This window comes from Mustela lutreola, chromosome 16 (assembly GCF_030435805.1).
Source record: "Mustela lutreola isolate mMusLut2 chromosome 16, mMusLut2.pri, whole genome shotgun sequence".
NCBI classification, from domain to species: Eukaryota; Metazoa; Chordata; class Mammalia; order Carnivora; family Mustelidae; genus Mustela; species Mustela lutreola.
Window position 1 is genome coordinate 43,608,934 of NC_081305.1, and position 288,358 is coordinate 43,897,291.

General features: G+C 38.1%; 7 protein-coding genes and 1 pseudogene across 43 annotated transcripts in view; 7 read left to right on the forward strand and 1 right to left on the reverse strand.

Annotated features, from left to right (window-relative positions):
• Window positions 1-4,267: 4,267 nt before the first annotated feature.
• Window positions 4,268-23,619, forward strand: ZFP30 (ZFP30 zinc finger protein). Of its 20 annotated transcripts, none has more exons than XM_059151526.1 (9): window positions 4,268-5,081; window positions 5,275-5,338; window positions 8,333-8,477; window positions 9,449-9,953; window positions 10,060-10,120; window positions 12,755-12,839; window positions 14,470-14,596; window positions 15,543-15,641; window positions 19,779-23,619. In XM_059151526.1, exons 6-9 carry the CDS (start codon window positions 12,831-12,833, stop codon window positions 21,131-21,133), a joined length of 1,590 nt encoding a protein of 529 aa, XP_059007509.1. In that variant the 5' UTR covers window positions 4,268-5,081; window positions 5,275-5,338; window positions 8,333-8,477; window positions 9,449-9,953; window positions 10,060-10,120; window positions 12,755-12,830; the 3' UTR covers window positions 21,134-23,619. The 20 variants fall into 20 exon arrangements, with proteins under 20 accessions (XP_059007509.1, XP_059007511.1, XP_059007510.1 ...); XM_059151528.1 differs by having other exon boundaries at window positions 9,449-9,552; XM_059151527.1 differs by lacking the exon at window positions 9,449-9,953 and having other exon boundaries at window positions 4,268-5,138.
• Window positions 23,620-40,502: 16,883 nt separating this feature from the next.
• On the forward strand, window positions 40,503-132,173 carry LOC131817813 (zinc finger protein 345). 3 transcript variants are annotated; one of them, XM_059151487.1, is made up of 5 exons: window positions 40,503-40,781; window positions 49,124-49,209; window positions 51,473-51,599; window positions 61,223-62,900; window positions 129,669-132,173. In XM_059151487.1, exons 1-5 carry the CDS (start codon window positions 40,754-40,756, stop codon window positions 130,945-130,947), a joined length of 3,198 nt encoding a protein of 1,065 aa, XP_059007470.1. In that variant the 5' UTR covers window positions 40,503-40,753; the 3' UTR covers window positions 130,948-132,173. The 3 variants fall into 3 exon arrangements, with proteins under 3 accessions (XP_059007470.1, XP_059007468.1, XP_059007469.1); XM_059151485.1 differs by lacking the exons at window positions 40,503-40,781; window positions 129,669-132,173 and adding an exon at window positions 46,408-46,675 and having other exon boundaries at window positions 61,223-66,234; XM_059151486.1 differs by lacking the exons at window positions 40,503-40,781; window positions 49,124-49,209; window positions 51,473-51,599; window positions 61,223-62,900 and adding exons at window positions 104,327-104,464; window positions 105,307-105,384 and having other exon boundaries at window positions 129,429-132,173.
• On the reverse strand, window positions 81,468-97,314 carry ZNF790 (zinc finger protein 790). 5 transcript variants are annotated; one of them, XM_059151478.1, is made up of 6 exons: window positions 96,975-97,314; window positions 91,641-91,983; window positions 89,982-90,066; window positions 88,662-88,785; window positions 88,289-88,384; window positions 81,468-84,167 (listed from the first exon to the last, which is right to left on the reverse strand). In XM_059151478.1, exons 3-6 carry the CDS (start codon window positions 89,988-89,990, stop codon window positions 82,501-82,503), a joined length of 1,896 nt encoding a protein of 631 aa, XP_059007461.1. In that variant the 5' UTR covers window positions 89,991-90,066; window positions 91,641-91,983; window positions 96,975-97,314; the 3' UTR covers window positions 81,468-82,500. The 5 variants fall into 5 exon arrangements, with proteins under 5 accessions (XP_059007461.1, XP_059007457.1, XP_059007459.1 ...); XM_059151474.1 differs by having other exon boundaries at window positions 88,662-88,788; XM_059151476.1 differs by having other exon boundaries at window positions 88,662-88,788; window positions 91,641-91,994.
• Window positions 132,174-166,841: 34,668 nt separating the features above from the next.
• LOC131817827 (zinc finger protein 420-like) lies at window positions 166,842-168,566 on the forward strand. The gene has a single exon (XM_059151560.1). The coding sequence runs from the start codon at window positions 166,995-166,997 to the stop codon at window positions 168,318-168,320; it is 1,326 nt and encodes a 441-aa protein (XP_059007543.1). The 5' UTR covers window positions 166,842-166,994; the 3' UTR covers window positions 168,321-168,566.
• Window positions 168,567-180,205: 11,639 nt separating this feature from the next.
• Window positions 180,206-187,058, forward strand: LOC131817633 (zinc finger protein 790-like). The gene is made up of 3 exons (XM_059151176.1): window positions 180,206-180,323; window positions 180,622-180,679; window positions 186,011-187,058. The coding sequence occupies exons 1-3, from the start codon at window positions 180,206-180,208 to the stop codon at window positions 186,105-186,107; spliced, it is 273 nt and encodes a 90-aa protein (XP_059007159.1). The 3' UTR covers window positions 186,108-187,058.
• Window positions 187,059-191,873: 4,815 nt separating this feature from the next.
• Window positions 191,874-241,345, forward strand: LOC131817809 (zinc finger protein 420-like). Of its 8 annotated transcripts, none has more exons than XM_059151472.1 (7): window positions 191,874-192,004; window positions 213,136-213,203; window positions 213,999-214,125; window positions 214,821-214,919; window positions 224,624-225,889; window positions 234,411-234,472; window positions 237,615-241,345. In XM_059151472.1, exons 2-6 carry the CDS (start codon window positions 213,195-213,197, stop codon window positions 234,455-234,457), a joined length of 1,548 nt encoding a protein of 515 aa, XP_059007455.1. In that variant the 5' UTR covers window positions 191,874-192,004; window positions 213,136-213,194; the 3' UTR covers window positions 234,458-234,472; window positions 237,615-241,345. The 8 variants fall into 8 exon arrangements, with proteins under 8 accessions (XP_059007455.1, XP_059007454.1, XP_059007449.1 ...); XM_059151471.1 differs by lacking the exon at window positions 237,615-241,345 and adding an exon at window positions 236,062-236,399; XM_059151466.1 differs by lacking the exons at window positions 234,411-234,472; window positions 237,615-241,345 and adding an exon at window positions 193,052-193,104 and having other exon boundaries at window positions 224,624-227,968.
• A 2,151-nt stretch (window positions 241,346-243,496) lies between these two features.
• Window positions 243,497-245,854, forward strand: LOC131817831 (large ribosomal subunit protein uL22-like; annotated as a pseudogene).
• Window positions 245,855-246,452: 598 nt separating this feature from the next.
• ZNF420 (zinc finger protein 420) overlaps window positions 246,453-288,358 on the forward strand; it is a 51,611-nt gene continuing 9,705 nt past the window's right edge. Inside the window, exons 1-5 of one of the 5 annotated variants that reach the window (XM_059151461.1) lie at window positions 246,453-247,397; window positions 248,892-248,942; window positions 253,181-253,281; window positions 268,496-268,584; window positions 270,306-270,435. In XM_059151461.1, coding sequence (XP_059007444.1) covers window positions 268,576-268,584; window positions 270,306-270,435 — 139 coding nt within the window. In that variant the 5' untranslated portion in view covers window positions 246,453-247,397; window positions 248,892-248,942; window positions 253,181-253,281; window positions 268,496-268,575. Of the gene's footprint in view, window positions 247,398-248,891; window positions 248,943-253,180; window positions 253,282-268,495; window positions 268,585-270,305; window positions 270,436-272,167; window positions 272,306-283,846; window positions 283,931-288,358 lie in introns of those variants that run through there. The other 4 variants (XM_059151459.1, XM_059151462.1, XM_059151464.1 and 1 more) reach the window with 4 other exon arrangements.

Below are 288,358 nucleotides of genomic sequence, written 5' to 3' on the forward strand. Positions count from 1 at the left end.
TCCAGAACTGTGGGCCTCTCAGGATCTTCCCTATCCTAGCTCCGAACCAGTAATTAGGAGACTGGATCTATTTTCTGCTCTAAACCAAAGAGCAGAGAAGAAAGCTTTCTGGAAGTTTTCTGGTAAAAAAAAAAAAAAAAAGCTGGCTCTAATGTCTGCTGGTCGAAAAATTTTACCTCTTGACTTGAGGCAAGGATTACCACACATTTCAGGAAAGTATCCCATGTAAAAGGAAGAAAAAGAATTCAAGCTTTTTTGAAAAGAAATTTGAGGGATGCTTGGGTGGCTCAGTGGGTTAAGCCTCTGCCTTTGGCTCAGGTCATGATCCCAGAGACCTGGGATCGAGCCCCGCATCACGCTCTCCGCTCTGTGGGGAGCCTGCTTCCCCCTCTCTCTCTGCCTGCTGCTCTGCCTACTTGTGATTTCTCTCTATGTCAAATAAATAAGTAAAATCTTTAAAAAAAAAAAGAAATTTGATTTGGACATAAAAGACGAAAGTGGACACAAAAACTTTGAACAACTATAATTATACTGAGAGATTGAAAATTATATTGCTCTCATAAATAAGAACAGGAAGCTATGAAGAAGGAAAAAGTAGCCACAGCTCAGGAACAGTCCTTTCAGCAAATACAAATTCCAGGAATAAAAAACCTGAAATAGAGAAGACTGCAAAAACCAAAAATATAAAAAAAATTCTCAGATCTGGAGCCTACAGACTAAAAATCTCATCTATAACTAGCATAAAATATATTTAAAGATCCATGCTATAAGTCAAGAAATTTCAGTACATTGGGGATATAAATAGCATCTAAAGCAAGGTGTTGCAAAAGAACTTTAATGAAAATGAAAATTTAACTTAATTCCAAGAGACAGTAATCCAGTTCAGGAAAATAATGGAAGTAAGTTTCAGGACAACTGTAGAGTACAACTGAAGCCCCAGAATGGTAAACTGAGAGATTCTAATGGGTATTTGAACAATTGAAAAAAAAAATCATCTGTGAACATTTATCATAAATATGGGACATTTTTATCTGTGGAACATCTCTAAAAATTAAGAACAGGTACAAAGAGAATTAATTAAATCCTTAACCTTAATAAAGAAAAAATATCTAGAAAATCTAGTTGATTTTGAAGAAAAAAATAGTTTACATTATTAAATAAATACCAGATATTGACTTAATGAGTAATTGAGATATAACCATATTTGGATGTGGTCAAGGAGAAAGAAAAAGATGGATTTTTTTTTTACTTTAAATGAAATATTATTACACCAGATATTTTTATTACTAAAGACATTTTTAATTACTAAAATGAAACTGATCTTTTAGCTAAAATTGTTCAAAGAAACTGGTATCATCCAAGACTGATTGAAAACATCATTGAATTCATCCAAGATTTCATCTAGGTACAGGTAAAAAAAACCCCAAAAACCAAAACCTAAAAGCTAAACTAAAAAAACCTAATTGACAGATGAATGTTGCAAGTGCAGCTAAAAGAGAAAGTAAAGTGCCCTTCTATTGTTTTATGAAATCCTATTAATTTCAACTTCCTGATTATATAATCCTACAATCTTATCACTCAGAAATAACAATAATCATATTATATATTTTTTGCCTTTAATTATTTTACTCATTTAAATGCCATAGCACCACATTCTCGAGGGCACACTTAATGGCCAAGATTCTGACCATCAAGATTCCAAAACCTGGGGGTGCCTGGGTGGCTCAGATGGTTAAGCATCTGCCTTCAGCTCAGGTCATGATCCTAGGGTCCTTGGATTGAGCCCTGCATCAGGCTCCTTGCTCAGCAAGAAGCCTGCTTCTCCCTCTCCCATTTCCCCTGCTTGTGTTTCCTCTCTCGTTGTGTCTCTCTCTGTCAAATAAATAAATAAAATCCTTAAAAAAAAAAAAAAGATTCCAACACCTGGTAACATAGTGATTCATGCTGGGGAGGAAAAATTTTTCTTTGTTCTACAAGATTCTTTGGGCTGATCTAAGAATTAAATTGACATGAGACAGATTAACAGGAGGTAAACAAAAGTTTAATAACATGTATATTTCCTGTATACAAAGGAGAGACCTAGGAAAACTGAGTGACTCCCCCAAGTGGCCAAAGTCATCATCTTCATTACCATCTTCAGCTAAAGACAAAAAAAGATGCTGGGGGTGGACGGTCAGTTATGGGGGGTTACCACGAAAAGCAGAATAAACAAGGATAAGGTTGTTTTTTGTTTTGTTTTTAAAATTTTATTTATTTGACAAACAGAGATCACAAGTAGGCAGAGAGGCAGGCAGAGACAGAAAGAAAGGGAAGCAGGCTCCCCACAGAGCAGAGAGCCCAGGACCTGGGCTCAATCCCAGGACCCTGGGACCATGATCTGAGCTGAAGGCAGAGGCTGTAACCCAATGAGCCACCCAGATGCCCCAACAAGGATAAGGTTGTTATGTAGATTTAAGTCCATGCCTTCTCCACTGATAATATTCTAGAAATTTAGGTACCTTCTTCTTGGTACAGTGAGGGAGACACCCCTACAAATGTAAAGGTTTCTTTTTTAAAAAGATTTTATTTATTTGAGAGAGAGAGAAGAAGAAGACAAGTGGGGTGAGAGTCAGAGGGAGAAGCAGACTTCCTGCTGACTAGTGATCTTGATTCGGGACTTGATCCCGGGATTCCAGGATCATGGCCTGAGCTGAAGGCAGACACTTAACGACTGAGCCACCCAAATGCCCTAAATGTAAATGTTTCTTACAATAAGTAACTTCTACCCAGTTTCAGACCTTCTGTGTTTGCAGCTTCTTAAAAATAATCAGCCTAAAATAATCCTTATGCTAAAGAAGACATATTTTCGGTGGCAAATTCTGCTCCCCTACACCCACAAACATAATGTCCATGGAAAGTTAAGAAGCAGAAGTGCAGGCCTATCAAAACTATGCCAGAAATAACACACAATAGGGCTACAGGAGAGAAAATTTTTTTACCTCTACCCATTTGGGGTTTTCAGCTGGGGCTCTGTAACAAAAAAGACAGATAACAGGAGACAAATAATTTATTAACATGTATGCACATGTCATATGGGAGAAAACAAGAGTAACTCAAAAGTGGTGGCTTCGCATTCAACAAATAATAAGTTTCTAGAGAAATGATAGGATAAATTAAAGCAGTTTTAGGTTTCCAAGGATGGCAATCTGTGAAAGCAATTAATGAAGTATGGTTTATTTGCAGATTCCTTTGGTGCCATCTATGGGCTAAGAGTCTAGAGTTGTTTCCAATAAGGGAGAATGTATACCCTGTGTTTAGACAGAAGTGGGGGGAGGGAAGAGAGTGCTTTTCCTGACTTTCATGCTTATAAATTGCCTCTAATTCAAAATAATTATGTCAAAAAGGTATATATGGAGGGGACAGTCCCTGGTTTCCTTCCTTCACAGAACATCCACTTTCAATGATACACACACTTTGAGGCACTTCACAATTATAAAAGAAACAGGCCCACAAATGGAATCACTTACCCACAGAGAGCAAGCCAAGATTAACAATTTTAAATAATTAGCAACTGCACTTTTAACTACTCCCAGATATGTGACCTTTGAACAGTCCATTTGAAACTTCCTGATTAGCACTAGAAAGGGAATTTGAAAAATAAGACTCTTCCCTTCCCTCAAAAAGATGACCTGGCATGAAACAACCCTTTCTTTTATTCTGCTAATAATTTCCTTGCCCCACCATCCTGCCTCTAAAATTTTACATTCTGTAAAACTCCTGGGAATATCTATTTATTAGTAGGGATACTGCCCAACTCACGAATAGTTAAATAAAGCCAATTAGATCTTCTGATTCACTCCATTGAATTTCACTTTATTGTTTTTTTAATGCCACAAACCACAGAGACTTCAGACAAACCTGGCATCACAGTCAGGCATAATCACGCACAGTATTCTCTGTGGTGCCTTCCCAGTCCTTCCCGGTGCATTGAAAGACTGGCACATATGCGGGGAAACAGCTCCAAGCAGGAAAAAACAAACCCGGTCTACGATCACACACTCAGGCACTGGAGACACCACGCCAGTACCCCAGCAAACAACACATGAACCATGAGCAGAGCACTGGTTATCGCTCAGGGTCATCCCTTCAAGCCTAAATAAAGATCTGGAGAGGCCCCAAGCCAGGAGCAGACTCCAATGGTTGTTGCTCCAAGAGTCTCCCCAACTTCAGTAAAGGTCAGGGATCGCCCCGCCCCCAACCTACTCCCGCGCCTGCGTACTCTGGACAGAAACGACAACTCCCCGAAGCCTCAGTGCTCGGTGCTTGAGGGTGGCGTTCGCGGCACAAACGGGGGGACCGAGCCAAGAGCCAAAAGTAGAAAGCTAGAATACACAGTGATTTTGGACTACATTTCCAAAAAGGGAGCAGGCTCGGATTATCCTCGGTAGCACCGGTCACTCACAGGGTCACCTTTGCAGGCTTGAGAAACCTTGGCCCTGCCGGAACTCTACTTCTCCACTTGGAAAGCTGACTGCCTGGCCCCATTCTTCCCGGCCAGCCCTTCCTGAAGAACCGAGACACTTGTCCCCGCCCCCTGCGCGCCTGCGCACTCGTGCCGCGATAGGCTATCTGGAAGCTTGGAGATTTGAAGGCTGGGTGGTCGTCAGAGCCGGTCGCGGCAGGATCGCGCGGGGCCCGGCTTTGCTGTGGCCGCGGCTTTTCGGAAAGAAACGAGTACGGGAAGGGCCGGATTCTGCGGACCGGACTTGGGAGTGGGTCCTGGGGCCTCGGACTACTGGGCGATTCCTCCAGAGTGAGGAGACCCGGACCGGGTGGATTTAAACTCGGGCGGCAGTGACGGGGCCGGGCCGGGTTTGTGGGCGCGGCCTATTCTGCAATTCGAGAATTGCAGTCCTACGCTCCTCGGGGTCCTACGCTCCTCGCTCTTCTCCTCAACCACCTAGGCCCGGCCGTAGAGGGCAGTCGGAGGTGGAGCCCCAGAATAAAGGTCCCCTGAAAACGCTGGAGCTAGATTCAGGGCTGACCTCTGAGGTCCGGAGTATCCGCTGGACAGAAGACAACGCGGTGGGCCGTCCCACGGGGTGAGCCCTGGCGATGTGCGAACTACCGCGTTCGCAGAGCCGCGAACCTGGACACGGGTGACCGCAAACATTTGCCTCTCGTTTCCGTTTGTGCATAACTCTGGTGGTTAGGGAGGGTCGCAGGGCACGGAGGGTGGTTTCTAACCGATCAAGAAAAGCCTGGGGTGTTAATGAACACTGTCTGCTTCCCCAGCCCTGCCAGTCTCCGGAGAAGGCCTTTGAAGTGAAAGGAACCGCCTCGGCAAGCCAGGTTCTGTGTGAGTTTGTGCTGCTCTTTGTTTCCGTGAAATGCATTTGATTTTCAGAACACTGGGCTTCTTGATTTTCTTCCCTTGGAATGTGCTGCTTAAGAATGGTCTATTCATCGATTTGGGCTTTAAGATTAATTAGGGGACCTAATTAATAGGTAACGCTCTCTAATGTCCATTTAGTGCAATTCTGCTGTTAGTTAACCGTATGCTATATATTCAGTTGCTTTGTGAGCACTTTTTCTTAAGGATTCTGATTGTGGAAATACCGCTTTGGGAAGTCAGTGTTCGTGCTTTGTTTTCGACTGTGGTTTCTTAAGGAGTAGTTTAGGGTTTGTTTAGATACCTTCAGTGATTCCAGATTAGGGGTGGGGATTTTTTTTCCAAAGGACTCCGTGATTGTAAATTTTTACTACCAGGCAGATGTGGTTGCATGGGTTTGTTTTGCTTATTTTTCACAAATACAAAATGGTATATATTTAAGGTGTACAACATGCTTCAGTATATGTATACATTGTGGAATGGAATGTTTACCACAGTCAGAATAATTAATTAAGGTCCATCACCTCAGAGCTACTTTTGTGTGTGGTGAGAAAACTTCAGATCTACTCTCCTAGCAAATTTTAGGTGTATTATACAGTAACTGTGCTGTACTTTTGGTCTTCAGAACTGACTCATCTTATGACTGAAAGTTTGTAGCATGAATTTGTTTGGGCTGTGTTTTCAGTAGACTCAGGTATATAAGGTGTTTAAGAATTTTGAACCTAGGGGCACCTGGGTGGCTCAGTGGGGTAAGCCTCTGCCTTCTGCTGGGATCATGGTCTCAGGGTTCTGGGATGGAGCCAGCAGGGAGCCTGCTTTCCCCTCTCCCTCTGCCTGCTTGTGATCTCTCTCTCTCTCTCTGTCAAATAAATAAAATCTTAAAAAAATATTTTTTGAACCTAGATTAAAGGAATTTGAATCCTGCTTGCTACTTAAATCTGAGTGAGTCTAAGCAATATTTTTAGTCCCAGTTTCTTCATCTGTAAATCCAGAATTACAATAATATATACCTCACGGGGCGGTTTTAAAGATTGACTAAATTAATATCTCTTAACGCTCTTGAGGAGTACCAGGCACATGAGAAGAGTGCTTAACTAATATTAGCTGTTGGTTTGTTTTTTTTTTTTTTTTTTTTTTTTAGCGATTTTATTTATTTATCAGGGAGAGAGAGTGAGCACAGGCAGACAGAATGGCAGGCAGAGGCAGAAGGAGAAGCAGGTTCCCCGCCGAGCAAGGAGCCCGATGTGGGACTCAATCCCAGGACACTGGGATCATGACCTGAGCCGAAGGCAGCTGCTTTAACCAACTGAGCCACCCGGGTGTCCCTTAGCTGTTGGTTTTAATGATGACTCTTAGTCATTCCATATCAGCTTTCTGTATTCTCAAGAGTAATGAAAATGTGGGGCGCCTGGGTGGCTCAGTCAGTTAAAGCCTCTGCCTTCGGCTCAGGTCATGATCCCAGAGTCCTGGGATCTAGCCCCACATCCCCACATAGGGCTCTCTGCTCAGCGGGGAGCCGGCCCACCCCCCACCCCCACCCCACCTCTCTCTCTGCCTGCCTCTCTAGCCTACTTGTCATCTCTGTCTGTCAAATAAATAAAATCTTAGAAAAAAAAAAAAGAGTAACGAAAATGTGAGATTAATTAGGATGGATGCTTGCAAGCAGGAAAATGAATCAGACACTGGAATGGACCAAAACAGGGATTCTTTTCCTAAAAAAAGATTTTATTTATTAGAGAGAGAGAGAGAGAATGTGCAGGAATGGTGGGGGTGGTGCAGAGGGAGCCGCTCCAGTGAACTTGGAGCCATGGGGAGAGTGGGGCCAAGGGGGAAGCTCCATCCCAGGACCCTGAGACCATGACCTGAGCTGAAATCAGACACTTAATCCACTAAGCCATCCAGGTGCTCCGCAAAAGAGAGATTCTTAATGTGAAGTCTTTGGACTCTGTTTATAGGTTTTCAGGATGACAGAAATCTAAGATTATGTACAGGATTGTTATATATATTTGTCAGCAGGTAATTTAGTGGGGAGGAAATCTATCATTTCATAATATCATCAAAGTTATATAAGACCCAACAAGATTGATTCTTACTACTATAGAATAAAAATCTGGTATAACTAGGAATGGCTTTTGGGATAACCTTTTATAAAAGTAGTATCCAGCAATATGGAAATGATTAAGTAACTCACACTCCATCCCTGTGGTAGAATGTTATGCAATACTAAAAATTACATTTATTAGTAATTTAGTTAATCATCAGGAAAATATTTATGTATAAATATAATATTGAAAAGGATCTTTATGAATAAAAATATTTGAGAAATTGTTAAGTTATATATGTATCATAAACACAATTTATAAGATACATTGCAGGGATTTATTTATTTATTTGTTTTTAAGATTGTACTTATTTATTTGACAGACAGAGATCACAAGTAGGCAGAGAGGCAGGCAGAGAGAGGGAGTGGGGGAAGCAGGCTCCCTGCTGAGCACAGAGCAGGATGCGGGGCTGGATCCCAGGACCTGGAGATCATGACCCAAGCTGAAGGCAGAGGCTTAACCCACTGAGCCACCCAGGCGCCCACATTGCAGGGATTTAATAACTGGTGTATTGACTGGAGCCTGGGAAGGTTAAGCTCAAGTTATTGAGCAGCTGCTGTGAAATAAGCATTTGTTTTTCTCTCTCATAATCACTTTGGAAAAGCATTGTGATCCTTCACAGAAGGATCTCAGGTATTGATGAGAGACAGTATTCAAGAATTGGTAGGAATTTAAAAGAAAGAATTGGTAGGAATTATTCTTTCAGTCACATTGTTTTCCTTGTTGTTACCATTTATGTAGGCCTATTTAATGACAGTTTCTTAATGACTATAAGAAATAAAAAATGACTGAGAAATAAAAAATTCTTTTTAATGGGAATGGCTTTCTTAAAAAATTTTTTTATTTTTTTATTTGACAGATCACAAGTAGACAGAGAGGCAGGCAGAGAGAGAGAGGGAAGCAGACTCCCCGCTGAGCAGAGAGCCCATTGCAGGGCTCCATCCCAGGACTGTGAGATCACGACCTGAGCCGAAGGCAGAGGCCCAAACCACTGAGCCACCCAGGTGCCTTCCCCCCCACCCCGGAAATGGTGGTGTTTTTTTTTTTTTTTTTTTTTAAAGATTTTATTTATTTGACAGACAGAGATCACAAGTAGGCTGAGAGGCAGGCAGAGAAAGAGAGGTAGAAGCAGGCTAACCGCTGAACAGAGAGCCCAATGTGGGGCTCGATCCCAGAACCCTGGGATCCTGACCTTAGCCGAAGGCAGAGGCTTTTTAACCCACTGAGACACCCAGGCGCCCCGGGGAATGCTTTTTAAAACAATATTTCTGGTGGAGTTAATGCAGGCGTGTAAAATAATAAGTAACCAAGGGACCTAAAAGGGAAGAAATTAAAATTATCCATGGTCTCAACATCCAGAAATAATCACTATTAATATTTATAGCATATTTTCTCAAAATATTTCTAGAAGCATGTGTTTTTGTATATGGTTTTATTTCCAAATAATGGGGTAGCCCTAATAGAAAATTTAAAAGAAATCAAGACCTCTAGTTATTAGTTTAAGAGACATTCAGTACCCTCATGGATTATCATGGGTATATGGAGAAAGGTAAAATCCCAGCATCCCCCTTCTTATTTGAGAAATCTTCCAAGTAATTATAATTCTTGTGATAGAAATAGCATTTAAAGTGAGAGACTTAATTATAATTTAAAGTTAATTGTAAGTGTCAGAATGGAAATAGGGAAATTTTCACCCATCTACTGAGGTCTGTTTCACATTAATGATTTAAAATAGCTAATTATATTATATATTGTTTTATAAACTGATCTTTTTTTCTTTCAGTATATCTTGAATACTTTCTATTCCTTAACAGTCTTCTAGAACTTAGTATTTAATGATAACTTTAGTATTCTATTTTATGGATGTTTTATAAATCACATAAGAAATAAGCTATTGGGCAGTAATGTTCAGACTGCCTGAGCAATTCCTTCAACAGGCTTTCTGTGTGCTATTACTTACTCAAATGGGTTACAGGGACACTCTGAAGTGTTTGGCTGAATTTCTGAAGGATTCTCACAACATGAAATAGACCAGTCTGCTTTGTTATGCCAAAAACTTCATTCGTCCTCCTGATTTGGGTGAGAGTTTGAGAAATGAATGAATGATAATTTCCTAGAAAATTAAGCTTACAAAAAACAAAATTATTTTAATTTCAGCAAAGAGTGACTAAAACTAAAAATTCAGAAGTAAAAATAGTAGCATGTTAAATGTATGGAGTTAAATACCAAAAGAAATAGCTGAGAGAGGTAGTTTTTATTTTTTATTTTTATTTATTTATTTATTTTTAAAGATTTTATTTATTTATTTGAGAGAGAGACAGTGAGAGAGAGCATGAGCGAGGAGAAGGTCAGAGGGAGAAGCAGACTCCCCATGGAGCTGGGAGCCCGATGCGGGACTCGATCCCGGGACTCCGGGATCATGACCTGAGCCGAAGGCAGTCGTCCAACCAACTGAGCCACCCAGGCGCCCCATGAGAGAGGTAGTTTTTAGATTTAGAAACTAGGGAAAAGGATAACAGTGATGTAACTTTTGGGGCTTTTTGTAATATAATATTCCTTGCAGAACTATTTTAAATTTATGTCCAGGTATGTGATACAAACCGTTAGAGAACAAGATAAAGATCACCTGGGATATCATCAAGTAGAGGTAACAGAATAAAATTTTATTCTAACTCCATTCCCAGATTGTTTTATGAACCTGTGTGTTCATGTATGTGTATGTATGTAGTTTTTCTGTCAAATATACAATTATAGTATAAAATTCTTTTCTTTTCTTTTTTTTATTTTTTTAGATTTTGTTCATTTATTTGACAGAGATTATAAGTAGGCAGAGAGGCAGGCAGAGAGTGAGGGGGAAGCAGGCTCCCCACCGAGCAGAGCCAGATATGGGGCTCGATCCCAGGACCCTGGGATCATGACCTGAGCCGAAGACAGAGGATTTAACCCACTGAGCCACTCAGGTGCCCCCCAAAATTATTTTCTAACCTACCTTCTCCCGACAATTTGTAGTGATCGTCTTTCCACGATATCAGATAGAATTTTACCTTCATTTTTAGTGTTTTTTTTTTTAATTAAAAAGTTATTTTTTAAATGTTTGTTTATTTTTTTTACTAACCTCTACACTCACCATGGGTGTTGAACTCATGACCCTGAGGTTAAGAGTCATATGCTTTCCGACTGAGCTAGTCAGGCATCCTCATTTTTAGTGGGTTTTTAGTGCCATTGTGTGAACACGATAATTTATTTAACCTGCTAAAGGATATTTAGGTTCTCTCTAGCTTTTTTTGGTCCCATTATAAACACTTTACACATATTCTTTCTATATCGTACTATGAGTATCCATTTCCCTTCCATTTAGTAATAAGTATCATCAATTTTTCAAATCTGCCAGTCCATTTCCTTTTTTTTTTTTTTTTTTAAGATTTTATTTATTTATTTGACAGAGAGAGATTACAAGTAGGCAGAGAGGCAGGCAGAGAGAGAGGAAGGGAAGCAGGCCCCCTGCTGAGCAGAAAGCCCGACGCGGGACTCGATCCCAGGATCCCGAGATCATGAACCGAGCCCAAGGCAGCGGCCCAACCCACTGAGCCACCCAGGCGCCCGTCTACTTCCTTTAATATGCATTTCCTTAGTTACTAGTGAGGTGTTTTTTTTTTTTTTTTTTAAAGATTTTATTTATTTATTTGACAGAGAGCTATCACAAGTAGGCAGAGAAAGAAGGGAAAGCAGACTCCCCACTGAGCAGAGAGCCTGATATGGGGCTCAATCCCAGGACCCTGGGATCATGACCTGTGCCGAAGGCAGAGACTTAACCCATTGAGACACCCAGGTACCCCACTAGCTAGTTTTAACTAATAAGTTGTTTCTACTTTCTAGAGAATTAGTCATGCTTAGGTTTCACAAATTCACTTTTCCCAGCCTGGGTACCAAGAGAGATGGGTTGATAAATGAGATTCTACAGGCAGTATTGATGATTCTGAACAGGCAAATGATGACTGGTGAGCTCTGAGGATTTGGGAATGGTAGTTCACCCTTCCCCCAGGGAGGGATTCCAGTGTGCAAGTATAGTTTTGTCATGATAAATTCTGCTAGCGTGGGCTATATACAAGTAGTTCTCAAATTGTGTCAGTAGGACCAGTAACATCAATATCACTTGGAAACTTTTTTTTTTTTTTAATTTCTTTCCACATGAATGCATTGACTTTAAATTTTTTTTTAAATGTTTACGTGTTTATTTATTTATTTATTTATTTTAAATAAACATATAATATATTTTTATCCCCAGGGGTACAGGTCTGTGAATCACTTGGGAATTTTTTAGAACTGCAAATTCTCAAGCCCAACCCTACACCTCTACTGAATGCCAAACTCTAAGAGTGAGGCCCTGCAAACTGAGTTTTAATAAGCCCTCCAGGTGATTCTGATGTACACAAAGTTTAATCATCAAACTTTGTTGCCCATTATGATGACCTATCAGAAATTTTATAAAATCTGAGGGAGATTTAAAAATCCTGATTCCCAGTTCACACTCTATACTAATGAAATAAAAATGTTTGGGAGCTAGGAGCCAGGCATCAGTATATTTTAAAGATCTGCAGGCAGTTCCAGTGTCTAGCAAAGTTTGGGAAACTCTTGTCCAGAGTATTTTTTTCTAAAGATTTTATTTATTTATTTGACAGACAGAGATCACAAGTAGGCAGAGAGGCAGGCAGAGGGGGCTGGGAAGCAGGCTCCCCACTGAGCAGAAAGTCCGATGCCAGACTTGATCCCCGGACCCTGAGATCATGACCCAAGCTGAAGGCAGAGGCTCAACCCACTGAGCCACCCAGGTGCCCCCAGAGTATTTTCTGTTTCTACATTTAGGGAGGCCCACCACATTCCTGAGTCTTGGAAAGATGTCTGGTTCAGATGATGTAACAACCACTTCTCAGCTGGGAAGGTGGGAATGGAGGGAGATGGATCTGCTCAGGACAGGCCTGGGCAGCCCGTGCTCAGTTCCAGATCAGCCTCCCTAGGGTAGGGGACTAATTAGAAACCCTCCTGCTGCTAAAGTGTCTGGACATGATCTTCCAGGGCAAGTCTCTGCTCTCTGTCTGTCCTTGTGCAACTGATTTTCCTGTGGTTTTGAGGAGGACATGTATTTTTCTAAACTACCTCTTATCTCTCATTGTCTGTGTGTTGGAGCAGGGAGGAGTGTAGGAAGGGAGAAATAGTGTGACGTTTTAAAATTGGGAGAGTTCTGAGGCAATTGTAGTCTTACGGCTTCACCTTCTTCCCCCAGCTCTAGCTTCTGTGGACTCTGCTTCTCCAGTAAATGACCTTTGAGGAAAACTGACCAATTCTTGGAATCTAAAATCATGGCTCATGTAAGTTGGTGTTTCTGTTTGAAGCACTGTAATGTTTTTCAGGTTATGTGAAAATTCTCATTAACTATCCAGAAAGTTCCTAACAGCCCTGTCCAATAGCTTTTCCTCAGTCTTTCCCATTCTAGTAAGGGATGGAACCAGGCAGCCAGGCCCCTCCCATGTGCTTCACTCTTTTCCACCCATGTCCATGTGTCTGTTGACCAAATAATTCAGTGTATTGACTGTGTTCAGTCTTTGTCTAGAGCAGAGATAAGGTAGAAGTGAAGTCTCTAGAGGGAGTTGTTTGATCTTAGACTCTTAGTAGTGGAGAACACTAGAGTAGCATTGTCCAAAAGAATTATAATGTGAGTGACCTGTATAATTTAAAATTTTCTAGTGGGGGTATTTTTAAAACTAGAATTAGTACTTTCTTAAGGGCAGTTGGCAGCATGTCAGTCTCATAAAAAGTATAGTATAATATGCGAGGCACTTATATAATCTTGAACTTTTTTGAAGTTACATTAAAAAATAACACATGCAGTTAATTTTATTTTTTAAAAGATTTTATTTGTTTATTTGACAGACAGATCACAAGTAGACAGAGAGGCAGGCAGAGACAGAGAGAGGGAAGCAGGCTCCCTGCTGAGCAGAGAGCCTGATGAGGGGCTCAATCCCAGGACCCTGAGATCATGACCTGAGCCGAAGGCAGCGGCTTAACCCACTGAGCCACCCAGGCGCCCCATGCAGTTAATTTTAATGTTTTATTTAACTCAATATAGCCAAAATTTATATATATACGGCACCAAAATATTACCATTTCAAAAGTGTTTTATGTTTGTTTTTCTTTCTAAAGTTTTTTATATCTGGTATGTATTTTTGAATTATAGCATATCTAAATTTGGACTAGCCACAATTTAAGTATTCGATAATAACATCTATAAGCCAGCATATTGGACATTGCAGCTTCAGAGATTTTGTGTAACCTAAATTCTAAATATAACTTAATACCTTTAAAAGTATAGAAATACCTAAATATAATCATTCCCAAGTCTAACACAAATGGACTATTTTTTAGTAAATTAAAAACATTCAGTAAAGTATTTGTTATAACAAAGAAAAATGCTATAGTGATGAAGTCAGGTCTGGAAGAAATTCTGTAATTTTACACAGACTCTACTTTTTAAAAATAGAGATTTAATGGTTCATTTGGAGGAAAAGAAATCCATCTGTTTTTTTCCCTTCTAATCCTTTAAGGAAGAGAGGTTAGAATAAAGCATACATTTATTGAGAGTTTTTTTAGGCCCACTTAGGCCCAATGCAAGCAGTGTTCTTATGAACGCTATTTCAGTTATTTGTGAAATTCTGATGAACTATGTGAACATACCTAGAAATAAGTAAAATTAGGTATCTGATGGTATATATAAAGTATTTTCTTTAGCGGTGGTTGGCAGAGTACAACTTGTGAGCCAGATTCGTTCCTTGGCCTGTTTTTTCCAGCCTATGAGCTCATTATGTTTTGAAAGAATTGTTTTAAAAAAGAAGGGAAAGGGGAAGGATATGAAACAGATCATATGTGGCATGCAAAGCTTAAATATTGGCCCTTTAGAGAAATAAATAATTTTAGAAATAATACACGGGTTTGTCATTTCAGCATTTGGTGATGTTCAGAGATGTGGCCGTAGACTTTACTCAGGAAGAGTGGGAATGCCTGAACTCATATCAGAGGAATTTGTACAGAGATGTGATACTAGAGAACTATAGCAACTTGGTGTCAGTGGGTAAGCTTATCTGTGTCATATAATTTAGAAATTCACAGGACTGAATTTCTTCCTAGAAACTAGCTGAATATCTTCTTTGTAGTTAGGAATAGGCACCTGTTGTTGTTAAGCAATTAAATAGCACTTTAGCTTCCCCCATAATCCAGTGACCTTTATGTCTTTCTGTGCCTTTTCTGTAATTATTCCTCTTTAGTGACAGCTAGATATAAATTCTCAGACACTTCACAGCAAAACCATTGTCAAAGAAATCAGGTTTCTTATTGCTCTAGAAGGCCTGTTATCTGTTATTCACTTGTAATGTGAGTGGGAAGACTAGAGATTCTGGCTCCCCATATCTATTTAAAAAGCTTATACAACATATATGTTGCTGGGTTCAGTCAACAGTTTGTTAAAACTCAAATTGACACATTCAGTTTACCCCAGCAGATATAACTACCTTTTAATTGATTTGTGATTAAAAGTTTAAAATACATGAATTTTTGCATTTAATATTAGATGTATATCCTGGTAAGAAACTAATTATTTTCCTCTTAGCAAAATACCTAATAAAAGTATCTAATAAGTATGTACAGTGTTTACTATGTACTAAGTACTTATCCAGACACTTTACATTTATAAAATCAAACCTTACAGCAGTCCAATGAGTAGACATAATACCTCCTTTTAACAACTGAGAAAACTGAGGCCATAGTGACCCAGGTGGCAGAGGGAGGATTTGAAGCCAATGCTCTCAAATCAATACTTCCTCAAAAAAACTCAAAAAATCATTACTTCCTCTCAAGAAAGAGACTATATGAGTTTAAATTAAAGTAAGACAGTGTTCCTATTTCTCTGTTCTTATTGTTCTTTGTGGTCCTGAAGTAACACCAATACGAATGTTTTTCAGTCCCTGAAGGCTCGATCAAGTTAATTCTTTCTTTATTATGTACCGTTATGTTTTTTCAAGCAGGATGTTCCATTTCTAAGCCAGATGTGATCACCCTACTAGAGCAAGGGAAAGAACCCTGGATGGTTGTGAGGGATGAGAGAAGAAGAAGGAGCCTTGGTGAGTAAATGCTATTCAGGCAGAGATTCGTGGTTCTGGCATGGCACAGCCTGCTGGTTGACAAGGAAACACACCCCATAGACGTTGATAATGAAGAGAAGACCTGAAACTTGGGAAGAAAACTTAGATCTCCGCATGAGCCCGCAAGGAAATTTCATCTATACTTCCACTTACTACTTGTTTCTTCACTCTCATATTTCCCTGTCATTTCAGTGGGGGAAACTTCATAATGGCAACCATTTTACCTGTATTTTGGATCAAATTCGTTTTTGGTTCATCTTTTGTATATATATTTCTCTGGTGCTCTCTTTTCATGAAGTTTACATTGTAGTAGGGAAGTCATACAATACACAGATAAACAAATGGATTACCAAATATCATGAAGTGATTAAGTTATGAAGAAATGTAAGTAGTATAAGAAAATGGAGAATTGTGATGGCTTGAAAGGGGTAACTTTAGATAGGGTGGTCAGAGAAGAGGAACCAGTTATAAGAGGCTCCAGCTGATCAAAGATGGAACCACTTGATTATCTATGCACATAACTGCAATGTAACATAACACATAAAATATGCTTAATTCCACAAATTCTTAGTGATACTAATAATAAATTGTTCAGCATTGGAAACTACTAGAGATTTAACTAATTCGGGAAATATAAAGGAAAAGAAGTATTTTCCTTTTCTTATAAGAAATGTACCAATAGTAGATAGAGGGATGTTTTTCTTAATAAATGAAAGATGACAGAATTAGAATATTACCATTTTGGAACCCTTAATGAACAGTTGGATGTGGGCATTAAACATCATACTGATAACATCACAGGAATGGGGATAATCAGACCTGTTTCTTCTAGTGAAAGGATACAGTATCATCTATGAAATAACTTTGCCAATAAAATTAGTCCTACATCTGATGAGTTTCTAAAGGCAACTGCCAATTTATGGGAAGAAGATAGAGGAACGGGACACTTGGGTGGCTCAGTTCGTTAAGCAACTGCCTTTGGCTCAGGTCATGATCCCGGAGTCCTAGGATCGAGTCCCACATCGGGCTCCCTGCTTAGCAGGGAGTCTGCTTCTCCAGCTGACCTCTCCTCTCATGCTCTCTCTCTCTCAAATAAATAAAATCTTTAAAAAAAAAAAAAAAAAAGAAGAAGAAGGTAGAGAAACATGTTCTGCTGCACCTTGGCATTATAGTCAGCAAAATTAAGCAATAGGAAATCCTATAGGGTCAAAAAATAGTTTCTTCAACAAATAAATTATAAGGGAAATTCAAAGAAAGCAGCAAAACCTTTAGATTAAAAGATGTAAAAGACCTGTCCACCAGTTGTACTCTATGGACTTTTTTGGGGGGATCCATTTACTATTTTTGAATTATTTAAAATTTTATGTTTGAGATGATTGGAAGTGTGAACACTGTTTCTTATAATCTTAAAGAATTACTGTTCATGTTTTTAGGTTTCGATAATAGTATATGATTAGAGATAAATCCTTTAAGCAGAAAAATTAGTATATGGGATTTGCTTCAAATAATGTGAGGAAAGTGGATTGGGGTGTGCATACAGCCCTGGATTGGGCACGGGTTGGTGGTGGTTGAGGTTGGGTCATAGATGCATGGATATTCATTATACTGTCCTACTTTTGTGTACGTTAGAGATACTCTGTAGTATAAAAAGTTTTATTTTAAAGTTATGGGGAGATAAGATAATAAGAAAATGAGAGGTGAGAGAGCAGTGAATACAAGTATATTCAAGTCTTGGAGAAATTCTGCCCTAAAAGCACACACATGGGATATAGGAAATGTCTTTTAAGATGTGAGGTATTAGAACATATTTATATGTTGAAAGGAATGATTTCAAAGAGAAGAAAATTGATGGAGTAGAGAGGATAATTTTGTAAAGAATGACCTTCAGTAGATAGGAAGAAGTAGGAGCCAATTTATGAAGAAAACCCATGCATATGAAAAGGATATGGACACAGGTTGGTTGAATAATGTGAAGGGAAGAGTACATGTTTTTCTTTCAATTGCTTCTGATTTCATATTGAAATAAAGAGTAGGATTATTGGCAGAATATGAGGATTATTTAGTATTTTATTGGAATTCAGTATGGATTACTCAGTATTTGGTCAGCATTGATTCTGAGTAGTACACTCCATGGTTATAGGGTTTTAATATTTACAGATTTCTTAATACATTCGCCCTGGTGTTATTGTGACTAAAACTGCCTCTGTCATAAATACATATCCCATATCCTCTTACATCAACAAAAGAAAAAAGGTGATTAAAGACATCATTCCTTGGGAAACAAATTAATTTTATAACCAGGTAATATGCTCCTCATTTTCTTTTTAATTAAAGCTGATACCCTGCAAATGGAAATAACGTTTCTTCTTTTATATTGATCTAAGAGGGGGTAGTATTTTGCTTGCACATTGGCGTTGTTTACTAAAGTTCTTGATTCAGTAGAATCCAAACTAGTGTTTGGTTTATTACTTTTTTTTTTTTTTTTTTTAAAGATTTTATTTATTTACTTGAGAGGTAGAGATCACAAGTAGGCAGAGAGGCAGAGAGAGAGAAGGAAGCAGGCTCCCTGCTGAGCAGAGAGCCCGATGCAGGGCTTGATCCCAGGACCCTGGGATCATGACCTGAGCCCGAAGGCAGAGGCTTTAACCCGCTGAGCCACCCAGGCACCCCTGGTTTATTACTTTTAAATGGTTAAATATTTTACATATATCTTAAAAGTTGTAACGTTAACATTTCTTAATGTAGGCCAATCTTTTGGTATTTAAGTTCAGCCTTTTGTTTCATTGTAGGTCCAGCCAGTTCTTTCTTGATTAGATCACACATACATTGTGAAGGCTATTATTTCTAGTTTCAGTTTGTTTAAAGTAGAACAAGATCCTAAAGTATTCAGCTTTGTTTTTATAGGAATGATGGTCTTAGTTGCTTGCAGGGATAAGAACTGGCATAAACAAATTTGCGAACAAATATAGCTGACTTTTTGTTTATACAGATCATAAGATTACAGCTCAGCGTTCATGCTGTAGTATCCAAGCTGAGAATATTCAAAATGCAAAGTCTTGATTTGGCATGTCTTCTAAATGTCAGGGGCATATATGAGAGTGTCCGTTTCATTATATCCACATTGAGAATGTTCTGTTTTGTTAATGAAAAGCTTTAAGTTTTATAGAAGGAGTTGTTTTATTTTTTAAAGATTTTATTTTTAAGTAATCTCTATACCCGAAGTGAGGCTCAAACTCACAACCCCGAGATCAGGAGTCACATGTTCCACCAACTGAGCCAGCCCCGTTCCCCATAGGATGAGTTTTATAACTTGTTCTGCTTTGTGATAATAAAGAGTATAAAAAAGTAGGAAAATTTATGAATATATATGTAAAACAAAATTGAAAAAGTGTTAAGAAACAAGGAACAAATTTCTACTGGGATAGAAAGTAAAGGATATAAATTAGATGGAATCAGCATAGTCTGATTTTTAACATGATACCTAAAGGATAAAAGGACCCCAACTATGTGGAGAATGCAAGCTGGCAGTTCTGGGAGATTTAATAGCCAGTGAAAGCTCTAAGAAATAGAAAGATTATGACATATTCTAGGAGCTGAAAGGAGGCTAGTGGAATAGGAGTATAGGGAACAAAGGAGACAATGACAAGGTGATATGGTAAACAGAAGCCATGTTATTCATGATAAGATGTTTGTACATTATTTTATTTAAAAGGAGTAATCATTTAAAAACTTAAGGGGGTGCCTGGTTGGCTCAGTCAGTTAGGTGTCTGCCTGTGGCTCAGGTCATGATCCCAGGGTCCTGGGATGGAGTCCTGCATTGGGCTCTCTGCTCAGTAGGGAGCCTGCTTCCCCCTCTCCCTGTGCACCTCTTGTGTGCACGCTCGCTCGCTCCCTCTCACTGTCTCTCAAATAAATAAATAAAATCTTCTAATAAGTAAAAATTCAAGTAAAGATTCTCTAACTGCATCAAATACATGATTACGTTAGAGGTTTTTAGCTCATTTACTTCAACTGAGTTTTATTTTCGATTTTTTTTTTCTACTACAAAGTTTTTATTTGCTGGTTTACTTTTTCTAGAATAAGAAAATAGCATGTATTTATCTTGTTTTCTTTCAGATTTAGAATCTAGATATGACACTAAAAAGTTATTTCAAGAAAAGGATATTTTTGAAATGAATTTATCTCCGTGGGAGATAATGGGAAGAATTAGAAGTTGTGGCCTTGAAGACTCCTTTATCAGAAAAGATTATAAATATAAAAAGTTTGAGGGACAAGAAAATCCTCAAGAAGGATATTTCAGGCAAGTGAAAAAAATGCCCACCTACAAAAAACTCACATCTCTTACTCTGTATCAGAGAATTCATAATAGAGAGAAACCCTATGAATGTGGGGACTGTGGGAAGGCCTTTAGAGTGCGCCAACAACTTACTTTCCATCAGAGAATTCACACTGGTGAAAAGCCCTATGAATGTAAAGAATGTGGAAAAGCCTTTAGACAGTGTGCCCACCTTAGTCGACATCAGAGAATTCACACTTCTGACAAACTCCTCGAATGTAAAAAATGTGGAAAGATCTTTACATGTGGTGCAGATCTTCGAGTACATCAGAGAACTCATATTGGTGAGAAGCCCTATGAATGTAAGGAATGTGGGAAGGCCTTTAGAGTGCGAGGACAACTTAATCTCCATCAAAGGATTCATACTGGTGAGAAACCCTATGAATGTAAGGAATGTGGGAAGACCTTTAGGCAGTACGCACACCTTACACGACATCAGAGACTTAATATTGCTGAGAAATGCTATGAGTGTAAGGACTGCGGGCAGGCTTTTTTGTGTAGTACAGGCCTTCGAGTACATCACAAACTTCATACTGGTGAAAAACCCTATGAATGTAAGGAATGTGGAAAGGCCTTTAGGGTGCGGCAACAACTCACTCTCCATCAGAGAATTCACACTGGTGAGAAACCCTACGATTGTAAAGAATGTGGGAAGACCTTTAGTCGCGGCTATCATCTGACTCTCCATCAGAGAATTCATACTGGTGAGAAACCTTATGAATGTAAGGAATGTCAGAAGTTCTTTCGCCGTTACTCAGAACTTATTTCACATCAAGGTATTCATATTGGAGAGAAACCCTATGATTGTAAGGAATGTGGGAAGACCTTTAGACTGTTTTCACAACTTACTCAACATCAGAGTATTCATTTTGGTGAGAAACCTTATAAATGTAAGGAATGTGAGAAGACTTTTAGACTGCTGTCACAACTTACTCAGCATCAGAGTATTCATACTGGTGAGAAACCCTATGACTGTAAGGAGTGTGGGAAGGCCTTTAGACTTCATTCATCACTTATTCAACATCAGAGAATTCACTCTGGAGAAAAACCGTACAAATGTAAGGAATGTAAAAAGGCATTTAGACAACATTCCCATCTAACTTACCATCAGCGAATTCATAATGTAACTAAGTAATTATAGGAAAGCCTTCTACTGTGAATTTTATGTTAAAGGGCATTAGAAAATAAATTCTAGGGGAAGTTATTGAATATAGGAATCCCTTTTGCTTCATGCTTAGAACTCAGCTAAATAAGAGGTTTTATTTGAAGGAAAGGATATATTAATTTCATGAATTTGTAAAAGCCTTTCCTCAGCATTAAAAACCATGTTAAACTTCAGGAAATTTGTTCTAGAAAGAAACTCTTAAAGGAGTAACTATAAGAGAGCTTTTGATCTTATCTATTGTATCACATCTATTCTTCCCATCTGTATAATATACCTATGGAGGTTGCTAGGGCACCTAACTCATCCCAAAAATGATAATTGAAAGGAAAGTCATTTAGCCTGCATTTCCTATTGAACTGTATTTTAGGGCAACTAGAAGTTGATGAGCTAAAATTCTTTATTAGAGTTTTGTAACACATAATGAAATAGTGGATCTAGGCACAAATCTCAGTAGAGGTTAAGACCAGTAGATACCCATCAATTGATTTTAATCTCATGAAAAGTAGGATAAAACACTTTGTACCCCCAATGAGTTAGAATAAAGCATATGCATCTTGCCCTCAAATATTGAACCTGAATCTAAGCATCAAGATCTAACTCCCACTTTAGAGAAAATTCAGGGAACAGAAGAACATGATAGAAGAAGAAGCAATTAAACTAATCTAAAATGTGAGTAATTCTACAAGATGAATGACCTAGCTTCTCAAGCAATAAAATGGCATTGAAAAAGGGGAGGTAGAACTCTAGGATATTAAATGAGTCTGAAGAAATGCATACCAATCAAATGTAATGAATTAGATTCACGAGTTGAACAAACATGTAAAGAGGACATTTTTATAACAATTGGGGAAATGGGAGTATGGACAGCATTAGATAATATTTAAAAATTATGTTTTTGTTAGGTGTGATAATAGCATCGTGGTTATGTAAAAATGTTAGAGGTAAGTTTATACACAAGATGATGTTAATGTCTGAAACTTTTTAAAAATGCTTATGCAAAAGAAAAATTAGAATGGATAACTTGTTTGTCAGAGTGATGGTAAGATGAGTCTTGGGTACATGGTTTTTGTTTATTTTGTTTTTGTTATTTTCTCTACTTTCATGTATTTCAACTTTCCCATAATATTATTTTAAAGATAAAATTAGCTATGGTATTATAACCCAATTGAAGTAAATGATTTTTAAAAAATTACTATATAACAAAATTTGTGGATGTTGTCAAAGCTCTGCACATTGGTATATTAAATATGCTATATCATCTTTGGGAAATAAAAACTGAGGGTCCAGATTTTATCTAGTTCACCTGTTACTACCTCTGTTACCATGCCTGTCCCATAGTACTTCATATGTTTAAAGAATGAGTTTAAAAGCAATTACTACACCTAAATGTGGAAATTAATGGACTGGACCTTCAGTATTTAATAAGATAGTTACCAGCAATATGTTGAGCACTCATAACTGAGCACTTGAATTGTGGCTAGTTTGAATTAAAATGATGGTAAAGTGTAAAATACACATGAGGTTTTGAAAATTTAGGTTTTTTTTTTTTAAGATTTTATTTATTTGACAGAGATCACAAGTAAGCAGAGAGGAAGGCAGAAAGCCCGATGCGGGGCTCAATCCCAGGACCCTGGGATCATGACCTGAGCTGAAGGCAGAGGCTCTAACCCACTGAGCCACCCAGGCACCCCCGAAGATTTAGTTTTTTAAAAAGTGTAATTTATTTTGTTTCTCGCAGAATTTCTCTGTTGTGATATCCAGTGGGTTGCATTATTACATAATACAGAACCCAATTTTAGTATCTTTCTGCTCCTAAGTAGCATGTTTGCATCCTGAGGTCTTGGTTCTACCCTGAGTCATGCTTCCCCGCCCCCCCCCCCCCCTTCATGAAAGGTAGCCCGTGTTTACAGCTGAGTAGATTTCTCAGACTGTTTTTAGCCTGGAGATGTTTTGGGATCCCAAGCCCCTTTCACTTTGTATTGTTTCTGTCCCATTAAGTTCAAGCTAGTTGTCTTAACAACTGTATTTTAAATGGATTTTATTAGGGTTCACTTAGACAGAAGATCAACAGGCTCTTCTTTTTGTTGGGCTCCCTATGAGGCCACTGTGGAAAAATGACTTTGAAATTCTTAGAAGCCCTGCTATTTCACAGAAAGGCTAAGTTAGGTTCATCCTTATTCTGAGGCTTCATTTTTAGGACAGCACCATATTTTTTATTTTTATTTTTTTCTCCTCTCAGTCCCAATTAGAACTTTGAAAACCCTTTGTTATCTGGAAACACTGCCATGGAACCCTCTGTATTTCCTTGAAATTCTACTTGAAATATTCACCAGTTGATACAATGAGTAAAATGTGATTTTTCTCTTTTCCTGTGTTATGATGGATTATCTTCATGAATTTCCAAACATTGGCTAAGCCTTACATCGCTGGAATAAATTCCATTTGTTTGTAGTGCATACTTCATAGTAGTACATAAATATATTGCTGGATTTACTGTGGTTGCTATGATGTGCTAATATTTTGCTGAGGACTTTTTTTTTTAAGGATTTTTGTATCACTGTTCATGAGGAATACTGGTATACTGATCTGTAGTTTTCTTTTATTTAACTGTCCCTCATTTTGCTAACATGGTGATGGTGGCCTCAAAAATGGGTTTCGAAGTATTGCCTCCTTTCAGTTTCTGGAAGAGGTAGTGTAGAATCATTGATTATTATTTAAATGTTTGGTGAAACCATTGGGATTTGAAATGGACTGAATGTGTCTGCTCAGAATTCATGTTGACATCCTAAACCCCAATGTGCTGACAGGAAGTAGAGCCTTTTGGAGGTACTTAAGTGATGATGGTGGATCCCTCCTGATTGAGATTAGTCCCCTTATCAAAGGGATCCCAGAGAGCTCTCTTACACTTTTCTGTTATGTGAGGATACAAGAAATTGGCAGTCTTTTTTTTTTTTTTAAGATTTTATTTATTTATTTGACAGAAAGAGATCACAAGTAGGCAGAGAGGCAGGCAGAGAGAGAGGAAGGGAAGCAGACTCCCTGCCGAGAAGAGAGCCCTATGCGGGGCTCGATCCCAGGACTCCAAGACCACGACCCGAACCGAAGGAAGAGGCTTAACCCGCTGAGCCACCCAGGTGCCCCCAAAATGGCAGTCTTCATTTTGGAAGAGGATTCTCACCAGAAACTGACCATACTGGCACACTGGTGTCAGTCTTCCAGTCTTGAGGATTGGGAGAAATTTGTTTATAAGCCACCCAGTCTATTGTACCGCATTATAGCAGCCAAAAATCAGTAAGATGGAAATTGGTCCCTGAAGTGGGGTGTTAATGTAACAAATATATAGAAATGTGGAAGTGGCTTTGGAACTGAATAATAGGTAAGGGCTGGGAGAGTTTTTAGATGCATGCAAAAAATAAGGACATAAGTGCCAATTTTGGTGATACTCAGAAAAGAGAAAAAGCTGAAAAGAAAACTTCAATCTTAGAGAATACATTATTGACAGAATGTTGGTAGAAATACGGATGGTAAAGGCAAGGACTAATGAGGTTTTGGATGGAAGTGAGGAACATGTTACTGGAAACTGAGGAAAGGCATTTCTTTTTATGAAGTGACAAAGAACTTGGCAAAATTATGTTCTGTCTAATGTTTTGTGCGAAGTAGAACTGAGTAATGAAAATGAAGGTGTGGCTTGGTTCCTTGGCTCCCTGACTGATTAAAATGCAAGAAGAAAGAACAGATACTTGGAAAATTCTTAGCTGAATAGTTAAGTGGTATTAAAATGCTATTAAAGTGAGGGCATTGATTGGGAAAGAATGGAATCCTTTAAGATGGCATGTGGACAAATGGGAAGGCTCTGATGTAGCTGGGACATTGAGCTCCTATATTCTGAGTCTTCTTTACCAGTGGAAGCAGCCTCATCAGCAGATGTGGCCTTTCCACTCCTAGTGACAGTGGAATCCCCACCCACAGTGGCATCAGTCTTTACATTCCTATCTTATGGAATTAACTATTCATTGCCTGAAGAAACTGTAATGACCTCCCTTTGAGACAGTGGCCATACAAGGCAATAGAAGCCCCCACAACCATCCCCTTTTCTTTGCAGACTAATCTCCAGACTCAAGTCCCAGCAAGCTCCTAGAAGTACAGTGTGAAGTGTGAACCATGAAGAGGAGTGCTGTAGTCCCAAAGAACTAGAGTTTCTTAACTTATCCAGACAAATCCGGGAACAAGGGTGGGAATGGATATAGTGTATGGTGTTGTTATAGTGGAAGGAACATGATTGGAAATTTGAGCAATAAAATCTGGGGAAGAGATAGGTGAATAGACCTCTGAATCAGGGCAAAATTTGAAGATACCTGTGTCTCATATAAATAAGTAGCCTCAGCAAAGGAGGATTTTAATTAGTAGATGGAATGGACTATTCTGTAGCTAACAGCTTTTTTCCCCCAGCCACCCATGTCATTGTCCAATGGGCTTGTGAACAAAGTGCTCGTGGTGGCAGAGATGGAGATTATGCATGTGATCAGCAACATGGACTTCCAGTCGCCAAGGGTGAACTGGCTGTGGTGCTGAGTGTTCAGTCTGCCAGTAACAGAGACATTGAGCTCCCCAGTATAGGACCATTCCCTGGAGTGTGCAGCCAGCTACCTGGAAGCAGGTTGACTACATTGGACCATCAAGGAAGAGGCAGCGTTTTGACCTTACTAGAATAGAAAATTACTTGGGATGTGGATCTACTTTCCCTACATGCAAAGTTTCTCATAAAACTACCATCCGTGGACTTATAGAATGCTTTATCACTGCCATGGTATCCCTCACGACATTACTTCTGGTCAGGGAACTCACTTCATGGCAAAATAAGTGCAGCATTGGGTCCATGCTGATGGAATAAACTGATCATTTTATGTTTCCCAACAATCTGAAACAGTTGGCTTGGTAGAATGATGGGATGACGCTTCAAAGATGCAATTATAGCACCAGCTGGGTGTGAAAATCTTGTATTCTGTATATGCTCTGAATCAGCATCTGATATAAGGTTGTTTCTCCAATATTCATAATTCATAGACATGCGGGTCAAGGAGTAGTGTGAGATAATAGAAAATATATATATTGGTCTTTGCTTCTGGTTCCTGGCACAGAGCTTCTAAAACTTGTAATTTCCTAAGTAATAACAATATGATCATCTCTTGTTCTAATATTTGGTCTTTCACATGGTTGCTAACACAGGGCTCTTAAACCCTTTGTGATTTCCTAGGTGATAGTGGTGTCTTTTGTTCTAATGAGGAAACTCTGGGTCTGCAGCTGGATGACTTCCAGATGGGGACTGGTCCTGAAAGAGACCAAACCATGATTAGAAGCTTGGAATTTTCAGCCCTACCCCTTTTCCCTTGTGAAGTAGATGGCTGGAAATGGGGTTAATGATCCATTATGCCTAAATGATGAAGCCTCCATAAAAATACCCAAACTAGGGGCACCTGGGTGGCTCAGTGGGTTAAAGCCTCTGCCTTCGGCTAAGGTCATGATCCCGGGGTCCTGGGATTGAGCCCCGCATTGGGCTCTCTGCTCTGCAGGGAGCCTGCTTCCTCCTCTCTCTCTCTCTCTCTCTGCCTACTTGTGATCTCTCTCTCTCTCTCTCTTTCTCTGTCAAATAAAGTCTTAAAAAAAATACCCAAACTATAGGGTTCAGAGGGCTTCTAGGTTGCAAATCTATCCCACCAAAAGTGTGATGCACCCTAACTCCATGGTGACAGAAGTTCTTGTACTTGGGGTACTTTAAGACTTTACCCTTGTGTGTCCTCTTCATCTTGCTTTTCATCTGTATTCGTTATCATGTCCTTTGATTAACTGGTAAATGTGTTTCCCTTGGTTCCATGAGCTACTCTAGCAAATTAATTGAAACAGAGGAACCTTCAGTTTGTAGCTAAATTGGACAGAAATTTTGGGTAATCTGGACACCTATTACTAGCAATTGGCATCTGAAAGGGTGAGCAGTATTGTGGGACTGAACCTTTAGCCTGTGGACCCTATAGTTCCATCCACGTTGTCGCAAATGGCAAGATTTCATTTCTTTTGATGGCTGCATAGTATTCCATTGTATATATATACCACTCTTCTTTATCCATTCATCTGTTGATGGATATCTAGGTTCTTTCCATAGTTTGGCTATTGTGGACATTGCTGCTATAAACATTCAGGTGCACATGCCCCTTCAGATCACTACATTTGTATCTTTAGGGTAAATACCCAGTAGTGCAATTGCTGGGTCATAGGGTAGCTCTATTTTCAACATTTTGAGGAACCTCCAAGCTGTTTTCCAGAGTGGCTATAACAACTTGCATTCCCACCAACAGTGTAGGAGAGTTCTCCTTGCTCCGCATCCTCGCCAGCATCTGTCATTTCCTGATTTGTTAATTTTAGCCATTCTGACTGGTGTGAGGTGGTATCTCATTGTGGTTTTGATTTGTATTTCCCTGATGCCAAGTGATATGGAGCACTTTTTCATGTTTCTCTTGGCCATGTGGATGTCTTCTTTGCAGAAATGTCTGTTCATGTCCTCTGCCCACTTCTTGATTGGATTATTTGTTCTTTGGGTGTTGAGTTTGATAATTTCTTTATAGATTTTGGACAATAGCCCTTTATCTGATATGTCGTTTGCAAATATCTTCTCCTATTCTGTCAATTGAGACTGAGAATTTCAATCAGTATTGTGAAATTATAGTCAGTCAAGCAAACTCATTTCAAGAATAAGTGCCCACACCATTTCTTTGAAGGTGGTTTTTAACCTAGTATAGAATTCTAGTTTAACATTTTTCTTTCAGTATGTTGAAGATCTCATTTAGTTGCTGTGGCTTTAGTTTGTTGGTTTGGATATATCAGCTGCCTTATCTCTACTACTCTTTTAAAAAATATTTATTTATTTATTTATTTATTTATTTGAGACAGAGAGTGTGCACATGTGCCAGCGGTGATGGGGGGAAGAAGGAGAGAGAGTCCAAGCTAATTGCATAGACTGACATGGGACTTGATCCCAGAACCCTGAGATCATGACCTGAGCTAGAATCAAGAATAAGACATTCAGCTACGCCACCTGGGCACCCCACTACTTAATACTTTAAAAATTTTCTTCCTCCTCCTCTTCTTCTTTTTTTTAAATCTTCAGCAGAGTTTTTTTTGTATTTATTCTTCTTGGGCTTTTGAGAACTTGAAACTATAGCCTGATGGGCTTTAGTTTGGGAAATTTTTCATCTATTTTTTTAAAAATACTCTTCTGTCCCATTCTTTTTCTTTTTTCCTTCTGAGTCTTCAATAGTATGTATTTAAAACCTGTTCATTTTATTTTAAATGACACGTAACTCTAAATTATTATCTCCACTTTAAAGTAAGATGATGAAACTGGACCCCAAAACACAAGTTGTCCAATGAGATGTCACCATCTCATGCACATGGTGAGTTTTTATAAGAGCTGAGATTCACATCTGAGAAGTTTTACAACAAAGCCCACTTTAAAAGATGTGAAGGAGGGAGGAAGGGAAAACGTTATGACTGAATATTGCCTCCCATTTTCATTTATTCAGTGCTTTACATCTCAGTAATTTATCAGGAATACTGTTCAACAGTTCTGTGGAATATATACCATCATTATTGGTATATGGCACAATATATTACTAAATTGGTGACCATAATTTGTTTAACTTTTATTAGATATATTTATTTCTAACATGTTATTCTCTGATACATCCTGAGGTATGTCTCATTATGCATTTTATAGTTCTTTCCCAATGATACATTCCTAGAAGTTGAATTTCTGAGTAATTGTTATACATTTAATAATTGCTCACAATATACCAGACTTTATGCTAGTGTATAAGAGATACCAGCATTAAAAATGTAGTTGCTGATTCGGTCAAGATGGCAGAGAAGTAGCAGGCTGAGGCTACATCAGGTAGCAGGAGATCTGCTAGATAGCTTATCTAAACATTGCAAACACCTACAAATCCAATGGGAGATCGAAGAGAAGAAGAACAGAAATTCTAGAAACAGAAAATCAACCACTTTCTGAAAGGTAGGACTGGCGGAGAAGTGAATCCAAAGCAATGGGAAGATAGACCACGGTGGGAGGGGCCGGCTCCCAGCAAGCGGTGGAGCAACGGAGCACAAAATAGGGACTTTTAAAAGTCCGTTCTGCTGAGGGACATCGCTCCAGAGGCTAAACCGGGGTGAAGCCCATGCGGGGTCAGCGTGGCCACAGGTCCCACAGGGTCACAGAAGGATTGGGGGTGTCTGAGTGTTGCAGAGCTTGCAGGTATTAAAACGGGGAAGCCAGCTACAGAGACAGAGCTGAGCAGTGAGCTCTCAGCTCGGGGTTACCTTGTACCAGTCGCAGCCTGGATGAGCTCAGAGCGGGCCGGAGGCCAGGGAGACAGGAGTTATTGGGTGCTATTCTCTGAGGGCGCACTGAGGAGTGGGGCCCCGAGCTCTCGGCTCCTCTGGGCCGGAGACTGGGAGGCCGCCATTTTCATTCCCGTCCTCCAGAACTCTACGGAAAGTGTTCAGGGAACAAAAGCTCCCGAAAGTGAACCCGAGCGGATTACTTAGCCCGGCCCCTGGTAAGGGCAGTGCAACTCTTCCTGGGGCAAAAACACTTGAGAATCACTACAACAGGCCCCTCCCCCAGGAGATTAACAAGAAATCCAGCCAGGACCAAGTTCACCTACCAAGAAGTGCAGGTTCAACACCAAGGAGAGCAGCAGGATTCCAGAGGAGGAGAAAGCAAAGCACGGAACTCATGGCTTTCTCCCCATGATTCATTAGTCTTGCAGTTAATTTAATTTTTTTTTCAATTTTTTTCCTTCTTCTGCTAAATTTTTTAAACTTTTACCTTTTTCTTTTTAAACGTTTTTAAACTAGTTTATCTAATACATATATTTTTTTCTTTTCTATATTTTTTCTTTATTCGTTTTCTTTTTTTTTTTTTTTACTGTTTCTTTTTTTTCTGAACCTCTTTTTATCCCTTCTACCCACCCCCCCGCCACGATTTGGGGTCTCTTCTGATTTGGTTAAAGTGTATTTTCCTGGGGTCTTTGCCACCATTTTAGTATTTTACTTGCTCCTTCATATATTCTTATCTGGACAAAATGACAAGGCAGAAAAGTTCACCACAAAAAAAAAAGAACAAGAGGCAGTACTGCAGGCTAGGGACCTAATCAATACAGACATTGGCAATATGTCAGATCTAGAGTTCAGAATGACAATTCTCAAGGTTCTAGCCAGGCTCGAAAAAGGCATGGAAGATATTAGAGAAACCCTCTCCGGAGATATAAAAGCCCTGTCTGGAGAAATAAAAGAACTAAAATGTAACCAACTTGAAATCAAAAAAGCTATTAATAAGGTGCAATCAAAAATGGAGGCTCTCGGGACGCCTGGGTGGCTCAGTTGGTTAGGCAGCTGCCTTCGGCTCAGGTCATGATCCCAGCGTCCTGGGATCAAGTCCCACATCAGGCTCCTTGCTGAGCAGGGAGTCTGCTTCTCCCTCTGCCTCTGCCTGCCATTCTGTCTGCCTGTGCTCGCTCTCTCCCCCCCCCCGATAAATAAATAAAATCTTAAAAAAAAAATGGAGGCTCTCACTGCTAGGATAAATGAGGTAGAAGAAAGAATTAGTGATATAGAAGATGAAATGACAGAGAATAAAGAAGCTGAGCAAAAGAGGGACAAACAGCTACTGGAACATGAGGGGAGAATTTGAGAGATAAGTGACACCATAAGACGAAACAACATTAGAATAATTGGGATTCCAGAAGAAGAAAGAGAGAGGGGGGGGGAGAAGGTATATTGGAGAGAATTAGTGGAGAGGGGAGAAGAAGGTATATTGGAGAGAATTATTGGAGAAATATTTCCTAATATGGCAAAGGGAACAAGCATCAATATCCAGGAGGTGCAGAGAACCCCCCTCAAAATCAACAAGAATAGGTCCACATCCCATCACCTAATAGTAAAATTTACAAATCTTAGTTACAAAGAGAAAATCCTGAAAGCAGCCCGGGAAAAGAAGTCTGTAACATACAACGGTAAAAATATTAGATTGGCAGCAGACTTATCCACAGAGACCTGGCAGGCCAGAAAGAGCTAGCATGATATATTCAGAGCACTAAATGAGAAAAATGTGCAGGCAAGAATACTATATCCAGCTAGGCTATCATTGAAAATAGGAGAGATAAAAAGCTTCCAGGACAAACAAAAACTGAAAGAATTTGCAAACACCAAGCCAGATATACAGGAAATATTGAAAGGGGTCCTCTAAGCAAAGAGAGAGCCTGAAAGTAGTAGATCAGAAAGGAACAGAGACAATATACAGTAACAGTCACCTTACAAGCAATATAATGGCACTAAATTCATATCTCTCAATAGTTACCCTGAATGTTAATGGGCTAAATGCCCCAATCAAAAGACACAGGGTATCAGAATGGATGAAAAAAACAAAACCCATCTATATGTTGCCTACAAGAAACTCATTTCAGACCCGAAGACACCTCCAGATTTAAAGTGAGGGTGTGGAAAACAATTTACCATGCTAATGGACATCAGAAAAAAGCAAGGGTGGCAATCCTTGATCCTCAGATCAATTAGATTTTAAGCCAAAGACTATAGTAAGAGATGAGGAGGGACACTATATCATACTCAAAGGATCTGTCCAACAAGAAGATCTAACAATTTTAAATATCTATGCCCCTAACTTGGGAGCAGCCAACTATATAAACCAATTAATAACAAAATCAAAGAAACACATCAACAATAATACAATAATAGTAGGGGACTTTAACACTACCCTCACTGAAATGGGCAGATCATCCAAGCAAAAGATCAAACAAGGAAATAAAGGCCTTAAATGACACACTGGACCAGATGGACATCACAGATATATTCAAAACATTTCATCCCAAAGCAACAGAATACACATTCTTCTCTGGTGCACATGGAGCATTCTCCAGAATAGGTCACATCCTGGGTCTTAAATCAGGTCTCAACCGGTATCAAAAGATTGGGATCATTCCCTGCATATTTTCAGACCACAATGCTCTGAAGCTAGAACTCAATCACAAGAGGAAATTTGGAAAGAACTGAAATACATGGAGACTAAACAGCATCCTTCTAAGAAATGAATGGGTCAACCAGGAAATTAAAGAAGAATTGAAAAAATTCATGGAAACAAATGATAATGAAAACACAATGGTTCAAAATCTGTGGGACACAGCAAAGGCAATCCTGAGAGGAAAATATATAGCGGTACAAGCCTTTCTCAAGAAACAAGAAAGGTCTCAAGTACACAACCTAACCCTACACCTAAAGGAGCTGGAGAAAGAACAAGAAACAAACCCTAAACCCAGAAAGAGAAGATAAATAATAAAGATCAGAGCAGAAATCAATGAAATAGAAAGAAACAAGAAAAAACATGAACCAATCAATGGAACTAGGTGCTGGTTCTTTGAAAGAATTAATAAGATTGATAAATCCCTGGTCAGACTTATCAAAAAGAAAAGAGAAAGGACCCAAATAAATAAAATCATGAATGAAAGAGGAGAGATCACAACTAACACCAAAGAAATACAAACAATTATAAGAACATACTATGAGAAACTCTATGCAAACAAATTTGACAATCTGGAAGAAATGGATGCATTTCTAGAGACATATAAACTACCACAACTGAACCATGAAGAAATAGAAAACCTGAACAGACCCATAACCAGTAAGGAGATTGAAACCGTCATCAAAAATCTCCAAACAAACAAAAGCCCAGGGCCAGATGGCTTCCCAGGAGAATTCTACCAAACATCTAAAGAAGAACTAATTCCTATTTTCCTGAAACTGTTCCAAAAAATAGAAATGGAAGGAAAACTTCCAAACTCATTTTATGAGGCCAGCATCACCTTGATCCCCAAACCAGACAAGTATCCCATCAAAAAAGAGAACTACAGACCAATATCCTTGATGAACACAGTTGCAAAAATTCTCACCAAAATACTAGCCAATAGGATTCAACAGTACATTAAAAGGATTATTCACCATGACCAAGTGGGATTTATTCCAGGGCTGCAAGGTTCATTCAACATCTGCAAATCAATGTGATACAACACATTATAAAAGAAAGAACAAGAAGCATATGATACTCTCAATAGATGCTGAAAAAGCATTTGACAAAGTGCAGCATCCCTTCCTGATCAAAACTCTTCAAAGTGTAGGGATAGAGGGCACATACCTCAATATTATCAAAGCCATCTATGAAAAACCCACTGCAAATATCATTCTCAATGGAGAAAAACTGAAAGCTTTTCCGCTAAGGTCAGGAACACGGCAGGGATGTCCATTATCACCACTGCTATTCAACATAGTACTAGAAGTCCTAGCATCAGCAATCAGACAACAAAAGGAAATTAAAGGCATCCAAATTGGCAAAGAAGAAGTCAAACTATCACTCTTCACAGATGATATGATACTGTATGTGGAAAACCCAAAAGACTCCACTCCAAAACTGCTAGACCTTGTATAGGAATTCAGTAAAGTGTCAGGATATAAAATCAATGCACAGAAATCAGTTGCATTTCTCTACACCAACAACAAGACAGAAGAAAGAGAAATTAAGGAGTAAATCCCATTTACAATTGCTCCCAAAACTATAAGATACCTAGGAATAAACCTAACCAAAGAGGCTAAGAATCTATACTCAGAAAACTATAAAGTACTCATGAAAAAATTGAGGAATACACAAAGAAATGGAAAAATGTTCCATGCTCCTGGATTGGAAAAACAAATATTGTGAAAATGTATATGCTACCTAAAGCAATCTACACATTTAATGCAATTCCTATCAAAGTACCATCCATTTTTTTTTTCAAAGAAAAGGAACAAATAATCCTAAAATTTATATGGAACCAGAAAAGACCTCGAATAGCCAAAGGAATATTGAAAAAGAAAGCCAAAGTTGGTGGCATCACAATTCCAGACTTCAAGCTCTATTACAAAGCTGTCATCATCAAGACAGCATGGTACTGGCACAAAAACAGACATATAGATAAATGGAACAGAATAGAGAGTCCAGAAATAGACCCTCAACTCTATGGTCAACTAATCTTCGACAAAGCAGGAAAGAATGTCCAATGGAAAAAAGACAGTCTCTTCAACAAATGGTGTTGGGAAAATTGGACAGCCACATGCAGAAAAATGAAATTGGACCATTTCCTTACACCACACACGAAAACAGACTCAAAATGGATAAAGGACCTCAATGTGAGAAAGGAATCCATCAAAATCCTTGAGGAGAACACAGGCAGCAACCTCTTCGACCTCAGCCGCAGCAACATCTTCCTAGGAACATCGCCAAAGGCAAGGGAAGCAAGGACAAAAATGAACTATTAGGATTTCATCAAGATCAAAAGCTTTTGCACAGCAAAGGAAACAGTTAACAAAACCAAAAGACAACTGACAGAATGGGAGACGATATTTGCAAACGACATATCAGATAAAGGGCTATTGTCCAAAATCTATAAAGAACTTAGCAAACTCAACACCCAAAAACAAATAATCCAATCAAGAAATGGGCAGAGGACATGAACAGACATTTCTGCAAAGAAGACATCCAGATGGTCAACAGACACATGAAAAAGTGCTCCACATCACTCAGCATCAGGGAAATACAAATCAAAACCACAATGATATAATCACCTTACACCAGTCAGAATGGCTAAAATTAAGAAGTCAGGAAATGACAGATGCTGGTGAGGATGTGGAGAAAGGGAAACGCTCCTACACTGTTGGTGGGAATGCAAGCTGGTGCAACCACTCTGGAAAACAGCTGGGAGGTTCCTCAAAATGTTGAAAATAGAACTACCCTATGACCCAGCAATTGCACTACTGGGTATTTACCCTAAAGATACAAGCTTAGTGATCTGAAGGGGCACGTGCATCCGAATGTTTATAGCAGCAATGTCTACAATAGCCAAACTATGGAAAGAACCTAGATATCCATCAACAGATGACTGGATAAAGAAGAGTGGTATATATACACAATGGAATACTATGCAGCCATCAAAAGAAATGAAATCTTATGCTTAGCAACATAAGTCAATCGGAGAAAGACAACTGTCATATGATCTCCCTGATATGAGGAGGTGGAGATGCAACATAGGGGGTTAAGGGGGTAGGAGAAGAATGAATGAAAGAAGATGGGATTGGGAGGGAGACAAACCATAAGAGACTCTTAATCTCACAAGACAAACTGAGGGTTGCTGGGGGGAGGGGGTTTAGGAGAGGGGAGTGGGGTTATGGACATTGGGGAGGGTATGTGCTATGGTAAGTGCTGTGAAGTGTGTAAACCTGGCGATTCACAGACCTGTACCCCTGGGGATAAAAATACATTATATGTTTATAAAAAAATGTAGTTGCTATCCTTTGGATATTCATAATTGAGCAAGAAAGATGTAATCTTCTTAGGGATAAATCTGAAGTAGAGTGTGATAAAGGCCTCCAGAAAAATTAGATGGTATACCTCTGAAGATGTGAATGAAAGACTTTCTGGCAAGTTGCAACTTAATTTAAATCCATAGGCTCTCTAGAGGTGAATGGATTTATGCAGAAAGCTACATGCCTTACACCTCTTATTAAAATGACATTAGATGCAAAGGAAGATTATTAGGATAAGATGTTTGAAGAATATTTTGAGGAACATTATGTCTAGAAGGTATTTGGAAGCAAACAAACCCATTTCAGAAAGATATGGGAAAAAACAGCAATGAATCCTTTATCAATACATACATCACTCAGGAACTTCTAGACGTAATTTCCTATGTAGTAATCTAACATACATCTCGATCTGGGTGGTGGTTACTCTCGTATACACACAAGTGAAAAATATCTGTATACATCAGTGTGCTTTATACACTTTTGGGGGGTTTTATTGTCGTGGTTTCTCAGGGATGGACTGTGTACTCCTGTAGCTGGTACAGCTGCTACTTCCGCTGCTGTTGCTTGGTCTTCGTTCTTCTGGTCATTCAGCAGGTATGTGTCTTCTTCTTCTTCTTTTTTTAATTAAGATTTTTATTTATTTATTTGATTGATATCACAAGTAAGCAGAGAGGCAGGCAGAGAGAGAGGAGGAAGCAGGCTCCCTGCTGAGCAGAGAACCCTATGTGGGTCTCCATCCCAGGACGCTGGGATCACGACCTGAGCCAAAGGCAGAGGCTTTAACTCACTGAGCCACCTGGGTGGCCAAAGCACGTGTTTTCTTGAGCCATAGATCCAGGGGTTTGTACTTTCCCTTGTAGAATTCCCTGAGGTTCTCATTCTGTGTCTGGTTGATGACAGTAAGAATACAGGGGTTAGATATGGAGACAGCTTAGATCTTGGAGAGCTTGGAAGCTGTGCTGCCTGTCACCTTGGTGCTGTTTATTAGGGACAGCTCTACCTTTAGGTCTCACAGCTGTTTAAGCAGCTTCTTCTTGCCACAAAGGTCTTCAACCTTAATCTTGGCCATGTCTGCACAATCCACTGCTGCTGCTGAGGGAAAGATGATGAGGCCCTTTATGCACTTTATTGTGTGTGTATTATACCTCAATTTAAATAATCAAGTGGAAGAAGAATGAGACTGTATGGTATTTGCCTCTTTATATCTCTTCTAAGTATAACCTAATGCATATGTGTTGTGGGCACCTGGTCCTTCAACAAGGTAGGTCTGGTAATCTATGGTGTGTGTGTATTTTTGTTTGTTTGTTTGTTTGTTTTTTGGGTTTTTTTTTGTTTGTTTGTTTAAGTAATCTCTGTGGCTTGACCTCAGACTTGGAGATCAAAAGTCAACCAGCTATGCCAGCCAGGTTCTTCACACTGTTCTTAATCTCATAGCAGGGAGTGATAGATTAGGGCTTTGACCTGCAAAAGGAGAAAAAAAAAGGACCAAAAGTATTTATTTTTGTCTAGAGATCGTGGCCACGATTTCATCCTCTGAATACTAAGTGAGATTGGTGAGCCCTGAGAGCTCTGGAAGTTGTAATCCTGGCTAGGAAAAAGGCTGCACATGGGTAACGTGTAGTTTAGTCACTGCCAGGTGTGGTCTGTGCAGTTTTCTTAGTTCAGATGTGGAAAAACAGGCAGTTTCCCAAAGCCTTAAAGGAGCTTCTACATGGATGAAATTGTCCCTCCTAAAGCCTGGAAAAGGAAGTCTGAACAGTCTGGTCACAAGTGCAGCTCAGCATCCCAGAAGAGAAGACTTCTGGAAATCCTGTTAAAGTGCTGACTTTTGCTTTTGTGCAGGAGAGCTTCTGCTAGAGTCCACCTGTTTTATATCAGAGTTCTCTGGAGTTTGAGAAAAGTATAGAGATATCTAAATTCCTGCTAATCTTCCCAGTGTATATATGAAGGTGGGGGGTAGGTTTGGAAAAAAAGAAAACGGGACATTTTATTAACTCCATGGCAAATTTGGTCTCATTTTTTCCTCCTTAGGGATATGGCTTCCCTGGATTCTAGGCTTCTCAAGTAGATAAACTCCAAGAGGCACTGTTTGGTTCTTGCAATTCTAAAACTATGGCTCAAGTAAGTTGGTTTTCAATGTTTAATTCTGGTTATGTGAAGAGTTTAATTTTTTACTCTGAAACTTCTTTATGTACCAGAACTGCTCCCCAGTTCCTCCCATTTTTAGAGGGATGTAATCCAGGTCCCTCCTATGTGCCCCAGTTTTCTTAATATGTGTACTAAAAAAATCCCTTCATATGTGTACTAAAAAGTCAGCATATCCTCTATACACAGTCTTTGGCCTAGAGCAGAGATGGAGCAAAAATGAAGTCCCTTCAGAGAGATACTTAACCATCTCTTGTCAGATCTCCATTTGATGATAAGGAAAGGATGATCTCATTTGATGGCCCTCAGAAAAGTTGACTGGCCTCAGTTTAAGTATGTGGTGAAATCTCAGACTTTTTGAGTCCTTTAATGGTGGGTATGGAAATGATTGGAGCCTGCTTACAGATTGGTAAAGGGGTCTCTCCTGGGGATCCTGAGAGATGAAAACCTATAGCAATGTTCATTTTTTATCTGAAGAGGTACATATTTCAGGGACATGTTCGTTACTGGATTAACCTATAACAGTATTCTCTGGCTCAGGCACGAGCCAATGCGGGGCTCAGGCATGAGAAATTTGGGGAGAAATGGAAAATGGAGTAGCAAGTAAGAATATATGGTAGGATGCTTCTAAAACAACTTCCAGGAATGCCTGCCTCCAAATATTCACATCCTATTGTACTTTCTTTCTTTTAGTGTGGGTTAGATTTAGTGGCTTGCTTCTAATGAATAGAACATGGCAAGAGTGATGGGATTTCACTTTTGATATTAAAGTGATACTAAAGTTACAGTTAAAGTCTGTAACTTCCGTCTTGCTCACACATTCTGGTTCTTTGTGCTTTCTGGCTCTGATGAAGTAAGCTGCCTCCCTGTGAGCTAAGGATAATCTCTGGCTTGCCAATGAGGAACCGAGGCTCACATTCCAATAGCTATGAAGACTGAATTCTATCAATAACTGTAACAGAGAACTTTGAAACAGATCTTTCTCCATGTGAGCTTTGGCATGACTGTGGCCTCAGTTGACACCTTGATTGCAGTCTGTGAGAGATCCTGAAGATGAGCTCAACTGCAAACAGATTTCTGACCCAAACTGATTTGTTGTTATTTGAAGGCATTAAGCTTTGGGATCATTTGTTACATAGCAATAGGTAACAGAGAAGATCATCCAGATAATCACAGCAATAACACCAGAGGACAAATGTCCTGGAGCCATTTTAGAACTCTGCCTACCATACTATACACATCACACAAAGGCTATCATCCAGATTCAATTTCTTTAAGTTAGAACAACCTAAAGGAATTTCTGAAGCAATCTGAGGGAGAAGCCATTCTTGATTTCAATGTTTCCACCAACATTCTGTTGTTGTCCTATATACACGTGATTTGATAGCAATGTTTTTTTAGCAACTGTAATTATAACTAGGATTTCCAAAGATTTTAGCTTGCTTTACATAGATCGAGCCAATTGTCTTTTCACATTCATAATTATTAATAATTATTTTTTAAAAAGATTTTATTTATTTATTTGACAGACAGAGATCACAAGTAGGCAGAGAGGCAGGCAGAGAGAGGGAAGCAGGCTCCCTGCTGAGTAGAAAGCCCAATGCAGGGCTCCATCCCAGGACCCTGGGATCATGACCTGGGCTGAAGGCAGAGGCTATAACCAATGAACCACCCAGGTGCCCTATTAATAATTATTAAATATGACCTGTCACTTGTTTTGGTAAGGCCAATGACCTCAGAAAGTTTCTACATTTTTTAAAGATTTTATTTATTTATTTGACACACAGAGAGAGATCACAAGTAGGCAGAGAGGCAGGCAGGGAAGCTCAGGGGGTTAAGCTGCTGCCTTCGGCTCAGGTCATAATCTCAGGGTCCTCGGATGGAGCCTGGCATCAGGCTCTCTGCTCAGCAGGGAGCCTGTTTCCCTCTCTCTCTCTGCCTGCCTCTCTGCTTACTTGTGATCTCTCTCTGTGTCAAATAAATAAGCAAAATCTTAAAAAAAAAATGAAAAATTCATTCCTCAAACTAGCCATATTTAAGAGGCTCAACAGCCATATATGGCTAGTGCCTACTGTTCTGGACAGTGCAGATACAGAACACAGAACCTAGTTGTTCAGAAAGTTCAATTGGACAGCGGTGCTCCAAAACATTACATAAATGTCAACCTCATTTTACAGGTGAGGAAACAGAAGCTTAGAGATACCACTATTACTCAGTGCTGCATGCGCTTCTTTCCCCACATTCACTGCTACAGGTGAACTCTGTGTATCATTCATTTAACAAGTTTAGAATTACATAGGAATCTATTCTAAATTCATAACCATGCAAACATAGAAAAAGCATTTTCTTTGTTAAAAGTTATAAAAATACTTAGTTGCAGACTGTCTGATTAATCCCAGACAGCAGCCTTAGAGTCAGTCACACCGTCCCCGAGACGCGCGCACAAAATCCTGAATGGATCCCACGCTTATTCAACAAACATCCCTCTCACAGTTGCAAACACCATCTGACACATGGCACACTCCCCACAGTCCCCGCATCCCCTGTAGAGGACACTTGGATATAAACACGCTTCCGTGAAGTAAGCGTCAAACCCTCAGTGCCTCTTGAGCAGAAACCTGTAGTCACAACTACTGCGACGGAGCCAGAGCTTTGGTCTGAGAAACCCAGACCCTACCTACTGGCCTTGCGCAGCTTTTCAGATCCGGACTACATTTCTCTGAAGGCATCACTACAAGACCCAATTTCTGGGAACCTCCATGGGATTTTTCTGGGGTCATGTGAGTGAAAACGAAATAGGTCGGCTCACATCTGAGTAGCGCGAGATCCCCCACTGGAGCACGGGAGACTCACGGCGCGCCCGATTCAGGGCTGAATGTGGCCACTGCCTCTGCATCTTATGGGATCGAGCGGGGGTCACACTTTTGACTACATTTCCCGGAGGCCACCGCGTCCCTGCGCCATTTCGTCCACTTATTCCGTTACGTCTTGATGCAAGGATCCAGTCCGCAGCGGCCAGGTGAGTGGACCGCTTCACTGGGACCCCTACGCTGCATTTGGTTTGTAGCACCCAGAAAAAAGTTGCCGCGTGGTGCTGGGAATACTGGTATGCCGGCTGGAGCTCGGTGCTGACAGGACCCAGGACGACCCTGGCTCTGGACTACATTTCTCCTGATTCGTAGCGCTCCAGATTAATTCCTTACGGAAGTCGGCCTTGCGCTTGCCGGGTGTCTGTGCCCTTCTCTGCCGCCAATATCCGCTCGGTCACTTGGGTTCCGAGCGGCAGGGGCGGGGCGTTATTAGTTTCGTTCCTTCGCCCGGGTTATAGTGCAGTGCACTTGGCACCCCTCTCCGCTGGCAAACTCAGCACCAAAAAATGACTTTCGTTCCGGGAGGAGGGAATCAGGAATATGTTACCCTTAACGTTCCACCGCGCGGTATGTGTGTGTGTCCCCATCTGTGACGCCACGATAGGCTCACCTGTCGTCATCTAATGCTTTTGGCGGCTGGGATCCTTCGCACCTGTGTACTTAACCCTCCTCTGTAAGGGACAGAGTCCCTTTGGGAATCGCGCGGTTCCAGCTGCTGTAATTCCTTCGCCTTACTGTGCAGAGAGAACGTGCCTATTTTGAAACTGCCTCTATAATGAGGATTTACACCTGGAAGTGCCCTCAGAAGGGAGATCATCGTAACAGGACGCCCTTTTCTACTTGGAGAGTCCTGTGGGGAAAGCCAACCCCTTTCTCTGGCTTGAAGTTGTAGGAGATGATCCTAAATTGTTTTGTTGGCTCTGATTGTTTTTTCCGTTCTTTTAACAACAGGTCCACACAGGAAAGGAAAAATAATCTTGCACGTTTAAAAAGCTTGCCTAAAATAACTTGTCATTTTCTTTCTTCCCTCAAATTTCTTACTTTTCAGGATATTGCTACCTCCATCAACAAACATCCTAAGGAGGAACCAGCCTTTCAGTGATTGGTCATTAGGCTTAGCTGTCCCCATAAATGATGACGCTGTAGGGATGAGCTCACAAAGCTAACTCCATTCTCCAACCACACTACTCCTCTCCTTTCCACCCAATGATAGATCAGCCCTTTCTGGCCTGAATTTTGATGAGAGAGAACTAGACTTTCTGGAAGAAATCTGAAGATTTTTATTTTAATTTGATTTATTTTAATTTAAAAATTTAATAAAAAATTAAAATTTATTTTAATTTGATTATGGAAATTTTCGAGCATAGAAGAAAATAGTATGAACCCCAATGTGCTCAACACCCAGCCATAATTTAAAACATTTACAAATACTCTTATATCTATCCTTTCTCCTTTTTTCTGTAGCATTTCAAGAATTACATAATTTTATCCATGTGTATGTATATGTAACCAAAACCAATATCATTTTTAGATAATATCTGTGATGTTATCCCAACTTTAAAAACAGTTAATTCCATAATAGCACATACACAGTATATATCCAGGTTTCTCCATTTCTTTCAAAGATAGGTTTTTACAATTGGTTTGTTCAAATCATGCTCCAGATAAGGTCTACACAGTGCATTCCGTTGCCAAGCCTCTTAAATTTCTATAATCTACAAGTTTCCCTTCCGTTTTTTGCTTTTATTGTATTTTAATTGGTATCACTGTATTGTAAAAAAAAAAAAAAAACAACAGAACTAGGTTTTTTATAGAATATTCTACTTTTTGCTTTTGGCTAATTACTAACTTGTGGTGTCATATAATTTGTTTCCCATTGCCCCATATTTCTGTAAACAAGTAGTTAGATCTAGGGGCTTCATCAAATTCAGATCATATTTTGCATAAGCCATATATTTGGGCAAAAATAATTCATAGTTGGTGTTGTATATTTCCTATTCACATCCTGCAGCTTTTAGAGTCTGAAGTCCCACTTGTGGTGATGCTATATTGATCAATGTTCAAGTGCTGTCCACTTAATCCTTTTATAACGTTCTCCCTTCCTTTTACACCTATTAATAAAAGAAGGTATTGCGCACCCCCCCCCACGCGCCCCACCACAAGGGGCTAAAACTTGGTACTTAGTAGGGAAGGGTACAATGGTTTGTGGCCCTTGAAGCCACAGAGTACACAAACACATAAATACAGTATATTTGTAGTATTAAAATTTCATAGTTGGTGATAGGGAAAAAAAGGTTCTTTGGGAACTAATAATGAAAAATAAGGTTAAGAAACACTAATCTAAAGGTTATAACATCCATTTATGATTGATGGTGAAATCTGTTATTCCATTAAGGATTTTACTATATCACATATAGTGATATTTATTTGTTTGTTTATTTGCTTGTTTATTTATTTATAAAGGAGATGGAAGTTTATTGAATATACCAAAGGGGGTTGGTGGGCAAGACAGCAAAGCAGAGGCTGTCTGCCTACTTTTAGTGATTTTTTAAAATTCTCTCACTTCCTTCTGGATTTCTTAGTTGGGGTTCTATAAATAAGAACTTTTCTTTGTCAGCTATTTGGTTATCTTAAAATTTAGTTCACATAGACAAAAATCTATTTGATTCTTTCCCTTTATGTATTAGTTTTCAGAGAAATTAGTTGGTGTCATACAACCTCCTAAAGAGTCCCAAAAGTAAGTGAGTCTGTTTATTTTGAGTACCACCTGACTCCTGCTTTTTTTTTTCATTTATTTATTTTCATCATAACAGTATCATTATTTTTTCACCACACCCAGTGCTCCATGCAATCTGTGCCCTCTATAATACCCACCACCTGGTACCCCTACCCCCCACACCCCTGCCACTTCAAACCCCTCAGATTGTTTTTCAGAGTCCATAGTATCTCATCATTCACCTCCCCTTCCAATTTACCCCAACCCCCTTCTCTCTAACTCCCCATGCCCTCCATGCTTTTTGTTATGCTCCACAAATAAGTGAAACCATATGATAATTGACTTTCTCTGCTTGACTTATTTCACTCAGCATAATCTCTTCCAGTCCCATCCATGTTGCTACAAAAGTTGGGTATTCGTCCTTTCTGTTGGAGGCATAATACTACTCCATAGTGTAGATTTTGTTTGTTTACTTGACAGAGAGAGACACATCAGGAGAGGGAACACAAGAGGGGGAGTGGAAGAGGGAGAAGCAGGCTTCCCACTGAGCAGAGAGCCCTATTCGGGGCTCGATCCCAGAACCCTGGGATCATGACCTGAGGGGAAGGTAGAGGCTTAACCGATTGAGTCACCCAGGTGCCTCTGTTTTGTCCTTTTTAATAACGATTTTTAATTTTTCTTTTTTCCTCATTTTTAAAATGAAGCTCTTTTGGTCTTAGGAAGAGTCACTCTTTTTTTTTTTTTTTTTTAGGTTGTCGATATCTTCTCCCAATTTGTGTTTGTATTCTTTTCTCTAGGCAATTTTTAAATACAGTAAAATGTATTCATTTGACTGTAAGAAATAGAAAGGCTTTTCACCTCTCAACCTAAAAGGAACTCAACCATTTTTTCCCTTAGCATGCCTGTGCGCTGAATGTTTGACCCTTCTCAAAAAACTCATATGTTGAAATCCTAATGCCCAGAATGATAGTGTTTGGAGGTGGAGTCTTTGGGAGGTAATGAGATCATGAGAGTAAATTCCTCATGAATGAGATTAGTGCCTTTATAAAAGAAGCCCAGTGAGGATACAATAAGTCTGTGACCAAGAAGAGGGCTCTCATTTGGCCAAGCTGACTCCTTGATCTTGAACTTCCAGCCTCCAGAGCTGTGAGAAATAAATTTCTGTTGTTTGTAAGCTGCCTGGTCTGTGGTATTTTGTTATAGAAGCCCAAATGAACTAAGATTGGTATTTTTATGATTTCAGGTTTTAATACTTAGATCTCTTAAACATTTGGAGTTAATCCTGGGATGTGGTATAAAATGTGGGTCCAATTATACTTTTTTCAATAACATTAAATAATCTGTCTTTCCCTAGAGATCAAAGGTTCTACAATTCCATTAATCTGAATGTCTATTCGGGTGCCAGTAGCCAGTATTTTAGTGATAGAGATTTTTTAGTATCTTTAAAATCTTTGTTCTCTTCCTTTTTTTGGCATTTTCTGGCTATTCTTGCTTTTTTATTTTCTTGCTTAATGAATTTAAATTTAATGTGTCTATTGCCATACTTGTTAGTATTTTTATTTGGAGCATATTTAATTTACAGTTTAACTTATATATCAGATATCCCATCCATGTTCAAAGAATTAACCTCTTTAATTCAGAGAATTAACCTCATTTTAGCCCATGTGTTCTCAATAAGGGTGATACCGCTTCCTAGGGGATGAAAACTGGTGTTGGGTGGGGATGGAGCAAGGAAATCTTAGCTACAGTAATGGTTTGTGGCTCTCCGAAATGCAGTTCAGCCAACAAAATCTTATTCTTCATTATTTACTCTCTCACTGGCGTTTCTTGGGTATCATATGAACAGCACCGACATTGAGGTGATAGAATATGTATGTATGCAAGATAAATGCTACCACAAAAGATCAGTGCTCCAAACTGTGGCAAATAGGTGTCTGGAAATGGAGAACTTTCTTTCAAATGATGGCTCAATCTTGAAGTTGTATCACAAGAGGAGGCCTTGCATGGGCCCACTGGCTGCCTTTGATCATGCTTCTGTGTTTGACTTGGGATTTGAGGATTAAATAAAAAGAATGTTTTATTATCTATAAAGTTATTCAACATGTCTCATAAGAGACAATTGGACTTAACTAAGGAATGACTTTGTTCAAAGGATCACTGCAGTGAGGGGAGGAAGACTTGTAATTGGGAGAACATTACACCCAATTATAGATCTGCAGGCATTTAAAAGGTCAGGCAGAAAATAATTTTCTTTTATAAGGAAGGTAAACAAGGCCAGAAAGAAGTGGATGTGGCAGTGTGGGATGAGTGGGTGGTTAGTTGTGTAGATTGTGTTCTTTGCAAGTCAGCTGCAGAGGGGTTTGAGTCATTGTTAAGAGGGTTGTTTGCATCCTGTGCTGACTCAGAACACAGGGTAGGCCTGTGAAGTTCAAGGGCCTGAGAGAAGGAGAGAAATCTGACCAAAGTTTGGTCAGGTGAAGTTATCAGGCATTTTGTCCAGATTAGTCAGTGGCGTCCAGCAGCTCAGCTAGTCATTTATGAGACAAAGAATAGCCATTTGGAGGCTCTGCCTGGCCTTGTAGGTTGGAAAACGGGGGAGGGGTCATCCTCCAGTCATATCTAAGTTATTTGGGGAAAGGAGATTCATTTGTTTCCTAATCCACAAAGATTGAGTGGGTATCTCTCATCCCGGCTATTTTTCAGGATCATAGATCTTGGGTAAATTTTAATATTGTGAAATCCATCAATTATGTCAAGCGCTGAGAAGTTAAAATGTTGACAATATAGGAATGAAGATCAAGCAACTAGTTGAAGGATTCTTCTATCTAGTAAAAGTTAAGTTCACTAAAAATTTTAAGAAATTAATTTTTCAATTGTTTTACTTTTTTCTGGAAAAGAATGGTTTGAATGATATGTTAAAAATTTGGTTACATTGTTTATATTATATACTTATATAAGTACATATCTTACAGTATACCTGTCCTATTAAAATTTCATGGTGGAGGGGGACAGGAAAAAAAGTGTCTAAAATGGCTCTTCAGAGGAGTAATGATGGAAAAAGTTGTTGAGAAATGCTGTTCAAACCATTTGCTCAAATCTATTTTTAGGTCTTTCAGGGGTGGTTCAAGTTTTTCTTTCTTTCTTTTTAAAAATTTTTTTAAAAAAGATTTTAATTACTTATTTGACAGAGATGATAAGTAGGCAGAGAGAGAGAGAGAGGGAAGCAGACTCACTGCCAAGCAGAGAGCCCAGTGCTCATCTCTATCCCAGGACCCTGAGATCATGACCTGAGCAGAAGGCAGAGGCTTAACCCACTGAGCCACCCAGGTGCCCCTCTTTCTTTATCTCTCTTTCTTTTTAAAGATTTTATTTATTTATTTGACAGAGAGAGAGATTACAAGTAGGCAGAGAGGCAAGCAGTGAGAAAGAAAGGGGGAAGCAGGCTCTCCACTGAGCAGGGAGCCTGACTCGGAGCTTAATCTCAGTACTCTGAGATCATGACCTGAGCCGAAGGTAGAGGCTTAACTCACAGAGGCACCCAGGCGCTCCTCAAGTTTTTCTTCTTGCACGTTTTATGCATTTCTTGTCAAGCTTGGGCCTATGTATTTCATTCTTTTTTGTGGTTATTGTTTATTATATTTTCTGTGTGATTATTGTTTTTTATATAAAGGTCATTTCTTTTCATGCTAGTTTTATATCCTGCTAATTTACTAAGTTCTCTTTTTATTTGTCGTCACTTTTTCTTTCATTGCACTCCTGGGATTTTAGGCATGCTGTCATATCTCATAGAGGGAGTTTTGCTTATTTTCTATTCTTGTTGTCTTGTTGATTTCTCTTGCCTATTTATATTGGCTAATATAACTAATACAGTGATAAATGACAGTGAGAATAGTGGGTATTCTTGCCTTGTTTCTACTATTAACCTGGAAATAGTGTGCTTCAATGAAAGGCAAACAAGCATTTATTAGGATAAAAAAATTTCAATTCAGGGAGCACAAACTCAGGCAGAAACCAAATAATGTCCCACTTGGAGAGTGAAAGCAAGGATTTTTTTTCCTACATTAGTTAAGAGAAAAAAAAGAAAAGGCTAAGCTATCCTTGGTTATACACTGAATGACTACTGATTATTTCTTTAGAAAGTCTATAACCATCAGTCTTATGATCAGACTCTGTTTTCCGGCTGACATTTCAAGCAGTTGCCTGAAACAATTGCTGTTTTGCTCAGTCTGCAGGTTTTGGGCCAGTTCAAAAGGAGAGGCATAAGACAGTTTCTCTCAAGTGGTCCGTCTGGCTTCATTTTAAAAGGCTTCATTCATGTCAGTCTTTCCAGCTATCATTAAAATAGTCATCAATTCCTATTTCTTATTGTGTTCTTATCAGAAGTGGATCATGAGTTTTGGGAAATTTTGGGGGTATTTATGAAGATAGTATGATTTTCTTCCATAGAATGATTAATATCATGGATTATATTAGTGAACGTGGTAATATCAAACCATCTTTTTATTACAGAGAAAGTCCCACTTAATTATGATAGTTTTTTAAACATGCTGTTGGGTTTTTGTTTGCTGGTATGTCAAATTTTGCAGTAGTATTTGTGAGATAATAATATATATATATTTTAAGATTTTATTTATTTATTTGACATAGAGAGAGAGATCACTAGTAGGCAGAGAGGCAGGCAGAGGGAGAGGAGGGGAAGCAGGCTCCCTGCTGAGCAGAAAGCCCGATGCGGGGCTTGATCCCAGGACCCTGAGATCATGACCTGAGCTGAAGGCAGAGGCTTAACCCACTGAGCCACTCAGGTGCCCCATATATTTGGTTTTTATCCCTAGTTCTTGGCACAGAGCTCCTAACACCCTTTTCTGATAGGAGTGTCTTTCATTTTTCATAACAAGCCCTGAATTTATCCTAATGAAGTGGCTAGGGGTGGGCCCCTATATCGTCTCAGAATAGAGTTGGGTTCACCAGAAAGACTGAGTGATTAGAGGATTGGAACTTTCCAACCCATCCACTGACCTCCAGGAAAGGGGTGGTTGGCCCTGGAGGTTAAGGGCCATAAAAACTCTTTCACTAGGATATTTGCACTAGGATCTTGCACTAGGAGCTTCTGGATTGGTGACACACTGAGTTGTTGTGAGGGTGGCATTCCTAGAGAGGGCATAGAAAGCTCCAAGCATTCCCCCTGCCAATACCTTGTCCTATGCATCTTTTCCATTTGGCTGTTCCAGAGCTGTATCCTTTATAATAAATTCATAAATGTAAGTAGAATACCTTCCTGAGTTACGTGAGCTATCCTAGCAAAGCATAAAACTTAGCAGGAGATTGTGGGAGCCCCCAGTCTATAGCTAGTTTGTCAGAAGTACTGGTGGCTAGGGAGTTCAGTTTGGCTTCTGGAGTTAGGCACAGCCTTGTGGGATTGAGCCCTTAAGCTGTGGTAACAAAGCATCTCACTTTATCCTTGTATGTATGTGTGTGGGGGTGGGGGAGAGATACCTGGGGCAGCTGTGCTCCCTAGGGCTTCCTAGGTATGCCCCTATATCAGGATGTGAGATACCCTAGAAAACTAGCACTCTCTGAAGTCCTGTTCAGCATCATGGGGATTAAGGAAAAGTCTGGCCTGAATTCCTTGTGCCACAGCTATATTCCACTGGATTTGAAGGAAGGCTAAGATTTTTCCAAACTCCTTCAAAGAGGTGAAATAAAGGTAGTCCCAAGGTGCTCATTTTGTAGGCTCTGAGGCAAGCCTGACCTCATGGCTTCTTTTTCCCTCTCCAGCCCTGCCTTCTCTGGACTCCACACATCTCCAGAAGAAGAAGCCAGAAAACCGATCAGTCCTGACAGTTCTAAAAAACATGCCCCATGTGAGTTGCTATTTCATTTTCCCTCCTTCAAGTGCAGTCATTTGTTGTGTGATGTGAATACCAGATTTCTTTATCTCAAAATGTTCTGCCTTCCTTAGTTCCCTAAGGGAACTGTTCCCAAATTTTTCCCATTTCAGTGACTGATCCTAGCAAAGAGATCCATTCTTCTCTAAATGCTTTCCCCCTCATCAGTGTTTAGGTGTTTTTTTTGTTTGTTTGTTTTTACATTTTTTTGGTCTTTCTTTTTTTTTAAATTTTAAATTTATTATTTATTTATTTATTTTCAGCATAACAGTATTCATTGTTTTTGCACCACACCCAGTGCTCCATGCATTCCGTGCCCTCTCTAATACCCACCACCTGGTTCCCCCAACCCCCCACCCCACCGCCGCTTCAAACATTTTTTACATGCAAAGTCTTCTGCCAGGAACCCTAAGGAAACAGAAACATCTCCCCTTAAGAGCAATATTAGTATAATGGTTTGGTGAGGTAGTTATATGGGACCCATAACACTGATCTCTACAAACCTAGGTTTCCCACTTGAAAATGACAGCATTTCTGCTGGATGTTCCAGGTCTCAGTATATGATGACACTTTCTGCGAGGCTTTTAAGATTGAGTCTGAGAAGGAAGAGATCTTGCCTCTTGTATAGTTTCCTGTTGATGTTGTCACAAATTTTCACAAACTTAGTGACTCGAAACAACCCAAGTTTATTATCTATAGTTTTGGAGGTCAAAGTCTGAAATTGGCTTTATAGGCTAAAATAAAGATGTTGGTAAGTCTGTGTTCTTCTGGAGGTTCTAGAGGAGAATCTATTTCCTTGCATTTTTCCAGGTCCTGTAGGCTGCCCACATTCCTTGGCTCATGGCTTCCTTCCATTTTCAGAGCCAGCAGTCATCATTCTGACATCTGCTTTCATTATCATATCTCCTTCTCTGACTCTTCTGCCTGCCTCTATCACTTAAAATACCCTTATGATTACATTGGGCCCAACCAGATAATCCAGGAAAATCTACCCATCTAACGTTCCTTAATCACATCTACATTTGTCATATAACGTTACATACTCAAAAGTTCCAGGGATTCAGATGAGGACATCTTTGTGGCAGGGGGGGCTGTTATTCTATATACCACAACCCTCTTGCTCCAGAACCAATGAGAGGATGATCAGCAGTCAGGTTTACCTTGGAGTTGGCCAGAAATGTGTTCATGGTGCCTATTACACCTAGATTGGCATCCATCAGCTTGCACAAAAGGAAGAAGAAATAAAATCTGTCAGATGCCTACTCTCTTGAAAATTGTAGATTCTTAGGGCTCAAAGACATTAGAGAATTTAATTGAAATATTCCCAAATAAGCAGATCATTTCATCCATAAAATGGAAATGTCAGTTATATTCAGTGACATAATATTGGGACTTCAAGAATTTGAATCTTCAAAAAATTCTTTTTTTTTTTTAATATTTAAAAAAAAATTGTTTGGAGAGAGAGAGTGTGTGTGTGAGTGGGAGGAGGGGCATAAGGAGAGGGAGAGAGAGAATCCCAAGCAGACTCCTTGCCCAGTGGGGCACCGGGTGCAGGGTTCGATCCCAGGACCCTGGGATCATGACCTGAGCCAAAGATCAGATGCTTAACTGACCGAACCACCCAGGTACCCCCCAACCCCCCAAGTCCAATGTTTTAGCCTACAGATTTCTTTCTTTTTTTTTTTTTTTAGGATTTTATTTATTTATTTGACACAAAGAGAGAGAGATCACAAGTAGGCAGAGAGGTAGGCAGAGAGAGAAGGAAACAGGCTCCCTGCTGAGTGGAGAGCCCAATGTGGGGCTCTATTCCAGGACCCTGAGATCATGACCTGAGCCGAAGGCAGAGGCTTTAACCCACTGAACCACCCAGGCGCCCCAAGAACTCCTATTTATTGAGAATTTACTATTTTGGGGGGTTTGAAAGCTTAATATGCATATACTATTTCATTTAATGAGAGAACTGCATTCATCTGGCCTTTTGTATTCCTGGACTTTTCTGGTTAATAGAATTATCCTATCATACATAGGAAGTTTTGTCTTCCTCTGTGCAATGGAGTGATCAAGGATCCCGTTGACACTATAGTACAGGGGCTTAATTTCCTTTAATGTTACAAGGTGTTCAGCCATGGCCCATTTACTGTGTCATCCCCTTCCTTCATGGCCTGCTCTTTTTTTCCCTCACTTTACCTCAAAGTCATTGTCATATTTTTACCAATAACACGTGGATTTGTTGTTTCAGTGGTTGGTGACTTTCAGGGATGTGGCCATCAACTTCTCTCAAGAAGAGTGGGAATGCCTTAACTCCACTCAGAGGGACTTGTACAGGGATGTGATGTTGGAGAACTACAGCAACCTGATCTCACTGGGTAAGATCATCTACAATACTCAGAACTTGACTCCCACATTTTCTGCCTGTGTCATTATGGTTTTCTGATTTTTTTCCCTAAGGAAAGGTTTGAGTTTTTTGGAGGTAGAAGTGTAATCAAAGTCAAGTAGTTCACAGCATGGCCTGCAGCAGATCAAGAACAACCCAAAGGAAATGTTGAAAGCAAAGACCTTTTTATTATTTGTTACAAGTAAGGACACCGGGAGATCGCTCTGAAAGCACTGTCTCCCTGTGGGGTTAGTAGAGGAAGTTCTTACGCAGTGTGGCAGGGCGCTGGGACAGGGGACTCATATGTGCCCTTCTGGTTCAGTTGGACATGCCTGGCATTTCAACATGCCAGTGTGTGTATTGTATGTTCAAAACATGGCAGAAAATTCCACTCACAGGAGGATGTCTTTGTATATTTTTTAATTTAAATTCAATTAGCCAACATAAAGTACATCTTAGTATTACAGCGGGCTAAAGGTAACTTCAGGTCAGCTCAGCTAAGGCTTCTGTACAGGTCCTTAGCTCCCTTCCAGCTCAAACTGACTCATGCGAGGGGCTATCTGGCTGGACACACTTAGTAAGGGGCTCTCAGGTAAAACACCTACTTAGGTGTCTCCTTGGCTGGAACTGGAACTGTGGATTCTACAAAACAAGACACATTCCTTCCCTGCTTTTGTCTCTTCTCCTCCTTTCTGCTGATCACTTTAAGACACATTTGTTCTTTGAATAACTTCCCCTTGCATCCTAACCAACAGAAGTCAACAGCTCCACTGTGTGCCTTCTTGTTTTTTATCCTTCAGATCTTCATGTTGTCCTCTGTCACTTCCTTCGGTGTCTCTCTTTGATGACCAATGGCCTGGATTTGAATCTGGGACTCCTATGCCATGACCATATCACATTTCTTTTCTTTTAAGCTGGATGTTCGATCCCTAAACCAGATGTGCTTTCCTTATTGGAGCAAGGGAAGGACCCCTGGATGGTGATGAGAGCCATGATAAGAAGAAGGAGCTCAGGTGGATAAGAGCTAGTCACGTAGGAGCAGCTCTTGCTGACAATAAGACAGCTGGTCTGTGAGGTGGCCGCGCTTCGAGATGTTTGTGTGAAGCTCTCTTCAAAGGCCTGTGGAAAGAAGTCTAAGGTCCCAGCAGGAAAGTGATATCAGTATGAGTTTCCAAAGGAACTTCCTTTCCAACTCACATTTACCACTCTTCCTCTCTCATATTCCCCTTTAATTATTTCCCCCTTTAGGGTTTTTTTTTTAAAGATTTTATTTATTTATTTGACAGAGAGGGAGATCACAAGTGGCAGAGAGTCAGGCAGAGAGAGCGGGGGAAGCAGGTTCCTTGTTGAGCAGAGAGCCCGACGTGGGGCTCGATCCCAGGACCCTGAAATCATGACCCGAGCCAAAGGCAGCGGCTTAATCCACTGAGCCACCCAGGAGCCCCTTTCCCTTTTAGGTTTCTTTTTTTCATGTTCTTTTTTTTTTTTAAATAAGCATATAATGTATTTTTATCCCCAGGGGTACAGGTCTGTGAATTGCCAGGTTTACACATTTCACAGCACTCACCATAGCACATACCCTCCCCAATGCCCATATCCCCACCCCCCTTCCAAACCCCCCGCCCCCCAGCAACCCTCAGTTTGTTTTCTGAGATTAAGAGTCACTTATGGTTTGTCTCCCTCCCAATCCCATCTTTTTTTTTTTTTTTTTTAAAGATTTTATGTATTTATTTGACAGAGAGAAATCACAAGTAGATGGAGAGGCAGGCAGAGAGAGAGAGGGAAGCAGGCTCCCTGCCGAGCAGAGAGCCCGATGCGGGACTCGATCCCACGACCCTGAGATCATGACCTGAGCCGAAGGCAGTGGCTTAACCCACTGAGGCAACCAGGTGCCCCCTTCCCAATCCCATCTTGTTTCATTAGTTCTTCTCCTACCCCCTTAACCCTCCATGTTGCATCTCCACTTCCTCATATCAGGGAGATCATATGATAGTTGTCTTTCTCCAATTGACTTATTTAGCTAAGCATAATACCCTCTAGTTCCATCCACGTCATCACAAATGGCAAGATTTCATTTCTTTTGATGGCTGCATAGTATTCCATTGTATATATATACCACTCTTCTTTATCCAGTCATCTGTTGATGGACATCTAGGTTCTTTCCATAGTTTGGCTATTGTGGACATTGCTGCTATAAACATTTGGGTGCACATGCCCCTTCGGATCACTAGGTTTGTATCTTTAGGGTAAATACCCAGTAGTGCAATTGCTAGGTCATAGGGTAGTTCTATTTTCAACATTTTGAGGAACCTCCAAGCTGTTTTCCAGAGTGGTTCCACCAGCTTGCATTCCCACCAACAATGTAGGGGGGTTCCCCTTTCTCCACATCCTTGCCAGCATCTGTCATTTTCTGACTTGTTAATTTTAGCCATTCTGACTGGTGTGAGGTGATATCTCATTATGGTTTTGATTTGTATTTCCCTGATGCCGAGTGATGTGGAGCACTTTTTCATGTGTCTGTTGGCCATCTGGATGTCTTCTTTGCAGAAATGTCTGTTCATGTCTTCTGCCCATTTCTTTCTTTCTTTCTTTCTCTCTTTCTTTCCTTTTTTCCCATTTATTTATTTATTTTTTTATTTATTTTAAATTTATTTTTTAGTTTCAGCATAACAGTATTCATTATTTTTGCACCACACCCAGTGCTCTCTTGATTGGATTATTTGTTCTTTGGGTGTTGAGTTTGCTAAGTTCTTTATAGATTTTGGATATTAGCCCTTTAACTGATAAGTCGTTTGCAAATATCTTCTCCCATTCTGTCAGTTGTCTTTTGGTTTTATTAACTGTTTCCTTTGCTGTACAAAAGCTTTTCATCTTGATGAAATCCCCATAGTTCATTTTTGTCCTTGCTTCCCTTGCCTTTGGCGATGTTCCTAGGAAGATGTTGCTGCGGCTGAGGTCGAAGAGGTTGCTGCCTGTGTTCTCCTCAAGGATTTTGATGGATTCCTTTCTCACATTGAGGTCCTTTATCCATTTTGAGTCTGTTTTCGTGTGTGGTGTAAGGAAATGGTCCAGTTTCATTTTTCTGCATGTTACTGTCCAATATTCCCAACACCATTTTTTGAAGAGGCTGTCTTTTTTCCATTGGACATTCTTTCCTGCTTTGTCGAAGATTAGTTGACCATAGAGTTGAGGGTCTATTTCTGGGCTCTCTATTCTGTTCCATTGATCTATTTGTCTGTTTTTGTGCCAGTACCATGCTGTCTTGATGATGACAGCTTTGTAATAGAGCTTGATATCCAGAATTGTGATGCCACCAACTTTGGCTTTCTTTTTCAATATTTCTTTGGCTATTCGAGGTCTTTTCTGGTTCCATATAAATTTTAGGGTTATTTGTTCCATTTCTTTGAAAAAAATGGATGGTATTTTGATAGGAATTGCATTAAATATGTAGATTGCTTTAGGTAGGTAGCATAGACATTTTCTTAATATTTGTTCTTCCAATCCAGGAGCATGGAACATTTTTCCATTTCTTTGTGTCTTCCTCAATTTCTTTCATGAGTACTTTATAGTTTTCTGAGTATAGATTCTTAGCCTCTTTGGTTACGTTTATTCCTAGGTATCTTATAGTTTTCCCTTTTAGTTTTAATGAGGGGGCTACTTTTGGTCTCTTCCAGAGATAATTCTCTTACTTATTTTTTTAATTGGGTTTGTATTTCCAGTCAGCCAATGTTTGTGGAGAGCTTGCTGTGTTCTTAGATTAGGATAACCAGGGACGATCTCCCAGAGGAGGTAATTTTGAACTGAGGCCTGAATGAAATTACCCATGAAAAAAAAAAACAAAACGTGTGTGTTGAGGCAGATGGTGCAGAAATGCACAGGTCCTGAGGAGATGCTGTACTTCACTTATCTGAGGATCAGCAAGAAGGTCAGTGTGGTTAGAGCAAGGAGAGTGAAAGTGGAAATTAATGATGAATTCAGAGAAATAGACAGAAAACAGATCATGTAAGGCCATAGGCCATTGCAAGGAACAAGATTTTATTCTAAGCATAAGAAGCTGTTGGAGGGAGTAAGGGATCTTTGTTTAAAGATCACTCTGGGTGCTTGTGTAGGATGAGGGTAAGAATGAAAGCAGGAAGACCAGTTAGAGGGCTAGTTCAGAATTCCACATTAGAGATAACAGTGGCTTGGAATGGGGTTTAATATGTGAAGGTGATGAGAATGGATTATATTCTGGTTATATTTGATGGTACAATTAGTAGGATTTGCTGAAGGATTGGAAATAAAAAGCCATCAGAGTTTGGAAGCCTGTAGAAGGAAGTCAAGAGTAATGCATTTGGGGGGCGCCTGGGTGGCTCAGTTGGTTAGGCTTTCAGGTCAGGTCATGATCCTGGAGTCTCAGGATTGAGTCCTGCTTTGGGCTCCCAGCTCCAGGGGGAGTCTTCTTCTCCCTCTGACCTTCCCCCCTCTCATGCTCTCTCTCACTCTGTCTTTCTCTCACATAAATAAATAAAATCCTTTTTATTTTATTTATTTATTTTTAAAGATTTTATTTATTTATTTGAGAGAGAGCATGAGTGAGGAGAAGGTCAGAGGGAGAAGCAGACTGCCCGCGGAGCTGGGAGCCCAATGCTGGACTCGATCCTGGGAGTCTGGGATCATGACCTGAGCCAAAAGCAGTCATCCAACCAACTGAGTCACCCAGGTGCCCCTAAAATCTTTTTTTAAAAAAAGAGTAATGCATTTGAGATGGCCAGTATACGTCCTTAATAGAGAAGTTAGATAAGCATTTAAAAGCCTACAGGATGATAGTCAGGACTGAGGGATAAATATGGGTTAATCTCTGGATAATGGGGTTAGATGAGATTATGGAGAGAAGTGATCTAAAAGGAAGTCAAGGTGAAGTCCAGGGACTAAACCATGGGGCATTCCAGCATTTAGCTGGGAAAAGGAAAATGATTTAGCAAAGGAAATTCAGAAGTAACATAAGTAACCTATGATCTAGGATGCAATCAGGAAGGCAGAGGGCTGGAAGCCAATGACAAACACAAGGAGGGATGACAAACACAAGTGACAGATACTGCTATGAGGTCAAGGAAGATGAAGGATGAGACCTGGCTACTGGATTTGGCAAGCCAAAGGGTACTGGTGACCCAGACAGAGTAGGTTTGGAAATGAGAGGAAAAACAACTTGATTGTAGAGGATTACAAAGAGAACAGGGAAGAAATAAGCCAACAATAAAAACTATTGTGGGACAGTGACTTAACTCACCAGGCAGTGTTGAGGGCCCATTTGAGGAATTCTCAAAAGTATAAATAGAGTTTTAAAATGTATTAGAAGTTTTTTATTAATTTTTTTAAAGACTTTTTTTGTAAAGCTTTTATTTATTTGACAGAAAGAGAGAGATCACAAGTAGGCAGAGAGGCAGTCAGAGAGAGGCAGCGGAGGCAGGCTTCCTGCTGAGCAGAGAACCCAAATGCATTGGCTCCATCCCAGGACCCTGAGATCATGACCTGAGCTGAAGGCAGAGGCTTAACCCACTGAGCCACTCAGGCACCCCATATTAGAAGTTTGTAATAATAGTGCTATGATAATTAGGACAAATAAGTGTGAGGTGTTATTCGAGTTTGTATATGTAGTAGTATTTCAACTGCATAAAAGTGCAAGGGAAAGAGCCTGGAAGGAAATATGGCAAAGATGTTAGTTAAGAGGGTGGGAGAGAAAGGGGAAGAAAAGTATTGACAGGAAATACAGACATTTCTTTTGAGAAGTTTTACCAGGAAGGAGTACAGTAAATGAAAAAGAGCTGCAAGGTGAACCACAGAATCAAAGGAGAGGTTGTTCTTTTTTAATTTCAAGGAAGAGTCTTTAAGATGGAGATGAATATTGGAGAGATGGTACAAGAGTAAGTGATCTGGAAATATGGGTGGTAGCAATCAGAAAGGATCGTTACTCAAAATTGAGATTTTGGAGATCTTGCCATAATTGGAGGTAGCAAGGTCTGTTATGTGTGTATTTGATATTAGAGAGAAATACAGGTGTAGCATTGCTGGAGTCTGTGACTGGGGACAGCTTTTCAGGAATAGCAAAGGGACATGAAGTTTCAGGGGAGCCCTGAAAGGATGTAAAAAGCAGGTGGGGAGGCTGAGGATAGAGGGAAGAGCATTCTTGGCAGAGGCAACAGTGTCCTGAAGGCCACAGGAGGATGGAGCTTGGTGTAATATGAGGTATCCAGAGAAGGCCCTTGTAGTTGGAGCCTAGTGCAGGACATGTGCCAGGTGTGAGTTTGGAGAGTCTGACAGGGTCTAGGCCAGAAAGAACCTTCTAGGGTTTCTAAAAATGACTCAGTGGAGGTTTTCAGGTGGCTCAGTTGGTGCATCTAACTCTTGATTTTGGCTCTGGTCATTATCTTGAGGTCCTGGGATGGAGCCATATCACTGGAGAGTCTGCTTGAGTATTCTCTCCATCTTCCTCTGCACTTGCATGCGTTCTCTCTCTCTCTCTCAAATACATAAACAAATCTTTAAAAAAATGACTTGGTGGGTTATGAGCAGCATTTATTTTTATTTTTTTGGTTTTGTTTTGTTTCTTAAAGAAAATAACACAGAAGAGAACATTTAAAAAAGTATCAGAATGCATCCCTGTAGCAAAGATAATTTCATGACCTATTTGTTTTATGTTTATGTATTGGATCATAATATAACATGTATTTCTTATTTTCGAATTTTGTCCCCGAAGCATTTGCAAGCTAATGAAGAATCTTGAGTAGGACAGTGAAACAATGCAATTTACATACTTAATTTACATCACTCTTGACTGCCAGTTGGAGATTAGAAGAAAGGGTCTCAGGACATGATGGAGGAGTGGGTTATTGTTCTGCTTCAAATAGGAGGTGCCCTAGGCTTCCTCAGAGTGCTGGTAGTGGCACTGGGGATAAGGAAACAGATTCAAGGGCAATTTAGTAGATCAGTTCAGCAGGAGTTGAGGGGGGCAAGAATGAAAGAGGTCTCCCAAACTCCTGCTTTTCAGATTCCATTTTGTCATCACTTCTTATGCACTTTTTTTGTTTCTTCCATTTATTTAATACAACAAAAAGAACTGTTTAATCATGTTATTATAACTTGGAGAGCACTTGGTTCTAAACTGGATTTGTTTGATCCCTTACACTGTTCCATTAATCACCATATTCCAGTTGGGTTCTTTCCTGGTGGTATGTGGTTTTTGTAAGCCATATTATGCTTCTCTTTCAAAAACATAGTAAAACCCAGATACTCTCATCCCAGTACATTTTGCTGACATGAGTTGATGTTAAACTGAGCTGCGTGAGGATTTCTGTTTTTGTTTATAATTTCTTTCTGCTTTTTAGCAAAAGCATGCTCCTTGGATTTCTGACTCATTTCTTTTTTTAAGAAGAATTTTAGAGTGGGGAGGGGCAGAGGAAGAGGGAGAGAGAATCTTAAGCAGGGTCCATGCCCAGCAGAGCCCAATGTGAGGCTCCATCTCACAACCCTGAGATCATGACCTGAGCTGAAATCAAGAGTCAGATGTTTAAGTAACTGTGTCACCCAGGCGCCCCTCTGATTCATTTCTAAAGACTGTTTAAACTTGATTTTGCTGGTTTATGTTGATTTTTTGCTCTTAGTACCATCCTCTGTTACATTCTACAGCCTATGTGCAGTGTCATCAGAGACTGTGCCTCACGCTCCAGTCCTATTGGATAGCGTTCTACATTTAAAAGTTATACCTACTCGTCTTTATTCAGAATGTCTTAAAATTTCCTTTACTGTGTTAACTTGTCAGTATTTTTAGAATATTGTGGAAATGCTTTTCTGGGAGATATGAGAACATTTGACCTTGAGTTGAATGTACTGGGAAGGAAGACCTAAAAAAATGTGTAAAGAGAGAAAGAAAATACTGCGTATGCTTTCTGTGTTCTGGTGAATAGCTAAAAACAGGTATATTTTTTCTACACTTACAAAGCTTGAGGAGTAGGAAGATCAACATAAACAAATGAAATACAATTCCAGAATTGGCAAAATTGACACAAGAATGAGGAATAAGGTAGATGTGTAGAGATTAAGATAAAGCACGGACCAGGTAGAGTTTTCTGGGATAGTCTTCCTGAGCAGCCATTTAAGTTAGGACATTACTGACAAAAAGGAATTGGCCATGCAGAGAGCATTTCTGGAAGATGGAACAGCATGTGAGAATCTGAAATGGGAAAGAATTTGATATGTTCCAGGAACTTTAATAAAGCCAGTAAGAGCATTGTTTCTGAAGATAGTAATGGTTCAAAATGAAGTCAGAAAGGTAATCAATGAATGGATCATGCAGAGGCTTTTAGGCCGTGAACAGGAATTTGGATTTTATTTGAAGTACAAGGGGTAAACCACTGAAAGGTTTTAAGCTGTATTTTCAAATTTTTTTCCTAGACCAGAAGCATCTGGGGAGATTGATTCTGAAGGGAAATTTGCATTTTTCAAGTTGTCGATAAATATTGAGTGTCAATAATGTGCAAGTAATGGTTCTAGGCACAAAAAGTAAAGCAGAAAGTGAAGCAAAGTCATTGCTTTGACTAAGCATGGGGGAGACAGACAAGGCACCAACTTTAAAAATAATGTATCTGTTAGTGATAAATGTAATATAGGTGCAATGCTATATTAGGTGTTTTGATAATGTGACAGTTGAGCAGAAAACTGAAGTGAAAAACAATCTGAGGGGTTTGAAGTGGCGGGGGAGTGGGAGGTTGAGGTACCAGGTGGTCGGTATTATAGAAGGCACGGGTTGCATGGAGCACTGGGTGTGGTGCAAAAATAATGAATACTGTTATGCTGAAAATAAATAAAAAAAAAAGAAAGAAAACGGAAGTGAGAGAGCAGATATCTGGCGAAAGAGCATTCCAAAAGGTAAACACAGAGGCATATGCTTGGCATTTTTGAACAGCAAGAAAGCCATTGTGCTGAGAACAGAATGAATAATTAGGAGTGGTAAGAGACAATATCAGAGAAGGGCAAACTCTTGTAGAGTAAGGTCTTGTGGGCCATAATAAGTAAGGACTATTCTGAGATGTAAACTCTTAGAAGATTTTTGCAGGGGAGTAATGATATGAATTATATTTTCAAAGAATTCTGGCTTCTGTGTGAAGGTAGGGGCCAAGTTCAAAGAACAGAGACCAGTTAAGAGGCTATCACAGTGAGAGGCAGGTGGCTTGGCCTTGGGTGATAGTAGTGGATGTGGTCAGATACTTGATAAACTTTTAATAGGAGAGGTAATAGGACTTGTTGATAGATTGGATATCTACCCAGACATTTGATCGAATGTTTCCAGGGGATGGTTTTTGCAGTTATTTTATAAGCTCCCTTAGTTGGATTCTAATCTACTCCAAAGTTTAAGCACCACACACTCATGTTTCTATAATTACTTTCTTCCTTATAAACTCCCCTTATTCTATGTTTCCTCCTTGTACCTTTTATTTTAATTGCACAAAATCTTTCAGCACTGTTTCAGCCATTATATTCTTATAAGAACTTTTACTTTATCTATCATTTTTACTTTAGAAGTTTCATTTCTCCTTGTAAACAGAAGCAGCAGGAATTTGCTTTCTTGTTATCTTCTAGACTTGGAATCCAGTTGTGAGACCAAAAAGTCATTTCCAGAAAAGGGAGCTTATGAAATGGAATCACTGCAATGGGAGAATATGAGGAAACCTATCAGCCATAACCTTGATTACAGTGGTCTTAGAGATACAGTGGAGGGCAAAGGAATGTTTGAAGGTCAACAGAAAAGTCAGGAAGGACTTTACATGCACATGAAAATTACCTATGGTGAAAAAGCCACTCAGAGCCATTCTATGTCACCTACTCTTCAGATAAATCCTACCAAGGAAAAATTGTACAAATGTAAGGAATGTGAACAAGCTTTCAACTACTTGCCATGCCTTACTCAACATGAGAAAAGTCATAATAAAGAAAAACACTCTGAAGTTAAGAAACATAGGAAGACCTTCAGCAAAAAGCCACCCTATATTCAACATCAGAGGATTCAGAATAGTGAAAAGCCTTATGAGTGTATGGAATGTGGGAAGGCTTTTGGTCGTAGTTCTGATCTGATTCAACATCAGAAAATTCATACTAATGAAAAACCTTACCAGTGTAAGGCATGTGGGAAGGCTTTTATTCGTGGTTCACAGCTCACTGAACATCAGAGAGTTCATACAGGAGAGAAACCATATGAATGTAAGAAATGTGGAAAAGCCTTTAGTTATTGTTCACAGTATACCCTCCATCAGAGAATTCATAGTGGTGAAAAACCCTATGAATGTAAGGAATGTGGGAAGACCTTTATTCTTGGCTCCCAGCTTGCTTACCATCAGAGAATTCATAGTGGTGAGAAACCCTATGAGTGTAAGGAATGTGGAAAGGCCTTTATTCTTGGTTCACACCTTACTTATCATCAAAGAGTTCATACTGGTGAAAAGCCTTACAGATGTAAAGAATGTGGGAAGGCCTTTTTATGTGCCTCCCAACTTAATGAACATCAGAGAATCCATACTGGTGAGAAACCCTATGAATGTAAGGAATGTGGGAAGGCCTTTTTTCGTGGCTCACAACTAACTTACCATCTGAGAGTTCATACAGGTGAGAGACCCTATAAATGCAAAGAATGTGGAAAAGCCTTTATTTCTAATTCTAATCTTACTCAACATCAGAGAATTCATACAGGTGAAAAACCCTACAAATGTAAAGAATGTGGGAAGGCCTTTATTTGTGGCAAACAACTTAGTGAACATCAGAGAATTCATACAGGTGAGAAACCCTTTGAATGTAAGGAGTGTGGAAAGGCTTTTATTCGTGGTGCATATCTTACTCAACATGAGAAAATTCATGGTGAGAAGCATTATGAATGTAAGGAATGTGGGAAGACCTTTTTTCGTGCCACACAACTTACATATCACCAGAGAATTCATACAGGTGAGAAACCCTACAAATGTAAGGAATGTGACAAGGCTTTTATTTATGGCTCACAACTTAGTGAACACCAGAGAATTCATAGAGGTGAAAAACCCTATGAATGTAAGCAATGTGGGAAGGCTTTTATTCGTGGCTCACATCTTACTGAACATCTAAGAACTCATTCCGGTGAGAAACCTTATGGATGTAAGGAATGTGGGAAGGCCTTTAGTCGTGGCTCGGAACTTACTCTACATCAAAGGATCCATACTGGTGAGAAACCTTATGTGTGTGTTCAATGTGGTAAAGACTTTAGACGTCATTCACAACTTACTCAACATATGAGGCTTCATAATTGAAAAAGCCTTGAATATGATTTAATATAAGAAAGGCTTCCAAAAAAAGAAAGAATGAAAGAAAGGAAAGAAAAGAAAAGAAAAGAAAAGAAAAGAAAAGAAAAGAAAAGAAAGGCTTCCATGTCTTCAACAACTCTAGAATGTCAGAGACCCATGTTATGTTCATAATGAATTTAGAACATCTTCTGCTTGTGCTCAAAATCGATTAATTTTTAGAAAGCTTATATTAATGAATGCGGAAGTAACTTCTGGAACCCATTAAACATTTTTAAGAATCTCTACACCTTGGAATGTAATGCTGAAGTATACCCTTTATTGAACACCATTTCTATTTCACCATTTTCTGTGCAATTGGAGAAGTTACTTAACTTCTCTATACCTCAGTTTATTTGTGTAAAATAATGTAATGATATCACGTTGATTAAATTATAAATGATTAATTGTATGCAACTCCTGATGGAAGGTATCTATTATTGCCATTATTATGTGCTATTAGAGAAGTCAAATGGTAAGAATATTTTTGAGTACAGAAAGATGTAAGCATTTTATTACTATCTATCTCGTTTTTTGTTTTTGCTTTAGATTTTATTTGAGAGAAAGAGAGAGAGCACATGTGCACAAGTGAGTTTGGGGGGTGGCTGAGGGCGGAGCCTGATGAGGGGCTCAATCCCAGGACCCTGGGATCATGACCTGAGCCAAAGGCAGGTGCTTAACCAACTGAGCCACCCAGGCACACCCCTTTTTGTTTTGTTTTTACCATCTATCCCTTTTTGAACACCAGATAATTTATTCTATGTCAGAAGCTTTAGAATATAATAAGGGCAGGAAGCTCTCCATTTTAGAGCTCATAAGTTTTGCTGCATCAGATAATAAATACTGCAAACAAATTATAGAAGAAATTTCTTCAGGGTTATAGAGCTTTTTTTATAAAATCAAGGACAGTTGATTTTTCTGAAGCAAATTCCAAAAGCAGAAGTTGTTATTTTACATTTTCTAATTAATATTTTAAGGGGAAAATAATATATCAAGAAAATGATAGCCAAGTAGCTCCATTAAAATTAAAAAAATTACTAAAAGAAGAAAAACTATGTAACTTACTACTGTCTTAAATGAGAAATCAAAATTTACCAACTATAGTTTTTTCTCATTATCTGTATCTAATCCATTCCTGATAATATATTGAGTAGTACATTTTCAGAGGCCCAAATTTCAGAGTCTACATTGCATTATTTTAAATGGGAAAAATGATAATGTGTTTTCAGCCCATTCAAATGTCCTGATTAGGGGGCACCGGGGTGGCTCAGTGTGTTAAGCCTCTGCCTTCAGCTCAGGTCATGATCTCAGGGTCCTGGTATTGAGCCCCGCATCGGGCTCTCTGCTCGGCAGGGAGCCTGCTTCCCTCTCTCTTTCTCTGCCTGCCTTTTTGCCTATTTGTGATCTCTCTCTCTGTCAAATAAATAAATAAAAATCCTCCCCCCCCCCAAAAAAAAACCCCACAAATGTCCTGATTAGGTTTAAATTCAACTTTAGCCATCTACTTGATTGCTCTCAAAGATTTCAGAATAATAGAAAACATTTTAAATCCAGTAAACAAGTAAATAATTAGCAGATGTGATTGTGCATGCAATGATTTTATTTTTTAAATGATTTTAAAATCATTTAATAAATAATGTAAGGAGAGAGAAAGAAAGCATTTGAGAGAAAGCATTTGAGAGAGAAAGAAAGCATGAGCAGGGGGAGGGGGAGAGGGAGAGAGAGAAGCAGAGTCTTGCTAAGCAGGGAGCCCAACATGGGGCTTGATCCCAGGACTTGAGATCATGATCTGAGCTGAAGGGCAGATGCCTCACCCGCTGAGCAACCTAGGTGCCCCTACATGCAATGATTTTATTTCATTTTTTTAAAAAGATTTTATTTATTTATTTGACAGACAGAGATCACAAGTAAGCAGAGAGGCAGGCAGAGAGAGAGGAGGAAGCAGGCTCCCTGCTGAGCAGAGAGCCCGATATAGTGCTCGATCCCAGGACCCTGAGATCATGACCTGAGCCAAAGGCAGAGGCTTTAACCCACTGAGCCACCCAGGCACCCCACATGCAATGATTTTAAACATAAAGTATGGATTATGTTTTCCTTCTACACTTCAAGAAACAGATACTATGATATAAATAATGCAATGCATTAGTACATAATGGACACAAATAATAATTAAGAAAATAAAATAATAATAGTAATAGTAAAATAAAAACTACTGATAGAGTAATTGAAACAGAAGTTCCCCAAACAATACTTAACCTTTTCTACATGTGATGTGCTCTGCTGTTTTCTATTATATTGTCTGTTATAAACACTACAGTCCACTCCATTGTATTCACAACTTAATACTGTTCATTATCCCCACTCTGAAAGACACTGCTTTTATAGTTTATTGTACAAAATTATAATCCAGGGCCCCCTGGGTGGCTCAGTCGGTTGAGTGTCTGACTCTTGATTTTGGCTCAGGTCATGATCTTAGAGTTACGAGATTGAGCCCTGCATGCACACACTTTCTCTCTCTTAAGAAAAATTATAATCCAAGTGCTAATTTGCCATTTTTAAACGTATAAAAAAATTGAGAACCATCAGAACTCCCCTAATCATTAGAGTAACCACCGTGATGCTCATGCAGTTATGCATTCCCTGCTGAGATTGGACAAACTATGGCATCATTACCACATTGAATTTAAAGAAAATGTAAATAATGAAATGTAACTAAAACTTTATTTGCTACATTTATTGTAAGTCATTGGTCTGCATCTGGCATGTAACATATTTGCATATTAGCAGAATATACCCTGAGTCAAAATCTCCCCAAATATGTTCAAAACATAATAACCTCCAAATACCACTGGAGAAGAGGGGCTTGTCTCATTGCATTCTGCAGTGTATAACTGAATTCCCTTACCGGCCAGTGAATTCCACTTGAACAAGCCAAATTAAAAGGCTATGAGAAGACCTGCAATAAAGAAAATATTACCATTGTTTAACCCATTGTTTCCCAGTCCTGACCATGAATGCTTTCTCCAAAATACTTACTATCTTTGGGTTATGAGCACACTTTGAGAAAGCCATTGCTGACCAAAAGGAATAATTATGAGAGGAAATTTAAGGCATGATGGCAGTTAACTAAATTTGGTGGGTGGTGTAGTACTTTTCTGTTCTACAATTAGTACACTATACAGAGTCCCACTAGCTCAAGTTTTCACAACCCTTTCCCTGTTCTCTCAATCTAGATTGATGTAGTTAGATTTTTATTCTTTTTTTTTTTTTTAAAGATTTTATTTATTTATTTGACAGAGAGAAATTACAAGTACACTGAGAGGCAGGCAGAGAGAGAGGGAAGGAAGCAGGCTCCCTACTGAGCAGAGAGCCCGATGCGGGACTCGATCCCAGGACCCTGAGATCACGACCCGAGCCGAAGGCAGCGGCTTAACCCACTGAGCCACCCAGGCGCCCCTAGATTTTTATTCTTTATGCTGTTGTTATGAGATTGTTTAATGTGAAACTTGAATGAATATTAATTATCTCAGTACTTTTTATTTATTTCATAAATTGTTTTGAAACTTAGGATTTCTCTGTTGAGGTAGTGGTGAAGGGAAAGGAATGTACACTAATCAAAGAATTAATAAAGACAAATAGAAGTGACTGGTACACTGCCTTAGTTGCTATTTTAAGTTATATTGATACCATCCCACCCATTCAAAATTAAGTTTTATTTCCCCTACATGCATATAGTTCTTAAAGGTCATTACATTCACCTTACAAAGTTCCATAACAAAGTTTACCCCATACCAAAGGAACAGTGCAAATTAAAAAGAGTCACATTCAGTATCTCCCACCCATCTTCTGTCAAAACTTTGTTTTTTATCTTGTGATGTTTCCTTCTATACTCAAATATGGTCTACATTTGAGTCTAAAAAATAGTTACGTTTTAATGGGATAACTATCCACCGTAACTTCTTTTATTTTGTTTTGACTTTTTATTGTAGAACATTTCAAACGTAACAAAAATAAGATAGTAAAATGAACGCCATGTACCTGTCACACATTTTTATTTTTTAATTTTAAATCCAGTATAGATAACATACAGTATTACATATTTTTAATAATCGCTCCTATTTTACCTTTCTTGTTAATCTTCCAAATGTTTTTGACTGGGATATTTTAAAGCCAAGTCAGCATATTTTAGCATTTCCCCTCTACATATTTCAGTATGTATCTTGAACAGATAAGGACTTAATATCTAGTAATTTTTCAGATATTAATGATTATAATTGGTTTATTTGAGTCGGGATTTAAAAGACATCTGCTCATTGCATTTTGTTGGTATGTCTCTTATACGCTTGCTTTTCTGACTTAAAATGCCTAACAGAACAAAACGTGAACATAGTGACAGCAATGCCATGATATAGCTTTCCTATTCCCCCCAAACTGAGTGTTCAGGTTATTTCTCTGTTGCTGCAAACCACTGCAATAAATGTCCTTATATGCTTATTCTTGCATATTTGTGTTTTTATTTCTGCAGAATATATTCCTACAGATTAGACAAGTCAAATTATGTGTACATTTTAGAGTTTTAAGATTATGCCAAATTTTGAAATAGTCAGTTTACATTCTCATCATTAATGTATGAGAGTGCTCATTCCCCATACCATCACCAGGAGGAAAAAATAAGGACTTCCTTTGGAGCCATGATGGAATAACCAATTTAAACAGAGACTGTTATCCCCAACAAAAGAGATACAAATTAAGTGAGCACTATGATTGCACCAACTTTCTACCTGGAGACACATTCTAAATAATGAGAAAAGTTATCCCAGACAGAGCATGCTGGTCTGACTGTGTTGAGAAGATGGACATCAAAGAGATTGATGTGTCTGGAAGTTGCAGAATGGTTCCAGAGAGAAGGAAGCTGTGCAGAGAATTTCAGAAATGTGTGAAAGTTCCTCTTCAGTCTTTCCAAATATTAAGTACTACATGTATAGGGTGTGACTCTACAAGATGGAGCAAAGTATTATCAGAGTGCTGCAAGTTGTAAAATGCCCAGAGCTGACACAGGGCAGAGATACTCTAATTCTGACCCAGATGATCACCCATATCATTCAGTAGATAGCCCAGAAGAGTCACACAATAGGAGTAGAGGTCAGCTATCTCTAAAGCACTTTAGACCTGTCCTAAACTGCTTTTTTAAAGTTTCAAAAGAATCAAGCAAGTAACCTAGCTGCCTACAGAGCAGAGCTCAACACTCTAAAATAAATGTAACAATAGCCATCATTCAAAAATGTGAATGTCACAATGTCCAGTATCTATATAAAGAAGGCAAAAAAGAAAAAAAAAAGTAACACAAAACTATGAAAAAAAAAATCAATCAGTTGGCCAACTGAAATGTCAGGAGAAATGGTATCAATATAAAATTACAAAAGCTTTTATGCTCAGTATGCTTAAGAATTTTTTAAAATCACAACATAATGAGGACAGATATGGAGGATACCAAATGGAATTTCTAGAAAAGAAAAATATCTGAGAAGAAAATTTTATTGGAGATTAAACACAGAGAAAAGAAAAATTCAATGAAACTTGAAAACATACCTGGAAAAATGAAGTGCAGGGAGAAAAAGACTGAAAGAAAAGAACCTCAGTAACCTGTGGGCAAACATAAAGCAGGATACAACATATGCAAATGAGATGTCAGCAAGATGGTAGAATTGGCTGTCCTGGACCCTTTCCCCACCATCAGCAATTTAGCAATTCATGGGAAAATTCCCTTTGCGAGAAATCCAGGAACTGAGTGAAAGGCTTCTGCACCCAGGGAGAATGCAAAGCCAGACTCATCAAAACCCAGAGAGTAATATGGGATCCCTCCCACCAGAGTCCTGATATATGGTGTAATACCATATGATCAGTGAGAGACCATCTGGCTACAAGCTTCACCCAGGGGAGAGAAGGGGATGATTTACTCATCCTCTACCTCAAATTTCCTGATTTTGGTGCCAGTTGTGGAGTTTTGACAGGTTCAGTAAAATCTAATCACTGGGTGAAAATAAAGATGGTGAGTCGGGCTGGTGGATCTTAACTCTATTCAGCACAGAGCAAACAGTTGAAAAATCCTAGCCCTCAGCTTCCCCATGGGGAAGAAAAGAGTTCATCTATGTGGCCAACATCCCAATGTTGCCATGGCTGCCCAACAAACTGGTATTTGACTTAGTGTCAGGGCTCTGACAGGGCTGGCATAGTCTATCCACCTACGGGAGAATAGAGACAATGGCTTCAACTGATAAATGCCGCAAACCTCCATTTGTAGGTCAGCACAGAGGGAGTGTGCAAAATTAATAGGTGCCCACTTCATCCTGGGGAAAGAAAGGGTACCAATGGGTTCCCAGATAAAGATGGAGACTGGCAGAGAATTTTAAAATATGACTCAACTACATATTGGATACAAGAGATACATTTTATTTTTATTTTTTTAAAGATTTTATTTATTCAACAGAGAAAGAGAGAGATCACAAGTAGGCAGAGAAGCAGGCAGAGAGAGAGAGAGGAGGAAGCAGGCTCCCCATTGTGTAGAGAGCCCGATGCAGGGCTCGATCCAAGGACCCTGAGATCACGACCTGAGCCAAAGGCGGAGACTTAACCTACTGAGCCACCCAGGTGCCCAGGAGATACATTTTAGATTCAAATATTAAATACTAAAACGAAAGGACAGAAAAAGATATACCATGCAAACAGCAACCATAACAGAACTGGAGTGGGTATACTATCAAATCAATTAGACATTAAGACAAAATTACCAGAGACAAAGAAGTACATTTTATTATCAAAAAAAGTTAATCCAGTTTTAAGGGTCAGTGACCTTGGCTGGGTTAGAGACCTGAGGGCACTGTACTACTCCTGGAAAATAGGCAGACAAACAACGTGGATGAAGATGGCATGATTTGAGGCATGTCTAAGGAACCTGAGGGGTGGGGAGGTAATTGCTCTTGGTGTGCATCTGTGACAGATGGCATTCACAGAGATGCCTCTCCAGGGACCAAAGAGCTGGCAGGTGATGTTTCCCTCCCTTGCTCCTCAGCAAAAACACAGAGAGCTACCTGACCAGGGCAGCTTATCCCCATCACTAGCTGTCTAGCCTGCTTGCTCCAAATCCCAGACCCCTGCACTCTGGTGCAACTGCCCTTCTTGATCAAAGATGCATCTGGCCCAGTGCAGCAAGACCCTCCCTCCAAAGACCAACATAACCCCTGCCTACACCATGTTCCTAAAGTTTGCAGTTTTAAAAGTCAGCAGGCTTGGCTGGGATAGACCCAGGGGGGCACTGCTCTGCTCCTGGAGAGAAGGCAGGCAAATAACACTGAGACAGACTGTGTGACCTGAAAAATGCCTGGGATGCACAGCAGGGATATTATTTGCTCTTCTGGGAGTGCTTCTCTGAGAGCAGCAAGCATGGAGACTTCTCTCCAGGGACAAAAAAGCTGGCTAGCACCATTTTTCTCCCCCACTGCTCAGCATAAGTACAGAATGACCTGTAGTAAACAGCATAGTCCCAACACTGGCTGACTAACCTGCTTATACCAAGTCCCTGCACTTGGACAGTACTGCCCTTCTTGGGAAAGTGTGCCTCAGTCCCAGTACAAGTCCCTTCCCCAGAATACCAGCAGAAAACGCCATCCACACCATGTCTCCTGACCACAGAGTTCTGCAAGGCATCAGTTCTATTGGAAGTAGCATCAGGTCTCATTTAACAGGTAGACCAGAGCACATCTCATTAAAATTCGCCACACTCTGGACAAGGTCCAAACACTGCCCACTGCAGGCAAGGAGAACCTCTGCAGATGCCTGGCCTGAAGGACAGAGCAGCCAAAACACAGCAACAGAGTGCATGCAGCACACACCAGAGACAGTCCCTGAAGCATCCCCACTTAACACCCCACCTACATCAATGGAGAGATCATCCAATCAGAAATTCAACAAGGAAATAGCAGCTTTGAATGACACACTGGACCAGATGAACGTATCAGATATATTCAGAACATTTCATCCTAAAGTAACAGAATACACATTATTTTTGAGTGGACGTGGGACATTCTCCAGAATAGATCACATACTAGGTCACAAATTAGGCCTCAACAAATAAAAAAGGGTTGAGATCATGTCGTGCATAATTTCTGACCATAATGCTATGAAATCTGAAATCAACCACAAGAAAAAATTAGGAAAGACCACAAATACATGGAAATTAAAAAACATGCTACCAAACAATGAATGGATCAACCAGGAAATCAAAGAAAAAAATAAAAAAATACATGGAAATAAATGAAAATGAAAACACAATGGCCCCAAACCTTTGGAATGCAATGAAAGTGGTCTTAAGAAGGAAGCCTATGAATTGCACTACTGGGTATTTACCCCAAAGATACAGATGTAGTGAAAAGAAGGGCCATCTGTCCCCCAATGTTTATAGCAGCAATGGCCACAGTCGCCAAACTGTGGAAAGAACCAAGATGCCCTTCAACGGACGAATGGGTAAGGAAGATGTGGTCCATATACACTATGCAGTATTATGCCACCATCAGAAAGGATGAATATCCAACTTTTGTAGCAACATGGACGGGACTGGAAGAGATTATGCTGAGTGAAATAAGTCAAGCAGAGAGAATCAATTATCATATGGTTTCACTTATTTGTGGAGCATAACAAATAACAGGGAGGACATGGGGAGATGGAAAGGAGAAGGGAGTTGACGGAAATCGGAAGGGGAGATGAACCATGAGAGACTATGGACTCTGAAAAACAATCTGAGGGTTTTGAAGGGGCAGGGGGTGGGAGGTTGGGGAAGCCAGGTGGTGGATAGTATGGAGGGCACATATTGCATGGAGCACTGGGTGTGGTGCATAAACAATGGATTCTATTATGCTAAAAAAAAAAAAAAAAAAAAGAAGGAAGCCTATGTAGTAATACAGGCCTACCTCAAGAAATAAGAAAAGAAATCTCAAATAAATTACCCCACCTTATGCCAAAAAGAGCTAGAAAAAGAAGAACCAATGAAGCCTAAAGTCAGCAGAAGGGAAATAATAAAGATTAGAGGAAACAAAAAAGGACAAATTGATAAAACCAGAAGATGACTCTGAAAAAATTAATAAAATTGATAACCCCCTAACTAGACTTATTAAAAACAGAAAGGGCCTAATAAAATCATAAATGAGAGAGGAGAAATAATAACAACAACAACCAAAAAACCCCACAGAAATACAGTTACAAGAGACTATTATGAAAAACTATAGGTCAACAAATAGGACAACTTGGAAGAAATGGATAAATTCCTAGAAACACATAAACTACCAAAACTGAAACAGGAAGAAATAGAAAACTTGAAAAGACTGATAACCAGCAAATAAATTGAATCAGTAATCAAAAAAAACTCCCAACAAACAAAAGGCCAGGACCAGATGGCTTTACAAGTTAATTCTACCAAACATTTATTGTTTAAAAAATAAAAATTAAATTTTATTTAAATTAAATTTTAAATTAATTTTATATATATACATATACATATATACACATGTGTGTGTGTATGTATTTGTATGTATATATATTTTCCAAAGCTGTTTTACCATTCAAATTCCCACTGGCAGTGTATAAGATCCAGCTCCTCCTCACTCTTGCCAACATGTGATATAATCAGCTTTTTATTTTTTTTTTAAGATTTTATTTACTTATTTGACAGACAATGATCACAAGTAGGCAGAGAGGCCAGCAGAGAGAGAGGAAGGGAAGCAGGCTCCCCGCTGAGCAGAGAACCTGAGGTGGGTCTCTATCCCAGGACCCTGGGATCATGACCTGAACTGAAGGCAGAGGCTTTAACCCACTGAGCCACCCAGGCGCCTCTATAGTCAGCTTTTTAAATGCTAACTATACTCATCGGTGTATACTATTAGCTTATTTTGCTGTAATTTGCATTTCAGTAATAGCATGATGTTGAATATCTTTTCATGTGCTTATTTGACATCTGCATATGTTCTTTAGTTATATATCTGTTCAAATCTTTTGCTCATTTAAAAATCAGGGTAGGGGCGCCTGGGCGGCTCAGTGGGTTAAGCCACTGCCTTAGGCTCAGGTCATGATCTCAGGGTCCTGGGATCGAGTTCCGCATCGGGCTCTCTGCTCAGCAGGGAGCCTGCTTCCTCCTCTCTCTCTCTGCCTGCCTCTCTGCTTCCTCCTCTCTCTCTCTGCCTGCCTCTCTGCCTACTTGTGATCTCTGCCTGTCAAATAAATAAATTAAATCTTTAAAAAAAATAAAATATAATAAAAATCAGGGTATTTGTTTTATTATTAAGTTAAAAAATTTTTATGTTCAAATCCTTTATCAGATATGATTGGAAACTATTTCCCCCAGTTGGTGACTAATCTTTTCATTTTAATGGTTTCTATTGAAGAGTTTTCAATTTTCATGAATTATTATCAACTTGTTCTTTAAGGATCACACTTTCAGTAGAACATTTAAAAAAAAAAAAAGTTCTGCCTAACCCAATGTTCTGGACGTTTTGTGGTTTTAGGCTTTACATTTTACTTATTTTTTATATGGTGTGGCATATAAATCAAAGTTATTTTTTTGCATATGCATACCTAATTCATCCAGCACTATTTGTTGAAAAGACTATCTTTAACCCACGAAACTGCCTTTTTGCTTTGTCACAAGTCAGTCGTCCACATATGTATGTGTCTATTTCTGGACTGTGTTCTGTTGACCTATTTGTCCATCTTGATGGCATAATACACAGTTTTGATTACTTTAACTTCATAATATGTCTTCAACTTAGATAGTCCATGTCCTTCAATTTTGTTCTTTTTCAAGATTGTTTTGCTTTTCTAGATCCTTTGCATATCTATGAATCAGTTTCCATAAAACAAAACAAAACAAAATGCTTCTTGATATTCTGGTTGGCACTTTATCAAATCTACGTGTCAATTTGGAAAGAACTGACATCATAACAATATTGACTATTCCAATCTCTAAACATGGTGTATCTCTGTTTATTTAGGTCTTCTTTAAGTTCTCTTGGCAGTGCTTTTTAGCTTTTCTGGTATCCTTCTTTTTCCAAGTTTATCACTCAGTGTTTCACACTCTGTGGTGTCATAACTGGCACTTGGTTTCTTTTGAAATTGAAGTTTCAGATTGTTCATTGCTAGCAAAAAGAAAATTTGATTTATGTATATTAATCTGTATCCAATAACCTCACTAAACTCAATTAGTACTAGTAGCTTATTTGTAGATGCCATAGACATTCACTTGTTAATAAAGATAGTTATAGGTCTTCCTTTCCAATCTGGATACCCCCTCCAGGCTTTCCCCCTCTTTATTGCCCTGGCTAGAGCCTCCAGTACAATACTTAGTGGAAGTCAAGACATCTTTTTCTTTCTCCTGATCTTAGGTCTTTCAGCATTAAGTATGATGCTAGCTGTAGAATTTTCAGATACTCTTTATTGGTTGAGGAAATCCTCTTCTCTTTTTCTTAGGGGATGTCTTCTCATTAATGGATGTTAAATGTCCAATACTTATTTCCTAGATGCCAGAAATAAACTTTGCCATTAGGTGCTGCATATTTTTCTATTCCTAAAAATATTCTTGATCTTTGTTTGGAATATTGTTATTTGGAAAGTTTTATTCTTTTGGAGTTTTCTTGTAAGCATTGTTAAGTGGGATCAAAGTAGTGGTTAGTCTGTGGCAAATTTTCCCCTATTAAGGTAAAATCCTCTGAGTACTCTACTTCATTATGTGAGGTCAGGTTGTCCACTTTGACTGTTGGGAGCAGGAATTACATCAGGACCTCTGTGAGTTCTGAGAATTGTTCCCTCCAATTCTTTCAGGTGGTGATATCCCCCTGGCTTCAGGTAGTTTCCTCACATAAATGTATTGATTAGTATTTAGCTGAACTTAAGGGAAATCTTCTGCTGATCTCAGGACATCTTTGGTGTTCTGTCCTGTAAACTCAGACCTCATTGGCCTCATCATCCCATCATCAACAAGAGGGAACAACTGGGCTCTGCCTGGTTATCCCTCCCATTCATAAGCTGGGCAATCATAGGGCTAACCTCATGATCTTCGGATATCACTGTCCTTCACTGGAATTGGACACTTCAAGGTGTTCAGTGTTTTGAAAACCATGGTTTCACCTATAACTTTTTAGTTATTTGGCCAATTTCTCCATCTTGGCCAGTGGCAATCAACTGTTCACTCTTTTAAAGTTGACTGTTGATTAACAGAATTAATGAACTTAATGCAAATAGAGAACACTATTCCTTTATAGTTATATTTAAAATACTTTCTCTTATGAAATAGTCTTAGCTGTTTTCTAAAAATGTTATTTTTGTCTTTTGTTGTAAAGTCATCAATCCATCTGGAACACATTTTTATTGTATTATTTCACAGTTGCCCAATTGCATTCTTTTTTTTTTTTTTAAAGATTTTATTTATTTATTTGACAGACAGAGATCACAAGCAGACAGAGAGGCAGGCAGAGAGAGAGGGGAGGAAGCAGGCTCCCCGCTGAGCAGAGAGCCCGACGTGGGGCTCAATCCCAGGACCCTGGGATCATGATCCGAGCCAAAGGCAGCGGCCCAACCCACTGAGCCACCCAGGCGCCCCACCCAATTGCATTCTTAAATGGATACTCAGTTGTTCTAAAACAATTTACTGAAGAGGTGTTTATTCCCCCGAGCTCTGCATTTCTGCCTCAATATCTCAAGTGCCCCTGTAAGCATGGATCTATTTCTCAGATCCTGTTTGGTTTCACTGGTCTATTTATCCATATATATGATACCGTATTGTATTATTATCTATACACTTATGTTTTAGTGTATATTGAATGTCCTCCCACGTTGTTCTTATTCAAGTGTCTTGCTTGTTTATGACATTTTGTATTTCCATATAAACTTTTAAATCAGCTGGTTGTTTAAAAATTTTTCTGTTGTGATTTTTGTATTGAGTTTGCTTGATCTCTAGTTTGATAACTAGCAACTCTACAATATTGATTCTTCCACACATTGAGGTATACAGCTAACTTTATCCAAGTCTCTAATTTTCCCTCAATATGCTTTTATAGTTTTCTGTATAGACGTTTTAAACACTTTTTTAAAAAAAGATTTTATTTATTTATTTGACACACAGAGGGAGATACAGAGACAGAGAGCAAGCAAAAGCAGGAGGAACAGTAGGCTCCCAACTGAGGAAGGACCCCAATGTGGGGCTCCATCTCAGGACCCTGGGATCATAACCTGAGCCAAAGGCAGTTGCTTAACCCACTGAGCCACCCAGGCACCCCAAACATCTTTTGGCTTTTCTGTATGTTTGAAATTTTCATAACAAAATGTTGAACAGAGAGGGAATACAATCTGAGATGCTTTTAAGGAAGAAAACATGAAACAAATATCTGAAGGAAGTATTAAATACTGATTACAATCTCAAGACTTGTTAAAAGAACTACAGTAGCTCTACATTCTTTCTTCCCTGATTGTGTGTATGAGTGTGTATGAGTGTGTGTGTGTGTGTGTGCATATTTCCTCCCTTTCCCTCTTTCTTGATCCTGATTTACATAAGGTCTTTTGATGGTGATTAAAGATAAAATATATATTGTAGCTTAAACTAGAGTGGAACTATGACTAGAGAAGAGGAATAACCACTGCAATGACTATGCATATTCCCTTTTGGGAGAGGGTAGTTATTTTAAAAGTTTTTTTTAAAAAAATTATGAGCAATTTAAAACATGCACTAAAAGAAAAGAGTATAGACAACTATTGATACTTTGCTGTCATTCTTCTCCCCCTCACTTCCTCCTCTCCCACTCCTCCCCCCCCCTCCTCCTTCTTCTTTTACTCCATCCCCTAATTTTTTCTGGAGTATCTAAATGCAAATCATATCATTTCACTCACAAACCCTTTAATATGTCTGGCAAATAAAGATCTCCATTTGAAATAACTGCACTCTCTTTACCACATCCAACCACATTAACAAAATTACTTAATATCTAATACCCAATCCATGTTCAATTTTTCATGACTTCCTTAAAATATCTATTCAGTTATCTGTTCAAGGCTGGACCCAAGAACGTTCTAGGGGATTTCCAAAGAATTTCCAAAGGAAATTCTTCTTTTCTTTCCCTCCTTACAATCACACTAATTTATTGAAGAAATTTAGTTACTTGTCCTGTAGAATTTTCCACATTCTGATTTGGCCAATTGTGATCTTCACTATACCACTTAAAGGGTTTTTAAATTCATTTTATTTCCTATCAACTGACAATTAGATCAAGAGGCTAAAATAATGCAGGTTCAATGTTGGGAAATATATCTTAAGTAGTACTTTCTACTTTCTATGGCATCGTATTAGGAGGCATATTAATACCATATTGTTCTAATTTATTTTTGCTAAGATTGGCCAACTAGTTCAGGTGTTGTCAACCTGATTACCTTTTGAAATTCCCAGTCACCCATTTATTATGGATTGTTGCTAAATCCATTATTTTATTAAAGGATGCCAAATTTAACTTTCTAATCCTGTCATTCTTTCTGAATATATTAGCTTATTATTTTATAATAAAATTTCCTCTATTTGATTATAGCCTGTACAGAAAAATCATGATAAATGCTTGGCTCTGTGTCTTATTGAAATTTCAGAATGAACTACTATGCTGGCAAACCCCATAAAGGGCTCTATCACATTTTTTCATTTTGAATTTAGGAAGTTTTACCTACAATCATGGTTTCAACCCAGTGCAATAGTTTTTGATGCTTAAATTCTATTTTTGGTCAGTTTCTTTTGGTTGATGATCCTATGGTCTTTGATAGCTTTATTACTTTTAGGCACAATAAGATGTTTCATGATAACCATATATACATTTCTTCCCCTTGACCTATCTTACGTCATTTCTTCAAGGAGACCTTGCTTCTTTTTTTTTTTAATAGAAAACAGAATTTGGAAACTACAGTCTGGATAGTTGGGGAGCTCACTGCTTCTGTGTCATGAAAGCTTTTGAATCCTTTGGCAGACAGAGGTAAGAAATACATACTTCCAATTCAAATGAAAGATTAAGATATTTTACTTGTTTATGTTTTTCTTTAAAAAAAAATCCTGAAATTAAGTTATGTAAAATGAAATTAAGTTACATAATTAATTTTGGACTCACCTAAAATCCAATATTACTATTAACAAGACTAGGAAAGGCTATAAATATAGCATGATGTGGAATCAAATTCATTGTTTTTGATATATAGGTTTGCTGTTTCCATTTGACTTCATTTTTTAAAAAAGATTTTATTTTAGAGAGGGAAAGCACATGAATGGGGGGGGGTGGTAAGGGCAGAGAGAGAATCTCAAGCAGACTCCCCACTGAGTGTGGAGCATGACACAGGGCATGATCTCATAACCCTGGGCTGACCTCAAGAGTGGGACACTTAACCCAACTGAGCCAACTGTCCCAACTTAATTTTTAAAATAAAATATCTACATGGGTCTGAAGTCAAAATAGAAATCAAGGTATAACCAAAGATAACTATCTTTCATCCTTGCCCTCTCCTAACTGTTGTTTCATCTTGAGATTTCTTGTTGAAAGTACATGCATATACTGTATTCCTCTCTTCTTTCACAAATATTAGCATAATTACATATAATTTTGAACTTACCTATTTTTCATTTAACATATCCTGAAGATCACTCCCTAGAACAGAGGTACACAATATCCCACTGTATATTCATATAATTAATTCAGCCAGTCTTTTGCTGGTCATTTGGGTTGTTTCCAGTTTGTTGCATTTACAAATAGTGTCTTTTTTTTTTATTTTATAAAGAGTTTTAAAAAAATTTATTTATTTGACAGAGAGATAAATCGCAAGTAGGCAGAGAGGAGGCAGAGATAGAGGGAGAAGCAGGCTGAGCAGGGAGCCTGATGTGGGGCTTGATCCCAGGACCCTGGGATCATGACCTGAGCCGAAGGCAGAAGCTTAACCCACTGAGCCATCCAGGCACCCCACAAATAGTGTTTTTTAAAAATTCCTTTGTGTATACCACATTTTGTAATTTTACCAGTGTATATTTGGGATAGAAGCAAGGTTGCTGGTCTTATGATAAATGCATGAGACTACACATGGACATTACTTGATTCCCTCCTATATGAATTGTACTATTTTCCATCTTCATCAGCAATTTGAAAGTCCTTTTCTAGTCTTGCCAATGGAGTATATAAATACACTTTTTTATTTTTGCCCATCTGATTGGGATGAAGTGGTATCTTAGTGTGTGTAACTTTCATTCTTATCTCAATTTTTAGACTCTTTAGGAATATTAGTCTGTGATATAGTTGCAAATATCTCCATTTTGTCATTCTCCTTTAACATTTAGTCCTATAAAACTACTTTTTTCCTTCTTTATTTTTCCTGGATTTTTTTTAAAAAGAAAGCTTTATTTATTTGACACTTAGAGAGAGAGATAGCAAGAGAGGGAACACAAGCAGGGGAATTGGGAGAGGGAGACACAGGCTTCCTGCTGATTAGGGAGCCTGATGTGGGGTTTCATCCCAGAACCCTGGGATCATGACCTGAGATGAAGGCAGACACTTAATGACTGAGCCACCCAGGTGCCCTTCTTCTGGATTTTTGAGACATAATTGTTGATAACTCCATTTGGGACTATAAAGGAATTTACCCATATAGTGCTAATAAAGTTTCTTTTTTTAAAAATATTTTTTACATTTAGATATCTTGATTTGTTGGGAGTTCATCTCATGTTAAACTGCCAAGGATAAATCTATTTAATTTTCTTTCCCATAAATTTTATCCAACTGTGCAAACAGTAATTATTAAAAATTCTTTCTCAAAATGATTCTAGCAGAATGGTTACTGCAAAGAAAGGTGATTAGGGAAAAACTAAGGAATGTTCTGTCATCTCTAAGGTAGACTAGAGAAGACACTATCCAAATTCACAAACATACCAATGGAAAGGGGTTCAAGAAACGTACCTGCGGCATTCAGGGAGATCCAGGAATTCACAATGGAGACAGAAGTACCCGATATGCACACAGATACTAAACTCAACACAGAAGTTAAGGTGAAAGGAAAAAGGAAAGCCCCACATTTACGGTATATGGATGTCCAAAAAGTTATTTTTCTCAATATATTCATCACCTTAAAAAAATAGTAAGCACGAATGAAAATGGCTGGCTTATTACAAAGTAATTTAAGAAAAAAATTTCATTTTTACCATGTGAGTTGAGAAATTCCACAGAAGACAATAATTTTGGAGGGAATTACTGTTCCCTAATACTATTTAGTTACTGTTAAAGAACTGAATTATAAATGTGCTAAATACATGTATATAAGCTGAACATTCTTTAACTTATGTAATACTAAAAGCTACCAAGAAGATACTCTTAGAATAAATTAAGTACTGAACTGATAAAGGTACATCTTCATCATTGCTATCTTTCAGTTTTGTGTAAACTACAGAATTATCACCCATACATATCAGAGTTTAAACGTTCTTGGTAAATATCATATGACTACTGTGTTAGTTTTTTTCTATGTATGTTCACGAGTGAAATTATTTTGGGATTTGTTTTTCAAGGGCTACTCCGTATCTAATTTTATTATCAGAATATTGTTCATCTTTTAGCATCTACTCAGAATTTTTCCAAAGGATCTTCTGTCTTTCAGGGGGTAGCCTGTACAATTATCTGTACAATGTTCCTACATGATTTTTGAAGATTATTAAAGATTTTTTTTCAATTGGAAAAAAAAAAAAAAAACTAAGTTTTTTTGGCCCCTTCCAGTTACTCTTAAAATTTAATCATTTAAAGTGTTTTCCTAGAAAACAAACCATACTCTATTTAAAAGTTGGGTCTCATAAGGTTTATATATATTTATATGACCATTAAAAATATCCTCTAAAACATATACCAGAATTCTCCTTTCTTATCATATGGGAAGGCATTGCCAAAGCCTAGTAATAATAGTTTCCTTCAAAGAAACATTTTAACTTAAAATAAAAAAAAAAACAAACACCCTACTTTTTATTGTTCTTTATTCTATGATTTTTGCTTTATTTTCATCAAAACTTTCCATTAATTCAAATGCCCATTGGGGCACTAGCTTGTTTACCTCAGTAATCATTATTTGACAAATATTTGGACTCCACAACATGACAGGCACTGTCTTAAGTGCTGGAGATATAGTGGTGACAAGGAGTAAACTGCCCTTAATTGTTTCAGTTACATACACAGAGTAATTGCCATTGAGAACTGCCATGATCATGTTCATAGGATTTGATATATAAGATTCATTATCATTCACAACTAAATAGCCTATAATTTCACTTTTGATTTGCTTATTACTTTGATAATTATTTATATATGAAGTAATCCATTTCCAAGAGGTCGGAATTCATTTGGCCATTTTCTAATTTCTAAATCTTAATTGTGGTGATAAATGAATAGGACATTTGGCTTTAGAAATTTGTTAGGGACAGATCACTTCCAAATGCCTTTGTTTTTTAAAAAAATATTTATTTGTTTGTCAGATAGAGAGTGCACAAGCAGGCAGAGAGGCAGGCAGAGAGAGAGGGGGAAGCAGGCTCCCTGCTGAGCAAGGAGCCTGATATAGGACTTGATCCCAGGACCCTGGGATCATGACCTGAGCCGAAGACAGCAGCTTAACCAACTGAGCCACCCAGGCGTCCCCTAAATGCCTTTAAAAACAAAACAAAAAACATTGCTGGGCATTCAACAACCCCACTTTTATTAAAACAATAAGGCTTTCTTTATAGTATGGATTTTTTGGTGCAGCAAACGAATACTGATTCAAAGCTTTCATCCCTTCATTCTGTTTTACTGGTTTTTCTTCAGAATTATCCTACTGTTCCATAAGACATGTATCTTATTGGCATATTTGTTTATATTCATTATACTGTCAAGGTCTTTCTCATAGAAATGGTCCAATACTAAAATTAATGATGGTCATGATGTCATTTAAGTAGTCAAGCTCATTTAACCCTTATAATCAAATAAATAAGCAAACAGACACAGATTTGAGTTACTTTCCAAAAAATACAGATAAGATTTGTTGGAACTAAGGCATACCAAAGAAGGTGAATGACATAGTCAAGGCTTTCCAAGATTAATTACATAAGAGAAATTCACCTTTGGTATAATTTTATGAAAGTGTAACAAGATTTAAATAGTGATGGAAGGTTGCCCTATGTGAGTTAGATTTAAATTCTATGCAGCATAATATCAATGATGTGGAGAATGTTTTAAAAATGATTCAGAAGAGATTCACAGTGTCATCTTATTTATAGGGTTTTACTCTGATATTCCAAATGGAAAACCATTCAGTAAATGCTTTCCTGTATTAATGCAGTTTGCATTATGAATTCTCTGCTGTTGAGTGTGTTGTGTACTCTGACAGAGTTTTTCAGTATTACTTACACTTGTGGGGTTTCTCAAAAGAAGCAATTATTGGACATCAAGTAATGAGTCATGAATAAAGACTTTCTTATATTTTTATATCATTAAGATTTTATAAGAGTGAAATAAAGTGAGAGCTTGGAGAAAATGATGTCTCAAAATTTTTATATTCATAGGATTTCTCAAAAGTGTAAATATCCTGGTGTTGAGCAAAGTCTGAGTCCTGACTAAAGGTGTTGCCATAGTCTTTCCATTGATAGAGATTATCACCATTGTGAATTTTCTGTTCAGTAAAATATGGATGGTGACCAAAGATCTGTTTACTTTCCTTACATTCATAGGATTCTGTGTCAGTATGAATTTTCTTGTGTCTTGTAAGTTGCGAACCCCAGATAAAAGATTTCCCACATTCTTTACATACATAAGGTTCCTCACCAGTATGTATTCTCTGATGTCGAGTAAGTTGTGAACCCCAGAGAAAGGCTTTTCCACATTCTTCACATTCATATGGTCTCTTTCCAGTATGGATTTTCTGATGTCGATTAAGTTCTGAGCCACGAAAAAAGGTCTTTCCACATTCCTTACATTCATAGTTTCTCTCACCAGTATGAATTTTTTGATGTCGATTAAACTCTGAGCCATGAAGGAAGGTCTTTCTACATTCCTTACATTCATAGAGTTTCCTCTCATTATGAATTTTCTCATGTTGAGCAAGATACGAGGCCCAAATAAATGTCTTCCCACATTCCTTACATTCATAAGGTTTCCTACCAGTATGAATTCGTTGATGTCGAGCAAGATGTGAACTCCAGATATAGGCTTTTCCACATTTCTCACATTCATAGGGTTTCCTGCCTACATGAACATTCTGATGTTGAGCAAGATTTGAACCACGAATAAAGGCTTTTCCACATTCCTTACATTCATGAGATTTCTCACTAGTATGAGTTCTCTGATGTTGAGTCAGGTGTGAGCCACGAGTAAAAGCTTTTCCACATTCCTTACATTCATAAGGCTTTTCACCAGTGTGAATTCTCTGATGTTTAGTAAGATGTGATCGCTGACTAAAGGCCTTCCTACATTCATTACATTCATAGGGTTTTTCTCCAGTATGAATTCTCTGATGTCGTGTAAGATCTGAGCCACAACTAAAGGCCTTCCCACATTCCTTACATTCATAAGACTTCTCGCCAGTATGAATACGCTTATGGACACTAAGTTGAGAATGAAATCTGAAGGCCTTCCCACATTCCTTACACTTAAAAGGTTTTTCACCAGTATGAATCCTCCTATGACCAGTAAGACTTGAACGCAAACTAAACGCCTTCCCACATTCTTTACATTCATATGTTTTCTTAGCAGCATGAACTGTCTGATATTGAGTAGGTTCTGAGTCAGAAAGAAAGGTTTTCTCATATTCTTCACAAAATTTCTCCCTAGTTTGAATTACTTGATGTTGAGTACAGTCTGAGCCAGAAGGAAAGGCTTTCCCACATTCTTTAAATTCATTCAGTTTCTTTCCTGTATTCTGTTTGTGATGTATGTTAAAAGCTGTGTGATCGTTAAAAGTGGCCATTTTTTCATTGGTGAGTATAACCTGCTTTAAACATTCTTCTTGATTTTCCTGTTGTGTTTCAGACTGATCTTTGCTTTCCCAATCACCCCTAAAACATAAATATTCAAGGCTGTATTTTTTACAAATTTCCAATTGAGTCAATTCTCTCTCAAAAGTGATGTTTTTTGGTGATAACTTCTTGCTCTGACATCTGGACTGCATGTCTGAAAAACAAGAAAATAAATTCATACTGTTTTACTGTCCAAAAACAAACAAAATGTCTAATGTAGATATAAAAAGTAATCATAGGGGTGGGTGCCTGGGTGGCTCAGTGGGTTAAGCCTCTGCCTTCGGCTCAGGTCATGATCTCAGGGTCCTGGGATAGAGCCCTGCATTGTGCTCTCTGCTCAGCAGGGACCCTGCTCCCCCCCGGCCCCGCCTGCCTCCTGTCTACTTGTTATCGCTGTCAAATAAATAAATAAAATTTTAAAAAAAGAAGAAGAAGAAAAAGTAAATCCTAAAATACATAAGGCACACAAGTGAATGACTTAACAAATTCTCAAATTCTGGGCAATATGAAAAAAGGGCAAAAAATAAATAGAAATTTAAGAGAACTAATAAAAGTTGAGGTTATTAGATATATAAAAGCTTTGTTTTACTGAAATTCATATGAGTAGTTAAATTAAAAACATCATTATTAAAGTACCACCCAGTCATGAAACGCCAGTGTAAAGATAAGACTGTTTCACTCAGTATGGTAAATCAACCCTTAGCATATGTTAGGCATTAAGAAAATAATTCTGTAGGGGCACGTGGGTGGCTCAGTGGGTTAAAGCCTCTGTCTTCAGCTCAGGTCATGATCCCAGGGTTCTGGGATTGAGCCCCCACATCGGGCTGTCTGCTCAGTGGGAAGCCTGCTTCCCTTCCTCTCTCTCTGCCTGCCTCTCTGCCTATAAAAAAAAAAGAAAGAAAATAACTCTGTAAAAAATACATTACAAGACCAAAAAAAAAAAAAAAGAAAAGAAAGAAAGAAATGGGGAGAATTTAGGATAGAATAAAGGATCTTGCAAAACCAGGTATTGGGAGGCACAATTGGGATCATTTAATCATAGGATTAATGTCACTTCCATCTTTACTGAAATGAGTACATATACTGCTTCCATATTACTTTCTGTACAGATAGAAGGAAATAAAAGTATATCTAAACTAACTCAAAGACAAATATGCAGAAATGTAATCATGCTTACTTAATCATATTTCAATTTGCCTTTGTACAAGCAAAGACTTCACCCTGCTTATTTCCTCCACAGTGCATAGCCAAGTTCAATTTTCTGTCACATGACTCCACCAAGTTGCTTTTGTCTTCCTAAGAATAGCTGTATTGTTCATCCATTCTGCTTTATGCTTTCAAGCCCTTCCCTAGGTCTCTTCTTTGCTGTCTATGCAAAGCCACTGAAAATATTATAAAGTATCTACAAATTTTCAAGTACTTTGGAAGATACTATGATGAATGTTTTATATAATTCTGAGCTTAAAAACAGTAATGCTGGGAAACAGAATATCAGTCTAGTATGTGGGAAGTAATCTAGTCTAGAATTAATAGAGAGTAGGAACTCAGTAACAAAGGTATGTTGCATTTAGGTTAAAGGACATAATTATGGGTGATAGTTCAAAAAAGAAAATGGCTTGAGAAGTTGCCAAGGGCAAAGAGTCTGGCATGAGCTGGGAACAAGCAGGACCACTCTGTGACTCTTTTTTTTTAAAAGATTTATTTATTTATTTATTTATTTATTTATTTATTTGACAGAGAGAGAGAGAGATCGTAAGTAGGCAAAGAGGCAGGCAGGGTGGGGGTGGGGGTGGGAAGCAGAGTCCCCACTGAGCAGAGAACCCGATGTGGGCTCAATCCCAGGACCCTGGGATCACAACCTGAGCTGAAGGCAGAGGCTTAATCCACTGAGCCACCCAGGTGCCCCTGTGACTCATTTTTTATATGTGCCAGATCTGATGAAATTGTCAGATTTCATCTGTGGTTATTTTATAAATTATCTACCAAATCTGTATTGGATATCAAACTTACTGGTAAAATATTTTAGATGAACAAAACAAGAAAATACCTCAACTACTATTACTTGAACATACTGAAGGGCTCAGCCAATTTTTACTATTCATATTGTACTGATACTAGCATTTGGCTTAGAGATTGACAGACCTTATCTTAGGGGCTGAGAAGATAGAGATTAGTAATCAGGGTCTGTCAACAGGGCAGTCCTAAACATTCATCATGTTTAGATACAATGGAAGGGCTATAATCATGGAATATGGGTAAAACAGAGGTAGATATACAGGAACTATAGCTCAGTTTCAAACCATCTCAGTGACTCAGGAGGGTGATGGATTGAGAAAGCAACCAAAATGTTCATGCCTTCAGGTACCTGATAGAAGCAAATAATCCTCTATGAAGGAAGGTACTTTAGGCAATAGTTTTACCAGTTTTACCACAAAGTTTTGCAAACGCTATCTGGCACAAAATTAAATAAATAACCAGATAATATGAATGCAAACAGACATAGTATACATATATATATATATATATATAATATAGTGTATATTACATATAAAATAAAAAATATATATATAATATTTTCAATCTTTATAATTTAGTGATTTCCAAAATGTTCTATAAATGGATTCATTTAGCATGTGACCTTTGGCATTTTTCATTCAGCACAATATCCTGGAGATTCATTCAAGTTGTTTCAGGTATTGATAGCTCAGAAAAAGAATGATTTTAAAACAAATATAACCTCTGGAATTTAAAAACATGATTCCAATAAAGAAATAAAATTTATTTTCTTTCCTTGATATTTCAAATTAAAAACAACAACAACAAAAACAACAAAAAACCTCCTAAATAAACAATTAGCAAGTACTGTGGGGGAAAAAAAAAAAGCTCCAAGAGTATGTTATTTCAATCTGAGTCCTGCCCATAATAGAAAATTCATCAATTAGCCTCAACTTGCCAAATATGTGCCTTGTTGCCTTGTTTCCTCTTGACAGCCAGGACTTGTCTTTTATGACATTGCACTCTCTTTGTTGTCCTCCATTAGCCTTCAACTCTCTTCTGCTGCTCACTATTCACTGTAACCAGAAGCCACTTTCACCTATTATCCTGATTTTTTTTTTAATTTTTAACTTTTATATACATATATTTTTATCCCCAGGGGTACAGGTCTGTGAATCGCCAGGTTTACACACTTCACAGCACTCACCTGATTTTTTTTTTTAAAGATTTTATTTATTTATTTGACAGAGATCACAAGCAGGCAGAGAGGCAGGCAGAGAGAGAGGGGGAAGCAGGTTCCCCTCAGCAGAGAGCCCAATACAGGGCTTGATTCCAGGACCCTGGGATCATGACCTGAGACAAAGGCAGAGGCTTAACCCACTGAGTGACTCAGGTGCCCCTATTATCCTGATTTTCAATTAAGCAGCCTATCAGGCCCTCTCTTAATGTAGAGCCTATTTTGCCAAAATTTATGGGCATGTTCCAGTCACAGAAGAGAATACAATTTCCTTAATAGATTATTTACTCTTTGTTAACCCTTCTGATCCCAAAATGAAATTGGAAAATCAATAAATGTTGGTTAAAAGAACAAATTGCTGAGACGCCTGGGTGGCTCAGTTGGTTAAGCAGCTGCCTTCGGCTCAGGTCATGATCCCAGCGTCCTGGGATCGAGTCCCACATCGGGCTCCTTGCTCCGCAGGGAGCCTGCTTCTCCCTCTCCCTCTGACTCTGCCTTCCACTCTGTCTGCCTGTGCTCGCTCTCGCTCTGACAAATAAATAAATAAAATCTTAAAAAAAAAAAAAAAAAACAAATTGCTAAGTGCAGGAAATGCAGAAGCAAGGAGAATTTAGGCAAAATAAGAAAAATTTTAAGATATAGTAGGTAAGATAAAAACAGGGTCAAATATTTTTTTTGGGGGAAAAATTTATAAATATCTAAATGAAGAAATTTACAAATATCTAAATAAAAAAAGAGAGAAAGAAACTGTGTTAAAGCATTGATAAATTGACTACTGGAAAAAAAGAATGACACCTTTTTATAACATGAGGGAAAGAAACTGAAGAGCCCTGAATTGGAGTGGTATTTGGAGGTGAAGAGAAGGGCCATTTGGAAATGCATGGTGAAGAGTTCTTTGACTCTAGGTCTAAGACTGTTAGCCACAGGTTTTTATCCTTTGAGGAGACTCGAGGCCAATATTTCAGAGATGCTGCTGCCTCACTAAACATCTGGGCTCTTATCTACAGTGATGGTTTCCCTGTGATAGCTCAGCCCTCACTCACCTGGGCAAGGTGCTCCTGTCTCATCCTGAGAAACCATCCAGGGCTCTTTCCCCTTCTCCAGTAAAGAGAACACATCTGGCTGATAAATGCAAAGTCCTGATCAGAGATAAGAAATAGGAAATAACCATGTGGTAAAGATTTCAAAATCTGCATCTAGTCCCTCAGTTACGAAGGAAGAGAGACAATTATAGGAACAGCAAGAAAAAGGCATGAAGTATTTCTAAAGGATAGAGCAGATGGAGGTTCCCAAACTTACCAAGCATAAACCATTTTCCCAGAAGGAAATCAGAAATTCCCTTAGATCCTTGAAAGACCATTTAAAAATTCACAATGAAGAAATCAGAAATTTCTGGGGTCAGGTTCTGAATCTTACCCAGTGAGATCATGTTACTGTAGTTCTCCAACATCACATCTCTGTACAAATGTCTCTGTTCCAAGTCCAGACACTCCCACTCCTCCTGAGAGAAGTCTACAGCCACATCCCTGAACATCATCAACTGCTGAAACAAACAACACAAGCATCATGGTGAAATCTTTCAAATCTTTTAGATACAAGGGGGAAGAAATGAGAAGGGCACTGTAGGAAGTATACTCACTGAGCAAAAACTGAAGTTGGCTGCCTGTTGTATGGGGAAAATGACATGGAAATTAGTGTGACTGAAGCTGAGTGCCTATATACTCTTACAGTCTTCAGTTGTTCAGTCACAACATCCTTATGACTTTCCAGTGACAAGCACCAGACAACAGGATGGCAGTCCAGAATTAAGAGTTCTTTGTTGATACCGCTGGGATGCCATGCCAGGCTTACATGACTAACTCTAGATTTATTATGTGATAAATGCTTCCCCCCTTAGGCTACTTTTAGTTGAATTTTCTATTAGCTGAAGTTGAAAAGATTCTTGGAAGACACACTTCTTAACTGAATACCATTTTCTGTGGGACTGTATAAAATCACAGGGTTCTAGGATAAGTAGCTGACAATCAGCACATGTCTTGTTTATGATATTAATCTCGCTAGGGGTGCCTGGGTGCTCAGTGGGTTAAGCCTCTGCATTTGGCTTGGGTCGTGATGTCAGGGTCCTGGATCAAGCCCTGCACTGGACTCTCTGCTCAGTGGGGGGCCTGCTTCCCCATCTCTCTTTGCCTGCCTCTCTGCCTGTGATCTCTCTCTGTCAAATAAATAAATAAATAAATAAAATAATATTAATCTCTCATTGATTTCCTGGCAAGATCCCTGATCTCTCTGAACTTAACCTTTCATCAATCCTCTATTTAAAAGCATGATAAAGTGCCAATGAATAAAATGAATACCAACCAACACCAACTCTCACCTCTACTGATTGAAACACCCCATCCTACAGAATAAATAGAAGTTTTCATGTAGTGTATCCCTTTGAGCCACTCAGTTCCACCTTGTTAAGCCACAGGTTTGAAAAGATAGTCTCTACTATTTCTTTTAAGGGAAAGCATTTCTCCTCATTCAGTGCTCTGCCAAAGTATTGGGACATGGGAGGTGCTGAATGCCATGCTGGAGAGAAGAGGGACACCTAGGGAAGGCAGTGGACTGTTTCACGAATATCACTTACCACGATGAATAGTGACTCAAGTAAGCAGCTTACGGATAAAAAATAAAAGTATTCATCCAATGTGATATAAATGATTTTAATTTTGGCGAGAGGCAATTCCAACTCACATGGGCCATGATGACTTAAAATTCCAAGAATCGATCAGTCTTCTAGACTCCTCTCCTGGTGAAGTAGAGTCCTGAGAAAGCAGAGCTAGAAGGAAGGAATCATGAGAGGTCACGTTTTCCTCAGAGCTTTCAAATGGACTAAGAATGCCATTTTCTCCCTGAATAAAGGTCAACGTGAGTCTACAGAAATCCTGGCCCAAACCAAAACCCAAGTGACTCCCATTCTCCCTCCCTTTCAGTCCTAAGTAACCACTATTTCACTTTCTGTCTCTATAGATTTCCCTATTCTGGACTTTCATATGAATGGAATCATACAATATGTGAACTTACTGTGACTAGTGTCTCTCATTTAGCATAAATGAAGGTATTGGCTTTTGTCAGATGCTTTTTCTGTATCTATTAAAATAACCATGGGATATTTGTTTTTTATTCTATTGATATGATATATCCTATTATTTGATTTTTGGATGTTAAGAAAACCTTACATTCCTGGGATGTATTCCACTTGGTCATGCTGTATAATTCATTTCATATGTTGCTGGATTTGGCTTACTAGTATTTTGTTGAGATTTATTGCACTCAAATTCTTTTTTTTTTTTAAGATTTTATCTATTTGACAGAGATCACAAGTAGGCAGAGAGGCAGGCAGAGAGAGAGAGGGGGAAGCAGGCTACCTGCCAAGCAGAGAGCCAGATGTGGGGCTCTATCCCAGGACCCTGGGGTCATGACCTGAGCCGAAGGCAGAGGCTTTAACCCACTGAGCCACCCAGGTGCCCCTGCACTCAAATTCTTATGAGCCATGCTTTGTCTGGTTTTGGTATCTGGGTAATACCAGCCTCATCAAGTAAGTTAGGATCCTAGTTGTATTCCCTAAAAATAAAACTAAAAACTAAAAATATAAAAAATAAAAAGTGAACTCAATAACCCAACATGGGACTCAAACTCTCACAACCCCAAGATCAAGAGGCACATGCTCTTCCCACTGTGCTAGCTAAGCACTCCTGGCATATTCTTTAACTGCAGCAGAGAAGACACTGGGGAACTCAGAACTGATAGTAGGAGTCCTTCTGAACCAGGTTATGTTCTGAACTACAAAAAAAACCTGGCTGTTCAAAGGAACCACATTTTATTTATTTATTTCTCATTTAAATTTTAGGAGTTAAGGGGCTCCTGGGTGGCTCAGTGGGTTAAGCCACTGCCTTCGGCTCAGGTCATGATCTCAGGGTCCTGGGATCGAGTCCCGCATTGGGCTCTCTGCTCAGCAGGGAGCCTGCTTCCTCCTCTCTCTCTGCCTGCCTCTCTGCCTATTTGTGATCTCTCTCTGTCAAATAAATAAATAAAATCTTTAAAAAAAATTTTTAGGAGTTAACATACAAGGCAATATTGGCTTCTGGAATAGAAGTCAGTGATTCATCACTTATATACAATACCCAGTGCTCATCATAACAAGTGCCTTCCTTAATACCCATCACCCATCTTGCCCATCCCTCCCCCACCTCCCTCTGTCAACCCTTAGTTTGTTCTCTATCATTAAGTTTTTTATAGCTTGTTTTACTCTCCCCTTTTTTTCATTTCCCCTTCCCATATATTCATCTTTCTTTCTTTCTTAAATTGTACCTATAAGTAAAATCATATAGTATTTATCTTTCTCTGACTTACTTCACTTAATGTAATACACTCTAGCTCCATCCATGTTGTTGCAAATGGAAGATTTCATGCTTTATGATGGCTGAGTAATATTCCTTTGTATATATAAACACATCACATCTTCTTTATCCATTCATTGGGTGATGGACATTTGGCATCTCTCCATAGTTTGGCTATTATTGATAATGCTGTTTGAATCTGTATTTCTGTATCCTTTGGGTAAATACCTAGTATTGCAATTGCTGGGTCACAGGATAGTTCTGTTTTAAACTTTTTGAGGAACCTCCATATTGTTTTCCACAATGGCTGCACCAGTTTGCATTCTCACAAACAAGGCAAGAGGGTTCCCCTTTCTCTGTAGAGAAACTGTATTTTATTATTTTATTATTTTTTAATTTTTTTAAAAGATTTTATTTATTTATTTGACAGAGAGAAATTACAAGTACACTGAGAGGCAGGCAGAGAGAGAGAGAGAAGGAAGCAGGCTCCCTGCTGAGCAGAGAGCCCAATGCGGGACTCGATCCCAGGACCCTGAGATCATGCCCTGAGCCGAAGGCAGTGGCTTAACCCACTGAGCCACCCAGGCGCCCTTATTTTTTAATTTTTTAAAAGATTTTATTTATTTGACAGAGAGAGACTCAGCAAAAGAGGGAATACAAGCACAGGGAGTGGGAGACGGAGAAGCAGGCTTCCTGCTGAGCAGGGACCCCCCCCCCCCTAATGCGGGGCTCAATCCCAAGACCCTGGGATCATGACCTGAGCCAAAGGCAGAGGCTTAACAACTGAGCCACCCAGGTGCCCCAAGGAACTCTCTTTTAAAGAAATTGTTTTTTATTGTAGTTACAGAGGAAGGAACTCTTGAGCAGAAGAAACTAAAAACTACCTTTTCACAAGGAAAGCACTAGTGATAGCTATTCTGAGATAATCTATCACCTTCCAAAAAATAACAAAATCAGAACCATTGTGTCCCAAGATATTGTTAGATATGCTTGAAAAGAGTGCTAAAAATACCCCTATGTATGAAGAAAACTGTCTAAAAGACATCAGAGAAGATTAAAATTATTATCCAACATTCCAGTATGAGTAAAAAAAAAAAAATTTATGATATAATCACAGCTCTGAGGCAGGACTACATGCACAAATGTTGTAATGATTTCAGGAATGGGGAAGAAGTGAGGGAGAGACTATAAGTGAGAGTTCATTAAATACAAAAGTGAAAGAGGACATAGGCTGAATCACTTTAGAAATGAAGAACAAATAAGCACAAGGTATGACAAATACCACAGAAAGTGCATGGACAAAGAATACAGAAACTATCCTTTTACGAAGATGGCACCGAAAAAAGTTAAGAAGGAAGCCCCTGCCCCTCCCAAAGCCGAAGCCAAAGCAAAGGCTTTGAAGGCCAAGAAAGTGGTGCTGAAAGGCGTCCACAGTCACACAAAAAAAGAAGATCCACACATCACCTATGTTCCCATGACCCAAGATTCTGCATCTTGGAAGGCAGCCCAAATACCCTCAAAAGAGCGCCCCCAGGAGAAAGAAGCTTGATCACTATGCCATCATCAAGCTCCCCATGACTACTGAGTCAGCTATGAAGAAAAGAGAAGACAACAACATGCTTGTGTTTATTGTGGATGTCAAGGCCAACAAGCACCAGATCAAACAGGCTATGAAGAAGCTCTATGACATTGATGTGGCCAAGGTCAACACCTTCATCAGGCCTGATGGAGAGAAGAAGGCATATGTTTGACTGGCCCCTGACTATGATGCCTTGAATGTTGCCAACAAAATTGGGATCATCAAAACCGAGTCTAGCTGGCTAAATCTAAATATAGTTCTTTTTCATCATAAAAAATATATACAGAAACTAGTGAGCACAACAAAATAAAAGAAAGAGATGACAATTATTGGGAGAAAACCATGAAAGTCAGAGATAATCCAACTTACAAATAAGCAGACCCAAATCAAGGAAGATAATATTAAAAAATACATTTTTAACATTAACAGTAATTTCCTGAGATAAAACATGAATTTACATAATGAAAGACATAGTATACTGCAGGGAAAAATGATTCAGAACTGAGTGCCAAAAATTTTAGTCTAAAACCCATGGGAAATCAAGATAAAAATATCAAGTTACCTATGAGAAAAAGGAAATTTATTTGTTAACACTTCTCCACTGCTAAATTCAGAGCCCCAAATAGTGAGGTAGGAAAATAAATGACAGAATTGAAGATTTTATATGCAGCCAAGCTGTCCTTCAAGTATAATGGATATAAGAAGTTCTATGCTGCAACAGCTTAGGGAGTATTTTTCACAAGAGTGTCTTCTAAACTACTATACGACATATTTCCACCTTAAAAGAGAGAATAGTGAAAATTTCAGAAAATTTTTGATTGTATCATCACTTGGCTGTATATCTGATAAACTTTGATAAAAAACTCATTTTACAAATATGGGGAAAATATAAAGAGCAAATGCAAACTAACACACACACACAAAAGCAATGGCACCAGGGTGGTAGAGTTGGTTAAGTGTCTGACTCTTGATCTCAGCTCAGGTCTTCTCCTTAGGGTTGTGAGTTCAAGAACCCCACTGGGCTCTACACTGGGTGTGGAGCCTACTTAAAAATTTAAAAAAAGAAATTAAAAAAAGAAAAGCAATTTGTTTATTAAAAAAAAAAAACAGGGGCTATGATCTTGAGCATGCTAAAATACTAAAGCCTATGATTCACAATAAAAATAATGATGACTATCTAGGGACTCCTGGGTGGCTTAGTTGGTTAAGCATCCAACTCTTGATCTGTGCTCAGGTCATGATCTCAGGGTTGTGAGATCGAGTCCTGCATCAGGCTCTATGCTGGGCATGGAGCCTGCTTAAGGTTTGCTTTCTGCCTCTTACCTCTCCCTCCCCTTCTCTCTAAAAATAATTATAATTATAATGATGATGATGATGAATATATATATCAACTAACAGCAGCAACTTTAATAAAGCAGAAGCTACAGGTTATGTAAGATAAAACTTCATTTACAGAGTATTTTAATGCATTTTTGTCAAGCAAAGACAAATTAAGTGGAAAACAAATACTATTGACTGGCCATATATTAGATCACAAAGAAAAATTCATTAACTTCCGACATTAAAAATATCATAATACGGGGCGCCTGGGTGGCTCAGTGGGTTAAAGCCTATGCCTTTGGCCCAGGTCATGATCCCAGGGTCCTGAGAGCGAGCCCTGCATCGGGCTCTCTGCTCAGCAGGGAGTCTGCCTCTCTGCCTACTTGTGATCTTTGTCTATCAAATAAAAAATATATATATCATAACGCAGTAAAACTAGAAATTACAAGCAAAGAGGGGGCCTATGTGCCTTACCTGAATTCCTCAACTTTATCAATAGGGACTGAATTCCCTTCATGTCATAGTACTCAAGACCCCTTCCATAGCACTATGGCTAAGACACTATACCACTGTATTAGTTTTCTATCACTAAGCAACAAATTAGCATAAACACAATGGCTTAAAACAATACAAATTTATTACCTTACGCTTAGGCAATTAGGCAAAAGTCTGAGTTTCTCACTGGGCTAAGATCAAGGTGTCAGCAGGGCTGTGTTCCTTTCTTTATGCTTTAAGGGAGAATTATTTATTTCCTTATGTTCCAGAGTCTAGAAGCCACCAACATTGGCTCCCTTCCTTCAGCCAACAATTTTGTTATCTCTGATCATTCTTCTTTGATTCTAGCTCCCTCTGACTCTAAACCCTTGGGAAAGGTTTACTGACTTTATGAATCCACTGGGCCTAATTGGATAATCTAGGATAATTTCTCCATTTCAAGGTCCTTAACTTAATCTTGTATGCAAAGTCCTTTTTGCCCTTCATGTAAAGCAAAATATTCACAGGTTCCAGGGATTAGGACCCATCTTTGCAGAGAGATGACTTTGCCTACCCCAACGACCCTTAAAGCTTCTGTCCTTGGCTCCTCTCTTCCTGATGGATACTCAAAAATCCACCTCTTTCTATTCTATCACTTCCTCTCCAACAGTCTTGAACCCAACCCAGAATAAACATCAATATTCCCTATATCCATGTTTATGTCCATCATAAACCTTAGATTCTCTAATAATCTCTCTTTTCAGACACTGTACTCCCACCCAATCAGTTGGATGTACCCCCTTTTCAGCCATCCCCAAATCTTGGCACTTTTTAGTATGCTCTCCGGAATTCATAATTAACTAATAACAAACCCCTCTTCTATATCCAACTTTCATTTCTTTGAATATTCCCTTCACGTTTGGGTCTAAGGGAAACGTGGCTCTCCCCAAAGGACTGTGCAGCCTTTTCAATATCTCCTTTTCCTACCCGCAACCCCCCTACCCCCACAGCTTCTTGCCATTGGGTCTGGGGGGGAGGGTATCATCCTTGTTCTTCTTACTTTCAGACTTTTCTCTTTTTCTCCTCCTAAAAATCTCTAGTTTGGAATTTCATGCCCTGAGATTATTCATAATATACCTCACTGCTGCTGACATCTACCAAATACAGGATATTGCTCCTTGTTCTTTTGAAAACCTGAGCTCACCGCTCACTCTCTGCAACACTACTACCCTCTTTTATTCTTGCAGTTGCACTACATCCACACAGATAAGCCCTTGCTTAATCATTCTTATCTGTATTTCTACTTTTCCCTCTCTTGTGACTCATTATCACCAATATACTGCAACGTTGTCATTCCCCACCCCACCCCCACTAGCTGGTGTTCTATTTCTCTGCTCGTATTTACAGAGAAATTCTTGGGATGTGTTCTCTACACTGTCCCCTATTCCTCTCCCCACATTCTGTATTACCGGACTCAACCCAACTAATGGCCATCACAGAAACTGCTCTCCACACATTTAGGGACAAGTGTAATTGTTACTAAAGGCAATATTCTTTGTTTCTGGCTCCGCAGCTGCTGCTACCACATTTACACACACGGTCAGGCATACAGTGGTGCAGTCACAATCATATACAAGCACAGTCACACCTGAATAGTCATGACAATCACCTAAGCTCCCCTCACCATCGGGCGCATGCAAACACACACACGTACACGCCCCCAACCCTACAGCTCCTAAGCGATTACCCCCACATCCCGCTCCCGTTACAATGTAGCACAAGCACACACAGATCCCATCCTGATCGCGCGGGAGCGGACATACACATACACAGCTCCCTACAACCTTCTTTCCCACACCCTCTGGCTGGCAAAGTCTGAGACTCAGAAACATTAGTCCCTCACTGCTCACTGTCCTCCCCAGTGGCCTTGGCTCCTCAGGGGTCATTTCGCTTCTGAGTCTTAGACTCTCTTACCTGACCCTGCGGTCCCTACAAGAATGTTCCGCGGGCACTCGGGCGCAATGCTTCCTACGGTCCTGAAAGCGTTGGTGCGCGGACAGGAAGCTGCCTTGGCTATGGTGGACATTGAAAAATGTAGTCAGTGCCTGGACAGCCTTTCAGAGCCCAGAGCCGACAATCTCAATTCACAGGCCTTGGCTTCGGCAACGACCGTCGCCCTCATAACTGCTCACATCCGGGGAAGAGGGCTTCCATGAGCTCCAGGCCGCGCTTGGAACGCAAAACTCCACCGAGGCCTCCACGCCGCTCCTCCACAAATTTGTGTCCAAGTGTGGGAACATGGACAATAAACCAATGTGGCCGTTACCGGAAGTAGCCTTGGACGCGATGGCCCCTGGGAAATGTAGTTTAACGTTCCAGAACTACCTCAAAGGAAGGGTTAATTCTTCCCGGCTTGGGTTCGCGTTCTGGGCCTCTGACTGATACGGCTTGACAGAAAGGTCCTGTTAGTGCCAAGCGAACTGCAAGTCCTTACCATTCCCCGGTCTGAGCCTTGGCCTGGCCTGGCGGATCTCTCTTATCCCACAAGCATCGACCTGGGGGTGGGATGAAGGGGCCGGATCCCAGGAGGGTCCCTTCTCTGCGAAGCCTTGGGAGCTCCTTTAACCGGGGTGTAGTATCCCTTACATCTTCAAACAAATCCTTTCCTTATTCTTATCTTCCAATTGCCATTAAAGAGTATAGTTTAAATTAATATTCAAGCTTACATTGGTGTTTTGCAAATGTTGTTCATGTCTTGGCCTTTTTTTTTTTTTTTTTCCCCCTGAAGTTACTGCTTGCCAGCTTTTAATATTTGCTTCCTTTTCCCTCATCCTTTAGATGGACAGTATGTCTAAACTTTCTGGAAGAGGAGTAACTTTTTCCAGTCCTTTCAAATTCATCCTTTAAAAATAATTTTTGGGGGCGCCTGAGTGGCTCAGTGGGTTAAAGCCTCTGCCTTCAGCTCAGGTCATGATCCCAGGGTCCTGGGATCGAGCCCTGCATCGGGCTCTCTGCTCAGCGGGGAGCCTGCTTCCTCCTCTCTCTCTGCCTGCCTCTCTGCCTAGTTGTGATTTCTCTCTGTCAAATAAATAAAATATTTTAAAAAAATAATTTTTGAAGATTTTTTTTTATTGTAAAATAGGTGCAAAACATATTTTTTTGTAAAATACCTGAAGAAAAGTGCATAGAATGTGTACGGTCAGTTCAGTGTATCTCAATACTCCTGAAGAGTACATTGTTGGTATCTCAAGAAGAAATGGTCTGTGCATGCGATATTTCTGATCCCAGTCCCTAGCTGACCATTATTCCGCTTGACTATTACAGTAAAAAATACTGTAGAGGCTGCTTTTAGGCAATCAACTTGAACAATGGAAACCTGAGTAAGATAGAAGGGTCCACAGTAACTCCCTGGCTGAATACAAACAGGTCCTTCAAGAAGACCCACCTGAAAAGAATCATAAGCACTAGCTGACCAATGGGTGGATACAGGTACCAGAAAAGAAAATTTCATACTTTCCATTACCTTCTCATCTTCTCCCCTTAACTACAGCCCCCCAGCCTCAGAGCAGTCTGCTTTGCTGTCAATAAACTTCTATCTCCCTTGTTCTGCCTTGGGTGAATTATTTCACTGCCTGTGCATCTGGCTTCCACCAGATTACCCCACATTTGGTGGCCCCCATTGGATTGGGGGACCCCACAAATATCTTGGTTATTAGTTATCTATTTAGATCACTAAATTTCTTTGAAATTTATATAAGTGCAAATCAAACTGTATGAATTTATGTTGCTAGTTGTTAAAACTCTTCATTGAATTAACTTAAAACTCCACACTAAAGGCTTTGCCAAAGGAATAGTGTGCCCATTCAGGGATGAAAATTATTTTCCTCAGTTACTACTGTGTTGTGGGACCAAAATATCAATACTCCCTCCAACGTTGAATGATTCACTAGGAGAACTCACAGTGAAATAATACAAAGCAAAATTAGCAAAGAGGAAAGATGCATGGAGTAAAGTCCAGGAAAAACCAGATGCATAGTTCCCAGGATCCTTTCCAAGTAGAGTCACACAAGATATTAATTTCCCTTGCAACAAGTTGTGACAAAACATGTGAAATGTTGCCGACCAGGGAAGAAGCTCATTAGAGACTCAGTACTTAGAGTTTTTATTGTGGGCTGGTCACATAAGCAGCTTCTACCAAGTGTGCATACGAGAATTTCAGAAGGAAAGCAGGTGTTTAATATAAACTGTGTGATTTGCACAAACAGGCATAGTGAGCCACTCTTATCAGGATGGCAGGACCTCCCTCTGGAAAACTAAATTCTAGATGCAAGCCAAGCACTAACTGTGCAAGCAAACCTTCTAAGGATAAGAATTCTCAGTTCTGCTAGGTTAAGGCTTTTCTGCACCCTACTGTCCTAAACAAAATGTCTTACTTTCAACAACAACAAAAATTTTTAAGACCTATGAAAAGACAGGGGAAAAAAATCAAGATGATCCCGAGATTAAAAAAAAAGAACTAAACTCAGGGGTCCTTAGCTTGTTGCTGCATAACTTCAATCTTCACCTCTGTCTTTACATGGCCTTCTCTTGTATGTCTTTTCATCTTCTCTTATAAAGACATTTGAAATTGGATTTAGGTTACACACAGGTAATCCAGGTTATCTCACATAGAGATCCTTAACTTAATTTCATTTGCAAAGACCCTTTTACCAAGTAAGGTTGATGAGGGAGCAAAAGGACAAAGCTGAGGACAAAGCACAAGCTAACATGGTCCCACCCCTAACTCCCTGGTGGGATATATTGACATTCCTCAGGCACTTCTGGCTGCCCTGAAACTAAGGGAAAGGAAAAACAAATGGTTAACTGATAAAGATCACAGTTCTTCAGGACAAGATTTCCATCAATTTATAAATGTCTTAGTGATAATCAAGAAAAATCATTCTTATCAATAACCTAACTTTAAGAGACCTATAACTCAATTTCCTAGAACCCTAACATCACCTTCCCCTCCCCGAGTGATGTGGGAAACAGAGGCAAAAGGGAATGTAAACAAAATTAAATTTCTTTAGACTGGCAGCCCACCAACAAATACTTGAGATAGAAAATCCTTTTGGTAACCTCCCTTTTCCTTACCTCCCCCAACTCCCAAGTATATAATCATTCACCCCTTCCACTTGCAATGCATCCCTTTCTGCCACAGGTCCTGTCCCCATGCTTTAATAAGAATTATTTCTTAGCCATTGACTCTGGACCCCAACGTCACCCAAAACTACCTCAAGGTCACATTCACAGATCTTGGGGGTTAGGATATGGACATAGCTATGGGGTGCCACTATTCAACCCACTACAACATGTTACTATATTTAGTCTTACCCTAATAGATTTCCCTAGAATTCTCATCCTCTCGCTACTATAAATGATACCTAGGTACTGACAACATGCAAATGTTTCTCTTTAACATGGACTATCTCAGTGCTTTAGGAGATTAAAGACAAAATTCTTCATCTCCCCTCTAAAGCTTGCTCATTCCATAGTTTTTTAAAAAAGATTATCTATCTATCTATTCATTTGAAAGAGAGAGAATGCTTGCGCATGCATGGCACACAGAGGGAGAGGGAGAGAATCCCAAGCAGACCCCCTGCTGCTCCTTGAATATACAGGCTTGTACCCAACCCATATCATTTATGTTTTAGTGTTTTCTCTGTTTATAAATTTGCTTTATCCAAATATGTTCAAATGTTGCTACTCCTTCCTTTTGGTTTGCTCAAATATTTTCTTCTTAGTTAAGCTTTTCCTAACTATTCTATTTAAAATTGCAATTCCCAAAATAAAATAAAATAAAATAAAATTACAACACCCAGGTTTCCTGGCTATCTCAGTCAGAAAAGCATGCTACTCTTGATCCCAGGGTTGTGAGGGTTGTGAGTTCAAGCCCTACATTAGGTGTAGAGATTACTTAAATAAATAAAAGTTTAAAAAATGTAATTTCTTTGGTACTATCTCATTTTTAAGCTTTCCTTATCTCTACAGAGTTTACCTTTATCTGGAATGCTATATATTTCATTTACACATTCATTGGCCACTTTCCCTGACTAGAATGTAAACTCCTTGAGGAAAGGAGATTTGGCATTTTGTTCACCGATGCTTGGAATGGAATAGAACCTGGCACAGATAAAGGACTCACTAGGTCACACTGAGCTGCTAAATGAAGAAATACAGTGTTTGACCAGAACAAGAAATAGGCACTCTCATAAATTTTTTGGTGGAAATGAAAAGTGATTCATCTTATGTGGATTGCAAATATTTATACATAACCTCTGGCCCAGCACCTCTTAAAGGAATTTGTTACAAAAGTGCATACACATCTATACAAAACCAAGTATATATATTATTCCAGAATTGTAGAAACCTGAAAACATACTAAATATTCACTTATATGCTATTAAAGTATGACACTTTCCCTACCACAAAACACAATACCACCATACAAAAGAATAATAAATATGTATTAATATGGGATATCTTCTAAGAAATAATAGTGAGTAAAAAAACCTAGATGTTTTATAGTATACTAACATTTGTGAAAAAATAAAGATGAGGGGCTTTATATACATAGATATGTTGTTGTAAATATAGAATTACTCAAAGAATTTTATATATGAAACTAGTTAGAGTAGATGCAGATGGAAAAGAGAAATTGTTGAAAGGGATACTTTTTTCCACTATAACCTTGTTTAAATATTTAAGATGAATGAGATAATTCCTTCACAGACAATTGTGAATAAAAAAGGTTGACTGAAAAGAGAGCTAGGAGGAAAGCAGCAACCATTTTTAAGCTAGTAGCTTCAAGAGGTGATGAAAGTTGCTGAAATATGGCTATGGGAAATAAGAGACAATTGGAAATGCAGATGTAAAATATAATCCTGAGTTTTAGTGATAGAAAGATAGAAAATGGAATGTAATAAAAAAAAAGAAACTTCAGTGTGCAACAATACTAGTTTTGAAATACTAAAGATTAAACAATTTTTATTTATTTATTTATCAGAGAGAGAGAGGGGGCACAAGCAGGGGAGCAGCAGGCAGAGGAAGAATCAGGCTCCCCACTGAGCATGGAGACTGATGTAGGACTCTGTGGAACTTGATCCCAAGACTCTGGAATCATGACCCCAGCTGAAGGCAAATGCTTAACTGACTGAGCCAGGCATCCAAGACTGAAGATTTGTGAAGGACTGACCTCATATGTAGACTATGACAATGAAGAGAATGTGGTCCTCTAGGATTACTTAAATAAAATAGGGCACTGATGGAAGAAGAATGATGACAGAAGGATTCACATCAGCTAAGACTCAAGGAGAGTAGGGCCTATAAAGGAAAGCCTGAAAAACATTTCAGTGGTGTCAGCTCTCTCACTGAACATCTGTGTTCTGCCTTAACCCAAGCATATCTGCCTGGTTCTCAGTAACTCACTTGGAGAGAACTTCATTTACATTTCCTCTCTTCACTACCCATGGCCTCTTTTCTTGTTCCAACTTAAAGATTTTATCCAGTTTGGTGATGTGATAGCCTATATATAGGAAAATGACACAAGACTGAATTTTAATTCAAGCACCATCCCCAAAGTCACCACATAAAGAGGAATAAAGTAGATACCTTTTACCTTAAAAGGTTGAGCATATACAATTATATGGCAGAGGGCTTGAGGATACCTGAAACTTGTTATCTCAAAGCTGAATGTATTATGCTATGTAAAGGTTCTAAATATTTCAGAAATGGAAAAGAGACAACACTTTACTTTCAAAAGTTGAATTATACAGTGAGTTATCCATGTTTAATATGACCAGGTTGCTCTAGTTCGCCAGCATCACATCCCTGTACAGCATCCTCTGAACATCTTTTAATTGTGGTTGGACTTCCGGTTGAATTGAACAATTACATCTCCGAACATTTACCCTACCAATGACTCCCAAAAACCAGAAAAGAGTAAATGGGGCAAGGTTATAGACAAAACAGGTACCCCTATAGCAAAACCTGCCCCGTTTAATACGTCATACTGATTTGTTATTCTATTCCAGAACAAATGGTTGGAATCTTTAGCGTTTATATAAAAATGCTAAAGTTATTTATTATATAAATTAAAATTTAGGTTTTCCCTCTTAAAAATCAAAGCTCCAGGAAGACACACACTATTAATAATTTGAAGAGAAAATGAGGCTTGTAGGATTCAGATTCCTCCCCCACCTCAGGAACCCATGCTGAGATGACCTACATTCAGGTAATCATGCAAATACTCATACTGGCAGGAATTCAGACGCTGTTGTCCCACTAGCTGCACTCAAGTACCTCAACCACACACACCCATGATGTAACCTTCCAGCCTCCCTAAGCCCCACATAATCTTGATCCACCACTCCGTCACACTCATCAATTTTACCCACATGCAGTTTCTTTTTCACTCAACTATCCTCCCTCCCCCCTCAACCAGTCACACACGTAATCTCACCACTGTCTCACATAGGACCTCCTTTGTCCACTTTCACATACATGACTGGTCTTGAAGATTCCTCCCTTTCAAACTCCCCAGGCTGGTTTGGTCACAGATGCTCAGGTCCCCGTTTGGGTATGTTCCTCTGACAAGGTCCGCAGCATCCTGCCTCAAGAGCATCTGTTTGTATTCCTAGGGCAAAGCGGAATTCTGAGCATCATCCCCCAAAGCACTTAAGTGCGGCCAGAGCCTCGCCTCAGTGCCTAGAGGATCCAGCTTACCTTGGCCAGGTACATCGCGAAGTCCAGGACTGCATTTCCCAGGAAGCTTAGGGCCCAGTGTGTTGCAGGGTGAGTCGTCAAAGAGCTGCCCTGGGGGCTTTGTCAACGAAAACCTGCACCAGGTAAGTTAAACAGGTAAGGAAGACTTTATTGAAGACTGTCGCAATGGAGAAGAGAGACTGAACTCAACTCAGTATTTAATAATAGCTGGGATTTTTATCCAAGGGGCACGGTGAAAGAGTCAGTGGATAGAAAACTACTAAGAGGAGCTTGGTTAAATATCAAAAGGAGGGGGATTCTTGCAGAACTAGGGTTAGCAGGTCAAGGACTGGTCAAGAGAAGGGCTGGGAGGAGGCTGACTACAGTTTGGTCGACGGAGTCCTAATCAGCTGAAACTCGCAGAAGCCTCCGTTGCTCTGCTCAGCCGAAAGACGCAGTTTTGACTGAGTCCAGGCTCTTTGCTACAGGAGAGTCCAGATATCCAGGAGATCGCTTTTAAGCAACCGGTCGCTACATCTGTACTACATCTCCCAGAGGCCTCTAGGCTCAGTGCTCCCTCCCGCGAGAACTAGCCCCTCTCCCGAGGAGTAGGCGGGATCTTCTGGCGGGTTCGGGCAAACGGCCTCGGTTGCTGCGGAGCTGTAGCGTTCGAGTAGTTTCAAGTAGAGTACAGGGGTGCTGACCCTTCGAAGGAGCCGTAGGTGAGGTGGCCTGGAGCCCGGGGTTGGCGCCGGGTGGCTGGAACCTCTGGCCCGTCCGGGGTGTGTGGGGGAGCCTGGTGAGCAGGGGAGATTGTGAGGAGGTTGTGTGTCTAAATGTGACTGTGTCTCTGTGTCAGTGTGAGCGTGTACGGAACTGTGAGGGCGGGGAGGAGGGCTTGATTTGCGGTTATGATTGTTTCATGTGTGATGAGGCTTAATTGTGTGACTGGGTTTTTGCGAGTGTAGTGTTCTTTGACCGCGTTTGTAAAGATGGGTGTCTTCTCCGTGCGTGTTAGTTTATGACCATTTGCTGAACTGTGGGTGTGGGATGCCTTAACTGTGAGATCTGTGATTGTGTTTACCCATGGCGTATGTATTTGTGATATTATTGGTGTAGGGTGCGTGTCAATTCATTGTTGTCGCTGTGTCCCCATGAAGTGTAGCAGTGGGACTGGGAGTGAGTGGGGTGCCTATGACTGCGATTGTGACTGTTCTGTTCCCGTGGTGTGTATGCTTGTGTGACCATGTGTAATCCGTTGTGTTTAGGTTTGGGGGTGTCTGTGTCCCCGTGGTGTGAGGTGGTGGGACTATGTGTCCGTAGAGCACTGTAGTTGTGGGGCGCCTTTGTCTGCCTTTGTGACTCCAGCGCTCCGTTCCCGGGGGACCTCTGTGGGCTCAGGGACAGAACCTGCCCAGAACTGCAGTGACCCTGCTCTTGTCTTGATGCTGGTATTGAACAGGATGCCATAGTCTTGCCTGGCTACATTTATGCGTGGCGGGGGTTGGTTGACCTGGGCTCCCAGAAGAACCTGGTATTTCCTGACTCCTGTCTTCTTCCTCAGCTCTGCTTTGATTAGCGCGCAGTGGCTTCCAGAGTGGAGTAAAGAATGGCTGTTGAACATCCACCAGGCTCCTGCAAGGTAGTTTGTTTCCCCTTGTTTCCGGAAATCCCCCTTTCTTTGGCAGGACTTGACTTGCTTTTTCTCCTGTTGAAAATTCTTTCCCATCCGGTGACTTGATCCTGGAATTTCCCCTTTGAGAATATAGGATTGGCTGCAAACCCTAAGCCTTCACAGGCAACTGATTTTCTCTTACTAATTTGTCAAGTGGTTTAATTTTCCTTATGCTTTTTTTTTAAAATGCTATTTCTTTCTATTTATAAAAATAAGACATGACTATTTTAAATAATTTTAGAAGTACATCTTTTGAAGAAAATTTCAATTCCCAGTTAAAACCAATGCTCATTTTTTGGTATTTTCTTCCTGGTCTGTTTTATGTACATATATAAAATGTGATTTTTAAAATTCATTCAGCATTTACCATTATAGCCATTTTACATAAAATTATATTTAAGTATTTTCCCACATGATTTAATATTTGAAACATTTTTAGAAGTGCATATTTATTTGAATGCCTGTGGCTTTTTTTTTTTTTTTGCTCTCAAATTAGATACAGAAATGGCATATCCTACTCATTTGTGTCATTTAATACATAATTGTAAACACTCAAAATAGGGAGTATACAACCATCTCTAAAGAAATCTCTGATATACCTTTCCACATTCACAAACAATTGTGTTCCTCTGGTGGTGGCCACTGTGATCATTTCTTTGTCTTTCATTAGAACTTTAGTGTATGAATTCCAAAATCATAGAAGGTTTAGTTTATGTGTTTTCTTTGTATGAACAGACATTCTTTTGTGCCTTTTTCATAAAAATATGAGCTTCATTCATGTTTCCTATAGCTACAGTTCATTCTTTTTCCATTGCTGTATATATATTATCTTTCATGGTAACATCACAATTTACTGTTTACCCATTCTACTTTTCATGGATATATGACTTTCTTCCAGTTTTTAACTGTTACAAGTGATGTGACTATAAATATTTTGTGCACATATTTTGGTACATGTGTGCTTGCATTTCTTTAGCATATATGCTAAAGTTGTGATTAAATTGGTGAGGAATGTAGTTTGTATGTCTTCAGTTTTACTGACAATGTCAAACTGTTCTCTAAAAATATTGAGCAAGTTTTTACTTGTATCAGCAGTTTATAAAGGTTCTTTTTGCTTCACATCTATGCCAGACCTTGGCATCATCATACTTTTAAATTTTTGCCAATTTGGTGGATGTCTAATGTTATTAATCACACAGTTAATTGGTATTTCCTTGATTGTCAATGAAAATGGACACCAATTCTTGCCCATTTGGTTGCCTTCTTTTGTAAAATGCTTGTTCAAATGTTTTTCCAATTTTTAATTGGGTTCTTTTTCTCTGATTAAAACATATGTATCTATATGTCTATATAGCTATAGATATAGATATCTATATATATGTCTTCTGTATAATAGTGACTATTTTCTTCTTCTCTGGTTTGGTTTTTCATTTTTGTGCCTTTTGATGAATAGAGGTTTAGCATTTAAATGTTATGCAATCTTTTTCTGTGGTTAATGTTTATTTAAGAAATTTTCTGCTACCTTGAGGTAATGAAGATTTTCTTATGTTCTTTCTAAAAACTCCCCAGTCTTTGACTCTAACATGTAGGTCTTTACATTACCTGGAATTGATTTCTGTAGGTAGTGGTGTAATTCCATTTTATCCCCCCGTATAGGTATTCAGTTGTTCCAGTATCAATTTTTGTAAAGTTAATCTTTTCTGCACTGATCGGTAGTGCCATTTTAGTAAAAAATGAAGTGATTATATATGTCTACATCTATTTATGGACATTATATTCTGTTCCATTGCTCAGTTTTTCTCTTCTTGCTTCGATATCATGCTATCTTATTCACAGTGATGTTGTAATATGGAGCAAATCCTCTTACCTCTTGTTCCTCAAGAGTGTCTTGGCTGTTTGTGTTCCTCTGCATTTAAATTTTTTGAAATAGCTTTGTTACATCCAAGCATCTTTTGTGATTTGGATTGAATTGTACTTTATCTATAATTGAGTAGAAATTTGGTGAATCTTCTAATAATATGAACCTCTCAGTTATTTTAGGTCTTCTTAAGGTTATTTCAACAAGATCTTGCTTATCTCCTGTAAATAGTCCTAGACAGATAGAAACCATATAATCCATTGTATAGTATTTCCCTTTTGCATTGACTGCCAGGAATCTGAGCACTTCAAATAATGATCAGTCATAGTAATAATTTTAGCCTATGTTTATGATATTGAGTACCTGTTACCTATGACAATTGTGTATGATTAGAATTTTTTATTCTGTAATTCTTAGCCTCCTCAAATACATTTTTAGAAGTGGGGATATAAAGATTAGGTATGGGGCGCCTGACTGTCTCAGTCAGTGGAGTGTGCAGCTTTTTTTTTTTTAATTTAAAATTCTAATTTTTTAAAATTTAATTTTATTTTTTCAGTATGGGGTGTGCAACTCTTGATTTCGGGGTTGTGAGTTGAAGCCCCACATTGGGTGTCAAAATTACTTAAAATTAAAAAAAAAAAGAAGTGCCTGGGTGACTTAGTCAGTTAAGCATCTGTCTTCGGCTCAGGTCATGATCCAGCATCCTGGGATGGAGCCAGCATCGGGCAGGGAGTCTGCTTCTCTTTCTCCCTCTGCCTCCCAACCATGGGCAGGGAGCCTGTTTCTCTTTCTCCCTTGCCTCACTTCCAGCTTGTGCTCTTTCTCTCTCAGTTGCTCACTCTGTCTCCCAAATAAATAAATTCTTTAAAACATTAAAAAAATATGGATAGCCTTACATATAGATATAGGTATCCATTGTCTAAAATGTTTATTTTAGTAACATTCTGGTCAAATCAGTTCTGCTTTTTATGTTACCTTTTACTATTCTTTCCATATTATATTTCTTTTTTATTTGCACTTTCCTCTTCCTCCTACTTTCTCCTGTCCTTTATCAGATAGTTTTTGCCTTTTCATCTTTGCCATATAGTCTTATTAACTGTTTGGTTTAAATTTTGGCTTCTTCAGAATAAAAAAAAATCATATCTCAGATTATTTTACCTGTGCTAGTCTCACTGTAACATGGTGTAAAAAGCATGGGCTCTAGTATCAGATGTGGCTTCTGTTTTCAGCTGCACCACTTGTGAGCTGTTTAACCTGTAAATGAGAGATTCTTATTCTCACTTAATATTGAGAATGAAATAACATATGTCTAGAACACTTGGTACACATCAGAAGTTCAATAAATGGGGGTGCCTGGGTGGCTCAGTGGGTTAAAGCCTCTGCCTTCAGCTCGGGTCATGATCCCAGGGTCCTGGGATTGAGCCCCGCATCGGGCTCTCTGCTCCATGGAGAGCCTGCTTCCTCCTCTCTCTCTGCCTACTTGTGATCTCTCTCTGTCAAATAGATAAATTTAAAAAAATGTTTTTTAAAAAAAGAAATTCAATAAATGTTAGCTCCCTTTCTCCTCTACTTTTCATTCTTGGGACCTCTATATCAATTACAGAATAAAGCACTTAACAAAGGCCTTTTGATGGTTCCTAAAGGATTTTTTTAAAAATTGAGGTATAAATGACATGTAACCTTATATTAGCTTCAGAAGTACAATGTAATGATTTGGTATTTGTATATGTTTTGAAATGACCCCACAGGAAGTCTAGTTAATATCCATTACCATCTGTAGTTTTATCTTGTGATAAGGATTTTTAAGATTTAGTTTATTAGCAACATTCAAATATACAGTGCAGTATTATTTACTACCCATGACTAATTTGTTTTTTTTTTTTTTAAGATTATTTATATATTTATTTGACAGACAGAGATCACAAGTAGACAGACAGGCAGGCAGAGAAAGAGGGGGAAGCAGGCTCCCTGCTGAGCAGAGAGCCCAATGTGGGGCTCGATCCCAGGACCCTGGGATCACGACCTGAGGCGAAGGCAGAGGCTTAACCCACTGAGCCACCCAGGCGCCCCTGACTAATTTGTTTTATAACTGGAAGTTTGTACCTTTTGAACCCTTTTACGCATTTCGCACCCCCAGCCCCAGTCTATGGCAACTATCAACCTGTTCTCTGTGTCTACAAGCTTGACTTTTATTTGTTAGTTTAAATTCCACATGTAAGTGAAAGTATATGGTATTTATTTTTTCTGGCATATTTCACTTAGCATAATAACACCAAGGTCCATCCATGTTGTCACAGATGGAAAAAATTTCATTCTTTTTATGACTGAATAATATTCCAGTAATCTTTATTCTTCCATTGCTGGTCACGCAGATTGTTTCCATATCTTGGCTATTGCAAATAATGCTGCAGTGAACATGGGGGTGCATATATCTTTCTGAATTTGTGTTTTCATTTTCTTTGGGTAAATCCTCAGAAGTGGAATTGCTGGATCATATGGTAATTCTATTTTTAATTTTTTAAGAAATCTCTATACTGTTTTCCATAGTGGCTACACCAATATATGTTCCTATCAGCATGGCAAAAGGGTTCCCTTTTCTCCATATCCTTCTCACACATTATTTCTTATCTTTTTGATAATAGCCACTCTAACAGTTGTAAGATGATATCTCATTGTAGTTTTGATTTGCATTTCCCTGATGGTTAGTAATATTGAGCATCATTTCACATACTCTTGGACGTCTGTATGTCTTCTTTGGAGCAATGTAATTTAGAACCTCTGCCCATTTTTAAAATCAGAATGTTTATTTGCTATTGAGTTGTATTACTTCCTTATATATTATCATTTGCCCTCTAATCTGGTATATAATTTGTAAATATTTTCTCCCCTTCAGGAGGTTACCTATTTTGTTGATTTCCTTTGCTAGTCAGAAGCTTTTTAGTTTGATATAGTCCACCCAATTTATTTTTGCTTTTGTTGCCTTTGCTTGTGGAGTTATATCCAAAAAATCATATCTAAGACCAATGTCAAGGAGCTAACAGCCTCTCTTTCCTTCTAGGAGTTTTACGGTTTCAGGTTTTACGTTCCAGTCTTTTATCCATTATGAGTTAATTTTTTGTATAGTCTAAGATGGTAATCGAGTTTCATTCTTTTGCATGTGGCTGTCTAGTTTTTCCAACACCATTTATTTTTATTTTATTTATTATATTAATATATAATAATATATTTTTATAATTATATATTATTATATATAACATATCATAATATATTATATAATATATTATATTTAATAAATAATCTTTAAAAAATAAAAGAATTCTTTCTTTAATGTGATCTTACTATGGCCACTGACCTGTAACCCATCTTTATCATGCCAGAATACATTATGAACAACTGTCAGCCTTTTACACACTTGTCTTTACTATGAGCTGTAATGGTCTCGTAGTGTAAGCATCTTATCAAGCCCATTTTGTTGAATATGGTTTGCTTACAAACTTGCCTTTATAAACAAGTATCTCCTTAGCCTAAATGCTAGTGTTTTCCTTTTTTTAAAAAAAAAAAAAAAAAGATTTTATTTATTTATTTGACAGAGAGAGAGATCACAAGGAGGCAGAGAGGCAGGCAGAGAGAGAGGGGGAAACAGGCTCCCCGCTGAGCAGAGAGCCTGATATGGGACTCAATTCCAGGACCCTGAGATCATGACCTGAGGTGAAGGCAGAGGCAACCCACTGAGCCACCCAGCTTCCCCTAGTGTTTTCCTTTTTAAATTGTATTTTTAGTTAAATCATAATTAAATACTTTTTTATAAAAATAATTTATATGTTATGGGGGGACTCACATCCCATGTGACCATAGTCCCCATTCCCAGGTATCTACCCAGAGTACTCAAAGGTAGCCACTTTTCTAAGTTAATTATTTATTCTTTTTACCTTTATCCTATGCATTTAAATATATGCATGCATGTATGTGGTACTGTTTTGTCACATAAAAGTATAGCTATATAAAAAGAATTATAAGTATAGGCTGCAAAATGTGGAAAGTAACTGCATTATAGGGTTTGAGTTGGTTCATGTAAAATCCTTAGAATAGGAATAAAATCCTTAGAATAGGATTCTTAGAACATTCACTTCAGTCATTTGGTAGTTATTGTTACCAGTTACCATTCTGAAACTTCCTTTTTCATTCTGTGTGGAGAATTGTACACATAACTACACAATTGTACACATAACTACCTTATTTTTTTTTTTATTTTATTTTTTATATACATATATTTTTATCCCCAGGTCTGTGAATCACCAGGTTTACACACTTCACAGCACTCACCAAATCACATACCCTCCCCAATGTCCATAATCCCACCCCCTTCTCCCCAACCCCCTCCCCCCGGCAACCCTCAGTTTGTTTTGTGAGATTAAGAGTCACTTATGGTTTGTCTCCCTCCCAATCCCATCTTGTTTCATTTATTCTTCTACCCACTTAAGCCTCCATGTTGCATCACCACTTCCTCATATCAGGGAGATCATATGATAGTTGTCTTTCTCTGCTTGACTTATTTCGCTAAGCATGATACGCTCTAGTTCCATCCACGTTGTTGCAAATGGCAAGATTTCATTTCTTTTGATGGCTGCATAGTATTCCATCGTGTATATATACCACATCTTCTTGATCCATTCATCTGTTGATGGACATCTAGGTTCTTTCCATAGTTTGGCTATTGTGGACATAGCTGCTATAAACATTCGGGTGCATGTGTCCCTTTGGATCACTACATTTGTATCTTTAGGGTAAATACCCAATAGTGCAATTGCTGGGTCATAGGGCAGTTCTATTTTCAACATTTTGAGGAACCTCCATGCTGTTTTCCAGAGTGGCTGCACCAGCTTGCATTCCCACCAACAGTGTAGGAGGGTTCCCCTTTCTCCGCATCCTCGCCAGCATCTGTCATTTCCTGACTTGTTGATTTTAGCCATTCTGACTGGTGTGAGGTGATATCTCATTGTGGTTTTGATTTGTATTTCCCTGATGCCGAGTGATATGGAGCACTTTTTCATGTGTCTGTTCGCCATCTGGATGTCTTCTTTGCAGAAATGTCTGTTCATGTCTTCTGCCCATTTCTTGATTGGATTATTTGTTCTTTGGGTGTTGAGTTTGCTAAGTTCTTTATAGATTCTGGACACTAGTCCTTTATCTGATATGTCGTTTGCAAATATCTTCTCCCATTCTGTCAGTTGTCTTTTGATTTTGTTAACTGTTTCCTTTGCTGTGCAAAAGCTTTTGATCTTGATGAAATCCCAGTAGTTCATTTTTTCCCTTGCTTCCCTTGCCTTTTGCGTTGTTCCTAGGAAGATGTTGCTGCGGCAGAGGTCGAAGAGGTTGCTGCCCGTCATAACTACCTTATTTTAATTGCTTCATGTAAGGGCTCCTGGGTGGCTCAGTTGGTTGCGCCACTGCCTTCGGCCCAGGTCATGATCCTGGAGTCCCGGGATCGAGTCACACATCAGGTTCCCTGCTCAGTGGGGAGTCTGCTTCTCCCTCTGACCCTCCCCACCTTTGTAGTCTCTCTCTCATCCTCTCTCTCTCTCAAATAAATAAATAAAATCTTTTAAAAAAAATTGTTTCATGTAAGGCCATATTTTGTAGTACTCTGGTATGTTTAATCATTTTTTTTGTTTTTAAATATTTAGTTTCCTATAGTTATCACTGTAGCAATCACTGTTCCGATGAATGTTTATATATAGGCCTTCTCTAAGGTATATACTAAAAGTGAAATTATGGAAACAATAGAGTACACATATTTTAAAATTCAGTAAATTTTTCAGTAAATATTTACAAGTTAAACTTCACAATAACTTGTTCACTTCATAGTATGCCTAGCTTTCTGACAGAACCTGTTTCTCCACTTTCTGTTAATTTATGGCTACGTGAATGAGGTGCAGAAAAATACTTGCAACAAATAGGGACAGAGGGCTAATTTTTTCTTTTTCTTTTTAAGATTTTATTTATTTATTTGACAAAGAGAGAGATCACAAGTAGGCAGAGAGACAGGCAGCGAGAGAGGGGGAAGCAGGCTCCCTACCAAGCAGAGAGCCTGATGTGGGGCTCGATCCCAGGACCCTGGGATCATGACCTGAGCCAAAGGCAGATGGTTAATGACTGAGCCACGCAGGTGCCCCTATTCATGCTTGCCTGCCTGCCTGCCTGCCTTCCTTCCTTCCTTCCTTCTCTCTCTCTTTCCTTCTTAATTTTAAATTTTATTTTATTTTTTTTCAGTGTTCCAAAATTCATTGTTTATGCACCACACCTAGAGCTCCATGCAATACATGCCCTCCATAATACCCACCACCAGGCTGACCCAACCCCCCACCCCTGACCCTCCAAAACCTCAATTTGTTTCTCAGAGTCCACAGTCTCTTATGCTTTGTCTTCCCCTCTGAAATCCCCCAACTCACTTCTCTTCATGCTTTTCAAAAGCAAGTTTTGAGTTTTGCGAATCTTACAATTTTAGAATTTTTTTTAAAAGACTTTATTTATTTGACAGACAGAGATCACAAGTAGGCAGAGAGGCAGGCAGAGAGAGAGAGAGGGGAGGAAGCAGTCTCCCTGCTGAGCAGAGAGCCAAATGCGGGGCTCGATCCCAGGAACCCGGGATCATGACCCGAGCCGAAGGCAGAGGCTTAACCTACTGAGCCACCCAGGTGCCCCACAATTTTAGAATTTTTGTATTCTATTTTGTCTTAATTAATCCTCTCCTGCTACTTTGTTACAATATTGAATTCCGATTAGTTTTATTTTATTTTTAAAAGTTTAATGTTACTAATTTTTTCTTGTAATTTTCCTGTGTCTAGGTTTTTTATATATATTGCTCTCTTTTTCACTTCATTTCTAGGTGTTTTATATTTCTATTTAGTTTTCTATTTAACATGAGAATTATTTAATAATATGGCTTGTTTTGGATGATTTTTAAGTTTTGATTAAATTCAAACTTTCAGGGGGCCTGGGTGGCTCAGTGGGTTAAGCCTCTGCCTTTGGCTCAGGTTGTGATCCCAGGGTTCTGGGATCGAGCCCCAAATCGGGCTCTGCTTGGCAGGGAGCCTGCTTCCCCCTCTCTCTTTGCTTGCTTCTTGCCTTCTTGTGCTCTCTCTGTCAAATAAATAAATAAAATCTTAAAAAAAAATTCAAGCTTGTAGAAAAGTTACAAGAACAGTATAAAGTATTCTTGGGTACTCTTTACTCATATTCACCAACAGTTTACTTTTAGCTCATTTGCATGATCATTCTTGTATGTATTTGTAGTTGTTCTCTCTATGTATGCATGTGCCCAAACACACATACACAATGCACACATTTTACCTAAACTATTTAAAAATAAGTGGTGGACATTTGCTTCTTCACCTTTAAACATGTCAGTGTGTTATTTCCTCAGAGCAAGAGTATTCGCTCACATGAGCACAGTACACTTACTAAAATAAGAAATTTAAACAATTACTCAGAACTCTTTTTAAATAGTCTATATTCAAGATTTTTCACTGGTCCTAATGTTCTTTTTAACACTTCACTGTGCCCTCATCCTCTCTTCCTCAGGCACTGTCTGGGATACAGTTTAGGATCACACACTGAATTTAGTATCATCTCTCTTTTAGTCTTCTTTAATCTGGAAGAGTTGCAGTGCCAGGATTGTCTGATCATAAGTTTCCATATGTGTGTGAGTGTATTCCTGGCCCAGTCTCCTGTGCCATACTTATCTAATTTTTTCTCTGAACCATTGCCACACTCAGTGAGTATTGGTTTGTAGTAAGTCTTGACATTTGATAGAGCAAGTCCTTCCAGCTTAATTTTTAAAGAGTGTCCCGTAGGCTTCTGTATATAAGTTAGAAAATGATCTTGTCAAGATCCTTGAAAAACTTGGGATTTTGGCTACAACTGCAGTAAATTATATAGATTACTCAGGAGAATTGATGGCTTTGCAAAATTGATGTTTCCTTTTAATAAGAAATGACATTTCCATATATTTAGATGTTGTTTAATATCTCAGTCCACTTTTATAATTCTGTTCACATCAAATACATTTCTAAGTATTTTGCATTGACACTACTTGTGAATAAAATGTGTTTTCTTTTTCTTTTTTATATTATATTTTATTTTTTTCAAGTTACCTCTGTACCCAACATGGGGCTCAAACCCACAATCCCAACGTCAAGAGTTTTCCACCCTACTGACTGAGCCAGCCAGATAACCCCAAATAAAATATATTTTTCTAACTTTGTTGCTTTTATGTACAGATGCAGTTAGTCTTTGTTTCCTGGTTGATCTAAAAGTTCTGTAAAATCTTTTATGAAATACAACAACCAACCTGTTAGAGAATCTTTTATATTTTCTTCCTTGTAGACAATCATAAGATCTGCAAACATCAGTTTTATTTCTTTACTTTCCAGTGGTTTATATATTTTATATGCCACAACTTTTTTTTTTATTTGACAAAGAGAGATCACAAGTAGGCAGAGGGGCTGGCAGAGAAAGAGGGAGAGACAGGCTGTCCACTGAGCAGAGAGCCTGATGCGGGGCTCGATCCCAGGACCCTGGGATCATGACCTGAGCCGCAGGCAGAGGCCTTAACCCACTGAGCCACCCAGGTGCCCCTATATGCTTTTAAGGATATTCACTTTTAAGGATATGTACTTACTATTTCATCATTTCGTCTGTTCTTCCCTGTATTTATAGGTACTATTCATCAGTACAAGGAAATTTCCTTCTACTTACAGTTTTTAAAGTTTTTTCTTTTTAATAATTACATGTTGACTTTCATCAAATTATTGTTTATTAGAGATAATTGTGCTTTTTCTCTTTAATTTGTTAATAAAGTTAATTATGTTAATATATTTTCTAATGTTAGAGGAATCTTACCTTTCTTAAATAAAATAAACTTAGGTATAATGTTTTCTTTTTTATTACTTACTGTATTTAGTTTACTAGAATTTTATTTTCAAATTTTATATCTATGTTCATAAGTTAGATCAGCCTGAAATTATTCTTTTATAGTCATTTTCTTATTTGGCATCATGGCTTTGTCAGTTTTATCCGATAAACTGGGGAATGTACTCTGTTTTTTTTTTTTTTTAATTTGAAGTTAAAAGTTTTGTACATTCAGGCATGTATAAAATATATTCTAGGGACGCCTGGGTGGCTCAGTTGGTTAAGTGGCTGCCTTTGGCTCAGGTCATGATCCCAGTGTCCTGGGATCGAGTCCCACATCGGGCTCCTGGCTTGGCAGGAAGCCTGCTTCTCCCTCTGCCTTTGCCTGCCGCTCTGTCTGCCTATGCTCTCTCGTGCTGTCTCTCTCTCTCTGACAAGTAAATAAATAAAATCATATATATATATATATATATATATTCTAGATTTGAATTTCATGAAGTGTATCCACCCCCAGGTCTGCAAGAGATGAGAAAATAAATTTGAAATATAGAGCACTGTCTGTTGCCCTTTTGTGTACCTTCAACAACACGGTGCTATGTCCAAGAGACCATGAAATACGCCCAGGAGGGTGTCCTTTTTATATAACACAAATACTTCTTGCAAAAAGACAAAGAAGGGACGCCTGGGTGGCTCAGTTGGTTGGGTGACTGCCTTCAGCTCAGGTCATGATCCTGGAGTCCCGGGATTGAGTACCGCATCGGGCTCCCTGCTGGGCAGGGAGTCTGCTTCTCCCTCTGACCCTCCCACTTCTCATGCTCTCTCTCTGTCATTCTCTCTCTCTCAAAAAAATAAATAAAATCTTTTTTAAAAAAGGCAAAGGAAAGTATAGTTAAGCTCTAACAATTTTCTAAATATTCATCTTGCCTTTTTTCAAAAATAAAGGATAATTCCTTAATGTATATTATACATTAAGACTGGGTGAAGTTGACTGTGCTTTTCTCTGAAAGGGAAAGATAAAAAATAAACCAAAGCCAAAAAAAAAAAAAAAAAGATCAAATACATCATGACATGATGCTACTTTAAAATTAGATCAATCTCTGTTCACCAATTATTGTATTATCAAATGGAACCTTTGGGAAGGATAAGACATTTGAAAGCCTTACTAACTGAACCAGTGAACACCAACTGGTTTTTCTAAGAGTTCTACAGATCTAGGAACACCTGGCTGCTCAGTTGGAAGAGCCTGAGACTCTTGATCTTCGGGTTCTGAGTTTGAGCCCCATGCTAGGTGTAGAGATTACTTAAATAAATACAGTTTTAAAAGAAAGTTAACTAGATCTAGGTCTCTGGAACAGAAGCCAACAGTGATGACCCATTACAACAACTTCAGGCAATGTATTTTAACTCTAGGGATACAGCACTATTTATAGAGAATAACCTCTTTTGGCTCTTTGGTGCAATCAGAAAAAGGAGTTTAGAGACATCCAAGAAAGATGACTTCCCTAAGGAGGAATTTGTTGATTTCTCAAATCATATGTAGATTTCAAACATAAAAGAAGAATGTAGCATACCCTTCCCCAGTATTGATATGCTTGCCATATATTGCCATTTATATATATGTATATGTTAAATCTTTTTATAAAGTTGTGACATCTTAAAACCCAACAAGATTTTAAAATTTATATATATGGGGCGCCTGGGTGGCTCAGTGGGTTAAGCCACTGCCTTCGGCTCAGGTCATGATCTCAGGGTCCTGGGATCGAGTCCCACATCAGGCTCTCTGCTCGGCGGGGAGCCTGCTTCCCTTCCTCTCTCTCTCTGCCTGCCTCTCTATCTACTTGTGATCTCTCTCTGTCAAATAAATAAATAAAAATCTTTAAAAAAATTTATATATATAATATTATTTATTTATTTATTTGACAGACAGAGATCACAAATAGGCAGAGAGACAGAGGGGAAGCAGGTTCCCTGCTGAGCAGAGATCTAGATGCAGGACTTGATCCCAGGATGCTGAGATCATGACCTGAGCCAAAGGCAGAGGCTTAACCCACTGAGCCACCCATGCGCCTCATAAACCCAAGATTTTTTTTTTTAAAGATTTTATTTATTTATTTGACAGACAGAGATCATAAGTAGGCAGAGAGGCAGGCAAAGAGAGAGCAAGGGAAGCAGGCTCCCTGCCGAGAAGATACGGGGCTCATCCCAGGACCCTGGGATCATGACCTGAGCCGAAGGCAGAGGCTTTAACCCACTGAGCACCCAGGCACCCCACACAATAAGATTTTTTTTTAAACCAATCTTTCTTTTTTAAAAATTTTATTTTCTTATTTGACACAAAGAGAGAGACAGCGAGAGAGGGAACACAAGCTGGGGGACTGGGAGAGGAAGAAGCAGGCTCTTTGCAGAGCAGGGAGCCCAATGTGGGACTTGACCCCAGGACCCTAGGATTATGATCTCAGCCAGAGGCAGATGCTTAATGACTGAGCCACCCACGTGCCCCAAAACAACAAGATTTAAAATTAAATTCTGATATAATTATAATAGAGAATCAGGAACAAAAAAGTAATACATTATCTGATAATTCACTGGATGAAATGTCTAACAGAATACTTTTTATTATGATTTTGTGGACTTACACAAAATAACCATATAGCATAATAAGATAGGGATAATTGATAAATGAAAGTGCCATTTCTTTTCTTTCTTCTTATTTTTTTTTAAGATTTTGTTTATTTATTCAACAGACAGATATCACAAGTAGGCCGAGAGGCAGGCAGAGAGAGGGGAGGAAACAGGCCCCCTGCTCAGCAGAGAGCCTGATGCAGGGCTCAGTCCCAGGACTCTGAGATCATGACCTGAGCCAAAGGCAGAGGCATAACCCACTGAGCCACCCAGGTGCCCCGAAAATGCCATTTCTTGAGCCTTATTATGTGCAAGGCACTATATATAATACCTTGTAAACTGTAGATTTTTTGCCAATATTCTATAGAGGAGAAAAGTGAGTTTTAGTAGGGCAAATAATTTTCCCAAGGACATAAGTATTGGGACCTAGATTTTAGGACCTGGATTGAAAGCTGGCTTGTCAGACTTCAGAGTTAATGATTCTTAAGCAAGATAGTTTGGATCTAAATCTCCAGGAAAGGTATAAGAAAATTAAATTAACTAACATATCATGGACAAAATGGAAGTTTATTCTCACTTAGGGAAAGGCAGTTTTCTTGAATCTTCTCAAACTCTTCTTTTCAGTTGTACTAAGAAAAACCAAAAAAGATTAGTTTCACCTAACAGTGCTGTACATGTACAATGATTCTTAATTAAACAGCATGCACATACATATATATCCAGATATGTATGTGTATATATATACATTGCTGAAGAGGAGGGAGATTAGACAGGGTTCTCCAGGGAATCAAAACCAATAGGAAAAATATATAAATATATAATAAGGAATTGTGTCATGCAATAATGGAGGTTGACAAGCCCTAAGATCTACAATCCACAATCTAGAGAACCAGAAGAGCTGATGGTAGCATTCCAGTCCAAAGGCCAGTAAGCTTGAGATCTGGAAAGTGCTGCTGTTTCAGTTGGAGTCTAAATGCAGGAAGAAAATGGATGTCCATCTAGAAAGCAGTCATGCAGGAAAAATTCCCTATATTCATTGGGGTTTCAGACTTTTGTTCTGTTCAGGCCTCAGTTGATTATATGAGGCCCACCCACATTACGAAGGGCAATCTGCTTTACTCAGTCATTTATTCACAAGTCAGTTTACTTATTTAAATGTTGAACTCATTATAATACACCCTCACAGGGGCTCCTGGTGACTCAGCCAGGTAAGCATCTGCCTCTGGCTCAGGTCATGATCCCTGGGTCCTGGGATTGAGCCCTGTATTGGGCTCCCTGCTCGGCAGGAGTCTGTTTCTCCCTTTCCTCCCCACTCATGCTCTCTCTCACTATCTCTCTCTCTCAAATAAATAAATAAAATCTTAAAAAAAAAAAAACACCCTCACAGAAACAACTCAGTAATATTGACCAAAAAAAATTTTTTGAAAGAATAACCCATATAACTATCATGCAGTTTAAAAAATACTTTGCTGTTACCTCACATCCCTCTGCCTGCCCAAAGAAAATTAATCTTTTTTTATTTCCTACTGAAGTGTAACCATTAAAAAGACTTCAGTAAAAGTATCTCCTCTGCTATTATAGACATCCATTTTACCAACTTTTTGTAACAACCTAAGGAATGTTTTATAATTTTGCCTGCTTCTAAACTTTTTATAAATTAAATCATACTGTGTGTTTTGTTAATTTTGTATTTAATATTTTAAAAATTAATTAATGTGGAATAATTCAGATGTATCTTGATTTTCACTGCTGTGTGCTAGTTCATGTCAATAGCTGTACGACTATGTCATACTTTACTGTAGTATATATTTTTTGTGGATATTATGGTTTTCATCTATTTGGTCTTAATAAAAACTGTTGCTGTAAACATTCTAGGAAATGTTTTTCCTAGGAGTGTAATTGCTGAATCATAGGGCTTTGTATATTAACCTTAATAATAACAAACTATTTCAGAGTGGTTCTGTGAGATTCTGTTTCTAACAGCATATGTTCACCTACTGCTTCATATCTTTGCCAAGATTTGGAATCCTTACACTTTTTATCTGATGTATTTATAGTGATCTGTCATTATGGATTTAACTTATAATATCTTAATTACTAAAGAAACTACAGCTTCTCATTCCAGTTTTCTTTTGCCTTTTTTTCCCCAAAGGTTTTTCTTATTTAGGTGAATTCACATAATAGTTAACTATTTTAAAGTGTACAATTCAGTTGTAGTTAGTGTAAATTCCATGGTATTTAATCTATCTTCACAATGTTGTGCATATATCAGCTCTCTCTAGTTTCAAAGTTTTCTTCATCTCATAAAACACCTTTAGCTGTTTGAAGCACAAAACCTTTGACTTTGATGAATTAAAATGTATTTTTTATTACTTATACTTTTCAGAGTACAAGTAATATTTGTCAAGTACTTGGAAATAGTATGATTACTAAGAATAGATAGCCAATTCCAAGGTCATAAAGATTTATAAATCCCTATGTTTTCTTGAAAGAGTTTTAATATGGACAGTGGTGTGTCTCAGTTGGTTAAGTGTTTGCCTTAGGTCCTGGGATCAAGCCCTGCGTTGGGCTTTCTGCTTACTGAGGAGTCTGCTTCTCCCTCTGCCCCTCTACCCTGCTTGTACCCCTGCCCTTGCACTCTCTCTCTCAAATACATAAATAAAATCTTCAAAAAAATAGTTTTATGGGTTAGCGCTTATATTTAGGTTATTGATCCATTTTTAAAAATTGTTTTAAAAAACAATTAAATTTAAATTTAATTTACAATTAATTTAATTTGTAATTAAATTAATCATAATCACAATTAATGCAAATTAATGTAATTTACAATTAATTTAATTTAATTTAAACAATTAAATTTAAATTTAAATTCCATTGATCCAATTTTTTAAATTATTAAGCCAATTTTTATGAAAGAGGACTTTAAATTTTTTAAAATTCTAGTTCAATGAACATACAGTGTAATATTAGTTTCAGGTGTACAATAAATTTATTCAACAATTCTATACATTACTCAGTGCTCATCACAATAAATGTACTGTTAATCCCTTTCATCCAGGGATTAATCTGTTAATCTATTTCATCCACTATTAATCTATTTCATCCATCCTCCTGCTGATCTCTCTCCCCTGATGACCACCAGTTTGTTCTGTATATTTGAGTCTTTTTTGTCTCTTTTTTCTTTCTTTGTTTCTTAAATTCCACATATGAGTGAAATCATATGGTATTTGTTTTTCACTGATTTATTTCACTTAGCATTATACTCTCTAGATCTGTCCATGTTGTTGCAGATGGCAAGATTTTATTCTTTTTTATGGCTGAGTAATATTTTATTATATGTATATATACCACATCTTTATCCATTCATCTATTGATGGACATTTGGGTTGCTTCTATAATTTGGCTGTTGTAAATAATGTTGTAATAAACATAGGGGTACATAGATCTTTTTTTTCCTTTTCTTTTTTCTTTTTAAAATTTAATTTAATTTTTAAATTAATTAACATATAATATATTATTGGTTTCAGAGGTAGAGGTCAGTGATTCATCAGTCTTACATAATACCCAGTGCTCAGTACATCACATGCCCTCCTTAATGTCCATCACCCAGTTACCCTACACCCTGTTCCCCCCCAACCCGCTGGCAATCCTCAGTTTGTTCCTATGATTAAGAGTCTCTAATGGTTTGTCTCCCTCTCTGATTTTGTCTTGTTTTATTTTTTCCTCTCTCCTCTATGATCCTCTGTTTTGTTTCTTAAATTCCACCTATGAGTGAGATCACATAATTGTCTTTCTCTGACTGACTTATTTTGCTTAGCATAATACCCTCTATTTCCATCCATGTTGTTGCAAATGGTGAGATTTCATTTTTTGATAGCTGAGTAGTATTCCATTATGTATATATACCACATCTTTATCCATTCATCTGTAGATGGTCTGTGGGCTACTGTGGACATTTCTGCTATAAACATTGGGGTACAGGAGCCCTTTTGGATATTGCTACATTTGTGTCTTTGGGGGTAAATACCAACTAGTGCAATTGCTGGTTCATAGGATAGCTCTATTTTCAACTTCTTGAGGAACTTCCATACTGTTTTCCAGAGTGACTGTACCAGCTTGCATTCCCACCAACAGTGTAAGAGGGTTCCCCTTCCTCTGCATCCTTGCCAACATCTGTCCTTTCCTCACTTGTTAATTTTAGCCATTCTGACTGGTGTGAGGTGATAGATCTTTTTGAATTAGTGTTTTCATATTCTTTAGTTAAATACCCAGTAGTGGATTTACTAAATCATATGGGCATTCTACTTTTAATTTTTTTGAGGCGTCTCCATACTGTTTACCATAGTGTTTGCACCAATTTGCATTCCCACCAACAGGGCCCCGATATTCCTTTTTCTCCACATCCTCACTAATACTTGTTGTTTCTTTGTTACTGATTTTAGCTATTCTGACAGGTGTGATGTAGTATCTCATTGTGTTCTTACTTGCATTTCCCTGATGCTTAGTAATGTTGAGCATCTTTTCATGTGTCTGTTGGCCATCTGTAAGTCTTTGGAAAAATGTCTATTCATGGGTCCTGCCCATTTTTTCATTGGATTATTTGGTTTTGGGGTGTTGAGTTGTGTAAGTTCTTTATATATTTTGTATACTAGCCCTTTATTGGATATATCATTTGAAAATGTCTTCTTCCATTCAGTAGGTTGTCTTTTAGTTCTGTTGGTTGTTTTCTTGCTGTGCAGAAACTTTTTATTTTGATGTAGTTTATTTTTGCTTTTATTTTCCTTGCATCAGGAGACCAGCATCATGAAAAATGTTGCTGTGACTGATATTGGAGAAATTACTGCTTGTGTTCTCTTCTAGGATTTTTATGGTTTCTAGTCTCACATTAGGTACTTAATCCATTTTGAGTTTATTGAGGGTGAGAAAGTGGGTCCAATTTCATGAATTAATATTTTTAAGGATTTCATTTATGTGACACAGAGAGATACAGCAAGAGAGGGAACACAAGCAGAAGGAGTAGGAGAGGGAGAAGCAGGCTTCATGCAGAGCAGGGAGCCTGATGCGGTACTTGATCCCAGGACTCTGGGATCATGACCTTAGCTGAAGGCAGACACTTAAAACTGAGCCACCGAGGCACTCCTCATGAGTTAATTTTTTATATGAAGATTGGGGGTTTGACTTCATTCTTTTGAATATGTTTATCCAGTTGTCCTAGCACCATTTGTTAAAGAAATGTTTCTTTCCTCATTGTGCGCGCTCTCTCTCTCTTAAATAAATAAAATCTTTTATAAAAATTGGTTTTTTATGCCTCTCCCTCTGCTTGTGCTATCTCTCTGACAAATGAATAAATAAAATCTTTTGTAAAAAAATAAAATTGGTTTTTTATATAGGTGGCATGTAAGAATGGATAAATTTGTTAAGCATGTGAGTTCTAGTATATCTGAAAAGGGCTTTTTCAACCAGTACATTGGTTCTTTTACAGGACAAGAATTCTACTTGAAATTACTTTTCTCTAGAACTTTGTAATCATGACTTCCTGCTTAGAATATTATTGGGAACTCCAAAGCCGTTTTCATTCCTGCTCTTTTATTTATGCCCTGTTTTTAGTTTTTGAGCCTTTTATGGTTTTTTCTTTGTTCCTAGTGTCCTGGAACCTAATGTAAAATCTATCTTAGTGTGAATCAATTTTATTCTTTATGATAGGTATCAAATGAGTCCATTAAATGTGGAGATTCATGTCCTTCAAGTCTGGAAAATTTCTTTTTTTTTTTTAAGATTTTATTTATTTATTAGAGAGAGAGAGATCACAGGTAGGCAGAGAGGCAGGCAGAGAGAGGGGGGAACAGGCTCCCCGCTGAGCAGAGAGGCCAATACAGGTTTTGATCCCATGACCCTGAGATCATGACCTGAGCTGAAGGCAGAGGCTTAACCCACTGAGCCACCCAGGCGCCCCCCCCCCTTTTTAAATATTTTATTTATTTATTTGACAGACAGAGATCACAAGTAGGCAGAGATGCAGGCCGAGAGAGAGGAGGAAGCAGGCTCCCTGCTGAACAGAGAGCCCGGTGTGTGATGTGCCGAAGGTAGAGGCTTTAATGCACTGAGCCACCCAGGTGCCCCAAGTCTGGAAAATTTCTTAAATTCTTTCTAAAACAATCTGTAATTTCTGTTTTCCTTGAAAATTTTCTAATATACAGCAAAATTGAGAGAACATTTCAGTGTACCCCATATACCCTATTTGGTCTTCACCTAAAATTGCCAAGTGAGACCATTGATAACATTTCACCACATATGCTTTATCTTTCTGAACACACACTCACACATGTATTTCTCAACCTCCTCCCCTCCGACGAATCATTTGAAAATAAGTTGGGGACATCTGGACATTTTAAACCCTTAATACTTTTAGCATGCATCTCCTCGATATAAGGACATTTTACAAACAATAACAATGACATAGCAAATCTTTGAAAATTTGCATTAATTCATTAATATCTCCTCAAGCATTTTGTGTTCAAGTATTTCCAGTGGTTCCCCAAAATTTCTTTTTATTTTATTTTTTTAGCTGGTGTAATGTTTTTTATTCATTTATTTGGTCACTTGTTTGTTTGACCTAGGATCCAGTCAAGATTCATGTATTATTTTGGTTGTTGGGTCTCTTTAGTCTCTTTTAATCTAGAACAGACTTTATTAATTGTTTTTAATATGACACTGAATGTTTTAGACAATTCAGGACAGTTGTCTTGTAGATTGTCTTAACAACCTCCATTTGTCTTTTGGATGGCTTTCTCATGTAAATTAGAGGCTTAGATTCAGCCTAAGTATTTGGCAAGCATACTCTGTAGGTGGTAGGATGGTATGCCTTTTATTACATTACATTGGGAGGTATAGGTTGTTGCACTATTGGTGATGTCCAGTTTTTTTTAAACTTAAGATTAAAGGTGGTGTATACTAAATTTTCTCAGTATAAAGGTATACTTTTCCCTTTATAATTAGCAAATAGTCTGTGGAGTGATACTCTGAGACCATTGAATATCCTTTTTCTTTTTTTTTTTTTTTTTTAAGATTTTATTTATTTATCTGTCAGAGAGAGAGAGAGAGCAAGAGTGAGCACAGGCAGAGTGGCAGGCAGAGTCAGAGGGAGAAGCAGGCTCCCTGCGGAGCAAGGAACCCGATGTGGGACTCGATCCCAGGACGCTGGGATCATGACCTGAGCCGAAGGCAGCTGCTTAACCAACTGAGCCACCCAGGCGTCCCGAATATCCTTTTTCTTAACAACCATTCACTTTCTGGTTTTAGAATTTATGGAGAATACTTGCCTAAATCAATAATTAGAGTGGTGTTTTCAAAATGATAATTTTCAGGTTTTTTTATTCCTACTAACACCCTGAAACTTGGCAGATACTTAACACACTTTTAAAAATGATCTTTTTGGGGCGCCTGGGTGGCTCAGTGGGTTAAAGCCTCTGCCTTCTGCTCAGGTCATGGTCTCAGGGTCCTGGGATCGAGCCCCGCATCGGGCTCTCTGCTCAGCGGGGAGCCTGCATCCTCCTCTGTCTCTCTCTGCCTGCCTCTCTGACTACTTCTGATCTGTCAAATAAATAAATAAAAATCTTTAAAAAAATGATCTTTTTTCATTAGATATTGAGCTGCCTTTCATGACCTTCCAATTTTCATTTATTTTCCATTTCCATATCTTGTACTTTTTTTTTTAAGATTTTATTTACTTGTTTGACAGACAGAGATCACAAGTAGGCAGAGAGGCAGGCAGAGAGAGAGAGGAAGGAAAGCAGGCTCCCCGCTGAGCAGAAGGCAGGGTTCAATCCCAGGACCGTGGGATCATGACCTGAGGAAGGGAGAGGCTTTAACCCACTGAGCCACCCAGGTGCCCTTGTTGTACTTTTATTTTTTTATTTTGTTTTTAAAAAATATTTTATTTATTTGACAGAGAGAAATCACAACTAGGCAGAGAGGCAGTCAGAGAGAGAGGAGGAAGCCGGCTCCCCGCGGAGCAGAGAGCCCGATGCGGGGCTCGATCCTAGGACCCTGGGACCACGACCCAAGCTGAAGGCAGAGGCCCTATCCCACTGAGCCACCCAGGTGCCCCCCCTTGTTGTACTTTTAAAAGAGTTTTTTTTTTTTTTCATTTATCTTTTCATCTTTGTAATTACTTGCTTTTATTCCCACTTTATATTTTCATTTCCTAAGATCTCATTCCTTTTATGTCATCTGATTTTTTAGCATGTAAAATAACTTCTCACATCCTTCTTAGGATATTAATGGTGGCTTCTGAAATTTTTCTTCTTCTGTAGTTTCTCTTTTAAGTTGTTTGGGAATTGTTTATTTAATCATTTTTTACATTATAGGGTTTCCTTAAATATGTTATGATATTTGCCCCTCTGTAGTTTAGAACGGACATTATGAACCTCACTTTGCTTTCTGTATGCCAACTGTACATTAGTACATAGTGCCTCCATTTCTTAAGCCTTTTTGAGGGTTCTGCAGCATAAATCATCCTCCTCTGGGTTTTCCTTTTTGTTTGATTTCATTATTGTTTGGTTTGTTGAGTTAGTCATCATTTATTTGTATGCTTTCCAACTTCAGAAGTTTTGTTGCTTCTATCTCTTCTTTAATTCTCCTTGCCTAAGCACTTGGTCCTTTTAAAAAATCCTTTTCATTGATTTCAGTGAAGAAATGGGCAGGAAAAACTGCATGTGATTGACTTGTCCTCTTTGAGAGAACAAGAGAATTCTCTTTCTAGACAAATCTTGTTTTTAAATGTTTATTTTTAAGGATAATGAATTTTGAAATTAATTTATTATATTAGGCATCCATTAAATGTATTTTGAGCTTTCTTCATGTGCCAGAGTTCAAGTGGATTAAAGTAACATACATTGTCTATCCTTCCTTCTTGAAGATTGGTTCTGTTGTAGCAGACATACATTAAGCAAACATTCAATATGAAATTTACAATTGTAGGAGACAAATGTGTAATCAACCTTTACCAAAATAAAAATACAAAGAATGGAAGGAAAAAGATGGGGGAAAGTGCTTTGAGAGGTAATGATAGGATGTGCATAATTAAGACTGAGTATTCAGAAAAGATATTTATTAGGATATGCCACTTAGCAGAGACCTTAACAATGTCCAGGAACTGGTAAGGCCAAGAGAGGGCAGTGGAGAAGGGAATATGGACAAATATTTAGAGCAGATGAAATCATTTTGTGTGTGTGTATATGGTGGGGGGAGTGTAACAATTTAGTGCATTTGAAGAACTGAAAAGACCAGTATAGCTATAAGTTATTGTTGAGGGGAGAGAAGTATCAGGTTGAAGAGGCAGGTGGGAGGTAGATTACTGAGGAATTGTTAAGACCAAGTTAAGGCATACAGATCTTATCCTAGGGACAACAGAGAATCACTGAAACATTTTTAACAGAACAGTGCCAAGCTGAATATCACTGTAGCTGCTAAGGGTGTAAAACTGGAACGGCAGACAACTAAATAAAATACTGCTTTTGTATCCAAATCAAAGTCTGGGCCTGGATCATTTATTGACAGTGGAGATGGAAAGAATTTGAGGACATATTTAGGCCTACCCCAAATAATCTTGCTGTATAAGTGTTATAAGAAGAGACTAAAGCTCAAATGTTTTCATGTTTGGAGTTTGATGTATGTGCTCAGGGACTTAATTGATATATTTAAATCCATTCTTTTTCCTAGTCTCTCTTCTGGCATGCAGATCTTCCAAATTTATAGCCACTGAAAACTGTGCAGTTACTTTATACAACTTCATAAATGTATTATGTATTATGAATGATTTCAGAATCATTCAATAATCATTGGATCTGGGGTTTAGAATATATATCTATTTGCATCCTTGCAACCTGTCAACAGTATCACATTACCTATCTCTGCTCTTCCCTTCTCACAGACTTTAAAAGTAGATTCTCCATTACAGTAGCTTTTGCTACTTTCTTTGTTCTCCCAAGTTTAGCCTCATAGACTTCCTAGGTAAACGTGGGTTTTACCAAATGGCATAAATAAGCCATATTCTAAACACCATAGATTCTTCCTTCTGCATTGCTCATTAGTCACATTAATCTTTAATTAGGATACTGCTATATCTGGAGTAACATTCTCTTCTATTTCCTTCAGATTATATGCAATTTATGTTTGTTACTTGATTATTTATCCTAGACTTTTCCTTCTAGTTGTAGTTTCTTAATGCTGCAAACAACCCTAAGAAATGGGTTAAATGGTAATTTCCCTCCTTTTAAAATGTATATGATGCTAGATTTATTCTTTAACAAAATTGGGGGAGAGTCTAGATGTCTTTATATTTATCAACCTCCCCGTGTTTAAAGGGGGTTTTATTTAAATCACTATTTAGGAACAACTGATTAATCTGTTTTCCTAAATATCTCCTTCATCTTCCAGTGTGACTTCTTTTTACTTTCCTTTTCTGTTTGTCAAATTGCCCAGTCATATTTGAGAATGGTATAAGCTACTCAGTTTTTATGAAAATTAGTTTCAGTTAAGTCTTTTCATTTCTATTATAAAAGTTTTTTTTTTCTCCCAGAACACAAAAAAAGTGAATGTTTGCTTTTATATTTTCTTTCAGACTGTGAATCAAGGTTGAGACCAAGAAATTATTTCTGAAAAAGGATATTTATGGAATAGAATCATCCTGATGAGAGATAATGGAAAGACTTATAAAAAACAGCATTGAGTGTTCAAGTTTCAGAGGTGATTGGGAATGTAAAAGCCAGTTTGAGAGAAAACAGGAATCTCAGGAAGGACATTTCAGTCAAATGATATTTACTTCTGAAGACATGCCCACTTTCAATACCCAGCATCAGAGAATACATACTGATGAGAAACTCCTTGAATGTAAGGAATGTGGGAAGGATTTTAGTTTTGTATCGGTCCTTATTCGACATCAGCGAATTCATACTGGTGAGAAACCTTATGAATGTAAAGAATGTGGCAAGGCCTTTGGTAGTGGTGCAAACCTTGCTTACCATCAAAGAATTCATACTGGTGAGAAACCTTATGAATGTAGTGAATGTGGAAAGGCCTTTGGTAGTGGTTCAAACCTTACTCATCATCAGAGAATTCATACTGGTGAGAAACCATATGAATGTAAAGAATGCGGGAAAGCTTTTAGTTTTGGATCAGGCCTTATTCGACATCAGATAATTCACAGTGGTGAAAAGCCTTATGAGTGTAAGGAATGTGGGAAGTCCTTTAGTTTTGAATCAGCCCTTACTCGGCATCACAGAATTCACACAGGTGAGAAGCCTTATGAATGTAAGGATTGTGGGAAGGCCTTTGGCAGTGGTTCAAACCTTACTCAACATCGAAGGATTCATACTGGTGAGAAACCTTATGAATGTAAAGCATGTGGGATGGCCTTTAGTAGTGGTTCAGCCCTTACTCGGCATCAGAGAATTCATACTGGTGAAAAACCATATATTTGTAATGAATGTGGGAAGGCTTTTAGTTTTGGATCAGCCCTTACTCGACATCAAAGAATTCACACTGGTGAGAAGCCTTATGTATGTAAGGAATGTGGGAAGGCTTTTAACAGTGGCTCAGATCTCACTCAACATCAGAGAATTCACACTGGTGAGAAACCCTATGAGTGTAAGGAATGTGAGAAGGCCTTTAGAAGTGGTTCCAAGCTTATTCAGCATCAAAGAATGCACACTGGTGAGAAACCCTATGAGTGTAAGGAGTGTGGAAAAGCCTTTAGTAGTGGTTCAGACCTTACTCAGCATCAGAGAATTCATACTGGTGAGAAACCTTATGAATGTAAGGAATGTGGCAAGGCCTTTGGTAGTGGCTCAAAACTTATCCAACACCAGCTAATTCACACTGGTGAAAAACCGTATGAATGTAAACAATGTGGAAAGTCCTTCAGCAGTGGTTCAGCTCTTAATCGGCACCAGAGAATACACACTGGTGAAAAACCCTATGGATGTAAGGAATGTGGGAAGAATTTTAGTACAGGCTCAAGCCTTACTCAACATCAGAAAATTCATGCTGGTGAGAAACTTTATGAATGTAAGGAATGTGGAAAGGCTTTTGGGAGGCGTTCAGAGATTCAGCAACATAAAAAAAGTCATACTGGTGAATAGCTCTGTGAATTGGAAAATTATGTTAGGATTATGTGGTTAAGGAAGGACACAGGACACATAAGAAAATGTGTATTAGGGAGAGTCACTACAAATGTAATTAAGGTACAAATGCCTTACTTATGCTTTACAACTTCATCTGAGAGAATCTATACAGGAAAAGAAAAACCACTCTGAAGATCTCTATCTATATTCATTCTTCCATTATTTTTGGAAAATTCATACTTGTGAATATTAAAAATTTTAAAACTGCTTATTGCATTTTGCCTTTATTTTAAACATTGAAAAATTCATTTGGGGGCTAACCCTGCTATTTTTGTTTACTGATCCATCTCAAAATTATTTTAAGTTATTTATTGAGGGTGTAAATTTGCCCGTCTCCCTCTTTCTCATTTGAATGCCACTTATTTAATAGCCATATCTATTTTTGTATTTTTTATTGCCTGTTTGATGGTAAGTTATATTTTTATACATATGAAGCATGGATATCACGTCAGTCTTCATTTTTAAAATTTGCATATCTGTGTTTGTATCTGTGTTCCATTTTGTTTGTGTTGTTACTGTTACTTTTAAGTATTTTTTAATATCTTGTGGCTCTGTATCTTTTGTTTTGGAGTATTGTTTTACTTGCCTTTTATAAAGTCTATACTCTTTTTACAGAATAGTTCTCTATATTAATGTAGATATGGACAAAAATAGTTATCTGTAATCATACCAACCATAGACAATCATTGTCAGATTTTTGTAGCAAATTCTTTAAGACTATGTCATTGTTTTTGAAAGAAAGTGTGATTGTGCTATACTATAACCAGCCTTTAATATTCTTTGTAAATAATATTGTTACTCTTCTATTGGCTTGAAGGTATTCACCTGTCTTTATCAAGCCCCTATTTTGTTAAGTATGGAAAATTTTGCCATTATAAAGAGTTATCTTGATGGCTCCTTTTGAATGTGTCTTTTTTTTTTTATTGTTCATTTCAGAGAAAATGTATGAGGTCTTTATTGCTTTTAAAGATTTATACTATAATGTATAAGTTCTGCTTCCCTTGACCAACATTGTTGACCCTAGTTATTTTCCCAATGTTAACCAACTTATTTATTCTCCCAGATCTTTTTATATGCATATATAATGTGCTTATGGTAATGTGGGCATAATTAGCTCACTTCAGAGGCTTGTTATGTGGATTCTACAATTGTGCCTATCACATAATAAAGCTTGCTTAGTATTAGACTTTGTCATTATTATATTTTCGATTTTGTTATGGAAAAACCTGTAACTAGTATCCATGTTTTACTGAGCATTAAAAACATAATGGAAAAGAGACATTCATGTAAATGAATATAAGTAAAGTTTGACCAACACCTATTTATTATGACAAGAGATAATTCATCTTAAAGAAAAATATGTGATGGTTAAGTATAAGAAGGAAAAATTCATACCAAGGTAAAAATAAAAATTCTTCATAGAAATTTGAATTTTGAGGAATGACAACAGCATCATGACAGCATAAGTCGCCTACCCTCAGTTGACCTCCCCATGATTAACAAGTAAAAGTGCCTCTGTGGTTGTTGTGGAATCCAACCCAAAAGCTAGGGGACCTAAGAGGAGTCTCACCCACATTGAGTAATAAGCTGACAGTCTTTGATACAGGCTGTGAAACCAGAAGTCTGAATCAGCTCTAGCCCCTCTTAGCACAATTAAGGGCAAATGTGGAGAGTGCTGAATTAAGTAGATACTCACAAATGAGAGAGCCTTTGTAGATCTCCAGATTTCCTGAGGAGAGAGTCTAGCACTGTGTTGGAAAAAAAGAAGGAGGTGGTGGGGGGCAGGAAGGAACTTTACCAGTGCTACCCCTGCCCCAGGGTGGCATATCATGGAACTGAAGAGTCAGCAATGATTTCTTCCACAGGGGAAAACAGTGGGTGATTGCCTAGCTTCCCTACTTGTATAGGATGCTGCTGAAGAAACTTGTTTCTCTCTTGCAGCACCCACAGTATTGAGACAGTACCTGCATGACTGCGGAGAGAAGAGATGGGGCTGTAAGAATATCAGAGTGTATCAAAAGAGTACAATTCCTCCTAGCTGCATTCAGGACTCCAGGAAGAAGCCCACCACAAACCGCTGGGAAAACCTTGAGCAAGGATCCCCCACTTGGCCTGCAGGCATCCCCAGTGCCCCAAACGTTAAACCCACACTCAATTCTTCAGCTAGATCTTTGTGTATGCTCCCATGTATTGCAGTTAGGGCCAGTTTTGGTAGACCGAGACCATGCAGGTTTTCAGCAGCCAGAGTGGTGAGTTTTAAGCTTGAGAGAAGACAAAGGAGCTTAATATTTCTGCCACAAGGGGGCAAGAAGCAGGGAGCACATGTATTCCTACAGGGACAGAGAAAGTCCCAGTTATAAGCAGGACCAATAAAAAGTGTATTTGACGTGAAGGTATCTAGCAATATTTGGAGGAGGTGACTGCTTCAAATGAGAAAACAGCAATGCAAAACTCCAAGAAACACGAGGAATCAATGAAACATGACATCACAGAAAGATTTCAGCAATCCTCTAGTAACTGAACTCAAAGACAGAATTCTGTGATTTACCTGATAATTCAAATTAGCTGCTTTAAAGAAACTCAATGAGCTACAATAAAACATAGAACTGAACAAGCAGGAAAGCATTATATGAATAAAATGAGAAATTCAACAAAGAGAAATAATATAAAAACAAATCTGGAGCTGAAGAATGCATGAAATGAAAAGTGCAATATAGAACATCATAAAAATCAAAGGAATAGAGGATGGGAGCTTTGAAATACCTGAGGCAGAGGAGAACAAAGAAAAAAGGAATGAAAGAGAGTAAGGAAGCCTACAAGATGTGTGGGACATCATAAAACAAACAATATAAAGAATAACTCATCTGTTAATGAATTAATATAAAAAGTAAAAAATAGTAACATCAAAAACATAAAAAGGGCAATAAAAGAGTAGAGTTTTCCTATGTGATTAAAGTTGCTATCCATCAGCTTAAAATGGACTGTTTTATAAGACTTTTTTAAAGACTTATATATTTTAGAGAGAGAGAACAGGGAGAGGGGCAAAGGGAGAGGGAGAGAAAGAATTTTCAAGCAGACTTTTCACAGAGTGTGGAGCCTGATGCAGGGCTTGATCCCAGGACCCCAAGATCATGACCTGAGCCAAAATCAAGAGCCAGCTACCTAAATGACCAAGCCACCCAGATGCCTCTTATAACAGGTTTTATGTAAGTCTCAATAACCACAAAGCAAAAATCTGTTGGATTCACAAAAGATGAGTGAAGGGAATCAGAGCATACTGCCATGGAAAAGGAAGAGGGTAAAGAGCAATGGAACTACAAAATAAGAGAGTTACTAGTAAGATGGCATTAGTCTGCATGTTAATAATTTCTCTAAATATAAATGAATTGGCTTTACCAATCAAGAGGTGTAGAATGGCCAGATCGATAAGATTCAACTATATGCTACCTACCAAAAGGCAGTTCAGCTTTAAGGTCATACATAGGCTTTAAGTGAAGAGATGGAAAAAGATATTCCATGGAAGCAGAAAGTGGGATTGGCCTTGCAGTGTTGGCCCATACATATGTAAGATAAAATAGACTTTAAGCCAAAAATTATAATGAGACAAAGATATCATTATAAAATGATAAAGAAGTCAATTCATCAAGAAGATATAACAGTCATAAATGTTTATGCACCCAGCATTGGAACACATAAATATGTTAAGCAAATACTGACAGATCTGAAGGGAGAAATAGGCAAAATGAGAACAGTAGGGGATTTCAATACTTTAAGTAACGGATGGATCACTCAAGCAGAAAATCAATGTAGAAACATTTGACTTGAATCATACATTAGATCCCTGAACCTAACAGGCATATATAAAACATTCCAGTCAGTAGCAGCAGCAGAATACTCATCTTGTCAAGTGCATATGGAATATTCTCCAGGATAGATCATATGATAGGTCACAAAACAATTGTTAGGAAATTTAGACTGACATCATACCAATATTTTTTCCAAAGACAATGGTATGAAACTAAAAATAAAATAAGAGAAAGCTGAAATTTTTACAAATATGTGGAAACTAGGAAACATATTCCTGAATAACCAATGGGCCAAGGAAGAAATGAAGAGAGAAAAAAAAATCCCCTAACAAATGAAAATGGAAACTTAATAGACATGATGCTGTAAAAGCCTTTCTTAGAGGGAAGTTTATAGCAATAAATGCATGTGTATATCTATGCCCCCAACGTGGGAGCAGCCAACTATATAAACCAATTAATAACAAAATCAAAGAAACACATCAACAATAATACAATAATAGTAGGGGACTTTAACACTCCCCTCACCGAAATGGACAGATCATCCAAGCAAAAGATCAGCAAGGAAATAAAGGCCTTAAACGATACACTGGACCAGATGGACATCACAGATATATTCAGAACATTTCATCCCAAAGCAACAGAATATATATTCTTCTCTAGTGCACATGGAACATTCTCCAGAATAGATCACATCCTCGGTCCTAAATCAGGACGCAACCGGTATCAAAAGATTGGGATCATTCCCTGCATATTTTCAGACCACAATGCTCTAAAGCTAGAACTCAACCACAAAAGGAAGTTTGGAAAGAACCCAAATACATGGAGACTAAACAGCATCCTTCTAAAGATTGAATGGGTCAACCGGGAAATAAAAGAAGAATTGAAAAAAATCATGGAAACAAATGATAATGAAAATACAACGGTTCAAAATCTGTGGGACACAACAAAGGCAGTCCTGAGAGGAAAATATATAGCGGTACAAGCCTTTCTCAAGAAACAAGAAAGGTCTCAGGTACACAACCTAACCCTACACCTAAAGGAGCTGGAGAAAGAACAAGAAAGAAACCCTAAGCCCAGCAGGAGAAGAGAAATCATAAAGATCAGAGCAGAAATCAATGAAATAGAAACCAAAAAAACAATAGAACAAATCAATGAAACTAGGAGCTGGTTCTTAGAAAGAATTAATAAAATTGATAAACCCCTGGCCCGACTTATCAAAAAGAAAAGAGAAAACACCCAAATAAATAAAATCATGAATGAAAGAGGAGAGATCACAACTAACACCAAAGAAATACAAACTATTATAAGAACATACTATGAGAAACTCTACGCCAATAAATTTGACAATCTGGAAGAAATGGATGCATTCCTAGAAACATATAAACTACCACAACTGAACCAGGAAGAAATAGAAAGCCTGAACAGACCCATAACCAGTAAGGAGATTGAAACAGTCATTAAAAATCTCCAAACAAACAAAAGCCCAGGGCCAGACGGCTTCCCGGGGGAATTCTACCAAACATTTAAAGAAGAACTAATTCCTATTCTCCTGAAACTGTTCCAAAAAATAGCAATGGAAGGAAAACTTCCAAACTCATTTTATGAGGCCAGCATTACCTTGATCCCAAAACCAGACAAGGATCCCATCAAAAAAGAGAGCTATAGACCAATATCCTTGATGAACACAGATGCAAAAATACTCAACAAAATACTAGCCAATAGGATTCAACAGTACATTAAAAGGATTATTCACCACGACCAAGTGGGATTTATCCCAGGGCTGCAAGGTTGGTTCAACATCCGCAAATCAGTCAATGTGATACAACACATCAATAAAAGAAAGAACAAGAACCATATGATACTCTCAATAGATGCTGAAAAAGCATTTGACAAAGTACAGCATCCCTTCCTGATCAAAACTCTTCAAAGTGTAGGGATAGAGGGCACATACCTCAATATCATCAAAGCCATCTATGAAAAACCCACCGCAAATATCATTCTCAATGGAGAAAAACTGAAAGCTTTTCCGCTAAGGTCAGGAACACGGCAGGGATGTCCATTATCACCACTGCTATTCAACATAGTACTAGAGGTCCTAGCCTCAGCAATCAGACAACAAAAGGAAATTAAAGGCATCCAAATCGGCAAAGAAGAAGTCAAATTATCACTCTTCACAGATGATATGATACTATATGTGGAAAACCCAAAAGACTCCACTCCAAAACTGCTAGAACTTATACAGGAATTCAGTAAAGTGTCAGGATATAAAATCAATGCACAGAAATCAGTTGCATTTCTCTACATCAACAGCAAGACAGAAGAAAGGGAAATTAAGGAGTCAATCCCATTTACAATTGCACCCCAAACCATAAGATACCTAGGAATAAACCTAACCAAAGAGGCACAGAATCTATACTCAGAAAACTATAAAGTACTCATGAAAGAAATTGAGGAAGACACAAAGAAATGGAAAAATGTTCCATGGTCCTGGATTGGAAGAATAAATATTGTGAAAATGTCTATGCTACCTAAAGCAATATACACATTTAATGCAATTCCTATCAAAGTACCATCCATCTTTTTCTAAGAAATGGAACAAATAATGCTAAAATTTATATGGAACCAGAAAAGACCTCGAATAGCCAAAGGGATATTGAAAAAGAAAGCCAACGTTGGTGGCATCACAATTCCGGACTTCAAGCTCTATTACAAAGCTGTCATCATCAAGACAGCATGGTACTGGCACAAAAACAGACACATAGATCAATGGAACAGAATAGAGAGCCCAGAAATAGACCCTCAACTCTACGGTCAACTCATCTTCGACAAAGCAGGAAAGAATGTCCAATGGAAAAAAGACAGCCTCTTCAATAAATGGTGCTGGGACAATTGGACAGCCACATGCAGAAAAATGAAATTGGACCATTTCCTTACACCACACACAAAAATAGACTCAAAATGGATGAAGGACCTCAATGTGCGAAAGGAATCCATCAAAATCCTTGAGGAGAACACAGGCAGCAACCTCTTCGACCTTAGCCGCAGCAACATCTTCCTAGGAACAACGCCAAAGGCAAGGGAAGCAAGGGAAAAAATGAACTATTGGGATTTCATCAAGATCAAAAGCTTTTGCACAGCAAAGGAAACAGTTAACAAAATCAAAAGACAACTGACAGAATGGGAGAAGATATTTGCAAACGACATATCAGATAAAGGACTAGTGTCCAGAATCTATAAAGAACTTAGCAAACTCAACACCCAAAGAACAAATAATCCAATCAAGAAATGGGCAGAGGACATGAACAGACATTTCTGCAAAGAAGACATCCAGATGGCCAACAGACACATGAAAAAGTGCTCCACATCACTCGGCATCAGGGAAATACAAATCAAAACCACAATGAGATATCACCTCACACCAGTCAGAATGGCTAAAATCAACAAGTCAGGAAATGACAGATGCTGGCGAGGATGCGGAGAAAGGGGAACCCTCCTACACTGTTGGTGGGAATGCAAGCTGGTGCAGCCACTCTGGAAAACAGCTGGGAGGTTCCTCAAAATGTTGAAAATAGAACTGCCCTATGATCCAGCAATTGCACTATTGGGTATTTACCCTAAAGATACAAACGTAGTGATCCAAAGGGGCACGTGCACCCGAATGTTTATAGCAGCAATGTCCACAATAGCCAAACTATGGAAATAACCTAGATGTCCATCAACAGATGAATGGATCAAGAAGATGTGGTATATATGCACAATGGAATACTATGCAGCCATCAAAAGAAAATGGAGGATTTCAAATAAACAACTTTAAATGTCAAGGAACTAGAAAAAGAAGAATAAACTAAGGCCAAAGTTAGCTTCAGAAGGAGTTAACAAAGATCAGAGCTGAAATAAGTCAAAGCAATAGAAAAGATTAGGTAAAATCTGTTTTTGAAAAAGATAAAATTGATAAAACTTTAGCTAGACTAAGAAAAAAAGCAAAAAGGGTCACCTGGGGGGCTCAGATGATTAAGGGTCTAGTCTGAATTTGGCTCAGGTCATGAGCTCCAGGTCCTGGGATTGAACCCCAGGGCCCAATCAGGCTCCCTGCTCAGTGGGCAGTCTGGTTCTCCCTCTCTGTCTGCCTCTTCTCCACCCCCACTTGTACTCTCACTCAAATGAATAAATAAAATCTTAAAAAATAAAAATAAATAAAATTGTTCTAACAACACATTATTAAAAAAAAGAAAAGAAAAAGGAGTCAAAATCAGAAATGAAAGAGGAAACATTCTAATGGATACCACAGCAATACAAAAGATCATAAGAGTCTACTATGAACACTTGTATGCTAACAAATTAGATAATGTAGAAGTGGATACATTCCTAAAAACATACGACCTGCCAAAACTGAATTATGAAGAAATTAAAAATCTGGAGAGACCAATTACTATACTAGTAAGGTGATTCAATCAGTCATCAAAAATGTCCAGTGAAGAAAAGCCAAGCACCAGATGGCTTTGCTGTTGAATTTTATCAAACATTTAAAGAATGAGTGCCAATTCTCAAACTCTTAAAAAATTGAAGAGGAAGGAATACTCCCAAGTTTATTTCACAAGGTTAGCTTTACCCTTATGCCAAAACCAGAGGACACCACAAGATAAATCTTAGAGGCCAATTGAATATAAATGCAAAAATTCTCAAGAAAATATACTGAATTCAGTATATACTGAACTCAACAGGACATTAAAAGGATCATACACCATGATTAAGTGGAATTTATCCCTGTGATACAAGGATAGTTCAACATAGTCACATCAATAAATGTGATATATACCACATTAATAGAATGAAGAATAAAAATATGATATCTCAACAGGTGCAGAATAGCATTTGACAAAATATAACATCCTTTCATGATAAAAAACACTCAACAGATTCAGGTATAGAAGGAATATTCCTTAAACAATAAAAGCCAAATATGATAAACCCACAGCCACCATCATACTTGACAGTGAAATGTGGAAAGTTTTCCTTCCAGCTCAGGATAACACCAAGATGCCTACTCTCACCACTCCAATTCAACATAGTACTGGAATCTCTAGCCAGGGCAATCATAGGAGAAAACAAGTATAAGGCATCCAAATTGGATGAAGTGGAATTTTCTCTGTTTAGATGATATGATCTTATATCGAGAAAATCCTGAGGACTCTACCTTAAAACTGTTAAGAGCTAATAAAGTTTCAGGATACAAAACATACAGAAATGGGGCACCTGGGTGGTTCAGTGGTTTAAGCCTCTGCCTTCAGCTCAGGTCATGATCTCAGGGTCCTGGGATCGAGCCCCGCATCGGGCTCTCTGTTCAGCGGGGGAGCCTGCTTTCCCCTCTCTCTCTCTGCCTGCCTCTCTGCCTACTTGTGATCTCTGTATATCAAATAAATAAATAAAAATCTTTAAAAAAAAACATACAGAAATGAGTTGTGTTTTTAGGCAGTAGCAACAAAATACCTGAAAAAGAAATTTTTAAAAATCTTATTCACAATAGCATCAGAAACAATAAAACATGTAGAAATAATTTTAACCAATGAGGTGAGCAATCAGTGTGGTGAAAACTACAAGACTGATTAAAGTAATTGAAGAAGACACAAATAAGAGATACCCCATGTTCATGGATCACAAGAATTATTATTGTTAAAATGTTCATTCTACCCAAAGCCATCTATGGATTCAATGCTGTCTCTGTCAAAATTCAACTGGCATTTTTCACAGAAATAGAAAAACAATCCTAAAATTTATATGGAGGCACAAAAGACCATAAATAGCCCAGGTAATCCTGAGTAAGCAGTACAATGCTGAAGGCATCACACTGCCTAATTTCAAACTGTACTATAAAGCTATAGTAAATAAGACTGGTTGATACTGGCATAAAAATGGACATATAGTCAAATGGAACAGAATTGAGAACCCAGGAATAAAACCTTGCATATACAGTCAGCTAATATTTGGCAAGGGAACCTAGAATAATCAGTAGGGAAAAGATAATTTCTTCATTAAATGGTGTTAGGAAAATTGGATATTCACATGGAAAAAAATGAAATTGGACCCATATCTGTACCACTCACAAAATTAACTCAAAATCGATTAAAGACTTAAACATAAGAACTAAAACCCTAAGCATCTAATAAAACAGGAAAAACCTCTTTGACATTGGTCTTGGCAATGATTACTTGGGTATGGCATCAAAACGCAAAAATTAAAAAAAAAGACTTAAACATAAGAACTAAAACCCTAAGCACCTAGAATAAAACAGGAAAAACCTCTTTGACATTGTCTTTGCAGTGATTACTTGGGTATGCCATCAAAACACAAAACAAAAGCAAAAATAAATATATGGTACTAAATAAGTAAAAGTTTCCTGCACAGCAAAAGAAAAAGTCAACAAAATGAAAAAGCAACCTATGGAATGAGAAAAAAAAATTGCAAATCATATTTCAAAATAAGTTAATATTCAAAATATATAAACATATATAAACAACTCAGTGGTCAAAAAAAACCCAATAAATCTAACTAAAAAATTGGCAGAATCAAGGAGACACTTTCCCAAAGAATAGATAAGATAGGTAGCAGGTACATGAAAAGATGCTCAACATCACTAATCAGGGAAAGGCAAATCAAAACCACAGTGAAATTTTCCCTCATACCTGTTAGAATGGCTATTACCAAGAAGTCGAGAGTTAACAAGTCTTGGTGAGGTTGCAGAGAAAACTAAATCCCTGTGCACTGTTGATGAGAATGTAAATTTGTACAGCTACTATGGAAAACAATATGGAGGTTCCTTAAGAAATTAAAAATAAAACTTCCATAGGATCCAGCAATCCACTTCTGGGTATATCAAAGGAAACAAAAACTGGTATCAATAAGATATCTGTACTTCCAGATTCTTTTTTTAAAGTGCTATATTTCATATTTTAATGCTGTATTTCTTTCCTGTTTCAAGTTTTTATTTTATTATTTATTTTATTTTTAATTTTATTTTCTGTTTCAAGTTTTTATTTATTTTATTATTTATTTTATTTTCTATTTCAAGTTTTTATTTAAATCCTAAGTTAGTTAACATATAATGCAATATCAGATTCAGGAGTAGAATTTAGTGATTCATTATTTACATGTAGTATAACACTCAATGCCTTCCTTAATAGCTGTCACCTATTTCGCCCATTTCCTCACCCACCTCCCCTGTAGCAACCCTTGGTTTGTTCACTATACTTAAGAGTCTACTTTATGGTTTGCCTCTCTCTCTTATTTTTTCCTTCCCCTTTGTTCATCTGTTTGGTTTCTTAAATTCCACATATGTACACTTCCATATTCTTGCAGCATTATTTATAATAGCCAAGATATGGAAACAACCTGAGTCAGTCAATGGATGATGAATGGATAAAGAAGAAGTGATACATATATATACAATAGAGTATCATTCATCCATGAGAAAGAAGGAAATCTTGCTATTTGTGACAACTTGGATCAACTCTGAGGGCATTATGCTAAGTGAAATAAGCCAGAGAAAGAAAAATACTATAGAACATCAGTCATATGTGGAATCGGAAATAGGCGAATTCATAGAAACAGTATAGTGGTTTTTACCACAGAATGGTGGGAAACATGCAGAGATGTTGGTCAAAGGGTAGCAACTTCCTGTTATGAGATGAATAAGTTCTAGGGATCTAATGTTCAGCATGGCAACTAAATATTGTGAGTAGATTAGTAAATGTCTCACTGCAAAAAACGCAATGGTAATTATGTTACACGATGGAGGTGTTACCTAACCCTGATGCTAATCATTTTGGAATATATGTGTATCATGTCAACATGTTGTACACCTTAAACAATATTATAAAGCTGGAATTAAGTATAAAAATTTAAAAGCTATACAAAAATAAAATCACATATCTTTAATTAATAGGGAGAAATTATATTTTATGTATATGTGTGTGGCCTTTATTATTTTGAGGTATTTCTTCACCATACCCCACCTTGTTAATTTTTTTTTTTTTATCAGAAATGGATGTTGAATTCTGTCAAATGCTTTTTCTGTACTTCCTGGGATGATTATATGATTTTTATCCTTTATTTTCTTTCTTTTTTTAAGATTTTTATTTATTTATTTATTTGAGAGAGACAGAGAGAGCATGAGAGGGGAGAAGGTCAGAGGGAGAGGTAGACTTCTCATGGAGCTGGGAGCCTGATGCAGGACTTGATCCGGGACTCCGGAATCATGACCTGTGCCAAAGGCCATTGCTTAACCAACTGAACCAACCAGGTGCTATATTCTTTATTTTCTTTTTTTTTAATTATCTAATTTTTTTTAAATTTTCAGCATAACAGTATTCATTGTTTTTGCACCACACCCAGTGTTCCATGCAATCGTGCCCTCTCTAATACCCACCACCTGGTTTCCCCAACCTCCCACCCCCCGCCCCTTCAAAACCCTCAGATTGTTTTTCAGAGTCCATAGTCTCTCATGGTTCGCCTCCCCTTCCAATTTCCCCCAACTCCCTTCTCCTTTCCATCTCCCTTTGTCCTCCATACTATTTGTTATGCTCCACAAATAAGTGAAACCGTATGATAATTGACTCTCTCTGTTTGACTTATTTCACTCAGCATAATCTCTTCCAGTCCCATCCATGTTGCTACAAAAGTTGCATATTCATCCTTTCTGATGGAGGCATAATACTCCATAGTGTGTATGGACCACATCTTCCTTATCCATTCGTCTGTTGTATATGGACCACTTCTTCCTTATCAATTCATCCGTTGTAACCTTCTTAAATTTATTAAGACTTGCTTTATGACTGTGTGTGATGTATCCTGAATAATGTTACTTATTTAAGAAGAATGAGTAATCTGCTGATGTTGGGTGAAATGCTCTGTATATGTGTGTTAGTCATTTAGTGTATTTTGTTGTTCAGTTCTGCATTTTAAAATTGACTTTCTGTCTGGATGATCTATATCCACTAATGACAGTGGAATGTTGAAGCTTCCTGTGATTGTTGTATTGCTATTTTCCCTTTAAAGATCTGTTAGTATTGGCTTTCTATATTTATATGTTTTGATATTAGGTGCATATATATTTATAATTGCTATATATTCTTGTTGTATTATCCCTTTTATCAAAATATGACATTCTTTGTCTATTGTGAACATTTGTGACTTAGAGTCTATTTTGTTGATGTAAGTATAGCCTCTCCTGCTTTGTTTTGTTGCCACGTCCATGTCTCCACATCACACTTTCAGCCAATGTATGTTCTTAATTCTGAAGTGAGTCTTTTATAGACGGCATTTATTTGGGTCTGGGTTGTTTTTTTTTTTCAGTCTGTTTTTTCAGCTACTCTATGTCTTTTGGTTGGGAAGTTTAGTCCCTCTACATTTAAAGTAATTATTATTTTTTAATTATTTTACTATTACTATCATTTAACACTACATAAAAACCAATATTATATGCTGGCCAACTGAATATAACATTTAAAGTAATTATTAATAGTCAAGGACTTTAAATTTTCTTAATATTTTGTCTTTTTTGTAGTTCTCTTATTCCTCTCTTGTTTTCTTCATTGTAGTTGATGAATTTTTCTCCGGATATGCTGTGATTCTTTTCTCTTTGTTTGGTTTACCTACTATATGTTTTTCCTTTGTGGTTACCATGAGGCTTAAATCAAATAATTTATAGTTATAATAGTTACTTTAATCTTCTAACAACTTCAATTGCATACATAACTTTACACTTTATTTCTCTCCACACACTTTATGTAATTGATGTTAAATTTTGCTTATTTTATATTGTATTTCCATTAGCAAATTTTATCTGGTTATGGTTATTCTTAATACTTATATCTTTTAACTGTTTTACTGGTGTTAAAATATACATGACACCATTACGGTATTACAGTATTTTGTCTTTGTCTTTTCCAGTGAGGTTTACATCTTCATATGCCTTTTAAAATTAGTTTCAGAGGTAGAATTTAGTGATTCATCAGTAGCATATAATACCCAGTGCTCCTTACATCAAGTGCCCTCCTTAATGTCCATCATCCAATTATCTCTCCCACACACACACATCCCCTCCCTTTCAGCAACCCTCAGGTTGTTTCCTAGAGTTCAGCATCTCTTATGGTTTCCTTCCCTCTTAATTTTCATCTTATTTTATTTTTCCTTGCCTTTCCCCATGTTCATCCATTTTTTTTAATTCCACATATGAGTGAAATCAGATGGTATTTGCCTTTCTCTGATTTATTTTGCTTAGCATCATACCATCTAGTTCCATCCATGTCATTGCAAGTGACAAGATTTCATTCTTTTTGATTCTGTCGTGTGTGTGTGTGTGTGTGTGTGTGTGTGTATACATACCATATCTTCTTTATCCATTCATCTGTTGATGGACATCTCAGCTCTTTCCATAGTTTGGATATTGTGGACATTGCTGCTATAAACATTGGGGTGTCCGTGCCCCTTTGAATCATTATGTTTGTATCATGTTGCTTTTAAAATTCATTTCATTAAAATTGTAAAATGTCCTTTACCATTTCTTATAAGACAGGTCTTCTGTCTTATAACACACAATCTTATAACACAGAATTTTTGTTATTTCTTGACATTGCTTCTTCATAGATTCACACCCACCTGTTACTGCGCATGTGTGTGTGTGGGTGTTGTGTGTGCACGCGTGTGTGTGTGTGTGTTTAAGACTATTTTTTTAAGAGAAGTCTTAAGTTCACAGCAAAATTGAGAAGGTACATATATTTCCCATATACTCTCCGGCCTTACATGTATCAACACCCCCATTATCAACATCCCTCACCAGAGTAGAACATTTGTTATAACCTACATTGCCATATCATCACCCAAAGTCCACAGTTTCTGTGAGGGTTAGTTCTTGAGGTACATTCTGTGGTTTAGGACAAATATATAATGACATATATCCATTGTTATAGCATCCAGTGGAGTTATTTTCACTGCTCTAAAAATCTGTATTCTGCCCATCTCTCTCCCATTGCCTATCTCTCTCACTGCCCTAAAAATCTGTGTTCTGCCTATCTCTCTCCCATTGCCACAGCTCGTGTAATCACTGATATTTTTACTGTCTCTAGTTTTGCCTTTTCTAGAATGTCATATAATTGGAATTATATACAGAATATAGTCTTTTTACATTGGCTAAGTCTTTCACTTAGTAAAATGCACTTAAAAGTCCTACATGTCTGTTCTTGTCTTGATAGTTCATTTCTTTCTAATACTGAATAATATTGTATTTTCTCAATGTACTATAATTTATTTACCCATTCATCTATTGAAGGACATCTTTTTTTTTTCCAAGTCTTGGAATTTCTGAATAAAGCTGCTATGAACCTCCATTGGCAGTTTTCTGTGCGGACGTAAATTTTTTTTTTTTTTTTACTCCTTTGGGTAAAAAAGGAGTACTTTTTTACTCCTTTGGGTACCCAGAAGCCCAATTTCTTGATTGTGTGTTAAAAGTACATGTTATTTTATAAGAAACGACCAAAGTATGTGAACCATTTTGCATTTCCATTAGTAATGAATGAAATTTCCTGTCATTTTTTCATTCTCACCAGCATTTGGTGTTCTCAGTGTCCAAGATTTTGTCCATTGTAATAAGTGTATTGTAGTATCTCCATGTTATTTTAATTTGCACTTCCCTGTTGACTTATGATGTAGAGCATTATTTCATGGACTTATTTTCTATCTGCATATCTTCTTTGATGAGATTTCTATTAAGGTTTGGCCCACATTTTTAAATGTGGTTGTTTATTTTCCTATTGAGTTTAAAGTGTTTTAAAAAATATTTTGGACAATAGTCTTTTATCAGATTGCCTTTTGCAAATTTTTTCTCCCACTCTGTGACTTGTGTTCTCATTCTCTTGAAATCATCTTTCAACAGAACAGTTTTTAATTTTAATGAAGTCCAGCTTATCAGTTATTTCTTTCATGGATCACACCTTTGGTGTTATATCTAGAAATTCATCACCAAACCCAGAATCTTCTAGACTTTCTATTATGTTAACTTCTAGGAGTTTGATAGTTTTACATTTTACATATAAATATGTTGTCCATTTTTAGTTAATTTTTGTACAAGATACTCTATCTAGATTCATTTTGCATGTGGATGTGCAATTTCCCCAGCACCATTTGTTGAAAAGTCTGTGGTTCCATTATATTTCTTTTGCCCCTTTCTCAAAGATCAGGGATTATGTGATTTTATTTATGTGCAACACTTTCTGGACTACATTGTTCCATTGATCTTTTTATACTGAATAAATTTGAGATATAACATGCCTAAGTTTAAGGTGTACAGTGTATTAGTTTCTTACATTTTTGTATTGTAATATGATGGCCAATGTAGCAATATTTATCCCATAATTATAGTATAATATTATTGTCTATATTCATTATACTGTACATTGGATTTCTGTGGCTTACTTACTACTGACTGCAAGTTTGTACCCTTAAACATCTTTGTTCTTTTTTTTTTTAAAGATTTTATTTATTTGACAGAGATCACAAGTTGATGGAGAGGCAGGCAGAGAGAGAGGAGGAAGCAGGCTCCCCGCTGAGCAGAGAGCCCGATGTGGGGCTCGATCCCAGGACCCTGAGATCATGACCCGAGCCGAAGGCAGAGGCTTTAACCCACTGAGCCACCCAGGCGCCCCTTAAACATCTTTGTTCTTATCCACTCCCACCATCCCCTTGTATCCATTTTACTCTATTTTTTACACACTTAGTTTTTTTAGGTTCCATATATTAAGTGATATCACACAGTAATTGTCTTTGACTTGTCTCTTTTAGAATAATGTGCCTAGGGTTCATCAATGTTGTTGCAAATAGAAGGATATCCTTTCTCACAACTGAGTAATATTCTATTGTGCGTATCACATCTATTCTATCTGTTCATTCATTGAGGGGTATTTGGGTTGGTTCCATATTTTAGCTATTGCAAACAATGCTGCAATAATCATGGGATTGAGTGTATGCAGTCAAATTCTGTTTTCATTTTCTTTGGCTGTATACCCAGCCTCTTGTTGGATTGATTCCTTTATTGTAACATAATGCCCTTCTTTGTATCTTGTTACAGTCTTTTTTCAAAAGTCTATTTTGTTAAATATAAGTATTGTTACACTGTTGTTTTTGTTGTTGTTGTTTCACTTCCATTGAAATGCAATAGATTTGTCAACGTTAATTTTCTATTCTGGTACTCTACTGAATTCATTTATCATTTCTACCATTTTTTTTGGTGGAGTCTTCAGGGTTTTCTATGTGGTATCATGTCATCTGCAAAGAGTGAAAGTTTTATTTCTTCCTTAACAACAGGATGCTTTTATTTCTGTTATCTGATTGCTATAGCTGGGACTTCCAGTACTGTCTTGAATAAAAGTGGTAAGAGTGGACATCCTGATCTTAAAGGAAAAACTCAGTTTTTCCCCATTGAGGATAATGTTAGCTTTTTGTGAATGGCCTTTATTTTATTGAGGTATGTTCCCTCTATCCCTACTTTGTGAGGGATTTTATCATAAATGGATGTTGTACTTCGTTAAATGCCTCTTCTACATCTAATGAACTGATCATATAGTATTTATCCTTTCTCTTTTTGATACAATATATCACATTTATTGATTTGTGAATATTGAACCACCCTTGCATCCTAGGGATAAATCCTACTTGATTGTGGTAAATGGTTTTTTTAATGTATTGTTGGATCAAATTTGCTAGTATTTGTTGAAGATTTTTACATCTCTGTTCATCAGGGATACTGGCCTGTAATTCTCTTTTTTAGTGATATCTTTGTCAGGTTTTGGTATGAGGGTAATGCTGGCCTCATAGAATTAATTTGCAAGCTTTCCTTCCTCTTCCATTATTTGGGTTAGCTTGAGAATAGTCTTCTTTAAATCTTTGGTAGAATTCACCTGTGAAACCATCTGGTCCTAGACCTTCTGTTTGTTTGGAAAATTTTTGATTAGTGATTCAATTTATTTGCTGGTAATCAGTCTATTCAGATTTTCTATTTATTCCTGATTCAGTTTTGAGAGGTTCCCCTCCCTTTCCCTTCCTTCTTTTCCTTTTTCTTTTCTTTGTTTTTTTCTTTTCTTTCTTTTCTTCCTTCCTTCCCTTCCTCCCTCTCACCTACCCTGTATCCCTCCTTTCTTCTCTTCCTTCCTTCCTCTTTCTCTCTCTCCTGCTCCCTCCCTCTCACTCTCCCTCTCTTCCTTCCTTTTTTCCTTCCTTCCTTTCTCTCTTTAGCTCTCTCTCTCCCTCTTGGAGGTTATATGTTTCTAAGAATTTATCCATTTCTACTAGGTTACCCAATTTGTTGGTATGTAATTTCGTGTAATATTCTCTTACAATCCTTTGCATTTCTGTGGTGTTGGTTGTTATTTCTCCTGTTTCATTTATAATTCTTTAAGTTCTTCCTCTCTCTCCCTTCCCCCGGTCCTCCCTCCCTCCCTTTGATGACCTTGGCTAAAGGTATAACAATTTTGTTGATCTTTTCAAAGAACCAGCTCTTGGTTTTATTGATCCATTATATTTGTTTGTTTGTTTGTTTTTAGTTTCTATTTCATTTATTTCTGCTCTAGTCTTATTATTTCACTTCTTCTGTTGGTTTTAGGTCTTGTTTGTTCTTTTTCTGCCTCCTTTAGGTGCAAGATTAGGTTGTTTATTTGAGATTTTTCTTGCTTTTTTTTTTCATTTTTTAAAAAATTTATTTTCAGCGTAACAGTATTCATTGTTCTTTGCACCACACCCAGTGCTCCATGCAATCCGTGCCCTCTATAATACCCACCACCTGGCTCCCCCAACTTCCAACCCCCCGCCCCTTCAGAACCCTCAGATTGTTTTTCAGAGTCCATAGTCTCTTATGGTTCACCTCCCCTTCCAATTTCCCTCAACTCCCTTCTCCTTTCCATCTCCCCTTGTCCTCCATGCTATTTGTTATGCTCTACAAATAAGTGAAACCATATGATAATTGACTCTCTCTGCTTGACTTATTTCACTCAGCATAATCCCTTCAAGTCCCGTCCATGTTGCTACAAAAGTTGGGTATTCGTCCTTTCTGATGGAGGCATAATACTCCATAGTGTATATGGACTACATCTTCCTTATCCATTCGTCCTTTGAAGGGCATCTTGGTTCTTTCCACAGTTTGGCGACCGTGGCCATTGCTGCTATGAACATTGGGGGTACGGATGGCCCTTCTTTTCACTACATCTGTATCTTTGGGGTAAATACCCAGTTGTGCAATTGCAGGGTCATAGGAAGCTCTATTTTTAATTTCTTGAGGAATCTCCACACTGTTCTCCAAAGTGGCTGTACCAACTTGCATTCCCACCAACAGTGTAAGAGGGTTCCCCTTTCTCCACATCCCCTCCAACACATGTTGTTACCTGTCTTGCTAATTTTGGCCATTCTAACTGGTGTAAGGTGGTATCTCAATGTGGTTTTAATTTGAATCTCCCTGATGGCTAGTGATGATGAACATTTTTTCATGTGTCTGATAGCCATTGTCTTGTAGATAGTATGTCTTCATTGGAGAAGTGTCTGTTCCTATCTTCTGAGATTTTTCTTGCTTCTTAAGGTAGGCCTGTATTGCTATACATTTTCCTCTAAGTACCATTTTTTCCCTGCATCCCAAAGGTTTTGGACTGTAGTTTTAATTTCAATTTGCTTTTTATTTCTTCTTTGATTTCCTGGTGGACCCATTCATTGGTTAGTAGCATGTTGTTTAATCTCCATGTATTTGTGGTCCTTCCAAATTTTTTCTTGTGGTTGACTTCATGTTTCATAGCATTGTGGTCAGAAAATATGCATGGTATGATCTCAATCTTCTTGTACTTTTGTTGAGGACTGATTTGTGAACTAGTGTTAATCTATTCTGGACAAGTACCATGTACACTTGGAAAAAATATGTATTCTGCTGCTTTAGGATGAAATGTTCTGATTGTATCTGTTAAGTCCATCTGATCCAGTGTGTAATTCAAAGCCATTGTTTCTTATTTTCTGCTTAGATGATCTGTCCATTGTCCATATGTTAAAGTCTCCTACTATTACTGTATTATTATCAGTGAGTTCCTTCATGTTTGTTTCATTTTATATATTTGGGGTGTCCCATGTTGATGCATAAATATTTATAATTGTTAGTCCTTCTTGTTGAATTGTCCCCTTTATTATGATATAGTGCCCTTCTTCGTCTCTTTGTTTTAAAATCTTGTTTGTGGAGCTCCTAGGTGGCTCAGTCAGTTAAGCATCTGCCTTTGGTTCAGGCCATGATCCCTGAGTCCTGAGATCAAGCCCTGCATTGGGCTTCCTGCTCAGTGGGGATTCAGCTCCTCTCTCTCTCCTTCTGCTCCTCTCCCTGCTCATGATCTCTCTCTCCAATAAATAAATAAAATTTTTTAAAAAAGATTTGTTTATCCAATATAAATATTGTTACTCTGGCTTTCTTTGGACAGCCACTTGCATGATAAATGGTTCTCCATCCCCTCACTTTCAATCTGCACCTGTCTTTAGGTGTAAAATGAGCCCCATGGGGGTACCTGCGTGGCTCAGTTGGTTAAATATCTGATTTTTAAAAAGATTTTATTTATTTATTTGACAGAGAGAGAGATCACAAGTAGGCAAAGAGGCAGGCAGAGAGAGAGGAAGGGAAGCAGGCTCCCTGCTGAGCAGAGAGCCTGATGCGGGACTCGATCCCAAGACCCTGAGATCATGACCTGAGCCGAAGGCAGCGGCTCAACAGACTGAGCCACCTAGGTGCCCTTAAATATCTGATTTTGGCTCAGGTCGTGGTCTTGGGGTCCTGGGATCAAGCCCGTGTTGGACTCCCTGCTCAGGAAGAAGTCTGCTTATCTCTGTTCCTCCTGCTCTGCTCCTCCCTCTGCTTGTGCTCTGTTTCTCTCTCAATTAAATAAATAAAATCTTTAAAGATAAGTAAATAAAATGAATCCCTTGTAGGCAACATATATATAGGTCTTATTTTTTTAAATCCATCCTGACACCCTATGTCTTTTGATTGGAGCATTTTAGTCCATTAAGTCAGAGTAATTACTGATAGATATGTATTTAGTGCCATTTTATTACTTGTTTTGTCATTGCTTCTGAGATTTTTCTCTGTTCCTTTTTTTTTTTTTAAAGATTTTATTTATTTATTTGACAGAGAGAAATTACAAGTAGATGGAGAGGCAGGCAGAGAGAGAGAGAGGGAAGCAGGCTTCCTACTGAGCAGAGAGCCCGATGCGGGACTCGATCCCAGGACCCTGAGATCATGACCTGAGCCGAAGGCAGCGGCTTAACCCACTGAGCCACCCAGGCGCCCTCTCTGTTCCTTTCTTATTTTTGTCACTTTTGGTCTTTTCTTTCCACTCCAAGAGTCCCTGTTGACATTTCTTGCAGGACTGGTTTAGTGGTCATGAACTCCTTCAGTTTTTCTTGTCTGGGGGAACTCCTTCTATTCCAAATGATAGCCTTGCTGGAGACAGTATTCTTGTCTGAAGATTTTTCCCATTCAGCATGTTGAATATATCATGGCATTTGCTTCAGCTTGCTAAGTTTCTGTTGAGAGATCTTCAGCTAGACTTAACAGGTCTTCACTTATAAATTAGGGACTTCATTTGTCTTGCAGTGTTTAGGATTTTTTCTTTATCACCCTATTGTGCAAACTTAGTTACAACATGTCTTGGTGTTGGCTTGCTTTTGTTGATTTTTTAAACATTTTATTTATTTATTTGACAGAGATCACAAGTAGGAAGAGAGGCAGGCAGAGAGAGAGAGGAGGAGGAAGCAGGCTCTCCACTGAGCAGAGAGCCTGATGCGGGGCTCAATCCCAGGACCTTGGGATCACAACCTGAGCCAAAGGCAGAGACTTTAACCCAGTGAGCCACCCAGGCCCCACTTGATATTAGTTCTCTCTGCCTCTTGAATCTAGATGTCTGTTTCCTTCCCCATATAGGGAAGTTTTCAGCTTTTTCTTCAAATAAATTTTCTTCCACCTTTTTTCTCCTTCTTCTGGGACTCTTATAATACAAATGTGATTACATTTGATGAACTCACTGAGTTCCCTAAGTCTATTCTTGTGTTCCTTTTCTCTTTTTTTCAGCTTCATTACTTTCCATTACTTTTTCTTCTATATCATGTATTCATTCCTCTGCTTCTCTCAGCCTGATGTTCGTTACATCATACGTGTTTCTAGTCTCTTATTGCACTCTTCATCTGTGATTAATTACATTAATTACTTTTTAACTCTTTCTCTCTGTTCTAAGTGTCTCATTGATGTCTTCTGTTCATTTCTCATGCCTAGTGGTGATTGTTGTTTCTCCATCAGGTATATTATTTATATCATTTCATTTACATCCCTTTCCCTGGCCTTATCTTATTCTTTCATCTGGGATAAATTCTTCTATCTTTGTGTTTTCTCTAGGCATCTGCCTTCTTGTCAATGTTAGAAAGCCAGTTATATCTTCTGCTCCTGAAAGTAATGATTTTCTGAACGAGGTCATGTAGTGCTTAGGGCCTGGTGCTTCAGGAAGATCTCTGGCATGTGCTGAGTATGCTCTGCTGTTGTGTTTTGGCTGCTCTATCCTTCAGGCCAGTCATCTGCAGAGATTCTCCTTGCCTGCAGTGAGCAGTGTTTGGCCCCTGGCCTCAATATAATAAGTTTTAATTAGGTGTGCTCTGGTGTGCTTGTGAAATCGGAACTGACACTACTTCCACCAGAACTGATGTCCTGCAGAACTCTCTGGTTGGGAGACATGGTGTCGTCTGGGGTCTGTCCTGGTCTTCTGGGGGAGGGACCAGCTGCACTAGGACTGAGGCAAGCATGACTGAGAAGGGCAGTCTCTCCCACACACAGGGGGCTTGGACTTGGTGTTTTCAAGTTGGGCAGCCAGTAGTAGAGCTGTGGTGCCTCCCATGGTTGGCTCTGTGTTTATGCTGAGGGGCAAGGGAGGGTAATGGTACTGACCATTTGTTTATAGAGAGGTGTCTCTGTGAATGCTGTGTCTTATTGATGCACTGAGCAGAGTGAATAGTCTCCCCACTCTGTGTCCCAGGAGTTCTTCAAATCACTGTTTCTGTGCTATCTGTCCCTGGGTCATTTGCCTACCTTCTCTCCAGGAATAGCACGGAGCCCACCAGACTCTATCCCAGCCAAGTCTGCTAACTTTAAAAACTCCAGGCTTTAAGCTCCACTGATTTCAAGAACTCCCAAAATTCAGCCCCTCGTTTTTCCCTAAGCCAGTGGCTTTGGGGAAACTTTATCCTTGTGTGTTCCCTTGTGTGCTCCTCTCTCTCACACTTCTTTATGATTATGGCTCCCTCCCCTCTGCAACACCAACAATCTGTTTCTCACATGAAGCATGTCTCCATACTTCTACCTTCTTCAATGTGGCCTCTTTTCTTCCTTTAGTTGTGTAGTTTGTTCTGTCTGTCTTCAGGTTGATTTCTGGAGTATTTAGGATGATTTGATAGTCATCTACTTGTGTTCATGGGACCAGGTGAGCCTAGGATTCTCCTACTATGCCACCATCTTTATCTGTCTGTGATTCTATTGAGAATTTTATCATGAATGCATGTTAGATTTTGTTGAAAGCATTTTCTGAATCTTTTGATATGATCATGGGATTGTTTTTAAAGATTTTATTTATTTATTTGCCAGAGAGAGATCACAAGTAGGTAGAGAGGCAGAGAGAGAGGGGGAAGCAGGTTTCTCGCTGATCAGAGAGCCCGATGCGGGACTTGATCCCAGGACCCTGGGATGATGACCTGAGCCGAAGGCAGAGGCTTTAACCCACTGAGCCACATAGGCACCCCGTGATCATGGGATTTTAATTTTTTAGTCTGTTCATGTGGTGGATCACATTAATTTATTTTCAAGGTTTGGACCAGCCTTTCATACCTGGGATAAATCCTATTTTGTCATGCTAAATAATTCTTTTTATATATTCTTGGATTCAGTTGCTATTATTTAGTAAGGATTTTTACATCTACGTTCATGAGAAATACTGGTCTGCAGTTTTCTTTCTTTCTTTATTTTTTTTATAATGTTTTGTCTGGTTTTAGTGTTAGATTAATATTGGCTTCAGAATGACTTAGGAAGTAATCCTTCTGCTTTTATCCTCTGAAAGACATTATAGAGAATGGGAACAATTTCTTCCTCAATTATTTGAGCGAATACATTTGAGTGAATGTATTTGTGAATACATTTGAGTGAATACATCTGAGTCTGGTGCTTTCTGTTTTTGAAGTTTATGAATTATTGACTCAATTTCATTTATAGAATTAACACCTATTCAGATTGTCTGCTTTATCTTGTATGGGTTTTGGCATACCTTGTCTTTCCTTCTTTCTTTAAGATTTTATTTATTTATTTGACAGACAGAGAGATAGTGAGAGAGGGAACATAAGTAGGGAGAGTAGAAGAGGGAGAAAGAGGCCTTCTGTTGAGCAGGGAGCCTGATGTGGGGCTCCATCCCAAGGTCCTGGGATCATGACCTGAGCCGAAGGCAGATGCTTAATGACTGAGCCACCCAAGTGCCCCAGCATACTTTATCTTTCAAATAATTATTTCATTTCATCTATTTATCAAATCTGTATGCATAATTGTTCATAGTATTATTTTATTATCTTTTCATATTTATGCAATATGTAGTGCTATCCCCTCTTTCATTTATGATATTAGTAATTCATGTCTTCTGTATTTTTTCTTAGTTAGTCTAGCTAGAGACTTATTTATTTTATTGATCTTTAAAAAATATCCTTTGGTTTTATTGTCTTCTATGTTGATTCCCTGTTTTCAATTTCGTTGAGTTCTGCTCTCTTAGTATTTCTTTTTTTCTCCTTCCTTTGGATTTTTTTAAAGATTTTATTTATTTATTTGACAGAGAGAGAGATCACAAGTAGGCAGATAGGCAGGCAGTGAGAGAGAGGAGAAAGCAGGCTCCCCGCCAAGCAGAGAGCCCAATGCGGGACTTGATCCAAGGACCCTGAGAGCATGACCTGAGCCGAAGGTAGAGGCTTAACCCACTGAGCCACCCAGGCACCCTTCCTTTGGATTTAATTTGTTCTTTTTCTAGTTTATTAAGATGGAACTTAGATTTTTGGTTTCAGACTTTTCTTCTTCTCTAATATATATGTTAATTGCTATAAATTCCCATCTGGGCACTGCTTTTGCTGCATCCCATAAATTTTGATAGTACTGTATTTTCATTTTCATTTAGTTAAAATATTTTAAAATTTCTCTTGAACATTCTTCTTTGACCTATTAGAAATATGTTGTTTAATCTTCATATATTTTGGGATTTTCTAATTAGCTTTCTGTTAGTCAATTTCTAGTTTAATACCATTGTTATTTTAGAGTAGACATTGTCTCATTTCTATTCTTTTAAGTGTTAGGGTATATTTTGTGGCCCAGAATGTGGTCTATCTCGGTGAATGTTCCATGTGAGCTTGAAAAGAAGATAATATTTTTTAATAATGCAAGCCCAGGAGTCCTTTGTGGAAAAGATTCTCAAGTATGACTTTTTGCCTATTGTACAAGTGACAAACTATGATACATTTGTGGCAAATTATAACTTATTACTAATCTCAATAAGAGAAAAACACTAACTTCATTAAGAACTGGCTAGACTATAAAAAAAAATTCATACTATAGGAACTGCAGTAAGAACTAGGCAGAAGTAGTCAACCTTATAATATTATAAAAATAATTATCAACATTATTTGAAATGTAAATGAGAACTTCCATTTTTACTTCTCATATTGGCAACAATATAGAAATTAGGTATTAGTGTGAGAATATGCTTACACGCTCCTGGTGGGCAGGGTCAATTGGTAGGTACTGCCTCACTAGGGTTCAGTTGGAAATTTCCAAATGTAAGATTCAGTAGGACTTCATCAAACTAAAAATCTTCTGTGTATCAATGGAAACAGTTGACAAAATGACAAAGCAATATATGGAATGAGAAAAAATATTTGCAAACCGTATATCTGATAAGCCATTAATATCCAAAATATATACGGATTTATATAACCCAATGGCAAAAAAAAAAAAACCCAAAAAACCCCCCAAATACCCTGTTTTATAAATGGGAGAAGGACCTGAATAGACATTTTCCCAGAAAAGACATAACTAATGCCCAGCTGACATATTAAAGGTGCTTAACATCAACAATCACTAGAGAAAGTTGAAGATTGCAATGAGAGATCATCTCATACCTAGGATGGCTTTTACCAAAAAGACAATAGATAAGTGTTGGTGAAGAAGTGGAGGAAAAGGAACATTTTTACACTGTTGGTTGAAATATAATGTGGTACAGCCACTATGGAATACAGTGTGGAGATTTCTCAAGAAATTAAAAATTGAACTACTATATGATTCAGCAGTCCTACCTCTGGGTACAAATACTAAGAAATCAAAATCAGTATCCTGAAGATATATCTGGACTGCCATGTTCATTTTCACTGCAGCATCATTTATAATAGCCAAGGTATGGAAACAACCTAAGTGTCCACTCATCAGTGATAAGCGATGAATGGATAAAATAGATGTGAGATATCTTTATAGATATCTAAATAGATAGATGATAGATAGATAGATAGATAGATAGGCAGACAGTGACATATAGTGAAGATTCAATATCTTCACTGTGACATATAGTGAAGATATAGTGAAGAAGGAAGGAAATCCTTCCACTTGCAAAAACATGGATGTTATCTAGAAGACATCATGCTAAGTGAAATTAGCCAGAGAAAAGCAAATACTGTAATGATCTCACTTATGTGTGAGATTTAAAAAAAGAGTCCAATTCACTGAAAAAGAATAAAGTGGAGGTTGCTAAGAACTGGGTTGGAGGAGGTAGGGATATGCTGGTCAAAGGGTACAGGCCTTCAGTTATAGATGAATAAACTCTGGGAATCTAATGTACCTCATGATGATTATACTTAATCATACTGTGTTATGGACTTGAAATTTGCTGGAATAGTAGACCTTGGAGTGTCTGGTTGTTTCAATTGGTTAAGCATCTGCCTTTGGCTCAGGTCATGATCCCAGGGTGCTGGGATCTGCTCAGCAGGGAGTCTGCTTCTCCCTCTCCCTCTGCCCCTCTCCCCTGCTTGTGCTCTCTCCCTCTCTTTCTCTTAAATAAATAAAATCTTTTAAAAAAAAGGGTAGACTTTAAGTGTTCTCAACACACACACACACACACACACACACACACACGGTAACCATGTGAGGTGATGGATGTGTTAATTAACCCAATTGTGGTAATCATTTCACAAAGTATACATATGTCAAATCATCATGTTATACACTTTAAGCATATATAATCCATTTGTTGATTGTACGTCAATAAACTGAAAAATCTGGTTTAAATAAAATAATTACTATATGTTGGCTAACTGAATTTAAATAAAATAAATAAAAGAATAAAAAACAACAAAATAGAAAAGGTACACAGGAGATACATATTTGATTCTTTGCTTCTCTAGAAATGATTTATACAACCGTGCATTTGTGTGAATTTTGGCTGGTTAAATGACTCTAGTCAACAGTTTATTCCCAGTATTGCAAAATTTTTACATTTTAAATTTTGTTTTATTTCTCCATTTCAGGGCACTATTTTTTTTAAAAGATTTTATTTATTTACTTATTTGTCAGAGAGATAACACAAGTAAGCAAAGGGGCAGGCAAAGAGAGAGAGAAGCAGGCTCTCTGCTGAGCAGGGAGCCCAATGCGGGTCTCAATCCCAAGGCCCTAGAATCATGATCTGAGCTGAAGGCAACCGCTTAACCAACTGAGCCACCCAGGTGCCCCTTCAGGACACTATTTTGCAGAACATTGTGTTTCTATTTTCTGGTACCTTTCATGTGACCTGCTTTCTGATTGTTGAAAACATCAGGATCTTCTTTATATTCTTACTATTCCAAAATTTTATCCTCTCATACCCTTCCAAGAGTTTACTAATTATTTATAACTTGATTTTACAAAGGGGAAAGGGACACGTAAGGGTATTTCTCTTTACTGAGAATATACTATATACCAGCTAGCTGTTTAACTGGATATTCCTCTTAATTGGATTTAGTATAATTTTAAATGAGAATGGATCTTGGAATTCTCTTTGTGCACAGGAGTTTTTATCTGCAGGAGCTGGGTTATGTGAGGCCTGCTCATTGATTAACACTAACTCTAGTTTTCAACCACATCACAGGTATTGAGCCCAACCGGTTTGTGCTCCATTTCTCTCCTTCTCTGTAAAACTCGCCTTTATTTCTCCTTTTATGTTTCTCATCTTTCCTACCTCGAAGTCATTTATTTTCATTACATGAGTGTAACTCAGAGCCTTTTTTTTTTCAGGGATTTCTGATATTCAAGACGTGTCTATAGACTTTTCTCAGGAAGAGTGGGAATGCCTGGACTCAACTCAAAGGAATTTATACAAATATGTAATGTTGGAGAATTATAGCAACCTGGTCTCAGTCGGTAAGTATACCTTTGTCCAAAAAGTCTAGAGCCCTTTGTAACATTTTCTTCCCTTGAGAAGACTTTCTCAACTCCTTTCATATATCCTATCCATTTCTTCTCCCTGTTCCAACAGACATAACTTGAGCTTTTTAGAGTTGGGAATGTATAGCTTCATTGGACCTAAGGCTAAAGCTCCACCTTCTCTGCTTTTTTGTGGCCCTTCCAATTTATTTGCTGATTACAGAATAGGATTTGTGTCCTGGGACACCTACAACCTAAAAAGTCTCCTTTCCTCTCTTATGAATAGGTCTTTGCATTCCTAAGCCAGATGTGATCTCGTTGTTGGAGCAAGGCAAGGAGCCTTGGAGTGTTTTTGACAGTGAGCTGACAAGAGGCTTGTACCTAGGTAAGTGACTGACGATTATATAAGGGAATGTAGGATCTAAACCTGCTGTTCAGTGAAGAGACCACATCTTTGAGATATTTGGAGGAATCGCCCCTCAAAGGCCTACAACTATTAAGGAAAGTAAAGTTATCATGAACTTCCAAATGCCCACACCTTCTCCTTGATACTATCCATGCTTCTTTTCTCTCATATTTTCTGCCTATTCTTATAAGTGATTCTAATGAGAAACATCTACTTTTAAGTGAGATCTAATTCCCATTCCCTAGTTCTCTCTCTCTTTCCTTTTGGTCTATACACATGTCACTCCTTTAAACATTTTGGTATTAAATATGTTCAGGTTCATGTATTCATTCTTTCAGCCAACATTTCATTATATTCTATGTTATAGAGAATATTTTTATTTTCTTTAAAAAATATTTATTTATTTATTTATTTGACAGAGAGAGAGAGAGAGATCACAAGTAGGCAGAAAGGCAGGCAGAGAGAAGGGAGAAAGCAGGTTCTCTGCTAAGCAGAGAATATGATGTGGGGCTCAATCCCAGGACCCTGAGATCATGACCTGAGCCGAAGGCAGAGGCTTAACCTACTGAGCCACACAGGAACCACTGAAGAATAATTTTCTGGGATATAAAATTTATAAAATATATCAGCTACTAAGAAACTTATAGCCTAGGGTTTGAGAAAAGTAGGTGATGGGGATTAAGGAGTGCATTTGCTGTGATGAGCATGGGGTATTACATGCAGGTGTTGAATCACTATATTATACACCTGAAATTAATATTACACTGCATTTTAACTCACTGGAACTTAAATAAAAAACTTTTAAAAATATATAAAAATCTTTCAAAATGTAGAATTAATTGTAATTGTAAAATTAATTGCAGTTCAAATACCACAACAGGAAAAATGGCTAAAGATTGAAAAGTGGAAAAGCCTCACAGAGCTATAATGGTTGGAGTCCTGGGAGTGATTTCAGTCACCATGGTAGAGTTTTGGGCATAAAAGTTATGTGCTTGCAGTGGGATAGCAGAGGTTGCAAACAAGAAGAGATTGAGGCAAAGGAGAAGGATCAAGCAATTGTGTGATGCATGTAATCAACATAAAATAGAATGGGAGAGAGGGAAAAGGTCATAAAAATGGATGATTCATAATAGAGAGCACCGTAAGTACAAAAATCCTGAGGCAGGCAGTCTCATTGTGTATAAGGAGCCCAAAGGTGGCCAGTCTGGGGGCAGTGAGTAAACAAAGAGGAGAGAATCTGGGATCTGTGATCAGAAAGATATATGCTGGAAAGAGTCGTTTTATAATGACCTTGTAAACTGTGGTTGAACTTTTTCTGAGTGAGATGGAAATAAGTAGATTTAAGCAGAGCTGTGACATGATTAGATTTTTATTTTTCAAAAATACTATTTTTTCCTATTTACAGAAGAGGAAACTGAGACAGAGACACTTGAAATAACCTGTCCAAGGTCAACAACTAGTAAGAGTTAGAAATAAGTTATACGTCTCTTGGCTCCTAAGCTATTTTTCCTAAGTTAAATCAAAGGGGAGTAGATATAGTGGACATGATTTCATCTGAAATGCAGGTGAACAGATAGAAGTTAACTTTTTAAAATCAATTGTTAAGTGAGTTTTTAGGTCCCGTATATAGTCAACTATAGCACACATACTACATGCATTTATATTACATATAAACATTAGATGCATATAAATGCATCATGAATTTTCTCTAAAACAATATATAATATACCTTCCTTTCTTAATAATCTTTTAGAAATATCAATATTATAATATGGATATACTTAGATAATGAGGTTGTCTTCCAGATTCTTCCATTTTCAATTTCTTTTTTTAAATATTTTATTTATTTGACAGAGAGAGACTCAGTGAGAGGGGAAGCACAAGCAGGGGGAGGGGGAGAGGGAGAAGCACGCTTCCCACTGAGCAGGGAGCCTGATGTGGAGCTTGATCCCAGACCCTGAGATCATGACCTGTGCTGAAGGCAGAGGCCTAACCCACTGAGCCACCCAAGGGCCCTCCAATTTGAATTTCTAATTGAAACTTCCTTTCTTCTATACATTCTTTTGTAAATGAATTTTTCTCATATTTTTTGATTGATTTTTAAAAAGACAATTTTAAAGGCTTTTTCCAGCCATGTATATAATGCATATGTTCAATTTTTTGCATCACCTTCAGGAATGTGTGCCTTATTTTAAAAAGATTTTATTTATTTATTTGAGACAGAGAGAGAGAGAGAGACAGAGATAGTGACAGTGATAGCAAAAGAGAGCACAAGCAGGGAGGACAGGGAAAAGTAGGCTCTCCACTGAGAAGGGAGCCTGCGGGGTGGGAAGGGCTCCATCCCAGAGCCCTCATGACCTGAGCCAAAGGCAGTTGCATAACCAACTGAACCACCCAGGCACCCCAAATTTGCACCTTTTTTAAAAAATAATTTTTAATTTATTATAAACATATATTTTTATCCCCAGGGGTATAGGTCTGTGAATCGCCAGGTTTTTAAAAATAAATTATTCTATGTTGTTTTAATCTTGGAATCAAGAATAATATTTTGCCTATTTTTTGTTGTTTTTCAAAATAATATTTTTAATAGTGAAAGACAAATTGTCCTGTAATGTTTTACATTCAGAATTTATCTAATTGCAACCCCATGATTAGATTCACATTAAGCAATTTTATCTGATCTGATATTTAATTAAGTTTTTACACTTAAGAAAAAAAGATTTGGGGTACCTGAGTGGCTCAGTTGGTTAAGCAACTGCCTTTGGCTCAGGTCATGATTCTGGAGTCCCGGGATGGTGTCCCACATCAGGCTCCCTGCTCGCTGGGGAGTCTGCTCCTCCCTCTGACCTCTCCCCTCTCAATCTGTCTCTCTCTCATTCTCTCTCTCTCTTAAATAAATAAAATATTTAAAAATAATAATGAAAAAATATATTTATTTTTTAGAGAGAGATGGAGCTCAAGTGGGAGGAGCAGAGGGAGAGGAAGAGAAAATCCCTAGCAGACTCTGAAGGGAGTGCAGAGCCCAATGTGCGGCTCATCTCAGGACCCTGAGATCACAACCTGAGCCAAAACCAAGAGTCAGATGCTTAATTGACTGTGCCACCTAGGCTATCCTAGGGTCATGCACTTCTTAATTCATTATACCAGGAGGCAAAGCCAAGTCTTCTCATTACATTGATGATAATTTTGATCAGGTGGTGGTTGAAGATGACTACCAGGTCTTTCATTGGAAAGGTACATTTCCCCCCTTATCACTACTAAATAATCTGTACAGTGGTACTTGGAGACTGTATAATTGTCTGTAGAAATCTTTTACCCAAAATGTTTGGTATTCATTGGTTCTTGTTCAAAACAAATTACACTGAGCTTTGGGAAAGGTGAAGTTCTAATTATATCACATCTTTTCTGCATTTATTAGTTGGTCTTGCTTTGTTTAAAAAAAAAAAAAAAAGCTTCTCCTCTCCACTTTTGTTGAGAACACTACAGATTCATTGATTCTTTTAAAAATCAATATCTTATAACCAATTGTAATCATTCTTCTTTTTGATGATTAAACTGTCATTCATAGATGGCCATTGAAAGCCCCTTGCAGCTGGCTTCTGCATCCTTTTTCATGTATGCATGAGTCTTTAAAGACCTTCTTGTTTTCTGGCACAAAAATATGTTCCAATCTCATCTTGTATTTTTCTTTCCCCCAACTTGGAATAAGCCAACTCATTACGAAGCCTTGGTTTCTTTTATTAGGAAATGGTGTTCATTGACCAGTATGTCAATGCATTCATTACTACTGGATTGTCATTGCTTTTATATCCATTAAGTAGAAAGAGACAGAGAGCATACATTTTAGGGATGCCTGGGTGGCTCAGTTGATTAAGCCGCTGCCTTCGGTTCAGGTCATGATCCCAGGGTCCTGGAATCGAGTCCCGTATTGGGCTCCTGGCTCGGCAGGGAGCCTGCTTCTCTCTCCGCCTCTGCCTGCAACTCTGCCTGCTTGTGTGCTCTCTCTCTCTCTCTGACAAATAAATAAATAAATAAATAAATAAATAAAATCTTAGAAAAGAACATTTTATAACTGGATCATACTAATAACTCTAACTGAAGTCCAAAAGACAAGACTCTGTCTCACTTTTCTATGTTTGTTTTGTAACTTTTTCTTTTTCTTTTTTTTTTAAAGATTTATTTATTTATTTGACAGAGAGAGAGAGATCACAAGCAGTTAGGGAGGCAGGCAGAGAGAGGAGGAAGCAGACTCTCTGCAGAGCAGAGAGCCTGATGCGGGGCTCGATCCCAGGACACTGGGACCATGACCCGAGCCGAAGGCCGAGGCTTTAACCCACTGAGCCACCCAGGCGCCCCATAACTTTTTCTTGAACAGTGGAAAACCCTATTTCCCACAACATGAGTATATTTATTCAAGTCTTCCTTTCTAAAACCAGAGAATAGTTTCAAAATTAGTATACTAGCACAACTACTGACTGAAAAACCTACCTGGAATCATATTCAATAATTATTACAGTTTTCTTTTCTTTTCCTTTTCATTTTTCCCTTAGACTATGTCACACCAAGGATTTCTAGTCAGATTACAGTTCATAAAGTAGCTAGATTAATTCTTTTTTTGTGCATTTTCAACTTAATATACCATTTATCTTAACTGTTAAGTTTAGATTATTTTTAGTTTATAATTGGAATATATAAAGCACTTATATGCTTTAAAAGTCAATATAAAGATATACTTAGGGGGGCACCTGTGTGGCTCGGTGGGTTAAAGCCTCTGCCTTCAGCTCAGGTCATGATCCCAGGGTCCTGGGATCGAGCCCTGCATCGGGCTCTCTGCTCAACAGGGAGCCTGCTTCCTCCTCTCTCTCTGCCTGCTTCTCTGTCTACTTGTGATCTCTGTCAAATAAATAAATAAAATCTTTAAAAGCATATATATATATATATATATTTTTTTTTTTTTAAAGTTAGGTTTGTAATCCTATCTGCTTCATTCATTGCCACTCTCTAGGTAACTTTTTGGAAAGAGGGGATTTGGGGTAGTCTGATTAATCCTTTCAGCCTTTATTTTTTCAGAAATAGAGCATGTTCATATTTATATTCCCAATTCTCCTTCCTTCTTTTACACAAGATATTACAAAAGTGGGGGGAAGGGCAGAGGGAGAGAGAAAATCTTAAGCAGGTTCCAATCAACTTGGAGCCTGAGGCCAGCTCCATTTCATGATCCTGAGATCATGACCTAAGCTAAAATCAAGAGTTGGACACTCAACTGTCTGACCCACCCAGGCACCCTGTCCTGGTTTTCTTTTAATAATTATGAACAGATTGTTTTGGAAATCATTCCATCCAGATACATTGGCAAAAATTTTTTAAATGTGTAAAATTGACTTATCTTTCTTGGTATTATATATTGATTTTTGCCATAACTAATTATGGCAAATATAACTAATTAGTAGAGTTTCCATGCAGACAGTCATAAAATTTGTAAATATTTTCAGTTGTGCTTCTTGCTTTCCTGTGCTTGTAACGTAATGCTCCTGTCTAGTCTTATCACTGTGGCTGTACCTTTCAGGAAGTGTTCGATAGAAACAGCACGACTATGTGGTATTCATCTTTTTTCATGGTTTTTAGAGGCATAACTTTTTTTTCTTCTATAAATTAAAAAAATATTTGGAATAATTTTATATATTCAAAAAAAGTTGTAAAAATAATATAGAGAGCTCCTATATTCCCCACCTAATACCAATTTCCCCTACATTTTTGTGGTATATTTGAATTTACCCATCCCCATTGTTTTCATTCCTTCCAATATAGTATACCTTTCATAAACTTCATGATTTATTCTTTCTTTGTTTTGTTTAAGGTGAGCACCTATATCTTCATATATCTCCTTATATAAATGGTAACAGCATATACTATACAGTATATACTGTATAGTATATACAGTATATATATATAGTAATATACTATACAGCATATACTATACAGAACTACATCTTGTTCTTCTACATTAAAAATTATGAAGATTGGGGCACCTGGGTGGCTCAGTGGGTTAAAGCCTCTGCCTTCGTCTCAGGTCACGATCTCAGGGTCCTGGGATCGAGCCCCGCATCAAGCCCTGCATCGGGCTCTCTGCTCAGCAAGGAGCCTGCTTCCCTTCCTCTCTCTCTGCCTGACTCTCTGCCAACTTGTGATCTCTGTCTGTCAAATGAATAAATAAAATCGTTTTTAAAAAAAGAGAAAAGAAAAAATCATGATGTACATTCAATAGGAATATACAGATACTTCTTGTTTCTTTATACAGTTACTTAGAACTCTACTGTGTGCATGTACTATACTGAGTTCAAGTAGTATTAAGTTGGTGGCTATTTGGAGTCATTATAGTCATTTGCTCTTTCAAATAGCTCTGTAGTGGATAACCTTCTGCATAAACCTCTTCAGATTCTTTCCCAAAAGTATAGTTTGCATTCCTAGAATTGGAATTGCTTGCTCAAGGAAAAATGCTTACCTAATTTTGCTAGAAACTGGCAAATAGGCCTGTATGGTAGTTGTACCATTTTTATTCACTACCCTGAATGTATGAGAGAGGTTACTTACCTAAATAGCCTTCTAAAAGACTAAATTATCAGACTTTTGGGTTTTTGCCAAAGTATACTTTGAATTTATTCCAAAATTTAAGAATCACTGACTTCATCTTTTTCCGATCCCTTCACCCCATGACTTCCTATTTCACTTTTCAATTTCTATACTTTATCTCTCAAATTGCACCACCATATAAGAACTATAAATTCGGGCGCCTGGGTGGCTCAGTGGGTTAAGCCGCTGCCTTCGGCTCAGGTCATGATCTCAGGGTCCTGGGATCGAGTCCCACATCAGGCTCTCTGCTCAGCAGGGAGCCTGCTTCCTCCTCTCTCTCTCTGCTTGCCTCTCTGCCTACTTGTGCTCTCTCTCTGTCAAATAAATAAATAAATAAATAAAAATCTTTAAAAAAAAAGTCTCTTATAAAAAAAGAACTATAAATTCTATTTGCATTATTAACATTAATTTCAATGTAATTCTTCCTTTTATAAGTTTTGTGTCTTCTTCCTCCCTCCAAAAGTGAATGTTTTATTTGTGCTTTCTTTCAGAATATATATCTAGGTGTGAGAACAAGAAATTATCTCTGAAAAAGAATGACTATAAAATAGATTCATCCCAATGGGTTATAGTGGAAGGATATACAAAGCATGGACTTAAACAGCGATCTCAGGAAAGACATTTTAGCCAAGTCTCATATGCCTCTGAAGACATGTCCCCTTTCATTCAGCATACATCTCTCCCTCGACATCAAACATTTAATACCAAAGAGAAATCTTATGAATGCCAAAAATATAAAAATGCCTATGGACAGGACTCAAAACTTACTACACATCAAGAAGGTCATACTGGCAAGGAATTATATGACTGTAAGGAATATGGGAAGGCCCTTAATAGAACTTCAAAACTTAGTTCATATCATTCAGTGCATATTGGCATAAGACCCTATGAATATGAGGAATGTAGGAAGTATTTGAATAGTGACTCAGAATTTATGCAACATCAGGTAATTTTTACTACAGAGAAAGCTAATGAATTTAAGGAAAGTGGGAAAGTCTTTACTAGTGCCTCACAGTTTTTTCTACGTCATAGCATTCATACAAGTGAGAAACCCTTTAAGTGTAAGGAGTGTGTTAGAGAATTTAGTAATGGTACAGCCCTTATTCGTCATCAGAGGATTCATACTGGTGAAAAACCCTATGAGTGTAAAGAATGTGGAAAGGCTTTTAGTACTAGTTCAATATTTAGAGTACATCAGAGGATTCACACAGGTGAGAAACCCAATGAATGTAAAGAATGTGGAAAAGCCTTTCGTCATTCTTCATACCTTACTCAACATCAAAGAATTCATACTGGTGAGAAACCCTATAAATGTAAGTATTGTGTTAGGGCATTTAGTAATGCTTCAGCCTTTATTCGTCATCAGAGAATTCATACTGGTGAGAAACCGTACAAATGTAAGGAATGTGGAAGAGCCTTTAGTACTGGCTCAATACTTACAGCACATCAGAGAATTCACTCAGGTGAGAAACCCTACTTATGTAAGGAATGTGGGAAGGCCTTTCGTCAGTCTTCAGACCTTACTCAACATCAAAGAATTCATACTGGTGAGAAACCCTATGAGTGTAAGGAATGTGGAAGGGCATTTCGTCGTTCATCAGAACTTTCTCGACACAAGTTAATTCATGCTGATGAGAAATTGTATGAATGTAAGGAATGTGGAAAGATCTTGAGTAGAGATTCAGTACTCATAAAGCATCAGAAAATTCACACTGATGAGAAAGCCTGGGAATGTAATGAATGTGGGAGAGTTTTCACTTGTGCAACATACCTGACCCGGCATCAGCGAATTCATACTGGTGATAAACCATATACTTGTAACAAATGTGGGAAAGCCTTTCTTCGTTCTTCAGACCTTATTCTGCATCAAAGAATTCATACTGGTGAGAAACCCTATGAATGTAAGGAATGTGGGAAGGCTTTTGCAAGAGGCTCAAATCTTAATCGCCACCAAAAAGTTCATAATGGTAAGAAATAGTATGAAAGAAAGTTTTGTAAGACATTTAGGCATATCTTTCAGGTAACATGAAATGAAAGAGAAACCACAGATATGTAATATAAGAAATCCTAAGAATTTATTGGTAAAATATAGAAATATAATAAATAGAGAATGCCTTATGTGTTTCACAGTTTAACTACCATAAGAATAAAATGAATATTGGAAGGCTTCTACCAATGGCTCATTCCTTTCTAAATTTTAAAAACTTTTTATCATGACTGGAGAAAAGTGAAAGATCTTTTTGTTGCATTTTTCTATTTTAAAATACTTTAAATCCACTTTATTTTTTTATATGGCTATATGTAGTTTGGGTTATGCATAGCTAAAACACTGTTTTATCATAAGTTATACATTAAATTTTTGAATTTATTTTGTTCTCACAAAAATTCTTTTTTTTGTATTTTATTTATTTATTTATTTTTTCAGTTTCCAACATTAATTGTTTATGCACCACACCCAGTGCTCCATGCCGTCCTTAATACCCACCACCAGGTTCACCCATTCTCCCACCCTCCTCCCTTCTGAAACCTTCCAAAACCATCAGAGTCCACGGTCTCTCATGTTTCATCTACCCCTCCAATTTACCCCAATTCACTTTTCCTTTCCTTCTCCTAATGTCCTCCATGTTATTCCTTATGCTCCACAAGTAAATGAAACCATATGATAATTGACTTTCTCTGCCTGACTTATTTCAGTCAGCATAATCTCTTCCAGTCCCATCCATGTTGACACAAAAGTTGGATATTCATCCTTTTTGATGGAGGCATAATATTCCATTGTATTTATGGACCATATCTTCTTTATCCATTCGTCTATTGAAGGGCATCTTGGCTCTTTCCACAGTTTGGCGATTGTGGCCATTGCTGCTATGAACATTGGGGACAGATGGCCCTTCTTTTCACTACATCTGTATCTTTGGAGTAAATACCAGTAGTGCAATTGCAGTGTCATAGGGTAGCTCTATTTTTAAAATTTTGAGGAATCTCCACACTGTTTTCCAAAGGGGTTGCACCGACTTGCATTCCTGCCAACAGTGTAAGAGGGTTCCGCTTTCTCCACTTCCTCTCCAACACTTGTTGTTTCCTGTCCTGTTAATTTTGGCCATTCTAACTGGTGTAAGGTAGCATCTCGATGTGGTTTTTGATTTAAATTTCCCTGATGGCGAATGATGATGAACATTTTTTCATGTGTCTGATAGCCATTTGTATGTCTTCTTTGTAGAAGTGTCTGTTCATGTCTTCTGCCCAATTTTTGTCATGATTATCTGGTTTTGGGGTGTGAATTTGAAGAGCCTATAGATCTTGGATATTACCAAAATTCTTAACACAGCACAACTTACTCAGTAACTATTTCATGATGCTATTTGTGCACAGTTTTGTGACATTTTATTATATTTTTAGCATTATAAACTTGGACTTAATGAATCTTTTTATATCCCAACATCCAATTTGAAAACTCTTCAATTGATCTTTTTATAATAAACTTTTACCTGCACATCTTTGCATCTGTACCATTTCATTTAAAATATTGTTATTTTAAGTGGTTCCAGACTGGCTCAATCAGAGGAGCATGCAGCTCTTGATCTCAGGGTTGTGAGTTTGAGCCCCATGTTGAGTGAAGAGATTACTTAAAAATAAAATCTTTTAAAAAACAAAATATCATTACTTTAAGACATATATTTAATATTGATAAAGTGATAGAATGATTTCTGTGTATAAATTAATATTTTTATTTCATAAATATGATATTTTATTATAATAATTTTCTCTAAATTTTTAAATTCTACAAAAATCCAATAGAGTTGTCTTTCATCCCCCAAGGGGCTATAACTATTGTCAAATTGTTGGAACAAATCCTTTTATAAATTTATTAAAGTGTAATCACATTATTCAAATTGCCTCATAAATTGCCTTTTAATGACAAGATATGTCATATAGGACATTCCATGTGATTAAGTATATTAATAATGTTAATATATATGATTGTACCATTATTTTTACCAAGCCTTTATGGTAAAATACTATGACTGACTCCACTTTTGGTGTTTATAAGGAATGTCATTTTTAGCATCCTACTTGGCACACTGTATTTGTTTGTCTTTTTTTCATTGTTTTTGAAATAATCCATACATACCTTTTACCATGTACACATTTTAAACATGGCAGATTAAACTGGCTTCCTTTTGATTGTACTGTGTTATGCCATTTTTCTCTCTTCCCTTCTGTGCAGTTTTTCCTAATGATTTTGCTCAAGTATAATGTGGGGACATTAAATTTTTTAAAAAAATTATTCATTTCCATTGCGATGTATTTCTGTTAAAAACATATTCCTATATATTGTTATACTTTATGTGAAATGGCTAGTGACTATATTCACTAGCATACTTGGGTTTTGTAAGGACCAAATGAGTTAATTTACACAAATGCTTATAATTGAAACTTTAACATACTCATTAAAATAATCCATTGTTAAGATTATTTTTTCCTTTGGCTATTTTATTATATATGGAAAGGCTTTTAACTATGGTGTATATTTGGTTTAATATCAGAAATTTAATATTAGAGAAAAATGCTAAATTTCCAGTGAATATAGCAAAGTCATCATACTTCATTCCTTCTTGGTCATGAAGAAAAAAACATAAAATGTATATGTCAAATCCTAACATTTATGTCAGCATGAAACATTATTGAAAGTGTTATTGCCCATATTGTCTGGCTGATTTAAAAATAGTACTGGATTATAGGAACATCTGACTCTTGATCCAATGCATGTTTAAACTAATATTTTGCAAAGGATGAAATATGAATAAATAGTGATTTCTTTGAATATAAAGTTTGCTGAGAATCCTACACAGGAAAACCTTAAGAGGTGGCAAAATTACTCATAGAACTTATAACTCTAAATCCAGACATATAAAAAATTTTAAAAATCCACTTATGTATTGCAACAATTAATACTTGAAATCTCATACTGGTGCTACAGGGATAAAGAGGAAGTTTCCATTTATCTGGGACTCAAACTGCCTTAATAATGGGGTTTAGCTTGGTTAGTGCAGGTGTCTCTGAGGAGGTCTGATACAGGTGGTTCTGAGAAGTTTGGAACAACTGTGAACTAAAATCAACAGCTTCTACTAGGAACTATGGCCAATAATAGAACTTATTACTTTTCTGTTGCTGCATAACAAATTGCCATGATTTTGGCAGCTTAAATCAACACACAATTATTATCTCAAAGTTTCAATGGGCATATATGAGGGCATGGCTTAGCTGGGTCCTCTGCTCAAGGTCTTACGAGGTGGCAATTGAGCTGTCAGCTGGGGTTAGTGTCTCACTGAATGCACAGGGTCATCCTCCAAGTTCACATGTTTGTTGGCAGAATTAATTTTCTTGAAGCTGTGCAATGGTGGCTTGCTTCTTCAATAGCAGCAGAAGGTATTTTTACTTTTCTCTGACCTATAGATGTTTTAAAAGCTACATCTCTCAGATCCTACGCATTCAGGATAATCTCCTTTTTGATTCACTTAAACTGTTTAGGGACCTTGATTATATCTGCCCAAATCCTTCACCTTTGCCATATAACTTAACATAATTATGGAGATGATATACTGTCCTTTTTGCCACATTTTATTCATTAGAAGCAATATATGGAGGTGTTAGGGCTGACGTACAGAGATAAGATACTAACTGCTTCAGTGGCCTCATTGCTTGTTTTTGAGGCAAGAGGAAAGCAACCATCTTTTCATTTGTGAAGGTAGGAACACACCACACAAAACAACTTTTGTTACCAGGTCTCTCGGTTCTTGTCCCAGATGTACCAAAGTATTGGGAAACCTGAGACCAGAAGGGAGAGATAGAGTTTATTGAGTAGGTAAGTATAGTACACTCAAGAGAGAAAGTGGCCTAGCCAGAGTGAGAGTGGCTATGACCTCCAGAAGCTCTAGCTGCATCCTTTTAAGCCTATTTTCTGCAAAGGTAAATTTGGCTTTGATTGACAATTTTCATTGATGGTGGTTATAGAACATTTTGGTCTCTGCATGTGCCTACCCATGATGCATTCTGTCATAATTGTTTTTACTTATACTTGTATTTATTTACAAATGTATATTTATGAGTTTCTAGTGAGCTTTTGCTGTGACCTTAAGGTTACTTAACCTAAAGTGGCACCTTTTGTGTGCATGCTCAGTTCTTGGATGTCCCCTTGTGGCTTTTGAGCCAGCTCTGTGGCTAGGCCACTTGGAGGTGGCTCTGAAGGTGTGGCTGTTAACTCTTGGGGGTGGCCAGCATGTGCTTTATCCCTCCTTTCTCATGCCTAACTAGCTGCCTCACACTTTTAAGTAATTCTTTATCTAAGAAACAATCCCACATCATCTTTGACATCTTTGCTCTTTAGTGTCCAAAACATTAACAAGTAGATACATGTAGTTAGTTAAATTTAGATTTAAAGTAAATAAAATTTAAACTTCATTTTCTCTCTCATTAGGCACATTTCAAGTGCTCAACAGTTGCATGCAGCCAGTGGCCATTGTGTTGGGCAGCATATTGTAGAACATTTTTGTCATTGCAAGAAATTATACCACACAGTCCCATGGCATAAATTATCTTTCAGTTATTGAATTATAGAAGAAAACTTGGTGTTCATTGGCTCTGCTGCATACCCTACAGTGATATCCATAGACAGGGAGAATTGGCACCAGGTACTCTGTGGCTTCATCTAGATCCAGGAGAAAAAAGTTGTATTTTATCATGCTTTTGCACATTAAACTATCATGAGAGACCAATTTGAAGTTGCCTTGGTAGAAAATTAACATAGAGAAGTCAACAAACCCATGTACAAATATTCTTTTCTAAAATTTTAAAAAAAGATTTTATTCATTTTTGAAAGAGAGCGAGAGAGCATGAGCAGGGAGTGGGAAGTGGTGGAGGGGTAGAGGAAGGAGCAGACTCCCCACCAAACAGGGAGCCTGATGCAGGACTCAATCCCAGAATTCTGGGATACTGACCTGAGCCAAAGGCAGATGCTTAACTGACTGAGCCACCCAGGCACCCTCATGTACAAATATCCTTTTTTTTTTTTTTTTTACTTTTTTAAAAAATTTCTTTTCAGCGTAACAGTATTCATCATTTCTGCACCACACCCAGTGCTCCATGCAATCCGTGCCCTCTTTAACACCCACCACCTGGCTCCCCCAACCTCGCACCCTTCAAAACCCTCAGATTGTTTTTCAGAGTCCATAGTCTTTCATGGTTCACCTCCCCTTCCAATTTCCCTCAACTCCCTTCTCCTCTCCATCTCCCCATGTCCTCCATGTTATTTGTGATGCTCCACAAATAAGTGATACCATATGATAATTGACTCTCTCTGCTTGACTTGTTTCACTCAGCATAATCCCTTTCAGTCCCGTCCATGTTGCTACAAAAGTTGGGTATTCATCCTTTCTGATGAAGGCATAATACTCCATAGTGTATATGGACCACATCTTCTTTATCCATTCATCCGTTGAAGGGCATCTTGGTTCTTTCCACAGTTTGGCGACCGTGGCCATTGCTGCTATAAACATTGGGGTACAGATGGCCCTTCTTTTCACTACATCTGTATCTTTGGGGTAAATACCCAATAGTGCAATGGCAGGGTCATAGGAAAGCTCTATTTTTAATTTCTTGATACAAATATTCTTTTAAAATAGAAGATCCCATAGAAAAAAAAGTGCTTTTATGGTAGTCACAAAAAAATGAGCTATGAAGAAAAAAATTAAACAGAAATGTCCATAATCATTATGTGAAATAAATAAAAATTTTCCAAAGCAATTAGAAAATGAAAAAATAAAAGGATATAATATCTGGAATTGCAGTACTGATATCATTAAGAAAAATCATAATTCCTTAGGTTATAAATGTGATGTAATCTCAATTAAAAATACCCAGGAGTTTTTTTTTAGACATATGAACTAATTCTAATGGAAAAATAAAGAAATCAGAATAACCAGTAAAATTCTGAAGAAGGAGGAGAAGAATTGGATAATTGGGACCATCAGATATTAAGATGTATTATAACTCCATAATAATTAGGAGTGTAGCTCTAGCAAAAATTTAATAGAACACTAGAAGTACTTCAAAATCCAGCTATAGATCAAAGCACATAGGAAAGATAGTATATGATAATGAAGGCATTTTGGATCATTTAATACCCTTTGAATCTTGAGGAGTTAGATGTATTATATGTATATGTTATGTATAGGTTTTACAACAAATGTTTTTAGTAGCCATATGGCAAAGATAGGACAAATTTGTATCCATATTCAAACAATCTGAAAGTTACGTAGTTCACTTAAAAATAAAAAGAGAAGGCATACTTTTAAATTGATAAGACTGTTGACTACAACCTTAAGGAAATAACATCGGGAATGGGAAAAAGTGACATCAAGTGGCCTCTGATATGATACATTGGGAAGGGCGCAATGTCACCCAAGGAGTATTCTTATCAAAAATATTTAGCCTGAAGTTCAACAAGGGGAAATAATTTTCTTAAATGTGTAGAAGAACATTCTGGGGGAGAAAAGCAGTCTGGATACCAAAAATATGAAGTTTTGAGGTACAAGAGAGGTATGAACTGTTCTAGATCTAAGCAGACTAATGAGATATGCCAACTAAATGCAATGCATGACTTTTGTATGTTGGATTTTAACCAACTGAGCCACCCAGGCGTCCCTGTATGTTGGATTTTAAAAGAAACTTTAAAATCATTGTTGGGGGGCACCTGACTGGCCCAGTTGAAATAACATGTGACTCTTGATCTTGGGGTTGTGAGTTTGAGCCCCACACTGGGTGTAGAGATCACTTAAAATAAATAAAACTTAAAAGAACTGTTGAGATAATTGGGAGAAATTTGAATATGTACCACATATTAGATTATAATATTGTGTGATCAACTGCTAAATCTCCAAAGTATATTTAATGTGGTTGTATTAGACAATATTCCAATTTATAGGACATGTGTAAAATACGGACATGTCTGTAAAACATAGATTATACAATTAATGGCATTATCTAATTGGTTAGCCACATGGGAAAGAGAGAAAAAAAAATTGGATCCCTAATGTGCAGCTGCAAGCAAACTAAAATGCAGATGGATCAAAGATGTAGATTAACAATTGAAACCAAGGGGTGCCTGAGTAGCTTGGTGGGTTGAGCCTCTAGCCTTTGGCTCAGGTCATGATCTCAGGGTCCTGGGATTGAGTCCAGCATCGGGCTCACTGCTCGGCAAGGGGCCTATTTCCCTCTCTCTCTCTGCCTGCTGCTCTGTCTGCTTGTGATCTCTCTCTCTCTCTCTGTCAAATAAATAAAATCTTTAAAAAAAGAATTGAAACAAAAAAACATCCTAGATAAAACCATGGAAGAAAATAATAATGTGAAATTAACTTAAAACCATGAAGACATTGTAGTAAAATCTATTTGTCTACTTTAGCATGGCAAGATATTTGAAACACTATTGAAAAAATATAAATCCCAAGCTGAGAGAATTTTTAAACAGGAAACTGTCTACATGTACCCCTGGGGCTAATAATACATTATATGTTAATATAAAAAAGGAAAACTGTCTATATTACTTAATAACAAAAATAGATACTACAAATCATTAAGAGAAAGTATAACCAATGATCTAACAGAAACCAGGTGAGTATGAAAAAAATATAGAAGAAAAGCTGCAAAGGAATTTTTATTCCTTTGGAAAGATTTTCATCTCCTTTCCCAATAATATATATATAATTTAGAGATGTAGTTTTCACTTATCGGACTGAAAAAATAAATGTGGTATCTAATATTTTAGCCACAGGCTGGGTAAACAGGGATCTACACATGTTGCTGTTGGACAGTTAAAATGCTATAACTTAATAAGGGCAGTAGCAAATACCTATCAAAAAAAGTGGAGGTACACATTTCTCCAAAATTTTTGCAACAGATACCTGGAGACATATCCACAAGAAACAAGAATATAATTTATGAGACTAGCCTAGTAGCAAAAGAGGAGTAGGGTCAATTACCAATAATAAGTTGGTTAAACAAATTATCATACATCTTTTCAATGGACAAGATATAGTAAATTAAAAGAACAAGGTGTGTATATATTAATATGAAGTTACAAATATTTTAGGTGTGTATGATCAGTTAATATTTTTGTTAAAAGTCTACCATATTTTTCTACCATATTTATCAGACACAAACATATAAACAAGCAACCGCACACCTGTTGTCGTGGTTGGAGGGTGGTGAATGCACTGGTTGCTTGGAGAATATTGGGTGTCCAGGAGACAAGTTTGCAAGGTGTTCAGTTTTCACCTTATGTAATTTATCTTTTATTTATCATATGCAAAAATTAGTCAACCTTGGACAAAAATTTTAAATCATTTAAAAAAATCAACCTTGGCGGGGCACCGGGGTGGCTCAGTGGGTTAAACCTCTGCCTTCAGCTCCGGTCATGATCCCAGGGTTCCGAGATCGAGCCCCACATCAGGCTCTCTGCTCTGCAGGGAGCCTGCTTCCTCCTCTCTCTCTCTCTGCCTGCCCCTCAGCCTACTTGTGATCTCTATCTGTCATATAAATAAATAAAATCTTTAAAAAAAAAACCAATCTTGGGTTGTAATCCGTTTCTACTCTCTGGCTATCACTAAACTTTTTTGACCTTGGTTTCTAAAGTCTGTATATAGAACAGAGTAATGTTTCCCCAGATGGGATCGAGTGAGCCAAGGGCATTGGCAGCCTTCTGCCTCTCAGGCAGTGGTCACTAAATAACATTAACTTCTGATTAGCAACAGTATTCTGGAGAACACTGACCCATCTCACAGCGCTGGTTCACCAAGGAGGGCAGTTGGCCCTAGGCATAGGCATTTAGAGCCAACGTGGTGCTGTCAAGGGTAGAGTGCGCTCAAAGGATTCTGGAGATTGTAGTTCAGGTCTCGCAAACGCCTCCAAGTCGCACAGGCTCGGATGCAATTTGTTAAAGAGTTTTATCTTTGGCCTTGTTGGTACTTTTGCTTGTGGCGTCCGCTGAGCTCCAATCCCTTCTTCGCACTGCCGGACTTCTTGGGGCTGAAAGGCTCACTGGTCGAATGGGCACAAGCATAACCTTGCGATTGGAGGTCGTATATCTGGTCAGCTTGTGCATTTGTTGCCGCGGAGTTACCAGCGAGCTGCGCCTTTAACATGGGAAGGTTGATTACGTGTGGGGGAGACTGGGACTGACCAGCTGTGCTTCCGGGAGCCACCGCCTTCTTGAGGACAGAGGTGCCCTCGGCTCTTTGATATGGTACCTGAATTGGGGCGCGTCTCCAGCTCAGGATCTTGATTGCGGCAGGTTTTTCTGCTCTAGGTCTAGTCTCCAGGAGGCCCTGTTCCCCAGCTGTACCAGAGACAGAAAAATGCTCAGAAGCAAGGTGGTGCCCGGTAGGGGCATTCGCGTCGGCATCTCCAGACACGGCCAGCTGCCCAGAGGCCATTCTGCTGCAGCTGGAGCCTTGGTCTCGGGCGGAATTTGTCCATTCTCTGTCCCATCCCTGTCAGTGTATCTGTGTGAAGTGGAGAGAATGGACAACGGGGAAGCAGAGGGTAGGGCTATCCTTTGAACCGGGTTGTTCTGGGAATCGAGGCTCACGTTGCTCTGCTAGCCCTGCAGGGCCAGGACTCTGCCCTTTTCCAGAAGGGGAGCCCCGAGGACGACTGCACGTGGTGCAAGACTGAAAGCCAAGATCCTGGTGAGGTGATGCTTCCTTTCTGTTTCCTGAAACACAGTGCGCCTTTGCCTTCTTTATCCTGCTCTTTTCTGGATAGAAGCATCTCTTTCAGGACCTCCTGACCATTTCCTTCCACCCCATCTACTCAGCCGTGCCTAAATGCCCCCTCCGAATGGCAACAAATGTTCACGACTTTTTTTTTTTTTTTTCTATAAGTCGTTGTTATTCCACGTGGGGTAAAGAATGTTGATAGAGAAGTGCACAGAGAGGAAAAGGAGGATATTCTTTGCTAAATGAATCTATTTTACCTGGACTATGATGTGATGAGGTCAGGTAGAGCACTTGAGTGGGAAGTGCTCTTCACATCTGGAAGATTATGATCATCTCCACAGACTGTCCAATGGGAGTTGGGTTGGTGCTGTTCAGCGTTCATAGGACCTCAGCCTCTTTGTGAATCTTTCAACAGATTTTGGGAACTCAGAAACCAGGAACATTTGTTACAGTTTAGTGATGCCTAGTTACAGGTTGGATTATACCAGAGCCCAAGTTGTTTGAGAACCTTGTTGCTAGAGCCCAGACAGGGAGAGGTCTTATTAGTGCCAAATACCAAAATGAGAAGAAAGATTAAGTCAATTAACTTCCCTCAATATTTATACTGGTATTTCCAATTATTCTCATTTTACTGTTTATGGAGGAATCAAGTGTAGCAATCATTATTCCTTGGCTTCCCTGTGTGTTGGAGTGGCAAATTCGCTTTTCCCCACATTTCTCACCAGGATTATAATATGATTTTTATTTAATTCTATAGTATATGTGTGTAGTTATTACTGTGTAAGTATTAGAGCTGAGCCAAGTAGTATACTAAGCAGACATATTAGTTCTAGAATGATGTTTGTTTGTTTTCCTGGAACTAGTTATCTTTTAAAGTTATTTGCTCAGCTTTCCACATTTGTGTGCTAACCCATCAGAATGTGTAAAACTTAGTGTCACTTGGCTATCAATAATATTCTCCATTATGTCACGGTCATCAGTATTTTAGTTTTTCAGTACTTTCTTCTGGTTTCCTTTGTTTTACTGTTCCTGACTCCAGTGGTTGTGCTGCAGACTTGCTACATAGCTGTCATCCTGGTACTTTCCTTTCACAGTAGCACTGAATATTCTGTTCTCTCTCTCCTGTGACTCTTATTTCCCATCATCTGGATGCCCAATATACCTCTTCGATGGTTTACTCTGTGGTTTTTATGGAGCACAACCTGTTACTCTCAAGCAAAGATGCATAGGAACAGGCGGGGAATATTTGGAGCCTTTGCTTGTCTGGACTATAAATTGGTTCTCAACCAGGAACAATTTTGCTCCTACCTGCACCCCCTCCAGGGATATTTGGCAATGACTACAGATATTTTTGTTTGTCAAAGTTGGGATGAGAGTGCTACCAGCATCTAGTGGAGGTCAGGGTTGTTGCTAAACAGCCAACAAACAGTGCATAGGACAGCACCCCCCCCCCCAGAGAAAGAACTATCCAGCCCTAAATGTCAACAAGGCTAAGTTTGGGAAACTTTGCTCTAAATATGTCTTTATATCATTTTCTAGAGTTTAATAGTGATATTTAGAAGTCCATTGCATTTCTGATTCCTGATACTTTATGTACAACCTGTTTTTGCCTTAATTTTTTAAAGGATTGCCTATTTCTTTTATTATCAAATTTTATTCTAAGATACTTTTGTGAGGTGATCCCTTTTTCTTTGTTAGGGCTAAATGGGTCAACAGTGAGCAGAGGGAATTACCCTCTACTGAAAATTATATACCAAGCGTTATTAGACTAAATGATGGCTTATACTATTTCACATGATAGAGAAATTTTACTTGGCTGGTCTTTGTACATCCCAAACCTGGTTGGATACTGGAAATATCTTACTGAGAATGGGTGATCTATCTTCAGGAATTGGAAAGTTTGAGAACATAAATTAAATCATACTGACATCCAGTATGTCAGTAAACAGACCCAGCCTGTTTGTTCTATTTATCCTTTCCTATAAACACTCTTATCAACTGTATGTTCACCTTTATCTTTTCTCCTCCCATGTGAAATCCTTTGTTTTTATTATAACCTTAATACACAGATTTATTTTTTCAGGGACCGATGTTCAAAGATGTGTCCATGGACTTTACTCAGGAGGAACGGGAATGTCTGGATTCTGATCAGAGAGATTTGTACAGAAATGTGATTTTGGAAAATTATAACAAGCTGATATCAGTTGGTAAGCATGCCTGTCTCTAAAAATTCAGTCTTCCCTCTGGAATATTTGCTTTTCCCATTGTGCATTTCTCAGCTCCTTTCAACTATCCTATATATTCCATTTCCATGTTCCCAAAGAGAAAGCTTGAGCTCTGTAGAGTTGAAAATGTGCAGCTATGCTGGGGCTGAGGCTCCATCTTCTCTAAATAATGACCTTTCCTCTTTGATTTTGAATTCTGGGCCTCTCATAGTAAAACAGTTTACCATTTCTCTTGGAAGTAGGGCTTTGCATTCCTAAGCCAGGTATGGTATCTTTACAGGAGCAAGGAAAAGAAGCCTGGATGATTGGCTGAGAGCTGACAAGGGCCTTGCTTCCAGGTGAGTGTGTGATGGTCAGGCAAGGAGAGAATATTGAAGGATGCAACCCAGCTGCTTATAAAAGAAGGAACTCTGTGAGATATTTTCTGGGACGTTTCTATCAACAGTCAAAACCTGTAAAGAAAAGTAAGACCTCTGTGCCAAATTGCTTAAATGTCCCTACGTTTACCTCTACCTCCCACTTCCATACTTCTCTTTCATGCTTCCTTCCCATTTCTAAGTGGGAAGTATAACCCTTGTGCCTCTTCAGTGACCAGGTTCTACCCTTATTTTATATACAATTCTTACACAGTTGCCCCTCTTCTTTTGCATTTAGATTTGTGTGTCATTTTTCTCTTTAAAATTTTGAGACTTCTCTTCCCTGAACCAGTTTTCTTTTTAATTCATTATTTTATATATTTATAATTTCTGCTTCCAACCAACAGTTACCGATTTTATAATTTGTATGAGGTACGTTATTAAGTGATGGAAAGATGATAAGATTTTAAACTATTATGTTTATGGACTAAGAAAACCTATGAACATGCCGTAAATAATTTTTTAAAAGTAGAATCAACTAGGGGCGCCTGGGTGGCTCAGTGGGTTAAGCCGCTGCCTTCGGCTCAGGTCATGATCCCAGAGTCCTGGGATCAAGTCCCGCATCGGGCTCTCTGCTCAGCAGGGAGACTGCTTCCCTCTCTCTCTCTCTCTGCCTGCCTCTCTGTCTACTTGTGATCTCTGTCAAATAAGTAAAAAAAAAAAAGTGGAATCACCTACAAGGGGAGTTAAATAGGGCAGTCAGAAGAAAGATGTAAAGATGGGAAAGTCAAAAGCTCCTCTCTCTTAGATCATGGCTGCTATAACAAAGTATCAGAGAATTGGTGGCTTCTAGACACAAATTTATTTCTCACAGTTCCAGAGACTGGGAAGTTCAGGACCAAGGCTCCTACAGATAGAATGTCTGATGCAACTCCACTGGCTCATAGATGATCATCTCTCTGTATCCTCACAGGGCAGAAAGGAGATCTCTCCGAGGTCTCTTTTCTAAGAGACAGCTCTGCCTGCATGACCTAATCACCCCCAAAGGCCCTACCTCCTAATACTCTCATCTGAGGGCTTAGAATTTCAATATATGAATTAGGGGGAGATACAAACATTCAGTGCATTATAGCCCCCACAGAGATGATGTAAGACCTGGCGCATTGGGAGAGACTGCAGTCACCCCTGTAGAGTATTGGGGATAAAAGGCAAGTGCCTGAAATCCCAAGGCAGAGAACACAGGCAAGGAGAGACTTAGGTGAAGGAGAACCTACTGAGCCACCCAGGCACCCCTGATTTGTCTTATTAATTTTTAGAATACTTCCACAATTTGTTCTTTCCCTGTAGATAAAAATATTGTCATGGGCACCTGGGTGGTTCAGTCAGTTAAGCTTCTGACTCTTGATTGCGGCTCAGGTCATGATATCGGGATGATAAGATTGAGCCTATGCTAGACTCTCTGCTGGGCATGGAGTCTGTTTGAGGTTTCTCTCTCTCCTTCTCCCTCTGCCCCTATCCCCGCTCTCTGCATCTCTTAAACCAACAAACAACAACTAATATTGTCAGTTTTTCCCCTGCTTTCCAATGGTTAGACCTTTCTTTCTTTTTTTCTTTTCTTTTTTTCTTTTTTTTTCTTTCTTCTCTGTGTGTGTGTGTGTGTGTGTGTGTGTGTGTGTATGGACGTGTCTTAATCTTACTCCAGTGCCTGTAATTTCCAGCAAATGTTAAGGAAAAGTGGGGATCGTAGGGGCATCCATCTTTTTCCTACTGATTTTTTCTAGAGCACAATTTTATCTTTTCACATCACATGTGTTTTTGTCTTATGTATCTCTAGGTGTTTCTCATGAAAGTAAGAACAATCTGTTTTATTCATAGCTTATTGAGAGTTGATTTTTATGATTAGATGTTCAATTTTGTCAAATTATTTCCCTGTCTTTAGAAATAATTTTTTCTCGGGATGCCTGGCTTGCTCAGTTGGTTAAGCTGCTGCATTCGGCTCGGGTCATGATCCCAGAGTCCTGGGATCGAGTCCCACATCGGGCTTCTGGCTCGGCGGGGAGCCTGCTTCTCCCTCTGCCTCTGCCTGCTACTCTGTTTGCCTGTGCTCGCTCGCTCTCTCTGACAAATAAATACATAAAACCTTTAAAAAAAATAATTTTTTCTCATTCAGTGGTTGATACAGTAAATTTTATAATAGCAACCTTGTGTTCCTAGAATAAAACACGGTCATATTGGTTCATTTTATAGGACATTGCAGGATAGAGTTTGCTAACATTTTGTTCAGATTTTGCATGTCTATTTGGTAACTTAGATTGGCCTATAATTTTCTTTCCTCGTACAGGTTTTGGTTCATTATGTTTAAATGCTTTATTAACTTCATTAAATGAGTATAGGGGTGTTTCTTCATATACATATACTTACACATATACATGTATATACTTATGAACAGAAGCAGGGGGAGTGGGAGAGGGAGAAGCAGGCTTCTTGCTGAGCAGGGAACTGGATGTGGGGCTCCAACCCAGGACACTAGGATCATAACCTGAACCAAAGGCAGACACTTAACCACCCAGGCACCCCCATCATTGCTTTTTATAGTTGGAAAATATATTCCACTTAGTAGATGCACCATAGCTTTCAACCAGTTACCTTAGGATAGACATTTGGGTTGGTTCCAGTCATTGTTATTATAAATTGTGCTTTACTGAAGGACATTTGAGTAAATCTTGTAAAATTTATGTCAATGTATCTTTTTTAAATTTATTTTTTATTTATTTTCAGCATAACAGTATTCATTATTTTTTCATCACACCCAGTGCTCCATCTTTTTTTAAATGTCAATATATCTTGAGAGAAGAGTCATGTCACTCAGATTGCTAGTTTATAAAAGGTTAGGTAAATATGTAATTTGGCTAGGTAATGCTGAATCCACCTCCACAGTGGGTGTTACATTTTGTCATCCAGCTAGTAATGAAGATTAGTATTTCTGTTACATCAGGGAATTTACACATGTGAGGACCCCTGCCTACTTAAGGAAGGTGGGATTTTTTTTATCATCCCTCAGATCTTACTTATCATCAGAGATTTCATGCCATTGAGAAACCTTATCAATGTATGTTATGTGGAAAAGCCTTTAGTAGTAAATCAGCCATTACTCTGCATCAGAGAATTCACACTAGTTGAGAAACCATATATATGTAGGGAGTGTAGAAAAGCCTTTCATAGCAGAAAAGCCTTTCAATACTTACAGAACATCAGAGAATTCACACTGGTTAAAAAGCCTTATATGTGTAAAGAATGTGATAAAGCCTTTCATTATTCCTCAGATCTTCAAAGGCATCAGAGAATCCATGAATGTAAAACCCTATGAATGTAAGAAAAACCCTATGAATGTAAGGAATGTGGCAAGAACTTTAAGGGTGCATCATATTTTTTTTTTTATAAATCATAGAATTCATACTGGTGAGAAACCCTATGACCGTAAAAATTGTGCCAAGGCATTTGGAAGTAGCTCAGCCCTTAACTGACATCAGAGAGTTCATACGTGAAAAACCCTATACATATTATAAAGATTATGGAAGGGCCTTTTGTAGCAATTCAAAACTTACAGAACATCAGAGATTCAAATAGGTGAGAAACTGTTTGAATGGCATGTGGAAAGACCTTTTATTATAATAGTCCTATACTTACAGAACATCAGAGAATTCACACTGGTGAGAAACTATATGTGCGTAAAGAATGTGGGAAGGTCTTTTATCACCCTTCAGGCCTTAGTCAACAATGAAGAATTCATATGGGTGAGAAACCCTATGAATGTAAGGAATGTGGGAAGGCCTTTAGTAGTAGCTCTGCCATTATCTGGCATCAGAGGATTACTGGTGAGAAACCCTTTGGATGTAAGGAGTGTAGAAAGGCATTTCATCATTCCTTAAGACTTTCTCAACATCAGAGAATTTATAATGGTGAGAAACTTTATGAATTCAAAGAATGTGGGAAGGTTTTTGTTTGTAGTTCATGGACTCTGAAAAACAATCTGAGGGTTTTGAAGGGGCGGGGGGTGGGAGGTCGGGGTACCAGGTGGTGGGTATTATAGAGGGCACGGATTGCATGGAGCACTGGGTGTGGTACAAAAACAATGAATACTGTTAAGCTGAAAATAAATTAAAAAAAAAATAAAAACATGGGGCACCTGGGTGGCTCAGTGGGTTAAGCCGCTGCCTTCGGCTCAGGTCATGATCTCGCGTCCCAGGATCGAGTCCCGCATCGGGCTCTCTGCTCGGCAGGGAGCCTGCTTCCTCCTCTCTCTCTCTCTGCCTACTTGTGATCTCTCTCTGTCAAATAAATAAATAAAATCTTAAAAAAAATAAATAAAAACAAACAAAAAACCAAAAACAAATTACCCATAGCAAAAGAAACCACCTGATCTTTTTTTAAGTATTTATTTAAATTCCAGCTATTTCATACAGTGTAATATTAGCTTCAGGTGTACAATTTAGTTGTTCACTGCTTACATACAACACCCAGTGCCCTCTTTAATCCCCATCACCCATTTAGCCCATCCCCCCCACCTCTCCTCTGGTAACCATCAATTAATTCACTATAGCTGAGAGTCTCTTTCTTGGTTTTCCCCTCTCCTTTTTTCCCTATGGTTGTTTGTTTTGTTTCTTAAATTCCACATATGAATGAAATCATATGGCATTTGTTTTTCTCTGACATTTCACTTAGCACACTACTCTCTAACTCCAACCACATCATTGGAAATGGCAAGGTTTCATTTTTTTTTCCTGGCTGAGTACTATTCTGTCTGTGGGGACCATTTGGAAAATATCTGAGAGTAGTCTCCAGCTGACAGCCAGTTAGGAAATAGGGACTTTGGTCTCGCAACACAAGGAACTGAAATCTGCCCTCAAGAATGAGGTTGGGGGGCGCCTGGGTGGCTCTGTGGGTTAAAGCCTCTGCCTTCGGCTCAGGTCATGATCCCAGGGTCCTGGGATCAAGCCCCGAATCAGGCTCTCTGCTCAGCAGGGAGCCGCTTCCTCCTCTCTCTCTGCCTGCCTCTCTCACTACTTGTGATCTCTGTCTGTCAAATAAATAAATAAATCTTAAAAAAAAAAAAAAGAATGAGGTTGGAAGTAGATTTTTTCCAGATCCACTAAATGAGAACTCAGGCCAGCTAACACCTTGATTAAGCTAAAGGGGCCAGGTGACTGCAATGGGGTATCCCGGATTGCTGAGGAGTCAGTCCTAGACTACAGCTAAGTAGTTCAGTATTTTTTTCAATGCTTTTATAATAATTTTTGTTTTGTTTTGTTTCAGCTCTATCCTGAGAGGTGGACATTGGGCAGAAAGCCCCATACTTCACCAGAACCTGGATGGTGATGAGAAACTCGCAGAACAGTCTCCCAAGGTCTGACATATAGAGGCAAATGGGAGATAGTCTTATCTCTCTCCTTTAATGGTCTCCCATTCTCTCATGTTTCGGGAGAATCATAAGACATTCTGCCGAGACTCAAATAAGCTATATTTCAAGACTTTGCCTGCATGGGTGCAGGCAAGGTGGCCAAGTTGCCATGGTGGGGCTGTTCCCTACAACTCGACCCTCTGACCTTTCAGTATCCAGCTAAGCATTCTCAGGATTGTGGGCTACCCTGTGGGCTACTCTAATTAATTTTACAGATAAGGGCTTGGACCAAATATGTTCTGTTGTCCTAAGCAACATAGTGACCACAACTACAACTTCCAGTCTGGAGTCAAGTCAGCTAAATATGTCTCAGCTGCTATCAAGATCAACCTGGGAGAGGCACATTACTTTCTAAGGTGAAAATGGGTTGCTACTTATTAATTGATCATTTGTAGCATGAAATATTAGAAATTGCCCATGTATTGTCTATATTGGCCAGCAGGAAGTCCAGGGAAAATACAGTCGTCATTACCACTCATCTTTGTTTAGAATCACCAATAGTCTGAAAAACAAGAAAGCAGTTAGAATAGGTTAGAGAAAATCATATCAATGTCCAGAATGATAGCCTTGTTCTGTCATCTCAGGCAGAGGCTCTTACTTTCTGAAGTCAGTAGTTGTTGGAAGGTTTATCACTTGTTTGTCAACAGTTAAGTTGAGGGGCACCTGGGTGGCTCAGTGTGTTAAGCCTCTGCCTTCAGCTCAGGTCATGGTCTCAGGGTCCTGGGATCAAGCCCCACATCGGGCTCTGCTTAGCGGGGAGCCTGCTTCCCCCTTTCTCTCTGCCTGCTGCTCTGCCTACTTGTGATCTCTCTCTCTCTCTCTCTGTGTCAAACAAATAAATAAAATCTTTAAAAAAACAACAAAACAAGACAAAACAAAACAACAGTTAAGTTGAGATGATGGTGGCAGTTTGGGATTAACCGGCCAGATGCGAGGCATGGATAAGAGCGGAGACAGATCGCCTGTTCTTACTTCTACCCAGACCTTAAAGGATCTAAAGTGGTTTCTACCCAATAAGAGTTGTTCCTTTTCTTCTACAAGATTGCCCTTCCCCCAGCAATCCGTGCAGCAATCACTTCATTCTTTTCCCAACCTTCCCCATGTCTTACCCCATATGGCATAACTGGTCCCTGGGTTCCTCTGCAATTTCTTTCTATACCTTGGAACATACTAGAACCACTTCCACTCTCTGATGTGTATGCCATGCCAACATTACCCTAGGAGTCATAACCTCATATTTATGATCATTGTCATCAATATCCATAATTGCCAGATCCAGCAAGGACAGCCAGGAGACAAAAGAAGTACTAGGTTAAAGTTTTCCACTCCCGTTCTCCAGAGGTAAGTGTGGGAAGGAAAATGTAGAGTGAGAAGTTAATTATGTGGATTGGGTTTCTTACAGCCTGCCCCACCTTTTCCCTCCTCTTGCTCATAATTAAACATTTCACTCACTCATTCATTCATTCATTTTAAATTCAATTAACCAACATATAGTACATCGTTAGTTTCAGGTGTATAGTCTGTACACATCGTATTTAAATGAAAGGTACCATTTTGGGGGAATTGCCACATTTAGAGCCCAAATTGATCATCTTAAGTGTGTGCTCCATGGAGAGTGGGGGTTGGTTGTCCAATTATCTTTTCCAATTTCTCTTTTAAGAGTCCATTCAGGGCACCAGGGTGGCTCAGTTGGTTAAGCGACTGCCTTCGGCTCAGGTCATGATCCCAGAGTCCCAGGATTGAGTCCCACATTGGGCTCCCAGCTCCATGGGGGAGTCTGCTTCTCCCTCTGACCTTCTCCCCTCTCATGCTACTTCTCTCTCTCTCTCTCTCTCTGTCTCTCAAATAAATAAATAAAGTATTTTTAAAAGCTCATTCAATCTTTCAATGGCACTTGCTGCTTAGCTATGACACGGCCATGAAAGTTCCAATGAATATCCCAGGTTGCTGCCTACTGCTGCTTTTTTGTTGTTGTTGTTGTTGTAAGGTGGCACTATTGTCCGACTGGATATGTTTAGGGAATACAAGTAGATAACTATGTAACGCTGTCCAGCTAGAGCCCTTGAATAGTATGGCCACCCATTTGCTCTATGGACAGGGATGGAAGTATTGGATGCTGAAAAGGTGTCTATTATCATCAATACTCAGCAGTACCCTTGAGTGGAAGGTAGAGAGCCCATATGGTCTATTTTCCAGGACCAACCTATTTTGGTACCCCTTGTTATGTGTCCCAGAGATCTCTCTGCTACTCAACTGCATAGCTGACAGCCTGGTCATATTTGCTGGGCTTTCTTGGCCTCATGAGCTGATATCACTGTGTCTCATTTTTGGGCTCAGTCTTGAATTATAAATTCTCATGCCCTGTGTAATGGGGTATTCAGGTGGATATGGTCCTTACCTGGGTCCTTATCTGATCATCTTGTGGATTCCCTTAATGTTCATCTTTACTAGGTCCTTTACATCCACATGGTCACAAGCAGGATGTGGGACTTGTGGAATCTGCTGCCATAACTCTTCATTCCTAAAGAGGCTAAAATTTGATCATCCAGTTGTCCCACTGCCAGGCACCACACCACATTGCCAGCCCATTGGCTACTGCCCAGGGTCAGTGAAAATGTAACAAGGTGCATTTGGGGGACTATTTTCCAGGGGAAGCACAACAGTCTACAGCTCCCCCCATTAAGCAGAATTCTCTTCGCCACACATAGTTTTAAGCAGTTTTCTTTGAATCTGCACTGTGGCAGTGATCCACTACATCCCATCTGCTTTTACCTTAGCTGATATGTGCATGAACCAGGCCCAGGAATACTCAGGAATGTTAATGTTCCAAAGCTCCCAAGAAGCCTAAGGTGCTGGTCCAGACACTGCCTCTGATATGGCTGTATCTACAGTGATGGGACTCTTGAGCAATCTGGTACGATGGGTTCAGCAAGATTCTCAAGCTTGTGTGAGGTATGGACTGCCTCCAATACCCGAACAAGCCTATCAGATGTTGTGCCTTATTTTGTTTGCTAGAGGTTTTAAGACCTACAGTTTTTCTTTAACAAGGTTAGGGCTTTTTCTTTGAGCATCAGCCCACATGGTTCCCAAGAGGCTTACTTGTGTGGTTAGCCCCAGTATCTTGTTGGGATGCTAATCTTCCAGCTCTGGTTCAGATATGGACTCATCTCATGAAAGGCAGTCTATATGCTGTCTTTAGCCCTTTCAGTCAGAATAATGCCATCAGTGAAATTGACCAGGACACCTCTGGTGATATTTCAGCCTTTTTTGAGGCCTAAGCCTATCCACTAGTGATAAATTATGGAGAATTTAGGATAGCCTGTGACAACATGATAAAATAAAGGAAGTGGAACCTGGGAAAGCAAATTGGCTCTAATCTTCAGGAGGCAATGGGATGCTGATAAGGCATTAGCAATGTGTACAATTGCAAAATAGACACCTTTGGTCTGCATTATGGATTCTGTGATTGTTATATCTAGAACTGCATGTGCCAGTATATTACTCCCACATAGAGAGTGGTAGTCCATGGTGAGGTGCCAAATAATACTGGATTTTCCCCCTGATCACTGAGGGCTATTATGTGATACAGTTTCTTTAAAAACTTCTGGCTCCATTAACTATTTGGTCATTATAGTGACCTCTGACCTCTTCTACTCCCCTGATACCCTTCCCTGGTCTCCTGTACTGCTTCACAATAACTATGTGAACATACTGGAGAGGTCTTATAGGGTCTGAGTCGTGTGTTTGTGCTACTACTATGATTCTAATTGTGGTATTTCCCTGTTGGGAACATCCCTATGATCAAGAGAATTGTTACCTGTAATTAACACCTCTATTTCCAAAGTACACTCAGCAATATTAGTTACAACCACCTGAGCTGATACTGGGCCAGAGGAACCCACCTATAAAGTTATACTGTCCAACTGGAAAAATGATTTCTAAATCCAGCTCAAGTAATTTTTCTGACCATGACCAAGGGCATTTCCTGGTATCACAGTAACTTATATTCCAAGGTCTGTAAGGGCTTAAGATGTTTGGCAAACTTGGTCACTGTCAAGTCCCCAACTTACCTGGACTAATGCATGTGGCCTTGGGTCCCTCTTCAGGATGGAGTCTAAAAATCTGCCTTTACCACTTTCCTATTCTTTTTTTTTTTCCTTTCTTTCCCTTTCCTTTCTTCTTTGCTTTTCTCTTCTCTTCTTTTTTTAAGAGAGAGAGTGTGTATGCCCATGCATGTGTGCAAGCACAAGGGGCCAGGGGCAGAGGGAGAAGGAGAGAGAGAGAATCTTAAGCAGGCTCCACACTCAGCACAGAGTCAAGAAGAACTCCAGCTCTCAACCCTGAGATCATGACCTGAGCTGATATCAAGAGCTGGAGGCTTAACCAAATGAGCCACCCAGGCACCCCTCCTATTTCTTCTTAAAGGGGTAAGGTTTGGAAAGAGAGGCAGTACTGAAGATGTTGGATCGACACCAATACATACAACACACACCTCTGCAAGGGGATCTAAATCCTCTTGGACCTTCTCTTGTTTGTCCACAGTAAATGCTAAAGCTGGTTGAGTATCTTTGCCTGTTACAGAAGATATACAAATGTATACATCAAGGGAATTCAAAACAACCACCCACCCACCAGAAAGTTTAAAAAACAAAAGGCATACAATATTAAGTGTGCTAGGATGAGGAACAATTCGAACTATAAATCAGAGCTGGTGGAATTACAGTAGGGGAACCACTTCAGAAAAGTCTGGCAATATCTACTATAGCTAAACATATGTGTAACCTATGACCCAGCAATGCCTCTCCTGGATATATATGTAACCAAGATGACACATATACACAGCAAAAGACTACAAACAAGAATGTTCATGGAGCACTATTCCTAGTAGCCCCAAGCTGAAAACAAGCCGAGACCATCAACAATGAGAATAAATAAACTTTACCAATTAATCTCACAAACAAAATTTGGCAAAGGAAGTCAGACTCAAGGGGTAAAAGTGTACATACAATATGCTAGCATTTATGTAAAGTTCAAAATCAGGCAAAACTATATTGTAAATCAGATGGAGACCTTTACAGGTGACAGGTGGGGACTTCGGGGATGCTACACGAGTACACAACTCTGGACAATCTATGAAAATGCATCCGGCTTTATTCTAATGATTTGGGCACTTTTTTGTATGTGACATTCAAAAACTACTTTAAACACTCAGCTTTTTTTTTTTTTTTTTTAAATCGTAAAACAGGCACAGCAACACAACCACACCCAAGATCATAAATCGAAGCAAACACACACCAGCACTAAAACTTCCCTCTACCTCTCTCTCCTGCCCCACTAAGTCTGGCCGCAGTTAGAGCCCAGGCATTTCTCCGCTGGTCAGAGTCGGATCTCCACCTCCGCAGATCTTCCCGGCTATGCGGCGTCATCTCCCGCAGCCAGCTCCAGGCTGGGCTGGATTCTCCGTCGCCCCGCTCCGCCCTCCGGGGCTCCTAGGCGACACTACAAGTCCCAGAAGTCCCCGGGGCGGAAATAAACGTCCAGCTGAAAGCGAGTTGGGGTGACGGGTGCGCTGCGGCGACTGCGGGGTCGCAGCGATTTGTCTTAAGGGTGGAGGAGCACCCGGTTGCAGGCTGGCGCCCGGTGACGATTACTCGGGTCGAACGCTCTCGGGCGTCTTTCGTGTTCTGGACTACACTTTCCAGAGGCCTCCAGGGGTAACGTCACTTCCTTCTGAGGTGGTCGGCGCCGCTATGCTGGAGCGAACTGCACAGCGCCCCGGCGGAGGAAGCGCGGCCGGTGTGTTCGCTCCGGTGAGGCGGACCGGGAGCCTGACGCCGGGGAAGCTGACGGTGAGGCGCGTCTTAGCCCGGGCGGGGACCGAGAGTGGTCGCGTGCGGATCCTCAGGCCTTCACACATTATTGTGTGAGTGTGTGACATAATGTGCCTGTGGGACTGCACGATTATGTGTGACCTCACAAAGGCGTGGTAATGTCTCCAGCTGTGTGAGTGCTTGCGAAAGCTGTGAGACTGCTTTAATTATGTCGTTGACTTTTTAAGAGTCTGGCGCCTCCCAACTGTGTCTATCCGGGAGCCGAATGGGGTGGGGGGAGCAATCATAGAGAAATGGTCACCCTGAGGCCAGTTGTGGGTTTGAAGGTTTCTGGAAGCTTGTAGTTGTGGGGTCTCTGTGGCTGGCTGCGTTGTTGCAGAAACCCAGATCGGTGGCTGGAAAGACCAATACTCCAGAGTTTTGACTGGAAAGGAGTCAAATTGCTTTTGAGGAAGGCTGACCACTCCGGAAGAAGGCCGACTCTTGTCCAAAGCCCAGTTTCGGGTTTCTGGCCCAGAGATTTTGTTAGTTTTGCTATTTATTTTGGGTCCAGAGATTTTTAAAGGGGTTTAATCACTTAAGAGAGTGCAGTGGTCCGTGACATTTCTTTTCTTTTAGAGATTTTATTTACTTATTTGACACACCGACCGAGCGAGAGAGAGCAAGCTCAAGCAGGGGGGAATGGCAGGCAGAGGAGAAGCAGGCCCCCCGCTGAGCAAGCAGCCTGATGGGGGCTCGATCCCAGGAATCTGGGATCCTGACCCGACCCGAATGAGCCACCCAGGCGCACTGGTTTGTAACGTTTCTTGATCACATGCGGACTTGATGCCAGCTATAGAGTTAATCTTGGGTCCTTGGGGGCTGTGCAAGAAATTCTAGTTCCATGGTGCTCAGAATTTCGGTAGGTTGTGCAAGAAGGTCTGGTTATTTCGTACCCAGGGGTTGCGCAAGTGTACTCCTTTTTTCTGAAAAGGAGGAAATGTCAGTCTGGGCTCAAGGAAAGGCTTTATCCCTTTTTCTTATGCTTCTTTATCCCTTACCATTTAATGGACTTGGCTTATACAGGTGATCAGAGACTAAGGGAAGAGCTGATGTTGGACAACTGAGTTTAATCCAAGGTAAATTGTTATTCTTTCATCTCTGAAGTATTTTCTGGTTTTTCACGATATGGGAATATTTGCTTGCTTTCTTTTGAAACTCCATAACAAAGATGCTTTTAGTATTTTGGTCTTTGGGCCTGGCTATTCCAAAGAATAATAATGGAATGGACCCAAAGTCTGGCCCCAAAGAGGTTATTCCACTCCATTTTGCTCCTTCTAAGATTTTGAATGATTTGAAGGAATGAAATACATCTCTCAGAGAGAAATTTGAAAGCTTTCACTTTGAGTATTTTCAATTTATTGTTTAAGAGATCATCCTCTAAGTATTTAAAAGGTTCAAAAGAGTACACAGTGAATTCTCTTTCTCAGCTGCCCCCCCCCCATACCTGCCCTCACAAGCTTTTCCTTATTAGAAGGCAACCAGTGTGCCTAGGTTCTTGAGTACTTCCAGGGGAATTCTGTACATCCATTAGTACATGAAGGACTTCATTTATCGCTGCACAGTATTACATAATTCCATAGTTTTAAGAATTAATCCTTATTAATGAACTTTCAGCTGGCTATGAATCTTTCGCTGTTATAAACAATGGTGGGATAAATATCCTTGAATATATGTCATTTAGCCTATCAATGAGTTGGTTGGTAGAATGAATGCTAGTTTCTCAGGTGTTTATGTGTACTTTAAATTTTAATAGTTTTTGCTGTGTTGTCTCTTGCATTATCCCTTTTTTAAACAATATTTTCTGATTTTATGTTTTATTTGGGGTATTTTGCTCGTTGTTGAAAAATTAAAGGAAATTGTTAATATGCTTTTATAGGGTTTTTCAAGCTATGCAGTTGTTACCTGATTTTTATGTGTGGTAGAATCAATTTACTAAGCTCTGATCACCATTTTCCTTAACTCTTCATTGTAAAAAATTCAAACATGTACAAAAATAGACAAAACAGTAATGAATGTCTATGCACCACTTTGCTCAGCTTCAGTAATAACTGACTCATGACCGGTCTTGTTTAATTTGTATGTCTACCTACCTAGGATTATTTTGAAGCACATACCAGAAGCTGTATTGTTCCATCCATAAATGTGTGTATAAATGATAGTCTTTTAAAAACTTAATCAGGGCGCCTGGGTGGCTCAGTGGGTTAAGCCGCTGCCTTCGGCTCAGGTCATGATCTCAGGGTCCTGGGATCGAGTCCCGCATCGGGCTCTCTGCTCAGCAGGGAGCCTGCTTCCTCCTCTCTCCCTCTGCCTGCCTCTCTGCCTACTTGTAATCTCTCTCTGTCAAATAAATAAATAAAATCTTTAAAAAAAAATAAAAAAATAGAACCAGATGGACATCACAGATATATTCAGAATATTTCATCCCAAAGCAACAGAATACACATTCTTCTCTAGTGCACATGGAACATTCTCCAGAATAGATCACATCCTCGGTCCTAAATCAGGACTCAACCGGTATCAAAAGATTGGGATCATTCCCTGCATATTTTCAGACCACAATGCTCTAAAGCTAGAACTCAACCACAAAAGGAAGTTTGGAAAGAACCCAAATACATGGAGACTAAACAGTATCCTTCTAAAGAATGAATGGGTCAACCGGGAAATTAAAGAAGAATTGAAAAAAATCATGGAAACAAATGATAATGAAAATACAACGGTTCAAAATCTGTGGGACACAACAAAGGCAGTCCTGAGAGGAAAATATATAGCGGTACAAGCCTTTCTCAAGAAACAAGAAAGGTCTCAGGTACACAACCTAACCCTACACCTAAAGGAGCTGGAGAAAGAACAAGAAAGAAACCCTAAGCCCAGCAGGAGAAGAGAAATCATAAAGATCAGAGCAGAAATCAATGAAATAGAAACCAAAAAAACAATAGAACAAATCAACGAAACTAGGAGCTGGTTCTTTGAAAGAATTAATAAAATTGATAAACCCCTGGCCCGACTTATCAAAAAGAAAAGAGAAAGGACCCAAATAAATAAAATCATGAATGAAAGAGGAGAGATCACAACTAACACCAAAGAAATACAAACTATTATAAGAACATACTATGAGCAACTCTATGGCAATAAATTTGACAATCTGGAAGAAATGGATGCATTCCTAGAAACATATAAACTACCACAACTGAACCAGGAAGAAGTAGAAAGCCTGAACAGACCCATAACCAGTAAGGAGATTGAAACAGTCATTAAAAATCTCCAAACAAACAAAAGCCCAGGGCCAGACGGCTTCCCGGGGGAATTCTACCAAACATTTAAAGAAGAACTAATTCCTATTCTCCTGAAACTGTTCCAAAAAATAGAAATGGAAGGAAAACTTCCAAACTCATTTTATGAGGCCAGCATCACCTTGATCCCAAAACCAGACAAGGATCCCACCAAAAAAGAGAGCTATAGACCGATATCCTTGATGAACACAGATGCGAAAATACTCAACAAAATACTAGCCAATAGGATTCAACAGTACATTAAAAAGATTATTCACCATGACCAAGTGGGATTTATTCCAGGGCTGCAAGGTTGGTTCAACATCCGCAAATCAGTCAATGTGATACAACACATCAATAAAAGAAAGAACAAGAACCATATGATACTCTCAATAGATGCTGAAAAAGCATTTGACAAAGTACAACATCCCTTCCTGATCAAAACTCTTCAAAGTGTAGGGATAGAGGGCACATACCTCAATATCATCAAAGCCATCTATGAAAAACCCACCGCAAATATCATTCTCAATGGAGAAAAACTGAAAGCTTTTCCGCTAAGGTCAGGAACACGGCAGGGATGTCCATTATCACCACTGCTATTCAACATCGTACTAGAGGTCCTAGCCTCAGCAATCAGACAACAAAAGGAAATTAAAGGCATCCAAATCGGCAAAGAAGAAGTCAAATTATCACTCTTCGCAGATGATATGATACTATATGTGGAAAACTCAAAAGACTCCACTCCAAAACTGCTAGAACTTATACAGGAATTCAGTAAAGTGTCGGGATATAAAATCAATGCACAGAAATCAGTTGCATTTCTCTACACGAACAGCAAGACAGAAGAAAGAGATATTAAGGAGTCAATCCCATTTACAATTGCATCCAAAACCATAAGATACCTAGGAATAAACCTAACCAAAGAGACACAGAATCTATACTCAGAAAACTATAAAGTACTCATGGAAGAAATTGAGGAAGACACAAAGAAATGGAAAAATGTTCCATGCTCCTGGATTGGAAGAATAAATATTGTGAAAATGTCTATGCTACCTAAAGCAATCTACACATTTAATGCAATTCCTATCAAAGTACCATCCATCTTTTTCAAAGAAATGGAACAAATAATGCTAAAATTTATATGGAACCAGAAAAGACCTCGAATAGCCAAAGGGATATTGAAAAAGAAAGCCAACGTTGGTGGCATCACAATTCCGGACTTCAGGCTCTATTACAAAGCTGTCATCATCAAGACAGCATGGTACTGGCACAAAAACAGACACATAGATCAATGGAACAGAATAGAGAGCCCAGAAATAGACCCTCAACTCTATGGTCAACTAATCTTCGACAAAGCAGGAAAGAATGTCCAATGGAAAAAAGACAGCCTTTTCAATAAATGGTGCTGGGAAAATTGGACAGCCACATGCAGAAAAATGAAATTGGACCATTCCCTTACACCACACACAAAAATAGACTCAAAATGGATGAAGGACCTCAATGTACGAAAGGAATCCATCAAAATCCTTGAGGAGAACACGGGCAGCAACCTCTTCGACCTCTGCCGCAGCAACATCTTCCTAGGAACAACGCAAAAGGCAAGGGAAGCAAGGGAAAAAATGAACTACTGGGATTTCATCAAGATCAAAAGCTTTTGCACAGCAAAGGAAACAGTTAACAAAATCAAAAGACAACTGACAGAATGGGAGAAGATATTTGCAAACGACATATCAGATAAAGGACTAGTGTCCAGAATCTATAAAGAACTTAGCAAACTCAACACCCAAAGAACAAATAATCCAATCAAGAAATGGGCAGAAGACATGAACAGACATTTCTGCAAAGAAGACATCCAGGTGGCGAACAGACACATGAAAAAGTGCTCCATATCACTCGGCATCAGGGAAATACAAATCAAAACCACAATGCGATATCACCTCACACCAGTCAGAATGGCTAAAATCAACAAGTCAGGAAATGACAGATGCTGGCGAGGATGCGGAGAAAGGGGAACCCTCCTACACTGTTGGTGGGAATGCAAGCTGGTGCAGCCACTCTGGAAAACAGCATGGAGGTTCCTCAAAATGTTGAAAATAGAACTGCCCTATGACCCAGCAATTGCACTATTGGGTATTTACCCTAAAGATACAAATGTAGTGATCCAAAGGGGCACGTGCACCCGAATGTTTATAGCAGCAATGTCCACAATAGCCAAACTATGGAAAGAACCTAGATGTCCATCAACAGATGAATGGATCAAGAAGATGTGGTATATATACACAATGGAATACTATGCAGCCATCAAAAGAAATGAAATCTTGACATTTGCAACAACATGGATGGAACTAGAGCGTATCATGCTTAGCGAAATAAGTCAAGCGGAGAAAGACAACTATCATATGATCTCCCTGATATGAGGAAGTGGTGATGCAACATGGAGGCTTAAGTGGGTAGAAGAAGAATAAATGAAACAAGATGGGATTGGGAGGGAGACAAACCATAAGTGACTCTTAATCTCACAAAACAAACTGACGGTTGCCGGGGGGAGGGGGTTGGGGAGAAGGGGGTGGGATTATGGACATTGGGGAGGGTATGTGATTTGGTGAGTGCTGTGAAGTGTGTAAACCTGGTGATTCACAGACCTGTACCCCTGGGGATAAAAATATATGTTTATAAAAAATAAAAAAAATTAAAGTCTAAAAAAAAGAAAAAAGAAAAAAAAAATAAAAAAATAAAAAAATAAAAAAATAAAAACTTAATCAAATACCATTATTCTCCCTAAAAAAATAAGTAGTATTTCCTTAATATCAGATTTACAGTTGGAGTTTAGATTTCCCCACAAGGCAAATAACTTTGTTTTTAATTTCAAGATTTCTTTGAATCTGGGCCCAAATAAGATCCATGTGATCCATGTGTTGTGATTGGTTCATAAGTCTTTTAATAAAGTATTTTTAAAAATCTATAGTTTCTTTTTTTTTAATCTATAGTTTCTTATTCTTACTTATTTGAGAGAGAGAGAGAGAATTTGCATTTGGGTGGGGGGAGGGGCAGAGGGAGACAGAGAATCGGATCCCATGACCACCAGATCGTCACCGGAGCTGGAACCAAGCATCAGATACCCAACCAATTGAGCCACCCAGGTGCCCTCATTCTTTTTTTTCTTTTTTTAAGATTTTCTTTATTTGACAGGGAGAGAGCACGCAAGCTGGGGGAGCAACAGAGGGAGAGAGAGAAGCAGGCTCTCTGGTGAGTGGGGACCCTGATGTGGGGCTCCATTCCAGGACCCTGGCATCATGACCTGAGCCGAAGGCAGACACTTAACTGACTGAGCCACCCAGGCACCCCTGGGCACTCCTCATTCTTATTCTTTTTCTGTCTCTCCTTGGAACGTATTTGTTGAAGAAGCTGAGTGATTTGTCCAGAGTGATATTTCCCACAATATGTCATCATTAACATTTTTTTCTATATTTCTCTAGCTAGAGATTAGATGTAGAGGCTCGATCTGGTTCAGGTGGGTTCTCTCCATTTTCACCCCCCACCCTTTTTTTGGGCACAGTTACTACACTAATGCTAATGTATACTTCCATGAAGAGGCACATAGTGTCTGCTTGCCTCTTTTTGTGATATTTTCTATTATTATTTCATTGGATTGCTAAATAGTTATAGTCAAATTAATTATATTTTTATTATTTAACTGGAATAATTATATATAGTGAAAATTTTCTTTATGAACTGATTGGTTACCTTGAGGTACAGATTCCTTAAGGGAGGCAGGACAGATTTTTTTTTCTCCTAAATTACCAATTTTTTTTTTTTAAAGATTTTATTTATTTATTTGACAGAGAGATCACAAGTAGGCAGAGAGGCAGGCAGAGAGAGAGGAAGAAGCAGGCTCCCCGCCGAGCAGAGAGCCCGATGTGGGGCTCGATCCCAGGACCCTGGGATCATGACCCGAGCCGAAGGCAGCGGCTTTAACCCACTGAGCCACCCAGGCGCCCCCTAAATTACCAATTTTTAAAATGAGGAAGTAATGAACCATAATGAAATGATGGTTTGCTAGTATTCTTTCCTGGGTACCAGTGATTGTTATTTTTTACTCTCATTAGAAAAGTGTGGATTTTTATATACTTATATGTTTTAGTCTATTGCAGTTGTTTTATTTATGTATACTTAAATTAGTATTGTGCCGTATTTACCATTTAGAGCCTATTCGGGTTGGCTCATAGGTTCTTTTGACTTGATCTTAGTCTTTGCTTTCTTGGTTTTCAGTAGATCTTCTCAGTCAGGAGTTGATAAAATTTCTGCAAAGGGTGATATAGTTAGTGTTTTAGGTTTATGGGACACACATTCTGAGTTGCAACTACTCAAGTTTGTTGTAGAGTGAAAGCAGCCATATATAATAATAAACAGAAGGATGTGGCTAAGTTCCAATAAAACTGTATTTCCAAAATCAGACAAGTGGCATACCAAATAGGAGCAGAGTTTAAAAGGTGAAATTCAATATCTGATTTAGTGAATGCTAAAAGAATTGACTTCATTTTGGGTGCCTGGATGGGTCAGTCAATTGACCAACTGCCTTGGGCTCAGGTCATGATCCTGGAGTCCTGGGACTGAGCCCTGCGTCAGGCTCTCAGCTCAGTGGGGAGTCTGCTTCTCCCTCTGACCCTCCCACCTGTTATGCTCTCACTCTTTAACTCTGTCCCTCAAATAAATAAAATCTTTTAAAAAAAGAAATGATTTCATTTTTAGAGAGTAGGTGGCAGCTGCAATTTTTAAGCAAATGCTGCCCACATACATACCTTCATAACACACACTTAATGGAAATCAAATTTCCTATAATACCCATGAAAGAGAAATGCTGTTATTTTGTTTCCAAGCAGTTGTCAGATTTCTAATAATATTTCTAGTCAGAACCTCACCTTTAATGTGGAAAGGGCTTTTATAGACTTGATAACTTATTCAGGATAAATAGATGGATAGATGGAATTTATTGGATTACATTTGAGAGAAAAAGAAAAACAGAAGGCTCACATTAATATGTGTTATTTTATTCTTATACATTTCTACCTTCTGTTTCTGAACTCATTGGCTGAATAATGCCCCAAATAGGACTTTTCCCATGGCAGGGATCCAGAGTACTTGAATTGTATTGAATTAAATTTAATTGAAATAAGATGTAAAGAAAGCCAAAAATCAAGCATTATTACCATGTTCTAGGTTCTTATTCATTTCCTGATTCAGGCCTCCTTTATATTAATGGAAACAGCATTTCAAGACTATATTCTAGGTACTAGGACTTTCATCGCTACTGGGTTGATCATTGTTTCTGTGGCTTTACAAAGCTAGTATATATGTATCTTTTAAAAGATTAAAAAATAAGTGTCACAACCCCAAAGAGCTTAGAGATATGAGTTCATGTAATGTGTTCTGGATGGGATCATGGAACAGAAAATGACAGTTCTTATTTTACATAATTTGGAAGAAATATTACGATTCTTTATTCCACACTTTATGAAGAACACTCAAAATAATAATATTCAGTGATTTGACTACTGAAAACAGTCTTCTGTTTTTGTTTGTTTTCTTTGTTTATTATATTATCTTCTCGTTCTTTAGGGTATATTCCACTGGGGATATGGAATCAAATTACTATATGCTAGAGTCATTTGGAATGGTTCCTCGTGAGATGTTATGTCACAAGTTGGAATCGCAGATTTGCTTGTTTTACTTTTAATTTTTAGAGATCGCTCTTTTAAAATTTACTTTTTTCCTATAATTATATAAAGTAAATATGTGGCCCCAAAGTCAAATCTGCACCTCAAGGTTTAATTTTATCTCTTCCTTCACAGTTTCTACCTATAAGTAGTCACTTTTTCTATCTTATGTTTATTCTGTCTTTTAAAATCTACTGTAAGAAAGCACATTAGTGTGCTTTAGATGTGTTTATGTACACCATAAGCAACAAAATGAAAAGTAGATAAAAGGACTTCGTCAAAATTAAAAATTTTGGTGCTTCAAACAGCACTTGTCAAGAAGGTCAAAGACAACCCACATACATTATGGGACTGAGTTCTTGCAAATCATTTTTCTGATGAGGGACTTGTGCCCAGCATATATAAAGATATATTACAACCTAATAATAAAAAGTTAAGTGACTCAATTAAAAATGGCCTAAGTATCTGAATAACATTTCTCCAAAGAAGATAGATAAATTGCTATTAAGCATATGACAAGATTATCAGCATCTTTAGGGATCAGGAAAATACAAATCAAAACCACAGTGCACTATCACTCATATAGACTAAAATGGCTACAATAGAAAAGACATTGTAACAAATGTTAAGAAGGATATGAAGAGAGGTGCCTGGGTGGCTCAGTCATTAGGCATCTGCCTTTGGCTCTGTTGGTGATCCCAGGGTCCTGGGATCGAGTCCCACGTCAGGCTCCCTGCTCAGTGGGAAGCCTGCTTTCCTCTCTTCCACTCCCCTGGTTGTGTTCCCTCTCTCACTGTCTCTCTGCATCAAATAAATAAATAATATCTTAAAAACAAACAAACAAAACAAAGTGAAGAATGTGAAGAGGGACCCCTAGGTGGCATAGTGGACTCTCGTTCAGGTCATGATCTCAGGGTGGGGAGATCAAGCCCTGCGTTGGCTCCACCCTGAGCATGGAGCCTCTACCCCCTATTCCAACTCCCGCTTACATGCATGTGTTCTCTCTCTTAAAAGGAAAAAAAAAGGTCAAGAAATTATAGAACCTTCATACAGAACTGGTGAGAATATAAAATATAAAGAGAATATAAATATAAAGAGAATATGATATGGTGTGGCTGCTTTGGAAAATAGTCTGGAGGAATGATGACTAATGGTTGCAGGCTTTCTTCTGGGATAATGAAAATGTTCTAAAACTGATTGTGGTAGTGGAGTCTGTGAATATACTAAAAACCATTGGCTTGTATACTTAAAAATGTGAATTCTATGGTAAGTGAATTAAATCTCAACAAACTTTTTTTTTTACTATTTTATTTTATTAAAAAAATTTTTCTTTATTTTCAGCATAACATTATTCATTGTTTTTTCACCATACCCAGTGCTCCATGCAATCTGTGCCCTCTCTAATACCCACCACCTGGTTCCCCAATCTCCTACCCCCCACAGCTTCAAACCCCTCAGATTGTTTTTCAGAGTCCATAGTCTCTCATGGTTCACCTCCCCTTCCAATTTCCCCCAACTCCCTTCTCCTCTTTAACTCCCCTTGTCCTCCATGATATTTGTTATGCTCCACAAATAAGTGAAGCCATATGATAATTGACTCTCTCTGCTTGACTTATTTCACTCAGCATAATCTCTTCCAGTCCCATCCATGTTGCTACAAAAGTTGGGTATTCATCCTTTCTGATGGAGGCATAATACTCCATAGTGTATATGGACCACATCTTCCTTATCTATTCGTCCGTTGAAGGGCATCTTGGTTCTTTCCACAGTTTGGCGACCGTGGACGTTGCTGCTATAAAGATTGGGGTACAGATGGTCCTTCTTTTCACTACATCTGTATCTTTGGGGTAAATATCCAGTAGTGTAATTGCAGGGTCATAGGGAAGCTCTATTTTTAATTTATTGAGGAAGCTAAACAACCTAGATGAAATGGATGCATTCCTGGAAAAATATAAACTCCCACAATTGAATCAGGAAGAAATCGACAATCTGAATAGACCGATATCTAGTAACGAGATTGAAGCAGATCAAAAACCTCCCAAAAAACAAGAGCCCAGGATCTGATGGATCCCCTGGGGAATTCTACCAAACTTTCAAAGAAGAAATAACACCTATTCTCCTGAAGCTGTTTCAAAAAATTGAAGCAGAAGGAAAACTTCCAGACTCTTTCTATGAAGCCAGCATTACCCTGATCCCCAAACCAGGCAAAGACCCTATCAAAATGGAGAATTTCAGACCAATATCACTGATGAATATGGATGCTAAGATTCTCAACAAGATCCTAGCAAACAGGATCCAACAGCACATTAAAAAGATTATCCACCATGACCAGGTGGGATTCATTCCGGGCTACAAGGATGGTTCAACATTCACAAATCAATCAGTGTGATAGAACAAATTAATATGAGAAGAGAGAAGAAGCACATGGTCCTCTCAATTGATGCAGAAAAAGCATTTGACAAAATCCAGCATCCATTCCTGATTAAAACGCTTCAAAGTATAGGGATAGAAGGAACATTCCTGAACTTCATCAAATCTATCTATTGAAAGACCCACAGCAAATATCATCCTCAATGGGAAAAAGCTTGCAGCCTTCCTGTTGAGATCAGGAATACGACAAGGATGCTCACTCTCACCACTCTTGTTCAACATAATATTAGAAGTCCTAGCAACAGCAATCAGACAACAAGGAGAAATAAAAGGTATCCAAATTGGCAACGATGAAGTCAAACTCTCTTTGCAGATGACATGATTCTTTATATGGAAAACCCAAAAGACTCCACCCCCAAACTACTAGAACTCATACAGCAATTCAGTAACGTGGCAGGATACTATGTACAGAAATCAGTGGCTTTCTTATACACTAACAATGAAAACACAGAAAGGGAAATTAGAGAATTGATTCCATTTACTATAGCACCAAGAACCACAAGATACCTGGGAACACTCATGAAAGAAATTGAAGAAGACACAAAAAGATGGAAGACCATTCCATGCTCTTGGATCGGAAGAATAAACATTGTTAAAATGTCTATACTGCCTAGAGCAATGTATACTTTTAATGCCATTCCGATCAAAATTCCACTGGTATTTTTCAAAGAGCTGGAGCAAATAATCCTAAAATTTGTATGGAACCAGAAGAGACCCCGAATTGCTAAGGAAATGTTGAAAACAAAAATAAAACTGGGGGCATCACATTACCTGATTTCAAGCTTTATTACAAAGCTGTGATCACCAAGACAGCATGGTACTGGCATAAAAACAGACACATAGACCAGTGGAACAGAGTAGAGAGCCCAAATATGGACCCTCAACTCTATGGTTCAATAATCTTTGACAAAACAGGAAAAAATATACAGTGGAAAAAAGACAGTCTCTTCAACAAATGGTGCTGGGAAAACTGGACAGCTATATGTAGAAGAATGAAACTGGACCATTCTCTTACACCATACACAAAGATAAACTCAAAATGGATAAAAGACCTCAGTGTGAGACAGGAATCCATCAGAATCCTAGAGGAGAACATAGGCAGTAATCTCTTCGATATCAGCCACAGCAGCTTCTTTCAAGATTTGTCTCCAAAGGCAAAGGAAACAAAAGCGAAAATAAACTTTTGGGACTTCATCAAAATCAAAAGCTTCTGCACAGCAAAGGAAACAGTCAAGAAAACAAAGAGGCAACCCACGGAATGGGAGAAGATAGTTGCAAATGACAGTACAGACAAAAGGTTGATATCCAGGATCTATAATGAACTCCTCAAACTCAACACACACAAAACAGACAATCATATCAAAAAATGTGCAGAAGATATGAACAGACACTTCTCCAATGAAGACATACAAATGGCTATCAGACACATGAAAAAATGTTCATCACTAGCCCTCAGGGAGATTCAAATTAAAACCAACAAACTTGTTTTAAAAAAATGTATGCCTTTAAGTAAAAATCAGGAAAAAAGAGTGATGGCTCTACTTCTATTCAACATTTATTTCAGATTATAAGCACTGCACTAAAACTAGAGTAAAACCATTGGAAAGCAACAGAAAATTGATTAGCTGATAATATGATTGTCTACTGGGAAACAACAAAATGTGGAAGTATTCTAAAGCTATTAAGAAAAGAAAATCAACAAAATAATATAAATTTTAAAAAGTTCAGGGACACCTGGGTGGCTCAGTTAGCATTTGGGTCATGATCCTAGTGTCATTGGAACGAGCCCCATGCCCAGCTCTCTGCTTAGCAGGGAGCCTGCTTCTCCCTCTCTGTCTGTCTGCTGGTCTGCCTGTTTGTGCTCTTTATCTCTGTCAAGTAAATAAGTAAAATCTTTAAAAAGGTAAAAAAAGAAAACCCAAAGTTCAACAACATTTATCTTTTGGAATGTTGCTAGCTTTGTTTTATTTTTTTCCTTTTTTTAAAAAAAAGATTTTATTTAGAGGGAGAGAGAGTGAACCTGAGTAGGGGAGGGTCAGAAGGAGAGGGAGAGATAATCTCAAGCACGTGCTTAACAAGGATCCTGATGCAGGGCTTAATTTCATGACCCTGAGATCATGATCTGAGCTGATATCAAGAGTCAGTTGCTTAACTGACTGAGCTACCCAGATGCCCTGCTAGCTTATCTTTGAAAGGAATTATAAGGAGTGGGACAACTGGATCACTGCTTAAATGCTTCTGTAATTTCCTGGTTATTGCTAAATTCCCTTCCTTTGAGGTTGTGCATTTACTCCATCAGTATTTTACAACTATTTTCCAATAGGTCATCCAACAGAATACACTGGCAAACTTTGGGGTATTTTCCAATGACTTTGGTCTCTCACTGTAATTTTAATTAACATTTCTGTTATAGTGAGCAAAGTTGAGCATCTCCTTATATTCTTTAGTGTATTTGCATTTTTTTTTTATTTTTAAATATTTTATTTATTTATTTATTTATTTGACAGAGAGAGATCACAAGTAGGCAGAGAGGCAAGTGGAGAGAGAGAGGAGGAAGCAGGCTCCCTGCTGAGCAGAGAGCCCGATGTGGGACTGGATCCCAGGACCCTGAGATCATGACCTGAGCCGAAGGCAGCGGCTTAACCCACTGAGCCACCCAGGCGCCCTGCATTTGTTTTTCTATGAACTGTCCATTTATGTTGACCATTGTTCTATAGGAGTATTCATTTTCTGCTTATAAAGCTATTTTATATGTTTTTTTAAAATCTTTTCTTTGTAATATGTTCCAAATGCCTTTTCCTAGATTGTCACTTTTCTATTGCTAATGGTGTTTTCCCAATTAAAATAATTTTTTGTAGTTAAATATTATTCCCTTATTACCTATAAATTTGGTTATAGCTTGGTAAGTTTCTCTAACTCCTGAATTTTAGAAAAATCCAGGCATCGTTACTTCTTAAATTATTTCAATTTTTACATTTCTTTTTTTTTTTAAAGATTTTATTTACTTACATGAGAGAGAGACATAAAGAGATAGTGACAGAGAGCACGAGTGGGAAGGGGAGGGAGAAGCAAGGAGCCTGGATGCAGGGCTTGATCCCAGGACCCTGGGATCATGACCTGTGAGCTGAAGGCAGACACTTAACTTACTAAGCCACCCAAGTACCCCCTCTAATTTTATATTTCACAAGCAGCTTTATCTGGAGCTTAATCTGATATATTGTGAGGAGTAGTGCAGTTTTTCATTTTTCAAATGATTTGTTATTTCATCATCATCTTTTTCAAGGTCCATATATTCCCCACTGATGTAAGATGCCACCATATCAAATATGAAATTTCAAAGTATTTGGGTCAGTTTTTTTTTAAAGATTTTATTTATTTATTTGACAGAGAGATCACAAGTAAGGCAGAGAGGCAGGCGGGGGCGGGGGGGGGAGCAAGCTCCCTGCTGAGCAGAGAGCCCGATGGAGGGCTCGATTCCAGGACCCTGAGATCATGACCTGAGCTGAAGGCAGAGACCTGAACCCACTGAGCCACCCAGACGCCCCATGGGTCAGTTTTTTTTTTTTTTAAGATTTTATTTATTTATTTGTCAGAGAGAGAGAGAGCGAGAGCGAGCACAGACAGAGTGGAAGGCAGAGTCAGAGGGAAAAGCAGGCTTCCTGCGGAGCAAGGAGCCTGATGTGGGACTCGATCCCAGGACGCTGGGATCATGACCTGAGCTGAAGGCAGCAGCTTAACCCACTGAGCCACCCAGGTGCCCCCTTGGGTCAGTTTTTATATGTCACAATTTTCACTGGATTTTCTCTCTATAATTTTGAAAGAATTGAAAGAAATTAGGAGGGCTTATATTTTCCCAAATGGACCTTAAAAGCCATATGAATCAACAAGGAAAACAATTAAAACTGCATATAACAGCCTATGCCTACAGCCTTATTTAGAGCTAGAGGTTACTATAAACTTCAGTTTTTATGTAAGTGGAGAAATATATATCCCAAACAGGCAGATCAACTCTGGTTTCTATCCTAGACTAAAGAGTTAGGGAGAGAAAAGCAAGGGATACATTGCAGTGTTGGGAAATGGATAAATTAATCCCATGAACATAGAGGTCCATCTTGAGTGGGAAAATGCTGACAACATGACTGATCCTATTAAACTGGAGCATTGCCTTTTGATTGAAAGGAAGATTCTTGAAAATGGTGAGTTGAAAGATGGCATTCTTAGGAAATGCCCACTCCTTGAGGAGAGGGAAGGCAACATAAAAAGAAAAGGCATGCCTTTAAGGATGATTGTGAAAGGGAAAAAGGAATCAAATGTTGGAAACTAAATCTTTTTCAGAACCAAAAGAATGTCACAGATTCAGAAGTGACAGAATTTATGTAGCCAAGAGTTTGGCCTTGCCAAAGAGAGGTCTGGGCTTTTTACTACTTTTGGGAGGTAATCTCTGGGCCCTTGAAATGTGATACATTTGCTTGGAAGCCTTAGATCACATATTATAATCTAACAATATGTTGTAGGGTGGGGACTGGCCACACCTGTATAGTGTTAGGGTAGTGGTTGGCCATGTGAGAAAGGACAACAGTGTTACAAAGCATGGGGGCTTTGGGTCACATGGTATCAATTGACCTGGACACAGATTAATAACGTGGTCAATTAAGGAGCCATTCCCACAGCTAGAGCTCTCATAAAAACTCAAAAATTGAGGCTCAGGTGACTTTGCATGGCTGGCAGTACTCTATGCATTTTATCACACATTGATGTCAGGAGAGAAGTACATCCTGACTCGATGAAAAAAGACATGGAAGTTCCATATTTGGTATTTCTCCCAATGTGTTTCTTCTTTAAGTTGATTTTAATTTGTATCTTTTTTTCCTATAATAAACTGTAACTGTGAGCACAGTAGCTTCCAGTGAGTTCTGAGTACTAGTGAATTTTGAGCTTGAGAGTGGTTTTAAACTCTGTGTCAGTTGGCTTTAGTTGGTTTGGGGAGCTTATCGTTTATGTCACGGTTGAGGGTAGTTTTCGGAGGAATTGTACTCTCTAACTTTGTAGTTAGTCAAAAACTCCTACAAAATCCTACTCCCAAAAAAGAGTCTGTTGCTAAGAACATTGCACATCACAGTATCAAAGAAGAAAATGCCCTTGAACTGGGATTTCTACTAAGTTACCCCAAATCGCACATCCTTCTCTAATGACATTATATCCTGGTGCAGAAAAAAATCTAAGACTTAAAACAATTAACAGAAAATAGTAGGAAATATATATATAAGCAAAACAGTCAGACAACAAAAAGAAATAAAAGATATCCAAATCGGCAAAGAAAAAGTCAAATTTTCACCCTTTGCAGACAACATGATACTCTATGTAGAAAACCCAAAAGACTCCAACAAAAAATTGCTAGAACTGATACAGGAGTTCGGCAGAGTTGCAGGATATAAAATCAACACACAAGTCTGCTACATTTTGATACACTAACAGTGGAGCAGCAGAAAGAGAAATCAAGGAATTGATCCCGTTTACAATTGCACCAAAAATAATAAGATACCAAGAAATAAGCCCAACCAAGGAGGTAAAAGATCTGTACTCTGAAAGCTGTAGAACACTTATGAAGGAAATTGAGGGAGACATAAAGAGATGGAAAAATGTTCCATGCTCATGGATTGGAAGAACGAATATTGTTAGAATGTCTATTCTACCCAAAGCAATCTACACATTTAATATATTCCCTATCAAAATATCATCAGCATTTCTCACAGAGCTGGAACAAACAATCCTAAAATTTGTATGGAATCAGAAAAGACCCCAAATAGCCAAAGTAATACTGAAAAGGAGAACCAGATCTGGAGGCATCACAATTCTGGGCTTCGAGCTGTATTACAAAGCTGTAATCATCAAGGTGGCATGGTACTGGCACAAAAACAGACACATGGGACCAGTGGAACAGAATAGAGAACCCAGAGATGGACCCTCAAGTCTATGGCCAGCTAATTTTTGACAAAGCAGGAGAGAATATCCAATGGGAAAAAGTCCCTTCAACAAATGGTGTTGGGAAAATGGGACAGCCACATGCATAAGAATGAAACCGGACCACTTTCTCACACCACACACGAAGATTAATTCAAAATGGATGAAAGATGTAAATGTGAGACAAGAATCCATCAAAATCCTAGAGCAGAACACAGACAGTAACCCTTTGGACATTGGCTCTAGCAATTTCTTACTAGATAGGTCTCCTGAGTCAAAGGAAACAAAAGCATAAATGAACTGTTGGGACTTCATCAAAATAAAACTTCTGCACAGCAAAGGAAACAATCAACAAAGTAAAAGGCAGCTTATGGAGCAGGAGAAGATATTTGCAAATGACATATCTAGGGTTAGTATCCAAAATCTTTGAAGAACTTAACCAAACTCAACACCCAAAAAACAAATAATCCAGTTAAGAAATGGGGAGAAGACATGAATAGACCACTTTTTCAAGGAAGACACCCAGATGGCTAATAGACACATGAAAAGATGTTCAGCATCACTCATCATCAGGGAAATACAAATCAAAACTACAATGAGATATCGCCTCACACCAGCTGGAATGGCTATACTTGACAATGCAAGAAACAACAGGTGTTGGGCAAGGATGAGAAAAAAGGGGAACCCTCTTATACTGTTGGTGGGTGCAAACTGGTGTAACCACTCTGGAAAACAGTATTGAGATTCGTCAAAAAGTTAAAGATAGAGCTACTCTATGACCCAGCAATTGCACTATTACGTATTTACCCAAAGGATACAAAAATGCTGGGGTGCCTGGGTGGCTCAGTGGGTTAAAGCCTCTGCTTTTGGCTCAGGTTGTGATCCCAGGGATCCTGAGATCCAGCCCCACATTGGGCTCTTGGCTCGGTGGGAATCCTGCTTCCTCCTCTCTCTCTGTCTGCCTCTCTGCCTACTTGTGATCTCTGTCTGTCAAATAAATAAATAAAATCTTTGAAAAAAAAAAAACCTACAAAAATACTGATCCAAAGAAAGGGATACACGCATCTGATGTTTATTGCAGCATTATCAACAGCACCCAAATTATGGAAAGGACCAAAATGTCCATTGATTGATGAATGGATAAAGAAGATGTGGTATATATATCCAGTGGAATATTTCTCATTCATAAAAATGAATGAAATCTTGCCATTTGCAATGACACCGGTGGAGCTGATAGTATTAGGCTAATTGAAGTAAGTCAGTTAGAGAAAGACAATACCATATGATTTCACTCATATGGAATTTAAGAAACAAAATAGATGAACATAGGAGAAAAAGTGGAAAAGGGGGCTAACTGGAAAACAGATCGTTCACTATAGAGAACAAACTGATGGTTACTGGAGGGAAGATAGGTGGGAGGATGGGTTAAATGAGTGATGGGTATTGAGGGCATTTGTTGTGATGAACACTGGGTTTTGTATGTAAGTTACAAAATATGAAATTCTATACCTGAAACTAATATTATACTATATGTTAATTAACTGGAATTTAAATAAAAACTTGAAGGAAAAAAAAAGCTAAAACCTTGGAAACAAAGATCTCCATTACCTAGGTTAGATAATGGTTTCTTTTATATGACACCAAAAGCACAAGCAACCAAAGGAACAAAAATTATATAAATCGGATTTTAGCAAATTTAAACTTTTGAGCTTCAGAAGACACGATGAAATAAGTGAGATTACCATCCACAAAATGGGACCAAAATGTGCATACAGATTATATGTTCAATTAAGGAAGTGTATTTTAGGATATAGGATTTAGTGTAACTTAGGATATATGAGGAATTATTACAAAGCAACAATTAAAAAGACAACCAGATTTTCAAAATGAGTAATTTGAAAACATATTTTTCCAAAGAAGGGATAGAAATGGTTAATTTCATCAGGGAAATGCAAATCAAAATCACAGTGATATACCACTTCAAATTTACAAGAATGACTATAACCCCAAAAGGTGGTGAGAATGTGGGAAAATTGGAACTTTGACAGATTTTTGCTGGAATTGTAAGATGATGCAGGTGTTTTGGAACAGAATTGGGAAGTTCCTGAAAATGTTAAACATAGAGTTACCATATGATGCCACAAATCCATTTCTAGGTATATCTAAGAGAAATGAAATATATGTCGACACAAAAACACATAGCTAAATGTTCTCAATAGCATTACTTATAGTAACAAAAGATGTAAACAGTGCAGATGTGCATCAACTGATGAATGGGAGGAAAAGATCCATACACTGGAATGTTATTTGGCAATATGTAGGCATGAAGTTCTGATGCTTGCTGAAACATAGATGAACCTTGAAACATTATTGTATGTGAAAGAAGCCAGTCACAAAAGACACATACTGTATAGTTTCATTTATACAAAATGTGTAGAATAGGCAAATCTATAGATGCCAAGAGTAGATTAGATTAGTAGATTGTGGTTTGCAGGATCTGGGGAAATGAGAATGGAAGTAATAGCTAATGCTTATGGGCTTTACTTTTGGATAATGAAAGTATTCTAAAATTAGATAGTGGTGATGGTGGCACATTTCTGTGAATATATTAAAAACCATTCACTTTTATTTTTAAGAGTATGAATTTATGAAATGTGAATTTTAGGTTAGTAAGTTGTTAGAAAAAGAAATGAAGATGCTAGAGCTGGTGGGGGTAGAGAATGGTGGTGGTGATGGTGGTGGTAGTTAAATTCATAGACCTGTTTGCTAATCAATTAAATGTTAATGTGATTAAGGCATTGAGCACATGATATGCTTGGTGGAAATTATTTCTTGTATAGCTACTTTCTTTTTTTTTTTTTTTTTTAAGATTTTATTTATTTATTTGAGAGAGAGACAGTGAGAGAGAGCATGAGCGAGAAGGTCAGAGAGCGAAGCAGACTCCCCATGGAGTTGGGAGCCTGATGCGGGACTCGATTCCGGGACTGTGGGATCATGACCTGAGCCGAAGGCAGTTGTCCAACCAACTGAGCTACCCAGGTGTCCCTTATAGCCACTTTCTTAAACCATCTTTAGCTGGACATTTAGAGACAGAATGATGTTAAACGGAGTTCCAAAATTTAGCTAAGGCCATGATTCAGTGCAATAGGCAGTTGTTTTCTGTTAGAAAGTGCTTTGGACTTGTTCCTTTGTTACTGGGTAAGTATAATGAGATTTTATGTGGCCTAAATGAAGCCTGTGTTTTGCATTCACCATGCTTTCTTGCATTGGAATGTGAGAAGGAGTCAGGAAAGCACCTGAGCTATATAGTATGTTGAGACTGGGAGAAAGAGGCAGATCTTAGTAATTAGAAAGTGTTTTTCCTAGGAATTGGCCTATATAGATACAAATGATTTCAAAGCCTGAGGGCCCCATCAGTGTCCTTTAGGTGGGTACTACTTGGGTGAATTTGGATCAGGGTCCCCTAGGTTATAAAAGATGAGCTGCTAAGGCCAGGTCAGGAAATCCTAACAACATCATGGGGATTGGGTACTGGTTTAGCATAAATTAATTCTTCTACATTTCTGTTTTCTGGAATTGGGGAAGGGGTGATGATCGTTTAGGCTTCTGCAGATTTCAGTATATATTTTGGGGTGTGGAAGGGTCCGGGCATCATGAGAAGAGGTGATACTTAACTTAGTCACTTAGAAGTAGGCCTCTTTTCATGGTTTCCTTTTTCTCCCTGTCTTCTCAGGACTGCACTTCTCCGTGAGGAGAAGCCAGAGGAGGACTCATAAGTTGCAGTTCTAAGACATGCCTTGTGTGAGTTCATGTTTCTTCTTCCCCTTTATATCAGACAGTCATTGTTTTCTAGGATATGAATGGTCAGTGTTCTTATTTACAGACTTTCTGCTTCACCACGTGTTTCTTCTCCCGCTCACGCTTATTCTAGTGAATGATGGGAATGAGTTCCAGGTCTTTCTTAACTGCCCTTCTCTTCTCTAACAGTGTTTTAGGGATCCATTTGCAAATCATGAAATGTATTTGAGGAAAGTGTAGAACCTCTCCTGTCAGAATGTGGTTTGATGAGATGGTACTACACAGAGGGAGAAGGAGAAATAGGCTTTCTCCTGAGTAGGGAGTGTGACATGGGGCTCAATCCCAGGACCCCAGGATCATGACCTGAGCTGAAGGCAGATGTTTAACTGACTGAGCCACCCAGGCACCCACTTCTTTAAAAGGACGGGGAGGAAGGAACTTTCAGTTTATTTGAGGATTTGCATGTGTTTTATGCTAACACACATTATTTCATTTAATCATAAAACTATATTTACCTGGCTTTTGTTCATTCCCTTTGCTGTTCCCAAGAGGCTATGTGATAGAGTAATAGGAATGTTCAAGAATAGTTTAGGTGCTCTGTATTTCCCACTCACTTCCCTTCTTTTACCTACCCACATTGCAAGCTTCTGTCTTCAACATATTTTTCACTGTTTTGGACCCTGTATGTAATACTTTTCTCCTCCTCTTATTACTGTGTGTTGTGTATGTGTTGTGTGTTCATTACTTTTAAATAATATTTCTTTATTTTGCCATTAACACCTGGACTTGTCATTTCAGAGATTGGTGTTGTTCAAAGATGTGGCCGTAGACTTTTCCCAGGAGGAGTGGGAGTGCCTGGACTTGGAACAAAAGGACTTGTACAGAGATGTGATGTTAGAAAACTATAGCAACCTGGTCTCACTGGGTGAGTTTGGTCCCAATAATTCGACTTCAGTCTTTGTGAAATTTAGGAACTATTTCAAGTACCTAGCTGAATTTCACCCAAGTTATTTGTGGCTTATAGACTTTAAAGTGGACAGCTCCATTGAGTACCTTTATCTTCTCTATTCTTCAGATATCCTTCCTCTGAATTTTTAAAAAAAGATTACATATTCATGGGGTGCCTGGGGGGGCTCAGTGGGTTAAAGCTTCTGCCTTCAGTTCAGGTCATGATCCCTGGGTCCTGGGATCGAGCCCCAGATTGGGCTCTCTGCTCAGTGGGGAGCCTGCTTCCTACTCTCTGCCTGTCTCTCAGGCTACTTGTGATCGCTGTCAAATAAATAAATAAATAAATCTTAAAAAAAAAAAAAAAAATGACGTGTTTATTTATTTGAGCGTGAGAGAGTGACAGAGAGAGCATGTGAACGCACAAGGTGAGGGGAGGGGCAAAGGGAGAGGAAGAAGCACACTCTTCACTAAGTAAGGAGCCCAGTGCCCGGCTTGATCCCAAGACCCTGAAATCGTGACCTCAGCTAAAGGCCAGTGCTTAACCCACTGAGCCACCAAGGTGCCCCATTCTCTGAATCTTTCTGTAATTGACCTTCTTACTTCTTGAAAAATGGACTCAATTTTAATTCTGGGAAAGCAGGGTATAATTATATCTTTTTCCATTCTTATAAGCAGGATTTTCCATTTCTAAAGCAGATGTGCTTTCCTTATTGAAGCAAGGGAAAGAGCCCTGGAAGGTTGTGCAGGATGTGTCAAGAAATCAGAGTTCAGGTGAGTAAGAGATGATTAAACAAGGGGAGGCCATTGTGGAGAACAGTCAAATCGCTTAATTTGTTGGCTACAGCTTTGAGATAGTAGCTGAGAAGTTCTCCTCAAAGACCAGAACAAGACCTGTGGAGTAGAAGCTTAAAGGAATACTGGAAGGCAAAATAACTTTAGCATCAGTTACCAAAGGAAACTCCTTCTTTACCCCATTTACCACTTCCTTGTTTTTCTTTCACATTCCCTTATATTTTCAAATAGGGAATAGTCCTCCTTCTCCAGTGATGACAATTTTACTTATATTTTTGATCCAGTGAGTGAGGGATAATAAAAGTTGAAAATGAAGGCCGCCTGGGTGGCTCAGTTAGTTGGGCCACTGCCTTCGGCTCTGGTCATGATCTCAGAGTACCGGTATCAAGGCCTGCACTGGGCTCCCAATTCGTGGGAAGTTGGCTTCTCCCTCTGACCTTCTCTCTGCACATGCTCTCTCTCACTCACTCTCTCTTTCAAACAAATAAAATCTTTAAAAAAAAAAAGTTGAAAATGAAGAGGTGGGGCTAGGTCATGTAGGGACATGTATGCCGTGACAAAAGAATTAGGATTACATTGAAACTACGGTAGCGATTGGCTGATTTCAAGCAGGAGAGTGATGTGGTTAAACTTGTTATTTTCAAAGACAACTCTGGATACTGTATAGAAAATAAAATGGGAACGAGAGTGAAACAGAAAGACCTACCTTAGATATCTCTCCCCTTTCTCATTAGACTCCAGCCACAGGAGCCTTCATTTATTATCTCAGATACATCTAGAATCTATATATCCAGTACATGTGCTCCACCCTCTTACATCACTCACTCTGTCTGGAATGCCCTACTCATTTGACTAACTGCTCTGCTTCTTTGGGTTTCAGCCTGTATATCTCATTGCATCCTGAGAAATCTTTCCTGATCTCATTCTCAGTAATGATCTTTTAGGTTTTCTTACAGTAATTTCTGAGCTATAATCGAATAATAGTAATCCTTGTAAGACCATTCCTCTTTGGCCGCAACACCTGTAAAGGAGATCTGCAGAAATCAGTGTGCCTCTGATTTAAGTGAGCCTTCAAAATCCCATGTGCTCTTGGTAAAATATGTCTTCCGTATTAAAAAAAAAAATTGTGCTTGATGTTACACTTTCCATTCCATTACTCTGCTCTCCTTGATAGCCATGAATAAGCTATACTTCTTCACCTCCCACTCTTCCTTGCCTCTTTCATCTACAGGTATAGCCATTGCTGGATGTCTTTTCTCGTCCTCGCTAGACAGTTTTATAACACGCCCAAGAAATTATTATTTTTTTTTACAAATATTGTAATTTTTTATTTAAAAAAATTAGATTGTAATGCATTTCATACTTTAGATATAGAAGAATCCCTTTGATCTCTAGTTGATGCCAGATTCATTTAATAAATTTGGTATCTCTTAGTCTAATTTTTTAAAAAAGATTTTTAAGATTTTAAGATTTTTAAAAAATATTTTTATTATTTATGTATTTGTCAGAGAGAGAGAGAGCACAAGTAGTCAAAGTGGAAGGCAGAGAGAAGCATGTTCCCGACTAAGCAAGGAGCCTGATATGGGACTTGATCCCAGGACCCTGGGATCATGACCTGAGACAAATTAAGCAGTGGCTTAACCAACTGAACCATCTGGACATCCCAACTTAATCTAGTTTTTTATATGGATTGCCATCTCTTTACTTCTTGTTCTACCACACTGGGCCAACTCAAACTTCTTCAGTTGAAAGGAGAATACAAACATCAGGTTCCAAATTTGCTCTGGCTCCTTTCAGGGAGCTTTAGGGGAAGCCAGTGTTCTTATTTACAGAATTTTCATTTAGTCAATATTGCTAACATTTAAAAAACCAGCCACATAAATTTTAAAAATCTATTTGAATAGTGAAATACACAGGAAAGTGTGTAAAACATGTGTATAGTTCAATGGATAACCACCCATTACAAGAAAGAGAACATTGCCAGGACTCCAGAAATACCCTATGAATATATATATATGACCTATGTATTCATTTCAAAAAGTATTGTTTAATTTTGTCTGTTTTTTAGAATTTTGGTGAGTGACATCATATTGTACATATTCTTTTGTGTAGTGCTCCTTTCATTCATTGTTATATTTGTGAGAGCTGCATTCATAGCTCCAGTTCATTTATTTTTGTAAGAATTCCGTTGTTTGAATAGACCAAAATTAACTCTTGGTTATTAACTTTCAGTATATTCTTGATTAAAATTTGGGTCATTTTTAATTTGGCTATTAGGGTAATGTGACACATGTCACTTGACATATTTACTCTTATACCTGAGTGTGAGGTTCTCTGGGATATCTATCTGAGAATAAAAGTGCCAGGTCAAAAGATATGGATATTCTTGATTTTACTAGATAATGCCAAGCTATGTTCCAAAGTAATTGTACCTGTGTACACGCCTATCAATAGTATATGAGAATTTGGTTGCACCACATCCTTGAGTGCAGATTTAAAAATTTTTGCGACTCTAGTGGGTTTGTATCGGCCATTGAAATTCTGTTTCCATCTCTTTGATTACTAATGAGTTTGTGTGTGTGTGTGTGTGTGTGTGTGTGTATGTGTATTGTGTATGTATATATACATATACGTGCACCATTTAGAACTTTTCTTTTATAGATTCCTGTTCATGTCTTTGGCTTATTTTTCTATTGGTTTGTTAATTTTTCTCTTCTGGTTAGATGGGTTTTTTGGTATACTGTAGTTACTATATTTGTGTTTTAGGTGTCTTTTGCTGTGTGGCTTGGCTTTTCACTCTTTTTCTAGAACTTTAGATGAATAAAAGCTCCTAGTTTTAAAGTAGTAGAATTGTTAATCTTTTACTTTATGTTGGATATTTTTTGTGAGCTATTACAAAATATCCTTCTGGGAGCATCTGGGTGGCTCAATTGGTTGAGCATCTGACTTTTGATTTCAGCTCAGGTCACGATTTCAGGGTCATGAGATTGAGCCCAGTGCCTGGCTTCATGCTGAGCATGGAACCTGCTTAAGATTCTGTCTCTTGGGACGCCTGGGTGGCTCAGTTGGTTAAGCAACTGCCTTCAGCTCAGGTCATGATCCCAGCGTCCTGGGATCGAGTCCCACATCGGGCTCCTTGCTCCGCAGGGAGCCTGCTTCTCCCTCTGACTCTGCCTTCCACTCTGTCTGCCTATGCTTGCTCTCGCTCGCTCTCTCTCTGACAAATAAATTAAAAAAAAAAAAAATCTTTAAAAAAAAAAAAAAAAAAAGATTCTGTCTCTTTCCCATAGCCCAGCTAGCTCTCTCTCTCTCTCTCACACACACAAAAAATTCTCTGTACCTTTCATTCATGAATATATTCTTCTATACAAGTATTTTTAAAAAGATTTTTAGTGTTGCCTTCCACATTGAGGTTTTTATCCTACCTATACTTGATTTCTCTCATGATCTTCAAATAGGGGTCCAGTTTCTTATAGTTGTTTTCACAAGATTAATTGTAAAGCTTATTTTCTCCCTTACTAAATTGCTGCTTTTATGAAATACAATTTTCTTTTTTTATATGTGGGCATATTTTTGTACTTTCTATATTTAAACTTTGTGATAATACCACATTATTTTAATTATACTTGTTTTTTTTTTTTAAAGATTTTTTATTTATTTATTTGACAGAGAGAGATCACAAGTAGATGGAGAGGCAGGTAGAGAGAGAGAGAGAGGGAAGCAGGCTCCCCGCTGAGCAGAGAGCCCGATGCGGGACTCGATCCCAGGACCCTGAGATCATGACCTGAGCCGAAGGCAGCGGCTTAACCCACTGAGCCACCCAGGCGCCCAATTATACTTGCTTTTAATGCATCTTGCTACCTAGTGGAGAAAATATTTTCATCTTCTCTTTAAGAATGGCATGACTATTCATGGTCTTATGTCTTTCTAATTAGCTTGACAGCCCTCTCTTCTCAGATAGGTTGGAATTTTTATTAAGATTGCATTGAATTTATAGATCATTTGGGGAGAAAACTGACATGTTTACAGTGTTAAGTTTTCTCATTATGTTTCCTAATAATGTCTTGATCACAGAGTTGTAGATAAAGTAGAAGTGGCCATTGTTGCACCTCCCCAGTTCCTGCAAGTTCCTCCCCTTCTGGCTAAAGTGACTTGCAGTGGATTTAAAGGGCTGGCATTCCTTTTCTCAACATGTTCATTTTTCTTTTTTCCCATTCAGGAGCCAGATGTTAAAGACTAGGACATTCAAAAACAACTACATATATAGGAAAGTTAGAAAGTGACCATGCATACTCAGGGAAAGGCTCAAAAAAGACCTGAGAAGACCTGAAGTTTATATCCAAGGGTGGTCCTCAGCTCAGAAGCCTACAATGATCAAAACAACAAAAACAGTAACAAAAATTAGCAAACCCTGAGGAAGGGGAGAGACTCTGATTTCTAGAGTTAACACATTATTATTAGAATTATATAAAATGTCCAGTGTTCTAGCAAAAAATCATAAGTTATAAGAAATAAGGAAAATATGGCCCATGAAAGGAAAAAAATTAAACCAACAAAAACTGTTCCTTAAAAAGACCTGATGATATATATGCTAGACATAGAGATTAAAACAACAGTCTTAGAGATAGCCAACTAAAGGAGTGTATGAAGAAAGTTACTAAAACTATACATGAACAGAATGGAAATACCAATAAAGCAATAGAAAACCTAAGAAGATGCCAAAAAGAAATTCTGGAGCTAAAAAGTACAAAAATCTAAATGAAAAATTCACTTGAGGGATTCAATGAGGGGTTTGAGCCAGCAGAAACAATCAGTGAACTTGAAGATAGGCTAGGGAGTTATATAGTCTGAGGATTGAAAGAAGAAAGGTTCAAGAGAAGTAAATAGAGCTTAAGGGACCTTTGGGACATTATGAAGGAGCCAAACATATGCATTGTGGGAGTCCCAGAAAAAGAGACAATATTTGAAGAAATAATAGCTGAAAAACTTTCCAAATTTTATGAAAGGCCAACATACAAGAAGCTCAACAAACTTAACGTAGGGAGAATTCAGAGACCCACATCAAGACACATTCTAATCAAACACATTCTAATTCAAATGTCAATTCTAAAACACATTCTAATTCAAATGTCAAAGATGAAGAATCTTGAAAGCAATAAGAGAGTAGCAACTAATTACACACAAGTGATCCTCAATGAGATGACGAGATCTCATCAGAAACATTAGATATCAGAAGGTAGTGGGATTATATATTTAGAATGCCAAAAGACAAAAAACTGTCAACCAAGAATTCTATATCCAGGAAAAGTGTGCTTCAAAAGTGAGGAAAAATTAAGTCATTTTCAGATAAAAGCTGAGGGCATTTGTGACCACTATACCTGATCTGCAAGAACTGTTTATGGAAGGACACTTGACAATAGCTAGAAGCCATATAGAGAAATAAAGAACAAAGGTAAATATATGGGCAATTATAAAAGCTTTTATTGTAAGCTTGTATGTATTCTAACTTGGTTTGTAGCTCCAAATCACGTTTTCTGCGTACTTTAAATGACTAATGCATTCAGAGGCAGTTTGTTTTTTAGCACAAATGTATGAAGATGTGATTTTGTGACATTGACAATCACAGGGGCGAGGACTGAGATGTAAAGGAGTAAAGTATTTGTATATCACTGAAATTAAGCTGGCATAAATTTATTGTAACAGTTGTTTGTAACTACTTTTTGTCTTCTGTATGATTTAAAAGACCAACACAATTAGTGAAAGCAACCCACAGTTATTAGTCTAAAAGCTAGTATTTATTCTAACTTGGTTTGTAGCTCCAAATCACGTTTTCTGCGTACTTTAAATGACTAATGCATTCAGAGGCAGTTTGTTTTTTAGCACAAATGTATGAAGATGTGATTTTGTGACATTGACAATCACAGGGGCGAGGACTGAGATGTAAAGGAGTAAAGTATTTGTATATCACTGAAATTAAGCTGGCATAAATTTAAATTAGTGTTACAACTTTAAAGCATGTATTTATAATTTTATAACTTTAGTGTTAGTAAATGTAACACCCCCACCAGTAATAACAAGAAAATAGCTGTACATAAAAATATATACTGTCAACCCTTGAGCAAACTGTTTAAACTGTGCAGATCCATTTATACATGGATTTTTTACAGTACAGTACTATAAATATATTTTCTCTCCCTTATGGTTTTCTTAATACATTTTTTTTCTCTAGCTTGCTTTATTGTAAAAATAGAGTATATAGTATAATATGAAATTATGTGTTAATTAGCTGTTTATGTTATCCTTGAGCTTTTGGTTAATGGTAGGCTGTTAAGTTTTGGGGTTGTCAAGAATAATACGCATATTTTTGACTGCATGGGACCCTTTAACTCCTTTATTGTTCAAGGGTCAACTGTACATAAAAGGATATGAGAAAGGAATTTAAACATTGTTACAAAAATCAACTAAAAGAAGTGAAAATAACGAAAAGAAGACAGTAGTAATGCAGGAAAGGAGAGACAAACTTGACTTCCTATAAACTATGGTAATCAAATGGCATCATAGTATTGGTGAAAGAATAAATATGTCCAGGGAACTGAATAGAAACCCTAGAAATGGACCTACACAAATATACTCAGGTGATCCTTGAAAATGAGCAAAGGTAATCCAATGGAGAAATGATAGTCTTTTTCATAAGGAACATACACACATTAAAAAAAAAATCTAGATATGATGTTACAGCTTTCACAGAAATGAACTCAAAATAGATCATAGTCCTTAATGTAAAAATGCAAAATTATAAAACTTTTAGAAGATAACAGAGGGAAAAATCTAGGTGATGTTGGGCTCAGAATGAGTTTTCATATAAACACCAAAAATATAATCATGAACAAAAAAGTTGAAAATTGGTTTTCATTAAATTAAAAACTTCTGTTGAGTGAAAGACAGTTAAGAGAATGAAAAGACAAGCAGTGGACTGGGAGAAAATTCTTTGTAAAACAAATGTCTGATAAAGGACTTACAGATAAAATATACAAAGAACTCTTAAAACTCAAGAATAACAAAACAACCCAATTTAGATGTGGCCACGAGATCTGAACAGATGCCTCACTAGAGAAGATAAACTCATGGTAAATAAGTATATGAAAAGTGGCTCAGTGTTGTATGTCATGAGGGTATTACAAGTTTAAACAACCATGAGACATAACTACATATTCCTTAGAATGACTAAAATCCAGAACACTGACAGCTTCGAATGCTATCAAGAATGTGGGCAACAGGAGCTCTCTTTCATTGTTGGTGAAAATGCAAAATGATAACAGCTACTTTGTGTGTTTGTATGTTGGTTTTGTTTTAGAGAGAAAGAGTGTGAGTGGGGGTGGGGGAAAAGAGGCAGGGGAAAACAATCTGAAGCAAAGTCCACAATAAGTGCCAAGCCCAATGTGGTGCTTGATCTCATGACACTGAGATCATGACCTGAGCTGAAAGCAAGAGTCAGACACATAACTGACAGAGCCATGGAGGTGCCCCATGTACAGGCAGTTTGGAAGACAGTTTGGTACTTTCTTATGGAACTAAACATAGTCCTACTGTATGATCCAGTAATTGTTCTCCTCGATATTTACCCAAATAAATTGAAGACTTTCGTTTATACAAAAACCTGCCCATAAATGTTTATGGGAAGTTTTGTTCATAATTGCCAAAACTTGAAAACAACTAAGATGTCCTTGTGAATGGATAAACATAAATGTGGTTCATCCATACAAAGGACTATTATTCAGCAATGAAAAACAAATTAGCTGCTGGGTGATGGAAAGACATGAAGGAACCCGAAAGGAGCCAGTTTGAAGAATTTACATACTTTATGATTTCAACTATATCACATTCTGGAAAAGGTAAATAGTGCAGTTAACAAAACAATCAGTGGTTGCCTGGATTTGGGGAGGGAGGAGGAATGGTTAGGTGGAGTGCAGGGCATTTTTAAGTAAATATAAATATATGCCACATCTTCTTTATCCATTCAACACTTGATGGACATTCAGGCTCTCTCCATAGTTTGGTTATTATTGATAATGCTGATGTAAACATTGGGGGCAGGTACCCCTTTGAATCTGTATTTTTGTATCCTTTGGGTAAATATACCTAGTAATGAATGCAATTGCTGGATCAAAGGTAGTTCTATTTTTAACTTTTGAGGAACCTCCAAATTATTCTCCAAAGTAGCTGCACCAGTTTGCATTTCCACCAATAGTACAAAAAGATTCCCTTTTCTCACCCTCACCAACACCTATTGTTTCTTGTGTTGCTAATTTTAGCCACTCTGAAAGGTGTGAGGTGGTATTTCATCATGGTTTTGATTTGTATTTCCCTGATGATGAGTGATGTTGAGCATCTTTTCATGTGTTCATTAACCATCTGGGTGTCTTCTTTGGAAAAGTATTTATTTGTGTCTTCTGCCTATTTCTTAACTGGATTATTTGGTTTTTGGTTGAGTTTGGTAAGTGCTTTATAGATTTTGGATACTAACCCTTTATCAGGTATGTCGTTTGCAAATGTCTGCATATCTGCAAAAACAGGTCATTTTTGGTTCTCTTGGCTCTGTACCTATGAGTGGGATTTCTGGGTTATATGGTAACTCTATTTTGGACACATATAACCTGGCGTGAACTTGAAAGGTAACGTGGCAACTGTGTGTTAACTTTTTGAAGAAGTGCAAAACTATTTTACAAAGCAGCTGTACTGCTTTGCATTCCCATCAGCAAGCTATGAGAATTCCAGATATCCTCAAATTTGAGTATATTTTCATATGGTTAAAAGTTATTTACATTACTTTTCTATCAACTGTCCATTTTCCTAATCCATTTTTATATAGTGCTGATGTCCACTTTTATATCGTAGTCTTTTTTAAAGTGTGATTTTAGAAACTATTTATATATTAGGTATATAATAGGCATATTGCAATTTTGCAAATATTTGTCATTTTATTTACCCTATCTTGTTTTTGACATGCCACCTTTTTTTTTTTTTTTTTAAACTATGTTGTGGTCTTTTTAAAAAAATATTTTATTTATTTGACACAGAGAGAGCGAGATCACAACAAGCAGAGAGGCAGGCAGAGAGAGGGGAAATCAGGCTCTCTGCTGAGCAGAGATCCTTATGTAGGGCTGAGATCATGACCTGAGCTGAAGGCAGAGGTTTAACCTACTAAGCTACCCAGGTGCCCCTGTTGTGGTCATTTTATCAAATTATGATTAGGAAATTTTTCCCCATTCCTAGTTTATAGAAGAAGTCACCCAACTTTTATTCTAATTATTTATATGGTTTCATTTGTATAAATATGGACACCTGATCCATTTGGAATTTGTCCAACTATATTATATGAGGAGTCAATGCAATGCAGTTTTATCTTTTTTTCTATATTTCTACCCATATGTTTATCAGTTTCATTTATTAAAAAGAGATCATGTTTTTCCCACTGATTTGAGCTGCTAGCTTTATGGTGTACTAAATTTGCACTTATAATGGTGTTGTTTCTGGATATTTCTTTTCTGCTCCATTGATTCCATTGACATCTTATGAGTATGATAGTTTGAGTCTACTCTTACTACCTTAGAGATTTTTATTTTTCAAGGAATATGAAAATAAAAATAAATAAAAATAAAATTTACTTTCTTGTTATCTTACAGACTGGGAATCCAGGTGTGAGACCAAAAAGCTATCCTCAAAGAGAGGAATTTATGAAATAGAATCATCTCAATGGGAGATAATAGAACAGCTTACAAGACATAAGTGTAAAAGTTTTCGAGATTATAGGGAATGCAAAGACCAGGTTGAAAGCCAATTAGGAAATAAAGAGGGACTTTTCAGGCAACTATTAATCACTTGTAAAGAAATTCCCAATTTTAGCCAGACCACATCCCTTACATTAAAACGAAGAATTCATTTTCCTGAGAAATTCTATGAATGTAAAGCATGCAGAAAATACTTTATCCATGGCTTTCAACTTACAGAACATCAGCAAGATCATTCAGATGAAAAATTCTATGAATGTAAAGAATGTGGAAAGGCCTTTATTCAGAGCTCAGAACTTATTTATCATCAGAGAGTTCATGTTAAGAAACCCTATGAATGTAAAGAATGTGGAAAAACCTTTATTTGTGCCTCACAGCTTACTTATCATCAAAGAGTTCATACTGGGGAGAAACCTTATAAATGTAAGGAGTGTGGGAAGGCCTTTATTCGTGGCTCTCATCTTACCCAGCATCAAAGAATTCATACTGGTGAAAGACCCTATGAATGTAATGAATGTGGGAAGGCCTTTTTTCGTGGATCTCAACTTACTTACCATCAGAGAGTTCATACTGCAGAGAAACCCTATCAATGTAAAGAGTGTGGAAAGGCCTTTATTCGTGGCTCCCAACTTACAGAACATCAGAGAATTCATACAGGTGAGAAACCCTATAAATGTAAGAAATGTGGGAAAGCCTTTAGTTATGGCTCACAGCTTACTCTACATCACAGACTTCATACTGGCGAAAAACCCTATAAGTGTAAAGATTGTGAGATGTCCTTTATTCGTGGCTCCCAACTTACTGAACATCAGAGGATTCATACAGGTAGGAAACCACATGAATGTAAGCAATGTGGAAAGGCCTTTAACTATGGCTCACAGCTTATTCGTCATCAGAGGATTCATACTGGTGAAAAACCCTATGAATGTCAAGAATGTGGGAAATCATTTATTCGTGGCTCACAACTTACCGAACATCAAAAAATTCACACTGGTGAAAAACCTTTTGAATGTAAGGAATGTGGGAAAGCCTTTATTCGTGGCTCACATCTTACTCAGCATCAGAGGATTCATACTGGTGAAAAACCCTATGAATGTAAAGAGTGTGGTAAGGCCTTTATTTATAGCTCACAATTGACTCAACATCAGAGAATTCATACAGGTGAGAATCCCTGTGAATGTAAGCAGTGTGGGAAGATCTTTATTTGTGCCTCACAACTTACTCTACATCAGATTTCTCACTCTGGTAGGAAACCATATGAATGTAAGGAATGTGGTAAAGCTTTTATTCGTGGCTCACAGCTAACTTACCATCAGAGAGTTCATACTGGTGAGAAGCCCTATGAGTGTAATGAATGTGGGAAAGCCTTTATTCGTGGTTCACATCTTACTCAGCACCAGAGAATTCATACTGGTGAGAAACCATACAAATGTAATGAATGTGGGAAGGCCTTTAATCGTGGCTCACAACTTACTCAACATCAGAAAATTCATTCTGGTGAAAAGCCTTATAAATGTAATGAATGTGGTAAGGACTTCAGACGTCACTCACACCTTACCCAACATCATAAACTTCATAATTGAGAAAATACAAATTTATTAAATCTTTTGTCTACTCATTGGTACTCAGTTTTGGAATATCAGATAATTACAGATTATGGAGGTAGGAATCTCTCTCTACTTGTACTTGTAGGTAACTATCAGAAAATTCAAACAAGGAAAGACTAGATTAATACAATGGAGAATCAGTTTCCATCATATTTCAGTCTTTGTTATATATTAGTGAATTCATGCAAGAGCAGAACCATAGAATGTAGGGTTTTCTTGTTTTGCATCATTCTCTTGTTTAGCATGATCTGAGCCCCACTATTTACTACATGTGTGTTCCTTTGGGAAAGTTAGTTAACCCCTGTTGCTTTAGTTTTTTTAATTTGTAAAACTATCATTCTCATTATAATGGTTTAAAAGACATAAATACATATAAAGGCTTAAAGCAGTGTATAATAAGTAGATTATACTTCATAAACAGTAGTTATTATTGAACTTTTATTTTTACTTACTATTTAAAAATTTTTTTTCCTTCTGGGCTCAAGTAATCTTTCTCTTTTTTCAGTTGAAGTGTAGTTGACATACAATGTTATATTAGTTTCAGATACACACTGTAGTGATTGGACAGTTCTGCACCTTACTCAGTACTGACCACAATATCCTGGTTGCCATCTGTCTTTATACAACATTGTTACAATATTATTACTATGTTTTATTAACTATGCTGTACTTTTAGAGTACAATTTCTGGGTCTTAAATTCATGTTTCCTTTTATAAGAATTGGACAAGTTATTTTTGAAAGTGGCTTTACCATTTTATATTCACACTGGTAGCATATGACTTTCTCAGCCTTTGATGTTATCATCGCTTTTTGTTTTAGCCATTGTGATAGGTGTGTAATGATGTCTCTTCTTGATCTTAATTTGCATTCCTCTAATGGCCTAATGATCTTGAGTACCTTTTCATGTATGTGCTTGTCATCTCTCTATCCATTTTGGTGACATACCTGTGTCTTTTACTGATCTTTGAATTGTCTTATTTTTTATTGTTGGGTTTTGAAAGAGTATTTTCTATATTTTTGATGATACTAGTCCTTCACTGTGTGGTTGTAAATAATTTTCTTTTTTTTTTAAGATTTTATTTATTTATTTATTTATTTGACAGACAGAGATCACAAGTAGGCAGAGAGGCAGGCAGAGACAGAGGAAGGGAAGTAGGCTGAGCAGAGAGTCCAATACGGGGCTCGATCCCAGGACCCTGAGATTGTGACCTGAGCCAAAAGCAGAGGCCTTAACCCACTGAGCCACCCTGGCACCCCAATATTTTTCTTGATGTGTAGCTTTTTTTTTTTTTCACCTTTTAGTTGGGTCTTTTGAAGAGCAAAAGTTTTCAACTTTGACAAGTTCTGCTTTATCAATTTTTCCTTTTATAGGTTTTGCTTTGGTGTCAAATCTAAAGACTCCCTGCCTACCCAGATTCCAAAGACTTTAACTGTTTTTGCATAAATTTTTATTATTTTACATGTTTTATACATAAGTCTGTAATCTGTTTTGAGTTAATTTTTCATGTATGTTGTATGCTTTGGCTTAATGTTCTTAGTTTGTTTTGGCTAATGGATGTCCATTTTTACAAGCATCATTTGTTGAAAAGAGTGTCTTTCCTCCATTAAATTGCTTTTGTACTCTCTCAGAAATCTATTGAATATATTTGTGTATATCTTACTTCAAGTTTTTCTACTTCCATCCAATGATCTGTCTTTCCATCTGCCAATATCACACTGCTGTGATTACTGTCATTTTATAGCATGTCTTAATAGGATTTCTCCTACTTTATTCTTTTTCAAGCTGATTTACCTATTCTTAGTTTTTGCCATTTCAAATAAGAATAAGCTTACCTATATTTACAAAATCTTGCTGAGGTTTTAATAGGAATTCTGTTTAGAAATAATTTATATCTTTGGTAAGTCTTTTAATCCATTAATCTAGTATATCTTTCCATTTTTAGGTTATTGTTGTTAGTTTGTGTTCTCCAAAATATTCAAGTACCAACTCCCAGTACTTTTGAGTGTGATCTAATTTGGAAATAGGGTCTTTGCTGGTATATTCAAGTTAAGACAGAGATCATATTGGACTAGAGTGGGCACTGCTATAATGGCTGGTGTTCTGATAAGAAGAGGGAAATGTGGACACAAACTCACAGGGAAGGCCATGTGAAATCAGACAGATTGAAATGATGCATCTACAGGCCAAGGAACACCAAGAATTAGTAGTAACTGCTAGAAACTAGAGGGGAAAGAAAGGATCCAACCCCTGCCTTCAGATAAAACATGGCCCTGCCAATACCTTAATTTTTTACTTCTGTTCCCCAAAACTGTAGTAGATTTGTGCTGTTTGAAAACACAAAGCTTGTGGTAATTTGTGATGGCAGCCCTAGGAAATTGACATCATCTTAAAACTTTTTATTGGGATTTGTAATTTTTGGCATACAGATCTTATACATGATTTGTAAGTATATATACTTAAGTATCTCACTTTCTTTGGAAAAGTTCTAAGTAGTGTTATGTTTTTAAATCCAATTTTTACCTGTTCATCATTAGTATATACAAACTATAAAAATATATATCTGTATGTTGATCTGGTAATCTGTGACCTTGCTGCAGAACTCACCAATTCATTCTGAAAGGTTTTGTTTCATATTTTAGTAAATTCCTTGGGGTTTTCTACATAGATAATCATGTCATCTATGGACAGTGACAGTTTTATATCTTCCTTTCTAGTCTGTGTCTTTTTGTCTGTGTCTTTTCTGTCTTTCGTTTGCATTATTATGCTGGCTGTAACTGTTAGTGCTATGTTGGATAACACAGACAAGAGCAGACATCCATGTTTTTCCAAATCTTGTGGGGAAATATTCAGTCTTTCACCATGAAGTACAATGTAAGCTGTTGGCTTTATGTAGATGTTCTTTTTTAAACTGAAGTTCCCCTCTGCTCCTAACTTTTTAATTTTTATTTTTTTAAATAATTTTTTTATTATGTTAGTCACCATACAGTACATCATTTGTTTTTGATGTAGTGTTCCATGATTCATTGTTTGCATATAACACCCAGTGCTCCATGCAATACATCACTGGGCTCACCCATCTCCCCACCCCCCTCCCCTCTAAAACCCTCAGTTTGTTTCTCCGAGTTTATAGTCTCTCATGGTTTGTCACCCCCTCTGATCCCCCCTGTTCATTTTTCCCTTCCTTCTCCTAATATCCTCCATGATATTCCTTGTGCTATTCCACAAATAAGTGAAACCATATGATAATTGTCTTTCTCTGTTTGACTTATTTCATTTACAATAATCTCCAGTTCCACCCATGTTGATGCAAAAGTTGGGTATTCATCCTTTCTGATGGCTGAGTGATATTCCATTATATATATGGACCACATCTTCTTTATCCATTTGTCTGTTGAAGGGCATCTTGGCTCCTTCAACAGTTTAGCTTTTTTTAAAAATAACGAATGCATATTGGATTTTATTCAGATATATGATATGAATATATGACTTTTTTCTTCAACCTGTTTATATGGTGGATTACATGGATTGATTTTTTAATGTAAAACCAGTCCTCACATAACTAATAAATTTCACATAGTCATGTCATATAATTTCTTGTTGGAATTGATATACTAACATTTTGTTGGAGATTTTTCTTAGATTATGAAAAATAATAATTCTGTCATATTTTTTTCCTTTCTTCCTTCCTCTCTCTCTCCCCCCTAGTCTTTGTCTAATTTTATATTGTATAATATTGGCTTAATAGAATGAGTTGGGAGGTGTTTCTTTTCTGTTTTCTGAAAGAAGTTGTATAAAATTTGTGTTCATTTTTCAGTTTGTGAAAATTTGCAAGTGAATCCTTTTGGGCCTGAGGATTTTTAGGGAGCTTTACAATTATAAATTCAGTTTCTTTAATGGTTATTCATTTATATGGCTACTTAGGTTATCTGTTTCATCATAGTTGAGATATAGTAGCTTGTGGTTTTTGAGAAACTTAGGCTAAATAGTCTTAAACACTTAAGATTTTCCAGCCTCTTCCCTCAATAAAATTTTTGACGCACATTCCCTTATAATGATAGACATATCATTATAAGAATACAAGAATGGGGGCGCCTGGGTGGCTCAGTGGGTTAAGCCGCTGCCTTCGGCTCAGGTCATGATCTCAGGGTCCTGGGATCGAGTCCCGCATCGGGCTCTCTGCTCAGCGGGGAGCCTGCTTCCCTCTCTCTCTCTGCCTGCCTCTCCATCTACTTGTGATTTCTCTCTGTCAAATAAATAAATAAAATCTTAAAAAAAAAAAAAGAATACAAGAATGGTGTCAAATTAAACAAAAATAAAAAAATTAAAGACCAGATTCCCTTATAATGATAGATATAAATATTCTAAATAAAATATAAATAATATCTACCAATTAAAAGAATACAAAGGAATGCCATTCTTCAGGAATGTCCAAGATTTAATCTGTTATAGATTAATTAGATTTCAAAAGTCTACAAATTATATATATATATATATATATATATATATATAGGTTTTATTTATTTAAAAAAATTTTTTTTAATTTTCAGCATAAATAATATAAAGTATTCATTATTTTTTCACCACACCAGGTACTCCATGCAATCCGTGCCCTCTATAATACCCACCACCTGGTACCCCAACCTCCTGCCCTGCCCCCGCCACTTCAAACCCCTCAGATTGTTTTTCAGAGTCCATAGTCTTAGAGATCACAAATAGACAGGCAGGCAGAGAGAGAGAAGCAGGCTTCCTGCTGAGCAGAGAGCCTGATGCGGGGCTTGATCCCAGGGCTCTGGGATCATGACCTGAGCTGAAGGCAGAGGCTTTAACCCACTGAGCCACCCAGGCACCCCTACAAATTATATTTGTAAGAGATGATTATGATGGAAAAATGATCTGATACAGCCTCAAGTTATTTTAATTCTCTCAGTGAATGGTTTTGAAATATGTGTTTTTCAGTGTTCTAAAAACAGATTACATGACCATGTGTACAAAATTTAAGTTAAAAAATTCATACAGTATTATTACCTGCAAAAGCTCTTTGAAAACACATTTTGGGGCGCCTGGGTGGCCCAGTTGGTTAAGCAACTGCCTTTGGCTCAGGTCACAGTCCCGGAGTCCCGGGATCGAGTCCCGCATCAGGCTTCCAGCTCCATGGGGAGTCTGCTTCTCCCTCTGACCTTCTTGCCTCTCATGCTCTCTCTCACTCTCTCTCAAATAAATAAATAAAATCTTAAAAAAAAAAAAAAGAAAACACATTTTGGCTGAATGATTAGTAGTTGAGTTTTAAAATTAATATTTGCCTTAAAACCAATGTACTAGCATAGAATCAACTTCTGGCATTCAGAAAATCTCAATTTAATTTTATGATACATTGTTAAATGATTTCAGGGAATTTTTTTTCATCATGAAATTTTGAGGTTCTTTGATATTTTGCTTTTAGTTATTTCTTACAATATGAGAATTTGCAAATAGGACTTATTGTTGAGATAATAGCCAAGGTAAAATTAAAATAACCTTTTTAATTTTTTTAGATGTTCAAATTATCAGTGCTAGCATCCCAATAGTTCTACAAAGATTTTAATTATGATCTAATTTTTTAAATTTCCTTTTTGTTATTTGAATTATGAATTCATTGACTCTGTAAAGGTATGAAGTTCCTCCTAAAGTCATCTATTTTTTTTTTTAAAGGATTTTATTTTTATTTATTTGTCAGAGAGAGAGAGAGAGAGCACACAGGCAGGCAGAGTGGCAGGCAGAGGCAGAGGGAGAAGCAGGCTCCCTGCTGAGCAAGGAGCCTGATGTGGGACTCGATCCCAGGATGTTGGGATCATGACCCAAGCTGAAGGCAGCCGCTTAACTGACTGAGCCACCCAGGCATCCCTAAAGTCATCTATTGAAGATACATTCTCCTAATATTTTTATTGTTATGTGTCTTATTGTTTAACAAATTTTAGGAACACTTAGGTGGCTCAATTGTTAAGCGTCTGCCTTTGATCCCAGCATCCTGGGGTCAAGCCCCACAGGGTTGGGCTCCCTGCTCAGCGAAGCCTGCTTCTGCCTTTCCCATTCCTCCTGCTTGTGTTTCCTCTCTTGCTGTCTATCTGTCTCTCTGTCAAATAAATAAAATCTTAAAAAAAATTTTTTAAACTATTGATACTCACAACTTAAATACATTGTTTATGTGCAACTTGCCAAATTAAGAGTTCAAAGGTTAGTCATTACATACCAAATAAATATTAGAGAACCATAATTCATGAGTATTTAACAGTATTGCTGTGGAGTCACAACAGCTCTCATTGTTACCAATATCACCAGTCTATTTTGCTCAGGTTTTATAATTTATTACATCATAAATAAACCTTTCACTACTCAATGGATTGCATGATTGTCACATACAAAAAATATATTTTTTTAAAGATTTATTTGACAGAGAGATCACAAGTAGGCAGAGAGGCAGGCAGAGAGAGAAGGGGAAGCAGGTTCCCTGCTGAGCAGAGAGCCTGATGCAGGGCTCCATCCCAGGATCCTGAGATCATGACCTGAGCTGAAGGCAGAGGCTTAACCCACTGAGCCACCCAGTTGCCCTTGTTTTTATAATGATGTAACAGTACCTTGTGCTACCTTAAAATTACTTGTTTTGAATTCTTTTCCTTAGGACCATATCTCTGTGTTGAATTCTACAGATAATATGTTAGCCTAAAATTTCCTGTAGTACTTTTTAAGTAATATGATTCAGATGATATTAGAAAAAAAGATTCTGGGGGCGCCTGGGTGGCTCAGTCATTAAGCATCTGCCTTCTGCTTGGGTCCTGATCCTGCAGTCCTGGGATTGAGGCCTGCAACGGGCTCCCTGCTCTGCAGGAGGCCTGCTTCTCCCTCTCCCACTCCTCCTGCCTGTGTTCCCTCTCTGTGTCTCTGTCAAATAAATAAATCTTAAGAAAAAAAAAAAAAAGATTCTGTGGTCAAACCAGCTTGTAAATGGTGGCATATTTACATGACTTTTTGGAGCAATAAGTTCATTTTATTTTATCAGGGCTATAATAAATATTTTAGGAAAGGTATTTCTCGAAACTTTAACCCCTCATATGCGAGACTTACTTGACCATGAATCCCTTCTTATAATGTCTATTAATATCTTTTGCATGTGAACTATTTTTGTAAATGCTGCTCTAGCTACAAAAAATAACCACAGAGGTGGAAACTCTAGACATTATAGCTGGAGGCCAACTGAGTTTATGAAAGGACAAGTTGCTTCCTCTAAACCAATCCCATTCTTTTTCTACAGATAGGACCCTTGTCCTCTTAAAAAAGGGAAATTCCTCTGTGTAACAGTCTTCCTTCACAGTCCCTTCTTACTCTTCCCTCTACCCCAATTCTTAGTTCAACTTAATGAGATATTAAAAACAAACACAAAAACAAAATAGGTTTGTGAAATCTTAAAGGCCTGATAATGAAATAAATGTCTTTATCATTGATATAGTTAGGCCATAAATAAAGTTCTAGAATTGGAGATTCTTTTCTAAGATGAATTTTATAACAAATACAAGAATAAAGATTGTCAAATGGGCCATTACGTCATTACTTTTTTCTCTACTTCTAACAGTGTTTAACTTATTCTCAAAAGAGAAGTTAGAAATTAAGTTTATTTTTATGTAGCTTTTTTTCATATTTGAATTACCCTTCTGAAATTACATAATGAATTTCCTGCAAAACAGGAAATTATATCAAATATACATATAATCTAGCTTCCTGGGGCACCTGGGTGGCGCAGTTAAGACTCTGCCCACTGTCCTGGGATCAAGCCCCATGTTCCTCGGGCTCCCTTCTCACTGTGGAGTATGCTTATCTCTTTCCCTCTGTCCCTTGCTTGTATTCTCTCTCTTAAATAAATAAAACCTTAAAAAAAAAAAAAAAGAAAATCTGACTTCTTAAGTCAGTACTTTTGTAGCTTTTGAGTACTTGAGTACTTTTTGAGTACTTTTGAAGATTTTTGTTTAAATGTACATTTTTATGTTTGTACATGTTTATACATGTTTTTTTTCCTTGGTTGTGAATATTTATATATTTAAACAGGGTCACTGCATGGACATCAGTCTGCAACTTTCCTGCAACATACATAATGGACATCTTTCCAGGTACATATAAATCTAACTTACTCATTTTAGTGTTATTAGCTGCAGAATACTACATATGGAGAGGTATTAAATGTTCAAGTTGTTTCTCTGTTGAACATTCATGTTATTTTGCCTTCCTTGCTATTTCAAACAATTGTCCATAAATACCATTAAACATAAATACTTGTATAGGTATGTTTTTATTTCTGTAAGATAGATTCTTACATCAGGTTTGTGGAACAAAAATAGTGTATTTTTAAAGAATATTTTATTCATTTGAGAGAGAGAGAGAGAAGGGAAGGGGCAGAGAATCCTCAAGCCGACTCCCCACTGAACCAGGAGCCTGAGGCGGGCCTCATTCCAGGACCCTGAGGTCATGACTTGAACCAAAATCAAGAGTTGGATATTTAGCTGACTGAGCCACCCACACACCCTTTTATTTATTGTTTTATTGGAATAGTAACATTACTTTCCAGATAAAGCACATTCAGTCCCATCAACAGTGCATCAACAGAGATGCACATTTTCCTACAATTTAATAGTAATTGGTGCTCTTTGTCAATCTAATGAGAAATATGCCATTGCTTTAATCCGAATTCATTTAAATATTGGATAGACTGAGCATGCTTTCATTTGCTTATTGGCCATTTGAATTTTTTGTAAATTACCTGTCAATAGTGTACAATTTCTAGTATTTTTCATTAATTTTTAGAATTCTTTTGTGTTTATGGGTATTTATCATGTGGGTTACAAAAACAATTTATGGTCTATCTAGTATTTTAATATACCCTTTGTTTTGTACTTTTATAGAATCAAATATCTCCATAGAACGTTTCCTACATAAGATTATTCACATTTCCCTAAATATCTTTTTTTTTTGTATTTTGTCTTTTCTAGCTAAATTTTCCCACCAACTTTTTGTATTGAAAATTTCTAAAAATCACAGAAAAGCTAAAATAATAGTGAAACATCCATCACATCCAAGACTGACTTAGTTAACATCTGACACACTTTATTTTTATTAACATTTCACTCCTAATTACTTCATGCATAACCTAAAAATGAGATTGTCTTAATTTTAATAGCATGGCATTAGAAAATTAAAAATAATTCCATAATTTCCCAAAGTATCTCAAAAACTGGCTTAGGGACGTCTGGGTAGCTCATTCGGTTAACCGTCCGCCTTTTGCTCAGGTCATAATCCCAGGGTCCCGGAACCCAGTCCCACATTGGCCTCCCTGCTCAGTAGGGAGCCTGCTTTTCCCTCTGCCTGCTACTCCCCCTGCTTGTGCTCTCTCTCTCTCATTCTTTCTCTGACAAATGGATCTTTAGGAAAAAAAGATCCAGCAGGGGCCACTGTGCAGACCAGACTTTGCTCGCTTGTGCATCTTGCTCTACTTCTCTGTGGCCATGTCTAACAAACCCAGTAATAGTGGAGATTGAGAAATTCAGTAAGTTGAAATTGGAAAAAGACAAAAATACAAGAGAATAATCCACTACCTTCAAAAGAAATGATTGAACAGGAGAAGCAAGCAGGTAAATTGTAATGAGGCATTGCCACTTATACGCACTGTATATTCCACAAGCATTACCTTTTTCACTTATTTTAGCTGTTCAACTTTATAAGATGCACAGAGGTTGGATCAAGTTTAAATGACTGTGCTGCCCCTTTTCACATCAAAGAATTACTGACAATGAAGGTGCCTGCCTCTCCCATCTGCCAGTCTGGCTGGCAGGGAAGAAAAAGAACTTGCATGTTAATGCAGGAAGAAGCTGGGTGGGATGACAGTGAAATCGAGAGTTTAAACAAAGCTGGTCCATGGTGTCCTGTAAGCTGTAAAATGCAATTTAATCAGAGTGCCATTTTTTTGTTTGTTCAAATGATTTTAATTATTGGAATGCACAATTTTTTAAATCTGCAATAAAAATTTTAAAACCTTTTAAAAAACTTGGCTTATAAAATGTTTTTCTAAATAAGAATCTGATCAAGGCCCTCATCTTATAATCTTTTCACTGAGAACAGTCACCACCATCACTTTCTTGTAACTTGTTTGATACTCCCATTTTTAGAATCTAGCCTTGTTAGAATGTCAGACTTTTAGGATCTGTTTCCTTATGAATAAATACAGAAGTAGTAGTTTTGGTAATAATATGATGATATGTACTTACTATAGCAAAAGGTATACTCTGCATAACATAAAGCATTAAATATGTCATTATATAAGTAAAATATGTTGTCCTGGTATTACTACTGGTATTGCTGAATTTGTTTACCAATTAAGGTAGTTACTAGGCTTTTCCATTATAAACACAATTTTTAACTTTCTAATTAGTATGCAATGAATGGGATGGATAAACTCTTCTGAACAGTTCAAAAAATTTGACAAGGCACTCATGTATTATGTAGAAAGAATACATGTTAACATGTCTTTGCTTTGTATTTTTATAGTAACTATATGAAACATTAACGATAAATGTTAAAGACCCATTGTTTCTCAATCCTATCCCTGTTGTAGATTTAGTGTGTATAATTCAGCCCATATACTTATTTACTTAAGATTTTATTGAGAGTGAGCACACATTAGCAGGGGGTAGGGGCAAAGGGGAGAAGGAAAAGCAGACTCTCATTGAGTAGGGAGCCCAAGACAGGTCTCAATCTCAGGACCCTGAGATCATGACCTGAGGCAGACCACTAACTGACTGAGCTACCCAGGAGCCCCTCTAAGTGGCTTTTTTTTTTCCCCCATAGACCTAGGGCCACATCTGGTCCTTGGGAAACATTCATGCATTCTTGTTCTGGATACACTTTGAGATTGTTGGCTGATAGAAGAGCAGCACTAGTTCAAGCATTCTCATGATACTTAGATTTCTCCCGGAAGTTAAGACAGCAATCCACTTTGTTCCCAGATTGTAGCAATCATACTGCCCCCTCCCAATAAGCATGAGAGATGGGCAGGCATTCTCTTCTCTCCTGGAAGATGTAAGACTCAGCACACAGAGTTTTCCCAAATTCTTTCCTCATCTCCACAACCTGATGTTTTGAATGTACTGAATATGGTATATGGGAGTTTCATAGCTTATTTTTGGCAACTTCCTTTTTGAATCCTATCAGGTGCTCTATTTTACAACTTTTTTTTTTTTTAATATTTTATCTACTTGACAGAGAGCGAGAGGGAACACAAACCTCGGGAGTGGGAGAGGGAGAAGAAGGCTCCCCACCAAGCAGAGAGCCCAATGCGGGTCTTGATCCTATGACCCTGGGATCATGACCTATGCCGAAGGCAGACACCTAACAACTGAGCCATCCAAGCGCCCCAACTTTTAAAATCTTGTATCTCTTAAATTCTGAAGACTTAGAGTTTCAGCTAACATTTTTCCCTTAGTATCTTATTTAGCATCTTATTTTTCTTTAGTATCTTGTTAGATACCTTCTTACCCATAGGTATTCAGTATCTACCACACTCAGGTTCAGAAATGTGTTTCTACTTCTTCTCTACCACAAATGCTACAGTTAATATCCCTGTTGATGTCTTCTGGCTCATATGTGGAGAAGTGTCCTCTTGCATAGCGGAGAAGTAGGATAACTTTGTATGTATGTTTCTAACTGTGCCCATGAAAATTGTTTATTCTCCCCTGAGACTGATTAGCTTTATAAATGAGACAAGATAAACTATATAATGAATTTTTAAAATTTTATATACTAATTTGTTTTTCCTTTGAAAGAGTCAAATTTAAAGCTTAATTCGAAATTATTTCTTCTGTATATTCTAATTGCAGTTTTCTCTTCGTCTTACTAATTTATATTTTTTCCTGACTGATTTCTATCCACTTAAAGAGTTTTTCATCTTATTGTTGAGATTATTGACCTACTTTATCTGCAGTGTGGAGTAAAACAGTAGAAACAAACAAAAAAACCCAACATACCCCACATGATTTAAACTCACTTTGGACTTAATCATTTCTTCCTGGGAGAGCGTAGCAACCTGAAATGGCCAAGGTGGGTGATGGGTGAAAAGAAGCAGTGAAAAATCAAGCTTACTTAGTAGCTCCAGACAAGTAACACTAGAAATCTCCAAATAAATAAGGTCAAGTACCCTGTGGGAGAAAAATCTTAAGTTTCATCAAAAGCCAAGAATAACCACAGTTTGGAGGCACTAATATATACAAGCATGACTGACAAAAACCTATGGAGCTTCATTGTGAATTTTAAAAACAATTTTAAGATTAGAAGTATAATTCATAAGTATTCAAGGTATTTTTAAAGAACATCCTACACTTTTTCTTTTTTTAAGGATTTTATTTATTTATTTATTTGGCAGAGACATAGTGGGAGAGAGAACCCAAGCAGGGGGAGTGGGAAAGGGAGAAGTAGGCTTCCGCTGAGCAGGAAGCCTGATGCAGGGCTCGATCCCAGGACTCTGGGATCCCGACCTGAGCTGAAGGCAGAGGCTTAACAACTGACCCACCCAGGCGCCCCCATACTTTTTTTTTCTCATCCAATCTCAAACTTAGAGAAAAGTTGCAAATTTGGTGCAAAGAACTTTTCCCCCCTGAACCATATGAAAGTAAATTGCTGACTTAATGCCACATTACCCTGAAGGTGCTGGGTATTTCCTACAAACAAAGACATGTCCCAAAATATAGAATCATGTATACATATAACCGAAATACAGAATCAGAATCAAGAAGTTAACATTAAAGGGCACCTGGGTAGCTCAGTTGGTTAAATGTCTGCCTTTAGTTTAGGTCATGATCCTGAGGTCCTGGTATCAAGCCCTGAGTCGGGCTCCTGGCTCAGCCAGGAGTCTGCTTCTCTGTCCCCCTCTGCCCCTCTCCCCTGCTCATGCAAATCTTAAAAAAAGAAATTAACATTAATACATTAGATCCCATCCAGGTTTTACCAAGTGTGCCAATGTCATTTGCACTAAAGAATCCAGTTCAGAATCACACACAATGTTGAAATGTCATGTCTCTTTAATCTCCTTTAGTCTGAAAGTTTTTGTCTTGCTTTGACTTTTATAATCTTGACACTTTTGATGATTGTAAGTCAGTCTTTGGAAAATGTCTCCAATTTGGTTTTCTTTGATGTTTCTGCATAAGCAGGTTATGCATTTTGGAAGGTTGCCAACAGAACTGATGGTGTGTTCTTCTCAGGGCATATCAGGAGGCACATGATGACCCATTACTGGTGCTATTCTTTTAATCAGGTAATAAGGCATATCTGCCAGCCTTCTCCACTGTAAAATTAGTCTTTTCCCCTTTGTAATTATTAAGGATTTTATGGGAGGGGATATTCTGAGACGATATAAACATCCCATCCTTCAGCAAAATTTCAGTTGATTAATTTGTATCAACATGGACATGTCATCTATTTCATTCAAAGTTTATATTACTATTAGGTTTGTCTCAGATTTGGCACATGGAAACCCCTTCAATCCAGCCTCTATGGCCTTTTTTTTTTTTTTAAGAGTTTCTTTGTTAGAATGAGCATGAGCAAGGGGGAGGGAGAATCTCCAAAAGACCCCACACCCAGCACAGATCCCGATGCAGTGCCTGATCCAAGGACCTTGAGAGCAGACCTTAGCTGAAATCAAGTCAGATGCTTTTTTTTTTTTTTTTTAATTTTCTTTCTTTCTTTTAGATTTTATTTATTTGACAGTGAGAGAGGGAACAAGCAGGGAGGGTGGGAGAGGGAGACGCTGGCCTCCCGCCAAGCAGGCAGCCCACATGGGCTCGATCCCAGAACCCCGAGATCATGACCTAAGCCAAAGGCAGATGCTTAACAACTGAGCCACCCAGGCGCCCCAAGAGTCAGATACTTAACCAAATAAGCCACCCAGGTGACCCTCTGTAGCCTTTTAATAACCAGTCCCTATCATTCCTGATAAGTGAATGTGTCCTCACTTTAACATAAAAGATGTTCTAGGTTCATTTTCTATTTGCTCTGCCCTAAGACTGAAATCAATCATTTCTTGAAAGAGCCCTGGTTTCTATTAATGAGTATTTGGAGGCCATGATCTGGGTACCAGCATGCTTATTGCTACTGCAGTGCCACTGTTCCCAGGCCCAAGTGGACAAAGCTAATGAATATAAATACACACACAGAATGCATACACATATTTATATCTATACTTATTTTTATATCTATATATAATGAAAATAAGTTTGCATGAGTATAATTCTAATCTAAAATCACTGAGTTCATTCTAGTTGTATCCCTTTTCATCTGTGTAACTCCCTTCGCTGATGGAAGAAATGTTCATTTTATTATCCTTAAATATATAGTTATGTGCATATAAAATATATTTGATTAATCTTCCTGGAGATAATCAATATCTCATTGCCACTGCCATACTCTCCCTGGACAGATACTCTTCACCATGCTCAGGCCCTCACACAGTTCTGTACGGCCATCATGGCTTTACTGAGGTGTATGCCTACCATGCTCAGTTCTGCCAAATGGCTTTAGGATTAAATTGTTAGGAAGAAAAAGAAAAGTAAAGATTCTTTCCCATCTAGGTCAGAGGGATGTGATGTGAAAGGGACGAAACCCACTGTTGCTGGCTTTAAAGATGGAGGGAGGGGGCCATGAGCTAAGGTATATGGCAGCCTCTAGGCTGGTGACCGTTCTCAGCTTATAGCGAACAAATGAAGAGCTCAGATCTACAGATAGAACTAAATTTTGCCAGTAACCCAAATAAGCAGGAAACAGATTCTCCCCAAAGCCTCCAGAAAATAATACAGCTCTGCTGATAATTTGATTTTAGTGTGGTGAGACCCATTCTGGACTTGTGACCTATGGAACTCTTAAGATAATAAATTTGTGGGTTTTTTTTTTCCCAAGTCACAAAATTTGTGGGAATTGGTCACAGCAGCAGGGGAAGACTAATATAATGGTCATTTAATTTTCAACGAAGTTCCAAAGACTTCTACTGTTGAAAATACCATTTGTAAAAAATAATTTGGTATCTATATAGGAAACAAACAACAACAACAAAAGAATCTCAACCCCTACCTGACACCATGAACAAAAATTATTTCAAAGTAAGTCCTAGTCCTGGGGCGCCTGGGTGGCTCAGTGGGTTAAAGCCTCTGCCTTCGGCTCAGGTCATGATCCCAGTGTCCTGGGATCAAGCCCCGCATCAGGCTCTCTACTCAGCAGGGAGCCTGCTTCCTCCTTTCTCTCTGCCTGCCTCTCTGCCTACTTGTGATCTCTGTCTGTCAAATAAATAAATAAAATCTTTAAAAAAAATTAAAAAAATAAGTCCTACTCCTAATATAAAAAACTGCCATTACAAAGCTTTCAGGAAAAAACATAGGCAACTCTAAATATTTTTCTTTTTTTTTTTTTTAAGATTTTATTTATTTATTTGACAGAGAGAAATCACAAGTAGATGGAGAGGCAGGCAGAGAGAGAGAGCGAAGCAGACTCTCTGCTGAGCAGAGAGCCCGATGCGGGACTCGATCCCAGGACTCTGAGATCATGACCTGAGCCGAAGGCAGCGGCTTAACCCACTGAGCCACCCAGGCGCCCCTCTAAATATTTTTCAAACTTGGCAGCAGACAAGTTTCTTAAGTCACAGCAGTAACTAGAAAAGAAAAAAACTAGTAAGTTAAACTTTATTTAAAAAGGCTTTTGCTCATCAGAAGACACTATTAAAAAATGACTAGGGAATCCAAATGCTAGGAAAAATATTCACCAAGCATTTGTCTGACAGAGGACTGATGTCTAGGATATATTAGAATTTACATAACTCAACAATGAAAATACGATCAATTAAAAATGGACAGAAAATTTGAGCAGAGGAAATGTTCAAATGGCTAATAAGCGCAAAAAAAGTGGTCAACATCAGTAGTCATTAGGGAAATGCCAATTAAAACCACTATGACACATTATAGAACACCATCTGGATATGAGATACATATCCAGAATGACAGCACTAAATGTTGGAGAAAATGTAGGGAAACAAACTCTCATACATTGTTGCTGGGAGTGTAAAATGATACAACTATTCTGGATAAAGTTCTGGCAGAAACTTATAAAACTGAACTTATACCTATATACCATGTCCAAACAATTCTTCTCCTAGTTGTTTATCCAAAAGATATGAAAAAATACCTTCATAAAAGACACATCCAAGAATGTTTATAACTGCATTATAATAGCAAAACACCTGGAAATATCCCAGAAGCCCATCAAGAGGAGAACGGATAAAGAAACTCTGTAATAAGAACTATTTAGATATATAGTAAATACACAAACATATCACAACATGGATGAATTTTAACAATGTTATACTGGGGAACTGACTGGGAAGGGGCCTGAGGGAACTTTCTGCTGTGATGATATTTTACTTTGATAGGATTTTGGTTTGCACAAATGTATTAATTTGTCAACATTCTTCAAATGATAAATTTAAGGTAAGTGTGGTTCACTATAAATCTTACCTTAAAAACTGCAACAGAATGTTGAACTTTAGCTAGTAATATGCATGCTAAAGTGTTTAGGAGTGAAATATACTGATGTCTGCAACTTACTCTGAAATACATTTTTAAAAAATGGACCAATTTGTGGATGAAAACCAGGCTGGACAGATAGCTAACTAGATGATAAAGCAAATATAGCAAAGTATTCATTGTAGTATCTAGGTGGTAAATACATGGTATTCATTGTATAATTCTTATAGTTTTCTATGGAAATTTTCCTAAGAAAATGTTGGTGAAAATTAAAAAAAAAAAAAAAAAACTATCAACCCATAATTCTGTATTCAGTGAAAATCTCTTCTAAGAATGAGGGGATTTTCGTCCTCTTCCTGTAAGTAGCCTGAAGTGATCTCTGAAAATAGCTACCTATTCAATTGACCCGGAAAACCCCATAAAATCATGCAAATTGAAAGCTCAAATCTTTGGGGCGCTTGGGTGGTTCAGTTGTTAAGTGTCTGCCTTTAGCTCAGGTCATGATTTCAGGATCCTGAGATCAAGCCCTGCATTGGGTTCCCTGCTCAGCAGGGAGCCTGCTTTTCCTTCTCCTGCTCCCCCTGCTTGTTTTCCTTCTCTCACTGTCAAATAAATAAATAAAATCTTTTAAAAAAAAGTTCAAATCTTTGTGTTGACCTTAAGAACACTGGTGAAACTGCCATCAAGGGTATGCATATCTGTAAAGCCACCAAGTCTCTAGAGGATGTAACTTTACAGAAGCAACATGTGCCATTCTGTCACAATGGTGGAATTGGTAGGTGCACCTAGGCCAAACAGTGGGGTTGGACACAGGTTTTGTGGCCTAAAAAGAGTACTGAATTATTGCATATGCTTAAAAATGCAGAGAATAATGTTGGACTTAAGGATTTAAATGTAGCTTCTCTGGTCATTATGCACATCCAGGTGAAGAAAGTCCCCAAAATGCAGTGCAGAACTTACAGAGCTCATATTTGGATTAATCTATACCTGAGTTCTCCCTGCCACATTGAGATGATCCTTCCTGAAAGAGGAGATTGTTCCTAAACCAGAAGAGGAGGTTGCACAGAAGAAAAAGATATCTTAGAAGAAACAAAAACTTGTGGCCTAGGAATCAGTTCAGTATAAAATAAATGGAAATAAAAGTACACTCACATGCATATATGCACATGTGTGCATGATATACACACATATAACTAAAATATACCACAATGATAGCATGTAACTTGGTAGAAGCAATGATCAGTGTATTCTAACATCATTATACTACTGGGCAGGAAAAATTGTAAGTTTAGACTTTGATAAGTATGTCCTGCTAAATTAAAGATTTCGCAAAGTCACTGAAATAATGCAAACAGAATATATACCTTCCAAAAGAGGACGACATAAAAAATGGGAGAGGAGGGGCACCTGGGTGGCTCAGTGGGTTAAAGCCTCTGCCTTCATTTGGCTCAGGTCATGATCCCAGGGTCCTGGGATCGAGCCCCGCATCAGGCTCTCTGCTCCGCGGGGAGCCTGCTTCCTCCTCTGCCTGCCTCTCTGCTTACTTTGGATTTCTCTCTGTCAAATAAATAAATAAAATCTTTAAAAATAAATAAATAAATAAAATGGGAGAGGAGAACAATTTAAAGAAGGAATAATGGGGGGAAGGGGAATGAAAACATTAAAAAGTTACATATAACATATATAGTGATGTGATAAAATGGTAGAAATAAATACAAATATGTCATTAAATGGATAAATAAAATCTAATTATGTTATTGTCAAGATACACATTAAAATAATTATACAGAAAGGCTGAAAATGAGGAAGCAGAAAAAACAGTCAAAATACTAATCAGAAGAAAGTTGATGTAGCTATATTAACATTGTGTAAAATAGACTTTAAATAAAAGCATTCTATTGGGGCGCTTGGGTGGCTCAGTGGGTTAAGCCACTGCCTTCAGCTCAGGTTATGATCTCGGGGTCCTGGGATCAAGTTCCGCATCGGGCTCTCTGCTCAGCAGGGAGCCTGCTTCCCTCTCTCTCTCTGCCTGCCTCTCCATCTACTTGTGATTTCTCTCTGTCAAATAAATAAATAAAATCTTAACAAGCATTATAAAAAGATCAGCACAAAATCAAATATTTAAATCTCCAGTAATTTATATAAATCTAAACTTATGTGTTACTAAAAATACATACATTTAAGCCCAAATTACTGAAACTACAAGGAAAAATAACATTAGAGCCATAGTGGGAGATATCACATATTTCTTTTAGTAACTTAATTTAAGAGACAAAAACAAGTATGATTATAGAGGACCTGGACAAAAAATTTACAAACTTTAGTGCATACATTTAAAAAAGTATAATATATATAGTAACTGCAAAAGACATTATTTTTAAGGGCATCTGGGTGGCACCCAGTTCCATATATATACGACAACTTAATTTATGACTCTTGCTAAGAGGGGAAAGGATAGCCTTTTCATAATGTGAGACAACTGGTGTGTGCACACACAAAAAATTACACCCCTCTTTTGTCTTACAGAAAGAGATGGATTCTAAGAAGTTTTATGACAAAAAAAATGTGTAAGGCAAAACTTTAAGAATATAGAAAACTAAAATTATAGAAGATTTTGTTTTTTTTAAAGCTTTATTTTAAATAAAGAGTACACACATGCACCTGTGCCTGTGGGGGGGAGGGGCAGAGGGAGAGAATCCTCAAGCTGACTCTCCTGGAGCCTGATACCGGTCTCCATCCCATAACCCATGAGATCGTGACCTGAGCTAAAACCAAGAGCTTTATTTTCTCTCCATTAGCCAAGATAAAATCTTCTCATGTATAAAGTTATTTAACTATTTTATTAGTCAATGGCCTTTCAACCTTACCTAGTAAAACGCTCCCATGATACAATGGGTGCCTGCTTTGCCCGGCTGTGCCAGAGGAAAAAGGAGTTAATCTAGGCCTGACTTTGAAATCATGTTTCTTGAAAACAAACAAAACTGTTAATTTTGCATTCTTCCCCATAACATGTATACTTGATCCAACAGAAAACTCATGTCTAAGAGGCGCCTGAGTGGTTCAGTGGGTTAGGCCTCAGCCTTCAGCTCAGGTCATGATCTCAGGAGGGTCCTGGGGTCCAGCCCTGCATTGGGCTCTCCGCTGAGGGGAGCCTGCTTCCCCCTCTCTCTGCCTGCTGCTCTGCCAACTTGTGGTCTCTCTCTGTGTCAAGTGAATTGAAAATAAAATCTTTAGGAAAAAAAAAAAAAAGAAAGAAAAGAAAAACCATGTCTAAATTATTTGCCAGATATGGACGCCTGGGTGGCTCAGTCACTTAAGTGCCTTCGGCTCTGGTCCTGATTCCTGGGACTGAGCCCCATGTTGGGCTCCTTGCTCAGCAAGGAGCCTGCTTCTCCTCTCCCTTGCCTGCCTCTCTGCCTACTTGTGCTCTCTAGCAAATAAATAAAATATTTAAAAAAATAAATTATTTGCCAGATAAATTGATTAACCACCCCCCCAATCAAATTAGTGTCCAAGAAAGAAACAACTTGACCATCCACCAGGAGGACCTCCCGCTCTCCTAGAGTTAAACTTCTACAGACATCGAAATAGAGGCACGAGAAGAGCACATCTGCATAACACAAATCGTCACTAGTCATCACCAGTCACGCAACCACCCTCAATTATGAACACATAATTGAGGGAGGATTGAGGGAGGTCCCTTCCTCCGTCAGACAATCCCACAGTTATGTCATTACCAGGCAGCTTCCAGTACGAGCCACCTCACACCCAACGGCAGGTAGAATCGCCCTCAGAAATACGGAAATACAACCACACACACAGCCGCCGAGGGCCTCCCAGTCAGCTTGTAACCGTCTCGCGTTATCTCACACACAAAAAGGGCCTGGCCAGGCAGAGGGGAGGTCTCTGCGAGTCCGAGGCTCCGGCTAGTCCCTGCCTCAGCCCCAGCTCCTCCACCGCACATGCCCGCCTGAGGGTCCGTCCCACCTTCTCCAGGTCTGATGAGACCCGGGAATGCCTCTCCGTAACTGCGGTCTCAGACCCTAACCGCCCCAGCCCCTTACGCCTGACGCCTGCGCACTGAGTGCAGGCGGGCACTCCCAGGAATACCAGCGGCGCAGCAGTTGCGCGAGCGCGTTTTAGCCGCGGAGTCCAAGAACCTCGCGGAGGTTTAGAAAACTGGGATAAAAAATAAATGTTTATAAAAAATAAAAAATTAAAAAAAAAAAAAAAAAAGAAAGAAAACTGGGCATCTCAGCGTCCTGGCCGGCCAGGCTACCACCTTCCGGGCGTTGGACTACATTTCCCAGAGGCACCGCGTCCCCAGTGCGGCTTCATTTCCGTTTGTTCGCGCGATTTGGGGACCTCGCGTGGGGAGGGCAGCGTCTGTGGAGGACCTTGGCTCGGCTCCGGCTGGGCGGGCGAACCCCAAATTGGGCTTGGACCCCGGGCGCCAGATCCTGGATCCTGAACCGCACCTTCTGTCGAGGTGAGGATGTCCGGAATGCCGTGGCGGAAGCGTCGCTGGGATTGCGTGTATGTTGGTCTCCAGCCGTTTTGTGCTGTGAGCCAGCCTGCCTGTTACTGATGTAGGCGAATGAACGTGTGCGACTGTGGTTTTGTGTGTAAGCGTTTGTGTGAGGGTGAGTCGTGACTCTGAGGGTGTAGTAGTGCTGCTGTGACAATGTGTTTGTGACCGCGTGCTTGACTGAGAATGTGCCTATGTGACGGTGATTGTGTGTGTACCTCGTATGTGACCGGGGGTTTGCTTGTGTCTGTGAGCTGTGCGGCAGTGCTCTTGTGACAGGGTTTTTGGATGTACTTGGGTCACTTTGAGGTTGTGTATGTGACTGTGTGTTGTGTGTATCACTGAAGTTTGTGACTTTAAGATGTTATGAGAGTGTTGCTGTGACCCGGTATTTGTGACCACTTATTTCTTTGATCTGGTACTTAGTTGCATTTTTCTGTTTGATTGGATGGCTGTGTGTATGCCATATGTATGACTCTTGGGACTGTAAGTGTGTCGCTTTCATGACTGTGTGAAGATAGTAAAAGTGCTGCTGTGAAATGCTGTTTTTTGGCCTCTTGTATCCATGACAGGGTGCTTGGATGTGCTTGAGTCCTTGTGTGTATGCTGTTTATGATTGGATTTTGTTTAATATAAGAGGTGGTCTGAGGATGTAATATTAACTTGGCGATTGTGACTCTGGCTGTGTGGCCACGGAAGTGTGTGTGACTTTGTCTAGTCAATTTGTATATTTTATAGTCTGTGATCTTATGGGCGTTTAGTGAGGTACAGAGATAAAATTGGGTTTTTGTATTTGGGGGGTTCATTATGGGACTGAGTCTGTCAATGTGTCTTGAGTCCCTTTGGCTATGTCCTTACAGAACTTGACATCTTTCTCTTCTGACCTCAGTAATCCCTCTTCACACATGGCCTATACACATGGCCTGTAATGGTTCTTAGTTCACACTGGGATTGCAGATGTAGGTTTCCTTTTGGCTTCCAGGTGTCCTCTCACCTTACAGTCTTAAGAATGTTGAATGCAAGAAAGTGATAGGAAGGAAAGATGTCAGGAATTTGAGACCCTGAATGAAGACAGCTATTTTTAAGTCACAGACCTGTTCTTGACAAGATTAGAGCTGATTGCACCTTCAAAACAGGCTATATGGAAATATAATGGGGAGTAGGAATACTTCTAGAGAATGTGTTAGAGGAGTCAGTCACATACTTTAGAACTGGTAGTGCTCTGTCTCCAGTGGACAGTTTTGAATCCAGCAGTAAATTCTGGCCCAAGACAGCTGGAGTCTTGGACCTTCTATCTAAAACAGAGTACAGAATTGTTCTACTCTCTAACTTTCCTCCAGGGTAAATTAGGGATAGTTTGGGGGGCTGGGTGGGTAAGAGCATGTGTTCTAATTTAGAGTATATCCTAAGAAAGGTGTACTATCTTATGATTCCATTTTCTTTTCCTGAGAGTAGAATCCAGAGAAGGAAAAAATGGCTGTCGTACATTCAAAAGCAAAGTCCAAGGTGAGTAGATGTTTCCTCTTTGTTTCTCTAAATGCCTTTATTTTTTCAGGACATAGGAATCTTTGTTTTCTTTTTCCTAGTTAAGCTTTCTCAAATAATGGAGGTAGCAAAACAGTTTTCTGTAGATTGGGAGCAAGGAATATGTGCAGTTAATTGAGAGAGATACTTCCCAACAGTGGTTAAATTGAGGAAGAATGGATTTGAGACTTGTTAATTTAAATAGGAGATGATATTGTGTTATTTCTGACACAGCAGCATTCTTTTTTCTCTTCTTTTATTTATTTATTTTTTTTTTAAAGAAAGAATGGGGGCGCAGGGTATGGAGGAAGGGGAAGAGGGAGAGAGAGAATCTTCAGCAGGCTCCATGCCCAGTGCAGAACTTGAGGCGGGACTTGAATTCATGACCCTGAAGTCATGACCTGAGCCAAAATCAAGAGCCTGACATTTAATCAACAAAGCCACCCCAGGTGCCCCTGTTTGGTAGTTTTCAAACTACACAAAAGTATAATGAACCATCATAGGCCCAGCTTAAAAGTTTTCACTTGCCAGTCTTATTTATTCTGACTTCAGTTTGAATTCCTTTCTAATTTTCCTTTTGATTTATGGTTTATTTAGAAATATGTTATTTAGTTTTCAGGTATTATGAGGATCTTCCAGAGATCTTTTTGTTACTGATTTCTAATTTCATTCCATTGTGTTCAGAGAATATACTTTTTATGACTTGAGTCCTTTAAAATTTATTAAGAGTAGGTTTGTGACCCAAAATGTGTGGTCTATCTTAGTAAATGTTTGGTGTGCACTTGAAAAGACTGTATTCTGCTATTGTTGGAGAGTTCCATAATTGTCACTTAGGTATAGGTTGATAGTGTTGTTGAAATCCTCTGTAGTACCTTTACTGATTTTCTATCTGTTGCATTTCTTTCTTTCTCCTCGTAATTTCTTTAAGTTTCTCCTTCATGTATTTTTAAGCTCTGTTATTAGGTATGTAAAAGTTTTAGGTAATATGTGCTGTTGGTGAATTGATCCCTTCGTCATTATGAATTGGTCTTCTTTATTCCTGGTAGTAGCCTTTGCTCTGAGCATCTACTTTGTCTGATATTTAATGTTACCAGTCCAACTTTCTTTTCATTGTGTTAGCATGAAATATCTTTTACTATTCTTTTATTTTTAAACTGTTTATGTTCGATGTTGGAGTGCATTTCTTGTCAGCTGCATTTCGTTGGATCTTGTGTTTTTATCCAGTTGACAATTTCTCTTACAATTAAAGTATAAATAGACCATTTATATTTATATTATATATAATTTATATTATATTAAATATACCATTTATATTTAGTGTGATCATTGATGTGGTTTGGGTCAAATCCATCGTCTTGTCCCATCTGTTCCCTATGCTTTTTTCCTTCTTTTCTCCCTTCTTTTGAATTGTGAGAGAGCTTCAAACTAACGATACTAGTATTTTTACTAATTATGTGAATACAGAAAAACAATCAAGACTTCTTGATGTTCATAGGTTATGACCTATCCTACAGTTAGGCTCATTTGTTTCATCTTGCTTTTTACTTTTAGTGATTGTGTTTTCCTGACTTTGCTTTAATTTCATTTTAAAATTCTGTAAAATATTTACTTATCTCCAAAATCAAAACTACAGAACAGTGGTGAATTCAGAGGAGGCCGATGTTCATTCCTATCCCCTTCAACCTGTTTCCTTTTTCTCTGTATAGGTAATAACTATAATAATATAATATACCTTTGGTATATTCTTCTATTTTTCTTTTAAATGACATATGTTTATGTGTATGTGTTTGTATGTATACATAGGTACACATACAAGTATACATTTATTTTTTACATCTCCATTCCTAACTAAAAGGGAGTATTCTGTGTACACTACACTATACCTTTTTTTTTCTCATGTGTTTAATGTATCCTGGAGATCATTCTTAGCAGCCTACAGAGATTGTTCTTACTCTTTTATAATTATCTATTCTGTTATATGGGTGTATTAGTTTATTCACCTAGTCTTCTGTAAGTGGGCATTTGGTTTTTTTCCCCAGTATCTTGCCATTATATAATATAGCAATCAATAACAATGTATGTGGTTTCTATATGTAGATGTTTATCTTTGGGGCAAATTTCTAGAAGTGGCCTACTTTTAGTTTATTTTAATGTTTCTAGTACAAATTCTTCCTGAATCACATCTCTCAAGTAATAATGAAATGGGTGCATTTCCTTATTTTTCCCTTTCCTCATCTTTTTCTCCATTACCCAAGTTAAAAAGAGAAAGGTCTTAGAGTTTATCTTTTTATTTTTAAATATTCTTTTTTCTCAGAATTTATTGAGACTTTTTTCAGCCATTGCATGTCCTTTCTTAAAATTTCACAAAACTATTATTTCCTTGTTTTCTGATATCAAAGTAGTACATGTTTGTTGGTATGACTTAGAAAATACAAAAGAAAGAAGAAAATAACAATTACTCGAAAAAAACTCCTTTAGACTGAATCATGGTTCATATATGGAATCTATCTTTAATTTAAAGTCTTTCTTTTTTAGGGTGCCTGGGTGGCTCAGTGGGTTAAGCCGCTGCCTTCGGCTCAGGTCATGATCTCAGGGTCCTGGGATCGAGTCCCTCATCGGGCTCTCTGCTCAGCAGGGAGCCTGCTTCCTCTTCTCTCTCTCTCTCTCTCTGCCTGCCTCTCTGCCTACTTGTGATCTCTCTCTGTCAAATAAAAAAAAAAGAAAAAATCTTAAAAAAAAAAAAAAGTCTTTCTTTTTTAAAACTTCTTCTTATAGAAAAATTCAAGCATGTATGAAACTAAGAAGTATAATGCTTCCCCATGTACCCTACCCATCCCTGTGCATCAACAAATATACATTTGTAACTAAACATGTTTCATCTATAGATCCACTGCTCCCTCTCCCCACCAAAAAAAATGGGTTATTTTGAAGTAGGTTCGGATATGTATTTCATCCACAAATATTTTAATATGTGCATCTAAATGATAAGAACATTTTTCCTTAAAAAAATACAACCATGGGGCCTCCGGGTGGTTCAGTCGGTTAAGCATCTGACTATTATTGGTTTTGGCTCAGGTCATGATCTTGTGGTCATGGGATTGAGCCCTGTGTCTGGCTCTGAGCTCAGCTTGGATTCTGCTTCAGATTCTCTCTCCCTCTCCCTCTCTCTCAAATAAATAAATAAAATCTTTAAACCACAAGTCTCAATAAATTCTGAGAAAAAAGAATATTTAACAATAAAAAGATACACTAAGACCTTTTTTTTTTTTTAAACTTGGGTAATGGAGAACCACAATATCATCACTATAAAAAAAAGACCCACCTTTAATACTTTCTTAATGTTATGAAATAACAAGTCAGTGTTCACATTTCTCCCATTGTCCATAAATATTTATTAGAATTAAGATCCAAACAATATCTATTTAGTGTAATAATGTGATATGCTTCTTAATCTTTCTTTTTCTTTTCTTGCAGTTTATTCCAGAAGCAGTTTTCTCATAGAGCTACCCATATTCTGGATTCTGTTGGTTGTATATGTGTGGTGTCATTTTACATGTTCCTGTGTTTCTTCTAAACTGGTATTTAATTCTAGAGGTTTGGTCAGGTTCAGAGTTTTTTTGTGTGTGGCTTTGCTTATTTGCTTTGCACTAATCTTTCATACTTAATGGTGAGTGCTGCATAACATTAGGTTGTTTTCCTTTATGTGATTTTAGTAGCCATTGGTTGTCTTTACTTGGAATTTATTATTTTATCAGAGTTCAAAATGATATATATTTTTTAAGATTCTATTTATGTATCTGAGAGAAAGAGAGTGAGAATGAGAGAAAGCACAAGCAGGAGGAATGGCAGAGGGAAAGGGAGAAGCAGGTTCCCCGCTGAGCAGGGTGCCTGATGTAGCTCAGTCCCAGGACCCTGGGATCATGACCTGAGCAGAAGGCAGACGTTTAACCTGCTGAGTCACCCACGCGTCCCACAAAATGATTCTCCAATTCTCTTATTTCTTCTGCAATTATTAGTTGGAATACTTCTGTAAAGGGAACCATCCTTTCATCAATGTCTTGGTTATTCCAAAGTATAGCACATTTTAAAAAATTAGGATAAAAGCTTGCTTTTACTTATTATTTTTCAGCATCTTCCAAAGTTCATCTTATGTTTTTCTTTTAAATTATTATCATGAATTTGAAGATTTAAATATATTTAATATGTTTTATCTATTGCAGTTATTCTTATTAATACTCAGATTGTTCATCTCTGATCTATGAGATCCTCTTTACTCCCTCTGATTTGGCTCCTTTTGGATTCTGTGGCCCTGGTCCTTGAGGTGGGTGAAACCTTTTGTCTGGTACTCCATTGGCAGTGAAATGATTCCCTGTATCAGTGCTGATCCATCTGACCCTCTCTAGGTACTGTTCCATGTGGAACAGTGGGGGAGCTGTTGCTTTCTTTGGGTTAGCTTTTTTTTGTACTAAGTGATTAGTAAGTGATTCAAAGCTTGACTGTTACTTTCACTTTGGATTGTTGTCTTAGTTTTTTTGACAACTGGCAGTTCAGCTATTTTTCAGCTCATCTTTTGATAGTTTGGTGTGGTATTCTTGACAGTGGGGTGCGTTACCAGTTTTGTCAAGGTACTTGATAGTGTTGTGTATAAATCCTCTATATCATTACTGCTATTTTTATCTACTTGTTTTGTTAGTTGCTAAGAGAAAGATGTTAAAATTTCCAAGTCTGATTGTGGATTTGTCCACTTCTTCCTTTAGTTCTCTTAGTTTTTGCTTCATATATTTTGGTGCTTTGCTGTTAAATCTCTACACAATTAGAATTTCTGTGTCTTCTTGATGAATTTATCCTCTTTGTCTCTTGTATTAGTCTTTATTTTGATCTCTGTTTTGTCTTATATTAATACAAGTACATAGGCTTTCTTTTGCTTAGTATTTATATGATATGTCATTTTACATTCTTCTTTGCCATTTTACATTCTTCTTTGTTTTTTAAGTTTTTAATTAAATTCCAGTTAGTTAACATACATTGTAATATTAGTTTCAGGTGTACAATATAGTGACTCAGCACTTCCATACGACACCTGATATTCATTTCAGCAAATGCCCTCCTTAATCCCCATCACCTGTTTTATCAGTCTCCCTACCCATCTCACTTCTGGTAACTATTAGTTTGTTCTTTACAGTTAAGAATCTATTTTTTGGGGACACCTGGATGACTCAGTGGGTTAAGCCTCTGCTTTCGGCTGGGAACATGATCTCAGGGTCCTGGGATCGAGTCCCTCATCGGGCTCTCTGTTCATGGGGAGCCTGCTTCCCTCTCTTCCTTCTCTCTCTCTGCCTTCTTCTCTGCCTACCTGTGATCTGTTTCTGTGTCAAAAAAAAGCAAATAATTTGTTTCTTGGTTTACCTCCCTCTTTTTGTTCCCCTGTTTGTTTGTTTTGTGTCTTAAATTATACATACGAGTGAAATCATATGGTATTTATCTTTCTTTGACTGACTTATTTCATTTAGGATAATACCCTCTAGCTCCATCTGTGTTGTTGCAGATGGCAAGATTTCATTCTTTTTATAGCTGAGTGATACTCCCTTGTGTATATATACCACATCTTTATCCATTCATCAGTGGATGGATACTTGGGCTATTTCCATATTTCCATTCCAACAATAGGCTATTGTTGGTAATGCTGTTATAAAACATCAGGGTGCATGTATCCCTTTGAATTAGTATTTTTGTATCCTTTGGATAAATAGCTAGTAGTGCAATTGCAAAAGTCATAGGGTAGTTCTATTTTTAACTTTCTGAGGAGCCTCCATACTGTTTTCCAGAGTGGCTGTGTACCACTTTGAATTTCCACCAACAGTGCATAGGGGTTCCCCTTTAACCACATCTTAGCCAACACCTAATGTTTCTAGTACTGTTGATGTTGGCCATTCTGACAGGTATGAGGTGATATGTCATTGTAGTTTTGATTTGTATTTCCCTGATGATCAGTGATACTGAATATCTTTTCATTTGTCTGTTGTCTTATATTAATACAGGTACACAGGTTTTCTTATGCTTAGTATTTGTATGATCTATCTTCTTCCACAACTTGACTCATCTGTGTCTTCGTATTTAAAGTACATTTCTTGTAAAGAACATATAGTTGAAACGGCTTTTTTTCTTGTCTTGATATTGTCTTTTAATTGGAATGGCTGGACTATTTACTTTTAAGGGAATTACCATTTAGTTTAATTCCTGCTGTGGACAGGAACTTCCCAAATATCTCTTAAGTAGTACTTGGCACATTTTCTAGTTAATTTAAATTTCCTTGTATCTTTAGCTCTGTGATGAATTTAAAGGAGACTGTGATTTTTTTATCTTTTGGATTTTTTAAAAAAGATTTTATTTATTTATTTATTTGACAGAGAGAGAGATCATAAGTAGGCAGAGAGGCAGGCAGAGAGAGAGGGGGAAGCAGGCTTCCTGCTGAGCAGAGAGCCCAATGTGGGGCTCGATCCCAGGACCCTGAACCATGACCCAAGCTGAAGGCAGAGGCTTAACCCACTGAGCCACCCAGGTGCCCCAGTGTGATTTTTTTTTTTTTTTTAATCTTATCTGAAGTAGTTTTAGTTGTTAAGATGGGCACAGTTACCTACTGAACTTCCACATCTGGAAGAAGTAGAATTTTTAATTAAATGCTTATTGAATATCTATATCATATATTTGGGGCAATGGTTCTCCCTGGAGGATGTTTTAGAAATACATCTGCATGCTTGTGAATGTTAAAATAACATTTTGAGGGTGAAGTCATCTGGCTATTGAAGGACTGAAGTAATGCATCCTGATTATAGGGTAGATGACTTTTCTATGAAGGGATAGACAGTAAATACTAAGATATCTGGGCCACATGGTCTCTGTTGCAGTTATTCAACTCTGCCACTTTAGTATGAAAGTAGGCAAAGATAATTTATTAACAACTGAGTGTAGATGCATTCTAATAAAGTTTTATTTATAAAAATAGTTGGTGGGCAGTAGTTGGCTAACTTCTAATCTAGATGCTCTGCAGTACACAGCAAATGATTGATCTATGACCTGCAAAATGGAAGACCATAGCTGGGAAAAAAAATGTGTTTATAATAATCTGGGTCTAGTACTTCTCACATAAAGCATTATTTTTTGCATGATTTCTACAAACTGCTGAATTTATCTATGTTACTATTATTGCATGGTTTTACTCTTAATCTTCCAGGAATGCTTGAGAATGATTGAGAATAGACTGTACTTTGTTTTATTTAGAAATGTACTGTGACTTTTAAAGTCACAGCACTGATATCAACACTGCTTGTTATATTTTCCTTGCCAGTATCCCATACTTGCAGAAGCCTACATTTGTAGATAATGGATTTCATTGAGCCTATGCATACCCAAACACATCACACACAAACATACATATGCATACATACATATACACATATATAGACTTTATTTCAAAATGTCAAATATAAATGAAAGTTGTCAACAATACTTAGTTCAAAACTTCTGGGGAAGATGCCAGAGTAGGAGGACCCTAAGCTCACCTTGTCTCATGGATACAAACTAGGTAACAACTACATCAGTAAAAATGAACCCAAAAATGGCCTGAAGACTGGCAGAACAGACTCTCCATAGCTAAATGTAAGGAATAGGCCACACTGAAGAGGTTAGGAGTGTAAGGATGCAGTTGGGAGCTAAAGGGACCCACAGGACTGTCTGCAGGAGAGAGGGACACTGCAAGCATGTAGAGGAGAAAACAAACAGATCCTCACACCAAGCACCCCAGGCATGGGAGCCGCAGGCACAAATCCCCTTAGTATTTGGCTTTGGATTTCATGAATCCTTGCAAACAGCGGGGCTTAACACCTGGAACTTTAAAAGTAGGCTTGGCTCTGGGAGAGCTGGGAGGGAGAGAAAACTGAGTCCCTGCCCTTAAAGAGATAGCATAACAAACGGCCCCACAGAGGTGCAGCATAGAAGCAGCAGTTTCAAAAATTCCTGGGGTATATGGGAGAGAGATTTGTTTCCTGATCCCAGAACTTGTGCTGGAGGGGCAGGGATTATTGGGAGTCATCTCCACAAACAAAAGAACTGGCAGGCACCATTTTCCTTCCCCATTCCCCAGCCTAGGCACACAGATGCTTATGGGAACCAGTGCATCAGTGTTATTTGCTACATAACTTGCTAACGGTGACCATGCCCCTGCGCCCTTCTGCAGATCCACCCCTAATAGCCAAGTCTCTGCTCTAGGTCTCTTCTCGTAGACCTGTGCAAAATTTGCTAACACCCTGCAACACGCATGCATACTCCTGTAGACCTGTTCTTCCAATATGACAGACTAGAGCTTATCCAGAGTGGTGCCACAAGCTTGGCCATGTGCAAACATCCTTGACATGGGCCAGCAACCACTCCAGTGTGACTCCTACTCAGGGGAGAGGAGAAGGTAACCACACACCACAGTCCAATTGCAGCTCCAGCTGGGGGTTGGGTGTAGACATCTGGTCTGACTACAGGCCCTACCCACCAATGAAAACTTCTTAGGGGACAACACATGGAATGCGCCCTGCAGTTTGGTGCTACTTCGGCTCTGGCACATGCCCGATATGACTCAACTTAAGCCCAGTGCAGCCCCATTCTGGCCCACAAACAATGCAGGAACCAAACTTTACACACAACAGGCAGAAAGACATTGCAGACAACTGAACTGAAGGCAAAAGTGGCTCAGCTACAAAGTGGGGAACAGCATGCAACACACATAAAGGATATTCCTGATGTGCCAGATTCTGGTAATCAGGGGACATTGCACTGCAGGGTATTACAGGAATTCTTCATAAGGCCACTACTTTCCAGAGCAGGAGATGTAGCTGATTTTCCTAACATATAGAACAGACCCAGAGAGTTAGACAAAATGAGGAGGCAGAAGAATATGTTCCAAATGAAAGAACAGGACAAAATCACAGCAGGAGATCTAAACGAAATGGAGATAAATAATATATACCTGATAGAGAATTTAGAGTAATGGTCATAAAGATACTCTCTTGACTTGAGAAAAGAATGGAGAACTTCACTGAGACTCTTAACAAAGACATAGAAAACATAAAAAAGAACCAGAGATAGAGAACTCAATAACTTAAATTAAAAATACATCAGGTGATGGATGACTGCGTGGCTCAGTGGGTTAAGCCTCTGTCTTTGGCTCAGGTCATGATCTCAGGGTCTTGGGATTGGGCCCTGCATTGGGCTCTCTACTCAGTGGGAAGCCCGCTTCTCCCCTCTCTCTGCCTACTTGTGATCTTTCTCTCTTTCAAATAAATAAATAAAATCTTTAAAAAAAAATACATCAGGTGGAATCAACGGTAGCCTAGAAAAAACAGAAAAACAGAGAACAGAATAATGGAAAGCAGTCAAGCTGAATAAAAGAGAGAAAATAATAATAAAAAGTGAAAATAGAGAAACTGAGCATAACCATCAAGCGTAAGTAACATTCACACTACAGAGATCCTGTAGAAGAAGAGAAAAAAGGAGGCAGAAGTTGTATTTTGAAGAAACAATAGCAGAAACTTCCCAAATCTGGGAGAGGAATTAAAAATTCCAGATCCAGCAGGCACAGAGAGCCTCCAACAAAATCAATACATGGCAGTCCACACCAAAATATATGGTAATCCAAATGGAAAAAAGTAGTGATAAAGAGAGAATTTTAAAAGCAGCAAGAAAAAAGAAAATAGTTACATATGAGAGAAAAGGTTCATATAGGCTATCAGCTGATTTTTCAGCAGAAACTTTGTAGGCCAGGAGGGAGTGCCATACAGAGTACTAAATGAAAATCCTGCAGTTAAGAATACTCAGTCTGGCAGAGCTCATTCAGAATAGAAGAGATAAAGAGTTTCCCAGACAAAAATTAAAGAAATTCATGTCCACTAAACCAGTCACGTGAAATGCTTAAAGAGACTATTTAAGTGGAAAGGAAAGACCATAAGTAGGCATAAGAAAGTAGGAAGAATAAAAGCAGTAAAAATAAGTATATCTATAAAAATCAGGGGATTCACAAAAGAAAAGGATGTAAAGTATGACATCATACACATAAAATGGGAGGGGAAGGAGTAAAGAATGTGTTCACACTTAAGCAACCATCAACTTAAATAGACCACTATATTCAGAAGATGTTACATACAAAGCTAATGGTAACCAAAATAAAAAACCAGTAATGGATATGCAAAAACTAAAGAGGAAGGAATCCAAGTATATCACTAAAGAAACCCAACAATGAGAGAAGAGAACAAGAGAAGAAAGGAACAGAGACCTACAAAAACAGTCATTAACAAGTAATGAGGGCACCGGGTGGCTCAGTTGGTTAAGTGACTGCCTTCAGCTTGGGTCATGATCCTGGAGTCCCAGGATCAAGTCCCACATTGGACTCCCTGCTTGACATGGAGTCTGCTTCTCCCACTGACCTCTATCTTTTCATGCCTTCTCTCTTTCTCAAATAATAAGTAAAATCTTCTAAGAAAAAAAAAAAAAGTATTGAAATGGCAGTAAGGACATACCATTCAATAATTACTTTGTACACATACTAAATGCTGCAATCAGAAGATGTAGGATGATGGAATGAATAAAAAAAGCAGAATCCATCTGTATGCTGCCCACAAGAGACTCATTTCAGACCTAAAGACACATGCAGATTGAAAATGAAGGGATAGAGGGCCATGTGGGTGGCTTAGTAGCTTGAGTGTCCTGCCTCTTGTTTTTGGCTCAGGTCGCAATCTCAGAGTTGTGGGATTGAGCCCCACATTAGGCTCCACACTCAGCATAGAGTCTGCTAGTCCCTCTCCTCCCCCACCGCTCCTCCCTCTCTGCACCTCCTTCTATTCACTCTTGCTCAGGTGAAAATCTCTCTGTAAAATCTTTTTTTTTTTTAAGTGAAGGGATAGAAAAGCAGTTATCGTGCAAATGGAAGTGAAAAGAACTTCTGTAAGTAGTAATACAGTAGTGAAAAGAACTATATAAGTAGTAATACATAGGACAAAATAGATATTAAAATAACAAAGACTGTATAAAGAGACAAAGGACACTAGTAATAAAAGGAACAATGTTGGGGTGTCTGGGTGGCTTAGTGGGTTAAAGTCTCTGCTTTTGGCTTGGGTCATGATCCCAGGGTCCTGGGATTAAGCCCCGCATTGGGCTCTCTGCTCCGTGGGGAGCCTGCTTCCCCCATCACCACCTGCCTCTCTGCCTACTTGTGATCTCTGTCAAATAAATAAGATCTTTAAAAAAAAAAAAAAGGAACAATGCAACAAGAAAAAAAAATATATATATGTATATGTATATATTTATCAATCACACACCAAACTTGGGGGCACCCAAATACATGAAGCAGCTAATAACAAACATAAAGGAAAAGGAAGTAATTGATAGTAATACAATAATAGACTTTATCATCCCACTTAAATCATAGATCATCCAAAAAAAAAAAAATCAACAAGGAAACCGTGGCTTTGGAAGACACATTGGACCAGGTGGATCAAATGATATATTCATAACATTCCATCTTAAAACAGCAGAATACACATTCTTTTCAAGTGTACAAGGAATATTTTCCAGAATAGGTCACATACTAGACCCCAAAACAAGTCTCAATATATTAAAAAGATTGAAGTCCTTCTGTGCAGTTTTTCTAACCAGAGTGCTATTAAACTAATATCAACCATAGGAAAAAAAATCTGGAAAGACCACAAATATGTGGAGATTAGATAACATGCTACCAAACAATGAATGGATCAAGCAACAAATCAAAGAGGAAATTAAAAAAAAAATGGGGAAAAATGAAAATACAATGATCTAGAATCTTTGCAATGAAGACAAGCTGTTCATTAAGAGGGAAGTTTATAGGGCGCCTGGGTGGCTCAGTGGGTTAAGCCGCTGCCTTCGGCTCAGGTCGTGATCCCAGGGTCCTGGGATCGAGTCCCGCATCGGGCTCTCTGCTCGGCGGGGAGCCTGCTTCCCTCTCTCTCTGCCTGCCTCTCCATCTACTTGTGATTTCTCTCTGTCAAATAAATAAATAAATAAAATCTTTAAAAAAAAAAAAAAAGAGGGAAGTTTATAGCAATATAACCTAACTCAAGAAGCAAGGAAAATCTTAGATAAAAAACCTAAAGTTACACTTAACACAGCTAGAAAAAGAAAAAACAAAACCCCAAACCTGTAGAAGGAAGGACATAATAAAGATTAGAGCACAAATAAATGAAATAGGAACTAAAAAACAACAACAACAACAACAACAACAACAAAAAACCAAAAACAAAAACAGTGAAACTAGGAACCAGTTCTTTGAATAGAGCAACAAAACTAATAGATATTTAGACTCACCAAAAAGAAAAAATGAGACAGTTCAACAAAATCAGAAATGAAAGAAGACAAATAACTGACACCACAGAAATATAAAGAATTGTAAGAGAATATTATGAAAAATTATATGCCAACAAGTTGGATAACTTAGAAGAAATGAGAAATTCCTAGAAACATAAAAGCTCCCCAAACTGAATCAGGAGGAAACAAAATTTGAATAGACTGGTTGTAATGAAACTGAATCAGTAATCAGAAAACTCCCAATAAACAGAAGTCCAGGACCAGATAGCTTCACAGGTAAATTCTACCAAACATTTAAGAGTTTAAAGCTGTTCTCAAACTATCCCAAATCACAGAAGAGGAAGGAAAACTTCCAGATTCATTCTGTGAGGCCAGCATTACCCTGATACTAAAACCAGATAAAGATACCTTTCAAAAAAGTGAACTATAGGCTCATATCTCTGTTGAACATAGGTGTAAAATTCTTCAACAAACTAGTAGCAAACTGGATCCAACAATATATTTAAAAAACTGTTCACTAAGGGGTGCCTGGGTGGCTCAGTGGGTTAAAAAATTGTTCACTGTGATCCACTAGGATTTATACCCTGGATTCACGGGATGTTCAATATTCACGAATTAATCAACATCATACATCATATCAATAAGACCAAGGATAAATGCCATATAATCATTTCAATAGATAGGGAAAAAGCATGTGACAAAGTGTAATACCCATTCATGATAAAAACCTTCAGCAAAGTCAGTTTAGAGGAAATAATCCTTAACATAATAAAAGTCAAATGTGAAAAACCCACACCCAGCATACTCAGTGGCAAAAACTGGCAACTTTTCTGGTAAGATCAGGAATAAGACAAGGATGTCCACTCTCACCACTTTTATTCAACATAATACTGGAAGTCCTAGCCATAGCAATCAGACAACAAAAAGAAATAAAAGACATCCAAATTGGCAAGGAAGAAGTAAAACTTCCACTATTTATAGATGATATGATAGCAAACCTGGAAGACTCCACTAGAAAACTACTAGACTGATATATGAATTTAGTAAAGTGAGAGGATTCAAAATCAATATACAGAAATCTGTTGCATTTTTATACAGTAATAATGAAGCTTCAGAAAGTGAAGGAAACAGTCCTATTTACAATTGTACCAAAAAGAATAAAATATCTAGGAAAAATTTTAAAAAATGAAAATATAAAAAATCTAGGAAAAAATATCTAGGAAAAAACTTCACCAAGGAGGTGACAGATCTGGGAGGTGACAGAAACTTAAAATTGATGAAAAAAAAATTGAAGACAACACAAATGGAAAGATATTCCATGCTCATGAATGGAAAGAACAAATATTGTTAAAATGTCCATACTGTCCAGAGCAGTCTACAGATTTTTAAAAAATATTTATTTATTTATTTTGAGAGAGTACCCAAGTCAGAGGAGGACAGAGGAAGAGAGAATCCTCAAGCAGACTCCCTACTGAGCATGAAGCCTGATGTGGGGCTCCCTCCCAGGAATCTGAGATAATGACCTGAGCAAAATCCAAGAGTCATATACGCAACTGACTGAGCCACCCAGGTGTCCCCAAACTACAGATTTAAGGCAATCCCTATCAAAATACAACAGCATTTCCTCAGATTTATATGGAACCACAAAAGACCTCCATTAGCCAAAGCCATCTCGAGAAAGAAGAACAAAACTGGAGGTATCACAATTCTGGGTATCAATATATACTACAAAGCTGTAGTAATCTATGTAAAATGTGGTACTGGCAGAAAAACAGATCAGTGGAACAGAATAGAGGGCCTAGATATAAACCCACAATTATAAGTCAATTAGTCTTGGACAAAAAAGGGACAAGAATATGCAATGGAAAAAATTCTCTTCAACAAGTGGTGCTTGGAAAATTGGACAGCATACAAAAGAATGAAACTAGACCAATGTCTTACATGATACACAAAAATTTAAAAATTAGTTAATAACCTAAATGTAAGACCAGAAACCATAAAAATCATAGAGGAGAGCACAGACAGTAATTACACTGACATCAGCCATAGCAACACGTTTTTAAATATGTCTCCTGAGATGGGAAACAAAAGCAAAAATAAAATATTGAGATTATTTTAGAATAAAAAGCCTCTGCACAGCCAAGGAAACACCAAAGCTAAAAGAAGATATCAAATATCTTCTCAAATGACAAATCCGATAAAGTGCTAGTATCCAAAATATAAAGACAACTTACACAATTCAACAGAAAAACCGAATAGTCCAATTAAAAAATGAACAGAAGACATGAACAGACATTTCTCTGAAGAAGACTTAGAGATGTTCACATGAAGAGATGCTCAACATTCCTCATCATGAGGGAAATGCAAGTTGAAACCACATTGAGATATCACTTCACACCTGTCAGAATAGCCAAAATAGAAAACACAGGAAACAAGTGTTAGTGAGGGTGTAGAGAAAAAGGAACCCTTGTGCATTGTTGGTGGGAATGCAAACTTGTGGAGCCATGCTGGAAAACAGTATGGAGTTTCCTTTAAAAGTTACAAATAGTAGTTTGGGGGTGGAGTCTTTTGGGTTTTCCATATAAAGAATCATGTCATCTGCAAAGAGAGAGAGTTTGACTTCTTCATTACCAATTTGGATACCTTTTATTTCTCCTTGTTGTCTGATTACCGTTGCTAGGACTTCTAATACTATGTTGAACAAGAGTGGTGAGAGTGGGCATCCTTGTCGTGTTCCTGATCTCAACAGGAAGGCTGCAAGCTTTTTCCCATTGAGGATGATACTTGCTGTGGGTCTTTCATAGATAGATTTGATGAAGTTCAGGAATGTTCCCTCTATCCCTATACTTTGAAGCGTTTTAATCAGGAACGGATGCTGGATTTTGTCAAATGCTTTTTCTGCATCGATTGAGAGGACCATATGGTTCTTCTCTCTTCTCTTATTAATTTGTTGTATCACATTGATTGATTTGCGAATGTTGAACCATCCTTGTAGCCCAGGGATGAATCCCACCTGGTTATGGTGGATAATCTTTTTAATGTGCTATTGGATCCTGTTTGCTAGGATCTTGTTGAGAATCTTTGCATCCATATTCATCAGTGATATTGGTCTGAAATTCTCCTTTTTGGTAGGGTCTTTGCCTGGTTTGGGGATCAGGGTAATGCTGGCTTCATAGAAAGAGTCTGGAAGTTTTTCTTCTGCTTCAATTTTTTGAAACAGCTTTTGGAGAATAGGTGTTATTTCTTTGAAAGTTTGGTAGAATTCCCCAGGGAATCCATCAGGTCCTGGGCTCTTGTTTTTTGGGAAGCTTTTGATCACTGCTTCAATCTTGTTACTAGATATTGGTCTATTCAGGTTGTCAATTTCTTCCTGGTTCAATTTTGGGAGTTTACTTTTCCAGGAATGCATCCATTTCATCTAGGTTGCTTAGTTTATTGGCATATAACTGTTGATAATAACTTCTGATGATTGTTTCTACTTCCTTGGTGTTCGTTGTGATCTCTCCCTTTTCATTCATAATTTTATGAATTTGAGCTTTCTCTCTTTTCTTTTGGATTAGTGTGGCCAGTGGTTTATCGATCTTATTGATTCTTTCAAAAAACCAGCTTCTAGTTTCATTGATACGTTCTACTGTATCTCTGGTTTCTATCTCATTGATCTCAGCAATAATCTTGATTATTTCCCTTCTTATGTGTGGAGTTGGTTTGATCTGTCGTGAACTCATACAACAATTCAGCAACGTGGCAGGATACAAAGTCAATGTACAGAAATCAGTGGCTTTCTTATACACTAATAATGAAAATACAGAAAGGGAAATTAGAGAATTGATTCCATTTACCAAGAACCATAGGATACCTGGGAATAAACCTAACCAAAGAAGTAAAGGATCTGTACTTGAGGAACTACAGAACACTCATGAAAGAAATTGAAGAAGACACAAAAAGATGGAAGACCATTCCATGCTCTTGGATCAGAAGAATAAACATTGTTAAAATGTCTATACTGCCTAGAGCAATCTATACTTTTAATGCTATTCCGATCAAAATTCCATCGGTATTCTTCAAAGAGCTGGAGCAAATAATCCAAAAATTTGTATGGAATCAGAAGAGACCCCGAATTGCTAAGGAAATGTTGAAAAACAACAACAACAAAAAAAAAACTGGGAGCATCACACTACCCGATTTCAAGCTTTACTACAAAGCTGTGATCATCAAGACAGCATGGTACTGGCATAAAAACAAACACAGACCAGTGGAACAAAGAGCCCAGATATGGACCCTCAATCCATGGTCAAAAACAAACAGGAAAAACTATACAGTGGAAAAAAAACAGTCTCTTCAATAAATGGTGCTGGGAAAACTGGGCAGCTATATGTAGAAGAATGAAACTGGACCATTCTCTTACACCGTATACAAAGATAAACTCAAAATGGATAAAAGACCTCAATGTGAGACAGGTATCCATCAGAATCCTAGAGGGGAACATAGGCAATAATCTCTTCGATATCAGCCATAGCAACTTCTTTCAAGATATGTCTCCAAAGGCAAAGGAAACAAAAGCAAAGATGAACTTTTGGGACTTCATCAAAATCAAAAGCTTCTGCACAGCAAAGGAAACAGTCAAGAAAACAAAGAGGCAACCCACGGAATGGGAGAAGATATTTTCTTTTTTTTTTTTTTTTTTAAAGATTTTATTTATTTATTTGACAGAGAGAAATCACAAGTAGATGGAGAGGCAGGCAGAGAGAGAGAGAGAGAGAGAGAGAGGGAAGCAGGCTCCCTGCTGAGCAGAGAGCCCGATGCGGGACTCGATCCCAGGACCCTGAGATCATGACCTGAGCCGAAGGCAGCGGCTTAACGCACTGAGCCACCCAGGCGCCCCGGGAGAAGATATTTTCAAATGACAGTACAGACAAAAGGTTGATATCCAGGATCTATAAAGAACTCCTCAAACTCAACATACACAAAACAGACAATCATATCAAAAAATGGGGAGAAGATATGAACAGACACTTCTCCAATGAAGACATACAAATGGCTATCAGACACATGAAAAAATGTTCATCGTCACTAGCCCTCAGGGAGATTCAAATTAAAATCACAAAACCATTCTAACTGCCTTACACCAGTTAGAATGGCCGAAATTAGCAAGACAGGAAACAACATGTGTTGGAGGGGATGTGGAGAAAGGGGAACCCTCTTACACTGTTGGTGGGAATGCAAGTTGGTGCAGCCACTTTGGAGAACAGTGTGGAGATTCCTCAAGAAATTAAAAATAGAACTTCCCTATGACCCTGCCATTGCACTCCTGGGTATTTACTCCAGAGATACAGATGTAGTGGAAAGAAGGGCAATCTGTACCCCAATGTTTATAGCAGCAATGGCCACGGTCGCCAAACTGTGGAAAGAACCAAGATGCCCTTCAACAGACGAATGGATAAAGAAGATGTGGTCCATATACACTATGGAGTATTATGCCTCCATCAGAAAGGACGAATACCCAACTTTTGCAGCAACATGGATGGGACTGGAAGAGATTATGCTGAGTGAAATAAGTCAAGCAGAGAGAGTCAGTTATCATATGGTTTCACTTATTTGTGGAGCATAACAAATAGCATGGAGGACATGGGGAGATAGAGAGGAGAAGAGAGTTGGGGGAAATTGGAAGGGGAGGTGAACCATGAGAGACTATGGACTCTGAAAAACAATCTGAGGGTTTTGAAGGGGCGGGGGGGTGGGAGGTCGGGGTATCAGGTGGTGGGTATTAGAAGGGCACGGATTGCATGGAGTCCTGGGTGTGGTACAAAAACAATGAATACTGTTATGCTGAAAATTAAAAAAAACAAGTTAGAAATAGAACTACCCTATAATCCATACTCTTAGTCTTAGGAAACAAATAGGGTTGCTGGAGGGGAGAGGGTTAGGAGGATAGGGTACTTGGATGATGGACATTGGGGAGGGTAAGTGTTGTGGTGAGTGCTGGGTGTTGTGTAAGCGATGATTCATAGACCTGTACCCCTGAAACAAATAATACATTATATGTCAATTAAAAAAAAGAACTACCCTACAATCCAGCAGTTGCGTAAGTGGGTATTTACCGAAAGAATACCAAAACACTAATTCAAAGGGATACATGTACTCCTATAGCAGCATTATTTACAATAGCCAAGATACTACCATATTATCCAGTAATTCCACTACTGGTACTTACCCAAAGAATATGAAAACACTAATTTGACAAGATTTATGCATCCCTGTATTTATTGCATTATTAATAATAGCCAATTTATGGAAGCAGCCCAAGTGTCCATTGATAGATGAATGGATAAAGAAAAGGTAGTATATGTTCTTATATATATATATATATATATATATATATATATATATATATATATATGTATATGTAATGGAATATTACTCAGCCATTAAGAAAGAGTGAAACATTGCCATTTACAACAACATGGATAGATATAGAGAGTATAATGTTAAATGAAATTAGAGAAAGACAAATACCATATGATTTCTAAGAAGCAAAACAAAGAAAAAATAGACAAACCAAGAAATAGGCTCCTAACTATACAGAACAAACCATTGGTTACTAGAGGGGAGGTGGGTGGGACTATGTGTAAAATAGGTGAAGAGGATTAAGAGTACACTTACCATTATGAGCACTGAGTAATATATAAAATTGTCTAATCAGTATATTGTACACCTGAAACTAATATAGCACTGTATGTTAACTAATCTGGAATTAAAATTTAAAACATAGCACTTAAAAAAAATGCCTTGCTGAATATTGTCATCTTATAAATCTGAATTTGTTCAAGTAGTTTTAAAGCATAAGTGTTTAGTTTTGCCTTTTAATTTATGTAACAGTTGATCATTATCTCCATTTTTGGCATAATGTATATAAATCTGTCATATTATCTATATATTTTATTTCAGAAATGGTAGAGAAGTTGCTGTAAATATTATTGTTTGTATATAGAGAGTATTGAGTTTGATCAGGGTAATAACCACCACCTGTATGTCTCCCATAGAGTATCTTGGTGACAGGAGCTAATGACAGGAAGAAGAGAGCAAGAAAGATAATTCTAACTTACTTATTGGAGCTTTGCAAAAAGCATGGTCTCATGGTTCTGTTTTCTTCTCTCCAGCTCTGCCTTTTTCAGACTCTGTGCTTCTCTAAGCTAGGAATCCAGAGGAGGATTGATCATTTCTTGCAGCGCTAAAAACCATGGCTCAGGTAAATTGGTGGTTTTTTTGTGCTCTCTTTAAGCAGTCACTTTTTTTTACAGAGTATGTGTATGTTTGCATTTCTTATTTCTGAAATTTCCTTCCTAACCAATCCCGCTCAAGAGTGTGGTCCCCAGGGACGCCTGGGTGGCTCAGTCGGTTAAGCCGCTGCCTTCGGCTCAGGTCATGATCTGTGGGTCCCAGGATTCCCGCACTGGGTTCCTTGTTCGGCAGGGAACCTCCTTCTCTCTCCGCCTTTGCCTGCTTGTGCGCTTGCTCTCTCTTCCTGTCTGACAAATAAATAAATAAAATCTTTAAATTAAAAAAAAAAAATGTGGTCCCCAGCATTTCATTCTTGTGATAAGGATCTTCTTGAAGTTTGTCTTTCTAATCTAACCTATATTTTCATAATTATTCAAAAATAGTTTGAGCATCTCAGACTAGGAGCACTGTTACGACAGAAGCAGATTCCCTGATTTTATAAGATAGAGAAGTTTGTTAAATCACACCACATATGAGAAAACTGAACTTTTCTTGGTTAGACAGTATCATTAGTTTTGATTGGACTCTGTCTCCACACCTGGCAAGAGCTTATGTTCTGTGAGCTGTTAAGATTGGTTAGGAACATGATTAGAGACAGAGAGAGATCAGGCATCTTCCCTGGGAATCCATAATTGACAAAAAGCAATAATATAGATCCTTTTGAGAATCAACATTATGAGTTAATCTTGTATGCATAAGTTTAGATTATCTTTTTATCTCTTTGTTGCTTAGAACAAGGGACGGGTACATTTTTAAGTGATAAATAGTAACAAGAAAGATTATAATTCACATGCAAAAGTTGTTGAAAATTATAAACTCCCAAAATGGGCTCCTGGCTTTTGAGATTTTTATGTAACCTAAAATGTTCAAATATGCACACTTAGTAAGTCAGACGTATACATTATATGAAGCTATTTTGCAGCCTATTAAAAACATATTCTAAATTATTGGTAAAGAAAATGCTTATGGGGGCGCCTGGGTGGCTCAGTGGATTAAGCCGCTGCCTTCGGCTCAGGTCATGATCTCAGTGTCCTGGGATCGAGCCCCGCATTGGGCTCTTTGCTCAGCGGGAGCCTGCTTCTCTCTCTCTCTCTCTCTGCCTGACTCTCCGCCGACTTGTGATCTCTCTCTCTGTCAAATAAATAAATAAAAATCTTTAAAAAAAAAAAAAAAAAAAAAAAAAAAAAAAAAAAGAAAATGCTTATGATATATTCTGTCTGAGATGATGATGAACTGAGATTTCAATAAATTCTTTAACTATACAAATCTTACAAGGTACAGATTTTATAAGATTTTTCAGAAAAACTTCCCCAGTTATTTTTCTTACATCTTAGAGAATAAGAGAGAATGATATACAAGATACAAGCATAATTAAAGAGCGAGTAATAGAGTATTATACAGGATGCCTATGTGTGTTTTTTCTTTTAATTGGGACATTATATCTTCTTTAAGTTCCAGACATATCTGTATAATGAGATGTTCTATATACAGGAAATATCTACAGCAACAGGAATAAAGAGGAATGTATTGGCACACCAGAAGCTATGATATCTTTAGTGTCTTATTTATGTCAGTGGCTTTTTGCTGTTTTCTCCATTGCTTCTTTGTGGAGAGCTCCCCCATCATCTCCCCTCCATTGAAAAAATATTTTCTTTATTTCTACAACTAGTATTATATTTGTTGTTTCAGAGATCAGTGATGTTCAGGGATGTTGCCATTGACTTCTCTCAGGAAGAGTGGGAATACCTGGACTCTGCTCAAAGGGATTTGTATAGAGATGTGATGTTGGAGAACTATAGTAACTTGGTGTCACTAGTAGGTAAGGAAATGTACCCCTAGTATTTCAGGATTTACCTTTGGAATGGCTGCTTTCTCTGTTTTTAAGTAATTAACTGAATTGCCTCTTACTATTCTCAAAAGAATGGTTTTAAATTACTAGAAATAGTAGTATTTCAGAGGGCACATGTGGCTTCTCCATTCTGCAAGTATAATTTATCTGTCTTCTGTCTGTTTGCCTTCCTGTCTTCCTCGATTATCAAGGAGCTAGATTTGAATTCTGGGGCACTTGAAATATTAAAAACAGACTATCCATTGTTACAATTTAGATCTGCTAAAGGAGCTCAAAATATTTTTAAAAAAATAGGTGCTGAAATGTATGGATTTTCTAATAGAAGAGCTTATATTATTTACATAGTAATAGGGTAGATCAAGTCAGGTCAACACAGTCCATTACAACAAATACATTCTCTTATTTGTGTTTTATAATCTAATACTACATTTTAAGAACTTTGTATTTTACATTAAATGAATGTGCCAGGACCACCTTCTATTGGAAAAGAGCTCAGGAAGAATATATGATTGTCTAAGAAAGTTAATTGTTTTTTTTCCTGTAGACAAGAGACACACAAGTGATTTTCCAACCTAAATGATCACTTTCTTTGGATTCTTTAAGTCCCTGGAATGTAACTGTCTCTTGCCCATTCATTCTTTATGAAGTTATTGGTTGGTACACTGCCTTTCAGAGCCCAGGTCATGTGGAAAAAAATTTTTTCACTTGAAAAGAAAAGGAAGAGCTTTTCAGCACAATCTCTCTAAAGAATCCCACCTAATCCCTACTTTTCCCTTTTGGTCTTTTATGGTAATCCTTCCCACTGCCAAAGGAGGGCCTTTTCCTTTCCTCCAGTGAAAACAACCCTTTTATTTGAACTTGGGAATCTGTTCCATTCTAGATTTTTTAAAAATTTAGACTTCTATCATTTTCTCCTTCTTTAAAATGTACTCATTCATTCGAAATACATTTACTAAGAGCCTATTCTTTGCCAAGAACTGTAGTAGGCACTGGAGAAATGATGATCTAGATAAGGTTCATATTCTGCCGTATTCTCATAGGAGAAATAAAAAGTAAACAAGAAAATAAAAATATATGTATGTATTTGTGTGCCTATATATATATACATATATACATTTATTTAGTAAATATAACAGTTGCAAGTAGTAATAAAGAATATGAATAAAGGTAAAGATAAAAATTAGTTCATAGGCAAATGAGCTAACCGGGGAGTATGGGTGGGCTATTTTTATAGGTAGGTTATTTTTTTTAATTCTTTTAGAGAGCGGGAAAGCACCAGCAGTGGGGGTGGAGGGACAGAGGAAGAGGGAGAGAAAGAATATCAAGCAGACTCCCTGCTGTATGTGGAGTCTGATGTGGGGCTCAGTCTCAAAACCTTGAGATCATGATCTGAGCTGAAAACAAGAATCAGATGCTTAACTGACTGAGCCACCCAGGACCCTTAGGTAGGAAAATTTTCAAAAATCTCTCTAAAGAGGTAATGTTTGAGGGAAGACTTGACTGATAAAAGGGCATGAGTCAGGCCAGTCTATGGGGGAATGGTATTGCAGCAGATGGAGTAGTAAGTGTAAAGGGTTTGGGGTAGGTGTTAACTTAGGAGGAACAAAAAACATAATTAAAGAATGAGTGATAGAGTGATAGGAAATATAGTTAAACAACTTCAGAAAAGGAGTCCAAATTTTTTTTTTTATTTTTTGAGGTGGGGCCCTCTGACTTCTGGCCAAAGAAAATGCACATCCTCTCTGAAGGAAAGTAAGAGGGCTTTAGAATTCCCCAAAATTAAGATCAACAAAAGAGGAGGTCACAAAGATCATCAAACCCACAAGGAAACAGGTCATAGGTGAGTGATAGATAATGTAAAGAAACAATAGATTACATGGCAAATGATTTGGCTTATTGGCATTATTAGATATAAATGTGAAATGTTGGTGAAATGTTTTAAGAAATAAGTGAAATAACAAAAATGACAAGCAATGAGATTTTCATAAATTTTGAAAGAGAACCAGATAGAACATTTCTAAAGGTTCTGGTTAGATTTTAAAAAAATAATAATCAGTAATAGATTGATAAATTTGCATGAAAATTGTTTTCTTTATAAAAAGACATAAAGTAAAAGATACTGGGTGAAGATATTTGCAATTCATGTTGACAACAGTAAAATTAATACCTAGGATATAAAAAGCTTTTATAGAATGAGAAAAAGGTAAATAATTTTTTTGAAGAATTGGGTAAAAGACATGCATAGGCAGTGAGGAAAAGGTTATAAATTAAGGAAGTGAATGACTTATGCTCTGAAAACTATAAAACATTGATGAAAGAAATTCAAGACAACACAAATGGAAGGATATTCCCTGCTCATGAATTGGAAAAATTAATAATTGTGAAATGTCCATGTCCATACTACCCAAAGCAAACCATAGATTCAGTGCAATGCCTAACAAAATACCAATGGCATTTTTCACAAAACTGAAACAAATAATCCTAAAATATATATGGAATCACGAAAGACCCTGAATAGGCAAAACAATCTTGAGAAAAGAACAAAGCTGGAGGTATAGTAATTTCAGATTTCAAGATATACTACAAAGTTTTAGTAAACAAAACAGTATGTACTGGCACAAAGTAGACACATAGATCAGTGGAACAGAGATCCCAGAAATAAACCCACACATACATCATTAATTAATCTACAGCAAAGGCAGCAAGAATATTCAGTTGGGGAAAAGAGAGTCTTTTGAATATGGTTCTGGAAAAACTGGACAGCTACATGCAAAAGAAGGAAAACTATAGCACTTTCCTATACCATACATAAAAATAAACTTAAAATGGATTAAGACCTGAAATCATAGAACTAAAAGAATACATAGGCAATAATCTCTTGGACATCACTTTTACCAACATATTTATGAATATGTCTCCTCAGGAAGGAACACAAAAGCAAAAATAGACTATTGGGACGACATCAAAATAAAAAGCTTTTGTACACCAAAGGACACCCATGGATAATATGAAAAGACAACCTACTGAATGGAAGACAATATTTACAAGTGGTATATCTGATAAGGGGTTAATATCATTATGTTAAAGGGAAATACAAATAACCGACATGAAAATGTGCTCAACCTCATTAGCAATCAGGAAATGCAAATTAAAGCCGCAGTCAGATAATGATTTCACATACCCTGGAGGGGCAAAAACTTAAGTGGTAGTACCAAGTGTTTACAACTTTTGGTGGCAGAAATGCTACAATCTTCATTTTCACAATAGCCAAAAAGTGAAAATGACCCAAATGTCTGTTGACTGATGAATAAATGAATAAAATTTGGTATCATTTTATAATGGATAATTATTTAGCAATACAGTAGCCAAAATGTGGAAATAACCCAAATGTCTACCAGCTGATGAAAGGATGAATAAAATTTGGTTTATCCTTAAGATGGAATATTATTCAGCAATAAAAAGGAGTACTGATACATGCTACAACATGGATGAACCTTGAAAACATGCTAAGTGAAAGAAGCCAGATACAAAGACTATATATTACATGATTCTATTTTTATGAAATGTCTACAATAGATCATCTATAGAAATAGAAAGTAGATTAGTGGTTGCAAGTGCATTTCGGGTAGGAGGTGAAGGTGAATGGAGAATGAGAGTAGGGAAATTGGAAATGACTACTAATAGGTACAAGGGTTTTTCTTTTTTTTTGAAGTGATAAAAATATAAAATTAGTTGTGGTGATTGTTGCAGAATTCTGTGAATATACTAAAACTTATTTAATTGTATACTTTAAATGAATGCACTGTAGGTATGTGAATTATATTTGAACAAATCTGTTGCTTTGTTTTGTTTTTTAAGTGATCCATACCTTACTGATGGCAGTATCAATTGACATAACCACTTTTTAAAAAAAAATGTGGAAGTGATTTACAAATTTGTATGCATAGCTGGGTTCTTTTAAAAATTCCAGATCCCTGGACACACTCCAGACCAATTAAATTACAGTCTCTGGACATGGGACACAAATATATTATGAAACTTCTTAGGTTGTTCAAATGTTCAGACATGTTTGGTAAGCACTATAGTATATTATCTGAGAATTTATTTATTTTTTTTTTTTTCAATATTCTTTTTTTTTTTTTAATTTTTTATAAACATATATTTTTATCCCCAGGGGTACAGGTCTGTGAATCACCAGGTTTACACACTTCACAGCACTCACCAAATCACATACCCTCCCCAATGTCCATAATCCCACCCCCTTCTCCCAAACCCCCTCCCCCCGGCAACCCTCAGTTTGTTTCGTGAGATTAAGAGTCACTTATGGTTTGTCTCCCTCCCAATCCCATCTTGTTTCATTTATTCTTCTTCTACCCACTTAAGCCTCCATGTTGTATCACCACTTCCTCATATCAGGGAGATCATATGATAGTTGTCTTTCTCTGCTTGACTTATTTCGCTAAGCATGATACGCTCTAGTTCCATCCATGTTGTTGCAAATGGCAAGATTTCATTTCTTTTGATGGCTGCATAGTATTCCATTGTGTATATATACCACATCTTCTTGATCCATTCATCTGTTGATGGACATCTAGGTTCTTTCCATAGTTTGGCTATTGTGGACATTGCTGCTATAAACATTCGGGTGCACGTGCCCCTTCGGATCACTACGTTTGTATCTTTAGGGTAAATACCCAGTAGTGCAATTGCTGGGTCATAGGGCAGTTCTATTTTCAACATTTTGAGGAACCTCCATGCTGTTTTCCAGAGTGGCTGCACCAGCTTGCATTCCCACCAACAGTGTAGGAGGGTTCCCCTTTCTCCGCATCCTCGCCAGCATCTGTCATTTCCTGATTTGTTGATTTTAGCCATTCTGACTGGTGTGAGGTGATATCTCATTGTGGTTTTGATTTGTATTTCCCTGATGCCGAGTGATATGGAGCACTTTTTCATGTGTCTGTTCGCCATCTGGATGTCTTCTTTGCAGAAATGTCTGTTCATGTCTTCTGCCCATTTCTTGATTGGATTATTTGTTCTTTGGGTGTTGAGTTTGCTAAGTTCTTTATAGATTCTGGACACTAGTCCTTTATCTGATATGTCGTTTGCAAATATCTTCTCCCATTCTGTCAGTTGTCTTTTGATTTTGTTAACTGTTTCCTTTGCTGTGCAAAAGCTTTTGATCTTGATGAAATCCCAGTAGTTCATTTTTTCCCTTGCTTCCCTTGCCTTTTGCGTTGTTCCTAGGAAGATGTTGCTGCGGCAGAGGTCGAAGAGGTTGCTGCCCGTGTTCTCCTCAAGGATTTTGATGGATTCCTTTCGTACATTGAGATCCTTCATCCATTTTGAGTCTATTTTTGTGTGTGGTGTAAGGAAATGGTCCAATTTCATTTTTCTGCATGTGGCTGTCCAATTTTCCCAGCACCATTTATTGAAAAGGCTGTCTTTTTTCCATTGGACATTCTTTCCTGCTTTGTCGAAGATTAGTTGACCATAGATTTGAGGGTCTATTTCTGGGCTCTCTATTCTGTTCCATTGATCTATGTGTCTGTTTTTGTGCCAGTACCATGCTGTCTTGATGATGACAGCTTTGTAATAGAGCTTGAAGTCCGGAATTGTGATGCCACCAACGTTGGCTTTCTTTTTCAATATCCCTTTGGCTATTCGAGGTCTTTTCTGGTTCCATATAAATTTTAGCATTATTTGTTCCATTTCTTTGAAAAAGATGGATGGTACTTTGATAGGAATTGCATTAAATGTGTAGATTGCTTTAGGTAGCATAGACATTTTCACAATATTTATTCTTCCAATCCAGGAGCATGGAACATTTTTCCATTTCTTTGTGTCTTCCTCAATTTCTTTCATGAGTACTTTATAGTTTTCTGAGTATAGATTCTGTGTCTCTTTGGTTAGGTTTATTCCTAGGTATCTTATGGTTTTGGATGCAATTGTAAATGGGATTGACTCCTTAATATCTCTTTCTTCTGTCTTGCTGTTGGTGTAGAGAAATGCAACTGATTTCTGTGCATTGATTTTATATCCTGACACTTTACTGAATTCCTGTATAAGTTCTAGCAGTTTTGGAGTGGAGTCTTTTGGGTTTTCCACATATAGTATCATATCATCTGCGAAGAGTGATAATTTGACTTCTTCTTTGCCGATTTGGATGCCTTTAATTTCCTTTTGTTGTCTGATTGCTGAGGCGAGGACCTCTAGTACGATGTTGAATAGCAGTGGTGATAATGGACATCCCTGCCGTGTTCCTGACCTTAGCGGAAAAGCTTTCAGTTTTTCTCCATTGAGAATGATATTTGCGGTGGGTTTTTCATAGATGGCTTTGATGATATTGAGGTATGTGCCCTCTATCCCTACACTTTGAAGAGTTTTGATCAGGAAGGGATGTTGTACTTTGTCAAATGCTTTTTCAGCATCTATTGAGAGTATCATATGGTTCTTGTTCTTTCTTTTATTGATGTGTTGTATCACATTGACTGATTTGCGGATGTTGAACCAACCTTGCAGCCCTGGAATAAATCCCACTTGGTCGTGGTGAATAATCTTTTTAATGTACTGTTGAATCCTATTGGCTAGTATTTTGTTGAGTATTTTCGCATCTGTGTTCATCAAGGATATCGGTCTATAGCTCTCTTTTTTGGTGGGATCCTTGTCTGGTTTTGGGATCAAGGTGATGCTGGCCTCATAAAATGAGTTTGGAAGTTTTCCTTCCATTTCTATTTTTTGGAACAGTTTCAGGAGAATAGGAATTAGTTCTTCTTTAAATGTTTGGTAGAATTCCCCCGGGAAGCCGTCTGGCCCTGGGCTTTTGTTTGTTTGGAGATTTTTAATGACTGTTTCAATCTCCTTACTGGTTATGGGTCTGTTCAGGCTTTCTATTTCTTCCTGGTTCAGTTGTGGTAGTTTATATGTTTCTAGGAATGCATCCATTTCTTCCAGATTGTCAAATTTATTGCCGTAGAGTTGCTCATAGTATATTCTTATAATAGTTTGTATTTCTTTGGTGTTAGTTGTGATCTCTCCTCTTTCATTCATGATTTTATTTATTTGGGTCCTTTCTCTTTTCTTTTTGATAAGTCGGGCCAGGGGTTTATCAATTTTATTAATTCTTTCAAAGAACCAGCTCCTAGTTTCGTTGATTTGTTCTATTGTTTTTTTGGTTTCTATTTCATTGATTTCTGCTCTGATCTTTATGATTTCTCTTCTCCTACTGGGCTTAGGGTTTCTTTCTTGTTCTTTCTCCAGCTCCTTTAGGTGTAGGGTTAGGTTGTGTACCTGAGACCTTTCTTGTTTCTTGAGAAAGGCTTGTACCGCTATATATTTTCCTCTCAGGACTGCCTTTGTTGTGTCCCACAGATTTTGAACCGTTGTATTTTCATTATCATTTGTTTCCATGATTTTTTTCAATTCTTCTTTAATTTCCCGGTTGACCCATTCATTCTTTAGAAGGATACTGTTTAGTCTCCATGTATTTGGGTTCTTTCCAAACTTCCTTTTGTGGTTGAGTTCTAGCTTTAGAGCATTGTGGTCTGAAAATATGCAGGGAATGATCCCAATCTTTTGATACCGGTTGAGTCCTGATTTAGGACCGAGGATGTGATCTATTCTGGAGAATGTTCCATGTGCACTAGAGAAGAATGTGTATTCTGTTGCTTTGGGATGAAATATTCTGAATATATCTGTGATGTCCATCTGGTCCAGTGTGTCATTTAAGGCCTTTATTTCCTTGCTGATCTTTTGCTTGGATGACTTGTCCATTTCAGTGAGGGGAGTGTTAAAGTCCCCTACTATTATTGTATTATTGTTGATGTGTTTCTTTGATTTTGTTATTAATTGGTTTATATAGTTGGCTGCTCCCACATTGGGGGCATAGATATTTAAAATTGTTAAATCTTCTTGTTGGACAGACCCTTTGAGTATGATATAGTGTCCTTCCTCATCTCTTATTATAGTCTTTGGCTTAAAATCTAATTGATCTGATATAAGGATTGCCACTCCTGCTTTCTTCTGATGTCCATTAGCATGGTAAATTCTTTTCCACCCCCTCACTTTAAATCTGGAGGTGTCTTCGGGCTTAAAATGTGTTTCTTGGAGGCAACATATAGATGGGTTTTGTTTTTTTATCCATTCTGATACCCTGTGTCTTTTGACAGGGGCATTTAGCCCATTCACATTCAGGGTAACTATTGAGAGATATGAATTTAGTGCCATTGTATTGCCTGTAAGGTGACTGTTACTGTATAGGTCTCTGTTCCTTTCTGATCTACCACTTGTAGGCTCTCTCTTTGCTTAGAGGACCCCTTTCAATATTTCCTGTAGAGCTGGTTTGGTATTTGCAAATTCTTTCAGTTGTTGTTTGTCCTGGAAGCTTTTAATCTCTCCTTCTATTTTCAATGATAGCCTAGCTGGATATAGTATTCTTGGCTGCATGTTTTTCTCGTTTAGTGCTCTGAAAATATCATGCCAGCTCTTTCTGGCCTGCCAGGTCTCTGTGGATAAGTCAGCTGCCAATCTAATATTTTTACCATTGTATGTTACAGACTTCTTTTCCCGGGCTGCTTTCAGGATTTTCTCTTTGTCATTGAGACTTGTAAATTTTACTATTAGGTGATGGGGTGTGGGCCTATTCTTATTGATTTTGAGGGGCATTCTCTGAACCTCCTGAATTTTGATGCTCGTTCCCTTTGCCATATTGGGGAAATTCTCCCCAATAATTCTCTCCAGTATACCTTCTGCTCCCCTCTCACTTTCTTCTTCTTCTGGAATCCCAATTATTCTAATGTTGTTTCGTCTTATGGTGTCACTTATCTCTCGAATTCTCCCCTCGTGGTCCAGTAGCTGTTTGTCCCTCTTTTGCTCAGCTTCTTTATTCTCTGTCATTTGGTCTTCTATATCACTAATTCTTTCTTCTGCCTCATTTATCCTAGCAGTTAGAGCCTCCATTTTTGATTGCACCTCATTAATAGCTTTTTTGATTTCACCTTGGTTAGATTTTAGTTCTTTTATTTCTCCAGAAAGGGCTTTTATATCTCTCGAGAGGGTTTCTCTCATATCTTCCATGCCTTTTTCGAGCCCGGCTAGAACCTTGAGAATTGTCATTCTGAACTCTAGATCTGACATATTACCGATGTCTGTATTGATTAGGTCCCTAGCCTTCGGTACTGCCTCTTGTTCTTTTTTTTGTGTTGAATTTTTCCGTCTTGTCATTTTGTCCAGATAAGAGTAAATGAAGGGGCAAGTAAAATACTAAAAGGGTGGCAACAACCCCAGGAAAATATGCTTTAACCAAATTAGAAGAGATCCAAAATCGTGAGTGGGGAGAAAGGGGATAAAAAGAGGTTCAAAAAGGAAGAAAGAAAAAAGAAAAAAAAAAAAGAAAAGAAAAGAATATTTTTAAAGAAAGAAAACACCTAAGAAAAATGTAAAAATATATATATATATATATATTAGATAAACTAGTAAAAAATCGTTAAAAAAGAAAAAGGTAACAGTTAAAAAAAAATTTTACCCGAGGGCGAGAAAAAAAAAAAAATGAAAAAGAAAAAATTAAATTAACTGCAAGACTAAAAAAAATCACAGGAAAAAAGCCATGAGTTCCGTGCTTGGCTTTCTCCTCCTCTGGAATTCTGCTGCTCTCCTTGGTATTGAAACCGCACTCCTTGGTAGGTGAACTTGGTCTCGGCTGGATTTCTTGTTGATCTTCTGGGGGAGGGGCCTGTTGTAGTGATTCTCAAGTGTCTTTGCCCCAGGCGGAATTACACCGCCCTTACCCGGGGCCGGGGTGAGTAATCCGCTCGGGTTTGCTTTCAGGAGCTTTTGTTCCCTGAGCGCTTTCCGTAGAGTTCCAGAGGACGGGAATACAAATGGCGGCCTCCTGGTCTCCGGCCCGGAGGAGCCGAGAGCCCAGGGCCCCACTCCTCAGTGCGCCCTCAGAGAACAGCGCCCAGTTACTCCCGTCTGCCTGACCTCCAGCCGCGCTCCGAGCTCACCGAGCCTGCGACCGGTTCAAGGTAACACGGAGCTGCAAGCTTACTGTCGGCTCTGTCTCTGTAGCCGGCTTTCCCGTTCCAATACCCGCAAGCTCTGCGACACTCAGACACCCCCGATCCTTCTGTGACCCTGCGGGACCTGAGGCCACGCTGACCCCGCGTGGGCTTCGCCCCGGTTTAGCCTCTGGAGCGATGTCCCTCAGCGGAACAGACTTTTAAAAGTCCTGATTTTGTGCGCGGTTGCTCCGCCGCTTGCCGGGAGCCGGCCCCTCCCCCCGGGGTCTATCTTCCCGTCGCTTTGGATTCACTTCTCCGCCGGTCCTACCTTTCAGAAAGTGGTTGTTTTTCTGTTTCCAGAATTGCTGTTCTTCTTCTCTTCGATCTGCCGATGGATTTTCAGGTGTTTGCAATCTTTAGATAAGCTATCTAGCTGATCTCCGGCTAGCTGAAGCAGTCTCAGCTTGCTACTTCTCCGCCATCTTGACTCCTCCTCAGAATTTATTTTTTTATTTGAAGGTTCACTCCATTTAATTGCTATTGCCTGGATTTATTTTTCCAGGCAATATTTATTTATTTATTTATTTTTGTCTGTTTGTTTACTCTTTTAATCTTCTGTGCTTATTTTTTATTTCTTAATCAAGATGGATTCAGCTTTGGGGTTTTTTTTGTTAATTCTATTTTCCCCCTTGTTTAATTTGGAAGACATAGACTATTTATATATCTTTAGTGGTTATCTTTAATTTTTTATCACATATACTGTATTGCTTTTAATGCAAGTACAGTTTTGTAGTTTTTATTAATTGCAGTGATGTTTGAAAAATATATGCATTTAATGAACATGGCCTTTTATTAATTATTAAGTGTATTAATTAATATGAAGACACTCATTCAATCCATATATGTATTTGCATACTGCTTTAGAGAAGTCTTTTTTATTTCCAAGTTTTTATTTAAGTACAGTGCAACACTAGTTCCAGGTGTAGAATTTAGTGATTCATCACCCCCATAGAACACAGGGCTTATCACAACAAATCTCCTCCTTAATACCCACCACCTATTTAACCCATCCCCCTGCCCACCTCCCCTTCAGAAGCCATCAGTTTGTTCTATATGGTTAAGAGTTTGTTTCTTGGTTTGCCTCTCTTTTTCCCCCCATGTTCATTTGCTCCTTAAAATCTACATATGTGTGAAATCATATGGTATTTGTCTTTCTCTCACTGACTTGTTTTGCTCAGCATAATACACTTTAGTTCCATCCATATCACTGCAAATGGCAACATTTCATTCTTTTTGATGGCTGAGTAATATTCCATATATATATCTATACATATATATATGTATAGATATATATATATATATAGATATAGATACACACACACACACCACATCTTCTTTATCTGTTCATCCGTTGATGGACCTTGGGGCTGTTTCCATAATTTGGCTATTGTTGGTAAGCTGCTATAAATAGGGTGTGCGGGGTGCCTGGGTGGTTCAGTGGGTTAAAGCCTCTGCTTTCAGCTCAGGTCATGATCCTAGGGTCCTGGGATTGAGCCCCACATCGGGCTATCTACTCAGCAGAGAGCCTGCTTCCCACTCCAACCCGCCTGCCTCTCTACCTACTTGTGATCTCTCTCTTAATCTCTGTCAAATAAATAAATAAGGGGTGCATGTATCCCTTTGGATCGATATTTTTGTATCTTATGGGTAAGTACCTAGTAGTGCAATTACTGGATCATAGGGTAGTTGTATTTTTAACTTTCTGAGGAACTTCTATAGGTTTTCCACAGTGGATGCACCCATTTGTATCCCCACCAACAGTGCATGAGCATTCCCCTTTTTCCACATCCTCGCCAACACCTGCTATTGGGAAAACTGGACAGCAACATGCAAAAGAATGAAACTAGACCACTTCCTTACACCATACACAAAAATAAATTCAAAATTGACTAAAGACCTAAATGTGAGACTGGAAACCATTAAAGTCCTGAAGGCAAACATAGGCAATAACCTCTTTGACATCAGCTATAGCAACTTCTTAGTAGATATGTCTCCTGAGGCAAGGGAAACAAAAGCAAGAATAAGCTGTTGGGACTGTATCAGAATACAAACCTTCTGTACAGTGTAGGAAACAATCAACAAAACTAAAAGGCAGCCTACAAATGGGAGAAGATATTTGCAAATGACATACCCGATAAGGGGTTATGTCCAAAATATATAAAGAACTTACAAAAATCAACACCCAAAAACCAAATAATCCGGTTAAAAAATGGGCAAGAAGACATGAATAGACATTTTTCCAAAGAAGACATACAGATGGCTAGCAGACATATGAAAAGATGCTCAACATCACTCATCATCAAGAAAACACAAAACTACAAAGAGATATTACATCACACTGGTCAGAATAGCTAAAATTAACAACATAGGAAAACAGAAATCTTGAATGAATCATATGCCCCACTCTTACACCTGGGATTTCAAGGCAACCAGTTGAAAAATAGAAAGGACTGTGTCTACCTTGAAATAAATTGGAAGCTGTTGTGATATGGAGTTAAGGTTCTATAAGGAGATGAGATAGTGACATCTCTTATGTCACAATAGCATCATTGTCACAGAATTCTTACCAGGAGCCTACCCTCAATGTACACTCTTTCTCTGTACTTTTACAAACACTACATACCTGTGATTCCTGGTGAGTTTAAGTATTTCAGGAGTATTTGTGCCTGTCATTATTATTACTGTTTGTGCCACTTAAGGAATACATACTTAACAAAGACTAAAGTTAGTATCTCCCTTGTCCCAGAACAATATAAAGGATATATGAAGAGTCTTAGAATGCTCTAACTTTGATTAATCTTTCCTATCTAATATGTTATCTGGTATTTCAATTCTGTTTTCTTTTTAACCCCCAAAATGGGCATTATTTTTGTTTTATAATGAAAGTGTTTGCTTATAGATTTATTCAGCTGATTATCTTTTTTTTAATTTTTCAAAAAGATTTTATTTATTTATTTGACAGAGATCACAAGTAGGCAGAGAAGCAGGCGGGGGTTTGGGGTGGTCAGGGAAGCAGGCTGATGCAGGACTTGATCACAGGACCCTGGGATCACGATCTGAGCCAAAGGCAGAGGCTTTAACCCACTGAATCACCCAGGCGCCCCTCACCTGATTATCCTTTTATTTGCAAACTATTCCTCCTCTTTTATACCTTCCTGATGAGATCATTTTATTTGTCATGAAATACATTAGGCAAATCCTATTGTTAGTAAACGCTCTGTTTTTATTTTTGTTATTGCAAAGTAACTTTTGTTTCACTTTCATTCCTGCTTGATGACTTAACTGGGTATAGAATTCTGTACTGACAATTATTTTTTTCTCAGCACTCTGAAGATATTATTCCACTGTCTTCTGGCTTCTGTTGTGCTCTTGAGAAGTGTGCCTTCTGTCTCATTATTGTTCCTTTTGTAAGTAATCTGTATTTTCTCTCTGGCTGCTTTTAAGGTTTTTTTCTTAAGATTTTAGTATAATTGATTATATTGTTTTATTTCTAGAGCTTTGATATTTTCTTCCTCCCCGAGATCTTACTTTTTTTTCCTTGCTTCTGTTTAGTTCCTTTCTCATGGTTTTGACTTTATATTTTACATTTCATATATTTCAGTCATTATTTTATATATATCTTTCAGCATTCAGTAATTATAGAGAACAGGTCTAATAATGCTGCTTCTGTGTAAATTATTTTTTTCTTTATTTTCATTGCAAGTCTAGGCCAAGATTGAAATGTTTCTTGTCATTTCCTTTTAGGTCCCATGGATATTTTTCCCTTAAACTATAAGCCTTGTATAGTTCTGTTTTTATGAAGAGGTTCAGTGCTGATCTCTGACATTTTGTGGGCCCATGGCTTTGTCTCTTGGATTTTATCAAAACATTAAGATAAATTCAAAGTGGCAGTTGAAGTCACCAAATGTCATGAGGGTAGCTGTGACTTCAGGGCATGTTTACCTCTAGTTTCTCAATTCACTCTGCCTCTTTTGGATCTTCTTTACTTTTTTTTTTTTTTTTTTTTTTTTAAAGCATGGAATACTTTTTTTTTTCTCTTTTCAGCATAACAGTATTCATTGTTTTTGCACCACACCCAGTGCTCCATGCAATCCGTGCCCTCTCTAGTACCCACCACCTGGTTCCCCCAACCTCCCACCACCCCCACTTCAAAACCCTCAGATTGTTTTTCAGAGTCCATAGTCTCTCATGGTTCACCTCCCCTTCCAATTTCCCTCAACTCCCTTCTCCTCAAGCATGGAATACTTTTAAAAAGATATATGTCACAGGTTAGCCAGCATTTCAAGGTGTTTTCAGGAAATCTGATGCACCATTCACATATTTACAATTGTGAATCCTGTCTTTAAACATGCTGTATCTATTTTTTATATCCTTTGTAAATTTCTTTTTTTTTTTTTCTTAAAAAATCTTTTGCATTTCTTGTTAAGCAATTTTCTCAGTACTTTATAAATACTGATACTATGCATAGGAATATTTTGTTGTATGATATTTTCTAAATGGTTAATACAAGTATATATACATACATGCACAATATAGACACATACAGATAATAAAATGTTGATTTCTGTAAGTTGATGATAATCTTACAGAAATATCTAATAATTTCCAGTGGGTGATATTGGATTTCTAGGTAGATAACTTGAGTTTTATATATGTCTTATTTCTTCCTTTTCTATTTGTACCAGTTTTTGAAAACTATAACCCATAGGAGCTGATTATTTCATAATTTGAAAACAATTCTTATCTTTTTTCAGACTTTCTTGGAAGTACTAATGTTTACTAAATATGTTTTTATAGGTTTCTGGTAAATACTCTAAATTAATTAGGTGAAAGAAGAGCCATTCTTATTTTAGAGTTTTTAATATAGGATCTCATAGATTTTCTTTTCTTTTTTAAGGTTTTATTTATTTGAGATTGAGAGAGAGTGAGCATGAGCAATGAGGGGCAGAAGGAGAGGGAGAAGCCAACCCCCTTCTAGCAGAGAGCCTGATGCAGGGCTTGATCCCAGGACCTCGGGATCATGACCTGAGCCATAGGCAGATGCTTAACTGACTGAGCCACCCAAGCACTCCTCAAGTAGATTTTCTGATGTTGAATTACTCCTGCATTTGTGGGATAAACCTTATTTAATTGTGGTGTATTAGTCCTTAAATACATAGCTAGATTCTACATTGCTAATGTCGATTTTTAAATTCTACTAATGTTGATTCATAAGATTGACTTAGTTTTCCTGAGCTCTCATTGTCTGTTATTTCAGTTAACTATGTAAAATGACTTGGGTGGATTTCCAAATTTTTGTTATGTTCAACAATTATGTATGGTTAGAATTGTGTATTCTTTAATGATTTGGATAATCTTACCAGTGATACCATCAGTCATTGGTATCAATGGCCTTTTAGGAGCATAGACATTGAATTCACATTTAAAATTCTTATGTGGTTATTGATGTATTCTCAGATTTTCCTTTTTTTTTTTTTGTATTCTCAGATTTTCTTTCTTCATGGATGATTTTGTATTAATTTGATCCATTTCATCTAGTTTTTCTGATTTAATCTTGAATTATATATAGGTTTTTCTCATAAGCACTTTTCTTAATTTGGGGGATTTATGTTATTCTTTTTCCTTTTCAGTGTTTTGGGTTTGTACCCAATCTGATTTTTTTCCCCCAGCATGTCATATATTTCTATCGTTTACTTGATTTGGAAGGAATGAATGAACTTGTAGCCATTTTTATTCTTTATAAATTCTGGCTTATTCACTTTCTCATTTTTAGCTAGCTAATTCTTTTTTTGTTTTGTTTCTTCATCTTCTTGAGTTGAAATCTTAATTCTTTTGTTTTTAATTATTTCTTGTTTTCTAATAAATGCATTTAAAACTGTAAGTTTTCTGTGATTACATAATCTGAGTATCAGGATTTCACACTAGATTGCTCTTTTGGTATTTAGTTCTAAATTTTAAGTTTAATTGCTGTTTCCTTTTATGACAAACACTATGTAGAAGTTAATTCTAGGATTATATTTTAGCTTTATTTTTACAGTTTCTAATTTTTTTTTTAAGATTTTATTTATTTATTTGACAGATCACAAGTAGGTAGAGAGGCAGGCAGAGAGAGGAGGAAGCAGGTTCCCTGCTGAGCAGAGAGTCCGATGTGGGACTCGATCCCAGGACCCTGGGATCATGACCTGAGCCGAAGGCAGAGGCTTTAACCCACTGAGCCACCCAGGTGCCCCCAAAATAGTAAATATCTTAAGTTCTAAAGAATCTCACCCCATCTTCTGTGGGCCTTACAGGTTATTATTATTGATGAAATCACAGGCATTAGTAACCTACTCTGTGTCCAGTGTCTCTGCTCTCCAGAGGTGAGAAGATGGGGCTGCAATTTCCAACCCACTGATCATATGGTTGGTTCCCCTGGCAACCAGCCTACCATCCTTAGGGGCTTTCCAAAAGTCACTTCCTTAGCATAAACTCAGCTGTGGTTGAAAGGGACTTGTTATGAATAACATTTACCTTTATCACTCAGGGAATTCCGAGAGTTTTGAGTTTGAAGTTTCCTGCTAGAAATCAGGAACAAAGACCAACTGTGTTATCTTACTACTTTACAATATCACAGTTCTCTACTATGATCTTGGATTTATTAGTTCCTTTTTCTCTATCAATTTTTGTTTACTTCAAAGCTAAGTTGTCACTTGCATAATCATGACTTCTAATTTCTCTTGCCTGACTCCAAGATGATTGTCATGATTTTACCAAGGTAACAGAAATAATCAGAGAACTTCTACAAGCTTCTGCTGCCCCACTGATCTGTCTCCCTACTCTATACTCATTGGGCCTCTTTTCCTATTATGATAAATGAACTTCATGTACCTTTATCTAAGACCAGTCCTCTACTTTTATATTAAATGCCACTTAATTCTCATCTCTTCAGGGACATTGTTGGAGCAATGTTCTGTTTTTTTGTTAGTCTTCTGCATTTATCAACTTGTTAGTATTTATTCTAATCATTTTCATCTGCACACAAACATGAAATTTCTCCCATCTCCCATCTTAAATGGATAAACAAATCTCTTGACACCCATTTCCTCTTGATATGGCCCCATTTCTCTGTTACTTTTTTTTATATAAATTTTTTTAAATTTATTTATTTTCAGCATAACAGTATCATTATTTTTTCACCACACCCAGTGCTCCATGCAATCCGTGCCCTCTATAATACCCACCACCTGGTACCCCGACCTCCCACCCCCCCGCCACTTCAAACCCCTCAGATTGTTTTCCAGAGTCCATACTCTCGTGATTCACCTCCCCTTCCAATTTACCCCAACCCCCTTCTCTCTAACTCCCCATGTCCTCCATGCTTTTTGTTATGCTCCACAAATAAGTGAAACCATATAATAATTGACTCTCTCTGCTTGACTTATTTCACTCAGCATAATCTCTTCCAGTCCCGTCCATGTTGCTACAAAAGTTGGGTATTCATCCTTTCTGATGGAGGCATAATACTCCATAGTGTATATGGACCACATCTTCCTTATCCATTCGTCCATTGAAGGGCATCTTGGTTCTTTCCACAGTTTGGCAACCGTGGCCATTGCTGCTATAAACATTGGGGTACAGATTGCCCTTTTCACTACATCTGTATCTTTGGGGTAAATACCCAGGAGTGCAATGGCAGGGTCATAGGGAAGTTCTATTTTTAATTTCTTGAGGAATCTCCAAGACAGCATGGTACTGGCATAAAAACAGACACATAGACTAGTGCAACAGAGTAGAGAGCCCAGATATGGACCCTCAACTCTATGGTCAAATAATCTTCGACAAAACAGGAAAAAATA

What these genes read in the sequence shown, in the direction of transcription:
- ZFP30 (XM_059151527.1), top strand. An exon ending in TAGCAACTTGGTGTCAGTGG is followed by an intron (nt 14,597 to 15,542) that starts GTAAGCTTATCT and finishes TGTTTTTTCAAG; the next exon opens with CAGGATGTTCCATTTCTAAG. An exon ending in GAGAAGAAGAAGGAGCCTTG is followed by an intron (nt 15,642 to 19,778) that starts GTGAGTAAATGC and finishes GTTTTCTTTCAG; the next exon opens with ATTTAGAATCTAGATATGAC.
- LOC131817813 (XM_059151487.1), top strand. Translation starts at nt 40,754, where the DNA reads ATGCAAGGATCCAGTCCGCAGCGGCCAG. An exon ending in TTCTAAAAAACATGCCCCAT is followed by an intron (nt 49,210 to 51,472) that starts GTGAGTTGCTAT and finishes TTGTTGTTTCAG; the next exon opens with TGGTTGGTGACTTTCAGGGA. An exon ending in CAGCAACCTGATCTCACTGG is followed by an intron (nt 51,600 to 61,222) that starts GTAAGATCATCT and finishes GTTATCTTCTAG; the next exon opens with ACTTGGAATCCAGTTGTGAG.
- ZNF790 (XM_059151473.1), bottom strand. An exon ending in CAGTAACATGATCTCACTGG is followed by an intron (nt 88,385 to 88,661) that starts GTAAGATTCAGA and finishes ATCTCTGATCAG; the next exon opens with GACTTTGCATTTATCAGCCA. An exon ending in GACAGGAGCACCTTGCCCAG is followed by an intron (nt 84,168 to 88,288) that starts GTGAGTGAGGGC and finishes CTTGTTTTTCAG; the next exon opens with ACATGCAGTCCAGATGTCAG.
- LOC131817827 (XM_059151560.1), top strand. Translation starts at nt 166,995, where the DNA reads ATGTCCCCTTTCATTCAGCATACATCTCTCCCTCGACATCAAACATTT.
- LOC131817633 (XM_059151176.1), top strand. Translation starts at nt 180,206, where the DNA reads ATGTTCAAAGATGTGTCCATGGACTTTACTCAGGAGGAACGGGAATGT. An exon ending in TAACAAGCTGATATCAGTTG is followed by an intron (nt 180,324 to 180,621) that starts GTAAGCATGCCT and finishes GTATCTTTACAG; the next exon opens with GAGCAAGGAAAAGAAGCCTG. An exon ending in GACAAGGGCCTTGCTTCCAG is followed by an intron (nt 180,680 to 186,010) that starts GTGAGTGTGTGA and finishes GTTTTGTTTCAG; the next exon opens with CTCTATCCTGAGAGGTGGAC.
- LOC131817809 (XM_059151466.1), top strand. An exon ending in TAGCAACCTGGTCTCACTGG is followed by an intron (nt 214,126 to 214,820) that starts GTGAGTTTGGTC and finishes CATTCTTATAAG; the next exon opens with CAGGATTTTCCATTTCTAAA. An exon ending in GTCAAGAAATCAGAGTTCAG is followed by an intron (nt 214,920 to 224,623) that starts GTGAGTAAGAGA and finishes GTTATCTTACAG; the next exon opens with ACTGGGAATCCAGGTGTGAG.